Here is a 288358-nt window from a genome sequence, read left to right on the forward strand (position 1 = left end):
GAGGTACTTATAGCCTGCTGTATCAGACTGCCTGTATTTACTAAATCACTATGAAGGTTAAGCTTAGCTCTGTTTTTAATTAAACAGTTTTCTTATGAAACTATTTCATGCTTTCAAGAGAAAAGTACCTTTACTGAAGTATAGCTGGGCTGTTTGGACTGTGGAGCTGCTATTTTTTTCGTTAATGTTACAGATTATAAACAAGCGTCTACATCCAAGAGTAGAGGTTACCTGAGAAAATGGGATTCTCCAACCCAGTAAACAGACTGGGGAGAATCTGGAGTTTAAGCCCTTGGTTTCCACAGCCTGATCAGTGTCCGAAGACAGTAATTCAAGCCTTATTCCCTGTGCCTCTTAACTACTGTGTAGAATGGGGGTATTTCCTTCTTTTTAAAAGCACTTTGAGATCCTGAGTAAAAAGCAAAGTTTAAGTGCTGTTTTATTAATGTGTTACTCAGTGAAGGCAGAAACTTTTATCTCATGAATGTGCACAGTGCAAGACAGGATGCATGGTTCTTCTGCTGTGTGTTATTATTTATTAAGATCCTCAAGCAATCTTGGGTAACCACATAGGTGTTTGAATGGAGAATTTTTATAGAAAGCAGCTATTCTGTAGACTTAGTGAGAAAGCTGATGCTCTGTAATTCTCAATCCTACCTGTTTTCTAACTTTTTTCATCATGTGACATGTCTTGATGCAAATAAGAATATAAACTTTTTTTGAAATGACAAAAATCACTCCTGTACAAACAGAAAGCACAAATGCCAATTTTGTTTTGGTATACTGTAACGTGATACAATTTAATTTTTCCAAGTAATTGTAAGTAAGTTTCTCCTGTGGTGAACATACTGATGCCACATATATGTGTGTTATATATATATAAAATATTAAAAGGTGTGTGTGTGTATATATATATTAAAGGTGAAAATTTTAAATGGTTGGTGCTACTTGAGGATAAAACCATGGAGAAAATCACTAGGGTGGGTGATTTTCAGACTGCTTCAGACTGCTTTTTGTTGAACACCATGCGGCTGAGACCACTGTGCACTCTGTTTTGCGCTTAGGCCATGGTAGCGTGTGTACAGCTTGTGTATGGAAAAGCACCCCTGTACATGGCTATGAAACAAAATCCAGGTCTAAAGTAATTCCTGTTCATGTCAGGTATTTGACAGAACTAAATTATGTCTGACCTGGAGATTGCAGTACTGTATTGAAGGAACATTCCCAGAGGTGAAAAATGTCGCCAGCTGCTTGTCTGTCAGTGGCCGTGCAACTTGACTTATTAATTGGAGGGGACTGAATTTCAGCCCTTCCACTGGAAGGGCAGCATAGCCTGAGGTTAAAAGGTAGCACAGACAGGGAGTGGGACATGTGGAAAGGTGCTTTAAAAAGAGGGGAAGGGAAAATGAGAGGGCGACCAAAGTAGCATACCTGGAAAAGTAACTTTTAGATGAGGCTTTGGTTATGTACGGGACTTTGGTAGCTACTTATGAAAAAACACAGCTGTACTGGAGCTGGTATATCTTCATCCTGGGTATTTAAAAAGAAAAAGTTAAAAATTTAGAAGTTGTATATGGAATACATATATATATATATATAAAGGTAATTGTTACTTTGGAAACTTGAACTTTGTAGTGTAATTTTATAGCTTGTATAATAAGGAAGTTAAAATATATTTTAGCATTTAATACAACAGCATTTGAAATTAATTGCTATTTGCACAATAGAAAGTTTGACACTGCGATTCTGCTGTTCAATGTTAAAATGAAGAAGGTATCACTTGTGAACTCACTCATCAATTTTCTGCAGAGAGTAATAGCTTCCTGCTGGCTTAGGCTTGGTGTAAATAAAGCTCAGCAGGACCTGTCACTGTGAAGTGACAACTATACTTGCTTACTATGAAGTGCATTTACCCCACTTGTTATTTGTTAGTTCAAGCATTGCAACATGATCAACAGGAAAGTTTAACTTTTTACACCAGTGATTCTTTTCACTTGCACTTTTGTTCCAAGTTGCTATAATTACCTGTTGAGCAAAAAAAATGTATATTATGTAAATATTGTAAATGGTATGAGCATATAATGTCTGTTTTAGTTTGACTGTTTCAATCTTTCATTGAAGCAGGCATTATTAAAAAAAGAAAAAAAAACAACAAAACCAAACAAAAACCAAACAAAAATAAAACTGGGACAGAAATCCTCCTGTCTTGTATTTCCTATAGCATGCACAGTGGGTGGAGATTTCTTAACAAGAATTTATATTCCTTTATATTATTTCTTAAAGTTGTGTTCTTAATAGCAAAGCCTGCTATTAATTTCCTACCTTTTGCCCCTCAAGACTTCAGGCCGTCCCTGACTTGCTGCAGGCAACTTGTACAATGTGCCTCATCTCTAAAGACATGCAAACTTGCCATCTTTTCCAAAAGGTCCTCACTTCAACATCGTGTGCTTTTCCCCCCGAGTGGATGGTGGATGGTGCACAGTGTGCAATGCAGCATGGCTACTGCAGTTACCTGGAGCTGACAGAATGGAAAAGCGATGCTTTTATTGTCCTCTGCAAGTACTTCCCTCCATGTAGGAAATACTGCTGCCTGTGGCCTCTAGTGAGGACCAGTGAGATGCTGGAAGAGGCTGCCATAGGCATCAAGGCCTGATCCTGCCTTTCTTGGTTCTCCCCATGGTTCACAACCAGTAAGAGAGGTCACTCACTTAGGCTAGACCAAACAACCAGAAGTGCTGCGGTGAGTGCAGCGCTTGCTCAACAGGCGAGCTCTATTCGTAGGGGCACTTCTTGGGATGGCCAGGTGGGACTTTCTCTGGTGTTAGGACCCCCGCTGTGTCACAAGGGTAGCACTGCTGCGCCTGGCCACCACTGGTCCCTCTCGCTTCCACTCCACGTGTCTGCAAAGAAATGGCAGAGAAGGGATGGTGCAGCAACGCCAAGACAAAAGCTCCTGCTCAGGGAGGACTCAGTGACTCCTCTTCCCACCCTGCCACATCCTGTCTCTGGAAACACGAGTAATCTTTCAGTTTTCTTGGTGTCAGGGGTTGTGAAATTTTCTTGTTTTGGAACCCCACTTCCCATTCATTATTCCTGGCGCTGCTGGCACAGGCCTGTCAGTATTCACCGTGCGTGGGGATGATGGGGCAGCAGCTGGCAGCTGCCACTCCACTGCTTTCCTTTTCCTTCTCTTTTAAGTCTGGGATCCAAGGCCCTTCACCTCCTGCAGCCTCAAACAAGCCAGATAACAAATGCATCTCATTTCTAAATTACAAAGATGACTGTAGCATCTGTTAAACACTCACCATCAGCAAATCACATCTGCACTGCACACCTCCTCAGACTTTAGAAAACTACTGGAGAAGCACAGAGGGAGCTTTCCCATGGCCTGCATCCGCTTCCTGATGCTCTTCTGAGGAAAGGAAGGTGAAAATTAGTGGTGAGTTTTCCTCTGCTAGGCAGATAACGTTTTCGACTATTACTGGCACAGAAACAGGAAATTTTTACCTTCACAGACAAAATCCTTTCAAGGCATGCTCGCTGAGGCAGTTGGAAGGAGCTGCTTTCAGGGATACTAGCGTAGCAGTGGACTGGCCTGACAGCCAAAGTAACCCTTGTTTGTGCAGTTGCAGCAGAGGGAATTAGTAACTTTTTTTAAAAAGTTGACTTAAGTTGTCCTATGTAACATTTCAGCCAGACTGTGCAGAGTCCCTTTGTCCAGCTTGTACTAGAACCTGCACATAGCTAAGGTACAATTGCTCTTTCTCTTGCAAATAGTTTATCAATTATAAAATGGATATTCAATTCCATGGTTTAGCAATTTCAAATTGCATAAACTGAGACGTAAATCCTGTAGCTGACAGGATTCCGGCAACAGGTGGTAATGTCACCCATAAACACAGAATCATAGAATCATGTAGGTTGGAAAAGACCCTTGAGATCATCAAGTCCAACTGTTAACCTAACACTACCAAGTCCCCCATTAATGTACCGCTGAATACCACAGACACCATGATTTGTTCATTGCATACATATTGCACCCTGACTTCCCAATACTGATGCTTGTTCTGTGAATTACAGGGACACATTTTGATCTCTAAAGGAACAGGTGAGAATCATAGAATCATAGAATGGTTTGGTTGGAAGCGACCTTAAAGATCATCTAGTTCCAATCCCCCTGCCACGGGCAGGGACACCTTCCACTAGGCCAGGTTGGTCAAAGCCCCATCCAGCCTGGCCTTGAACACTTCCAGGGACGGGGCATCCACAACTTCTCTGGGCAACCTGTTCCAGTGCCTCACCACCCTCATAGTGAAGAATTTCTTCCTTATATCTAATCTAAATCTACCGTCTTTCAGCCTAAAGCCATTACCCCTTGTCCTATCTCTACATGCCCTTGTAAGAAGTCCCTCTCCAGCTTTCTTGTAGGCCCCCTTCAGGCACCGCAAGGCTGCTATAAGGTCTCCCCGGAGCCTTCCCTTCTCCAGGCTGAACAACCCCAACTCTCTCAGCCTGTCTTCATAGGAGAGGTGCTCCAGCCCTCGGATCATCTTTGTGGCCCTCCTCTGGACTTGCTCCAACAGGTCCATGTCCTTCTTACGTTGGGGGGCCCAGAGGTGAATGCAGTACTCCAGGTGGGATCTCACGAGAGCGGAGTAGAGGGGGAGAATCGCGTCCCTTGACTTGTTGGTCACGCTTCTTTTGATGCAGCCCAGTATACGGTTGGCTTTCTGGGCTGCAAGCGCACATTGCCAGGTCATGTTGAGCTTCTCATCAACCAACACCCCCAAGTCCTCCTCCTCAGGGTGCTCTCAATCCATTCTCCGCCCAGCCTGTATGTGTGCTTGGGATTGCCCCAACCCATGTGCAGGACCTTGCACTTGGCCTTGTTGAACTTCATGAGGTTTGCACAGGCCCACCTCTCAACATTGCTGCGGGTGCACTCAATCCCACTGTCCATGTCGCCAACAAAGCTGTTAAACAGCACCAGTCCCAATACTGACCCACAACAAACGCCACTTGTCACTGGTCTCCACTTGGACATTGAGCCTTTGACTGCAACTCTTTGACTGCAACCATCCAGCCACTTCCTTATCCACCGAGTGGTGCAGCCGTCAAATCCATGCCTCTCCAATTTAGAGACAAGGATGTTGTGTGGGACACTGTCAAATGCTTTGCACATGTCCAGGTAGATGACGTCAGTCATCTTACATCAGAAAGACTGGTATTATTAGGATTTCATTAGCACAGACATATCCTTTGCAAGTGAGTATAGAAAAGCAACATATTCTCATAGGGAAGTCAAGGTATAAAGCTTCAGACCCATTTAATTGCCACCAGTTCATTTGCACTTGCCTAAGTCAAGGTGCAATAGCAGCAGTTTGCTTCCTCAAGCGGTTGCTGCTCCCATACAAACTGACCAGGACAGCTGCCCTCAGCTCAGCAGGGACTCAAGTTTTGAGCTAATCCCATGCGCAGCTTTCAGAGCAATAGGACAGGTTTTTGCTTCTGCTGTTAGGACCCTGCTCTTTGATCACAGGAAATTAAATACTTGTGCTATCTGGCAGGAATCGCACACACCTCTAAAGAAAACATAGCGAGGGCTCTAATTGCCCAATAGTGCCTTATATTAACTACCTAACTGTGGCTAATCATTGGGGTTTGTATGTACTTGAAGGGTGTGTGTAGCTCTGCATACTTTGACCTTGTTTCTGGTGTGACAAACTGTCATACCCGCCAAATGTAGGCTACCCTGAGACAGTGAGAAGCAAGCCCTGCCAGACTCCATGCTGTGCCATGTGCAGCTGCACTGAAACAAGTTTCTGACTTCAAATTCAGATGGAATGTCTGTAAAACTACAGGCCAGGTCCTTTCTTCCTGCAGCAACTAAGATGTAGGCAAGCCTCTGGACAGTTGACTCATATTTGTTTTGAAGATGAAAATCAATGTGAAAACTAACATGCCTGCATTTAATCTAATTGTGCCTAATTGTGCACCAGCTTTTCTTTGTACAACATCCTTCAGGCTAACTTTCAACCCTTGCACAACTGGCACTAGCGATGCTTTGAGGTGTCTCATCTACCACACTGCAATCCACCTGAATTATACCTGAGCCCAGCACACAGCATCCTACCTGCTACCTGGTTTTCTCAGACACCTGCCCCAGAACATTTAAGGCCAGGCAGGGGAGGTCTGACCCCTCTCGCTGCCTGTCTTGCAGAAGCCTTGTGTCAGCGTGGGTCTGGTCATGAGCTGACCGCCTGTGCTGGGTCACTGGAGAAGTCAGGGCTTTCCCTTGGTACGTGTCTTCCTAAGCACCCACCTGGGTAAGTGACCAGGCTCTAAACCTCACTGGACCTCAGGCTTCTAGTCAAGGAGCATAAACAACTTTTTTTTCTGGAACTGTTGCTCCTGGGGAGCTTGTAGCATACACCAGGCAAATGAACTTGGTTTTCACCTACTGGAGGAGAAAAACATGTTTATCTTGAACACAGCCAGAGAGACCCACTCTAAGAGAGACATAAATAGAAGATGGAGGGGGGAGGGTGCTGCTGTTCCAGGGCAAGGCCTTGCCAGGACTGGTGTGAAACCCTGAACACTGAGTTCATTCAGTGCATGGGTGGCAACACAAGGTAACCAGTGGGCAGACCCTGTCCCTTTGTGCCTTCTGTCCCTCTGTACAAGGCAACATGCTGTGGTGGGGAGGAGAGGCTGAGCCCTGCAACATAGGGAGGCTCCTGGGTGGCGCAGAGGACACATGAGAGGGGATGGCTTGGGCTGAGTGGACGTGAACCAGGGTCTCCATGCCGTGTGGCCAGGCAGCGAGTCTCTCAAGGCACAATGGCTCTCAGGGCAATGGCTTCTTAGCCTCTGACAGCAAACCTCCAGGACTTCTTGCCAAAGGATCTTCTGGATGCATAATATTTATGTGGGTTTGAGGCAAGTCTGGACAACACTGAGGTTTGTTAAATAGATAACACCGGTATGTGGCCTAGGATGAGCTGGAAATTACGGGAGGCCAGAATAGTACTTGGAGTATCCTAAATACCTTCTCTGGCCTTATGCTTTTGTTGCCATCTGCTTATGGTCAGTGTCAGACACAGCTGAGTACAGCCCTTTTTTCGTTGACCTTCCTTGTCCTGTCTAACTGTTGGTCTCCCTTTTTAGGCTCAATTTGTAAGACTTAAACATCCCTAATGGGGTCAGGCTAAATAACAAGTGTGTGTCACCTGCAAACAGCCTCACTTTGTGGACCCAACCACACAGGTCTGCGACCAGTGCTCCCTCCGCATGGACATGGACATGGACATCATTCCCACTGAACTTGTTTTTTCCCTCTTTTAAACAAAGCAGACCGCGTAATCCAAAGAAACAGACTTTACTTTTTCCACAAGCATTTCGCCAAGTACCTATGCAGAGCAGCAGGACCTGAAGCCACGCCAGGGCTTGGCCCACTCCCGCCAGCAGGGCCAGGCGTGCACTAGAGGTCTCCCGCTGTCCTCCACATCCCACCCCAGGGCCTCTGCCTGGGCACCGCTGCAGGGCTTCCAGCTCTTGCTCTGGCCTGGCAAGGTAGGAGGCTTTACAGGAGGAAAAGCCTTGTGGCTGGGCGCATTTCCCAGCGGCGGGCGGAGACCGGGCTGGGTCAGGGCGGGGTGGCGGAGAAGTGCAGCATCGCTGCGTCTGCAAGCGACACAAGCACGGCGGGGGCTGCCAGCACCCAGGCAGGATGCAGAAGTTATTGAGGACAGTTCAGCAAGGAGAAGGAGCCATGCTTAAGCAGGGCGTAGGTAGCAGATAATTGCTTTTCCTGCTCTTTTTCTGAGGACCAGCGGGATCACAAGCTCGCTGTCAGTAGGCCACGTCGTGGTAGTGGTTTTTGCTTTTTGTTTTGTTTTGGTTGTTCCAGCTGCAGCAGCCAGAGCAGGCTGCCTGGTTTCTAGGTGCAGGAGGGAATGTGAAGTATGCACAAAAGAACCCTTCTGCTCTACTCAGCTCTGGCCAGTCCACGCTGAAGCACAGTACTACAAGAAACACGCTGACCAGACTGAGCATTTTTCAAGGGAACAGCATGATCAGAGGAAGGTTTAAACATGCAGCCTAGAACGGATGTCTGGATCACCCCAACACAGTCAGTCTGGGGAAGGGATGACTCGAAATGGAACACACAAGAGAAATTAGTAAAAGGTCGTTACAAAGAGGAAGGTACTAGATAAGAAGGGATGTGATTAGGACAAGACTGCCAACTCAGCTAAAACAGTAATGTGGTTGCAGCTTGGAAAAAGAACTGGCAAGCCTGGACCGTGAAAGCAGCCTCGGTGAGAGACACCACAGCAGGAGGGCTGGAGCTGTGAGGGGGAGCCTTGCTGGGTATAGTAAAACCAACGTCTTCACTGCGCCTGCACCGGGGCTTCAGTTGCCAGCTTCTCAAACGACCGCTCGTGTTCACACAGAGGGATGTTTATGAAGTCTGTAATCCCAAATGCTTGCGCTTTTCAGGAAAAGGATATATTTGACTTCATGGGGATTAAATGCAGAGCTTGCTAATGTAAATATGAAGATTTCAGGAACAAAATTCCTTCTACTAATATCCCCCATGATTTTACAAGGCACAAATTAGTACCTCTGCAGGTAACTCCTGCAATGACTGACAAAAGCAATACTATACCCTGTCATGCTTCCACCCATCCTTTTCTTTTCCTCCTCCTCCCTGCCCTCCCTTCAGCCTCCACCTCCAATGTCCTTGCAAATGTACACATCTGGAAGGACCAGCTCTGTGGAGACACCTGCTGCAGAGCACTGACGCCTTGCAGAGAGCACCTCCCCGCCCGGCTAGCAGCATCCTCATCAGGGTATGACAAAACTCACATTTCTAGTAGGTGAAGCAGTGGTCACAGAAAAGATTATTTATTGCACTGAAGCCTCCTGAGGTTTCAGTAGCCAAAAAGTAAGCAGCTGGTGAACATCAGGGAACACCAGGGAGAATATGCCGCACGTAAGCCAGCTCCACAGAGCACTGCGGCTTCCAGGCAGACACAGGCCCCTACCCTGCCAGAGAAGGTGGAAATGCTGAGGGCTGGGACTGCACAACCAAGGGTGGCCTTAAGAGAGTTGCTGCAGGCTCCTGCTGCTCAGTGCTGAAGAGAGCTACAGCCCTTTAGCTGATGCCATCTTGATGATCACCCTGATGGAAAAAAAAAACCAAAACCTCATATAACCAGCTTAAAATAGAGAAGCCGTAAGAGTCTGGAGAGTTGTGGCATCTGTCATCCCAGCCAGTCTCCTATTAATACCAACAGCAGCAAGGACCACACAGTCAGCTAGCTGACCATGCAGCTGAATTGCAATGCACAGGAATGAGTACCCTAGCCGATGCTTGGTGCTGCCCATTGCAAAGCTTGCCCTGAATAACTTGTGATTTTATTTTACTCCACATTTTCTTACTGATTTATTACCTTGAGTTAAGAGTTAAGATTGAACCAGTTTGCAACAGCATGTCCTGCTACCATTTATTTTTTCTGGGTGTGGGCTTCAGGAAAAACCCAAGACAACAAGGTATGCTGTTAAAACAGGCAGTGTTCTGGAAACCCTAATTCAGTAGCGCGGAGTAATCCACTAAAAGCTAGTCAGCAGTTTCTAGCATTATGATCTGTTTCCATGATCTGAAAAGAGGTGATGCTGACAATCTGTGCATTAGCAGGTATCTTTAGACTGACATTTCTATCGCTACTGCAACCTCTCTTCCTCATGCCCTTCGGCACACTGTGTGCTGGAGCCACTGACTGCCAGCCCTAGGACCCTCAGTCAATTTTCGCTGTCAGTACTATGCATGTTGACCTTGAAAAACCTGCTCTTTGCGTAGCTGCCTTTTGACCCTGACACCTGAACAGAACAAGGTTTCACTCAGATTTTTTCCCATTACATTTTTGTAGTTGCCCATGAAGTTTCTGCCTTGCTTAAGCAAAGGAAGAGCTGCAAAAAGACTGGTGAAAGGGGTGTGCTGACAGGAATTGCCCATTTAACTGCCCACTGTCCTCCAGACATGCAAGCCTGCAGTGCAAAGCCTTCTGTAAGTCCTGGGGAATATGCAGTGCACTGCACTTTTTTGTGGTGCTCAGATGTATGATAACCTTTCCCTGCTTCCTGTGTCATGTCTTCACACATCTGTAGCCTGCGGTGCAAGCTGCAGTGAATGTAGGGTCTCCTGCAAGATTGGACGGGAAGACCAAACTAGAACAGTGTGGCTGTGGTGGCAGGGGAAGCGGAAGGTGGGGGTTAGTAAGGGGAGACAACGTCTAGTTTGGTTTTCCATAAGGAAAATACTTGTAAGTTTTTAATAGTTTTGAGCCCTTCAGAGTGTCCAGTTTGTGCCTTGGTTAAATGTGGGAGGCACTGCTCCTCATCAGCAAGCCTGCTCTGAGTGCTACAAGTGCTGTGTGCATGAGGAGACTCATTCATAAACCCTCTAACAGCAAGTAGCTTTACTAAGCAGTTGCTTATAATAATTTATTTTTTGTGAGGCAGTTTTCCAAATCAAATTTGAAGAAATAGTTGCTTTCTGGACAGAAGACTTGAATAAATATCCACAGCTGAGCTCTTTCACAGAAGACAAAACTCCTGGCATTGGATGGTCTCCACCTGAGGGCTGTTTGGTGTTCGTTAGATGACCACTCAGTTTTACTTCATTGATGTGAGCAGCAAAAAGCACCTGGGCTCTAAAGAAGGAGCTTCCCTATCACCCGTGTTTGACCAGGAGGGGAGGTGCTAACACATCAGTCTTTCAGGGATTAGAAGGGCTTGCTTCAGGAACTCCAACCACTAGGTTTTCAAAACATTAAGTATGGTAGCACTTGAAGCTAGCTGAAACTCAGGTTGAAGATAAGTCTTTTACTGTACTTCCAAGAGTGTGTTTAATCCTCTCTCCTCAAAATAAATGCTTTATAAAACTTGTGGCTGGATCAATTACATGCTATTAATTTTATTCACAGACCTGATGTGGAACAGCTGCAAACATCAACAAAGTGAGACACATGTCAATTTTTTTGTTAACACTCAAAGTCTTGAAGCCAGATGTTTGAGCAGCAGCAGAGGAAAAAATGAGTTCAGTTTCCTGGCAGGAATATAAGCCTTTGTATCACAGGATCTTCTCCACTCCTTTGAGCCATCATTTGTACAGTTTTCCTGAGTGCTTTTCTCAAAACAAACAGGGGCACCTGGAAGCTGAAGAATGGCTATCACATAGAGGAAACCAGAGCAGATAAAAAGGGCTGACCAAGTATACTGGCTGCAGCAGATATGCAGACTGGGCTGGAGGGTCCATACCCAAGCAAACGAGCCCTGCTGAAGTTCAGCATCTCCACCCAGGTTGCTTCCCTGGTGCTCGCTTCCCTGGGAGATCAGCCTTCCTTGGGAGAGAAGACTGCCCTACGGTGGGCTCCCCTTAGCAAGCACAGCAAGGGACAGCCAGCTGTGGCACAGGTCACAGGCAGAAAGGGCAGCTTCTACTGGGCAAAGCTGTGCCTCAGCAGATTCCCAGTTTCACCAGGGGTATGCCACTTTGGAGCTAGAAGGCTGGATGTCCAGATGTATTTGGGGACTTCAGGATAATCTTGGCATCAGGTAATTTTTGAAATGTTTGTAAGAATTAGGTGTTTCAGAATGGGGGGCAAGTGAAGCCAGCTGCAGAAAACTTTCTTTACATCCTAGAGACCCTTAAATTTCTGGCCAGAATACAGTGTCTTTTGCTACTGTGATTTATAGTGAGGTACCTGCTGCTGAAGAGAGAGAACCAATTCTTCTCCCTTGAAAGCCAAGCAAGGACCATCATTCCCCCTACACCCAGGAGAGGGGTAGGGGTGCAGCCATCACCCCTCCACGTCTACTCTGGCATACAGCAGTAGAAGAGTAGTTGCGCAGTTCAGGGTTCAGTGTCCTTGCTGTCTTTAAGAGTGCCTCTATGCTATGTCAGGAATGAGACCCTCCTTATCTACCATGGTGGCTGTTTGTAGCAGAAATCTTTGATATGGAGATTGTCTGAGAAGGAAAACGCATGTTTAGTGATTCTAAAGGGGAAGGCATTCACCTCTAAAGCTGCAGGTCTCAGTCCCAGCTCCCAGTGCCGTTTCTGTGCTGGGAAGACAACGTGTCTTCCCGCTACCTTCTGGAAAAAGTTGGCATCAGCAGATGCTGCATGCCAAGCACCTCCAGAGGAGAGGACGTGGAAGGCTGTGTATGCAGGCTTGGTATGTTCAGGATGTGCGTGGATCTGCAGGCTAATCCTCAGGCTGAAGGAGACCCATGTTATGAGTAGTCCCAGAAGCAGAAGTTGGTGAACCTGGGGAGCTTTAACTTGAAAGTGTGTAGGCATTTACATTTTCAAAAACCTTCAGGGTTAGTTAGCAGCTGAGTGGGAATCCTGCAGAGCACAAATCCAGATTTGGGTATTTAAATCCCCCATGACATTTCTGTTTGAGCAAAAGTAACCTCAAATGTATTTTGAGAATATGGCTTCCCAAACATGCAGCAAAGGCTGCTAACCGTAGCTTTCACGTTAACTGGAATAGGCTTAATCAAAACATACCATGTTGATCTGAAAGCCTTCTGTTTACCTTGATGGATTTTCTCCTAAGGGCTTTTATACCCAGACACTTGAGCAAAGTGACCAAATTGCCTCCATGAAATCAGTAGTACTTCAAGGCCATATACACTTAGTAAATAGAAAGGAAAACTTGGGCTTGAAGTGATCTGATGCCCTGTTATTAAACAGCTTTTCCCACGCTTGAATGACCCTCCTCTCTCCAGCAAAGACACATTTCCAAACCCCTCGCAAGCTAGCTAATTTCAGCCTCAGACAAAATAGCCTGCTCTGTTGTAAACTGACAAATTATAGTCATTACACAACCAAAGTAATTTCACATTGCAAAAATACATGTTTACAAACACTTCCTATCCAAAGAGAAAGGCATAGCTATAAAAGAAGCCCAGAGACCAACATTCATAGCAGCTCTTAAGGCCAAGAATGTCACTGAGTGGGGACACAAGCCTCCACTGCACGAAACATTAAACCAAAAGATCTTTGCTAATCTAATAAATCACTGTAAGACTCGGTAGATAACCCTGCTTCTGCTAGGGTGGCATTGAAAAGAACACTAGTCTGCAGGCGTTGGTGTATTTGACCTCACTTCAAATCGAGAACAATGTCCTCCAAAGCTTTGGCTAGAAAACAACATGCTATTTGTCTTCTATGTTCTTCTAAATAATTTGTCAGCATCGACGTTATCATATTTATCTCATCTGGTATGCAGCAAATGTAATACCACCGCTTTTGAACAGAGGCTGTAAGACAGAAAAAAATAGCTTGTAGACTTCTGCTGATGACAAGCTTTTTTCCACGAAGACCCGTGTACAGCAGGACAACAGAATGGCCTGTCTACTGCAGATGGCATTGTCTCTAGCCACCCGATCACAAACTGTAAATCTCTAGGAGAAAGCTTTAAATGGTTTTTTTTTTAATTTACAGTCTGTAGAAACTCACGTACCGCAAAAGTTCAGAAAAGAGCACTTGTCAGACTTGGACAAGGTCCCTTTGTGTACTTCATGGTTGCTTTTTAATTTGTGCAGGGGTTTGGCATGTCTTAAATACAAGGATGATTTATTCACAGTGGCTCAATAACACTAACTTCAGACAAATTCTTCTGGTTCATGGTGGTTTGGTTTGGTTTTGTGGCTGGAGTGTCTATATACTCCCAGTATGTGGAAAAGGTCCCAATTGACTGATAATTTGAATGCTCCTACACTAAAAACTTTGAAAACTTCCTTGTAAAACAGAATTAATTGAGAGCTATTTTATCCAGTCTCTTCCACTCCTGCCCCTTCCCTTTCTGAAGGGCTCATTTAAAAACAAACAAACAAAAAGGAATGGTGCCCAAGAAACACAGGGATTTTTTCTTAATTGCCTCACTTGGAAGCTATCTGTGTTTAACTGCTGTAGCCAGAAATTACCTCAAATTTACACAGTCCTATGCGTGAAAACTTCCACAGGTTAGGATTTATGCTCAGTTGAGTTGTGATGCCCAAGTATGACTTCACTGGAGACCCAGTCTGCACTGCTGTCCATCAAAGCAGTGAAGAAAACCAGCTGACCCCCTTTGCTACTGCCTTTAAGCTTGCTGCTGTTACGCTAGTAAGTTCAAGTAAGTGGTGACTGCAAATCACCAACATTGTGGTGAAAGGTAGCAACACAGTTAATGTGTTTTCTAGATTTAAAAGCTTGAGGACTTGCAGTCACTTGTAAGTTCAGTGTGACTAGCCATGAGCAAAAGCATGAAGGAAGGCTGCAGTGGTTTTTTGGTTTTGTGCCACTGCCAGACAAAGGTATTTGGAAGGTGAGGATTTTGAAAGCCTCCCTGGAATAAGTTTTAAGAGGTAGGAAGCCAGGGCAACTAAGCAATGGGTTTTTTTAATGATTTAGTCCTTCAATGTTAAAATTTAAGGCAGGCAAACTCCACCATAAGGGTGCAATGGTAAGGCAGGCTTCGCTTTAAGCGGCAGAAAGCTTTAATTCACTGCTCTTGTTGTAAGGGCTCAGATGATGATCTTTCCATCAGTACACCAAAGGAAATAATTTAAACATAATTACCTTGAGCTAACACGGAAACCCTTGAGAACATGATGGTGTTGAACGCAAGGGGGGTTTTAACTTGCTCTTTATCAGGGATGCAATATTACTGTTTGAATTAAGACGAATCTTAATTAAATTTTACCTAAGAGAGAATACAGTTGGGTTAATAATATTATGTTTGCTCAGACTGTAGTTTTAGTATACTTTTAGACTGGAGAAGGACTAAACTATTGTTTTACTGAGGATTAATATAGCAACTTATTTTTATAAATGCTGTGCCACTTCTCCATTGCTTATGCCTGGTTCTCACATTCTTGTTTCAGTAATTGTTTTTTGGGAAAATGCATTATAAGCCAACCTTATTGGCATTAAGCTTTCTTCTCTATCTAACGATTAGTAAATGAGTTATTTATACTTGTATGCCTTTTCAGATAGCTGTAAAGATAGCTGTCCATTGGGTGGTTTTTTGTTTATTTTTATTTAAAAACAAACACCCAAAACACTAAAGCAAAAATCCCTACAGCAAGACTTTTGAGAGACAAGTTAAGGAGAAACTTAAAAGTGAAGTCATTCACATGGATCCTGAGAGACTGACAGCTGGACGCAATATTTTGAAAAACAGTACTTTTGCCCGGGACTAACAAATTAGAATATATTTTGGTAGTTCAAATGAAACCTATCTCTTTTTGTCTGACTGAAAGGACCAAGCTAGATGCTATGCCTCCTCCCAGTGTCTTTAGAGTATGGCACTTCATTCCACAAAACCCAGGCTAGTTGTTTTGAATGCTGCCTGATTTTTCCAGTGCAAGAAGAGACGAGAGGAGGGAGTTTGGTTGCGTGGCTGCCTCCGAAAGAAGGAACTTGCAGCTCCAGAGCAGATACCAATTCCTTCCTCCTACATGTGGTCAGATCCCCCCTTGAAAACTGTCTGCAACCTGAAGCCCTGCTGCAGGATCCACCTGTTTGGTTGTGAAACACAGATGGTGCCAGGCATCTCCTCTGCAAGGCTTTGTGTAAAAAAAAAACAACAACAACAAACAAACAAAAAAAACAAACAAAAAAAACCCCCACCAAAACCTCAAAGCAGAGCCAGTAGCTCAAAAATGGCTTTATCTTTTTTTTTTTTCCAGGGTGTTAGGTGCTGGAGATGCTGCTCTCACATTCCAGCTGCCCTGAAGGCCAGCCTGCAGCCCATGGCACAGAAGGTGGCCTTGCAGAGTGCACCCACCTGGTGGCCCAACAGAGCCACGAGCATCTGATCCAACACCCACCCAGGCAGAGACTAGAGTATAATGCCTAAATTAGCTATATTCACAGATGAAAAACTCAAACCTGAGGGAAAGAATATACTTGCCCAGAACTGGCTATTTAAAAGACCAAGTAAATTTCTAACTTACTACTTGTCTAGGTGCAACAACTTGAAAATCAAGTCATCTATCCAGGTGCCACATCTTTTTCACAATAGCATGCAGATGTCTCCTACAATTTTGGGCAGACCATCTTTCTGAATTGGCCACTTTTGCTTCTCACCTGCTCGTTGAGCCAAAAAAATAGCCTTTTGTGTATTTTTGGATGGGGGTGAGGGAAGAAGCAGATGAAGGCTTTTCTGTATGGATTGAGATGACCCAAAATGAAAGTAGTTGTGCAAAGTAGCCAACTTGGAGATCTGTCCCCCTGATCTATGCTGCTCACATGCACCAGCGTGCTGTGTCTGGCCCTGGGAAGGAGCACACAACATTTCCCGACTGAAGCTGGCTAGCCCAGTTGGACCTATTCAAGCACACAAATTATGATAATATTTTTTTTTTCCTCAACTTATAAAACATTCCCCTCCCCAAAAAACTCTGTGCTCTCCTCTGCACCTAGCACTTCCAAGCAGCTCTCTCCCCTTGCAACCTATGTCCAAAAAAATCCCCTCTGCAGCCTGTTAGACAATTCCTCTTGCTCCAAATCACTGCTCCCATGCAGAAAAAAAAGTAAGCTGGAGTGTGTGTGCAGCAGCAGGGCACTCCCACCCCTACAGCACCTGCAGGAGGGCAACTAGGGAAAGTCTCTCTAGGTGTGGTGTTTGTGATTGCCTGCTGCTGCTGGGGGGCAGGGCAGACTCGGCTCTGAAAATCCTGGTAAAGGACAAATTTGCCAAATTGACTGGCAAAAGGCAGAAAAGCAGGGTGTGACTGTAAATCAGAAACCAAGCAGCTTTGTGCAATTAAAGCAAGATGAGTCTGGCCTGAGTTTAGCCTTCTGGCTGGTGGTGAGAAGGTGCTGAGGTGCTGCCTAGGCTGGGCATGGTGTTTTGGTGTGCTGGGCCTGCGGTGTGGCCGTGTTGGCATCGCCCTGGAAACAGAGAGCGCCCTGCTCCAGAGGCTGCTTTACGAGTGGCTGCTAGTGGCAGTAGGACATCTGGAAACCACGTGAAAGCTGCAGATGGTGGAAATGTGGTACGTGGGAAGCATGTGAATTGCTTAGTAAGTCTCTAGGAATGGTGAAGGAACCTCCTACGTGGTAGAGATCTTCCTTGAGTGTCTTGGGAAGGAGTTTATCATCACAGTGCAAGCTAGAGCTTACACTCATGCAAAAAATATCAATGTTATTTCTGGACAGGGAGATTGAGTCACCTTTCAATTTTAGGTAAATCTGATGGGCAGTTTGTGCGACAGAGAAACAGGAATAGAATGGCATTCGTAGGTCATGTAATACAAACCCCTACAGCAGGTAGAACTATACCATCAAGTCCTGTTGACAAACCAATCTCACCTTGAATTTAGAAGCTATTTCACTACTGGAAAATTGTCACAGAAATGCGATTCCTTTATCAGAGTATGTGGTATATGAGCCAACATAATCTGAGTTCTTTGTTTTGTCTTGTCTTCCTGCAGTCTTTAGACAGTAATGGAGGAAAAGACAAATCTTGTAACTTATATTGATTTTTTTCCCCAATTAATATTTCCTGTTTAAGGCTGCATCATTTATAAAGGCTAAAGTCCTCTAAATTAATCCAATACTGCCAGTCTACCACAAATTCGGTTCTTAGTATGAATTGTGCTGTGAACTCAGAATGTTCTATGCTTTAGTCCTGGTATTTGTTTAAATTTGCTTCATTTTTCCTTTGCCCTAGTTGTTCTAGTAGAATCTGGACTGAAGACTACTTCCATGGGAGTCTTATCCTCAGACTTGTAATAGGTATGTTTGAGAATGAACTGTGATTTCCCAGGTGAGAGGAATGAGAAGATAAGGATCTGTAACTGGTGAGTCTGTATCACAGAGGCTGTGTTGTGGTTTAGCCCCAGTCAGCAACTAAGCACCACACAGCTGCTCGCTCACCATCCCCCGTCCCCCCGGTGGGATGGGGGAGAGAATCGGAAGAGCAAAAGAAGAAAACTCGTAGGTTGAGATAAGAACAGTTTAATAATTGGAACAAAATAATAATAATAAATTGTAATGAGAAGGAAAACAACAAGAGAGTGAGAGAGGAACAAAACCCAGGAAAAAACCCCAGTGATACAACTGCTCACCACCCGCCAACCAATGCCCAGCCTGTCCCCGAGCAGCGACTGCTGCCCCCGGCCAACTCCCCCAGTTTATATACTGACCATGACATCATATGGTATGGAATAGCCCTTTGGGCAGTTTGGATCAGCTGTCTTGGCTGTGCCCCCTCCCAGCTTCTTCTGCACTTGGCAGAGCATGGGAAGCTGAGAAGTCCTTGACCAGTGTAAACATTGCTTAGCAACAACTAAAACATCAGCTTGTTACCACATTATTCTTATACTAAAATACAAAACACAGCACTATACTAGCTACTAGGAAGAAAATTAACTCTATCCCAGCTGAAACCAGGATAGGCTCAAGTCCAGCACATTTTCTCCTGCAGTCCTTATCTCTGACTGAAGGCGAGTCATTTCAGTAATAATTCAATATTGTATCACAAATCATAGAAAAGGCTAGATAGAAGACCTCCTTATGAGGGATAACCGAGGCTTTGGGTGGCCAGAAGATTGGCACCTCTTGAAGATGCTGGAGAATGGAATTACTGTAGCAACTGTTTTCTGCAAGCATTACCTCTTAGGCTTTGACAAGAACAGCTAAGCAGGGCAGTCCTCCTAAAAAGGTGGTTTGTGGCTTTCCTTCAAACAGGGAAGAAAAATCTCCTTGCATGATTTCTTATTAGGTGACATGGAGAAGGAACAGCCGAAGTGTTGTCCGTACAGGTCCATCCCTGTGATGTTTTAGAAGCAATTGAATATGATGTTCATTATTTTCCTTATAGATCAGTCCTTTACCTTGATTTACTTCCCGTAGCATCTGCTGAAAAATGTAATGTTTTAGGCACATGTAGTGAATATTCCCATTAACCAGCTAAGAGAGGTTTTTCAAGCTCTGCTGGCCACTTCCCAGTTCCCAGAACACAAATTTTGCAGGAACTGCCCTCTCTTTGCTCAGCTGTGATAGTCAGCGTTTTCTGCTGGTGACTTGACAAGACTATGTCCCCATGCCTTTCTGATCAGTGCCTGAAAGTGGAAATAAAATCAGTTGCAGGGTTTGTGGTTTATATCTTCAGAGGGGACAAGAGGAAATGATGGGGAGAGAAAGCTAATCTGTTGAGAGGAAAGATTTGTGCTTCAAATGAGGGAACACCAACAGGAGGAGTTTGTGGGAAGGGACTGTTTTCCAGAAGCCTTCATTGGATGTTTTGAGAGAGGAGGGTGGCTCATGCAGTGACTGAGAGTGTGTAATAACACTCAGGACTGTCTTCTGTCAGAGGGCCATCAAATTCCAGAGAGTCCTGCACTTGGTTTCTTACTGCTGACAATGTACAAAACTATCTGGTGTTTTGAGGAAGAAAGGATCACATGATGGAGGAGAAGGAGGCAGGGGAATGGATGAGAGGATTAAAATGAATATGCAAGCTAGTTTGTGCTTTTTGATCAGTTGATTTAAGGAAAACAAAGTAAACTTAAAATCAGGCAGGGAAACTGCTGCCTTTCATGCCCAAGTCTTATTTTCAGGTATGTTATCCATTAGCAATAAAATAAATCCACATGTTAGCTACAAGTATCATTGGGGTGAATGCATGTCTGGCAAGGCAGTGTTCAAACCCCATCCTGTCTGACCAACCCGGGTGGCTGGCTTGAACTTCAGAAGTGGATTACATCAAGCCGTGACCACTTCTTCTGCCTCAGGAGGTACAGTTATAGACTCTGGCTGGGGCTCCGGTTCATTTTCAGAAGCCTACGTTTTACATCTGACAGTGGCAATTGGGTGTTGAGAGAAGAACCCATTCTTTTAGGCAGTATTTATGTATGAAAAAATTTAAATAAAGAGCATAAGTAAGCTGACATCCAAGTACTGAGTTGGTGGTAGTTTTGCCGTGGACATTTGTACATGGCTTCTTCCAGAACTTTTGGTTAAGCATTCATTTTGCCTATCAAAAACAACTTTTTTGAAAAAGCTGGTTGTCCAAAATGATGAAACCATACAAAGCCCAGAGGCACTTCTTTCCTCTTGTGACTCAAGGTAAAGTGTCATTTTTACATGTTTGAAGTAGCACATGCTAATGCACAGATGGACAATGTTGCTGACAGATCATTATCAGTACCGGTTTGCATAAATCGGTGAAAAGCTAAGACATTAAATCTATTTCTTAACCCTGCAATAGAGGTTTTGCAATGCATGAGTACACTGAGTGATGATTGTAGGCCGATAGCTAGATTATTCTGGGAAACTAATTGGGGTTGTAAGGAAATTGCATGATGTTGTGGTAACATGGGCTCAGAGACTAATACATCTAGCCATTTGAAAAGCACTGGGTAACTTCTGATTATAGATAGCATGAACTGTGTTTTGTTATCCTCGAGACCACACAAACATACCAACGTTGTAGCTTATCTCTACTACAGTTTCACCTCTCTGGACACTGGATGTCATGCTTATTTTAACCTGGTGTTTCTCCACTTTTCTCAATAGGCAGACTCCTAAAGAATCATGCAGTGGAGATGTGGACCCTGTATACTGGGCTTAAGCCTATTGACGAGGCATGGACTCTTCCCAGTCATGTTTCATATGGCTTGCTCAGAAGTAGCCCTTAGCCACCTAGCAATCTACTACAGAAAATTCTCATCATCTACTTTTAGAATAGTCAAAAGTTTGGCTAATCTCTTTGGATCACCTAGCCCATGTGATACAACTATCCTACTTGGAGATGGAGGATGCACAGAAAATGCCTTTATGTTTGAAATGAAATGCCCTTCCCAGACTGTAACTTGAAGGGAGACTGACGATGTAAGTTGCTGCTAACAAGGTTGACACAGGCAATGACAAGATTTTTTGTTGCTTCTTAAAACTAGTTTTATATGACATGACTAATAATATTGGAAGGGCTTCAAGTTGCCTGATTTATTCATGGGCAAGAGACTGTTGAAGACATTACTCCTTCTCTACAGTAAGCTACGTACACATCTAGAAGCTCCACACTCCCTCTAGGTACCCACGAGCAATTCTAATGATGTTGAAGAGGAAGGGACTTCCAGAGGAAGTTCTTCCAGTGCAACATTAGTCATAGGAGGATGTAGCTCCATTTTGAATGAAAATGTAGGGGGTTTTAGGAACAAATATGTATGAAGTGGCTGTAAATACATTAAGGCTAGGAATTAAATGGAAGAAGTATCCTACCATGGAAACAGTAAGTTTTTGGAACAGCGTTTCTGAAGTGATATCAAGGTTCATATAGCTCATCTAGTAACTCTTCCTTTTTTCCACAAAACTTTAGTAATTTAGCCAAAGGATTAACCTTGCTTGTTGTTTTCAAAGGGCATGGTAAATAATAGTAAAGAGTAAGTAATAATAAATATTTTTAACGAAAATGTTCCTTGTTAATTACCTGTCCACTCTTTGAAAGCGTGAATAAAAACAGTCCCCTAGTGATTTAGGAAATGAGGTTGTTCTAAATTTATTTGGTCTCATGTTTTTCTGTACTTACTGAAGTCTGTGCCATGACAGACTTGGGTTGTCTGCAGGTATGCATAACAGAAACCTGCGGTGGCAGAAGTTTTGTTCAGTTGCATCAGTCGCTCACTGGAAGAGAGGAAGTTAGCACTGAATCTGCATCCTGATAAATCAGATACTTTAGCTGAAGTGGGAAAGTACATGTTAAGGCAGTTACAAGAAAGCCCTTTTAGTTATAGCTTTACAAATCCCTTTTCTTTGCTTGTAAACATTGTTCCCTCTCTTTGCTCCGCAGAGTTGTACAATAAACCCTCTGGAAGACTCTCTGGTCCTTAGATTATTCCATGAGCTTGAAGCTGTTCTTGGACTAGAGTATCTTCCTGGGATATTGATGGTGGTGTGGGACTTCATTTATCTACAAGAGTGGATCGCACACCCGAGGTTTTGTGACTGCTTTGTTCCAAAAAATGATGTGTTTAAAAATAAATAAGGTACGTAACCCACTTCACTCAGTTTTCTTCCAGTGGGAAGCTGACCTGCTGGCCTCGGATTTTTCCTATGCCTTGGTCAAGGGGTAAACAAATTTAAGTTCACAGAAAGAGCTATCTTTATTACTGCTACTAAAATAGTGCAATGTAGAGGTTTTTATTTGATCAGTCATTTCAATCTCTCCAAGCTACCATTATGGCTTTCTGTGAAAGCCTGTAAAAATAAAAATATCTTAGACTAAAATAACACTCCCTCATTCTAACACTGTGGAGTGTCTCAGTACATATTTGGCACATCCTCTGAGGCTGTATCAACAACAATCTGAAACAGGCTGCTGTAAAAGGTGAATCATAAAAATAAGCAGTGTTTAGTGTCTTGTCCTGTATCCTCTGAGGCTGCTTCTGACATATACTGACTAAGTATAATCTACAATGCTCATAGGATAAAATAGTCAGCATTAGAGGTTGTGCAGTGACTGTCAAGGTCAAAGTCAGTTCTGCAAAAGAAACGCGTTGAATCCTTGCTCTGTTAAACTTTCACAAAACCTGATAGCGAAGAGCAGCTTCTTGGTTCTTTTTCAGATGTACTATACAGATTTCAAGTTTCTTCTGATACACAGTAGTAAAATACATACATATAGGGTTTGTGATAGATCATTTTGCAATCTCTTGGTGTGAATATGTATAGCTTCATCAAAATAAACAAGGTGTATGTTATTCTCAGACCTAAGGGACTTTGTTTAAAACAGTCTTTCCTAAAATCACCTGCCTTAGAGGCTACGTTAATACTTACAGATATTTTTTTTTTCTGGGCAAACCACCATAAAATACACTTCTTCAGCCTGTTTGAGATGCAACGTATGCCTTCACAAGGTAGTCTTTCATATGCAATGCAGAATGGTAACACCTTTGAATAACAAAAAGACAACTGGAGGTATGTAGGACTGAACCAGCAGCATTGACACCACTGCAGGTGAAGTATGCTTTGGAGATAACTTTTTTTTTTTATTTCTCCAGAGGCACCAGATGGCAGCATTTTCCCTCACTCTGAGTGTGGTCTCATCCTCTGATTCACTCCTGGGATCATCAGGCTTTGAGGCTGCGTAAGCCACAACAACCTCAACTGAACTACACCTTTTCTGTCACCACCTGCTCTTTTTCCCACTTTTCATTGGACGTGCGGAGTCACATTCAGGTGGCCTGAAAGCAATCCAGGCCCTTGAAATTCTGGTTTGCCTTTTGCCTGTACAGGTCTGAGAGTCCATAAGAATCATTAGCATACAGGCATGTAAAAATTTAGTCCCAGTGAATACAGCTCTGAGCTCTAAATTTTCCATGTCCTCTAAATATTAAGTAGCATGCAGTTTATTTGATTTGCTTTTTAACTACCCGCTCTTTCCCATGTACACATGTGCACAAAGTAATTATTGTTTACAAGCAAGTTTTGTGTGTGTGGTTTTCTATCAACGCTTTATTCGTTGAATCTTGTGATAAGATTTCATTGTACACCAGTTATGTGTGACTAGGCTTGTAACCTCTGTAGCAAGAACTCTGTTCTGCACAAATAATCTGAGGCAGGGCAGGGATTTTGAGAACTTAACTTTGCAAGCTATGGTTTCTTTTACAGTTACAGATGTGGCCTAAAGCTTTGTGGGATGGGAATTCTGTTGTCGCACTACCCTCTGTCCTGCTTCTTCCCCTCATCCTCATGTTCTTGCTTATAAATCCAACACTGCTTTATCAGTGGTTTTGTCACAGAAGGAAAGAAACCCACATTATGTTCAGCTGTAACAAACTATTCATAAATCATTCACCTTTGAACTCTGAACCTGCAGCACTGGGGTGCAAATGTTTATTTACTTGAACTATGTGACTAACATCAACAGACAGCAGATGAAAGGCTATTTTATCCAAAATGAGGCTGGATTGCTGGGGCCCAGAGGATGAAGGAGGAGTAGCCCTGGCTGCTGCTTTCTTTGACTGTTACTCTGTCGGGTTGCTGGTGTTTCTGCTGTGGTGACTCTGTTAATGCTTTACAAATGCTATGAGCTCAGCGGTAGACTATTTGTGGATTGCTTAATTTATTAGCTTCTGACAAGCAGCCCATTATTTTTCTGAAGAACATATGTGAGAAGGGGTATTTCTTTTAGAATTTCTCAAATTTCAGCCAAATTCAACATGAGTGTCACAGGACAGGGACACTAGACCCTCTACAACTCCACCCTTCCTCTTATTTAATACCAAAAGTTATCTATAAACAAGCGGGAAGGAGGGAGGGAGGGAGGGAAGAGCACTTCTCAAAGGAAGTCAGAAGAATCTTGTATGATGAAAACGTTAGGCTGCGTAAATTTGGAAAACAGTGCTATTTTCTTCTGTTAAAAACATTCTAATGAAAAAAAGGCTAAAATTCCCTCAGTTTTCTTTCACTTTCTTGTAGCAATTTCTTTCCAGTTCTGGATTTGCCCGTACTTTGGTATTAACTAATATATGCAAACAGGACAGATGTAGCTTTACTGCCCAAGATGTATGAAATAAATGCAATGGAAGTATGTGAGCATCTTGCCTGAAAGCTGAGCGGCATTGCACCACTGAAAGACAATTGTGTTGGTTTTGCCTTACCTTCTAATAAAGGAGGCAAAGAATTTTAAATATATTTCCACGGTTTTTAATGATTGATGCAATCCCTTGTGCAGAGTTGCTTTGCAAAGTGGAAGAAAAATTAACTGTAAACAATTTGTCTAACTATAGCGCTATAATTACTAACTACCACCCTCTCTGAGAAAGATAAGCAGGTACCTGTTATGAGCTTTTCAAGGGGAGAGGAGATGTTGAGAAGGTAAAAAGAGTGTCTGGTGTCACTCAGTATGGATTGTTACAGCTTGGCATTATTTATTTTGGAACTGTGACAACTGACCGAAATATGGGGACTATAAAAATAGGAATGCAATGAGCATTAACTGCGCAAGAAGAAAAAAGATTGGCATGCAGCAAAACTTGTATCAGGCGTACAGCTGTCCATGCAACTCCCACTGCCATCCTGGAGGATTTTTGTGATTTCCCACTAAGTTTACCTCTACTGATAAAGAATTAGGAACAGCACCATCTCTGTAAGCTTTAATTCTTACTCAATAGAGCTGGCTAAGATACATCTTGTTAATCCTTTACATATGAAAGATGCAAGTATCCTCCTACACATAAATTAGAGAGAAGATTTGTTTGTTTTGTGAAGTGTAACTGCTATGTACCATTCACAGACTGCATCTTGCACAGTAAGTGAAATAACTGCAGGAACAAGACGATAAAATCAGTGTTTCCCCTTGCTGCAGTCCAGCATGAAAATATACCAAACGGGGCCCTATTCTGTCTAGTAGCATGCATTGCATTTTTGCTTCTAGGCGAGCATGGCTAAGGAGAACACACCTGTAAAAATTCAGGTGTGCAAAGAAATGTGCATGTTAGCTTTGAATGCAGTGAGATACAAATCTTGGTTGTTTTGTCGCACAAACACACTCTCCACTGACTTTGAGCTTAGCCTTCACTCCAGGGGCAAATTATTTCAGTCTGGTATGTGATAGAATGTAACTCAATACATATACTTTTCCTTCTGTGTATATGTTACCCCATGATGTATACGAAACATCATGAGTGCCCTCCAAAGTCATCCCCTGAAAGCAAATCTATAGTTTCATATTTTGACCCTCCTCATTTTCCCTTCCTATTCTTGTAACATTTTTCATATGGCCTTAGCTGTAGACAATTGTATTTTTTTTTTCCATAGCAGACAATGACAATTACTTCTGTTAGCATATGATATGGGAAGAGGAGGCTGCAAAGAGCGGTTGGGTAGAGAGAAAGTGGTTGGGGAAGATGTTGTTAAAACAGTCTGTGTTCAAAATTGGGGAAACATAGGCATTTAGTTAGGAGGGACAAGGTAAGATACACGTAGCATAAAATTTAAGTTTTTTTCCAGGGACACAAGAATACCAACTGTCTAAGAGCTTCTGCCACTGATCATATTACAGTTGCTGTGATAGGGGTATGGCTAACATACTGTGTGTGATTTCTCTCTCAGTGCCTATTCTTCACTGATTATCCTGCACAAAAAAAATACAGGTATTGCAAAGGGCCTGTCAGCCCCATTCCAACCCAAAGTATAGCCTGGGCTGTTCTCCTGAGTTGGGCTAAATTTTGCTCCTGTTAATACAGTGAATTTAGGGATGTCTGAAGATGCCTTTAACAAATAAAGGCAGTGTTGTATTATATAGGCAAGGAGGTTATACACTTGTCCTTGCTTATTTTGTTTTTTCAGTTGGGAGAAGTAGGGTTTGTTTGTTTGGAGTTATACTTTTGTCTTCAGTGAGTGCTCCTTAGCAGCTGAATTAGGTAGCCTCACTCCAGATGTCTGTGAGTCTTAAGCAGAGGCCTCTTCCACCTAAACAGGAACAGGATGATTTCCACTGCCAGCTGAACAGCAGTACATGAGCCAGTAAAATCATTAAGTGGATTTACGTGTTTGATGCTAATGGCCAGAGAAGACTGGATAAATGGTGTTTATTTAATTTGTCCTCAAGTACCACAGAGTACACAGCTTCATTTAATAAGACCCCCAGCAGAGGCAATGGTCCTGGTTGTTGGTGCTTGTGATGATTTGCCCATGAAACACAGAGGTCTTGGATGGTTTGTGCATTGTTTATTGCACATTTTACCCCTGCAGCCAGATTCTCCAAACTGCTCTTTAGTCTTTTCAGTGAAGACTTCAGAAGGCACTTTGTAACTGAAAAAATACCCCAAACAAAACTGCTAGGGGGTGAATGGCTGTTAGCAACTTATTTCTTGAAGGAGGTAAGTTTATAAGTGACTGGAAAAAGGCAGAAGGGTATCTGGTCACACATGTGTGGACACACCTTTGCACTGTTCCCCAGGAGTATCTGAGCAGATGAAGCTTGCTCCAGGGTTGCAGTGACCCCCTGCGCTGTGTGCCCAGCGCGTGGCTACCCTGACGCTTTGTCCTGCTGACAAAGAGGAGTCCTTTGGCCGTTGGGGATTTAACTGAACTTCTGGCTTAATTAGGAAAAGAGTAACTATTTCTTTGTTTAAGCATTTGGATCATACGGATGAAATTGGTTGGCCAGCACAGATGTACAATCCTCTTTGTGGCTGATATCAGGGATATCCAGTGGACTTTCCCTAGATGTGCACTTTATGAAAAGCTAAGGGAAAGCACCTCAACCCCAACCCGAAGGTGGCTTTTTTGCTCCTGCATTGACCTGCATTTCCTTCCCCTCATCCCACATGCAGGCTCCTGGCTGGGATGGCTTCTCATCTCGGCAGGCAGGGTACCGGCTCAGCTGCTTCGGCCTGTGGTGTTGGGGCTGGTGGTGGGGACAGAGGGGAGAGGACACTGGCTTTCAGTGCCAGAGGAGCGGGATTTCTGTCAGAGAAGGGGGAGAAACCAAACCCACCAAATGTCTGCCCCGGAAACCCACCGCTCTAAAAAGTAAGATAATTGTAAAAAGCCCCAGAACTAAGAAAGGGGCCTGTGTGTTTGTCGAGCCGACCCGGTCTGGGTGAGGAGAGGAGCCCCTCGGCGCGCTGCCTTCCTGCTGAGGGGAGGGGGCGGCGAGCTGGTGCCTCAGGGGCTTACTCCTGCGACCCGCCATTACGGACCGGCTTTCCTCGGGCGGCCTCGCCGGGCCGCGGGAGCGGCGGAGACCACAGCCAGCCGGGAGGAGGAGGAGGAGCGGAGGGAGGAGGCAGCGCTGGTAGCCGGGCGGGGAGGGGGCACTCGGCGCCGCCGAGGAGGAGGAGGAGGACTAAGATGGCCACCAGCCGCCGCGGGGAGCGGCCCCGCTCCCTCCGCCCCGCCTCGCGCGGCCCCCTCGGCCCGGCCCGGCTTTGATGGGGCCGGAACGACCCCAGCGCCCGGACCCTGCAGCGGCGGCGGCGCCTCCCGCCGGAGCCTGCCCGGGCCGCAGCGGGGGAGCCGCCCTCCCGGCCCGGCCCGCACCGCCCGGCCGCGGCCACCCCGTCGCCTAACCCCCCCCGCTGAGCCGTGCCCGCGGAAAGGAGCGGAGAGAGGAGAGGAGAGGAGACGAGAGGAGAGACCGCCCGCTGCCCCCTCCCCGGGCCGGGCCGGGCACAGCGGCACTGACGGAGACCCACTCCGCCTCCCGGTGAGTGCCTGGCGGCCCTGCCCGCCGCTCCCCGGGCCCCGGCGCTTTGTTGCACCGCCGTCGGGCCCGGCCGCGCCGCGGGGAGACCCGCCGCCGCCCCGCGGGCCCGGCGCGGCGGGCTGCGGCCCCCGTCCCTGCCGGGGTGCCGGCCCTGCTTTGCTTGGCTCGGCCCGGCCGCAGGCCGCGGCGGCCGCCCCGCTCCCTGGGGATGCCTTGCAGGCGGCCGCCTCCCTCCGCCGCCGCCGGGTTGGAGGAGGGGGCGACGGCGCAGGTGCCTCGGGTGATGGATTATTGTCACTGCGCGGGCAACCCCCCCCCCCCTCGGTTTTTTAATGTTTTATTTCAGCGGCCGCTCTCTGGCCGCGGCCCCTGGGGCAGGGCTGCCTGCGGGACGGGCGGCTCGGTCCCGCCGGGCTGAGGGGGGCGGGCGGGCAGGCAGGCAGGCAGAGGCTCTGCCGGGGCCCCGGCCTGGCGTGGCCGCGGCGTGGGGAGGGTCCGAGGGGAGCCCGGAGGGGACGGCGGAGCCCCACGGGCGCTGCGGTGGTGCTGAGCCGCTCCGGCGGCCTTTGTTGTGGCTGGGGAGGGCGGTTTTCCCGCGGGAGCCCCGGCGGGGGTGCGGGAGGGGACCCACCGGCCCCAGCCCTTGGGTGCGCGGGAGGGCCGGCGGGGAGCCGGGCCGCGGGGGGCGGCCGCCCGCCGCCCCGGGCCGGCGCGGGGAGTGAGCCCGGCTCGCAGACGGGAGGCGGGTCGCTTTTTTATCTTATTTTTATTTTTTACGTAGTTAGTTATTTTGGCAGCAGTCCTCGAGCTATCGACCCCGTGGTGTGGCAGCGACATTCAAGTTAAAGTAGCCGGCGGGTTTCTTCCCGGTGCGTCCCCGGGGACAAGGAGGTTGTGGCGCCCGGGGGATCCTGGAGCATGGTGGGGGGGGATTTGTGGAGGCGCCAGCGTACCTGCTGCTTGTCTTCAGCGTGGTTTTATGCCGTGCAGTTCTGGGAGGTGATCCGCGTAGATGAAGAGGTTTGTGTAGAGGCCAGTCAGTAGTGCTGGGTGCTGAGACCCTGTGCGATGTTCACCTTGAAAGATTAGGACCAGAATTTCTAGCTGTGCTTACGTGTGCCTGCATAGAGAGTGTCTTATGGAAGAAATAGTGCAGAGGACCAAATGTATGTATTTTGACCTGTAGTTTCATGAATAATCTAACTGAAATTTATTGGCTAATCAGAGTAAATCCCAAGATTTCAGTGTAGACCTGCGAGTACTGGCCTTAGTTTAATGATTGAATTTTGGTTACTTGGCAGTGTAGGTTTGTGACAAGGTCTGTGCATGTCCATGTATTGGACTATGAAATTTTGCTATGGAAAACAAATGATAGGTTTCCTGTTCAGAAAAGTAAATTTTGCATGTTGTAGCAAACAGAAATGATCAGCTAAGTCATAAACTGCGCCAGAGCTGTGTGGCTACCTGGTGCTTGTGGGTGCCCCTGTGCACAGTTATGGCCGTACAGCTGTATGATGTTCCTGAGCTCACAGACTCCCATGGATCCAGGCTGGTTCTGCAGAGAGCCAGCTTGATTGCATCCTTGGCACATTTTGGTGACAAGCTAGCAGTATCTTCAAGTAGGCTATGTGAACAAACTGTACACTTTGTGTGAACTGGCATTTCTGCAGTATTTCGCTTGTCCTGTGCAATGTTGGTAGACTCGCAGTATTTGCAAATACGAAACTTACGGCTATGTGAATAGGTCAATTGCAGTAAGCCAACCAAATCCTTCTCTGTGCTTTTAGGTTATAGGCAGGCACGTTTATGAAACAGAATGCATTGGGTGCTGGAAACGTGCATCCATGTTAATATGGCATTGTGCCTTCGCTCCATGATCCTGATTGAGAAGTGCTGGTAATCTAATTTTGGCTGCATATTTGGACTACGAGTGAGTATCTGTACACTATGTGGTGTGGGTCTGTTGAGCTCAATTGGAGCCAGCTCTGGGATACTCAACACTGTTGATAGCAACGTGTTTTGGTTAGAAGAATGCCTCAAATATCGGTGGTGGTAGACCAGAGATCAGTGAACGGTATTCTTCAGTTTGGTATGTGTTTGCTGGGAACTGGACATGTTCGTTTGCTTTTCCAATTTGCTGGGCAGTTTTAGGCTGCTAGACTTGGAATAAAAATATAGCATGTTTCGGGTTATATGGTTACAGTTATGTTGCAGCTCTTAGCGAGCTGATTATGGGATTCAAATTGAAGCAAGTTAAGCACAATGCTGCTGTGATTTTTAATATCTTCAGCACCCATTTAAAAATGTATTACAACATTTCTATATCAAGGCTTAAGTAAGGGTTAGTATGTCCAGTCGATTGTTTAATTGCAGTTTGGTGCATCCAGATCAGCTACTTGATAATATTGTGTGGTATCAGTACTGTGGGAAAGGAACTCTCATTTCTTTCTTTCAAAATGGTCACAGAAAGATGCTAAGTAACAAAATTATTATAATTCTTAATATTTTCAATCTGGAAATAACATTTAGTTCAGAAGGCTGCATTATCTTGTTGCACCTTGCTACATGAATGGGCTGAGAATGTATGCTAACAACCGTCTGGGTAGGTATGAAAGCATTGGTATTTAGCTCTGGTTTGCTGGAGCTAAACTGCCAGAAGTATAGAGGGCGAGAAGGTCTTCAGGATGTACTGATGTGTCTTGCTGTTAGAGGAATTCAGCAATGCGTTTCACGTTTGCCAGTCTTACTTTAACTATTTCATAGTTTTCTGCAAGTGTTCAGTTGGATTTTTTTAGCATACGGAAAACTTCTGGGATGCTTCATGTGCAGAGTATGTGGTGAGCGTGGGCAGATGTTCTGCTTACCCTTTGAAATGCTCAGGACTGTCACGAGATTGTTTGGAAACTTTGGTGTTGGAACATGGTGTTTCACTTCCCAAATGTTGATGTTAACTGTTTTGTAGCATTGGGTTGTGGGGATTGACTTGGGTTTCTGAGGATGTGCTAAGCTGAAGAATGTAAAGGAAAGCCAGTAGCTCCCTCTCTGATGGTTAAATTGCTGAAGGACAAATCTGCTGATGTTGATTAGCAGTTTTGTTCATGTTTGTAAGTGATTTTAAGTTCCTATTGCAAAATAGTGGAAATACTGTTTCAGCAGTGGCCTTTAATTTGCAGGACTTCTGCTATAAGGAAGTCTTGCATCATTTGGCCAAAATAAACAGATTTTGGAGAGGGCAGATATGGTATGCTGTGAGAAACCATACATCTTAGTCACAATTTACTCCCTAGTGCTTGCCTTTCTGATAATTAGAACTGTGGAAGTCTATTCTTATGGTATGTTACTGGAATGAAACTTGCATTTTGAAATGGGAAATAGAATCTTTTTTTACTCCACAGTACAATTTTTGGGTATGTGTGTAGGGAAAAACAAAGGATTTCTTCATGGCTTTAATACTGAAGCTTTTAGCTTCACTGGTTTCCTCCTTGATTATTTTTGCTGGTGGTGGTGGTGGTGTTTCTAATTGCAATAGTAGAGCATTTAAAATGCCCAAGTAGTGACAAATACTTACACTATTAGTTTCTTTGAGTTATTGGCAATGCTGATTGTTTTTAAAAATACTTTTTTTGTTACTTATGTGTCCTGAGGGACCTACAACTTGAGTTATAATTGTAAGCCTTCATGCACCCTTCAGTGTTGAAGGGACTGAGACACGCTGACGTTAAGATTGGCATGTCTCCTGGAACAGCTCACTTCTTTAACTTTGTAATTTGGTTTTCAGTTGTCATTTTGTAATAAACAGTTTCACTCTTGTATAGCTCCTGTTATCTTCTATTGGAGACTTTACATCCTGCTGCTGGGCTGTTCACACCTTGTCCGGGGAGGGTAGAAGAAGACAAGACATAATTATAAGGCCCCTATGCATGTTTGTTTTAACCAGCTGTCCCCCAGACAGTATAGAAAGTGTTGCTGTATCCTATATTCCTGTTTGCACTCTCATTGCCAAAGCTTCTGATGTTATGCACAAAATTCTGCTATCGGCTTGTAACATTTTAACTGAAGTCAGTGGTGTGGACATGAGAGCAGCATCTTGGCTCAGGCGATAGCACTGCAAACTTTGCAAGACTGAATATGTGTTAATTGGTGATCTGGCCTTGAGAGCATGTGTTTGGCAAGCAACCCATGTTTCATGATGCAGTATTGCAAGCTTTTGCTTGTTGGTCGCATCCCCTGTTCTTCTGTGATATTACAGGTTAAGTGCGTACAGCACCTTCCTTTTTTTGGCAGTGAAAGATAACACAGTACCTACAGACTCTTTGCGTTTGGGTCACCCATTGGATGATGGGGATGATTATTTAAGCAAAGTTAGATGATCTGTAGCACAGTTGTTGCCTATCTTGCTTGATCTTTATGCTAATACTGTCTCAGAGCTTAACAGGTGAAGGAGGAATAGAAAATACTGTATAAAACTGTTGGGTTAGTGCTATGTAGCATTTTCTGACTCAAAGTGGCTTGTTTAAACCCTCAATGTTGATTTGATACTCACCTGTAATTAAAAGGAATTTTTGTATGAATGGTGAAGGGGGAACAATCTTTAGCTAATTTGATTGTAGTATACATGCCTATAAAGCGTTTAAATACATAACTGTAAGGGTTGCAGGAACTCAGCTTTTCTACTTGGTCTTTAAGGTAGGTAAAGGGTATTGGGGAGTTTTTGGTTATTCCCCATGCCCCTCACCCAGCTCAGCATACCTCCTTTTTTATGAGGGTTAGTCAGAAAGATTGCTAGTTACTCAGCTGAAACAGGGTTTCATACATTGGGCACCTTTTTCTTCCTCTCTCTCTAGAAGCCGCTACAAAAAGGGACTTGATGACTGTGGTGAGGACTAGATAGCAGCAGCCTGGTGAAGAAGCCATGGCTTCGCTCTCAGGTGCTGGTGTCACTGTTGGGGGAACTGGCTTACACCTGCTAGGAGCTCTTGGCTGGTATCAAGGCTTTCAAAACAGGTCCAAAGTGCAGCTTTGTCCAGTAGCTGCAAAGAAGGAAGAATAGGTCTTGTTCCTTTTCTATTTGCTTTGCTTTAAGTGTGCAGGAGGTATTTTTTTTTCTTTCCCTTAAGTCTTTTGTGAGTGAAGGTGACATGTATCTTTTGTTTTTTCCCATGAACCGATCTGGGGCAAAATTTTCTGATTTCTGTTCTGTGTGGAAATGTGCAATTGACATAATTTTTGACAATTGTGCTGATGTTTTTGGAATTTTTAGTAACAGCAGGGAATCTTCTTGGCTTTTTTTATGGTGTGTGTTTTATTTTTTTCTTTTTCCTCTCACCAACTCTTGAGCAAAGCTGTAAGTGTGGAAGTAGAACTGTCTGTATTGAGATTTGGGGAAAAAATTGTTCGATGTTTCTTTGGAATTGGATTGTTCCAGCAAGAGCTACATGTCATCTCTTAGGATCTTTCTCTTTTAAGGGAAGACGGTTTTGATTGCTTTGCTGGTTTTGGTGTTTCATCAGTGTCCTGTGATGGATTTCTGCCTGTGTTAAGCATGTGACTTCTAATGCTTCTGTCATGTCACAGAATAGGAACAGATTTGCAGAACTTACTTTTTTTACATGAGCTACAGTATCTTCTAAAATTCTGAAAGCAATAGAACAGTGTTAAGCTAAGAAAGAGTGAATTGTGTGGAAGAAATGAACAATAAGAGATGTTGAATGGTAAGAAGGCACATAGCTTCATCCTTTGGGGTAAACATTAAAAAATGTAGAAGAAAGATAAGACAGATGCATCTGAATTATAATGATCAGATATGCATTAAAAGAATGTTTAGTTCTTACACCTTCACAAATATTGTTATTTCCAATAACAATTGACATTGTTAAAATGTCATGCATTTTATTACAATACTACAAGGAAGAAGCTTTGAGCAGGTTGGCTAACTTAGTGCACAGACAATAATAAATTTGAAAACACATGAAAGAAGTGGATTTTCCAGATGGCTTATTTCATCCCTTTCTCTCTTGATCTAGAGAAATTGCATATTACACTGAAAGTATGTAAGAGTTAAACTCATACTTTTTCAGGTTGGATGGGTATTCATCAGTTACATGCCTAACTTAAACTTCTTATTCCAATTCCAAGACACCTATCTTAGAGAAGTCAGAGCCTTTATAGTTGGCTTTTGTTTACTTTTTTCCAGCAACTTTTTCTACGAACTTCCTAGTTGGTGAAAGAAGTTATTCCCTCTCTTGAATCATCCATTTTCTTTCTAATGGCCGTGCCAGTTTTGGTTTTGGATGTGCATTTGAGGCTTTGCAGTGAAGGGTTTCAGAGTAGGGGGAGAGTTACCAAAATCAATGCTTAACTTAAGGCAGCTGTGTCAAATAAACAAATGGAGAAAAGCAAAACCTTCAGAGCTGACAATTTGGTAGTGATGAGATAGACACATGGCTAGAAAGGGAAGATATTCCCACATGTTCCTCAGATGCTTTTTAGGGTTGTTCATTTTTGGAACGGTGTGGTTTCAGTGAGAATGTGGATCAGGAGCTCTTGAGAGAAATGTTCATCTGGCTTTCTATTTCACTAATGGTTTTGTCAGAGGTATCACCATGCATTGGGTATTAGAGGGTAGCTCTACCTGAATTGTCATCTTGTTATTTTTCTCAGTATCATTCTGCCAGGTGGAGTGTGGGTGCATGTTTTCTGTTCTTATGTTACCTGATGATTTATTAGTTTCAAATGGAGACATGGTAAAAATCTCAGTATAATTCAAAGCAGGGTGGTTTGATTTGTGTAAACTAGTAGCTGATGGGATGTTGCTTCAGGAAGTGGACTGTATTTGAATGCCGTTGTGGTAAGTAGTGTTGCTTGCTACCCCTAGCTCTTGCTGAGAACCAACATCTTAACTCACAGGTGAGCTATAATAGAAAGAGGGGGTTTGTACACCAGGGGCTTCCTAAAGTTTGTGTTTGGTTACTTGTCACTTTAAGTATATCCTTTTTTGTATAATTTGAGATTAGGGGAATAGAAATAGAAATTGCAGGGCTAGGAAAATGCTTAGGGTGTCCAGAAGGTATGCTGTTTAAAAAAAAAAAAGCACACAGAGAATGTACGTGCTTTTTCATTAAAAATATGACAAAATATCAACTTGGCTTGGTAACAAAACTTTTGAAAGAGTTTTCAAGTGCTTGGATGATGGACAATCCCAAAAAGGAGAAAGACTGTTCAGAATGCCTTAGGGAGGGAACAGATTGTTAAGAAGGTTAATCAGATAGAAGCACGCTTGGCATAATCAGCCTCAGCTTTTGTCTGAGGTTTATTAGGCTGGCGTGGGGTATTGGCCTTTGAGTTGTTCATAGTAGGTGGACTGTACTAGTGAAAGCTTTTGTTTTTGCTTTAGCTGGATGATACAGAGGCTTCCAGTGGCAATACTAGTTGAAGCAGTTCCTGCACCCAAACTGTGGAGAGCAGGGGGCAAGTGTTGTATGGAATTACTGCAGCAAGCTCAGAAACAATCCTTAATTTTTGAAAAAAAGGAACAAAGCAGTTGTCTGAGGACAGCCAAAGTAGTAATGGGAACCAAGAGCTGGGAATTCCCAGCTCCTTCAGGTTTAATACTGTAAGCCCGTGTATCTGTCAAAGTTGTCTTGTAGAACCAGGGCCTTACTGTTCTGACAATGGAAGAAACTTACAGGACTTTGGGTTTTCCTGTGCGTGTTTGTTTTAATGCCAGAAGCTTTTGAATCCCCATTGAATGGGAGAGGGTGGGCTTTAGTGCTCTGACTTTGGAACAGGAGAGAAGAGTGCTTTCACTGCAGACTGATGATAATAGGACCACTCTCTACTGGTTTTGCGCTAAGATTCACCACCTCCATAGCATTCAGAGTGCCATTGATAGTCTTAGGACTTGTCTCTGCAGTTGTATTCTTGCCAAGACTTATTTACTTCTAATGGGGTTTTATGGAGGTCCTTGGGTCTTCATGTGAGAGCCAGGAATGAGATCAAGGCCTTGCTTTGTATTTGCATGAGTGCACAGAGAACAGAATGTATGGCATGGTAGGCATGACAGACAAAGCAGATAACGAGTGCATTTCTTAATGTAAAAGTTGAGCCTTTTGATGTTCTCAGAGTTGCTAACCTAAGAGTTGAAATGTCACGGTGCAGGCCCTCAGTTTTGAGATCGATTCAAGTTATGGCTTTTAAAGCATTAAAAGCACGAGATAAATGGATATCCTTTTTGATTTTTAAGCCTTGAGCATGCAGTTATCAAATTTTTCCCACAACTGTGAGGGCTACAACATTTTTGGAATCTTCACATGGCAAAATGCTTGGAGTTGGTGTGCCACGAGTATGATGAGATTGAGAAGGATGTGGTCGGAGCTGGCAATACTCTTGTCATCACTGGTTTCCTGTCTGATAAAGTGACTGAATAGGAGTGAAATTCATTTTATTTGGGAGTTTCTTTATACTTGCAGAAGAAAGGATGCATCTCTGAACAGGCAGAAGTAAACATTCTTTATAAGCAGTGATGTGGAATAGGCATAGAAACAGTTTTGGTATTGCATCAAAAATTAAATGCTAATACTTGAGTCAGTAGTGGTTGAGCAGTGAGACACAATAGAAATGTAAAAACGAAGTCTCTGTGGATATGATCTAAGAGGATGCTAATTTGCTTGTTAATTAGGTTTGCAAAAGTTTTTTTCACAGTTCTGAGCAGTGAGGATAACCTAGTGAAGAATATTTAATTTAGGTTTTGAGTGGGTCCTGAAGTAACCAGGGAGTATCTCTTCAAGCTTTTCATTATTAGAGTATGTAAAGGTACAGTAGCAACACTTCTTACTTTGACTGTAGTAACTTCTGGAGACAGAAATATTTTGCTTTCAGTTTCTTACCAGGAACATAACCATGTTCCTAGCAGTGTTGAATCAGGGGGGAAGGCTTCCTTGCTCTCTGCTTGAAATCCCTTGCAATTTCACTGGTGGTGTCCCTGTACTTAGGGAGACAGGAATCTGGATATGCTATATTAGTAGCTGGGCTTTTTTCTTTTTTTTTTTTTTGCCTAGTTCTTGTACAGTTTCTTGGTATGAATTGGAATAGCCTACTGATCAGTTAAAACACCTAAAGCTATAACCTGTTTTTATTTCAGTAAAGCACATATGTACATATATGCTTCAAATACATGCAATGATCCAAATGTTTGGGTTTTGGTTTGTTTGTGGTTTTTTGCTTTTTTTTTTTTTTTAAATGCAAGCAGAGGAGGTGTGTGTGTATTGCAAATAATGTACTTGGAAAAATGTTTCTCGTCTAGCTATAAGTGTCTTTAAATTGTGATTTTTCTTTATAAAAGGAGATCAATATAGTTGATGTTTCTCTGAAGTAGCTCAGATTGAGTAGAGAATATACCAAAGTGAGGGTTTAGCTTCCTCTGGCACAGGCAGAATAAATATAAAAGATTAAAACTCTCCTCTTCTTTCCTGCCCATCCTCTATTCCATCATCCTTTGATAAATGAAGTTGAACTTGCAGCCTGAGTAAGGACGAACATTTCAAATGAAAACTTAATAGCACAACACATGAGAATCAGCTTATCTAAATAGTTTTTTAAAAAATAAAGGGATACCATTGTTAGTAGGTGTTCACGTTGTGTGGAGTTCAGTTCAGGTCTGTCTTGTTGTCTGCCTTCTGCCTTTGCAGGTCTTCTAAGGGTCTCCACTTCACCACCACAACCCCCAGTTTAATGCAACAAGTCTGTCTTCTGTAGTACTCCTCTCAACGTTGCCTTTGAGTAGGAAAGTGGAGCACCTCAAACACTGCAGGGTCATGGTCAATTGAAATACATTTCTTGATTTTTGGTTAATTTCCCGGTAGCTCTACATTAAATTACCAGAGAAGTTAACCAACCTGTGAATCTGTATGATGGAGGGCCAAATGTTCCATGTCCGGAAACCAATAGTCTCTTTTGCTCTTTGCCATTTATAAGAGGATGAAAGTTACTTCTAGGAGCTTTCTTGAAATACAGTGTCATTATAACTGTTTTTGTGAATAGTTGTACTAAGTTACATAGGATTCAGCTATGGTTTGAGACTGTTCTGGGGTGTGTGTGTCTGGAGAGAGAGGGAGGGAGGAGTGGATGTCAGGTTTTTTTCCTTTCACCACCTGCCTCTGCAAATTTATCCTTAAAAGTGTGCTTAAAGAGGCATTGGCATAACTTCTTGCCACTTCCAAAAATGCATTATGTCTTGGGCCTTGTCCAAAATGCCCAACAAAATCGGATGTTTTTAGCAGTCCTATTTTGGCGTGTATTCTAAAATTCATTTCTCTGATGCTCTGAGAAAGGCTCTCCGGTATCTATGAGTATCAGGACCATTTTGAAGGGTTTATTCTGGTATTAATGATGGAGCAAGACGTGGGTTCAACCAACTCACCACTGCTGTCTTTGAATACTGATTTTTATTATGTATTGGGAGGAGGGACTTCTTAAAATTTAAGTTCACCTAGGACAGTTTGAATGCATCAGAGAAATTTTGGTTGGAAGGTACATCTAGTCCTGCTTGAAGCAGGACATTTACTAGGGTGTTTTAGTTGGGAGCATGGGGTTTGGAGGCCTGACTTTTTACAGGAAGAGATAAGAGGTGGTGGGTGTGGGGTGAGCTTTTGATGTGCTTTAAGCAGCAAATGGAGATATGTGAATCTTTCGGGTGCACTGTGAAGTACTATGGCAGTTAGGCAGAAGGTGATTTTTTTTATTTTCTTTTTTTTGATGTGGTACTGAAGATAGTAAGATCATTTGTTATTTGATGGGATATGGAAGTACTGGATATTTTACTGTAACTTTTTCACCGTTGGGCTTATAACTGGTCTGTTGCTTAGACTTCTGCTGCATTTGCTCTTGGAGTGGTGGGCAGCAGCAAGTGGTGTCAGCAGCCATGAGGTCCTGGCAGTGGCTAAGGTAAATCTCGTTGGAAAGTTAGCACAGCATGTGGAAGGCTCTTACCTCTGCCGAGGAGAAAGCGGGCTGCTTTTGTGAATTTAAACAAATTAGTTACAAACAATAGGTGTCCTTCGACCCTTTTACTTTGCTCAGGGTGTATATTCAAGGAAAGGAGCCTGTAGTTAATTGAGGCAGGGGGGCAGAAGCTCTATCAGGAACACCCTGACTTGACTGAAAGTTTAGTATTAACTTGGAACACAGAAAGAACATTGGTCAGAAGTCATACTTTCTTGTTAAAGCATTGAATAACGTTTGGGAAAAAAGTCTCTGAATAACCCAGGTTTTGAGAAGAACTGCGTTGCTTGAGATTAATGAATGGTCTTGATATGTAAAGAAAAAAAATTGTGGTAGGTGCACAGCATTACATTTTCTTGGTACCATATAAAAACTCTCCTTGAGTAGTTTTTGGTATAACTGTTTCAGGAAGACAGCTTTGTCTACATGAATGGAAAATGGAGGCCTGATAAAGGCTTTTATTATTTGTCTGTTATTTTCTCATTAATACAGGTATTGCTACCGTTTCTTTAGACTGGGCAAGAGGTATTTGTCTGCAGATATCTTGAAGAATTTTGTAGAATTGTTTTGCCAAGAATACTTTACCTTTTTCTTTTCCCTTTCTTATTAATGGCTACTTATATGGCCATGGCCAGTTTGCCAGTTAATAAGTTAACAAATCTACCAATAAAAAGTAAAACCAGCAAAATAGATCCCTTTCCCTCCTCCCCCAGTTTCTTCGGTAACAACAATTGAGTATTTTTGTAGGAAAAGAACAAAAAAGCAGTCTGGCAAACAATTAATGAGGATTTTGTTTCGACCAGTTCATTGTGACTCTGAGTAACAGGGTAAAAATGAGTTTTCTGTTGCCCTCCAGCTCTCTGATCAGGTACTGTTAGAATAATACTTAGGCTGAACTGTATTGAGAGAGAAGAATGGCACTTGATTGCTTTAGTGCTCGGAAATACATGTTTCTAGGCTTTGCACATTAGGGCAATAATATAGGGTGGTATGTGAAGCATGGGCCTTGCTGTTGTTCGTGACCTGTCGGGCAGCCATGAGTCTGATGCTGGCCAGCCCCAGAAGATTCACAGGCTGGAGGAAGGACAGTTTTTGTGACTGATGGGTGAAATCACTTGTCCGTAGGGAAAGCTGCTGCCTAAGTGACTGGCCTCCTCAACATGTGGGGGTTTATAGTTGTGTTTTTGAAACACCGGTCATTGGAAGTATGGCAGTGTTCATTGTGTCCAATGGAGGAATAATGCTTTGCCTTAATTATAGCAAACTTGGTAAAAGCAGTAGTGAATTTCATTACATGAGTGTCTTCTAATTTATCCTTGCAGCTTTCTGCTTCTCATTTTCAGTGTCTTCCCCTTTTATTTATGAACTGACAATAAATGGCAGGATGCATCCATATGTGTTTATGCATATTGCGTTAATGTTGTTCCTTATTTCTCTCTTACAGAAAGAAAGCGGTGTTCTCGCCTTCCCTTTCTTTTTTTGCTGCTATGCTTAAGTATTTTGTTAGTAAGTAAGCTTCTCACTCTTCTTTATACTATTTATAATGAGTGTTCCTGAGATGGGATTTCTAAGACCTAACAGAGTATTTTGAACAGGGCTGGGAAGCAGATGATGGCCAAACTTCTTCATGAGCTGGAGACTTGTACTAAAAATACAGTACTGTCTCAAAATTTATACCTCTTAATACGTTATTCTTATTTTCTGCTGTTTGTTGTGCAAGGTCTTGTTGATTCATCTTGAAGAATAGCTAGCCCAGTCTAAATTAATATTTTTTAAATAAAAAGGCATGGAAGAGGAGGAGGAGAGAAAGAGAAAGGGACTGAGAACATGGACGTTTCAACATGTGTACTGGAGCAGTATAATTACAGTGCCTGACATCTTTTCACTCTCTGTGGTGTCCTTTCTTAGTTAAAAACAACTGTCTTTTGAAGAATTTGGTACTTCAGTGGTGATCTTTGGATGATTGTAGTGGTTTTTACAGTAAGAAGTGTCTATCCTTCCACATAAGCAGTGCCACGTCACTGCATTGGTTGCAACACCTTTTAGTTGAATGGAAGTGTCTCTTCTAGAAAGATGTCCCGTGTAATGAATGGCTCTGAGGTAGGGGAGAATCTTACATGGTTAGTAATCTGTTCTCCTGGCCAATTATCACTCTCCTAAGAGGTTTTTATTTCCAGACTGAAAGTGTGTTTGCTTACCTTCCAGTGCGTGTTGTAATACCATTATCCTCTAGGTCAAAGAGCCCTGTGCTATGTAAATACGATCCACATACAGAGAAGATGACCCAGTCTCTTTTTAACTTTCTCTTGACCTTCAGTAATAAATTTAGCTTTCAGTGATAAATAAAATATATTTAAGTGATAGGTAGTCATTATTTGTATTCTAGTTGCCCTCTTGAGCTTAAGGTCCTTTAAGAAGAGTGACTTTTCTCTTCTTAAGACTACTCAGGGTAGTCTGTCGGCGTTCTGGTATATGGAATAATATTTCTTGCCTGCTTTGAAACCCTTCCCTCCTTCCCCACCCAGCTTCCCCAACTTGGGGGTGTCTCCTGCTGCATCCAAGAGTCATGTAACTCACGTTGCCTTGGGCTTGTTGGTTGTCCTTTTGGAATTTGTGCTTTATGTACTCTGATCCCTTCTTCCCACTCCGGTCCCTAGCATGTTACCATGCATTTGACTGTACTAAAATGGATAAGGTTAGAAGGTGCCTTGTCTACAAAGAGATCCAAATAATGGTGTCAGTCAGCAGTTTACCACATATCCCCCTTGTGTGTTCATCCAAGTGCATGAATTATTGGCTTCTGTTAATATATTGGTTGTATTAGCTGGTGTACCCTTAATGTGATTAAAGCAAAATTGCTGAGCTGAAGGTATCAGTTTAATGATGCTGAGCAGCACATGGCAGCTTTGGTAGTGAATGAGGATATTCATGTGAAGAGACCGTGTTTATCTCAAAATGATCAATTTAATAGTGTGGGTGAGATAGCAAATGTAAATGTCTTTGAGAAAGATGTGTGGAAAATCTGAACTAGTATAGCTTGTCTAAACAACATTATTGTCATCACTTACAATTCAGTCTCAAAATGGTAGAAATTTCATTACTCTACCCAGTATGCGAGGGCTTGGAGGGGGTTGGTTTTTTGGATTTTTTTGGTTGGTTTGTTTTGTGGGGTGTTTTTTGTTGGTGTTGTGGTGGTGTGCTTTGTTTTGTTGTTGGGTGGTTTTTGGGGTTGTTTTTTTGGTTCCCCCCCCCCCCCCCCCAATAGTTTAAGCATGTCAGATGGTGTCAGAATATGAGGTCCTCCCAGTACTAAAACAGTTTGTTTCTTTTTGACTTCCACTATCCTGGTTGTGTTGTCAACAGGGCAGGAAAAAGGAGGTGGAGACAAAGCAGTGCCATTTGTCCTGTGGTAGTTCTTGGAAGACCATTTGCCTTCTGAGCTTTCTAGAGAAAGTGTTCTAGTGGATCTGTAAGCCTAAGAAAACTGTGTTGCAATCATCATGCAATACTCTTTTCCTCATCCTCTTTCAGTTTAGGAAATAGTAGTCAGTCTCACTTGGACCTAGACAGAGCTTTTGTCCCTGCTCTTTAATTGGAGGAAAAAGTTTGAGGATTTGGGGAGGGAATATTTGTTTTCCACCTCTGACACCGTTTGCTCTTCAATCACTCTGAGTTTTTATTCCTACTCTTTCTTTCCTTCCTTGTTACCCCTTCTTGTTACTTGTTACTTGTTACTCCCCTTCTCCTTGTTACCAGTCCCTTTTGGGCACCTCTTGCTGGATGGTAGAGTAGTTATTCTTCCTTTGGGTGTCGCCACCAGTTGATAGAGGAGGAGGTGCTGTCTGAATGTACACTCTACATTATCAACATCATTATAAGTTTTTCAGCCGCTTCCAAGCGGTATGCTGACAAGTCTGGACAGGCTGACGGAAGGAATGTGTCAGCTTGCCACAAGTAAGTGAACCCAGGTTAGTGACCCATCTCTGTTTCACCGTTAGTGTTTCTCCTGCAGTGTCTGTTCCTGTAAGTCTGGCATATGTGCTACTGTTGCTCCTGGGAGTGCTTTAAATCAAACAAATGCATTATTTCACTTTACTTTTTTGGTTTGTTTTGATATTCTGCTCTTGCAAAAAGCTCTGCTTGTGAGAGCGAGCAAGGGAAAGCGTGTGTGTGTGTGTGCTGTTTTGCCAGAGCATTCATTTATCCTTTCTGCTGGTTTTGGGTACTTTGGGGGGGTCTTTTTTTGTGTGTCATAATCTCAATTACATGTCCTTCCTGATCTGCCCTTAAAGAAAATTATTCTTTCAAAACTATTTTGTGAACTTTCTACAGGTCCATTGCTGATACAGTCTGCTGGGCCTCAGTTTTAAAACAAATGCTTTGGATTTATGCCAAAATATTGCTTGGAAAAAGATTGCTACAGATAATTCCTCCAGTGTCCTCCTGGAAATGCTTCAGAGCAGGGGAGAAACCACAGATAGCAGCATGGGGCTGATGCACTCAGACCCTTCTCAAAACTCACCCCCTTTTTTTTTTTTTTTTAAAATGTGGAGATCTTTTTAATTATCACTAAAATTCAAAGGGAGAATATGCTGAACATTAAATAGATTTTTTTTTTTTCCTTAATTGCTTCTGATAATTTCAGTTCATCTAAATCCAGGATATCATTGACATTCCAAATATTATTGCCTTTTTTAGACTTAAATATTTTGCTGCTATTTTTCTTTCAGCATATACACGCACAGGTCATTTGGGATGAGTGTAACTGTTTCTGATTCAGAGAATCTGGATTGACTCCCTTTTGTCCATAGGATTGGTGATCAGTGAGCTAACTTCAGTTTTATACAAGATACGTAAATCCTAATTTTGTTTCTTTGTGCTAGTTTCTTAAATCATCTTGACGGGGATGATGTAAGGATGAAAGTTTTATGTTTGTTTCTTTTGCTGGGCAGGGGAGTAGTTGTTGAGACTTGACAAGTTTAGGAAATAGGACATTCATGTTTGTGTTCTTTTTAGGCCAAACAGTAAGTTTTGGGATTTCCTAGAGTATGCTACTGACAAAGCAGGCAAAAGCCTTTTAATGGTTTAAAGGGAAAAACAAATGACAATTATTTTCATTGCTTTATGCTTTTGCCGCTTTAATTTTTTTGACCTCTTCCCAAACTAAGCTTTAGGGTTATAAAGCAGGAATAATCAGATTTGAACATGTGCATTTGAGCTTCTAGTGGTGTAAGTAAATAGGTTTTCAGGACTTGTGTGTCCACAAAACTGTAGTCTGTCTTCCATTTTGCATGTCCTTCATGTCTTCTGGATGTACCTCCTTTTTTTTCTCCTGCATCCAGAACTCGCCTGCTCAATTTTGTCATTTTTTCCACGTCACTGAGAATTACTTTGCTTACCATTACTCTACTTTCCCCCGCCCCGCCTTTTTCTCTTTCCTTCTAGTTTGTTCCTTTCTCTCTTCCTCCTTTGAAGAAAGAGATATTCTTAATTTAATTGGGAAGTTTTTTCAGGACCCAGAATGGGTCTCAATTATATTTGCAAAGCCTAAAGACAAATTACCTGGATGTAAAAAGCCTAGTGGCTCAGGAGGGGTTTTTGCAGTGAGTCTAAGTTAGTTGTCTGTCCATTCTTCATTGAAAAAAAGGTTGTTACAGACTTGAAGTATTTGATAGCGGATAGTAGGTGATTGAGTTAAAAGAAACTGCTCATCAACTGGGGCTGATGAACACAAGGGGTGGAATTCACCTCTCCTAAGTGTGTGGACCCAGCTGTCCCAAAATCAAGACAGATGTGTAGGATGGATGCCCTTATAGCCTTGGGAGGAAATAATTGCCTTTTGCAGGTACTTGATTCCCATTACCTTAGGTGCTGGTTTGAAGATCATACTTCAGTTTAATTGGAGTTGTTTAATCGTAAATCATCAACTATAGAGCAATCCTAGACACCTAAAAAGTGAGTAATTTAAGTTGATTATCTTCCAGATGTGTAAATTTACTAATAAGACACATATTTTTATGTAGACCATTTCCCTGTGCATTAGAAAGTGGGTAGCACAGTTAGTAGCATTGGAAGCTTAGGTGTGAGCTTTCCAACTTGCTTAGTTTTTATCATTCAGGTATCTGTCTTGTAAGTAAATTTATGAACAGTGCCAGATTTTGCATGTTGGAGTCCTCTAGCACTTTATGCTTTTCTCCTTGTCCTCCTTCCTTAGCATCAAAAACAAAAAAGGAGGGGTGGGGTTGTCAGATCTTCTTGTCTTCTCCGCAAGAGCATCACACTCTTGATCCACAATAGCTGTTCCAGTTGCACTTGGATTAGTGTACAGTTGTGTCTTAAGAGTGGGCTGGAGTTGCTTTACTCTTTGAACAGGTAAAATGGCTCTCCTGACTCTTGTCTGAGTCCTGAACGTGAGAATTGTTCACAGCATTTGCCAGAGAGCCAGGAGGGGAGTGAGGGGACTGCTGATGAAGTTGGTGTAAGGGGCACTTGGTGCAGAGCAGATCATTAATCAAAATTCTGAGTTGTTGCAGAAGCATTAAGAAAGGTAAGTGGCTTATTTAATTCAGAGCTGAGACAGGATGGATAAAGCTATGCTGCTTTGTAGCCTATTCACAATAAGGGGCTTTAAGGATTGGATTATTGCCATCTGCAGCAATCCCTAATACAAAAAAAAAAAGTGGAGTTAGAAATGTGCTGCTCTCTTGTTATGGTGGTTGCTAGTGAAATGCTGCTGTGACCTGGCCACTGCTTCTGAAATTGTAACTGGTCAAGACAGTCTGCTGCAGGTGTAGTGAGAGCAAGAGGCTAGTGTGGCCTAATAGCATCTGTATCATTTTCCTGAGGCAAGTTCAGGGCTTGTGAGTGAAGTGGAGAAGAGTGGGCCTTTCTGTAATTGCTGCTCCCTGAATATCTTGGATATACAGAATCAATGTGTGTTGTGGCCAGCATTTTCATTTGTGTAGGCTTTCAGGTTAGCAGCTTCTCGCTTTCCCTTGACTAGAGATGGTTCCGTTCTCATCTGTCTGCTTACCCAGGAGTGGTGGCTCATGGGTAATATAGGTTAGGTGTCTTCCTTTCTTCTTAAATTGATCTGTGCTTCCACTGCAATACAGATCCCGGTATGTCCGCTTCTTTTCAAGGGGAGCTGCTGATTCCTGCAAATGTCGCTGGAAGGGGTCCATGCTGACCACAGGGTGTAATGCTTGGAGTCGTAGGGGTGAGCAGAAGAGTGAATTTTGTTCTGTCTTTGCACAATCAGTGAGTTTTGCAATATTCTGGACACTAGCTAGAAAATAACAGGGCATAAAATGGCCAAGACGGCCGTTTTCGTGTCATTGTCATGGTTTTTTATTTTTTCTGAAGTGCCATGGGGCCTCTGAGTTTTATCTGGATGGCTTTCAGGGTTTGGCAGGAATGACATGTGCTTCCACATCCAAAGAAATTCAGGAATATTGCAGCATCATGTCTTTGCTGACTCTGCAATGCAGCAGCATTGGGCTGTGAGCCCAGATCACGGTGGGAAAATATAAACCTTCTGACCCAGAGGTAAGAAGAACCAAATGGACAAGACTTACAGTAGAAAAGAGATATGCAAATTTTAGATGAGGAGATAAAACTTTTGTTCTTTTGGTCCAAGTCCTTAATGAGAGGGCTATAATTAGGCTAAAATTATTTTTATGGATTCAGTGCTGGCAAGCTAAAATTCAACTGCCTCTTAATCAGCATGCAGTATCTTCGCGGTCTTTCACGCTTGAGTCAAACCTCACTTTCACTCTTTGTGCATTGCCACAGCATACAGGTCTGCACAATACATAACCACTCAGGAAAACCTCTTTCCTGCTTGTTCTTCAGTGATGTATCATTCCTTGTAGGTTGATTTGTCTTAATTTCTCTTATGAATCTCTCTTACAGCCACTTCTGCTGTAAGTATCTGCAAAATATCCAATTACAGAATTAGAATTGTGTTAGTGTTTGGGATTTTTCAGTAGTTTATGATTCTGGTTCAAATGTCGTGATAGCCATAGAATTCACAAAGTTCTGCAGCAACAGGAGAGGTCACGTTTCATGCAGCTTAGCCTTAGGGACAGCTTTCTCCAACACGAACATGTCTTCTGAGAGCACGGCTGGAAAAACCAGGTGGTAAATTCTTGTGGCTTGGCACGAGCGTTAGGACATGTTACTTTTAGGGGAAATAAGATGTTTTTAGTATGGGTTATGTTTTATGTTCCAGTAACCTAAAAAGTAATGTTTGAAACTACAGAGGGCCTTCTCTTTAGTAGGATTTAACACGCGGTATTTCATTTATTAGCTGTTGTGTGCTAAAAGGACTTTTTTGTTGCTTATTTGTTTTCCTAATGAGAAGGGTGGACATTGTATAACTTCTCAGGCAGCAGCGATTACGCAACTGATCCTGTTATTGTGGAGCCAAAGTACTTCCTAGTCCCTGAGTGCCAGCTGCTTGTGTTCTGGTTGCTGCTTTTTTTCCTTTTCCTTTTTTCCCCCTGCCCCCAGCTTAATTTGTGAACAAGTTAGTTTCTTTCCTGTGTTGCTGTTTCCTTCTCTCTCCAATGCTAGTGAGACAGCATCTCATTTGAGTTTATTCTTCAATTCAGTATGCTGCAAAATCAAACTGCCCTTGTATGTCACACAAAATATGAAATGTATAGAGAAATGGATTTTTTCAAATGGATTTTTTCATGAGAAGTAGAATTGCTTGATACTTTATGTGTATATAAGAAAAGGCATTTGCTTGGATCTAAATGAAATGTTATTGCAAATGGCCGTTGTTGAAGCTAAGGTCAAAAGTTACAAGTTCATGTTCTCATGATATTAGAAGCATGTAAAAAACTGTTTGTTTGTTTGTTTTTTTTTTTCTTCCTTCCTTCCAAGGGTGGGCCTGAGAGAAATTTTAATTCTCTTCCCATCCCCCCCAGGATCACGAAATAAAATATAGTACTCCTGTGTATAAGATGAGGTAGTTGTAAATCTCATGCTTTTACAGCCAAGTGATCTCACTGCAGTGTAATAAAGGCAGTTGAATACTGTAAAAATGCTGTACATCTTACCCTATTCACAATTCATTTTCAGTTCACAGTTTTATGTCATGCTGTTTCCATTTCAGGTTACATGGCTTCCTGTGAGCTTAAGTGACTGTAGACAGGCTGTTTTGATCTGTGATGAACATTCGGAAACCTGCCTGTACAATACTGGGTGATGGAACAAGAGACGGTAGACTTTTAGACTGTAATGCTGTTCTCTGCTTACAGATGAACTGAGTATACCATATACAAGTCCCAACAGAGGAGAAATAATAGTTGATCTGTGATACCACACTATTTGCTACACTGCTTGTGTTTCCATGTCAAATGTGATCTGTATCAGTCATAAATAGGCTCTAGTGCTTCGTGTCCTATACCAGGAAATAAATTGGGGATTTAAGGTCCTTACGTAGTTTGTAAGTCTTATGCTAAACAAGTTATAGGGAATGCAAAGGATGCATTTTCTTGCTCACAGTGTCTGTACTGTGGATCAGGTATTTGGGGAGATGGCAACTTGTCTTAGGATTTGTAAAAGTGCTGTCATTTGTAAGAAATTGTGGTCCTTTTGGTCTGAGCTATTTTTGTTGGAATTTCTTTTCCTTCAGTGACAATATGCCTCAGTCTGCTTTAGATAGACGAGGCGTACAGAAGACGTTCTCTTTTGCAACCGAAAGACTGGATGCCTAAGGTGTATACTCCAATCCTGCCCACTCATACCTCTACCCCCCAAATTGCTCATGGCAGGAACATTGAGTTCTGGCTTAGAAGATACTGTGTTTCTCAAGTATAGCCTTGCCCAGCTATGCATGTTCAATCCATTTTTGATAGCCACGTTTGTCACTGAGTTGTTTGATTATTTCCATTGTTGAAGGCTCTGCTAGAGTTCATACCTCAGCCCCGCGGTTCTGACACTACAAATGCAGTTGTACTTTATCAGAGCTCCTGATACTGGGGAAGCCCAGAAAGTAATGATGAGGAGGGAAGGATTGCAAAGATTTTTCTGGAAAAATACCCCTAAACCAACGAAACAGCTAGATATCATGGCTAGCAATTTGTCACCATGGTGGTGGGGATGCCCTGGTCTGATGTAGAGTTCCCAAAAGTAATGCTTGTGTAAGGCCCATAACTTCATTGAGAATTTTGAAATCACTCTTCAGACCGAGAAGGCTGAGGTGTTCTGTGGTCCTAATCCCAGAGTTCTTCTCAGTGACCTCGAAACTTCCCCAAACTGGATTTCTGTGGCTTTTGGGAACTGTCATCTCTGGCCATGAAATGGGTGTGAGGTTTTGTTTGTTTGTTTGTTTTTAAATAAAGTAGTGGAAGGAATTTGGAAATCAGTCTGTAACTTACTAGCTAACTGTAAAGGTCTGAGAAGACCTGCCTCAAAACACTTTGGAAAACATCAGGTTATGACCCTGCATAAAGCATCTTTGTGTCAGATTTGTGCATGTGGTATTTCCAGGTACCAAAACAAACATTTGAAGGACAGTGAAACGGAAGTCAATACACATGGTTTGACCTGTACTTGAGAAGTATTCCAGATGCTTTTTGAAATACAAACCTGTTAGTTCAGGAATTTGCCCAAGAACTTATTTGAATTCCAAAATAATAGTGATTCTTTAAAAACATACAGTGGAGTGATTTGTAAGGAATCTATGTCTGTCCTGTCTGCTGCAGGAAGAAGGGTGATTATTTGAATCTGTGTGTTCCTGGAGTGTTTATTGTTTGCCTCCCTGTCTCTGCTTTATACATGTGGTTCTTGCAATCGATTCATCTAGCATTAGGCGGTATGATGCTTGAGAAGGATTTAACCGCTTTTTAGCAGTTTCAATGAATACATGCATAACTTAGTGTGTGACTCTCTGGTTGTAGTGGTGTGTTTGACAAGGTCTGGTATGGATTAGTAACTTAAAAGACTTTTTTTCTTACTGCTGGTTTCCAAAATAGTCAGCGGTTGAACTAGAAATCTTAGAAACTGAAAAATTTAGGAGGAAGATGTTTTTTTGCTGCTTCGGATAAAAGATTCACCTCCGCCCTTTCCCCTTTTTAAACCTGGTGGTTTCTCTTCAAGTTGCAGTTGCTTAAATCTCCCCTTTTCTTTTTGAGCCTTAGCGCACTGCTGAGTTTGGTTATTGGAGAGTTTATTTTCTGTTGAAGGCAATGGAAAATGATAGTTCTACATGTGCTTCTTTCAAGTTGCAGGTAAGGGTTGGTACCAATTTACAGTGGTGTTAGGAACACACTGGAAATGAACAGCAGCTCAAGTTCAGTAATATTCGTGAAGAATTTCTTGATCAGTCTGTAATGTCTCTCCTATGAAGTGCTGTTTGGATCTTCTACATAACTAACTACTAAGGACATATCCATGAAATGTTAATTCTTTTAAAAGAGAGTTCAAACGAATCTGTCCATCGCACCTTTACTTTTACAAAAGTAAATCTCAATTGTGTTACCCAGTAAGAAGAGACTTGAGGAGAATTTTAATTGAGTGGTACTTGATCACACTATTTAAAGGCTGTTTACACTTCAGATCTTGATCAAGAAGAGAACCGAGGTGGTGATGTTTCATTGCAAAGAAAGCAAAATATTACTGCCGAAATTGGTCTCTTTAAAGAAACTAATTCCAACTTGAGGTCTTCTGGCAGACCTGGGTTGCAATATGAAAACCTGTGGTGTTTGGAAGTTGAAAAGCATGCAGGTCTAGTATCTTGGTTAAGCTTTAAAAAAGAGTGAAGTCCCTATAAACTATAGGAAGGTGGTGACATCAATAAGCTTGTCTTGTATGGTGTTTCCTGATTCTGCGAAACCTTTCTTGAGCTCTGTTTAAATAAATCTCAGTTTGTAAATGTGATTATTCTGGTACCTTGCAGTGTTCAGCAGTGCTCCTCGTTTTGTCATAGTGAACCTAAAGACTTCTGATTGTGTTGTGAAAAGCCTGATTCCTTCAAAATAACAGCACACCAACTTTGGGTTGTTATGATTATTTTAATGATGTGAGCAGCAAGCCAAATGTGACGTTCTTTACAGAATTGGTAGGAATCTACAGTAATCAAATTATGATTAGCTGGTGTCTTTAATGATATTTTTCAAACTAACTGTAAGGACCCCCTCCCAAATAAATCCAAACAGAAATAAACAGAAGTTTAAATAGTGTTGACAGACAGCTTTTATACCACACCAGTTTTTAGCTTTCTTTTTACTTCTTGTTCACTTATTTCTTATGTAGTAGAATGGTAATGAAATTTTATGGTATTGGGTGGCTTGGCTTTTGTTTGGTTTGGTTTGGTTTGCTTTTTTTTTATTCTTTTTTCTTTTTTCTTTTTTTTTCCATTATGGACATATTTTTTGTATGCTTTGGTTATGGCACAAATAATTTTAGCCAGAATCATGTTTTTTCTGATTGATATTCCTAGCGCAGAATTTTCGAGTAGTTTTAAGTTTACAATAGCAAAAATAATTGTGACCAATTTAAATTGCATTTAGTATAAGAGTAGTAGGATTTTTTCATTTGGTAAATACTCCAGATGGATAGTAGAGGAAGAAATTGTAGAAGAATGATATTGTTGGTGGCTCACAGGCAGAGGAAGAAGAGATTCTTCAAATTCTATTTGGAGTAAGTTGAGTAAGAATGTGTTAAGGGGAAGGAAGGATCAAGCTGTATCATCAAGTAGCTGCTATATTCCTCTTCCTAATTGTTGTCCCCTCTCCCTCCATCAGCAAAAAACCAAAACCAAACCAACCAACCCCCCCTTCCTCTCCACCCCCCTCCCCCCCGAAAAACCAAGACAAAAGTCCAGATGACAACTTAAAATTCACACATATGCAAACTCAATAACTACAAATCTGTTAAATATTTACTAATAAAGATATGATTCTGTGCCCATGGTAACAGGGAAGACTGGATAACTGTGGAAAATGAGTTAAAATTATGATCTGTTGATACTTTTCTCTTAAGATGCTTCTTCATGGTTGACCATACAGACCACTCAAATAGTGAGGTTACTGGATGACTGAAGAGACATTGCAATTTCATTTTGGCAAGGGACATTTCCTTAAGTCATTCAGTGTCTTTAATATTTTTTTTTTTCTGTGTGTGTTAAAACTTATCATTTGAAACGGTCTGGATCTGAAACTTGCTTCCTCCTGAGTCTTTTTGCAGATCTTGTGCTTTCAAAGGGAAGGCTTTAATTCACCCATGTTTTTTTGTGTAAAGACTTCATGTCTGAAGTCTTGGCAGGACAAGTTTTCTTTGTGTGATATATACACTTGGACAGAAAGAAGACATTGAAAACTAAATCTGTTGTCTGCATTCTTCTGCTTTCAACTTCTTAGGATTGCTAGGCAAAACATAAGTTACACTGTTAATAGGAGGATAAAAATTGGTATTATTTAGTGGTCTGAATCTGATTCAAGTTAATAATGATCAGAAGTGTGTATTATGAGATATCTTTGTTGGCCTGGGATCTCTCTCTTGGATCTAACATCTCAGAAGAAAGGAAAGGAAAAAGCGATGAATGAACTGAGGAATGACGGGATTGTCTGGGGAGACACTGAGGAAAGCTGGTTTGAATTTTGAATGTGAATTTAACAGCACAAGATTCACTGTGTAGAAATATTTTAAATATGCACACCATGAAAATTTAGCTATAATGGCTGAATGAATTAAAGCCCATGAGCTGAGTGTTCTGTTGAGCTCTCCCAGTTGCAAAGTCAAGTCCTTTTGAGAAACTTAGACTAGCGTGTTTCAAGTCCTGAGTGCTACTTTCTGGAAAAGGAGAAAGAAGTACCTGGTCATAATTTTTGCAGATTACTTTAAGAGTGACTCCATTTAGATATTTTTATTTCTTTTTAGGACTTGATCTGCAGTACCTTAGTTTCCCTTTGGTTCAAGGAAAAGGAAAAATCAATTAGCTTAGTATATTAAGTGCCAGTGATGAGCCTCATGGGGAGGTCTGACCCTCTCCCCCCCCCCCCCCCAAATGGCTGTGGGAGCTAGTCTTCTGTTCCACTTGGGGGTCACTAGATGAAAAGATGACTTTTTACTTTGGACACTCTTTGATTTCATATTGCAGGCTGAAACAGTTATTGGGATATTCAGTATTGCTTTAGCCTGTTCGTGTTTGTTGGGATTTTTTAAAATTTTATTTCTAACACTTGTATTAAGCTGGTCAAGACAGGAAAAGTTTGGTTCAAAATGAGATCCCTGGAAGCTGCCAAGAAGGCAGAACCCAAAGCTGCGAGGACTTTGCAGGCAGTCTGCAGAACAAGCACTCCCAGCAACATGGTAAATAGTCTCGGACAATATTCAGAAGGTCTCTCTCCTATCAGGATGGTGGTAGTAGTTCAGTGGATTTCTTTGTTTCCAGGTAGCTACTGGAAAAAGGTATCATCTCATTTACCATCAGAAGCTGGAAAGCTGTGCAGTAAAGTAGACATTTATGGTAATTGTTGTCTTCATGTTACTTTTCTAACATGCCTTGTTACTTCAGTTAAGTTAGAAATGACTTGGACTTGGAGAGAGCTGTCCGAGTATACGCTAGCCTTGCAGACTCACAGAGTATGAACAACTGGTTACAGATGGGAGTTTGAGGGGCTGAGTAAAAAGACTCTTCTGCGAGATGAGAATTGGAATTCTGCAGCACTCTTTGAGAGGTGAAGGTTGGCAAATTGCAGTGAGATGGCTAGCACCACAACAGCTACAGAAATGTTTTATAGCTGTACATGTGCTTTGGAAACAGACTCTGGGAGCTGAAGATTCCTGGTAAAGCTAGTAAAGCTTTATTATTACGATTTATTTATATCATCACCTTCGACTTGTTCTGTTGCAATGTTGAACAGAATCTTTAGGATATTCATAAACATTTAAATATATACTGATCTGTACTTTTGGTGGTCAGGCTGCTTATTGCCTTAGCTCTGTCTGAGCTAGCAAAATTCTCTAGCAAAAAGATGTGACCCAGAGAACAGTAACATTTAATTTAGCAGAGAGGAAACAATTTCTTGGAATACATGCGTGTCAAGGCTTCCAGTCCAAGGTTGCTGACCAGAAAAAAGTTCTTGTAGAACAGAAATAGCTAGCTGGAAACCCAGAAATGAAACCTCTGCTGCAAATCTGTTTCTTCTGATCCCTGGGAATACCTGGACACCGGCTGTGCAGCACACAGCCTAAAAACAGTGTGTTTAGCCCAGGCCAGGAAGACTGGTGGGAAATGTGTGCAGCCTGGATGGCCCATTACCTGGAGGGCTGCTTCCTCTTTGCCTGCTGCCCTAATTTTCCTTTAACTCAACACACACTGAGCAAGTGGCTGGTGCCGTGCATGTTGTGAAGCCTTATTGTAGGCTTTTGGGTGAGGACACTGTTGAGGAGATGCATGTAGACTAGAGATGGTGGCCAGGAGGCACAGCTACCTCTCCTTTATCTGGGGGGCAATTTCTCCATGTTGCAGATGGACAAGAAAATACAGATTCACAGATGCAAGAGCTAACTTGATGCAAGGTCAGCTCTTGCCCTTACGGAAATGTTACCTGAAGTACAGCACCACACAAATAGCTGTGCTGTTGTCAAAGGCAGCTGACCAGGGCAGCTGCTTTTGGGCAGTATGCTGGACTTGACTTGACTCCAGGTAGGACCACCAAAATGTTGCCATGCCATGATTCTCTGTGATCCTTGTTAAGGACAGGTTGTTAGCCCAGGTCAAAATGTTGCCCCCACACTGGGGGTGCTAGATAAAAACTTGTCACAGGACTCATGGGCTGCAGGACATGGCAGCTGGAATGGCTCTTGAGGAATCTGCTTGGATCTTCTAGGGCTGGATGCAAGTCAAATACAAAAGATTCTGCTAGTCAGGAGGTCTGTATGCTTGGGAGGGCCTGTCCTCTGACCAAAATGTCCTATAGTATGTCTGCTTTCTGTTCTTTTCCTCCTGTTTTTCATTTACTGCAGACTTAGTGACTGTTATTCTGGCCCCGAAGCAGATGCCTGGAGAGAAAATGATGTCCATTGGTGGAAAGGTTACCTTCCCTCTTGTAAAGTAGCAGAATAGGCAGGAAGCTGAAGGCTGTTGATCAGAGTTAAAAGAATCCATACAGCTGAGAGATCTGGGAAAGCACAGCAGTAAGTCAACTGACCTTGCACATTAAATGTTAGAATGGGACGCTGGGATTAAGACTCACTATATACATGACAATGGGGAAAAGAATCTCTCAAGATCTCTCAGGTTGGAGGAAACCTTGGCAGGCCTGTGGTCCAACCTTGTGCTCACAGCTGGACCAACTGTGAGATGGGACCAAGTTGCACTCGGCTTGATCCTGTTGTGTCTTGAAAACCTCCAAGGCTGGAGACAGCACAGCCTCTCTGGGCCCCGTTCCAGTGACTGTCTGTCCTTGGTGGGGGAAAAAGCTTCTCCTTATATGCAATCTGAACCTCTCTTGTATCAATTTATGTCTGTTGTCTTACTGCCATGCAGTGCTGTGAAAAGCCTGGCTTTGCCTTTGGTTTGCCAAAATAGCCTGTGGCACCTTTTAATATAGGTCAGCCTTCAGTCCTTGTTAGGAAGTTGTAACTTTGTGATTAATTAAAGTAAATAAAAATGAATATGAGCTTGTAATTAATGACAGGGATAGCATAGTGATATATCGATTACATTATGCAATATAGCATCAATGAGTGTAGCTATATTGAGCGAGCTAGCATGTAGACGCTAATTAAGAGGGAAAAATCTTTATTTACTTTTCAGTGTATTATTTGGAACAACTTACACGCTTCTCTTCGTAAAAGAAACAAATAACTGTCCCCCCACCACCAAGGCAATTGAACGTAGTACTTAAAATTGTGTTGCAGGCCTCCAAATATCATCAAGGTAGCTGATTTATTCTTAGGAGTGCCAGAGCATCTGTCCTCCAGGGAGGTATCTGACCTTTGGATTTCAGAATTTTAGATGCCAGTAGTTTAGATAATCAGCGTTTGTCTCTGTATCCAGAAGGTTTTATTCATTGCTGTGGAGAGCTAGAGGATTAGCAAGGCATTAGCTTCCTGAAATAAATGGAGAACCCCTCTCTACTATTCTAGTTTTTGTTTCTGATTTCATGAAGCAAAATGTTATGTGTGTTCACAAAGGTTTATTTTTGTTCTTTTATAAATAAAATAATAGCTTGTATAAACAATACAGACTCACTATTTGAATGTGTATTTGACTGATCTGATTAAGGGCCCTGTCTTTTGATATTTGATCAACTTACAAAGTATGTACATGGTCACTAATCTTTATTTTAGAAGAGATGACCACTGTAGAAAGCTTGGTTATCCTTATCCTCTTGGAGATGCACAGAGAAAAGATGAGGGACTGGACACAAGCAGCAACAAGGTAAATTACAACTAGGATAAAAATTTACACCATGAAGGTAGTCAAACACTGGAGTTGGTTTCTCAAAGAGGTAATGGGATTTCCACGCTTTGAGATGCTCAGAACTCACCTAGACCTCTGAGCAACCTTATCTAAGCTGACCCTGTGCTGAGCAAAGCTTAGGCCACGTGACCTTCATAGATGCCTTCCAGCCTATATCATTCTGTAAGTACATGTAAACAACATCCAGTATTTCTATGATAGGAATCATAGTGCTGTAACATTAAGACGCAATTACTTAATTTGAAAACCTCTATGTAAAAAGATAATGCTTCTTATTGAACAATTTAATTAATTAAATTTTATGTCACAGGTGACCTGCAGGTCAGTTCAGCATATCTGTGTAGGGAGCATCTTGAGTTTAATGGTGACAGATGGCAATTTATGTCTACAAGAAGCGCATTTCTTTGCTGTTAAGAGCAGAAGACTGTTTATGGGTGATTGTAGATTAATGCATCCGTGGCAAAGACTTTTGTAAATTCAGGATTAAGTACAGTAGATAAGAATATTCTGAAGACAACTTGAAATAAATTTTACTAATCTATTTAAATGTACATGGTTTTGATGGTTCATTTGGAGGGGGAATTAGCATTTATTTCCATTTGGAGCATCGACTTATAATAGTAGATATTATCAAAGCACGCAAATTTAATTAGGAAGTAATTAAAGAGCAAAGTAACATCAAGCATGTATGACAATTTTCTTGTTCCTTTTTTGGTCTAATTTTGGCCTTGACTTAACATAAATGCACAGTTTATGGAGCACTTCTTTCCAGTGGCATAGAGATCAGGGGTTGTGTTAAGTCTTCCTGACTCTCCCAAATCACTGCAGTAACACTGAAGCAAGAAGACTTGGGCACTCTAACAGAGCTTACCTGCAGTAAATGAGACTGGACTTGTTTCCTTGACTTTCATTGCATTGCTTTAAAAAAGCTTGAGTTGTTGTCGTTAAACTTTCCTTGCTTTTAAATTCTACCCAGTGCCAAATTGTTAAAGTTCTTCTTTTGTTGTTCTGTCCCTGTGTATAGAATGCTTCTGGAGGAGACATGAATGCAGCTGCAGCTCAAGCAGTTCCTCTAGAGTGATGTCTGTTTTTATTGTACCTGGTTGGCACTTTGCATATATATCTTCTCAGTGCTTTGCTATGTTGAGAAGAATCTGACTGAAATGCAAACCATTAAAGACTAGAATTTTTCAGGTAAGAAGAGACTATTGTCTGAAAGGTGTAGGAGTGCATGGTGCCTGAGATATCATCTATCAAGGGTTTTGTAGTTTGATTGCTTTTAGCTCTTGGGTGACTTCAGTGGAAAGGAGCAACATTTAAGAGTTGTATTTAGTAAGGTAGTTGTAATGATCTGTCATTATGACCCCTTTTGTGAGGGTCCTCCCCTTTGCTGTTGAGCGTGAAGGTATCTACATTTTGACCATTTGCATGGGACTTGGCACATTGTCTCACACAGTGGGATATCTTCTTCTCCCCCCCCCCCCCCCGCGATTAGTTGTTGGGAATATAAGCTAAAGCATTGCCATTGTTTTAGCCTGGTTATAATTGGGATTGCCTGCTCAAACAGTGTGTCTGTCATGTGTGAGAAGTAGAGGTTTCATCTGGTTACAGTGCTTATCTGTTCTTACGTGCATTTCTGGAGCTTGGAAACAGGACCTCATCTGTGCAGAATTTTTTGCCCTGAATTGTGCTGTCTTAAATAGTCATAAAATAGAGACATTTGTAATTTAGATCACTACATATAAGATCTTCACCCTCCACCTCCAGAAAGTTGTGTTTAAGGTGTGGTGGTGTTTCCTCCGTGCCCCCAGCTGGTATCATCTTTCTAGTGGTGCTTGCTTTCCAAGCTGTGTTAGACTTGCTCTTGGGGACAGCAAGACAGTGAGTTATGGATGGTCATAGTCTGTTTTAGGTTAAAGATGGATGGAGTAATGGTGAAAATTTTTTAAGCAGTCTGTGGTGACAAGTGTCAGTAGACTTCTGTGTGTCGTTTTTGCTGTTTTCTAGTGGGGTTTCTACTGGGAACCTCTGGGGTTGATCTATGAGAAGGTGAAGTGTGTGCCTTAATATGCATTTCCTTCATCTTTCTTGAGCATGAGGAGGTTAATGGAGTCTTCACTTGGAAGCATGTGTTCATTTGGAAGTATGACAAGAATGCCAATAGCTGGATTTAAAAACAAAAAGCGAAAGAATCCAGTAATACCTGTGAGGAGAACAAAGCACCCAGGTTGCTGGAGTTGTGAACTTTATTGAAGAAAACAGATGTGGTAGCTTTACTTGTTCCTGCATTCAGGTTTACAATGCTAGAGCTTGGTTTAGCAGAAGTAGCAAAAACAGGCAAAAAGCAGCAAAGCAAAAAGCAGAAGTAGCAAAAACAGAAAGAGGGCTTTGGGGGGAGCCAGAAACTAAAGTGCTCTACCTGGTTGGTGTTTGTGGGTTGTTTGTTTGGATTTGTTTTGTTTTGGGGGTGGATGGGTGGGTTTTTTTTTTTTTTTACAAATAAGGCTGACCTTTCTGTGGGCTTTTAAGGTCTTTTCTTTGCCAGAAGGAAACATCTAGCTCTTACAACCTGATCCTACTGTTAAAATAGCTGGAGGTACTTAGACAAGGTATTGCCCACATTTGTATTCCTTCTCTCAAATTCTATGTACAGCAGAAATGTATTGTTACCTAACTTATTTCTCATCATTGTAGACAGTGTGAATTCAGATATTGGTTCCTGCTGGTATATGGTCCTGACCTCTTGCCTCATCTGGCTCAAGATGGGTTTTGTCTTCATGTCCCTTGTAGTGCATCTGAAAGTGCACCAGTGATCTAGAGAATGCGTGCTAAGCATACATCTCTACTAGAAAAGGCAGAAATTGGACTTGGGTCACGTAATGTTTATGATCCCTTTTATTTCTTTCAGTTAGAAGCAGGATTTTATCTCTATCGGATGTGGAGTAAGTACTAGCAGTCAATTACTGTAATTCCTAGCAAAAACTGTTTTGGGCTTCAACATCAAGCCCACTGATGTTCGTTTTGTATGCAATGTCTTCCTCGACTTCTCTCCAATATAACAATATATACATGTCCAATGTAATTGACTTTTGTAACTTTGCAAAACATGGAAACAGGTAGGAAAATGGCTGGTTAGGTCTGAATAGGTTTCTGTTGAATACCTGTAGTGTGTAGCACAGAAGAAACCTGATGCTATTTTAGGGCTTTCACTTTTTTATATTCTGATGGCACCAGTATGGTATGTGTAAACTTGATAAACATAGTTTATCCACAGAGGAATACTTGCAGAATATCTTAAGTGAGGGGAACGCAGCTAAGTTGGAAGTCTGCATAGCATTTGTATTTCTTTTTCAGAAATGAGACATACAAAAAAGTAGATTTTTATGGTGTTACTTTATCGGTTTGTTTCTTTGAAGGAACCAAGTGGTTTGTGATTGCTGAGATTTGTTATTCAGCACTTTTAATGGGATATCTAGTGAGGGTAGCAATCAAATTCTATTTGATTTCTTAAACTCTAGAAACAGTGCCTAGAAGTACTGAGATACTCAGGTGAAATAAAAATAGACACCTAACTAAAACTCCTGGTGGGATATCTAGTCGGATGCAGGAGTGCAAATGTTTTATGTTACAGTGAGCAAATTATTTAAATGACAAGGACAAAGAAGTAATGGCAGCTAAGAGAAATTATTCAAATCATACATACATATTATAAGAAATTGATTTAAACTTATCAGCATCAATTATGAAGAAGAATGTTTGGATAAGCAGTAGTCAAAGTTCAGTTGACTATATCCTTTATCTTAACAAAAATATGTTTATAATAAAAAAGGGCATTTATTATAAAATATATTACGCAGTTAAAAAAACAAAACCTTTTATTCATCTGATGGAAAAGTATTTTTTATATAATCTTATGTAATTATACAAACTACATAAATAAACTCTTCAAGAAATGCCTGTAGATTGGGACTTGTCTGAAAAAGAAAATGTCTGTTAAACTTGATGGTAGCTGCTGTGAAGTGTCACTTATGTTTTTATTGGTCATGCTCAAGCTGGCCACCCTAATACTATGTTTTGAAAAAATAGTTGCAAATGACATGTTCTAACTCTTTGGTTCAAAGGAAGCCCTTCAGTGCAGCAGGGAGCTTTATGTAAGCCATGGGTGGGGGTGTTTTTGGTGACTGAAACTTGTTTTCTGAATGACACTTGATTTCTGGAAAATAATAGATGTGGCTGCTGCCAGAGTTCAGTGGTAGGTCATGAAAATGAAGTGACTCAGAGCTGGGAGCCGGCAGCGTGGCTTCTCATTTGCGCTGGCGTGGGCTGAATCACACGCTGTGTGTATGTACATCAGTGTAGATGTATTCTGGTGGATGAGAAATCAGGAAAGTATTTGTTTTGCACAACAAGTGGAAACATGGCAACTCTGTTATATTTGTTACTTTTCGTTTACTTTTTCATAAGATAGCTGCCACTTGATATGCTTTTGAAACGGTCATGAGCAGACACCTAATATGAAATGGGTAGTTTGGTTCTTCACTATGCTTCTCTTCCATTATGGGTTTCAGAAGCCTCTGGATAGTGTGGGATCTGCAAATGGGAAAGCCATTAGCCAGAGAGCAAGGTGCCGCATGTCTTCTCACTGCGTGTCTGGAAAGGTGCACCCTGATTCAAGGTGAATTTATATTCCTTTCTGCACCCTTCCAGTGGACAGAGATGGGTAAGGAAGCCTCTAGGCAGCACAGCCATGGAGTCACTTATGTGCCTGCGTGCTACCAGGAGGTCCATTGTCCCTGTGGAGGAGGATTAGGAACCTAGTTCAGATGCAGAGAGGGTGAATGCCCTAAGAAATCTTCTAGGGAAGGTAAATTTGAGTCTTGATTGTTTGGAAAACATAGATCCTTTCCTCAAGCATGAAGAGGAAGGGTTTTGTTTTCAGTGTTTAACATGCCAGTATATTTCCCAGAGGCATTTCTCCTTTACAGCGGAGGCTTGATTAAGCAGGAGGTAACCAGGCTATGCTGCCCCCTTGGCACTGACCAGAAAGGGTTCTCCATTCTCAGAACTTGCAGCAGGGCTTTTGTCCGAATGTAGCGCAGCTGGAGGACATACGCTAGCTGCCATTTCTGCTTGGGATGCTTCTGAGCCTTCACTAAGCTGGAGGATACAAGGAGATTGGTGTCACTTGAACTGTCTTGGGTGCTTCCAGAGTTTTGCTGTTTGTGACCAGTGGGTTCAAAACTAAGCTGTTTTGTTACTTCGTTTAGTTATATTTCTTTGGAGGATGTCAGTCTTTTGTGATATTCAAGGTTGAAAACTTTCCTTTTTCTCATTGTTGTAGTATAAATGGGGTGTGCTATTGGCTTTGCAGCCACTTTTGGTAACTCAGCCAATGACCACAGGGAGAATGTAAGCTTGGGCAATACTAAAGATTGGTTCATGTAAGTAAAGTAGGAGTGGTTTCTTTTTGGCACCAAGGAAGACATTTAGTTCTTGTTAACTATGTTTAAACAGCACCTCCTGCCCCCCCGTGTTAATTGGCTTTGAGATTGCAAGTCAAAACAACTAATTTTGTGCAGATGATTTTGATGAAGTATTTCTCAAGCCATTGTGACCCTAACAAACTTAAAATATGGAAGTAGGATAAATGTAAGGGAATCAAGACTTAGAGACAAGGCATTCCAAGTGTACTGTGGGAATATAGATAAACTAGATGGTTCAGGTCCCAAAAGACCTGGTAGAGGCATGGTTCCTTGGTGCTCCCACAACATTCATTCTTTTTACTGCACCTAGTTTCTGTTAGACCAAGTAAATAACACATATGAAAAAGGGTTGCAAGTGGTCTTCAGGGTTTTACTTCCTAATTGTGTTTTTTACAATTTTAGCTGGAGAAGATACTGTTACTACCCTTTGATTTCTGCTCAAGTAAGCTTGTGGGTTTTGAGTACTTGTAGTGTAACTGGTCATTTGAGCTTTGGAAACATAGTAAGTGTTAATTAAGTTTGGCTTAACTGCAGTCTGATCTGATTTGGAGCCCATACCTGAGACTTCCATTGTCTATATTTAAAAATAAAAATCTATTGTTTTGAACCTGAGGTTGTTGGTGATATAATAAAGTTCTTAATAGAGTGAAATGCAGTTGAAGGTAGCAGAAACTACAATTCCCTATTTGTGTTGAGGTTTACAGCCAAGCTAGTCCTAGTAACTGTTCCTATGACAAGAGGATCGTTTGTTTATCCTCTTAGTTTAAATGTTTACTTGCTTCCATAGAGGTAAAAATAAAAGTGAAGTGCTCACCCTACTTCTTGCATTTCTGAATTTCACGGTCCAATTTCTACTGTTTCACACACTGTGCACACACAGTATTTGGTACCGGCTGCTGACTCCTTATTTTTCCCCACAAACAGTTGCATGATGATGAGATGAAAGTGAGGGGAGACAAGGCAGGTAGAAGCAGAGGATGAAGGCTTTCCACGGGCACGTTGTGTTGAATAAGGCTAGGATACTGTAAGAGATGGTGGTTCTCTGGGCTTGATGATTCTGCGTGGCAGCATGGGCCTGCAGTATGTTGCCCAGGCCTGGTATGAACCTGGACTTTCACACTGGCAAAGAAGCATCTAAGATACCGCATAAATCATGGGCATGGATGCAGTGACACACATGAGGCTGGATTCTAGGATATCTGCTGGTCTGAGTTTATAGAGTTTATTTTAGTTACGGTGACCACTGCAGGTGGGTTGCTGGAACTAATGTCCTGAGAAAATAATTGTAAGCAGATGCCATGTGGCCTGTGGGTAGGAGAGGTAGGTGAGTTGAAATAGCGAAGATGCTATTGAGAATGCTAGCAGAGTGAGCACATGAAGTGCCTGAGTGGTTGGATTCCTCTGGAAATCAAACTCGTTAGCCTGTTGTCCTGTGTGCTGGGGGGTGTTGGTATATTTTTCTAGTTTGTTGCTCAGATGCATTTACCAATTCCCTAGATTAAAATAGGAGTATTCTTTCTAAAAGCAGGCTTCACTCAACAAGCAAGGGCCCTTAGTCTTACAACAAAATAAACACAGTTTAAAAACACCTGAGAGTCTCAAATGGTGTACTTTGTTTATTGACTTCCCTTCCCTGTCGTAGGAGTAGCAGAGGGTTTTATGGTCATGGAGGATGGAGTTAGAAGATAACTTCTTGCTTTAGCTGTTAATGCTGAACTCTTGCACTTGCCAGCATGTTACTTAAGTTTTTAGTGCATACAACAATGTGTAACAAGATGTTTTATTGTTATTAAGCACTGCAACATCTCTCTGAGCAAGTTTGTCGCATTAGTGCCATCTCTCTCACAAAGCCTTTCTACGGTACCTGGTACTGTGCTTTTTTTGACCTGTGTCTATTTCCTCTCCCCCTAAAATCTTCACTGCTCCTTTTAATGTACAAAATAATAAAACAACAACAATGTGAATTGTATTAAAAAGTTTTCCCAGTTGCTTTTGGTGTGCCTGTACTGTGTAGTGCACCGTACTGTAGGAACACCTGAACTACTAGTGCCGAATGGGGCTGACTGGGAATCGGAGGTAAAATAATGGTCTGCCATCTCATGGCTAATTAACCAAGGTGCAGCATTTCACTGAGGTACCTAGTTGTTTGCCAGGTCCAACAGTGAGTAGTGCTGTTTTTGCTACGTCTGCCACCGGCCTTGGGTTAGCTGGAGAATCTCGTCATGATGGATTCATGGAGTCACGCTGAAGTGAGCTCAGACTCGGTGTCCCTTGTTGGCTTGTGCGTGCCACTTGCAAATTCTAAGATAAGCACTTTATAACTCAGAAAAAAGAGGCAGAAAAAGTAGGGGAGAGGCCAGGGAAAGCTAGGCGTGTTCAGTAGCTTCACAGTTGCTCAGCTGTGTTGCGGTCAATGCAGCTTAGTTCTTATTCCCCTGCTGTAATGATGAGAAATCACTTAGTTCCTTGGAGGGATGCTCTTGCTGATCACAGGCTGTCAGTGCATTAATTACTGGGCTTGCACTTTACAGTAACTCTTTTAGCAGTTCATGTGCTCTCAGTGAGTATCATTTACTTGGGAAGATAATGCTTGTTTAAGTTTAATGCCATGTGTCGATTTCTAGTTTGCTACAGCTCCTTTTCCAGGAGCTATTTAAAAGATTTCTTAGGTTTGTGAAAGTCCAGTTGTCATAGAAGTGACTGCTTTTCTATTTCAAAATGGCAAAGCTCTGTGATTTTATTGTCACATTTATATTCTAACCTTTTCCCCTTTTACTTTACCTAGTGAAAGAACAGCTTTGGTGTTGAAGAGAAACCTCGGAAAGGAATGGGTCTTGTTCTCTTGAAGCTGTTTGCCCTGATCCCAGGAATACTGTAGAGGTTAGTGATGTGGATGCTTAAGAGCTTTTGTAGAAATTGCCTTTTGATTTGTAATTGGCACACTCTTCAGTAAATTCTGTGTGAAGCAGTGCATTTGCCTGTCCCAGAAAGAGAGTTAATTCAGGCACTGTCAGAACACGGTCGGTTTAAAACAAAATTTAGCGTTTTGTATCTGTGTAGATGCTGTAGAAATATATAGCTGGGTGATCGCAGAAGGTTGTGCGGTGCGATGCATGCTCAGGGTCAAGCTGCATTAAACCTGGACGTTTTAATTGATAGGTTTAAAAAAAAAAAAAAAGGTGAGTGATCATAATACATGAGATCATAATACATGATTATTTTTTGAGTTTTTGAAGTCTCTCATTTTTACTTTGAGAGAAGAATACTGCTCTTCAGTAGAATGACAGGCTGGGAGAGGTCCATTCTGTATCCACACAAAGGTAATGTTATCTCTACGTTTGCCTCGAGTGACTTGTATTTCAGTTTTATATCCTAGTTTCTCTGCATTATGTACAAGCTGGGTAGATTGCTTTTGTGAGTGTTTTTCCCAATAGCTATATAGTCCTGCTACAAATATTATGGCCTACAAGAGGCTTCCTCTTGCAAGTGGAATATTCAATCTAGTTTACTTTCATATTTTTTGTAAAGCTAAAGAGGATTAAGTGGATTATCACCTGATGGATTTCTTCTTCACTAGTGAAGTCAAAAAAGCTTGTATAATTATCAAATTCAGTAATGCTTTGTTTTGCTGATGAAAAATGAATGTAGCAAGTAAAATTTGATGAAGCAGGGGGAAGAGGTAGGCATGTTGAGGTGCTCCTAAGCAAAGAAGTGAATTTCCATAGGAGCAGTTGAGTTAAAATCTACTAAACCTGTCTGGTTACTGTAAAGGATTTCTAATCTTTGTTAGCTTACTTTAAAAGCATAGATGTGTGTGGTGTGGCTACTGAAGAGTAATATCCAAGCTTTGCTAGGACACCCTTTAACATACAGACCCTTTTGGAGCAAAAAGAAAAAAAACACAGTGGAAAAAATGCTGCAGCACATCAGACACAAAAAGTGAAGAGGTGACCCAATGGAAAAAGACCCGTTTAGTACAAGGAAATGCTAGTTGGCGTCGCTCTTTGAGGCGTGTAGAGCCTAACAACTGTTCTTGTAAGTGGTGCCATTTCTTATGGAGAGCTTTAGTTATTCATATGTTCTCACCATCTTTATGTTATCTGATGTAAAACTGAGAATTGTAAAATGTTCAAGGGGGAGTATCACTTCTAATTTAACAAAAGCGCACAGAAAGACAAAAACCCTAAAACACATCCTTCCATATGAAATCCTGCATCAGTGCTTTCATTCTAGCTCTGTGCTGCTGCTTTAGACTCTAATGTTTTATTCATTAATGAAAAAAAAAATAAAATCTGTCCACAAGGGGTTCTGATAGAAATATGCTCTTTTACTTTCATGGAAAATACCTTGCTCCCTTCAACCTATTGTGTTTAGATTTTTTTTTTTTTTAAATATATTCTACTTTATGGAGAATAAAAAAAGATGAAAGGTTCATCTGCTCTCCCGTTAGTCTCCCTCTTGACTTAGTAAAAGCAGTTAGTTTCAAGCAGACTGTTGAATGGAGACTGTTTTATGAATCTGTGAAGACTGTCTTATTAGTATCATGATCTGCTGTTCAGATGCTTACGTAGGAAATACTTCCTTGGCACTTTATACATCCTGTTCTTCCAGTTCCGAGGACATGCAAGAACTGGCAGAGATTATTAGCTTTGGTTTAGCGCTGCTGTGGTTATACTCCTTTCAGACCTGAGCCTGCTATATTTGATTCGGTTGGGCTGTCCATGGGGCCATGTTGATTTTCTTTCCAGCTGTGGCATGACTTACCTGCAGCTACATAGATAATAATAAAAGTCGTGATGCACTTCATAAACACATAGAAGATAATGAGATAAGGGAGGACAGCCAACGAAACATGAATTTGTCAGGGAGAAAATTACATCATGCTGATTAGTTTGCTTCCTTGACAGATGAATTGGATTACTGCATAAGGGAGGGAAGGGATAGAAGTGATACAACTTGAAGTGTACAAGGTATTGAAGGATGTTCTTTTGAATGTAATACATGTAGTGATTTTTTAAAAAATGGGATCTTCCTTAAATCGCTGTACTACAGCAGCAAAATTTATTGAAAATGGTTCAATGGAGCAGTTAACAGGGATTTGAGATCACCAGGAAAGGCATTTGAACTAGGCTTCCTTACTAGCTTGCTGTGCCTGGATTTGTCAATAATGGCATCCGTGATTTAGATGATGGAGTAGTGTCTACTTACAGAATGTGCAGATGATGTCAGTTTGGGGGTAAACAGTATGGGCATCACAAAGGGTTTATATTAAGCTGTTTGACTTTGTAATTGGGGTAAGCTAAGTGTTTGCACGTGTTCGTTTGACCTGAGTAACCCAATATTTATTTGTTATACCACAGTAACTCAGTGTATATAACCTAAGTATATTGAGCTTACTGAGTTGGATGGCCTCTTCCAACACTCTCTTTTGTTTGTGGTGCTTTTCTATCTTTTAGTAAAATTACAGCACTGAAACTTAGTACTTGAATGGGAGTGGTTGTTACCTTAAAAAATGGTGTGTCTGGATTTGAGGTCTTGGGACACTGCTGAGTTACACATGTGGAAGGCTAGCAACACTCTTGGAAAGACCCAGGATTTTTCTCTTGTGCCGGAGGGGAGCAGAAGGTTAGGCACTGTCGAGTAGGCAGCTGCTCTTGCAGGCTTCTAGCAGTGCCACCTCACTGCCTTTCCACCGATGGCATGGAAACAAATCCAGTTAGGCAGCTAACACCAGGGCTGCCTCCCTCTGTTCGGTCTCTGTAATGCAGCTAAAGCAGCTTGTCTGGACTCTGAAAGTAGGCTGCTCCTGCGGCCCCTCTTCTCTTTTTGCATTTTTGTGTGCACAGTCCAAAACATACGCTGCTGTCTGAGTGGCTGTTTGAGGTTCAGGAAGGGTGGAGGGGCAGGGAGAAGCAGTGCTCGAGGTGTTCATGATGTGGATTGTTGTTTGGCTTGTTGAAGATGTACATGAGGGAAAAATAACTTGGGTATTCTTTTTGCTAGATTGCTGGAGGAGTTATCAGTGCTTCCCTCAGCACCTCAAGCCTTATTCCTTGCAGGACTTTGCCCTAATGTTTTTTTATTTGTAGTAGTTCCTTTAATCTGACATAGAGAGAAAATGTACAAGTAGGGAGGAATGACCATATTTTTTTAAAAGCTTTTGTAGAATAAGATATGAAATGTAGAAATAATTGTTGTCTGGGATGGTGTTAGAGAAGTCTGACATACTGCTTTGTTTTAAGCTCTCTGTGATAGAAAGGGATGTTTGTGTGCTGTGCTTTTGCATGTACAATGTACTTCCCATAGCTGTCAGGTTATCATGAAAGATTAATTTGCTGGCTCCCTTAGAGGTAAGCACCAATATTTCATACTGGGTCAATAATTTTTGCTAGCGATAGATTAATGCCTGAAACTCCCTTTGAGAAGTTCCTATTTATTGGTGATTCCATAGTCTCTTATGGACATGAAATGTAGCAAGGGAAAAAATAATCTCTATTGAGGTTAATTCTGTGGAGATGCTGCTCTCTGGTTTTGTAATCCCTACTGCTGTTTTCCTGACTTCTTCCTGACTTCTCTTGCTCTTTGGTATCCTAGCAAAACTACAAATTAAGTTGATAATAGATACACCTTAGCAGCAGAGACTTGGTGCACCACTGGTGTAATTGGAATAGCAAGAATGCTGTGAATGTTTCATGCCCTGTCTTGTGTCCCAAATAGAGGGTATTGGAAGAGCTACTACTGATAAGTGGTAGCCTGTGAAAGGCAAGCCTTAGGCAATCCCTTGGAAAGACTCTAGGTCCCATGAATTGAAAGAAACCGGAGGCACAGTAAACCTAGTTTTAGAGCTTTCTCTTGTTTGATTATAACTTCAAAAAGCTGCCTGGGAGAAATCTCAAAGGCGTGTTCCTGTAGATGCAAAGTGCTGGAAAACGAAATTGATGTGCAGCAATTTTTGTAAGTGAGGAAATAACAGTGGAGAAGTGGGCTGCTGTCTGGCTGTATTGCGGTGAGAGTTTGTTAGAAATACTGTTTACTCTTCAGTGTTGCTTAAAGGTAACCGTTTTTTTTAAAAAAAAGGGGGGGGGGCACACAAAATAGTCACCCCTGTAATACCTGCATGAGAGAAGTGCTAGCAAGAAGCTACTACTCTCTACTTTGCTCCATGGTTCAGGATGATGAAACTTTTTCCTGTGGTAGAGATGGATCTCTTACTACATCTTCTACTTATTCCTCCAATATGGAAGCCCTGCACAAATACTTCCTCTAATAGGGAATGTACAGCTACTGTGAAAGGCCCTGTACCTTACACTGAAGTGCATCCTTGCTAGTAAGCTGACTGTTGCTTCTGTGCAAATTGTCAGAGTTAAACTCATCACTCTTTGGAATGATGCCATCTCTTGAACTTGGTAACAAGAGTGAAGTTGGCAACGGAGTAACTGCGGGGTTACTTTTCAGCATGCAGGATATACTCTTGTGCCCAAGGCTGTTGTTATCCAAGGGAATGTGTGTGTCCGTGTACATTTTATGTAATACTTAGCAGTGCTTGAATAAATCCCTTTACTTCAGGTACCTGAATATTGCTAACCCTCTGAGCTCTGTGTAAATTACTCAGCTTTTAGAGCGTCCTTTCTTTGTTCAAATAACAGCTATTATCAAACAAGTTGATGTAAAAAGTCCAAACACCTTCCTCTTTCTCTCGCTCCTTGTTCCCAGATTGAGCAACCTGGAGTGCGTACTTGAAGGAACATCTGCATATTCTAAGAGAGAAGTAAAATCAAATTAAAGAAAGGGATGTATGGTAAAAATGTAAAGGAAAATATGGACGTATAAGAAACCTTTGTTGTGGTATGATTGTTGCAATTAAATCCTAGCATTGAGCATTTATTTACCAATTTTTTAATGTGTTTTTGTTTGGTAACCTATTACTGGGCTTCACTCTGTTTATTGCATTGTGTTTGTCTTAAAAATAAACAAGAGTAGTTATCCTCATTCTGTGCACTACTCACTGTCAAAGCTTAAAAGGGACACGAAACTAGAGAAAAGGGATAGTGTTGAAAAAGTCATGTCTTCTCACTTATGGAGGGCAAGTTCTGTCCCCAGGTTCTTTGCATCCAGAAATGGCGAAGCACTCTGCAGGATGTCCAGGTGAGTCCATACACTTTCATAGATGCACTGCAGAAGCCAGGACTTGTAATAAATAACTAGTAAGTAATTTCTGTAGCTGTGAGTGACATTGCAATGCATTTGATATACAGTTACTGCCTTTTTTTTTTTCTTGTTGTTGTTGATGGTTTTTTTCCTTCAGCAAGGAAGGATATTTCCTTAGTGTGTGTATTGTGTGTATGTGTAGATGAATCCAAGGGCAGAATGGGAATAAACTCTGCTTCAGTAGTTGTGCTTTTACTATGTGGATGTTCAGGCTCTTCTCTGGGATAAATTTAGTTAAAAAGCAGTGACCACTGTGGTCATTTGAGTATCCTTCTGTGGCACTGGGAGAATTTTTTTCAGAGAGCTACAGCTTCAGTCCTAATTTGTTTTCTGTAGCTTTGGTTATTACTGGAGAGAGGGACTAGTATAGTGGCAAGACATAACATGCGAGTAATCGTAGTTATTGATAATGGATTTCCTTGGGAAATCCTACCACTTCTGAATAGTTGTTGTTGTTGTTAAAACAAAACACCTGGCAGTGTTGATCTGAACCAGCTGTTCTATATTGTATGGTGCTGTGCATGAAAATAGCATCGCAAGCTAGAATAGTAAATGCTGTTAAAAAAAAAGAAAGAAAAAAAAGCAGAAAGTTTAAAGTTAGGAAACACCCACATTGCCTCTGATCTAGATTCTGGTAAGAAGTGTCTCTTGTACTCCTTTTATTTTTCCAGAATAATTAGTTATATTGTAACTGAAATTTAAACAAATTTACTTTTCTATGAGATAAGAAAAGCAGGAAAAATGTTCTTACAAATTCATTTGTAAGCTATGATACATCGTTCTCATTTGCAGTGACTGTGTTGCAGACCAGATGTCTTTTTACTCCAGCATACAGGTTTTCATCTTGTTCTGCAGCTTGTGTGATTTTTTTTTTTTTATTTATTTTCGTAAAGCAGCTGTATCAGTTACTGTGGCCAGGGCGTTGTAAGGCAGAAGGAGGAATCCCTTCCCTTCAGCTTCACAGTTCTTCCTCTTCCCGCATCCCTGTGCTTGCCGGGAGGGACCAGCTGCTCTCCACAATCAAACCAGCCTGGGCACTGGTACAGCCGGCACTGGGGGATGGCGGCGCTAAGCTCGGGAGGTCCGCCTGACTGCCGGAAGGATGTTTACTAACGATGGGCTGGCAGTGGCTTGTAGGCAGAGGAACTTGATATCTCCTATTAGTAATACCTTACAAGGAGAGGATTTGAAAACCAAGATGCTTGCACTGAACTTCAAGAATTCGAGGTAGGATGAGACCTAAATGAATACAAACTATTCATATTTCTTTGCATGGTACTTTTTCCCCCCTAGACTAACATTTAATTACATGACTAGCTTCTGTGAAGTTGTACTTCTTGTTGTCAAACTCTTCTGCAGTTGTACTTGCTGTTATAAAGAGAAACTGAACCAAATGACAAGCTGAGTTTTAGTCAAAATATAATGATATTTTGAATAATGTAAATAATGTAACTGCACATAGTTTTCTGTGTTTAAGATGTTGGCTGTACAGAAGTAAGTGAAAAATAGGTAGATTATATTTGTCATTCCACCTAAGGAAGAAAATAATTTATTTTAGTTTGTCATGTGCATAGCTTTCAAAATACAGCTAATATGAGCCTGTTCTCAAGTGCGGTAGTTCTACTGTGAAGCAAGCTTGTTATCGACTTGGAAATGTAACAAAGTTGGAGAAGAACCCATTGTATTAAAATAGTAATTTGCCTGTCTCTGAGTGCTATACGCTTCTTTTTTTCTCTTTGAATAAGAGTAGCTCACTTTTTGGGGATTTCTAGCTGTCCTATTTAATCTTGCAGTATACTGCATAAGATTCTGTCAAGAAAGCATTTATTCACTGTGAAATATAACTTTCATTTTGGCATTATTGCCAAGCAGGAGTAGAACATGGGTAATGGAGTGGAAAACAAAAATACTTTTGAAAGTAGTTATGGTAAATAATACATACACCAACCCCATTACTGGCAATAAAAAATAAGCTAAATAAGCATGGATTTTTGAAAATGTTGCAGCTTTGTCCCTGTGTGGGAGACACCAACCTTAACGTCCAAGAATATCTACGCCCACTCCAGTCACTTAAGTGTGCTAGTGAACACCAGAAAAAAATTTTCAGCAGTGCTAAATACTTGATTGAAGAACTGGGGAGACCTGGAAGAATACATTCACTTGAGCAATTAATACTGCTTTTAAAGTCTGCAGTTTTAGTCTGCTTTGTAGGTTTGTGTTTGTGGGTTTTTGGTTTGGGGTTTGTCTGGTGTGGGGTTTTGTGTGTGGGTTTGGTTTTTTTCCCTCCTTTTTTTTCTATTTAATGCTTTATCTGCCACGTTCACTGCTGAGGGATGGAAATCTTCTGGCTCAGTGGGGTACTTCTAAATGAGAAGAGCTGTATCCTGCCTTGGTTCTGTCCCAGTCTTCCTCTGCAAGCCTGGTAGCCCTCTTGACAGACTACCTGGTCATCTGGGAGCAGCAGCGTCTCTTGTGTGTTAGTGGGGAGCTAGAGCTGTTTTCTGTAAGGAAAGATGCAGTGTCAGCTATTTTCTCTTCACTCCGAGCGAGGCTCCTGAGAAGAGTCTCCATGTGCAATGTGGGGAGGCTGTTTCCAAAGCCAGGGCTGGGAGCCCAAGGTGAAGTCTAGCTCTGCCTGAAGTCCTCAAGGCACAGTGTGGTGTTTGAAGGCTGAAGACGAGACTGAGAAGGGTCAAATTGCTTTTATCTGCAATTTGTAACTATCATCCCCAGAGGATCTTCTGCCACCCAACAGAGAAGGTGCGGGGGAGGAGGAGGAGCAGAAGAGAGGGAAGGTGAGGAGAAAAGACAGTGCTTTTCCCCCATCATTACAATACTTCCCTAGTTACATGAAACACAGGAATCTTTATTGGTTTTCCCAGTGGCAATGCGTCTGCTGGAGCAACGAAGCTAGTGAAGGGTCTACAGCACAAATCTTATTAGGAGTGGCTGAGGAAACTGTGGTTGTTTAGCCTGGAGAAAAGGAGGCTCAGGAGAGACCTTATTGCTCTCTACAACTACCTGAAAGGAGGTTGTAGCAAGGTGGGTGTTGGTCTCTTCTCCCAAGTTGCAAATGATGAAATGGGAGGAAATGGCCTCAAGTTGCACCAGGGGAGGTTTAGATTGGATATTAGGAAATTTTACTTCACTGAAAGGGTTGTCAAACATTGGAACAGGCTGCCCAGGGAAGTGGTTGAGTCGCCATCCCTGGAGGTATTTAAAAGATGTGTGGATGTGGCACTTAAGGACGTGGCTTAGTAGTGGACTTGGCAGTGTTAGGTTAACAGTTGGACTTGATGATCTTAAAGGCCTTTTCCAACCTAAATGGTTCTATGATTCTATGCTGTATGGTATGCAGCACTTGGTTCCAGTGGAGCTCAGTGGATGTCTTTGGACTGTCCTAGTTTCAATGTAGGGGAACCCCATCTGAGAAAAGTCAGTTCAAGAGTAGTCTGTTACATGTCATTGTCCACGGTGCCCAGCTTCCCCATCGTGCTTACAGAGAGGCCTTTGCCTGGGGATGTGTAGGGGGTGATCAAGTTCAGCAGCTTCCTGTTGGGTGCAAACACACAGTGGAATAATGCAGTAGTTGGAAGAGATCTGTTATTGTCTAGAAGGCAGTAGTGATGTGTATGCAAGTATTTCTACTGCTTTTCCATACATCTCTGGTCTGAATTGCTAATTATAAGGTCTTGGGCTGTTTCATTTGGTTTGCACTTAAGAATACTATGATATGCAACTGAAAAGAGGTTGTGATCATTCACCCTTATTTACTTCCTATTGCTTCATAAATAAACAAGCATTTGTGCCCAGGGTTTAATGCTGATTTTAATCCTGATACACTGCTGTTTCTTTTGCACTCTTTCTGACTAGATGGTAGCAGAGAGAGGAATTTTATTACATCAGCCAAGCATGTGCTGGTAGGATCATTTTGTTGTTTTTCTTATCCAGGTTGTTAGAAACAACCTGGGCAGCTCTATGGAGGCAAATTTTACAGGTAACCGGGCTTCTACTTACTGCTCTTTCATGTGTAAATTTCCTAAAGGCAGAAGAAATGTTCTCCTTTTGGGTATATAAATGACTGTTTTCCGTGGCTGGAGGAAGTTCATGCTTTAGATTGCTGTTGGGAAGCAAAAACACTACCACCACTACCACCACCACAAACGGGGACCAACTTTGTGTAATACCACGCTCCTTTTAAAAAAAAATCTGGTGGCTTTTTTTTAGCTAAATATCAGAACTGTGCTTAGACTCACTATTGTCATTACTGAACATGCTGTTTGGGACTACTGTCTTTAGTGCACGGTCTTACTGCTTAGATGTAACAGTCTGTCCCCTGTTCCAAGTTCACAGGTTTCCCCCCCCCCCCCTTACTTGGAAAGGCAAACAAACCAAAGCACTCTTCCCCATTCCTAATAACAGCTCATTGTTTCATTGTTGATTCTAGTAGAATAACTTTTCTAGGAAGGCTTTTTTACTTCACTTGTTTACTGTTAATGCAAGAGCTGCCCTCTGGAGCAGGGTGGTTTTTTTTTTTCTTATGCCTTTGTTGATGTCTGCATGTCAACCAAGCACACGCTTATCTCTTCAGATCCCAGATTATTTTGCTTTTTTGTTTGTTATTTTGTGTGTCGTCGTGTCTGTCCCCTGCCCGCCCCCCCCCCCCCCTTTTTTTTTTCCAGGGGCTTCTTAGAAGCTTTTCACCTCCTGAATGGCCTGGTTTAGTCATTGCCATGCAGTTCAGGTTGGCAAAGTAAAATTTCAGTTCTGCTCTATTCCCAACGGGCTGTAACTGGCATTCTGTTTGTCCAGTTAATGCAAATCAGTTTATTCAGGCCCTTTGAAAACAAAAAAAACCCCAAGAAAAAAGGCATTCAAAAATGTTCAAGATATTTTACCACAGAACGTAGCAAGAACTCATTAATTAGAATTTGCTCTCCAAAAATATTGAGGAAGCAAATAGCCTGTTTGTTTTACCAGTTGTTACCTATCTTTATAGTATTCAGCAAACTTTTCCTGACACTGCATAAATTAGTTGTTTTATAAACTTTCAGTGTAATGTTCTGATTCTGAATAATCTATCGATTCCTTCATTTCAGATGATTTTGCTGAGGTGCAAATGTTTCTGAGATGTTTCGTATCTTCCAGCGTATGTTCAAAACCAGAACGATGTTTCAGTACTTGCTTTCCTCCAATATGTTTTTCAGCTGTAGGTGTTAATAGCAGTACTCAGGTTTGCTGGATAATTTGTGTTTGCTTTTCTGTTGTCTTGCCAGCTAGCACGTGTGAATGGGGATAATTCACACCTGCAAGAGTGTCCAGTTGCAAAGTTCCAGATTAACACTGATCTGGTAAATTTTAGTTTCCAAAAGTAATCTGCTGTGTTTATAATATATGCAAACTGAGAACACTGAAAACCAGAACTTTTATTCTCTCAGTCTGAAACTTGTTAATTTACTAGGCACAATTTTCCTGTAAATGAGTGTTCCAAAAATACATGTCAGTGGAGAAATTTCTCCTATTTTTGTCATTATCTTTTGTGTCTGTGCTCTAACCAACTTGTACTTTCCTTCTGCCTGTCAGGATTTTTGCATTGCACACATTTTTGTCTCCTCAGTTACCACGTTTCTCTGGTAAATAGTGTCCTTTGCGCTCCTTGAAGGAGAGGAGGAATTGTACTCCCAGAACTAGTTCAGACTTTGTTGCAGTCAGGGCAGGATTGCCAGCTTGAGACCACATTGGAACAGGTCAAAGGAGTGGAAAAAACAGCATAGTGGTATGATTGCACAAGCATGAGCAAATAGTTCCTCGGAGCCTGAATGTCTATGAATGAACCACCTGAACGTGCTAACGCAGGTCTCTAACATAATACCTATATAGAGCCACTACTTTGATCTTTACTGTAACCGATGATTAGGGTTAATGAAAGATGGTAAGATTCCGCCCCCCCCCCCCCCGCAGCGACCATTCCTCATCTCCTAAAACAGCAGAAAGGCTTCTTTTACACATGAAGAATTTTATTTGGTCCTCAGCCCTGCAATGGCAATATATTTTTGCCTTGCACAAATGATTTAAAACATTCTTCTGGCATAAATATTACCTTTTTTTCCCGAACCTAAGGAGATGCCATGGAGCAAACAGTTTGAGGTATGGAATTTCAGACTTCCTTCGTGGCTAGCAAATCTAAACTGGTTTTTGGAGATCAGATATATGTTTATATGCAGATGAGGTGATTAAAGACTTTGCATTTAAATTCACAGGTGAAGCTGTGTGGAACCCTGCAGTTAAATGTGGATTTCAGGTAGCCTTAGGGATGGACTGTATTTCTTGGTCTTGTTTTGTGAAGAGATGAAGGACTGTCTGTACTGTTATAGGTACCTCAAAGATGACGTTTTCTGCATCTCTTAGTTGGACGTTGATGCAATGTTTATTACATGCTATTTGGCTTCTGAAGTGTGAAAATTAGTCATGAAATTTCCCTGACCTTTTTCAAAACCCACTTTTAAACAAGTGGTGGATGTATCTATTCAAGTGCTTACAGAAGCAGAATTACCTTTTGGTTCTGGGGGTAGTGTGTGGTAGTTCAAGATAAAATGACACTTCATCTTTCATTTTAGTTGAAAAAGATGTAGAGTAAAAAATGCAAAGGCAGAAACCTTAAATGAATATGTGTGGTCAGTTTAAATAGCCTGTATTTGAGCTTTCTGGCTGTTTGCTTTGTGGGCATTTGCAATTGTTTAGCTTGATTATCAGTTTATTACTGAGCTGAAAAATGGGAGTCCTTAAGTCTTGTTAAAGGCTTGCTTAAAGAAAAGCAGTACTGAGAATTGTTTTTGTGCTGGTGACAGATCCTAATGTGTGCTAAATGAAGATGTAGGAAGCAATTTTATCAGCATCTAGCCAAAAATCATGTTCTAGATGCTCTGTGGACAGTTTTGCTCCTGCTAGGAAAAGGTGGCACATGTGCTTGCTTCCTCGTGCGCTGTCTCTTCTTTGCTCTCTGTAAAACTGACTTGTAGCTCCTTCCTGTTTGATAAAGCTAGGAGTTTTGAGCACCATCCCCAAATATCTATGAACAATGATTATAATCACATCCTTTACCTCCACACGTGCATCAGTAGTCCTTCATGCTAGGTAACTGTTGTTCTTTGCTATTGCACTAAAAAATAAAGTTGAAGTAGGCTCTTCAGTCACAAGGGCATAATGGATGGTGGGTCTGCACTTGAGATCTTAAAGTTGTCTGTGCTTTTTGTGTATGGAAATGGAAGCAAAGAAAATTGATGCAACTTGAACCGTGGTTTGGAGAAGTACTACATATTGTTTTCAGCTGTGGTAGGATTTAATACTTCATTTTACAGGCTTTATGTTTCAGAGGTGGCAGAAGAAATGTTTGTAGCTTGGAAATACTTTATTAAAGTACTGGAAGTAATTTTGGGAAATTTTGGGAGATTTTGTGGTTATTAACTAAAGAATTAGAAAATGCAATGATAGGCTATCTTCTAGACATAAGCTATACGCTAGTAAGTCAGGAAAAAAATAGGCTATAAGCAGAAGTAAAAAGCAGTACTTTATTATTTGAACAAAATTAACCGCAAAAACTTAATTTTGTTCAAATAACTTCATATAACTGAAGTTCATTTTCATTTAAGTTAATACTAAATAAGAAATACATGCATCATTATTCTTTAGTGGGACAGCTTTCCTCCATCCCTGCAGCGTAGGTCAAAAGTATCACTGTTCTTTAAATGTTGTCCTTTTTCACTGAATGTAAAACATTAACCTTCAAGAAGGTACAAACCACAGGAAATCTACTCTATCAGCACTTGCTATTATGTGTCATTATCATGAATAATTTGTGGGAAATGGACCTAGAAAGAAGACTGATAGTCCATGTTTTATATCTGTATCTTTCTCGCTAACCAGTTACTGAAGTTCTTCATATTTGTTGAAGTATTAAGATTTTCTGTTTGCAGCAATGTCAAGGCATTAAGGTCAGACTGAGCATAAGAATAGCATCGCTAATGTTGCAAGTAACAAAGGTATTGTACCTTTAAATACTCATCTGATTTGAGTTTAGAGAATTCATGTTCTGAATTAGGATAGCAAGCCTTTTCTTTTCTTTTTTCTTTCTTTTTCTTTTTTTTAGAGATGTTAAAGCAAAACATAACCTTATTTAATTCTCTGGTTTGGACACTACCTGTGAACTGAAAGAGACACCTCTGTAAGCATCTCTTCAACCTCTAGAAACAAAACAGTATTTCATTAGGTTGGCCTCTGCACTTAGATTCATCTAAAAAAGGGACGGTTAAGCTTTCAGGTGATAACATAAGGTTCCTTGAGATAAGTTTTAAAATATTTCAGTGCAAAGGGGGAAAAAAAACCAAACCAAACAACCACAAACAAAAAAAACCCCAAACAAACCACAAAAGCCACAACCCTGAGAGAATAGTACGACCTTGCAAATCCTTGCCTGCGCACCTTCCTTAATAATACTTTGCAATACGAAAGTTGGAGTGGGAATTGATGGTGTTTTCCTGTTGGGAGGATTTCTCAATGCAATAGTTCTTGTTTTAACCAGATGACTAGCTGTTTAACAAGAGGAAAACTTAGCACAGGAATAGCCACTTTTATTACTGAGTCGGCACGCTGGCTTTGGTCCAGGCCCTGTCTTACAGGGACCAGGTGATATTCCCCAACTGAGCACGTGCTAGTTCAGTCCATCAGGGAGAGCTGATGGCTTCCTTTTCAGCAACACAGCTTCCTTGTGCATGATTTTCTTTGTGTGTAAGTAGCTGGTTTTTGTTTGGTGGGGGGGGGAATGGGAGGAAGTAGTTGTGTTCCTCACTTCCCCTCCTACTGATTTTTTTGCCTATAAAGAGAATTTATTATTCCTGTTCAGTTCTAAGGACAAATGGATGTGTATCTAGTCTGTAACAGCTCTTTATTGTTTCTTTTGAAGGCCAGAAAAATGTCCTTTTTAATAGTGCATCTTGATGATCATCTTCAGAATGTTAGTATTAACCACATGGGTAGGGAATCTTAAAATCAGGAAAGAAATAACAGAAGTAGTGTGGAGGGAAATAACAGGTATGGAATTTATTGATTGTAATGGACTAATGTGATTCATTGTAGCAACAAGGTATCTTAAGTTTCATTTTCCTGACATAGATGGGGTGGAGGTGTGTGCTGGTGTCCCATTATAATCTGCAAAGAAAGAAATTGATTCCTGTTTCGCTGCTAAGCTGCTGATGTAATACCAATATAGTGCCTGGAGAAACACTTGTGACTGTAATTACGAAGCAGATAATTACCTAGCTGCTTATTTAAATAACACCCTTCTGGAACTATATGCACAGCTTGGACCTATAATAGCTATTGTGAAAATAAGTGTGTCTCATGCAGCTTCTGTCTGTCTACTTTTTTTCTTCACAAATGTTTTGATAGCTCTAGTAGTATTACCCATACATTATCATACTCTAACTTGTGTTAATGATTATATGTGCATGTTATGTTTTTCTCGCAGTGTCTGTCTTTGAGCTTTTTAAGTTGTTGGTATTTTATGTAAGGTAGTTATGATCATTTGTCCAACAGCTTCCACTAAAAGTAGAAGTTACCTCTTGCACTAACTCCAGTGAAACTTCTCGGGAATCTCATGGGTTCATCTTGTAGGATTCCCATATAAATTTAACAGAAAAGTGAAGAACTTGGTGAATGGGTTTATATCAGAGCTGCTCAAATGGGTCAGCCTTGCTTATGCTTACAGGAAAATGTGCAGCCATCGGACAGCCAGTGCAAGAAAACAAAGGGTGCTCATGCTGTGCCTTTACTGCTTGCTTCATTTTTCTTCACATGGAGACTTCTAATTCTACCACTAGGAGAAAACAGCAATGTGTTTTACAAGAGCAACATTTTTATTGTTGCTGTCTCTGTGCATGTTTGAAATCTACTAGTCAAGTGCCTTATTTTAGTTTTGGTCCATACAGAGCATGATGATACGCAACTGCCATTAACTCACCTTTTTAGCTCAAGTAGCAGAAGATGGGTGCAGTGGGTTGAGCTGCTTCAACCCTGCTGATAAACCACGTGCCTGTCATTGTGAGGCTGTGTTACAGAGCTTCCGCTTGCTTAGTTTGCTCTTTCAAAATAATTTCTAACTTCTTACTCAGCTTAAAAAAGCCAAAGACTCAGCGGCTGGACTGTCCAACTCAAAGGTTCCCTTTGAGGAGTATGCCTGCTTGGACCTGCTGGGGGAAGTAATTAATCAGGGCTGTGTAGTAAAGAACGTGTGGCTGCACCGGGCTGTACATGCTAGAAGAGGGGATGTGAGGCAGGGAAGAGCCTCCTCTCCTGAGAACCAGCGACTGTCCTTGCCTCTTCCACAAAACTCCTCATGACATTTTTGGAGTTGGTCTCTAATTGCATCCTTTGTGTACTGGGTATCTAGCTTCAAGATCACAAGTTGACGGGGAAAGGACATCAGCTGGTCTCTAAGGGTTACAATGCAAGCAAGCAGAGAGATTCAAGCATTACAAGATGCCACGTAGGATTAGCTACTCTCCAAAGTTTCTTAAACTAGATATCCGGATTATTAGACACCACCAATTTTAGTGTAAGGTGTGTGTGTCTGTTCATTGTGTGTATATTGAGGCTGTTAACACGCTTGTGCTGTGGGGCAGATTTATGAAAATAAGTTGATTTAATAGCTGTGAGGCATTCTGATCTCGCAGTGATGAGCAGGACAGAAGAACCCATGAGGAAATGCATCACTGTGTGTGCAGAGCACGCTTTCAGTTTGGGTTGCAGTAACCAAGATGTAGCATCACGCTCAGAGGGATGAAGTAACAAAGTACTGAGCAGCTGCTTGTGAAGCGAGGGCTGTGTCCAGCCTGCCTGCTGAGAGAGGCAGGAGGCCCTTTGGGGGACTCTAGGAAGTAAGTGTGCAATTTAAGACTCTACTGTAATGCATGCGCAGAGCCAGGCCAAATTCAAGCTCTACAACCAGTTACAAGACAGGTGTTCCCTAACTTGTGAGTTTGCTTCTCTTAAGGTTCTTTTTGTGTAGGCTTTTGCTGTGCAGGGCGCTTGATTGCCGTGTGCTATAAGCAAGCAGTCGTGAACAGGTGACTTGTCTGTTACTGCAAATACTGGAATCCTTTCAGTTTTGGCATTAAGGAGACTGCCAGGCCTTAATGCTGAATTCAGGTCATGTGTGGTGGTTACAGCTGACTGTGAACACTGTGCAGATGTTTTCACTTAGTAGAACAGGAGGGTCCTTTCTTCTAGATATTTTTTGTTTGTAGTAAAATGTTTAGGTGTACTGCTTTCTCTTTTGCAGGCCTAAGCCTAAACAAAGAAAACCTCAGTCAGAATATTTATACAGGACATAGTAGCAACATACCACCGTCCTTTCACTCAGCGAACATGTGTAATGTTCTGGTGCAGTATTTCTAATGTATCGTTCCTCTGATGATTTTAGTTGTTTTTTTTTAATTTTCTTTTTTAACATTTTTTTATTTTAGGTGAGCTTAAACATCTCAATGTTTTCTTAGGATAAGTAAGTTCTGGTACTGAGATTCACAATGAGGAAGCTTTTGCCTGCTGTAAACCATGAATAATCCTTCTCACGTGTCTAAGATTTGGGCCTGATGCTGGAGCTCCCAGACCCCACAGCCGTCTTCCTTGTATTTCCATAGGTAATCTGTGCTGTGATAATCAGAAAAAATATCACTGTATTTGGACTGGCAAAAGTAAATCACAGAAATTCTTTCAGATTTCTTGTACAATATATTTCAGATGACGTTGCATGGAGCCCACGCTAGCCTTTTTTCTAATAGGACAGAAACACAGTAGGACTCAACTCTGGAATAATTCCACAAGTAATATCTACTCTGCTTGAAATTAATATATTGTGTACATTCGACTTGATCTGCAGTGGGATTGAGGGTAGACTTCACATAATTCAGAAGACTCAGAATGAGCAGAAAATACTGCCAGAAAAATCTGATCCAGAGGGCAGATAATATTGTCTAAGAAAAGCAGCATATATTGCTAAGATCTCTGTGTGTACATGTCAGTGTTACTACCCCTATCTTCACTTGGTACAGTGCAACATAGACTCCGTATCTGTGAGAAACATCAAGGAAGTGAATACTTTATAGTAAAGGATATTCGCAAAGCAGTGTCTTCTAGGAAGATTTTCTTGAGCGTTGCAGGGACATCTTTGGGACAGAAATCTGAAATTCCGTGGCGTTGTGGTGTTTGGTTTTTAGTGGTGGGGTTTTTTTGTTTTTGGTTTTTTTGGGTTGGAGTTCCAACTGAATTAAGTACACAAATGGAATATGTCAATTTTGTAGTGTCTTTTGGTTACTTCTGGAAAAAACCCCAAAGGAAATTAATTTGGATGTTATTTACCCTATGTTACATCCGTTCTCCCCTCCTCTCTGCCCCATCTCTTACGTTGAGGTTGAATACGTGATTGTACTGGGGAGTAGGCAGGAGGGACCGTGACTGTCTTGAGAAAGTGAGGACTACTTTAATTGTTCTCTGCATTTGTCATTCCTCTGGGTTAAAACTGCCCCAGTGGACGTAAATGGATTGCATCTTGGAGAAGCTGTCTCAGTAGGCTCCTGTTACACTGGGAAAATAGTGCGTAACATTTATTTGGACTTCTCTGACTACAAGAAAATTGTCAGATCTAGAACTACAACTGTGTGGCTGAACCAGTGCAAATTCCTGTTCTAGGTGTGTGCTTAGGCTGAATAAAGTGATAGGATTTAAAAGAAAAATTGAACGCACTAGCAAAAGTCTACAGCAGTGGTGGATTCAATAACAACATGCATTTTGGGTGTTGGATTTAGAGTTCTCAGCATTTTGTGAATCATAAAAAGAAATTTAAAATATTATCTTTAAAAGATTTTATGAAAAACAAAACACAGACTTTTTTCCTGTTGCTTAGACAGTGAAGTTTTGTCTCTTTGAGCTCAGATGTGGTATTCTGTTAGTTTACATGTTATTACAGTGAGAGAAGAGTTCCCAAACTGAAGAGTTTGGGAAAAGGTGTGGGTTTCTGGAGGAAACGCCTCCAGAAACTGTGCTGTTTCATTTTAAACTGTGTGAATCATGCTGATTTGAAGTTTGTTACCTGTGTTATTTCTTAGGGATAATACACTAAAAGACAACATCCCATTCTATCTCATTTTTCTTCAAATGTGAAAAGCCAATGCAGATTTCCAGCATGGGCTGACAGTTGCTGGCTTGCACATTAGCTTAGCTTTTGTAATAATCCAATTTAGCTTTTTTTGATGACTTCTCATCAATTTCATAAATTGGTTTTTTGCATTTTACCAAAATGTTTGTTAGCATCAGTTCCTAATTTTTCTTGCATGTTAGTAAAATTCTGTTTTATGAAGACATTCCAGAAAGGTATTTCATTCTTGGGTTAGACAGAGAATATTTTTCTTTTGTTAATGCTTCTTACTATTGGTTAATTATCTTTGGTTTTAAAAGTGTAGTCCTTGTTTGTAGCTGGTGTTACTTTCCTGGCTTTAGCACCCACCTACTGTCTTTCCTCACAACTTAATCTCTGGGTTTGAGTTCTTAAGTAATGGATATTTTCCCTCCATTACTCTAGTCATAGCACTTTTGGAATCATCACTTGTCCCTTTGATAGTTGACCCTTCATGGTAACCTCTCTTTTTGATAATGTAAATGTTTTTTGCTGTGAGACGTTTTCTACCCTTGAATAATTTTTATAGCTGTTACTGATCTTTGTTTTTCCAACCGCCTTTAAGCGATGAGAGGTAGACATTACAATTCTGTGGAGTATTTCATTGTTGGTCTCTTTAACCTCATGTATGGAGCTGAAACTTTTTCTTTGTTTCCCCCCCTTACTCCTTCCCTTACTTGAACGTAGTTGTGAGAATAGTCCCTTTTGCCACAGTGTCCAATTGACTACATCTGTTGAGGGATTTAACTGCTCTGACCCTCTCAACTCTTGTGCAAAGTCCTGCTTGATAGACTTCAGTCTCACGTTCAGAAGATTTGGTCCATGTTGTTTTGAAGACTAATACAGGGCTAAATACAGACACTATGTCATATCTGTCAGATGTTTTAAAACATTTGGGCACCAATGATATGGTAAAGTAGAGCCTGGGCAAGATCAAGCAGGACTTCAGAGCCCTCGGGGGATGAGTGAAGGTGATGGGCTCAAGTGATCTTCTACTTTATCTTGCCAATCAGAGATAGGGGTGCAGGCAGGGGTTGACACATCATGCAGATCAACACCTGGCTTTAGCTTCTGTGATCACAGGACATTCTTCAGTGAATACAGATTGCTGGGGAGAGAAGGGATCCACATACCTATAAGTGGAAAGAGAATCTTTGTTGGCAGATTGGCTAACTTAGCGAATCACGCTTTAAACTAATGAGCCTGGGGGATGGGGTCCAAAGCCAGGACACTTAAGTACTCACAAGCAGCAAGGTGGATGAGTGCACCTATCAGAGCAGTGATGAATGTGCCCCAACCCTCCAAAAAGGTTCCACCAAAAAGGTGAGAGAGTTGACAGTCAAACTGAAATGCTTCTCTACCAATGCATGCAGTGTGGGTAACAGCCAGGAGGAGCTGGAAAGCTGTCATCTGACCACTGTCACTGAAACTTGGTGGGATGAATCACGTGATTGGAGCACTGCAATTGATGGCTAGAAACTGTTCAGGAGGGACAGGCAAGGAAGGAAAGGTGAGGGTGTTGCCCTCTATGTTAAAAAATTCATTGATTGCCCAGTGCTTTTTTTGAAACAGCAATGCACAGGTCAAGAGCTCATGGGTGAAAATTAGAGACCAAGCCAACAAAGGAAACGTCATGGCTGGTGTTTACAACAGACTGCATATCAAGGGGAGGATGTTGATGAAGTGTTCTTACTTCAACTACAGGAAGCATCACACTTGCAGGCCCTGATTCTGCTAGGGGACTTCAGCCACCCTGACATCCACTGGAAAAGATGATCTTTAAAGGTCCCTTCCAACCCAAAACATTCTATGATTCTAAAACAAGTTTCTTGTGCTTCAGGAGGGAGAAGACCGAGGTGTTCTTCTGCAGACCCGACAGCTGAGGTGTGAGATGAACAATAGCTCTATTGGATAGCCTTGTCTATTTGCCATAGGAAAGTCAGGAAAAAATTTAAGCATGCCTCTGTATGATAAAGCCAACGTCTGAGAGAGTTCGAAGGTCTTGTTTGATTAGATTTTAAAGTACGTAACTGGTACTGATTTTATTCTAGAATTATTTTGAGAATACTTTGCAATATGTAGATAACACTGCTGTAAATGCTGTGGAATGTGCACCAAAGAATCAAAAAAAATAGTCTAATAAAAAGTAACAAAGTGTTTTGCGGTGTTTGAAGCCTGTTCAGTCGTGCTTTGTGCTGAAGAGTATCGGATGTTTTCCTGTTTCAAGTTGTTGGCTTTAAATCCTCTAGGCACATACTAATCAATGCCTAGCATATAAAATTAGCTAATGCTCTTAACTGCAATGTGGTACTTACTGTGAGAGAGGGTGCTATATATTTAAAGGCTTTGATGGAATAATGCCTCAATCTGTTGTACTCAGTAAGTTCGTTTTCCTTTCTGAACAGGATACAAGAGAGCTTCCAGAAGTCAGTCAAGATGAATATGGTGAAGAGGATCATGGGCCGGCCACGGCAGGAGGAGTGTAGCCCCCAGGATAATGCGCTGGGTTTGATGCATCTGCGTCGCCTCTTTACAGAGCTCTGTCATCCTCCACGGCACATGACCCAGAAAGAACAAGAAGAAAAACTTTACATGATGTTGCCGGTGTTTAACAGGGTAAGCTAGAGAATCTGCAAGAGGTGTTTTCTTTATTTGAATTGACTGCTCATATTTTGTATTCCCAAGACCTTTGGTTCTAGCACAACAGAAGCTTTTCTTCCGTTGGCATCCTTTCAGTTTTCCCCATCTCCTTGCATAGTGTTGCGTTAGTGGATAAACTTGGCGTTGGAGATTTCCTTCTGTTACTGCTTTTTCTGAAGTGCAATCCACAGTTGCATGTAGACTGTCACAGACCTTTTCTGCAGAGCTTGCTGTTATTATGGAGTGATCTGATTTCCAACCTCAACTTACTCATAGCAAGTTTATACCCACTTGTTTTTGTGACAGCACTGTCCTTGAGTCTAAATAACTCTTCTCCCTTCTTCACATTTATTGTACTGATGCATATTTAGAGATAACATAATATCTCCTGTCAGACTTGGTTTTGCTAGGCTATACAAGCTGAACAATTTTAATCTCCTCTTGTGATAAATTCTCTAAATTCTCATCACCATTGTAGCTCTTTTCCTATGTATGGAGTCTGAATCCCTCTTCTTGGACAAGGGGGATTTTGAAAAAGCGGTCTGTAGGGAAGATGTAATAGCCACTTGTACAGTGCCATTCATATTTCACTACTCCCTTGTGCTCTGGCACTAAGATTTTGTTTGGAGGCAGGACTATGATGCCTGTCACTGGAATTAATAGCAGCTAAATCTTCCTGATGTCTTATGTCGCTCAGTTACTCTGTCACTTCGTTGTGAATAATAACTTTGATGGTAGTTTTAGGATCTTGAAAGAGCAGTAGGTACAGATCTAGCTTTCCTTGTTTTTCCTGCTGTGACCTGAACTCTTGCTCCTGAAGCTGTTCTTGGGTGATGGATTTGTGCTTGTATATACTACCGTGGAGAACTGGAATAATCCAAAAACTAAAATGCAAAAACTTGATAGGAAAATCAACTCGGCTTTCTCTTTTTTTAGATTGATGCTTTGTTGAAAGTATGGCTTATGATGGTGTTAGACATCGAACTGCTTATACGCTGTGTAGAAAAATTAATCCCAGTCAAGGCATGGCATTAATAGGATTTTCAGTCTACTAGGTAGCATGCTTTAGTGGATAGATCCCCTAAATGTCATTTTATTGCCCTAGGTCTTACTCCTAGTTCTACTGGTAACCTGTTATGTGAGTTTGGGAGACTTAAGCTCAGTTCATCTGCTTCCTCTTTAATTAATCTGCTTGGATTGTATGCCCTTTAGTTATGGACTTTCTTAATTTGTTTTTACAAATTAGCACAATGGAATCTTAATCTTGGCTTGAGCCTGTGAAGGTTATTTTGATGCAGTTATGCTTAGAAATCTCCCTCTGGTGGTTACAGGTGGCTGATGCTTCTGAAAAAGGGAATGTACCCACTGTAGCTCCTTCAGCACTTAGTTGTGATCTGCGGGTGGAGAAGAAATTTTTTCCTGGCCCTTGTGGTAGTTACTTGCAGTAGCATTTTATCTGTGGAAATTGCAACTGGTGATATAACTGGGTTTAAGACAAACTAGTGCAGCGATGCATGTCCTATTTCTGTACAGCAGTCTTTCCTTAGACTTTGATTAAACTTCAGAGATGAAAAAGAACAGTTAAGTTTTAATTTCTCTGTTGTTTCTCCCTTTTCTCTTTCCCCCCTTTCTTACTACACTTTTTTTTCCTCCTTTACACTGCTTGCTGTCTTTGTCCTAATTCTTGGTCCCTCCACTTGACCCTGTTGAAGCCTAGTTGTAGTTGCCTCCTGTCTTTGCACCATTTGTTCTCTCTCACTGTCCTTCATTCAGCTTGTGCGTTGAAGCATTGTGAAAAATGAATCAGTAGGCCCAAGTTTTCTTCTTACTCTGTCAAAATCGGCTCTTGTCTAACTAGTCTCAGGTACCATTTAGATTTCTTGAAAAGTTGAATGGTTTTTGCGATTTCCATCTGTGTGAATACATCCCTGTTTTTCCCTTGTTTATCATAGGTTTTTCCTTCCCCAGGTTCCCCATGTGTCTTTTCTATTCTTTACAGAATCCATCTGTGGATGGGCTCTTTTCCCTTCTCTAAATCCTAGAGACTCTCTTGTTCCTTTCTTTACTGAGGTGAACTTGATGCTGAAGACATGCATTCTTCTGTGCTTGTCAAATGTTTTGCTTTTGAATCCTACCTGTGATTGTCTCTCTTCCTCTTCCCTCTTCTTTCCTTCTTTGGTTTTAACATCACTGTCCTCAAACTCTGGCTGTTTTTAATCTGTGACCTTCTTGGAGTTGTCCTTCTTGCCATAAATACAGACTGTTGCCAGATGTTGTCACTTCAGTTTCCAACCTCTGTAAAATCTGAATTGTAGTCTGGCACATTGAGGGAAGCATGTATTGTTTGTGTTCTTTCACTTCCTTTCTCTCAGTCCTTGATAGCCATTATCAGTCATCAATGAACTGTTAGTGTAGCACAAACAAAACAAATTAATCTTGGTCAGTCAGATCTCATCTCTCCCTATTGCAGGGGGCCTTTTTTCCTTGTATTTCATATAAATGTGTTCTTGCCTTCCTGCGTTTAACAGGTTGAGCAGTTGTGATGTCATCTATTTATTTCTACTTCCACAGTTTACTTTTTTAGGTTCCTGGTTAATGCCACCTTTTTCTTTTGAGGCTTAACATCTAGAGCCTGCTGTGGCTTTCTTGGCTTATCTGGTTTTGTGTCTTCTGGAGTGTCAACTGTCTATGGTACAGTTTGTTTTGGAACAATCCTGCTACCTTAGTAACTCTGTGAGTCAGAGTAAGACAAACTCTGAAATTGATTGGAATAAAAAATAGAACAGGAGAAATAATTTTCCGAAGAGTCTTATTTGAGATTTTTAGTGGGAGATATGGTAAATCTTGGTTCACTAAACTCTGAGATGACTTTCCTCTGAGATGTAGTTTTGCTGACAGGAAACACTAAAACATTGCTAGAAGTTCCTTTTAAAAATTTTTCTCATTTCTCAAACATAGTCCTTAGCTGCAAATGTTTTAAGCTATCAGTTAATAACTTGATTCAAATTCAGACTCTGAATCCCTCAGTTACTTTGCATATTTATCTGTATTCTGTTGAACAGGTTTAAGTGAGATTGAGTACTTTTTGTGTTCCTGCCTTAAGTGAAGTCCGTGATGGTGTACCATAGAAGCATTATCTGTTATAAGATTGGGATGTCTGTGTTAGGAGGAGAAAACCCAAAATAAATTGTGGAGCTCAGATCAAGACTTCCATGCTACACCTTGATGTGCACTTCAGAATGTCTCTTGTACAGAGTAGTGAGCTGTTGGAAGTGGGAGCTGCGCATGTTTGGCTGGAAGCAGGGTGTCTGTGTGTGTGAAATCCAGGAAGTAGTTCTGGAAGAAGCGCAATTTTTACTGAATGCGGAGATCTAGAGTGAGGAAGCTAAGTCTGCTTCCCATAGGCATGCAAGAGGCCAGCAGCAGGCAGCCAGTTAAATAACCAGTGTATCCAGGAGCTCTTTCGAGGCTTTCTTGCTTAACCATGTATGAGTTTTTGGGTTTGGTTGGTTTTTTTTGTGGGGTTTTTTTGCGTGGGTTTTTTCTTTTCCCCCCTCTCTCTCTCCCTTCAGAGTTATCTGAAGTTTTGTGTGAAATGCAGTTCCATTTTCTTCCTGATATTTTAAGGATTATTAATCAGTAAATCCAGAGCAGCTAAAGCATTCTTAACTTTGGTTTGTAGATACAATGTGTCTCAAACATGCTGTAGTTTAAACCATCTTGCTAGTTCTGGTAATGAATGGGTTTACAGACCATTTCTGTTTCCTCATTGTTCAGGGAGGCTTATGAAATGATGAATCACATAGTAATGAAAAGCTAAATCGGTGCATAATTAACAAAAGATTGGCCCTCTGGAAGAGTACTCAAAAGGCTCCTTTCGGAGTTCAGTGTGTTCGTGGATACATTGCTCTACTGGTGTGGTAGTAATGCTTTTGCAATATATGAAAAAAAGTGGATGGAATGATGAAGAGGCTGGTTTTGAATAAGTGGTATGTTGTTTACATCTTCTTGAAAGAGCCTTGCTTTTCCTTATTAAAAAGATGATTTGCTGGTAAAATGTTTCATATCCTATTCCTGGTTTTTACTACCACCTTTAGTCAAAGATTATATCTATATCCAACGCAGATACTTGTTCTACATTGTGCAAACTTGGTTATGGGGCAACTAATTAAAAACCAGTTCACCTCAGTCAACCTTTTACTGTAAATTTGAGCTCTCTGCATTTCATGGGATCTGCTGACAGCTCTAGGCAAGCTCATGACAGGTAACAGGGCTATTAGTTTTTCCTCTTTCCTTGGTCTGAGTGAAAGATCTTTAAACACTTAATGATGGCAAGATGCTCTGCCAATGTGCATTCTAGTCTAGATAATCTTGCTTTGGTTATACCAGTGAACACGTAAGCCTCGAGGCCCTCTTCCCTTCTTACAGCCTTGTGGAAGTTAGAGGCTCTCGGATGAACTGGGAGCTGATGCAGACAACTGCAAAAGGAGGTCTTGTGAAAAGTTTAGGGAAATTTGGATTGTCTGTACTGGGAGTGTTGTGTACTCTGTAATCCAAATGAGGGGTGTTTTTCTTGATCTGTCGAAAATAGTCGTCTGCCTGTAATGTCTGGGCTCCTGTTTGCTTTCTTAATTGATAATGGTGGTTGAAATTTCCTGTATGAGAAATGCTTAAGTTTTTTGTGAAAAATATTTTTATTGTGAGGAAACTGAGTGTTCAATTTCAGTGTTGTATTTCTGGCTCCATTTCATCATGACTTTGCAATGCGAGTAGGCAGGAAAAATATTTTTGGCTATTCTGTAATGTGCCAGAGTGACTGATACTAAGAGGAGTAAGAAGTCAAACTTAGACAAAGGTTATTCTGTCTTCTGCCTTCTAAGTTTTCTTCAGTAATGTTGCAGTTTCAAGGTACTTGAAGGTTCATTGGTACCGCAATTATCTTGCATCCCTGTTGGCTGTAATATTGCGGATTTCACTGGATGTTGCAAGACTTAAGAGTGATGTCAGTCAACTATGTCAGCAGCTCAGCTGCAATAGTATAACTGGGTCACCCAAGCAAAGGAGATGAGGGTGAAGCAGCTGTTGAGTCCAAATCAATTGTACTGTTGTAGATTGCTTCCTCTTTCTGAGAGGCAAATATAACATGTTGAACTGAAGTTTTATTAGAAAAATACTGTAATCTATTACGCTTCCTGGCTCACTGGTGATACTCCTGCAGGTTATGTAAATAGCCACGAGGGAGAAAAATGTAAACAAGCAGAGAAGTATTGAGACTGTTCAGGTGTTCAGCAGGCTATTCTGGTTTTTTGGCACTGACACAAGTGATGATACCAGAATTTGAATTGCATGCTTTGTTTGACAATGAATATCGTGGTTTTACTGTGACCGTTTTAGTGCAAGGGTTACATCAGAAGTGTGGATGGAAACTCCTTTTTGTGTGCAGTCTTGAATGAAAAGTAAATTACCTCAACAACTAGCTAATCCATTTTGAGATAGTCGTGTTCCATAGCTTAGTGCAATACCACAGAGTTAACGCATTTCTTCCTGTTAAATGTGATTCAATAAATTATTTAATAGCCAAATTAATGCTTAATCATGAAGAATAAGTTACTAGAATTAAGTGACAATTTATAAAAAAAATTCCCTAGTAACTACTGCTCTTATGTTCAGGAGGATCTTAAGAGAGGAGAGTAGGGCCTTGGGATGCCAGCAATATGGGAGGCTTCCTGGTATTGTCAGTTTATTGAGGGAAGACTTAACAGGGCATTTCTACTTCCTAGTCCCTTCTAGAAGATTTTACACACATCATTCTGTATGTGCAGTTCACCCCTGTGGAATGTTTAGGTCCAGCAGATAGTAAAGGAGTTGCCCTTAAAAATAGAACTCCTCTTGGAGAATTTGCTCTGGTATCTAGTCTTTACCTCATTATGTGCAATCTCAGTCTTTTGGTGCTCCGTGGGGTTTTCATCTTGCAAGAAAACTTGTGATTCCTTTTTTCCCCTTCATTCATCAGATCGTACCTCCCTGAATGATGACTTAATTCCAACTGTGAATATATCTTAGAGCATTCACTGTGAAAACCAGTACAGTGATGAATACTGCAGCAGGAAAACAAAAACTTGTCATCTCCGTAGTAATGCTCCTTCTTTGCCAAGGAAGGTGGCAGTTCGTAGTGATCCTTGTAAACTTTTGATGCATCCGTTTTTCTCTTGTTTTAGGTGTTTGGAAATGCTCCTCCAAGTACAATGACAGAAAAATTTTCAGACCTCCTGCAGTTTACTACTCAAGTGTCACGATTGATGGTGACTGAAATTCGACGGAGAGCATCGAACAAGTCCACAGGTATTGCATGGGGCACAAGTTTGGGCTTTGAGACGTGCATCATGAATTTCAGATCAGTCAGAATACTATGAGCTGCCATCCACAGCAACTGTGCAGGCTCAGAAATTGAAGTCTTTGCAGCAAAAATGTGTTGTCTTCTGTTTCTTTGGGCTAGGAGAGGAGGAGGAGGCTAGAGTCTTCCTCCCCGGGTTACAGAGAAAGCTGAGTTCCACCAACTTGACAACACATCAAAGAGAGAGGAGTGAGCAAAGTTGCATCACCTGCTAGTAGAAGGAGACCAAGAACATGCATGTGGACAGCTGCTGTATCTTGCCTGAGGTGCCTGTTGGGTGGTGTGTTTTGTCCCTCAGATATGTTAACATTCCAAAAACATGCATTTTAAAATTAGCTGGTGGTCTGGAAGCTAGTAAGATGTGAAAGTGAGTCCCACATTAGGACCAACACCACCAGCCCTAGAAAAATGTTCGTGGACCCCTCTTTTGCTCTGTTTATTAAATGTTAGGGTGAGATTTAGTTCTGATGAACCCTGAATGTGTCAGAACCTGACCACATATTGAGAGTTGCATAACTGAGGACAGTGCACCAAGAAGGCATGTTTCGTTAGCTTTCCTCTTTTGATTTCCTCTTCTGAAGAGGAGTGCTTCCGAGAAGTATCAAGTTTTTGTCTACTAGATAATTTTAAGATCTGCGCTGGCTTCTCAGTGTGGATTTGGTGGTAAATAAGGAAATAGCAGGCTGGAAAAGGCTGTGCAAATTATTATGCATGAAGTCAGGAGTCACAAACTGTGCCAATTACAATTTCTTTCCATTTTAAGCAGAGAGACTAACAGTGAAACATTCCAGATGGCTAAACAGATATCATAGACAAAACCTGTTCTCTATGGGTAAACAGACGCAAAATGTCTTTTCTTTGGGTATTTAGGGGAAATGAATGTCCAACAGCCGTGCTGGCAGAATAGTGGTGTGTGTTTGACCTTCTTTCTGGGGAACATCTGTTATGTCTGCTAGTCAGTTGGAATCTGCTAAGAATGGCCATTTTTGTGTGTTTATTACTTAAGCCATACCTCTGCTTATTGCTCCAAGGTAATCCAGTTGTCATCCTTGAAACCTCACAAGTCAGAGGTAGATTTTGTTGGTTTTTGGGGGTTTTCTTGTTTTCTTGGAAACTGAACCACAGTGACTTAAAAGACAGTTTGGTACTCTTCTAAGCTTTAATGTAATGAGTGCCAATGTTTTTATTAAAATGGAAAGCAGTCATTTTTCCTCTGTTAACAAGTTTGCTATTACTTTGGCCAGTAACTCCTTTTCAGACCTCATGTAAGAAGGCCTGAGAGGTCTGTGTTGTGCAGTTGCATTGTGACTCTTGGTGGTACCAGGGAGTTGCGGTTTGCTCTCCAGAAATGACCAATTAACAAGCTGTTAAAACTCATAGTTTGCAGACTTCTGTGTTAAACTGTTTAGAGCTAGATACACATTTCCTGCAATACTGGAAAAAAAAAAAAAAATTATTGGCTTTTTAGAATATGCTTTATGTTAAAGGCAATATTGCGTCTATGGATTGCAAAGGCTCTTGCAATTTTTTTTTTTAAACTTCCATTCTTTTTGTCTACCAAACAAAAAGATACAGCAAATCTTAATATCTCTTAACAGGTAATTATATCTCCTAGCATATTTTTAAAAGTTAAACTTCAGTAACAACTATATGCAGGAAATGTCTCTGGTAATATCCAAACGCAAATTCCTGATGGTGTGAAATGCTCCGTTTAAGTCAACAAAATTGCTAAGCTTGTTTTAGAGACAAGCTTTCCACACAAACGTTATCAAAAGTCAACTTTAGATAGTTAATGAAAGGGAAGAAATTTTACAAGAACTTGCTTTCTATCTATAAAGAGATAAATGTGTTGTCAGCATTTTATGGTTGGGAATGTGGTATGATTAAATCTTACCTGTTGATGTGTTGGGATTTTTTTTTTTTTTTTGGTTGGGGGGGGGGTGTGTGTGTGTGTTTGTGGTTTGTGGTGTCCCCCCCCTCCATTTCATAATGGAGCATAGGACAATTTTTTTCATCAGGCGTTTGAGTATTTATGCTAATAGCTATGTGAGTAATGCCTGCAATCAGTTCCAAAATGAACCTTTCCTTTGGGAGCAAGTGCATCTGGCCCAGGGCTGAAAAAGGGCCGGGGACAGCCAGAATCTTGGTAGAATAAATGTGGCTACTAATGGCTACTTTGGCTACTGATGCTGGAGGGGAAGCAATGCTTATTTAATGTATTTTTCAAAAGACATACCCTGGATGCAATTGGTTCCTCTGTGATTTTGCAAATATTTCAATGGCATGTCCTAGAGTGTTTGGCACATCATCATAATTTAGACCCAATACAAAGATAAGCGTACGGCAGGGAAGGTTAGTTCAGGCGATCCCTCTGGTACGGACAGCAGGACTTTTGTGTCATTTCAAGGTGTCTAGCCAGGCTGATGCATGGTGGAGTGTGGTCCCTGAAGTCCTCTGTGTGGAGGTGGCTGGTGTGCAGGTAGGCAGGAGAGCTGCTTTCTCCATGCCACAGGTGCTGTGAGCTGAATAGCTTGGGACCTTTTGGTTTATCATTTTGGTGAGTACCTGTACCTTGTACATGAGAAATCCCAACTACTGAATAGTTTCACATTGCAAACTTAAAGGTAAGTGCATAAAGCTGTCCTCCTGGAATCAAACCATGAACCCACATAACCAAGTGGTAGGTTCCTGGCTGTGGTCACAAACAGAAAGCAAGAAACAGGGCAAGCACAGAGTACACCTTTCTCTTTCACTTTTAATGGCTTCTCATATTTCAGCAGTTGAGGGTGCCTGTGATTTGGTACCTTGTAGTGGTTATTCCATGTTTACTAAAATTGGTTTCTAACTCAGTCCTATGTTGTCTGCATTTCAAGGACACCAAGTGACATACTGACAGCTTCCATTATTTAATGCATTAGGATATATAAACACTTGATCTCACAGGGAGGTTCAGAATGCTTCCCTTAATGATGGGCAATCCTGCAACCTGGAAGGTCCTTCCCCAGTCAGAATATGAATAAGTGGTTGTGGGGACAACCTGTGAAACCTGTGCAGAAGGGCAGAAAATTGAAGAATGAGAAAGCAAAATGGTTCATCACATTTTAACCTCCTTTCAAGGTCAATTTCAAAAGTTTGGGATTTTTTTTTTTTTTTATGATTTCATGTGTGGTAGTCTGTGTACATCAGTGTTTTATGCACCTTTTAAATTAAATTTAGTTGTGTCTTGCTTCATACCTCTAGACTGTTCAGCTAATCCCTCCTACCTCCAGAAACGAGATTTTCACTTACTGTTTATACATTCTGAATGTTGTAGTGGTTTGGTTTTGGGTTTTTTGTTTGTTTTTTTGGGGGGTGTCTGCCCCTCCCCCCCCCCCAATTTCACTGATTTACTCAAACTGTTTCACCAGTGAAAATGCTTTTAACCTGTTTAGGCATTTCTCTAACAGATCTGCTGGAAAACTATCATCATCTCATCTTCAAACCAATTTGGGAGACCAAATTGATAAACATTCATCATCATAATGTTTAACCATTGCAGAAAACCACATCAGTGATTTGTATTTGGCCTCTGACAATGCCTTTTTTCTTTTTAAAATTCCATTGATCTGCAAACCCTGCTTTTATTGTTAATTTTTATTGCAATTTACCTCTATCAGATCAGCAGAACTGATTTTATGTTTGTATTAAATACACAAGAGTTAGTGTAATTTGTTCAACTGCGTCTCGCATTTTGAGTAAGTTACCAGTGGTAGTTAAAGGAAGCTTCTTATCTTCTACTAATAAGTAGCCTTTCAGGCTCCTCCAATAATGAAGTCTGAAGTTTTTCTGATAGTGTTACTTGTAGCATCTGCTTCTCTTTGAAGGTTGAGGATCTTTCTCACTAAAACAAGTGGACTTACGGATTGCTTTCAGACTTTTTTGGTATGTTAGTTAACTTTTCTTCTGTTGGAAGAGAGTATGTTGGAAATGATCTCACATGCTGTGACTACGTGTCTTGTTTTTTTCATTTTATATATACATGTTTTTCTTGTTCTGTGGGTGACTTTGCTTTACAAGGTGATTCTGTTTTAAATTTATTGAAATTGCTCTGAAAGGGAAGCAGTGTTCTATCAGCTACTCATCAGGAGTTAGTTCTGATCAAGGACTGCTGTATCTTGTTACTTTTGGTTAACCTTCAATTTATTTTTGATGCTCTTTACCAGATCTTATGCAAGGCAAGTGTAGTGCAATATAGTGCCTTTCCAAGAGATCCTAGAACGCCCACTCTCTTATCAGCTGGGTTAGTGAGGCTAAACGCTGGCACAGTTGAGTTGTTTATCTTTGGATGAGCAGCCCTCTATTTCTGCACACTGCAAAGGCATCAGCCACTTCATATCTGCGGTTTGTGATGACAGCACTGCACTGTTCCTGATGATTGAAGGAAGACTTTTTGCCATCCCTTTTCTGTTTGGGTTGATACTTCTCTCTTACTATCTAGGCAGTTGGAACAATTCATATTCTTTAACTCTAGGTATCTGACTGTGTTTCCAGGCATTCCCCGTGAGAAGTAATAGAGGCTTCTTGAAGGCTTGATTAGAGAAGGGGTACCTGACTTCAGCTTGCTCCCCACCCACCCCCCTGACACACCCATCCATACCTCCCCCCCTCCCCCCCGTCACATGTGCACAGATATTTTTTCACTAATATTCCACTCTAGGATAAAAATAAGCTATACAAAAGTCTGATTATACTATTAAATGCCGTTTATGGTACTAAAACATCTAACTAAAAGCTTCATGTACTGAATTTGTCCTTAGTGCTATTGCTATAGGCAATAACGTTGCTTGTAATGCAGTGCTGCTTTTTGCTAGCAATCTTAATGGGTCTAATCCCTTTGCTTTCCATCTGCTGCTTTTCTGAAGTTCAGGATGCAAAGCACCCGTATTACCTCTTATGTATGAAACAAATTCTAGTGTTTTATTCTACCAAGCCTTTATCCCATATATACTGAATCCGTGCTGAAAAATCTGACTACTGCATATTAACCATGTGACCACGTAATCGTGGTCATACTTATGCATACATGCTTGCACAGTTGTCAAGATATGTATGCTTACATATTATTTTGTAGGTTTTTCTCTTTACTCGTTTGCCATTTTTACTAGCTAACATATCCCAATCCTAGATTTAGTGATTTGTTCTGCAGAAGTTGAAGGGTTAAGGACATCTGGGTGGGGCACATAGGGGATGTTATATTAAAAAGATGACTGGAGCACTTCAAAACCAGGGAAAAGGTACAAGAAATAAATTAAGACTAGTGCTGATGATAGAAATTAATCTTAAATGATACTGCTATCAAATTTGCTCAGAGCAGATGACAAGAGAACTTCTTCCTGCACTTAAAATGCTGTCTGTGTTTTAGGTAGTGCTTAATGAAGACTGACAGTTTTGAAACTGCTATTTATAGTCTTCAACTGCTATGCCATTTAGGATGCCAGCAGCATGACAACTTTTTCAGAAGCATATACTTAACCCCTGAGTCTCACTTTCAAAGATGACTAAAAGAGGCCCTGTTCCACCGGTGGCTTTTGGAGACTATGCCCAAAGGAGCCTGTGCACGCCCTGTTTGGTACCAGTCGTACCTGCTTGCAGTCAGAGAATGATTGCCCAGCTCAGTCTGTGGTCAAATAGAATGAGAACGGGCCTACTAAATTGCACCTAACACTGGGCTGGTGGGGCACTGTCATTGTAGAAGCAGTGCATGCTTTAGACATGCTTGACACTCAGTGCTTAGGAAAGTGGCTTTTGCCAGGAATTCCAGCATTTTGTATATGTCTCTAGTGTAGGAACTATGGCTGTGGCATGGCTGTTGTGCTTTCTAAGTTGGTCTGCTCAAACACCCAACCGTCTGGCCAATGTTTTGCACTGATGGTTTTGGAAAACAAAGTGCCCGCCAGGTACTTCAGGTCAGCATGCTGGGAAGTTGCTGCATGTCTGCATTTGTGTGTGTTTTAAAAATTGCCTTACCTTTCACCTTGGTATTTCAAGCTTTGTTTTGTGTGAGTCAGTCTCATGCAGGGATTTGATAGGTGCCTCTCCTTACTTCAGCACCAGAATTGGAAAAGCCAGTGGTTTGTACAAAAACCTGTTATGGGAATAAGGCTGCAAAACAAAACCATGGGAAAATAGCCATTGCACAAATGAACCAAATCTGGATTTTTATCTTAAATCTGTCTCTCTTCCTTTATCTTTTTTCTAGGATTATGACTATAAAAGGGTTTCTGGGCTTTACGGAAAAATACATCCTCTTTGCACTGGAAGGGGATGAAACTGACACCAGCATGGGTGATGTGAAATCCTGCTGAATGAGACATCAAATAGACTTTTTTGTGTGAGGGAAAATCGTAGAATAAGAGAAGCCTGTTGTCCAACTTCCTGCTAACAGCCACACCAACTGTGAGATGGGACCAGGTTGTGCAGGGTTCGATCCTGTTATGTCTTGAAAACCTCCAAGGCTGGAGACACCACAGCCTCTCTCATCCCCGTTTCAGTGCATCTCTGTCCTTGGGGTGGGGGAAAATTTCTCCTTATATGCAGTCTGAACCTCTCTTGATTTTAAGCCTGTTGTCTCTTGCCCTCCAGCCATGCAGTGCTGTGAAGAGCCTGTCTCTGAGTTCTCTATAGCTCCCCCCACCGTGGGCATTGAGGCTGCTGTTTGGTGCCCCTGAGGCTGTCTCCTCTCCCTGGTTCCTCAGCCTCTCCTCACAGGGCTCCTGCTCCAGCCCCCAAACATCTCGGTGGCCCTTGTCTGAACTCCTGTTGACCATTGTCTTCCCTGTATTGGGTTGGGACCAAAAGTGGATGCAACATTCCACATGTGATCTAACGAGCATTGTTCGGAGGGGGGTAATTGCTTCTCTTCATCTACCAGCTGTCCTCCTGTTGATAAAAGTGTTTCTTTACACCTTCATTTTTGTTATGTTGATTCACCAATACATCAGTAGCGGATGATGGCTTTGGCTCTGTATGGTGGCAGTCTCTCTTGGGAAAAGTTAATGTTAGGAATGTAAAGCAAACAACTGTAGACATCTTCTAGGATCATCTACTTTGTAGGTTTACTAGTCCAGCTCAGCTGACAGTCTGGTGCTCCAGAAAATTGTCTTTTCAGTGTAGTCAGTGCTAGAAGTTTGAGAATTACTTTGCCATGTAAAATCTGTTTACTTTAGAACAAACTCCTTCACAGGTATGTGCTGGGGAATCTTGACAGCAGATGAAGCAAACAAACCAAGATTAACATTGGGTTTTTCTTCAGTTGCTTATTTATTCCTCTGTTAGTAATTTCTTTAATTCCTTTTTTAAGCGATATTATGCACCTTCCTTTTCTGTCGTAGTTGACACTAAAAGCACTGAAGATGATCCATATGCAGTTATTAATGAAAAATGGTTTTAGATTTCACTTAAGGGTAATGGGCAGTCATCATGACTGCCATTATAGATTTCTTAACATAAGTGTGTATTCAGAGAGCAGTGAAATAGGATTGCATTTTCTGTTGTTTTATTTATTGAGGCTGATAACTTGTTTACTAGGCTGAATATTTATCTTTGGCTCTGACTGATATGGAATAGCATCTGATTCCAGAAGTGGTCCCCGGATCATAAGAATTAGCCATAAGTTGTTAGCGTTTTCATTTTCAAAAAAATGTAGGATGGGCATGTAGTAATTGCTGATCTTAGTCTTAATTTTATTTTTCATTCCTGTTTTTTATTCCTTTTGTCTTTCTGCACCTCTCCTTCCCTCCAATCTTTTCCCATTATCCTCCGTACTGTTGTTTCAGTGCAGTGCTTTTTTTCAGAAATTGAGTATCAGCTTTTCCCGCTGAGACCACTAAGTGATGGTGACTTCATGTCTCTGGAAAAGAGTATGTTGTGTTTGATAAAGTCAAAATACTCAAACAAAAGTTGCTGCATGTTACTGAAATCTGTCTGCTGTTTTAAAGGATGATGCATGACCTAAAAACGTACTTTTTGCAGCCTTGCTAGTGTCAAAGCCAAGTGCGTGTGAAAGACTGGAATGTGTGTCTGGAGAGTGTAGGCCTAAACCTAGTCTGTTTTTCAAGTAGTTCTGCAGAGGTGAATTCATGCTCAGTGCTTGGAACTGTTGAGAGGATATGTTCCCTTCTGCAGACTATCAGATTGAATTCTTATTGCATTTTTTTTAACTGCTCCCCTACAGAGGCTGCAAGTCGTGCCATAGTCCAGTTTCTGGAGGTCAATCAAAGTGAAGAAGCAAGTAGAGGTTGGATGCTGCTCACCACAATCAATTTACTAGCTTCATCAGGACAGGTTAGTCTTAAACATCAAGGCTAAAAATGAATTGTGGGGTGGGAGAGACAAAAGCAATAAAATAATGAGCTGCATGAACACGCACTAAAAGATGTTGTAACTATATTCTGCTTTCTGTGTTAAGATCCTTTTTCTGTTATACTGCCTCAGAACTTCTGCTTTAGCTCTTTGTGGTTTCAGCTGCCTAAAAAGTAATCATTTTGGAACTTTAATTTATAATGTTCTTTTGAATTATGCACACAACTTGTATTGTTCCCCAAAGGCTTCTCTTGCATGCTGCTGCTTAGTGCCCCTTGAGATGCATGTCACATACAGCACCTAAATCACTTGGGCTCCCCATTCAAGGAGGGCAGCAGCAGTTGCAAAAAGCGCAGCCAGCAGCAGTGATGAGCCAGTGATATCGTGAATCTTTACTGCCTCTGCTTTTGGTGCTGCCCTCCATTAGAGAGCCAGTCTCTGGCAATGTATTGGACAGCTGCGTGGTTTGTTCTTTCTGCTCTAATCTGCCTTTATAATTCAGCACATCATCTTCAGTGCATCCGTGTTTAATATGTCACCAGCCTCCACCCCAATTTGTATTTTATTCCTACTGATGCTTTCATGTTTTCTACTACCTTGATCCTTATGCCTGCTTATACCTTCTTGCCAAGTGAGTGCTTAAATTGAATAGTCCTCCTCCCACTCCCATTTCTACTGCTACAAAGAATAGGTAGCTAACAAGGGCTTGGCTGAAGATCTTGTAATTAACTTGTAAGCTTCAGTTGGCAGAGACTGTCAGTTTTTGTTTCTGTCCTGTGTGGTGAGTGCTCTGAACTGTGGCTGTTAGGTGCTACTGTCATGTAAATAAATTATGATGCTATTTTTAAGGTTATTGTTTAGGTAGGCATTCAAGAATAGATGGTAAATCTGTACTGCCATGTAGACACCTCACCAAAGGTGTGAGAGAGAAAAAACAGCTTTTGAATCAACTGCATTACTGGAGCATGACTTTTTGAATGTAGTAATATGCTGAACTGTTTTCTTGCTCTGTTTTCTTTTTCCTCAGAAAACTGTGGACTGCATGACTACAATGTCAGTGCCTTCCACACTTGTTAAATGTCTATATCTGTTTTTTGACCTTCCACATGTGCCTGAGGTAGTTGGAGGAGCACAGAATGAACTACCTCTCGCAGAGCGCCGAGCGCTACTACAGAAAGTCTTTGTACAGGTAAGAAAGGTAAAATAGGTCATGGAATTTGCAAGAGGAATGGAAATGCTTCATGTGAGAAAAGTCCAGAAACTTTTCACTTGAACCAGGTTTTGCTCTTCCTTGATTCTTCACAAACTGATGGCTCAGAGTAAGATGGATTTTACTCAAGCACAGTTGAGGTTAAATTTCTACTCCCCCTGTGGTTTTTGTCCTCGGCAAATTCTCCTCCACAAAAATGCATGCAACTCTTCTGTGCAGCTGCTTAAAAGGAGCAACATGTTGACTGTTACTCTGTTTTGATCTAACTGGTCCTAGTCTTTGGTATCTTTGGCCATTACTGATTGAAATAGACATAGTAAAAACCATTAGTATTGATAATGATCTATTAATTAATTAAAAATATGCTATTTTCCCTTTAATTATGGAAATAAACCATGAATATGGAAACAAATAATTTAAATCTGGGAATAAACCATCTGAGCTTGCAGTGACTATTACAGTTATCCCCCAGATTTCCCAGGGAGTCCAGGGACTCCATCTGACCTGCTCCTGCTTTCTGAGGTTTCAATTGGGAATTTCTTTGCAAGATCTCCATACGTTCTCCTGATGAAACTTTTAGAAGGAGCTGACAGCTACTGTTAGAAAGGGGTTGATCATGCTACCGGTTTCCATGTGCAAATTGGACGTGTCTCTATGTAGGGTCATTGTAGCTACATAAGCAAAACGACAGAGGTCTATGGTTTTGCATAGTATATTTGTAAGTATATACAAACATAGTTATATTTGTAAGTATAACATCTGAGAAGCATTTTGGTACCTGCACTACAAAAGTAAAGATGAGAGCCTTATTCCCACAATTACTAGCCACAATGTTTGTCCAGTAGCAGTCACTATTTGAGAACATAGTGATTGGGCTTTTTTTTTTTTTTTTTTTTGTCTTAGTACTACAGGCTGTCTTTGGTTTTAGTACTACAGGCTGATTTCTGAGCAGAAATCACGGTGTGCTGTGAGCTATCTTTCAGAAAATGCTTTGCTGTGTTTCAGTCAGCAGAGTTAATAAATGATCAATGTTACCATATAGAGTCCCCTCCAATATACTACATCTCAACTCTTTTCTGTCCCTCTTCAAGGACTGTAAAGTGGTGCTCTCAAATGAGCTGGCTGGAATGGGTGAGGTTTCAGCTTCCAAACCTCCTCCGGATGTAGGCAGCCTTGCAAAGTCTTCCTACAATTTTCTGAGGGGAAACCTCAGCTTTTCCTGCACAAGACACAAAATGGACGTCAGATGTCCTCAAAACATGCAGAAAAGGGAGCGCAATATAGTAACTTTAGTTGCGTGCCTGCGTTTTGTCTTGTTTAAGGTAACCTGGAAATTCAGATCCAGGAGTCGGTCATCCAGGTAGGTCTACAGTGCTGCTGTATCCTTTCCTGCCATACTATTTTGGCTATTTTCATTTGGCCAAGATGGTATGGATGCTGCTCTGCCAACGACACATGGATAGCCGCCTTCTTGCATTAGGAAAGGATACAACAGTTTGCTTCGCAGAGCCCCTGCACCACTGCAAAATTTAGACCTGTAAATTACAGAACAAGGTGGATTCTCCCAGAATGGAATAACCTGGTATCCAGACAAGTATGTGGTGTCAGCCAAAGAGATTTAAACTCTGCTGCTAATCTTTTGCTAGTCATTTTAAACTGACTTGAAATAACCATGTGTTGAATAACTTTGTCTTCAATTCAAATTACAGAAACAACATGCAAAGGGGAAACGGTGCATTGCCTTTTTTTAATGTGTATGCTAAATGGAAGAATGTTTCACCTTTTACTAACTCTAGACAAAAATAGCAATGTTAATACTAGATATTTAATGACTTACTGTTTCAGATCCTAGTAAAATTGTGCAGTTTTGTGTCCCCGGCGGAAGAACTGGCTCAAAAGGATGATCTCCAGCTTCTATTCAGTGCAATAACCTCATGGTGCCCTCCCTATAATCTGCCTTGGAGGAAGAGTGCAGGGGAAGTACTAATGACCATATCGCGTCATGGCCTTAGTGTCAATGTAGTGAAATACATTCATGGTATGTGTCTTTATCCAATGTTATTTATTGGTTTTTTTCTGTTCTTCTGTCATAGTTTTCTTAGTTAGGAAATAGGCATGAAAATAATAGATCAAGGAAAGCTTACAGGCTTTTTTTTTTTGGTAGGCATTTACATATAGTTACAATTTCAGAGCACTTGTGTAGTGTGAGAGGTGTTTGTAGCTGAGCCTGCCTCATCCATATTTCAAGTTAACATTGGAAGATGAAGTGTCCTGTCGTGTTTTGGTGTAGAGTTTATGTTAACCAAAAGGAAAGGCTTTCAGCAACTTCAGTAACTGCCTGTATTGAAAAGTAGTCACTGGGAAGATGCATAGGTTTCTCGCTTTTGCTGCGAGCATTAATTCTTAACGAGAGTTAGTTGTTTTCTGTTCTGTGTTTGAGTTAGCAACAGCAGCTCCTTGCAGAGGCGCGAGGCAAGCTGTTTAGTTGTTTAGCTGTAAACAGGCAAGTGTCCTGTTTACAGCTGCTTGTTTGGGTACCACTCTAGCTGGCAATAAAAGTGTAGAGACATCTCAGGAAGCTGCAGGAAGAGGAAGCAGCTCCATGTGTTCTGCTGATGCAGTTTGAGCTATTAGAAGCCCATATAGTAAATACTGGTGCATTATGCAAACGAGGGAGAGCTCATTTGGGTATGCTGGCAGAAGGTTCTTTCTCCCAGACATCTTGCTTTTGTGGGAAGAGGTTGGGTCAGACCGTTATAACCACCACTGATTTGCAATGTACTGTCCACTACCCAGGGCATCAGGGGCTGGCATACACTGATAACAGCAAAACCTGGGTAATACAGGCGCTAGGAAATCCTCGAGGGAGCACGGTGTATGGGCACAGAAACACTTGAGTGTGAACCTCCAAGTGCTTATTGACGGCATGTTGGAACAGCCAGCTGGCTTCCTCCTCTGTGGTCCAACCCAGCTTCCCTGCGCGGTCCCCAACCCAAGGACGTTGTCCCTAGGGCCTGGCCCAGGGAAGCTCTCTTTTGCCTGGCTGAGACCCAAGCCTACGCCCAAAGGAGGTGGTCTCTCAGTACCGGTGCTCCTAGAAAGCTTACTAGGAAGCTTATGTGTAGCCTGTCCTAGAGCCTGTGTCACAACCTGGTGTGGAGCTTTTGGGACACAGCTGGAAAGAGCCTGGCAACTGGATGGGTTTGCAGCCCCTACGTTTTCCCTGTCGGCTAGCTGACTAGATTGCTGACTGTTGAGCCAGCCTGTGTTTCTTCTGCCAGACCCTTCTCTTCCTCACCTTGCCATAAAGCTTACAGATTGTGGATTTTGTGCATCCTGAAGGCCAAAATAAAATAATCTCGTGGGCTTAATCCAGTCTGCGAGCCACCAAATGACTGAAGCAGCCAGAATCATTCCATTTTATCTCCTGTCCTTTTTTTGAGACAAGTAGCATCCTGACTGTTTTAGGCATGGAAGCCGTGGCGTACAGGGGTATTTCTGTAGCTGGTTACAAATTTTGGTAGCTAATATTAAGAAGTACTTTATTCATCATGTATCTTTATAAGGGACTGGTCACGGTCCCCTTAGCAAGGGCATCTGCCAAGCTGGTTCATGACAAAGAATTTGCGAGAGCAAAGCAAGATGAAAACCAGTGTTGGAGAGGGTATTAGCTGGCTGGGAGCAGGTTTGCTATGAAATACTTGTGTTGCATTAATTTAAAACTGCATGGGTGTTTAGATATGTAGGATTTGAGGTAGGAAATTTGGTAGAATATGTTTCTAATATTCTATTTACGACTTTTAGACTGTAGGACCACATAGAAGCATTTGTAGTTTTTAAATTAGAGTGACTGTTGAAGTGAACTAACATCCTTATCATACATCTTAGCAGTGTACACCTACTGGAAAAAAAGAAACCCACAGTTTCCTCACACCCTGGAAAGCAAGTAGTTACAAGACTCCACAAAACCATTTTGACAGTTTATGAAATATGTCACCCTGCTCCCACATACTTCACAGAAAATTTCAGTCTGTGTTTTTTGTTGTGCTAGCAGTGTGTTTCCAATTCCAGTCAGAAGGATGTGAATATACAGTATCTCACCTGTAAGCACAGAATAGTCATCAGTTAAGTATTTTCAGATAGGACTTAAAAGGTGATAGGTATTTTGCCTGCATCTCTAACAGCCTTCTGGTGGGCTTTTGATGAGTGTAGAAGGTGTTTGTGTATATGTGAAAACATTATGAAGCGCAACAAAGAAAATAACCAAGTTTTGACTGTGTTGTTTGGCATATTGCAGCTACTACTATTATCACTTCTGTATTGGCTTGATCCACAGAGGAGTGAGGCTGGCATATCAAAAGGTATTCTAGGTTTTTAAAAAAGTAAAATAAAATCTTAAAAGGAAAACCAGTCAGCATTCCCTCTTGCTTGTTGATAAAAAAATAAACCTGACTTAAGAGATAACGACATCTGTCAAGAGGCTCATCTCATATTCAGAAAAAAAGTTAAGACATTTTATCATATGCAAAGGAGCATCCTTTCACTCTCTCATGCTTTGATTTGATCTCTGGGAAATTTCGTTATCAGTCTAGCTATAAAGATTTGCATTTATCTTGCGCGTGCTGCAAAGTTAAAATAGCAGATAATTGAAGGGAGCATCTTTAAAACAGGAGTGCAACCTAAAATCTGACTATAGATTCGGGAAAGCTTTTTGCAACTCACCAATGAACTGATGGAGTGTGAGAAGTATGCAGAATGAGACAAGCTGTCTCTCTTTGATCAAAATTTATTGGGCAAGCAAATATGCCAGCCAAAGAAATGCTAACCAGAGTAACAATAAGAAGACATGGTGTAAAGGGTTATGTGTAGGGTTTTACCTAACATCAGTAACAGTTTAAGCCAGTGCTTTGTATAACTTTGTGTTTTAAAAGAAAAAAAGATGTTTTAGAATTATATACAGTTGCCGTATTTGTCTTTTTATTCTGCTGAGTTATCTGGTCAAATGTTTTAGGTAAAAAAGAGTATTTGCCTACACAGTCTCCTCTGTACAAGAGTAAAGATTATAAAAGGGAGGAAGGGATTGGCAAAAAGAGGTTAGGGTTCAGATCCAAAGCCAGTTGAGAATGCTACTCAAGTGCTCTATGATATTAAATGTTATGTGATAAGAGATAGTTAAATAACAGTTACCTTATTGCCATGATTCTTGTACTAGTTATGCTTCTTGCTGTGATTGATGTCAGTAAAATCCTAAATTTTTAACTGCGATTCTTTTCAGAAAAGGAATGTTTGTCCACGTGTGTTCAGAACATGCAGCAGTCTGATGACCTTTCTCCCCTAGAAATAGTTGAGATGTTTGCTGGACTTTCTTGTTTTCTCAAAGACTCCAGTGATGTATCCCAAACCTTGTTGGATGATTTTAGGATATGGCAAGGATACAACTTCCTCTGTGACCTCCTCCTCAGGTATGCAAAAATGCTTGAAGGAATGCAGACAGATCACTGTGAGCTTTTTCTGAAAAGATTTCTTAATAAAGAATAGGTGAATAGGTTTGAACAAATAAGTGATTATAGGTTATTATGAAATGAAGATATTGGGACCAAGCCATGAAATTATGTGCTTCTCTCCATTTATGAAACTACATGATTTAACTTTTTTATTCATCAGTACTGGTTTATTACTAAACGCTTCTGTATGTGCTAAGACAGCAGATGCTTAAAAACAACTGGTACTAAAAATTTAGAAAGAATTCAGAAAATAAAATTTTGACTGCAACTAGTGTGTTTTGGGTTTGGTTGGGGTTTTTTTTTTGTTTTGTTTTAACATACTATCATAATTAAAAATTATATACGTAAACGTGGTGCTTGCTACTTAATATTGAAGACCTGCTACTTAGTATTGAAGAGACATTTTTGTACATAAGCTCTAATACCAGAGTGCTGGAGAGAACTCTCACATTATTAGGGAATCAGTGTATATGTGTGTGTTTTTAATTTGTATTTTTTATTAAAGGTACTGCTAACCTGCTAATGCATCACAAAATAGGATAATGAAAATGCATGCCCAAACAAAACTTGGATGTATGATCCATCTATGATTTTATTTCTTTCCATGAAAGAGACTTCATCCTTTTCTTTCTCAGTCAGCAAATTAATGTCTGCTGCATTATTTGTGTAAAGTCTATGGTCAGTCTGTGTTGCTTTGTTTGGATATGCAGTTCTGAAGAAGCATGCTTAGCTGTTGAAATGTATGTGTTTTACAAATCCAAGACAGAAACTGGGAAATTATGTCGATGAGTATACATCTTATGAAGTAAACTTGGGTCAAAGATGCTTAGAGACAGCGCTGTAATGGCCATTAATGAGAAGTGTTATCTCCCTCTTTCAAACTATTCATTTTGGGTGCTAGGATGCTAGGTTTTGGCACCCAAATGTTTGAACTAAATTTTCTACTACACAGTATGTTTTTTGTTTTTTTGTTTGTTTGTTTTAAATGGATACCAGACATAGACATGGCATTTGAAATTCTTAATCACAGTTAAAATTATTAATAAATTATCTTTGGTGCCACAAAAGCTCAAACACCTGTTAAGGAATTGTTATTGTTCTTGTAGTAGAACTGGTGGTTTTCAGTATGTTATATTTACCAATGCATTCATTCAAAGCAATGTAATTCAAACTCAGCTGTTTTTCAGAAACTATCAGCCAGAGTTTAGGTGGAATTTGAGGGCAACATGCTGTCATTAGCAATTTCATTTTCAGGTACAAAAGTGAACCTCTGTAGATCAAGTGTGTTAAACTCTCTCCTGATCTTGCTCATCCTTTAAATCAAAGAATGGGGGATCCCTGACAGAGGTATAGGAAGACTAGAGGTTTGCATGTCTGATTGAAGAAGGAGAGCACCTGGGTTCTTCAGTTGACATCAGTAAAGGTTAAAAGCATAGAAATGCATTATCCTCACTTCTTTCCCAGGGTGGCTCTACAAAACTTGCTAAGACTCTTGCAGAAATGCCTTGGATAGGATGAACAGTGCACACCGACATATGGTGTACTTGTTAGAGATTTGTGTATTGTAGAGGAGATGGAAGATGGTTCAAAACATGACTGCTGTTTTGATGGCCGTATCTCTTGCTGTTTCTTATAAGTTTTAGTTTATTTGATCTTCAAATCAAAACATAGTTTGTTTCAAAAAACGATCATCTTGGACAAGCCTATGTATTGGTCAGTGATGAACAACAGTAATGCATTCTCCCTGGACATGTTTTGGCTCAGACCTACTGACAGATACTTGTTCAGCTCTATGGCACTATTGTGAAGATGACTGTCACATGGGGGTATGAAATGTGGGCACTGGGCGTCAAGCTGCAAAGAAGAAAGGCTTTGGAGCAGGTAATGCAGAAGAACTTGTGAAGACGGTGACTTAATAAGGAATTGCAGGAGGTCTGTGAGGACCAAGGGGGAGAGAGTATGTAATTTCACCTCAATGATGTGAAAGGGCAGGGCATGTGTAGGATTAGTAGTGGCAGTAGGTGAGCTAATAAGTGCTTCTGTAATGGCTGTTTGAAGGAGGTTCAGCCACATGTCTGCTGAGAAGAAGGAGGAGGATGCAGAATGAGCTGCTTCTAAGGGCTCCCACAGTCACTTGTTAGCAAGAAGAAAAATATAGCTCACATTGCATGAGCAAATAGGAGATTGTGGTCCCCAGCTTTCTCCTGGGATCTATAGAGACTATAGAGTTAGTAAGTAACTAAACGTGGTTTAATTTTTGGTGAAATGGAAGGAAAATAAAGATTGTTCTAGGGTTTGGAGTCAGTTTTTAGGGTTTGGTCTGATGGTGTGTTGCTGGCAGGAAGCAATGGTTGGAATGGGATGTTAGCATTTCCATCTTCTTGCATTCAGAGGTAAGGGTCCATAGTTCTAATGAAGATGCTTCATTGTGTGCTTCTAAGTGTTAGACTTCTACCAAGATACCATTTTATTAGCATGAAATATTAACTCTCAAAGTGGCAGTTATAATCTAACAAATTAATTATGGATTTATTTAATGACAGACTGTCTAGCTATTTTCCTATCCAGTAGCTTCATGTTTGTAGGAGGATTTTAAAAGTAATTTTCATGTCTGTGCTGCTTTTTAGCAGACTATTGAGTTCAAGGAAGGATTTATGAGGTGAATTTCTATGGCAAATAAATGTATGCTTTCATAAATCCAGTAACGTTTGACTGACTTAATGGTATGAAATGTAAAATACTGGAGGAACAGGGCAGTAAAAGTGTGGTCTCTAAATTAATAGAGTAAAATGGAAGAGATATCTTATTAGTGATTTGAGTTGAAATAAACTAGTGCTGCTAACTTGATCTATTTTATTTTCTTTAGATTAGAACAGGCAAAAGAGGCTGAATCTAAGGATGCTTTGAAGGACTTAGTTAATTTGATAACTTCCTTAACAACATATGGTGTCAACGAATTAAAGCCAGCTGGTGTTACCACTGGAGTACCTTTCCTGCTACCTGGATTTGCAGTCCCACAGCCTGCAGGCAAAGGTGAGTCTGCTTTCTTTCTCCCTCTGTTTTTTTTGTTTTTTTAAATGTAAACAACAAAATACAGAGAAGCTACATACTACACAAACCGTTTGCAATTGAGTCTAGGGTCTTTTACTAAGATTGCATATCAAATACTTAGTTCTGTTGGTCTCAAAGGTTCTATTTTGGGGTTGGTACCCAAAGAAGAAAGTGCAGGGCTTTTGTCTTTGAGGTCTAAGGGTCAAACGTATCTCACTGCAAAGCTAACAGTTTCTACATGGACATTTAAGAGATTATCACAATGGAGAGATGCACTGATTTGATTTATGGTGTTTTAAGCTGCTCTTACTAAACTGATGTGAAGGGCTGATGTGCTGGTTTGATTTTTTTGTTTTGGTTTGGTTTTTGGCCAGATTTGCTTTCTGTTAGCTTTTGTCAGCTTAGGCAAGTATAATTTGTGAGCTGAAATATGTTGTTTCATCACCAGTGTTCACAGAGTGGTGAAATCTGAGGTGTGCTTGCAACCACAGTCAATTATGATATGGAGATAAAGTTGAGGAAGTCTGAGGGAGGGAAAGGGTTTTATAAAAATAAACTCATTTTTCATGTCCTGTATATAAACTTAAAACTCAGGTAAGTCTTGTATGTAACTAAGGAGTTTGGAATTTAACAGTGACCGTGGAGCTAGTTTGTTGCTTGGACTTTTTATGAGATTTAGTAATACCAGGGATACAAGAAAAATTTTTGTGATAGGGTTACATTTATAGACTTATAGGCTAATGGATTTACTTTCACTGTTTCTCTTGTATATCTAGGTTCCTTGGACAATGACTTCCTTTCTCCGGTATTGAGAGAGTTCATTGTTCATGGGAATTGCTTTCCCTTTGCACTAAATAGAGAAAGAAGGTGATAGTCACACTCAGAGCTTAATTTCTCCATGTTTTGATAATAACATACTAATTTTTGCTTAAGTTAATCAGCTTTTCTGATACAATAACATGAGAGAACCATGGCCTATTGCAATCTCCAAAGGAATTATTTAATTTTCTGGTACTTGTCACAACATCTCTCAGTTCCTTTTACCTGCTTTTCATTACGTTGGCAAGTTGTCTTTTTATGAAGACCATATTAGCTCATTTTCTTAATTGCTTTTATTTAAATCCTTTTAGTTCTTGAACTCTGAAGAGCTGATTAAGATTTGGTTTCTTCAGGGGTCCTTGTAATAATTAAAGATAATTTATTAATCTGCTTGATTGCCTGGAACAACTGTTGATACTAAATTAGAATATAAATAGTTGTATCTGTCACTATCTATGTTCCACATTTAATAAGCTCTAAAATCCCTTTTCAACATTTTTCATTGTAAAGAAAGCGTGTAAAAATGTCCTTTTAGAAACAAATGGGTGTGACTTATAATGTAACATTAATATTCTTCCAGTATGTGAAATTGTTCCATGTTAGTTTTCAAGAAGGTTTCCTGTTGCCTTCTGGAGAAATACTGGCAAGGAAGGTGGTCAGGCTAAACACGAATACAATTGAATTTACTTTTAAATTGGACAACTTAGTTTATAAACAATGAAGAGAGTAGCATTCCACAGATCATACGTAAAAAATCAGGATTCTTTGTTTATGAAAGGGTTTTAAAATCAGGTTAACGGTTTGCTTATAGCTTGTTTGAAAATAAGATTTTATTGTTAGAGCATCCTAAATGCTTTGTTTAGAATGTGTTTCAAGTTGTCATTCTTGATTGTTTATTTTTTTTAAATTATTTTTACCATTAGTTGTTTTCTGTATCGTGGGATTTGTCCACTCTGACTTGTACTGTTCTTACAGAAGCTAAAAAAGTTGGCTTTGCGTAATCTTTTTAGTAGAATGACAATAATATCTGCCCATAGAAAATTCTGGGGGCCACAGGGAGCACTCATAAATAATGCATTATTTGGCTAAATGAATGAGATTTTATTCAACTTGAAGGTACTTATAAGAAGAAATTTGACCAAGCTTTTAAAGATATGAGGTCTTTGTGTGCTAATATAGCTACCTTACGCTTTACAACTCTTTCCCTTTGTTTTAATTCCCTAATCGTTAACAGTTCCCAGGCCTGATTCCCAAAGCCAGCCCCGTGCCACCTTCTGATACCGGTATGGTTATTCACGCCAGTTAATCCAGACCTGAGCAAGAGCCCCCTCTCTGTGGAAGGAAGGCAACTGCTGGCCTTAAGCTGCCCTGTGGAGCTTCTCCATGCATAGCTCTCTTCTTCTCACAGACGATTGCCAAAGAGTGGAAGCAAGAGGATAATTTGGAGGCCATGCATGTTGTCTAGCTTTGAACCTGGCTGATGAAGATTTGTCATTGCTTATTGCTGTCTTGAGTGAGGGGATACAGATGGCTGTTATTCTAAACTTAGCCTGCCAAATACTTGTAGAGGACAGAGTTGCATTCTGCATTATGGAATACAGAACAAGTTACTGTTGCTGTAATGAGCTTTCTTATGGCCTGGGTAGGTGACAGGCAGGCTTTGTTTTGTCTCTAGAACTGTATCCCATTGCACGTTTTAACAATAGGTCAGCTTACTTGCCTGTTTTAAAGAAATGATCTTTCATTTACCTGCTTATGTAAACACTTTCAAAGGTGAAGATGCCATCTTAATGAACAGTAGATTGTAGGATTTGCAATGTAAGTGATCGTGCAGAGGCTTTTTTGAAGAGTCAGTTTTAATAAAAAATTTAATTTTACATGACATATACTATTATTTTATTCACACTTATTAAAATGCATGGATTGTTATTAATAACTGTACTCATTGTTTATGACAATTAAGAACTTTCTCTTTTCTTTTTCCTCCCGTCCCACTTTGTTTCCTGATTTAGGTCACAGTGTGAGGAATATTCAAGCATTTTCAGTCCTCCAGAATGCATTTTTGAGAGCAAAAACCAACTATCTAGCACAAATCATCCTTGATGCCATCATGAATATTTATATGGCAGACAATGCCAACTACTTCATTTTGGAATCACAGCACACATTGTCTCAGTTTGCAGAGAAAATTCCTAAACTTCCAGAAGTGCAGACCAAATACTTTGAGATGCTGGAATTTGTTGTCTTCAGCTTGAATTACATACCCTGTAAAGAACTGATCAGTGTGAGCATCCTTTTAAAATCCAGCACTTCTTTTCAGTGTAGCATCATTGCCATGAAGACACTCCTTAAGTTCACCCGTCATGACTACATTTTTAAAGATGTCTTCAGGGAAGTGGGACTTCTGGAGGTGATGGTAAATCTTCTTCATAAATACGCAGCCCTTCTGAAAGATCCCACTCAGGCACTGAATGATCAAGGTAGTGTGTGCTCTTCCATTTTACTAATACATGTGGTTTTTTGGCTGGGAATGGTGGAGGCTAGCACTTAAGAGGAGGTATGAGAGAGTCTGAACATGTATCTCAAGGGCTGAGTTCTGCTGGGGGCTGCTGTGCCATCTTAAAAGCTCATTGGAATTGCTTCCCTCTTAACGTCCTGCGAGAAGCTCGAGGCAAAGCTTGTTCATTAAAGCATACAGCATCATTCACTAAAGCTTAATGAACACTGCTGTATGAATGCAAAATAGCAGGAGTTCATATTTTCTTTTTTAAATGTTTTTTTTTTTTTTTTAAATGTATTGGTTTAATATTTGTTACTTAACATGAAAAGAGCCAAGTGAAGGAGCAATACATGGTATCTGTACTCTTCCTCACAAAAGGTACTTGGGCATTTCATTGTGTTTAGCCCCAGCTTTGAAAAATACTATAGAGCACATATTTGAGCTCTTAATAGGAGTATGTATTCAAGTTTGCAGACTTTTTAATAAGTTGGATCTACATTTTTCTAAGAGCATTTAAAAACCCCAAAATTTTAAAAACTATTTATCTTATATCCAGAATTGAACATCTCAGAGATAAGCTACATAGCTGCTAAGCTACATAGCTGCTTAGCCTGCAAAGCGTGCGCTGCCAAGTGCCATATGTGCCTACATACACACACACAGATTTTTTTTTTAAACATTCTTTGTTCAAACTGCAATTGAGTTAGTGTGCATCAGTGACACTTATTCTTTAATCATAATTGTTGGATGTTTCACTTGGGTTTATTGTCTGAAGCTTCATTAGTGGGCGGTAGCAGTTGATTAGAGGTAGAAATCTTTGTTGCCAGCAACTCCGTGTTCTTGTAAGTAAATGGACCAAGCTGTCATCTGATTAGGGTTCTGCCTGGGTGCACATGCCCTTGTGTTGTGGCTTGCTTATTAGAGTAATTTTTTTTTTTTTTTTTTTCTGGAGTGTTACTCTGTTTTTAAGATGCCACTTGCAGTGTTGGTTCGTCTGTTACACCTGTTGAATCATCAGCACATTTACTGTAATTATGTGAATATAGTTCTGTGCTTTTGTGTGGAATTTCTGAATACTGTACAAGAACAGATCCTGTTAGTCTTCCACTATGGTATGGTTTTGTGGCTTCAAGAAACAAAAGTTGGGGATGTGAAACTTACACATAGAGCTGCAGTGTCAGCCACTGAGCTCACAGTGCTCAAAAGCTTCTGTTTAAATTCTTGTCTTTATAAATTAACTTTTCAAATGATTCATAGTTAAGCTTTCCCAGGAATGGATGTGTAGACTAAATCTTAATTTGCTTTGGAATATGGTTAGGCTGCATGTTCTCTGGGGAAGCAAAGAAAAGTGTTTGTGGGAAGTATCAAGAAGCATCTTAGAAAAGAGCAATTTTTACTATGACTTTGGCTTCTGAAATTATTTTTTAGGGGATTCAAGAAACAGTTCATTTGAGGACCAAAAGCAGCTGGCTTTATTGGTTATGGAGACCTTGACAGCACTACTACAAGGATCAAACACAAATGCAGGTAAGTAGGGAGACCACTGTCAAAATATTTGTTTAAAAAGTAACTCAGAAAATCATGCCTGAAAGCAAAGTAGTCTTGACTTTCTATCTTCAAGCAAGTAATCAAACACACTGAAATACACTTTTTCTCTTGCCACGTTTTTCCAGAAGAGAGAATAGAAAGCATAAACTACAGCACATAAAATAAAGGAGTACAAGATAGTGTTTTTTTTTAATCTTGAGTTTCTTTGCTATTGTTTACTTGAAGGCAACCACCACACCCCATCACTCTCCAACAATCCTGTAATAGTTTGTAGTAGGGCTTGTAACACAGGTTGTATATCGGAAAATGTAAGTGTCTAATTAGACATCTAGTTGGCTGTTGACAGTGTCATGTCTACTTAAATGTGATTAAAAATGCATTTTGCTTTAGTGTTTGCTTCTTTAGTGAAAGATGGCTTTTAATTTTTAAAGGCATATTCCCAGTCCGTATGTATAAACAGGACTCTGTTATGAGTGTCCTTTCCTAAATCAGGCAGGTTTATACTGTGCTTCATTAGCCAAGACTTAGCAACATTGAAATAGACAGTATGTGTATCTCATATTAGTAAAAGCTATCTCTGAGAGCTTGAAATAACAGATTGAGAAAAGGTAATAACTGTTTTTAAACGCTTTTTGTCTGTTCTATTAGATGAAGAAGAAAATGAGCAGGTGGGGGGGAACAGACACCAGCCTGAGAAACCAGGAAGTTTCTGGCCTTGGAGGCCATGAAACATCCTTATTTCAGCAGGTTTTTGGTTTTGGTGTGGTTTTGGTTTGGGGTTTTTTTTTTGTTTTGTTTTCCTTTTTCTCAATTGTAACTGGTGTTTTCTCACTTCTGGTTTTGTTTTTGTTTTAATTTAAGTAGAAGAAACTACAATCTGTGAATGCTTAAGAATCACGTTTTAGAATGAAATCCTGAAAATTGTCTGGCTTGGTTGACAGCTCACTGTTTAAACATTAGCTCCTGGGCTAATGGCGTAAAGCTTGCAACTTAGGTTTTTTTCTGCTTTTGCCTGGGCAAATTTTTTAATTTAAATTTAGGCCCAGTGTTGGAGTAACCTCCAGTCTTGTCTATGCCATTTCACTGTTGCGCTTGTTTTCAAGTTCTGTTCCGTTTCAGCTTGTGGTTTCAAATTACTTTCAAAGATGGCTTTTGAATTCTTCTCACTGAGCATTTACAACATCTGCCAGCTTGGTTTTGTCCACGTACTTGATAAGTAAGTTCTTCATTCCATCAGGAAAGGCATTATTCATGGCACTTGAGATAAACCCCAGTGGCACATCCTTTGCCAAAACAAAAAGGCATTGCAGCAAAACAGAGGTTACTCCAAGCTGATGTTTCAATTAGTTATGCATTCAGGCTGTCATGATCGTGCTCAGACCATTTTGTTGGGTTGCTTATGAGAAAGCTGTGGATGACACTGCCAGAAGCTTTGCTGAAGTTGAGATGTGTCTCCTTTGCCACTTCCCTTTTTGGTAGGTTACCAAGCTACCTCTCCTGTCAATCGAAAGGAAAAAAAAAAAAAAAAAGATCTTTGATTTACTAGATGAATCTGTTCAACGATGAACCAAGCAGCAAGTGAATTAGGCTGAAATAAGGAGGTTTTAGAGAGGAATTGGTATAGATTACAGATTAATTGCATGAATCAATTACACACTTGTACATTTATTGCTCAGCTTTGATTTTGCCATGTAAGAAAAGGCAGAATTAGAAACGAGTCAGAAAGGAGTGTCACGAAGGTACATGTGGGGGCTTCCACATAAGGAGAAATTGGGGAAAAAAAACCAAACCCAAAACCAAAAAACCTCAGGATTGCTTGATCTCTAAGGATGAATGAGAGGAGGTGGTGTAAGTTTGTGATGATAACATCTCTGAAGGACTGGAACTGCCCCATATTTTAGAAGCGGCAGGTCTTGGTTCACAGGACTGGACTATATGTACCTGGGTGGCGTCAGGGTCTGTGGTACCTGATTCTTGCTCTTGTGAGGTATGGATTATGATCTGACCGTGGCAGCGTCTACCTGACTTGTGACAAGTGGATGGCTGCTGTTAAACGGCCTTCCTGACCTCACCTAGGAGGCTTGAAGCAACCATCAGTACCTCATTGCTACTTCTCAGTACTGAGTTAATCTCTGAGTATCCACCAGAGAAACAACAGAGGGTAGTGTAAAACACATCAGGACTGTGGGATGATGGCACAGATGTTGTTTCTGAGGACTCCTGGAGAATTCAAGGGCCTCATTTCATCAGTAGCTCTCCAAGTGCGGGAGTATGACAGAGCTGTACAGGAGGAGTTAAACCATTTCTCAAGGTTGCTGTGTGTGCAGTGTGACTGGGATGTGAGCCCAGTGGCACTGTATCCAGAGGCCAGCAGAGGTTTTAGGTCATCACAGAGAGGCATAAATAGGCATTATGCAGCCTTGCAGTGCTTCATACCACACTCAAAGCTTGGTTTCTGATCTTAAACCAATATCCCTGATAAGGTTTCCTGAGTATTGCATAACTGATAACTGAATTTCAAACAAGAAATTTGGTTGTCCAGACCCAGACAGGTTCACTGGATAGTTGAGAATCTAGACCGACAGTGGGAGAAGTATAAAATGTTACCTCAGTCTCTCTGAAAACAAGAGACCTGACCACTGAGGAGATGTGCTTTGCCTGTAAAGGGATGCAACCAACTTGACTGTCTCAGGGATGAGGCCTCTCTTTTTGCCTTGTCCAAGTCCATGTTTCATCCAAAGAACATCAGAGAAAGCAGGAGGCAGGAAATCAGAAATGGATAGTAGGACTAAGGTTTGTATATGTACATTAGAGGGAATAAACTTTGTCCTGACTAGCTTGTTAATCCTGAACTTGGTCATTTAAACTGCTCTTTTAGTTTATGGTCACAAGGAAAATGATCCCTTTTGATACAGTAATGCAGCATTGATCCATTTCCCTACTCTGTTTTCATCTTCAGTAATTAACATAGGGCAGTAGTCTAGGTGCTGACACTGTACTGACACATTATATGTGCTGACACATTATATGTGCCATATATATTCCAGTTCGTTTTTTATGATGTTTTCAGAATCAATTTTCATTTAATTTTCAGTTAATATTGCTCTATGTGTTCTGAGTATCCAGTAAGCTTGAGGACTATTATTTGACTTAAGCTTTATCTCTACAGAGATACGTCTTGCCACAAGAAAACTTCTGCAGAATCTTACAAATCTTGTGGATAGACCGAATCTCTTCTCAACCAGTGCTCCTACTTTGTTCATCTTGTCCAGAAGCAGCCTAGTTATATTTTTGGCAATGAACTAAATGTAATATAAACACTATCCCTAACCAAAACAGTGTATAGTCTTCACTAAAGATGGAGGGTTTGCTATGTTTTTTAATTTGTTTCATCCTGTGAGTCTTTGAGCTCTAGCATGAAAAGAATAACTACTGTTGGAGTAACAGAATTATTGAGGAAATTCTTAGAACTGACCTGCATCCTTGTACTCAACACCTTTATTGAAAAATATTGTCAGAAGAATATCATTCAAGTTCTATTTTTATTTGTGGTAGGAGTGGAAAAATAGTCCTAAGTCATTAAACATCCATAGGGCTAAAACCCTGCCATTCAATTTGTAGAAATGAAAATAAACACCTTTCATGTTTTGTTGTTGTCATTATTTGTTATTGATTGTATTTTTCATACTCCTTATGTGCTTATCCCCCCCCCCCCCCTTTCTGAGTAGGTATTTTCAGGGAGTTTGGTGGTGCAAGATGCGTGCACAACATAGTAAAGTATCCCCAGTGCCGACAGTATGCCCTGATGATCATCCAGCAGTTGGTGTTATCACCTAGTGGAGAAGATGATATGGGCACTTTGTTGGGACTGATGCACTCGGCTCCACCTACGGAACTGCAGCTGAAAACGGACATCTTAAGGGTAAATGAAGTACTACTCAGGACTCTTGCTCCTAAGCCACCTTTTTAAAAAAGAAAACACTGAGAAGTGCATTGGATTGGATGCATGGTATTTAGCTACTGAATGCAGATTGTCTTTGGAGTTGAAATGCGTACGTTTGATGCATGGGTTTTGTTTTCTTCCATCTGTCCATGGCAGGTTTCAGAATCAGAGATGAAGGCTAGTGAGCAAGTATGTGGTTTTGGCATCATCACTTGTAATCAGCCCCAGTGGATAGGAAATGAGGTTCTACAGTTATGATAATCTTCCTTGGCAAAGTATTATTCAGTCAAAAATAATGAGAATACATGGGGGGGAAAAAGCAAGCAAGTAACACATAAGTTTATTTTCAGTGCTGGCTTTCATTTTCCTGTGCAGACCTACTTTATTTTACCAATTTGTTAGTTATAAATGCTGAATTAGTTAATATAAATGTAAATTGTAGTGACCGTAAGAGAAGATAAAGCCAAATAACTTACTTGCTTAAGCATAATGGTGGAAAAGTACGAACATAAAGCTGCAAGTGGAGGAGGAAGAGAGAAGACTCTCATCTGTTCCCTATTGTATTAGGTTTTTTGGCTGCTAATCTAGACCGACAATTTCTTCTCAGAATAGCTATGTTATTTCTGTAAATTGACATAATACTGTTATTTTAGGGTAGAAAAGCTGAGGCAAATAGTAATAAGTAAATGAGTCTTACCGGAGAGAACTCGGAGACATCTAGGTTCATCTCTGTTAAAAGGAGCTGTACTATTTCTCTGGCAGATGAGCAGCTTCATATTATTCCAAAAGACAGAAAGGAAAGCTAGTAATAAATGATTCATTTGACACATTTTGTCTATCAAGGTCTTCAGTCATTTTTGAGCATGTCTCATTCACGATACTTAAGGGGAGAGGAAGGATATTGCAGTTCCCCAGCAGATTTAACATCCAAAGTCAGGGTTTCTGTCCTTCGTCTGACCTGTTGTATTTGTCTTACATTGGTGCTGTTTTCAGAAGTTTTGGTTATGGAACTGGCAGCCCAGAATGGTGCAGTGATGTGTTGCTTACTGTTTATCCAGGTTTGGCAGGAAATGAGATACTGCCTTCAAAGGAATGACAGTCTAACTATTTCACTACCCATCTTCTGAGTGCTTAAAACAAAAAAAGCATGATTCTGAAGAAGTAAACTCTTGGTCATGGAAGATTCTCCCTGCCCCCCTAGCCTATTTTTCTGTATCAATAACATTTTTCTGTTGTTTGTGATGCTTCATGTAGAGAGACTTTTTCTTCTGTATTCCATATTCACATGTGGGTCAAACTTCCCATGACAGCTGTTTTTTTGTTTGTTTTTAGTTGGGTGGATGGGCTTCCCCACCCCCTGATTTAACAGATAAATGAGTATTATTCTCTAGTACCTAGAGTCGTGTAGTTTCTGCTGTTTATGCTGTGGCTTTGTATTTGTTCAGCAAGTAAGGTTTGATCCATTTTTGTTTCTCTCTCTCTCAGGCTTATTTTTGAACAGCAACTCTTAAAATAAAGTTTCACTCAATTCAGATATTTATGGGTTTCATTGTAGAGGAAGGCTAAAAACTAAGTGTGTTTTTTGGGCTAATTCTTTTCTGCTGCTGTTGTCTTTGAGTGCTGTTGTGGCTTTGTAGCTGCCAGGTGCTTAAGCATTGTAGATTTCTGGGAGACCTGTGTTAGGATGCTCCAAGGTTTAGATTTCTCATTGCTACAAGCAGTCATTTGCCTACTTTTGTCTGAAATTGTGATGTATGATGGCAGAGTAGATTCCTTTCTAATAGCTATATTCTCTGCCTTATCATTAAGGAAATTACCTGGGGATTTTGGGTTCCATTCTATGCTTGGTCAAGTTTTTTCTGTTGGCAAGTTCATTTATCTCCTTAATTTGTTCCTTCTAAATTAGGGGCAATGCTTTACTTTTTCCCCCACTCTTTCTCTTTTTATTTTGTAAGCTTTTGAGGGTGGCAACTCTTGCAGTACAAATTTGATATTTGGAGACTTCAGGCATTACCAAATTCTGACAAATGACATGAGGATTTCACTAGCATATCAAACAAAAACGTTCCTGCCTTTTTTCAAGCTGTTTGTAATGCTGCTGCTTTTTTCTTCTTCTTTGTTTTGATTGTTTGTTTTGTCCATAGGCCCTACTCTCGGTGCTGAGAGAAAGTCACCGCACAAGAACTGTTTTTAGAAAAGTTGGTGGATTTGTGTATGTCACATCTTTACTCGTTGCTATGGAAAGATCTTTGTGCTCGCCACCTAAGAATGGCTGGGAGAAAGTAAACCAGAATCAAGTGTTTGAACTGCTTCACACTGTGTTCTGCACATTGACTGCAGCAATGCGCTATGAGCCAGCCAACTCTCATTTCTTCAAAACAGAGATCCAGTATGAAAAACTGGCAGATGCTGTTCGATTACTTGGCTGCTTCTCAGACTTGAGAAAAATAAGTCCCTTGAATGTCTTCCCTTCAAATACACAACTATTTCAAAGACTTTTGGAGGATGACCTAATATCCCTGGATTCTGTATCACCTACGCTAAGACACTGCAGCAAACTTTTTATTTACCTCTACAAGGTAGCAACAGATTCTTTTGACAGGTATGAACTTTGTTTTTTTTCCCCCCATTTTTTTCTCTTACTGCCCCCTCCACCTCAGTGTTCCCCAAAATATTTTTCTTTGAATATGTTCATTGCAAGCTTTTGTATTTCCATTTTAATCTATTTCTTTGTTCCTTCACTTCAGTGAGAGGAATATAAGGTGTCAACATCTGACCAAACATTGACTTAGCTTGCTGGTGTTTTCCAGGGTATACAGCATTCTCTCTGATGTTGAATGTTTTTGTCATGGCAGCAATTAAGACAGAGATGTCAGTTTATGGTTATATTTGATGTGTTGAAGCAACCTGTTGGTTGACAGGCAGACTGTCTGGTTGCTTTATCACACAGACCTACTAGATTTTTATGCTTTTACCAAGTCAAATGAAAAATTGGTTGTTGAACGTCACACCTTAAGTTCATGCTTCCTTTGATATGGGACTTTAAGTAATTAGACCATATCATGATGACTTGAGAATCATAGAATCATTTAGGTTGGAAAAGACCTCTTAAGATCATCAAGTCCAATTCTTAACCTAACACTGCCAAGTCCACCATTAAATCATTTTCCCAAGCGCCACATCTACATGTCTTTTAAATATCTCCAGGGATGGTGACTCAACCACTTCCCTGGGCAGCCTGTTCCAGTGCTTGATAACCCTTTCAGTGAAGAAATTTTTCCTAATATCTAATCTAAACCTCCCCTGGTGCAACTTGAGGCCATTTCCTCTTGTCTCGTTTCCCACTTGCTACATGGGAAAAGAGACTGACATCCACTTTGCTACAACCTCCTTTCGGAAAGTTGTAGAGAACAATAAGGTCTCCCCTGAACCTCCTTTTCTCCAAACTAAACATATCTAGGCTAGACATCTTGTTTTAGATGGATTGGCACGTTCTTTAAAGTTCTAGCTAGTCTGTAAATAATTATTTTTTAAATTTAACTGGGAGACACTCCCGGAGTTAAACAACTAGAATTTAAATTATACTTAAATTATACTTGAGATTTGAATGAACAGTAAAGTCTTAAAGTTGATTCAAAATGACAACAAAACTTACTGAAGTATGTGTTGAAGATTGGCTTGTCTGAAAGTAGTTGTCACCCGTAATTTAAGGTATAAAAAGGTAAAACACAGACCTAAGCTTTGTATCGGGGACCTTGGAGCTGCTGCACCCCAGCTATTTAATGCATGTGACCCTATTTTTCTAAGATGGGCCACCTAGTCAATCAAACACAGGATCTGATTTTCCAGGTGTTGAAGGTGTGGCTGTGTATGTTGAGATTATTAATAGAGTTCCCAGTTGGTCAGGCTTTCTTAAACTATATGACTAGCAAAGTACAAACTTCATGTTTTTGTTAATGAAAATTTTGCCTCCAAAGCAGCAAATCTTAATGCTTTTCTCTTGTTTAAAAAACAAAACCCAAAAACCAAAAGCCAAGTACAGAAATCAATTTACTTGATCTCATTTTAAAGTATTATTAAACCATTCAGATAGGGGAGGAAAATGTGTATTAAGAATGTGTTGCATGTGCTGTAGAAGTTATAACACTGGCTAACAGTAGAGTATGAGGAATCAATGAGGTAAGTAAATTCCACAGTCTTGTTGCATAAGCTACTTCATTAAGTTCCTTTTTTTTGCTGTCATCTTCAGTGACTGCATTCTCCCTTCTTTCTTAAATTTTCTGATCATCATTCTTTGTAAAGTTTACATCGATTTTATTTCTTACCTGTGTTGGTTATACTTAATTTGCTCAGGCTTTACTTTCTCCTCTCAATTTCCACTGTTTAACATTGAAAGATGTTCTGTTTTGCTAGCATGGTCATATCAATAAACCTCTACGGAGTAATGAACAAGCACTGCAGAGTCATGCCATAAAACAAGTACATGCTTTGCATGTCTGCGTGTTTACCTGATGTGTGTCATTCAATAGCGTCCTTTGTCATCCAATTTGTTTCTGAAGAATGGATCCTAGTAATGATTTTATTGGCGCTTTTGTAAAACTAACAAGCTTATGGCCTCTAGTTTCTTCGCTAACCTCTCTGTCCTACCCCTGTCTGTTTTGTCTGTAGTCGTGCAGAACAGATCCCTCCTTGCCTGACAAATGAGACTTCTCTCCCCTCTCCCTGGGGTACGCCAGCTTTGTCCAGGAAAAGGTACCGACCCTTTAAAGAGAAGTTGATCTCACTTCTGATTTCTCTCTCACTGTTGTGTTTCTTAGTTCTTGGGTTTTTTTTCTCTCAAGTCGCTATTTTTTCTGAGGTGTGCATTTTCACTTGTGTGTTTACTGGATAAAATAAATGTGAAGGTATGTTTCATAGTGAATCCTAGGTAGTGATGTTATTGTATGAGATTAGAGATGTCTCCAGACTCCTGAGGCACTTAAAGTTAAGTTCATGATTCAAAAACAAATAAGGTCTAGTATAAGATATGATCTAAGGGAGGTATAAATGACACTCTCAGGAGCAGTTCAAAGAAGTTCAGATTATGCTAGTAGATCAATTAATAGAACAGGATTTCTTTTTTCTTGACTAATTTTTCAAGAAAAGGTACTTTCAGTAGGAAGGTGGATGGCTTGTTAAGGCGGTCATTTCTTAGTAATTGCACAGAATAAAAAATAAAGAATGAACCTGTCAGTACTTGACCACCAAATGATGTAGAGGCATGCTAAATTAAAAGGTTTGGAAAGAAAGCACAAATGGCACAATTCAGAAATCCTAGCACCTGCTTTCCCCTCCCCCCTGCTTATGCGTCTTAGCATCTGGTATATTATTTTTTCTTAAAAAAAAGTTTATCGATTCAAAACCGGTGTGACTTAGAGGCCTGTACAAATGATGAAAAGGAGATTTTTCCTGGAGCCCACAGGGAAGGGGGCAGCCATTCATTATCTGAAGATGCAGGTTTGGCAGCAATTTGCTTTTGAAGGCTAAAAAGACTTTTGAAAGTTGGTGGGTTATCTGAGGTGCAGGTGCCACGTGGAAAATATGGTCATTCTTGCTTGGTGTTCAGCTTAAAATATGCCATCAAGCTTCATGTTTGGCATGTAAAATATTTTGCAAAGGGAAACAACTAAAGCTGCTTTTGGAAACTGCTTTGAAAGGAGATGTTTGTACTTGAGCAGGTTAGTAAAGAGAAGCCTTTTTCTGTCTTGCTGAGTGGTGTTACCCAAGTCATACCTGGGTATTCTGTAGGGTCTGGCTTGGACAAGGCCATTTTCCCAATAATCCAGAACCTCTTAGACTGTCGTTTCCTTTCTTTTCTAACACTGAGGCATTTAGGAACAAATGTAGCAGCTGCAGTTCACAGAGAAAAGCCTTAGCTGCCAAACTCCTTTCCCTCTCATTTACTCTGAAGAAACTTGAAAGAAAACAGCATTTCCTGTGGAGGCTTTTTACAGCTTTGGCCCTGACATTAACCTCTAGCATTATGGTTTGGCCTTTCCTGTAGTACATCTTGCTGTTCTCCCAGGTGTAACTGGCATGGCTGCTCAGGTTCACTGAATTACTCAAACGCACAGGTATGTGAAGGCTTGCAGCAGAACACATGCAATGCCTGCCAAACAGGAGCTGATTCCAGAGTGTAATGAATAAAAGAGTGCCAGATGAGTAATTGACGCAGCCTGGTAATTAAAATATAAATATGTGTATATTAATAGATATGTTAGGCTTCCTTTTTTTTTTGTAGTACTGAAAATGCAAACAGTTATTTGAAAACGGTGTGATATAAGGCAAGGTAAAGATTGGATAGTTTAAAAAGTCAGTATTCCTGTGGGGTGCTTTGGGCAATTCAGGTAAGCACCAGTATAGTAATGTGGGTACTTGCTGAGGTAAAGGAGTGTGTTTGACATGGGTCTTCACAAACAAAAAAGGCCTTTGGTTGATAACAAGTTGTGTAAGACTCAAAGCAAAAGTGGACAGAAAGAATGATCATGCTGGCCAGGGTGACTTTTCAGATCCTTTCTGTAAAAGCATGTTTTCAAGTAAAAAAAATAGACAGAGCTAGGCTTTCCAAGAAGTCTGTTTGAGCAGCTGTCTGCTTTCTCACGGTTGTTCCGCGTCGTGTTTGTCATTCCTAGTGAATTCAATGACAGTAGCTGGGATCTTCCTACTTTCAAAAATAAGCAACTTGGGTTTTGTAGTCCAACATTATTTGATGTTCTTTTTTTCTCTTTTTAAATGTCAGATACAGTCAGATTCTGTTGAAGCTGACTCTTCTGAGAGAAGCGTTTGCTCTTATCTTATTGTTTTCTGTCTCCTTTCCTTTGCTTCCCAGGGTTCTCCCTTGTTGCTGTGGCCTGTTTTTCTGCCTTTTGACTCGTAAGACAGGTGCCTGAGGGAGATCCCTGTGTTGTTTGGTTAAAAGAGCCAGCAGGCACTGTGCACACAAATAATTCTTATAAACAAAAATAGTACAATTCTGGTTTTGATGCACACAGTCTAGAATGGTTCTGGATACATAGATATGCTAGTATTCTCTCTCAGAGATGTCTGCCACTTCTCAAAGCTGTATTTCCGTGAGGAGTGGTGCTCTCCAAGTGTTGTCCTTTATGTAAACAGAGTAGGTAGGACTCCTCCAGCACATGCGTTGGGATGGCGGTACATAGCTGTCCTCCCTGTTACCTGGAATGCATTGTTCTTCAACCCCTCCTGTATAATTAGAATAAAGAACTACAGCTTTGCCAGTTTGATTGGTGTAAAGTTTGAGTTTGGCAGAAAAAATCTTGACAGGGTGGATTTTTTTTCTTTCTTTTTTTTTCTCTTTTCTTCTTTTTTCCCCCCTTTTTCCTTCTCTTTTTTCCCCCCTTTTTCCTTCTCTTTTTTCCCCCCTTTTTCCTTCTCTTTTTTCCCCCCTTTTTCCTTCTCTTTTTTCCCCCCTTTTTCCTTCTCTTTTTTCCCCCCTTTTTCCTTCTCTTTTTTTCCCCCTTTTTTTTTTTTGAGAGAGAGAGAGAGAGAGAGAGAGAGGGTGCTTTGAGCCTGACAGGGTGAAGTAGAGAATAGAACATTAACTTTGACTTTGAAATACTTTTAGCCATTGTTTTACAAAGTTTGGATGGTGATCACTCTTGGGGAATGATATGCAGAGGGTTTATCTACAATAAATCTTACTTATTTCTTTCCAGATGGAAATGGTGTTATAATTCTCATCAGGAGTTGTACTTAATTGTATACTTTAAGTTTGAATTTTTATTCAGTTTTATTTTTTGTTAAATTAGAAAGATCTATGTGTTATCTTCGGTACACTGCCTTTTTCCATTGTCCACTTCTTCCTTTCTTCTCCCTTAAAGGTATCGTATCAAGAATGTATAAGCATGGCTAAATTAATTTATTGCAGGTTCTGCACTGACCCATAGACCTGTAACATTCGATGAATACTTTGGCAGGATTTTGTAGGATCTATTTTCGTCTTCTTGCCTAGAGAAATCTTTTTGAACTGTTTTGTTGTTTTTGTTGTTTTGATACAAGTACTCCTTATATGGAAAACCAAAATATAGCAGGTATTTTAAAATGATGTGAAAAACTTTCAATAATACATGCTTTAAGGACATAACTTTTACTTAGATTGCTAACAGGAAAGCAAATTGCCTAGTCTTGACTGTATCCCCTTTTCAGTTTGTTGTATGTAATGTTGAAGTCCAGGCCGTTTGAGGCCAGGATCACGTGCTCATTTGTGAATCATACTGAGCAATGGCTTGGGTTTTTAGTAGGCTCTCCCTGTACTACTGTGTTATAACCTCACAGTTTACCTAATGAGGTGAATATGATAGCGCAGATCAGGATGCTTAGAAGTAAAATTTGTGCTTAAAAGTGGACAGAAACTTGATCTTCAAGAATGTCTTGGGGAGTGGAATTTCACTAGGTTGAAGAGCATTCTTAAATACAAATGGATACTTAGTTTTTAAACTGTATCCTGTAACACTTGCATTGAGATGCTCAAGGTGACATTGGAAAGAGTTTTCTTCTTCAGATGAAGAGCAGTGCTGTTAGGATGCATGAGAAACAATTGCCCATGTTTCAATCTCTGCACTGAGACAGAGAAAAGGGTTGAGATAACATCTTTCTGTGGTAGTATTACCAGTTGTTCTGCTGTTCTTAATTCCATTTAATTTTAAAAGAGACAGTGAAGCCTTCCTCTACCTGCCAGATGTTTCAATCGGTAAGTCTGCTAGAGAAGTTTAGGAAATTGATCATTAGAGAGTTTGTAAAAACACTAGAAAAATTGATTTGGGCAGATATTTTTCTTAGTGGTTGGTTACAATAGAATTGCTATACTATTTCATGTTTGCTATAAGTATTAGCTGAATGAGTAAAGCATCAGTAATTTCACCTTTCTTCAAAAACTCTCTTTTAAAAAGTGCTCTTGTATTGTTCCAGATACCAAGTTGTTGTTGATCTGCCATGAGCCTTTTCAATAGGAATGCTTTTGTTGAAACATTGTTTATCCAGCCCATTTTCCAGCCAGTAGAAGAAGATTGTGCTGTACTTCCTAGTGTCTTGTCTTAGGCTAAATAATCCATTGCCTCAGCCTTTCCCCACAAATGACATTTCTTGCTGGGGTGGGGGTGTGTGTGTATTTGAGATGCAACCTTCAAATGTTTAGGACAGAATTGTGCTTGCAGCCTTCCTCATCTCCCATCTATGTCCTGTTTTTCCCAGGAGAAGAGATTTCCTAGTTGGAATTGCCTAATGGGTGAGGCACAGTGAGTCTCCAAGTGTTATTTCTATTAGGGATAGGGATTAGGTAAATCCCCATCACTGAGAACAGGAGAGAGGAAATGCCTCTTTCAACTGATTTTGTAGGAAGAGACCGGTTTTTAGCTGGATTCACTTTTTGTAAAACAGTAGGCAATATTTGATCTTCAGGAAAAACTTACATAGAGTTTATTTTCTTTCTTCTTTCAAATAAGCTTATATGATAAATACTGTGACAATATTGGTGGGTTTGGTTTGGGTTTTTTTTTTTTATAGTGAGCATGAGCCTTTTGAGCTATCTTTTACTTCTAAAGTACCATCTTGAAAGCGTATGTTCAGTAAGCTGCTCATGCTGTTTGTGTGTTGAATCTTTTGCTGAAAGAAGAATGGCATCAAGCTGATACCTCCAAGAGTTTCAATGAGAAACGTGTCTACAGCTCTCAGCACAAGTGGTTGCTTCTAAGTCAGTGTGTCAAAGCCTCATTTCCCTGGATCAGACTTAAAGCAGCTTAACGTAAAACTAAATTGCTGTAGCAGTCATAGAAATACTGAGAGCATATGGACTGCTGGCACGAGCGTACACTGAGACCAACTTTCTGTTCCTGTAGGGTAGTTAGAGATTGCCGAGAGTTTTGTGATAGCGTGTTTTACAATCAGTTGTTAATGAAGAGCAAATGTGGAGAAAGGTATTGACAGCTGAATTCTTCCCCCAGAACAGGAGCAGTGGTAGCTTGTATGCTGCTGTTGCTGTGTGCTGCCACCACAACTAGAATGAAAAGAGGGAGGTGATAAAGGCAACCTTTAAGTTCTTCAAACTGTGTAGCACTAGGGGAAAAGACTTCTGAGTTCAAGCATAGTCGAGAAATTGAGACCCTTCCAGGTTGTCTTTGGGGAAACATGTCCAACAGGTTTGAGAAGAGGAAAGCGCTTTGTCTGTCTAACTGAGGGAAGAGAAAGGAGAGGGGAGTAACGTCTATAGCCCAATTTAACTTCACAGCTGTTTGAAAAATGCAAAGCTTGTAATAGATGGGTGTTGTAACTGTGGGATTTCTTTCTGTCCTGCAGGCACGCATATCATTCTGTTTCAACACCTCCTGTTTGCCCTCAGAAGAACATAGCTGATGTGAAACTCCAAACAGGACCCACAACTGTACAAAGCTCTGACGCGGTCATTATCCACCCTGGTGCTATGCTCGCGATGCTGGATCTTCTGGCCTCTGTTGGATCAGCTACACACCCAGAGGTAGGGAAAAAATTCTTCTGACTTAAGCTTTCAGAGAGACTGGGAGAAAGGATGGTTATGGGAAATAGGAAAACCAATGATGTGCTCTCATTTCATGCTGAGAAGCTAATACATTTCACAGACTAGTCGGGTTGAATAACTGTGGTGACATAGAGGTCTGATACAAATTGTTTTATTTTATAGGCTTTGTTTTGTTTGTGTCTTTCAAACTCCTGGCAACAATGTAAATTTAAAGAAATGTCTGAAGCGGCCATCAGATAAGTTTCCAAGTGTTGTGATGAATTCTTGTTTTCCCTGATGTATCAGGTATTAACACGTAGTACGAGGAGGACATGGGATTGGACTTTATAGCTTGGTGTATACGTGCTGTTTGAAATAGCTGGAATATGTTCTAGTTCCAAAATTGTACTGCCTGCTTTGTACAATTCCCAAACCAAATCTCTGCTGGTGGTTTGTATATAAAGGATTTGTTGAACCTTTTTTGAAGTTGCTTAAGTATTTTTTTGTTTGAGATGTCTTCCCTGAAGAACACCGTTTATATATTAAAAAAAAAAAAAAAGTTCTGAAAGCTTACAAGAATTACTAGGCTTGATTTCTCTTTCTTGAACTCTACTGGTGATAAGCATGGCGACTTTCTGTCTTCAGGGCATTAATTTGGTAGTAATGTTGCATATATCTTAAATTTTGTAGAGATTATGATGATGATGTTAAGTTACTAGGAGTAGCTTAGCAGTCACAAAAATAAAAGTTCTTAGTATGCTCTAAGCACATAGAACTTCTAAACTGACTCACTTCTGCTGGTGAAAAGGAGGGGTTAGTTTAACCATCCCTACCTGAATTGTTTTTCTTTATAATGGTTATGGTAATCCTTCATATAACTTGTTATCCTTTTTCATAAAGACATGGAAGTGTCTCTTCACCCACACATGTGCAGACACCCTCAACACACACACACATGCACATATATTTAACTATAGGACGTTTTGTGTATTTATTGCTAATGGTAGGTTCCTTTTCATTATTATGCATAAGGGCTTCCTTTTATTTGCCTTCTCAGTTTGCATCTTCTCAAATTGTGCGCTCTCCTTTTTTTCAGCATGCGCTGGATCTCCAGCTGGCAGTGGCCAATATCCTGCAATCTTTAGTGCACACAGAGAGAAACCAGCAAGTCATGTGCGAAGCTGGGCTCCATGCACGACTTCTACAAAGATGCAGTGCTGCTCTGGCTGATGAGGACCACTCACTGCATCCACCACTCCAAAGGATGTTTGAAAGGCTGGCCTCCCAGGCGCTGCAGCCAATGGTGTTGAGGTCAGGAAGATAGCATTGAAGTCCGGTTGAGCTGAGCCCTGCTGCCTGCGCTGTCACTGGCTGGCTGTAAATGGCTCGGATTGGTAGAAAGCATAAGTGACCTTTTGTGGTAGTGATCGCATGGGATCCCGTTTTATTTTTCATCAAACAGACTGTCTTGCTTCTGTTAATCAGCATATAACCCTGCAGACATTGGGAACTGGAGGGTGGGGGAGGAGGGAGAAGCGTGGAGCGGGGAAATCTGTTTGGTGTTTTTCACAGAGGTTGTACTGAAGTTAAATGCTTGCTTGCTTCCTGCAAATCTTGAGATGCTATCAAAAATGCCATTCATGGCTAAGTCCTCAGGAAGAGGAAACATGATGGTTTTAAAAGCAACACTGCCATAGAAGAGAATGGATTCCTAGACTTGTCTGTGCAATGTTAAATACCTCAGGTTGGAAAAGGTTCAGGCCAGCAGTTTTATTTAGCGCTTTAGTTTGTGTGAAGGAAATACAGGAATGCGATACAAGAGGTGTCTGGAAAAATCTGGTGATGCATAGCTTTAAAAAGTTGATCTTTCTGCATTAATGCAAGTAGGTTTGTACATCTATGCTAGTACTCGAAAAGAAAGCTTGAAAAGTTTATGAGCAAATTTTGAACCATTTGTTAAATACCCACGCAGTTGTATGATGCTTTGGATTGCTTGCTAGATTCTGGGGAGACTGTATTGCGGCCTTTCAATACATATGGGGGCTTAGAAGAGTGACGGAGAGAGACTTTTTACCTGGGTGTGTAGTGACAGGACCAGGGGCGAGGGTTTTAAACTGAAAGAGGGTGGATTTATATTGGACATAAGAAAGACATTTTTTACAGTGAGGGTGGTGAGACACTGGAAGAGGTTGCCCAGAGAAGCTGTGAATGCCCCATCCCTGGAAGTGTTTGAGGTCAGGTTGGACAGGGCTTGAGCAACCCGATATAGTGAAATATGTCGCAGCCCACAGGAGGGGGATTGGACTAGATGATCTTTAAAGGTCTCTTCCAACCGAAACCATCCTGTGATTCTGTGATCTCAGATCTCAGCTGGAATAAGGAACTTCATTGTATTATCTCCTATGGATCACCGACTGGCTGACCTGCAGCCAGGACAGCTGGTTGGTTCACTTCAGTGGCATGTAGCCGTGTCAGAAATGATTCTGCAGGGAGCATGCTTGCTGGTAGTCGGATCGCAGGGACTTAAGCTTCCCTAAGCATAGATACTGATAGCCTAGGTAGCTGTAGGTAGGTAGCCTAGGTAACTATAGATACTACAGTTATCTGTAGATATAGATGTTGATAGCTGTGAAACTATCCCCCAGCCAAATAGGACACACAGATAAAACAAAACTAAGGTCACTTACTCCAACCTGTGGTGTGCCTTTCCAGGTGAGTTCAGCTTGCTGAATGTGCATCAGTGAGCATCCTGATGTTCTCCTACAGGATGCAGCAGCCTCCTGCCAAGTCTTTAGAATTAAGAGAAGGGAATTGGGAGCTTTATCAAAATTGTTTGATCAGTTAAAATAACGTCAACTTTTGAGAGCATGTGTTCAAAACTTAAATAGTATGGATCAAATGTGTTTCTTGTATTTATGTATTAGTTTATTTATTTTCTTAGATAAAAGTTATGTTTATTACAAGTAATTACTGTCTTTTTAAAAAACGGTATTAGGTTTGGTGCCATTCTAGGCAAATAAATAGACAAAATGATTTGTAAATTTTCTATTCTCTTTCTTAGGGAATTTTTACGCTTGGGAAATCCTTTGAATTGCGGAGCTTGGGACAAAAAGCTGTTGAAACAGTACCGAGTGCACAAACCCAGCTCACTGAGTTTTGAACCGGAAATGAGAAGTAGGTGCTGAAGTGCTAGAAATTTGCGTAAAGAATGCTTCACTGACATCTCCCAGTTACATACTTACATAAAATTTGTAGATAAGCATCCAGAAAAACTGAGCTTCGTCCTGGCTTTGTATGAATGTGAAATCATCAGAACAGTTTGATTGGAAAAAGTTCTAAAAGCAGAGGGAATGTAGTATTTAATATATATTCAGTGAGGTAATTATTTTTTATTTTAGGAACTGTAACTATTAAATATGACAGTAGTTTGCTTTTAAGTCTTGAGTAGATTCTGAGTTTGTAGTTATTTAACAGTAAAAGGAAAAATATTTTTCTCAGATACTTTCATGTGCACATCACATGTCATTAGATCTATGTAGCGTCTCTCATGGGTTCAGTAAGGTGTCAGATAAAATAACTGAAATTCCTACACTTAAGCATAATTCCATTTATTTCAGCTAGACTCAAGAACCTGGCTCATCATTAGCATCACTAGTAATGAGAAAGAAATAGAAAGAATTAAAAATAAAAAAAAGCACAACTTACCTAATCTGGCAGAACCTCAATCTAATAATAGTTTCTCTTATAAAGAGGTAGAATTTGGAGTTGGAACACCCACTCTTAATTATTTAAAGTTCAGCAGTCTCTTTTTAACCATTCATTAATTTTTCATGAAATTCATGAATTTCAAATATTTACAATGGTTTTACTCATTGCTTGCTTTCAATATGTTTACTTTCCTAGTATATTAAAATTGAAATCTTTAATAGTATGTGGTAAGCATGTGCTGAATCATGAGTGCACAGTAACTTAAACATTTTCAAGAAAAAGGACAGACTTACATCAGCTTTAAAAAAAAAAAAAAAAAAAAGGAAGGGGGGAGGGACACCACGACAGCTCAGTTTCAGTTTTAGTACTGAAATTAACACTGTGGGAATGTATTCACAATGTATTTTGATAGGATATTCACTAGATATTCCTAGTTCATAGATACACATACTTACGTGTATGTAGTGGAAATTTTCATTATACCTTTGTGTGGTATTCTGTCATGGAATTTCATCCATCTGATAGAATACTTCATATTCTATCAGCAATTACACATCAGCTCTGATTATCATACTGGAAAGTTAAATCTGTTTTCCAGCCATTTAATGAATGAATCTGATAAACTGCACTGAATGTCTGTAACCGGTGGATTCCTACAGCCGATCTGAACCTCTCTTCCACATGCATTCTTTCCTATTATTATCCATGACCTGTAGAGCTTGGGAATAGCTGTTCGTGTAGTATAGAAGAGTCTCAGTAAATGGTAATACAAAGAAATTATTTATAAGTTTCCAAAGCATGTGGTATTTATTTCTAGGTGTCAACTCAGTCATCGTATGGCCAGTTGTAACACATAGTTAAAATGTTTGAATTATTTAAAAGGAACTAGAAAGTATCCTGGATGGTACTGAATTACAAGCATTAAATAATGAAATAAATAAAATAACTGAATTCACATTATGTCATCAGGTTCAGTACGTTTAAAAAGAGGAGGGAAGGAGAGATTCAACTTATCTCTTGGCCAGCGCTTTATTTATTTATTTTTAATAGGGTATTATCACAGGGGAAAGTAAACAATGAAAATTGTGAAAATGTGAGTCTGAAAAGTTTTTAATCTAGGAAAGAGAAGGCAAAGCTAGCTTCTGAATACTGCAAGTTATGTTAAATTTCCTAAGCTAAGCTTACTGAGCCTTTCTGCTTATTGAGAGCTTTGAGACTTCTAGCTCAGAGTTACTGCATCTGAAAAACATGAAGCAGAGTTTTTCCTGCCTGTTAAGTCAGGTAGCAGGAATGCACCTGAAACGCAGCCTCTGCGAAAGGGACGCTTTCCCTATGTTAGGTAGTGGGAAGGCCTCTTGGTTCAATTTTTTGGCTTTACCACAGACTTTCCATAATACCTTGCACATTGTTAATCAACTGAGGCAGAGAGATGCTTGTCTGTCTGCCTTAGTTGAATGTTTTTGTAATAAGAACAATAATTCCCAACTCATAATCTTCTAACTGAGAGGCTGAGCTAGTTGACCATGATTGACAATTCAACTATTGTCCTGGAAGCAGTACTTGAAAAGTCCAAATAAATAGCCTGAAAATGCCTCCCTTTTGCAATGCTGTGTTGTTTCTTGGCTTCTACTGTAGATAGCATGGTTACCTCAATGGAAGGTCTGGGTTCTGACAGCGTCTTCAGTTTGCATGAAGACAGCCACTATCGGATAAGCAAGAGCCTGCTCAAGCCAGCAGAAGGGAGCACAGTACCCCTGACGAGAGTGAAGTGTTTGGTCTCCATGACAACCCCACATGATATCAGGCTTCACGGATCATCGGTTACGCCAGCGTTCATAGAGTTTGACACGTCTCTTGAAGGGTTCGGGTAAGGTCCTACAGTGCTTTCAAATAGCATGGGGCACAGTGCAGTGTCTTATTGCTTTCTTCTTTCAAAGAAATACTTGTAATTTTTAATGGACTGTTTGCAAACCAGAGACAAATGAATTCTTTAAAGAAAAGAAAGGAATACTTCAAGCCAAATAAATTTCCACTCTTTCATTAATGATTTGAAACCAACACTTGCTTGCCATATGTGAAAGTAGAAGTTGGTATGTATCTAAATGTTGATAGTACCCTCTCAGTTCCGTATTTCACATGCCTTTTAAAAACAAAGGAATGCCAACATACCCTTGCAGAAACTCATTAGTTGATAGGGTTTATGTGCAACATTTGGATGGCCCAAATGCTCTGAAACCCACTTAAAATTGCTGAAGAACTTGGAAATGAGGAAGTGGGCAAAGTGGAAGTACAAGTAAAACAGAGAAGGAAGCCATGTTGAGTCCAAATAACTGGAAAAAAACTATTATTAGCTGGAGGTGCAGCCTGAATATAACAACTCATTTTGTCTTTTAGCACCCAGTATCACTTTCATTTACTGTTTTTTTTCTCTTTCTAATTAACCACCTGATGAGTGAGGCACTTTATGAGGCTCGTGTAATGTGATTTAACGACTGTTCAGAAGATGAATATATGGCACCATTCTCAGCATCTGTTTAAGGAAAATGTTTTGTCTTTTTGGTTATAAAAATGGAATAGAAAAACCTCAAAACACTCATTTTGTCCTGTGCTAAGGGGTAAATATCTCAAATTGCTATAAAAATTCAAACCCATCATATAAGGAGCAGGTATTCCTTAACTGCCTGCAGACTGGTTCATAGGCAGAGGCTTGCAAATAGGCCGAAAGCCAGTATCTCAGAGGACAGTGTTGTGAGGTACATGCAAGTCATAATTGTGAGTGGCACCTCAAATCATAAGTAATTGTTCAGAATTTCCCAGAAGCTTGGTTGGAAGCTTAAAAACCTCGACCAGAAGCTTTATTAAAAGGTTTTTAGTGACACAAGCCACCAAAAATTACAACTGCTGTGAAGCCCAAAAGTTGTGACGCGTTCTTGTATGAGATGAGTAGCTCCTCAATGTTTTTTTTTTTTAGGCTCTTTTTTTTTTTTTTTTAAAGGAGTTGTGAGAAGAGGTAGAAGTGATCTGTTGTCCACAGCTGTACCACAATGTCATAAAACCAGAAACAGCTCCAATTGACAGAATCATTCATCTTGTGTGTGGTTCCCCCCCCCCCCCCCCGACCTAATATTTATACTACTGTGTTTCTTAAATCTCTTTCTGTCCTGACACGGCCTTCGACAGAGCTACTTGCACCTTAGTGCACTTGTTCCAGCTTATTTGGGATGATTGGTCTGAGAGCACAGTCCAGCCTGGATATTTGGGGAGCTCTGCTGCTCTGCATTCTCTTTTCAGCTTTGCAAAGCAAGGATGCAGTGCCTGTTCATCTAGCTTTCATATCCAGTATAGTCAGGGACAGACTTTTGTTTGAAAACAAATTATGCTCAAAGCTACATCCTTCATAAGAGAAAAGAAAATGTTTTGGCTGAAATTGAAATAGGCTGGCAAAATGAATTGTCACTGTGGTTGCTCCAGGAGGTTTGTAGGTGCTAGTAACGTGTCCAAAAGTAATCCACATAATGCAACTGTGACTTCTTGTCATTTCAACAAGTCACCTAAGAATGCTGCTGTAATGAATAAAAAAAACAGAAAAACTTTTTGGTCTGTTTTAAAGTGCCAGGGTGTTTCATGAACTCAACAGTTGGCGGACCCTTGCAAGTTATCTGCTTAGAGAGAACATGCTTGTAACACCATTGACCATGGGGGATTCGCCCAGAGAAGAACATTTTCAAGAGGAAGGGAGAAGGATATAATGAGAACTTGTAATCAAAAGGAAGATGATAGTGACCAGAACCATGGACTGCTCTTGCTTTCAAGATGGGTGGTCAAGTTAAGTCTTTATAGCTTATGTGAGAGCAAAATAACTCCTAGCTCTGTCGGGCAACTTCAGCTACAGTATACTTAAACTAGCCTGCTCAAGTGTAAATGTCAACAAAATGATGATTCCTCAGCAAGTGGAAGAGCAGTCATTTTGCCTCCAGTAGGACAATCTATACAAACTGGAAGTTGAGCTCCTCTGGGTATTCACTCCACTTTGGGTAGACTGGGCACTGAAACCATTTGGGCTCTTAAAATCTTTTAGTACTTAAGGGAGGTGCTCCTTATATCTGTTTCCATTGTGTCCACAGCATTGGTGGCTCTTGAAAGGACCAAGTGTAGCTAACTTCATGAAATATGATGTTACTGTGAAAGCATACGTACTTAAAATAAGAACACCATAGTACGCAATTACCAGATCCTTTGAATGTTTAGCTAATTCAGTCTCTCTGAGAGTCCAGAACATCTCAAAGGCTGCAGCGAGTTATGGTTGCCCACAAGGGAGCATTTTACACTATGGAGCCACGTGGGCATAAGTCTCTCCACCTTTGCACCAGACATATGCTGCCAAAGCTCTTTGCACTGGAGGTTACTTAGCCTCACCAGGAGAAATCTTGAGAATTCATTTCTACTTTTCATGAATACAGTCAGACAAGGAGAGTGATGGTGTGCTTGCGGTATATTTTCCTAGGCTAAATTTTGTTTGTATTGAACTCTGGTTTTATTGACTTTCATAAACTCTAGTGTGTTACTGGTCTTCTGTTTAACAGCTGCCTGTTCTTACCAAGTTTGGCCCCCCATAATGCACCTACAAATAATGCTGTTACAACAGGACTTATTGACGGTGCGGTTGTCAGTGGAATTGGAACTGGTAAGTACTCGAGTATGACCATTAGTAGTGTTTTGTATCTGATGTTTAGTTCTCTTATATTTCTTTGTTAGCCATGAAGTGATAGTATGATGTTGGATATCGTACACTCATAATTGAGAACTTCTTGTGTCTTTTTGTGTGTGTGTGTGTTCCTGTTGCTTTTTGCCCCCAAGTCAATGAAAAGCAATATAAAATACAAATGTGTGATTGCTTTAAAATACAAGACTTCCAGGAGAAGGTTAAGTTGTAATCAAGAGAAGTGTACGAGTAATGAACCTGGATGCATTAAGAACAAGTTGAGCTAGTAGTGTGAAGAGCATAGGAAACATGGAACACATTGTAATGCTGTACTCGTGGCTTTGTTCTGCTGAATTCTTGACTGAATTTATCAGAGGTGTAGTTACACACATCATCACAAAAATCCCATTTAAATTGTTTGCTATCCCTTATACTTGTTCACTGTAGGCTGTTCACCCTACAGGAACCTGGTGTGCTGCCGGGCTAACTGAATCATGATATTAGCAGTTTCTGAGGGCCTGATCCATTTGCACTTTTTTTGTCTAGGGAACTGAAACTGGGTTGTTCTGAACAAGCACAGCTTCAGAGTTGATTTTTGTTTTTAGAATAGGAGGGAATAGTGTGCAATTCTTGCTTTACTTTGTTTTGAAAGAAACCCCTCTGAGCTAGCTTTATGTGGCTTTCCTCCAAGCTTGAGTCAGAAATGAAAGTAACATTGAAGTCCATGAAGGAAAAGTTTGAGAAAGCACAGCTGGTATCAGCTGAGCTGATATGAAAAAAGGAACAGGAACAAGTAGGTATCCTAAGTACTAGCTACTCCATCTATATAATGGGCTTTCATTTTTGTTTTCAGGTGAAAGATTTTTCCCACCGCCGTCTGGTTTAAGCTACTCAACTTGGTTTTGTATTGAACATTTTAGTACACCTCCTAATAACCATCCTGTGAGGCTTCTTACTGTAGTGCGGCGTGCAAACTCCTCGGAGCAGCATTATGTATGCCTTGCCATTGTCCTCTCAGCAAAAGACCGGTCACTGATTGTTTCAACTAAAGAAGAATTGCTTCAAAATTATGGTAAGAGTTGTGTTGTGTCATCAGCTAATCCTGACAATATTATGGGGATGCAACAGCAAGTTTATTTTGAACTTAGTATCTAGAAGAATTGTGTGTGATGCAGCTCTACCAGCTCCTCATGGGTTTTGACATTGTAAAATGTAAACATTCATGTAGGAATTAAGGAGCTTTTATAATTTCCAAAGAGTCAATATCTGCACATAAAGAAATACTTTTGCCAAACCCCCAAATATTATATATTTAAAGGAGGGATTACGTCATTGGTTTTGGAAGGTTTTTGCCTTTTATTTGTCTTGCATTGTTCATTTTAGACATCATCTCTTGAGGTTCAGATGTTAACTATCTTTGCTTTGAAGAAGTTTGGAAATAGTAAACTAACAGATTGTGAAGGCTTTTTCAATCTGGATAGTCCCAATGCTGGAGGGCTATTTGAAGGCGATCAGTCATTCACTTCATGTTTTAATGCTGTGATTAGTTTTCAGAAAGAGTTTGTAACTTCATTCCGTATCTGTGATCAAACGTGGAATTACAGGAGGTGTGGTGAAGATCTAAGTGAAGCTAGTGAGGCCAGTGAATTTGCTAGAGAGAGCTATAGGTGCGGTCGAGGGCTTCAGGCTTAGCTGTCTCCTGTCTCCTGCCTTGTCCTCTATCAGATCCTCCAAAAATGGTCCGTTTTGACAGGCTGTTTATGCACTGTGGCTGTGGAGGAGCGGAGAGGAGCAGGTCAGCCTTCTGCTTATGTTTCAGCCTTAGCTCTGTACCAGACCAGCACGCTGGGTTACAAGTGGTCATCAAAAATCTGTTCCTGCTTCTGTTCTTTCCTTTTGAGTAGCAGGCACTAATAAAGAATTCATACAACACAGCGAGGCAGACTGTTATAGAATATTCCGTATTTTCATGATAAGCAGACATTCCCATCGTTAACTGAGGTAGTTTCTCTTAATAGAAGTCAGGTTCAAAACCTAAGAGCTGAAGACCTATAGTATAAGGGAGGAACTAAACCTCTTAAATTACAAAGATATTGACAGTATTTTCTTTCTCATAAGACCGAATTCTTACAAGAGAGAATTATATAAGTTTATCTTCATATTTATTGCTTTAGCCTTCACTGTAGCTATAGATCCTATGGTTTTAGTTTGTAAGCCCCTATTATCTAACTGTTTAAAAGAGATTGGATTTGAAGAGGCTTTGTCAGAAGATATGAAGGTCTCTGACTACAAAGACTTTTTTAATTGAACAGGATACTTTGCTTTACTGGAGTTGTAGTTGGTGGTATACTGTCAAGTGCTGAGCAGGTAAGTACCTGAAGAACTGAGATGGCAGGCCTGCCAGCCCAGGGACTGCAAGTGCTGACAGTCTATTATAAGAATAAATGGGGTGGCTTAAGGATCTTTCTTGTGAGTGAGAATTGTGCTCAAAGGTGTTTGGCTGAGAAAAAGAACTTGAGATTACTTTGTATCTGAAAGTTAGTTCTAAGTAGTCTGCTTTTATCATTTTCCTTGTGTTATTTCTAAAGAAATGAGTGTTCTCCCTGTGCAGGTGGCCGTTGAGGTAAGAGGATTAGCGGTTTCTTTTCCTTCTATAGGAGAGAATGAAGAGAGATCTGAAAAGCTCCTGTTTTCTGTTGAAGCGTTCCCTGGTGGAGAATTTTCAAGCTTTGTCTTTTTTTGGGGGGGGGCGGGGGGGAGGAAGAAGAGGGGGGGAGTGGGCTTTCAAGTAGATTGTGGGTCATTCTGCTTTGTGATGGAGAAGCTAATGTACCTGCAAACTGATCATGCCCTCTGGTATGAAGTCAAAAAATCTCTTTTAGAAAAATTTTAAAAATGTGTGCTGAGAACTAAAGTGTATCTCAACATTCAGGAGAAGAGAATTCATTACCCATTAGTGAAGAAAGACTTGGGAAATGCTGAAGAGAATAGGTGTGCAAATTGGGGATGGACGGTCAGCTGCTTGTGGTTTGCAGCTCCTGCGGAGAGGCTCGGAGTGGGTTCCTCTGGCTGCACATCTGGAAGGCAGGCATCCATCTCCGACTCCTCTCACTGTTGGTGCGAGGGTAGCTGATGGAGCCGCAGGTGCAGCTCACCTCACCTCACAGCAGCTGGTGCTTGTGTTGGGTCAGCGGCCTTAAGACCCAGACACCATTGCTGATAAAGTGAAGGAGAAGGCAAGGGTGACTCGCTGCAGTTACAGTACTGAAATGGAATGAACAAGACGTTGTGAAGTCTTCGTTTTGACTTGGGCACAAATGTCTCAGCCCTGAGCTACCCTTTCAGTAGTTTTTTGCGTTATTTGCGGCTTTTATTAAGGAAAAGAAGTCTCGGGCTTTTGGCCTCATCTTTAACTTCACTTATGCTTTATAATTTAGCATGATTCTGACGCAGATGCTTTGAAAGGCAATCTTTTTACCTGTATCTTCTTTTGTGTGTGACCTAATTGTTTACGCAAGATAGTGGCAAGCTTATACTTAGTGTCTGTGGCCAGGTGCTGGGGGGGCAAGAGGCAATTTCTGTGGGAAGAGGCCGGGGCTGCCCTGTGCCTGGATATGGCTGCTTCTGGCTGGCTCCACAATGGACCCCCTGCAGGGCACAGCTGAGCCCAGCAGCCAAGCTGGTGGTGTCTCTGGGAAAACTCATGTAAAGAGAGGGTGAAATGCTGCATGGAGTGAGGAGTAAGTTAAAAAATGGGAGAGAAAGCACCCTGAGGACACCAAGGTGAGAGCAGAAGGAGGGGAGGGGGTGCTCCAGGCACTGGAGCAGAGATCCCCTGCAGCCCCTGGAGAAGACCACACTGGAGCAGGTAGTAGGGCCTGTGGAGGAGACCACGGCGAAGCAGGGAAAAGTGTGAGGAGAAAGTCCAAGAAGTATGGATATCTTTCTCTCCACAGTATGAGAAAGGTGAAAAATAGCTCTGTAGGTTTGGAGAGACATCTGTTAATTCTTGCTGACTAGTGCTGTAAAAGCATTTTTAGAAAAACAACAAAAAAATATTTCTGTGACCTGCATAGTGGCATGAGAAGGTTAGTACAACTTGAGCAAACTGGTCACTCCAGCTAAAATTTCAAAGGGAGGATAGAAGGGGAGAAGTACAACACAATTGTCAAAAGTCTAAAAGTATCCTGAGAATTTTCTTAGAGAAGAATTAAGGCAAAGGAAGAAGAGACTCGTTGTTGATACTACCAAAACTTTACTGGTTTGTTAATGTGCAAGTATCTAATGACGTTCAGCCTGTCAAATTGTGACAATTTGATCTGAATACTTTCTCAAAAATTCTGATTTCATTCTTTCAGTTCTTCTATTTGAAAATCTAAAGTCATATCTTGTTAATCATATGACTTCATTCATATCTTGTTAATTGTATTTTTGGTTACATTGTTAACTACGTGTTTTCTAAAATTTTGGCTTTAATGTGTTGCTGTAGATTGTTTCACATAAAGTCTAATGACATAAGCAGCTTAAAACAGACTAATAACATTTCTACTGGTGTCCACTAACTGGTACTTTCCCTTTAGTCGATGACTTCAGTGAGGAATCGTCGTTTTATGAAATTCTTCCTTGTTGTGCCCGTTTTCGCTGTGGTGACCTCATTGTGGAAGGCCAGTGGCATCATCTAGTTCTGGTCATGAGTAAAGGCATGCTAAAGAACAGCACAGCTGCACTCTACCTTGATGGACAGCTTGTTAATACTGTTAAGGTAAAATAGATCTTTAAATCCTCATTTTTACTGATTGGAGTGATTTTTCTCTCTCTGTGCATATATATGTGTAAAAAACCACACAAAACAACAACAAAAAGACCCACCAAAAACAAAAACCAAAATGAGGAGCCTTGCAAAAAGGCGTCTTTGCTCACTACACAGCTCGGACCCAGCCCTAGTCCTATTAAGAGGAGAAGATAATGAATACTTTCTCAGGCATGAGCTATAGTAATGCTGAAGTGAAGTGGAGATGTTGTATTGAATATCAGGCAAGTGTGGCATGGCTACGCTGCTGACTAGATTAATTAGAAGCATGATAAAAAGCTGAGGAAGACTTATCCCAGGACCATGTAGCAGTTCTAACTTTGAATAATGAGGAGATTACAGAGTAAGACAGTTTTGCCAATGTAGCCATGTTTTTCCTTTCCCAACCTTCTTGCCACCCCAGAAATAGCATCCCCTTGTCAGTCATAGCCACTGAGATGTCCAGTGTTGTTATTAGCTGATTGTAGATGAAAAACATTTAGTTGTAAAGGTCAATATTTTGTTGTTAGGTGGAAGAAACTAGGAGGCCAAAAGCAGAGAGCAGTGAAGAGCACTGTGGACCTGTCCACTGAGCATAAAGTATTCCTGACCTGTAACTGATAACCAAGAGCATTTGGCACCTGGCAGTCATGGGCCTTAAGGGAGTACACTAATCCTGGTGTGGGGTGCAAATTAGCTAGTGTTACTGTACTGCTATAGGTAAAACAATATTTTGACTTTCAAAGTTTACCTTTCAGTATTCCTTTTGCAGAAAGAGGACTATAGTAACTTTACTTGTTATGCTAATAGCTGTAATGCATGAGTATTTATCTGGCCATACGTGACTACATTCAATAGCTGGTAACAGAATTTTTACAAGGTAGATAGAAAATGCCTGTGAGATTGTTACTGCCATTATATATAGGCCAGCACCTTCTCCGTGTATTTGTTTTATTGCCATCTGAAAATCTTACCAAATTGAGTTCATCACATTTGCACCTTAGCTCGAAACAGCATGATTACCAAAGGCATGTTTTCACCAACTGAAGTAGGAGGAGAAAGAACACAAGGTTATGAGATAGTCTTATTGCTTTTGCAAAAAAAAAAAAAAAGACCATCATAAAGCACCATGTTTTTAGAAGCAAGATACACCCTTTTTTTTTTAGTGTTTTTAAGCACAGAACTCACATGTTCTCATCCTGTGTTTCCATACACACCTTCATTTTTTGAAAGCCACTTAACTTCTGATCTTTGCATTTACCTTCTGGTTAATGTTCTTCACTGACTTTTGCTGTATTGTATCAGAATACCGTGCGTTACATAGCAGTCATATTTGGCATGTCCCCTGGTTTGCAAATTGCTTTCCCAAATTTCTGATCTGTCTACTTTCTTTTCACGGTACCCATGCTATCTCAATAACTTCACTGTGTTTTTCTCCCTTACAGCTTCACTATATTCATAGTAGCCCTAGTGGGTCTGGTTCTGCCAATCCACCTGTAGTCAGCACTGTTTATGCCTATATTGGCACACCACCTGCACAGCGCCAGCTCTCTTCATTAGTGTGGCGTTTGGGTCCTACACATTTCCTGGAGGAAGTTTTGCCTGCCCCAGGTGTTAGCACTATTTATGAGCTGGGACCAAATTACGTTGGAAGCTTTCAAGCAGTATACGTACCATGTAAGTACAATTCAAATGGCAGCTAGTAACTTGGCCTGGGTGTAGTGGAATCTTTTGTGTGCGTATTGGCAGAAGAGGTGAGAAAGGAAAGTATGTGGTAGTGGAGAGGAAAAGCTAGAGGTTCATAGGAAGAAGGTTAGTAGCTGCTATTGAAGAGGATGATAGAAATCCAAATTACTGTTTTAACATACTTCTGGTAGTTCTTGTGCTGAGATATGCTAGAAGTGCTTGTATTCCTCACTTTGGTTTTAAACCAGTTAGAAATGCTTAAAGCTGTCATTATTCATACTGTATATTATATTTATCTATAGAAAGTGAAATTGGAAAGGCATTTTAACTTGTCAGTTTCTAGTGATAGCACTCATTTGCAAATCTGCAATGTATTCGCTACTTTAAACACAGATGTCTTGAAATGTCATTGTTTATAGGGCCTAAATAGGTCATCTGAGGAAAAAAAAAATCAGGGAGGGATTGTGGTGCAGCAGATAGTCTTTAAGCATTCGTTGCAAACAAATATGGGCAATTCTCTTACATTTTTTGAGTGTTCTTGTTTGAAATTGAGGGGAGTGCAACGCAAAAAGATGTGAATAACCTTGTTAGAAATGTGTGTCCGTAACCCTGTTTTGAACTATTCAGACAACAGATTCTTCATTAGCTCTGGTAAGATGAACTGTTACTAGTGAGATTTTCCTGTTCTGTAGAGCTCCCTGTCTTTCTGTGTAGTTAGAGTACCTCCTCACTAACATCATTATTATGTCAGAAGATGTTAATTGCTTTACCTGGCTATCACGGGGCTTTTCAGTGAAACATAAATAAAAATGGGGAACATACCAAGTTGTCTTGTCCTTGCATTGTCTTTCCCCATGAGGACCATAATGCTCTCCAGCTCTTCTGGAGAGAAACTGTCGCCATCTCAAGGAAGGAGGCAGTGAGTGACAAGAGTGGTAGGAAAACAAAAGTATGTACAGGGAGCGCACAGAGTCTTGCTTTTCATGGTGAAAGCTTTCCACAGAGTGGTGACAGACACACCCCCCCCCACCCCCAAATGTAGATGATCTTCAGGCTGTGAAAGAACAAAGTATTATGAAAAAGAAGGTAGCTTTCCTCACCCATCTTGAATGAAAAACTTTAGGGAATTGAATTTTGTCATCTACAGATCTGTGTCACGTACTTGCTTTTTTGACAGCTAGACAAACCTGGCAGGCAACTCTGGATTTAGGTATCTGCTAGTCAACTACAATTTCTCCTGGAAGGCATTTTGACTGGCACTGTACAAGTGCCGAATTAGCCAAAGCAAATTTGGTGAATGTGACTTTGTTCATTCACTTCTGAGAATTAAAGGTCGTCTTGCCTTTATGCTAAAGCCATGTTCACCAGGAAGCCCACAGTAACTTAAAAGAATTCTTCATTTCTTAGCATACGGACTTTTTCCAGTGTGGCGGTGTACTTCTTCTGCAACAGCTTTGCTCGATTCATTGTATTTCAGGAGTTGTCTGCCTCAGAACAAAGGACCTGTTTCTGTTTGGGGTAAACTTCTGTTCACATCATATGCACTGTGCCAAACCCTAAGGAGTTTGATGAGGGGTGCAGTGTGAAGCTCTGTATCTTACCCTTTTATGATGGCCTCTCTTTCCAAAATGCTTGTTTTTCATTAGTGTAATGATTATTTGTGGGAATCCTGGAGAAGGGAAGAGCCCTTGCAGTCTTCCGCTGTTGTCCTTTACAGGGAAATTGTGTCTGATTTGCCATTTGTCCATGCAATGCTTCTTTTGGAAGTTTTATCCCTGTTTTCAGTGAGCAAGATTGCTATCTTCTGAGAGTTTGTCCTGTTTTTAAATAAAATGAAAAACTTGATACTCTTTAAGTCCTGGAAAGACCCCTCAGAGAGCAGTTACTAGTTCAGGAGAAGGAATTCCTTTGTCTGTTCACTGAAATGGAGGAATGTTCTCAGGGCGTCCGTCTGAGCAGAGGATCCAATGAGGATTTCATTTATGGGGAAACCAAGACTTCTGAAACTCTCTCTTAAGTGAGACTTGACAGAGACTTGACCCTGATTAAAAAAATTGTGTAGACATCCAGCTTCTCATTTGTTTCAGTGTTAGGTGAGGTGCCTTCATGCTTTTTTAATTCCATTAATGTGTTTTACTGGAGTTACAGACACCTTTTGACCTGGAATGAAGATGCAGAAGTGAATCTCTATGTTGAGCTTTCAGGTGCTGAGTTTTGCATGCTTCCTCTGAGCGTTGTAGACAGCTGTCAGTCATAATGTTTGGAGTGCCTCACAAGAAGCATCTGCTTTTGGAGCAGTGGATACAAAATATTAAAGATACGGTTATATATTCTCTTCGATGCCTGGGCCTTTTGGTCTTTATTCAGTCTTGCATCTCTTGTACCATTCTCTAAGGTGGTTTTCCTAGCAAACCATTGTATAAAGCCTGTTGTCACAGGCAAAGATGCAGATGTACCAAATACTTCTCTGTTTTTTTCATTACTTTGTTTTTTTTCAGGTGGGAAGGGAATTGAACAGCCCTTACTTATGCTGTATGCAAATTGAGTACAGGAGTAATGTTGCCTTCCAAAAATTCAGATGAGGAAGCACCACATCTTCTATTGCTTGGCCAAGCCACAGGCTGCCAATTACCACTATGGGTTAATATTGTAGACCACCTTGAAAGAAAATGTTTGCTGCGCATTGCCCTTTTATCTTAAATAGCAGATTTGTTCCAGAGCTTGCATGCTATCAAGAAGCTATCATGCTTCGGTACAGCAAGCAAGTATGCAAAGACAATATCAAATCTCAGCTATTTGTAAAACCTTTCTTCTATACCTATTCTGCAATATAATTTGCTTAAGATTTTGCTCTTAAAACCGAAAAGACAACCAATGCTATTACTGAAATGCACTTTCATTTCGTCTTTAAGGCAAAGATTCGAAGTCTGAAGGAATCAACCCATCTCCAGTATCTTTGGTACCAGAAGAGAAGGTCTCTTTTGGTCTCTATGCACTGTCAGTTTCTTCATTTACAGTGGCAAAAATAAGGAAAGTTTACAACAAGTTGGATAGTAAAGCTATTGCCAAACAGGTATGTTGGGAAATGAGTTGGTTAACGCGTACTACTCGTTTGTTCTTATCTTTTAACTTCTTTGAAGGCAATTTGCTCAATGCAACCAGGAACAATAATGTACTTGTCAGAAGAGTTGCCCATAATCACTTTCATGTCTTTAAAAAAAAAAATTTAAAAAAAAAATCGAGGAAGATTGTACCCCTAGATTTTATTTGCATTCTTGAAATTGCTAGCAGCTATATATCTTTTGGAGATATTTTGGCTTTTTTAATGTAGATGGTAGTTGTAATCCTGTTGAAAAACAGTTAAGATTATATTGTTGAACAATATTTCTACTGTTGCAGATGACCAAAGCTGATAGCTCAGTCCTTTGACTGTGATTCAGATTTGGAAACCAGAATATCGGTTTATATTTTTCTTCAAAGTACATTAAAAGTCAGTGAATTATTTGTACAAAGGACCATCTATGAAGAAAGGCTGAGAGAGTTGGGGTTGCTCAGCCTGAAGAAGGGAAGGCTCTGAGGAGACTGTATTGCAGCCTTCCAATACATACAGGGGCTTATAAGAACAACGGAGAGAGACTTTTTACCTGGGTGTGTAGTGACGGGACAAGGGGCAAGGGTTTTAAACTGAAAGAAGGTGGATTTAGATTGGGCATAAGGACGAAACTTTTTGCCATGAGGGTGGTGAGACACTAGAAGAGGTTGCCTAGAGAAGCTGTGAATGCCCCATCCCTGGAACTGTTTGAGGTCAGGTGTGACGGGTCTTTGAGCAACCTGATTTAGTGGAAGATGTCCTTGCCCACAGGAGAGGGATTGGACTAGATGATCTTTAAAGGTCCCTTTCAACCCAAACCATTCCATGATCCAGTGGAATTTTTTTTAAAGTTAGATTCATCTTCCTTAAACTTTGGAGACTGGAGATTTCTCTTTACTTTAGAGAATGTCCTAACGACTCTAGCAGAGCTCTGTTTTGTTATGTTACTCACTCTTTATCACAGGAGAAAAATGCACAAGTTGTGTTCAGGCTTACATAAAAAAACCTCTTCCCTTTAGCCCTTGCTTTTTTTCTTGTTTTGTTCAGCTGGCGATTTCTTCTCATGAAAATGCCACGCCTGTGAAGCTGCTACATAACTCAGCAGGGCATTTGAATGGACCAGCGCGCTCCATTGGTGCAGCTTTGATAGGATATTTAGGTGAGTTGAGTACTTGAGAATTACTATGTTTAAACATGATTAATTACTTGTCAGTAAGAACTTAGGTCTAGAATATAAATCATGTAACTGATGAATGTTAATGGTACATTATTAAATTTATTTAACATTTTTATATTTTATGGACATACTATTATCTTTTTTCTTTTTTGCTAACATGGGATGCTTGTTTCAGTTTATATGAATTATCATTATGAAAATATACTTAATTACTTTGCCTTAGGTCATAAACTATTTTCCAGTGCAATATTTCCGTCACCTCCTCTTCTGAGGTGTCATAGTTCTTCTAGTGATATTCTTTTCATAATTCAAGCAATGCTAGAATGCAAATTACTTGCGTGTATTCACAATTATTTCCTACAAGAATTAGATTAGATTTGATTTGATTTTAATTTCTTTTCTCTGCCTATGCTCAGGAGTAAGAACATTTGTCCCCAAGCCTGTTGCCACTACACTGCAGTACATTGGTGGAGCTGCTGCTATTTTGGGACTTGTAGCCATGGCATCGGATGTAGAAGGGTTGTATGCAGCTGTGAAGGCCTTGGTCTGTGTGGTAAAGAGCAATCCACTAGCCAGCAAAGAAATGGAAAGAATCAGAGGTTATCAGGTACATAAGAAATGTCTTAAAACAGACCAGGCTGATGGAATTTCCCTGTCTGTCCTAGCTGTTCCTGGGGTTCCTGAGTTTCTGCTCTTAAGTTTACTGAGCTCTTGGCTGATTAGCATAGATGAGTTATTTAGGATGGCTTTTAAAGGAGAGGGTGGAAAGTTTGCTAAGCAGTTGTGCACATTTAGCTGCTGTGCTGAAACTGACCCTTCATTAATAGCATGGAAGAGCACAACTACAGCACTTAGATGATTCTTTTCCTGTGATTGTGAATCCACCCCTGCAAGCTTGGCAGCTTCTGTCTCCGTGATCTGCCAGCAAGAGAGGAGGGTAGGGACACGTGAAGAAAACTGAACAAGTAGACTCCTAGAATCATCATTTTGAGGAGACTGCACAGACTTTATAGTTAGTGATGCTGTTTGCTTTCAAGCCAAAGGCTTCGTAATTCTCCATTGGGGTGGGGAAAGTGCAATCAGTTATGCAGAAGGATTTGTTGACTGACTTTAAAAGATGCTCACGTGACCAATGTATTTCATGAAGACGGCTTTACTGAAACAGAAAGTTTGTGCTGTGGTTTGGGTGGCGTATTTACAAACCTTGTAATGCTAATGGCTAGTTGAAACATATTATTCCATGTAGCCTGTTGCAGACCTTGGCTTACTTTGACCAAACAAATCTAGACAGTGCCCTTGCACCATAAGCAGTCAGTGGATCAATACATACAACCTTACATTCCACTTGTATTGACCTCAGCAAAGAGCATGGTTTGAGAGAGATTCCCAGAAATCTGTATATCTTTAGTAATGTTTCAAGGAGGATGGTGAAGCTGAACAGGCCAGTATGTTGAGAGCTTAACAAGTTTGCATCAGAAGATAAGAAATAGCAATAGTACATCTGGCAATTTGTTTTTTCTCAACCCAGATTATAACAAGTTTGAGCAGAAATGAGGACTAAAAGGACAAACTTCTACGGTCATACCTAGGGCAACAAAGGGTAGTGAGAAAAAAGAAGGTCAGGCTTATTCAGATTTATGTTGTCATGGCTACTTTTCTTCAGTGCCAGAATCCTCTCATCTGTGCGTGCAGTACTCTAGGGGTGCTCTATTTAAGTCTGCCGTGTCCACGGTTGCTGTCCAGGAACACAACTATCTGAGAATGTATCGTGTGCTGTCTTAAACTGTGACTGACTACCAGAGAGCTGAGGTGCGTCTGTGTGTGCCTAATCTTCAGGGCCTAGATACTGTCTGCAGTGTAGAACAGATGTTTTATGAGCTGGATGTGCCCCTTTTCTAATCAACTGTAATGCCACTTTCAAGCTTTTTCATCAAGAGTATCAACTATCAGACATACTTTAAGGGCCTTCTCAAAAGGGACATTTCATCCATGCTTCTTTGTGCTTAGACAATGTTGCTATGTGTTCATAGGCTACTAATTCCTTTTCTGTTTACTTGTTCAAGTTGCTGGCAATGCTGTTGAAGAAGAAACGATCCCTTCTGAACAGCCACATACTCCATCTGACCTTTTCCTTGGTGGGAACTGTCGATAGCGGGCACGAGACCTCCATTATTCCAAATTCTGCTGCCTTCCAGGATCTGCTCTGTGATTTTGAAGTACGTAAAGCGGCACAGAAAAGTGATGATGATACTGGATAGTGAATAAGTCAGGTGCTGAGAGCATACCTTAAATTATTGAACAACAGCAAGCTAGGTTGTTATCCTGAGAACTTACTATTTCATATATAGTACTGTAAATATGTATAGTACTTGCTGAGCAGCAAGATTATTGGTAACTTTTCCTGATGAAATGGCTTGAATCACTGTAGAAACAATGAATGGGTACCACAGATGTTTCTGCTTTTTGTCGTTCTAGAAGATACGTTTTGTAGTTTTCTGTTCTGCAGCGATTTCTTTTAACCTGTGTGTTCTACTGCAGTACATATATCGAGGCATGAAAAACATACTGAAAATAACAGTAGGAGGTAAACTTTCGACATAGCACATAGGAATCACTTTATCATACGTCTCCTGCAAAGTTAATAGTAGGGCAGTTAAAATTCTGCTTGCACGACCTATGAAATATTTAAGCGTTGTTGTGTTAAACTAAAGAAAGTAGAAAAGTTCAGAAAGAAATGCTAATGTAATAGAGGCTGATAAACAGCGTTATACAATGCATAGAACTCATCGTTTAGTGTTTGCTCCTTTGGCATTATCTGTACCTGACACAGACTGAGTAAAAGTATTCTGATTCACATATACTAAAATAAATAAATAAATTTACTAACACCACTATTAATCCAGCTATAAGATACTGACTTAATAGTGCAAGTCCATCTTGCACAAATGGCTTTATGGAGTTATCCATTTCTATTTTTTAGGTGTCTTCCATTTCCTTTTTTTAGATGTCTATTTGAGTATTTCAGAGCACTCCTGGAAACTTTTAAGGGTCTTGTCTGTGAAGAAACTCCTGCTGCTTACTATAGCCTTTATTTTAATAAAATCAACTGGCCCTGTTAACTTTTTTTTTTCGAGAGCTTAAAGGTCTTCAATGCACCCAACCAGCCCCCCTTGCCAAGATCAACAATACACTATAATTATGGCACAAAAAAAGAGGAAGTGAAAAGGGCAAACTTGAGCCTTTTTTTTTTTTTTTAACCTTAGTGGGGATCTAATACAGAGGAAATTTGTCACCCACCGAAGTTTACTCCTTTTTTTTTGAGGCGTAATATTAAAACTAGAAATAAATTTGTGCCATGTCTAAACATAAATTCTTCAGTATCATGTAACTAGTTATTCTTTAACAAACCTTTTAAATTACAATAATGCTTCCTTTCTGATCACAAAATTAAACATAGACTTAATAGCAGTTATTACATCTATAAGAGGTAATATTTGTGGCAGAGGTCTTAAAGTAGATGAATTGTTTAGCAGGGAAGAGTGTGAATCACAGCCCAGCTCCTTTTACAGTGAGGCATGAATTCTGCTGAAGAATACTCTTCTCTTTTCTTTTTTTTTTTCTTTCCCCCATAAATGAACCAGCTGAGAAATTTCATCAATGGTATATAGTCACTCAGACAGCAACTACTGTACGAAAGTTCCAATTTCCTATTGTTTAGTTCATGTCTTTCCTTTTTTCCCCCTGAAGACCAAGAACAACTGGAGAACAAATACACTTAAGAGACTAAAAAAATAAAAAAATATGCAAGTCATAAGTCTGTGAGTCACTAAGAAGAAACTTTACAAAAGCCTCAGGTTTTGACTTTTTCTATTATTATTATTTATTTTACTTCTGTATTCAGAAATCAGTGACCCAAATATTTCACTTACATTGGATAAATTAGATGTTCTTACTCTTATGCTAAACAGGGAAATGAAAATATTTGTTCCGATCATTTTAGATGATAAGATTAGAAGAAAAGCAAAAGCTAGAAAGCTTTTCATTTAAGCCAGTTTTATACACCAGAGCACCAAGTATTAATTATGCTTTGTTCAATAGCAAGTCAATTTTAAGATTTGCAGCTATAACTGTGAGATTTTTGGCTTTTATATATTTTATTACTTCTATTGATTGAACAATTGATTTTTTTTTTTTTTGGAGGATCTAAATCATTTAAATAATCTAAAATTATGTGCAGGAAATGCTGGGTAAAGATTAAAAAAAAAAAAAAATCAGGGAAGACCCTGAGTTCAGTCTTGGCAGAAGATAGTAAGTTAATTTTACAAAGAGAAAATCTTCACTTAAGCCAAATAAACTTAACATGGCATTTTGCATCAGCCTTGTTATTGGGGTTTACTCCTTTGGAGTTATTGCACCATCTGTTTAAAGAGAAATTCCAGGTAGCGTGTAAATTTTTTGTCTAGAACTCTTTAAAAGAACTCTTAAAGAGTTTTCAGCGTTATATGCTAACAGAATATGTTTGGTACCAATGTGTGTTTCTTTAGTCTTCGCTAGTATATTTAATACTTATCTGAAGTTGAAGAATAAACAATTGAGAACCTTGCAATGAGCTTTTGAGCGCAATGGCCAGATAAATAGTCATATAGATGAACAGTTTTAATCTCTTCAAGCCTTTCATAACCTTTGATATACTAATGTCCAGTTTTTAATCTTAAAGTGGATTTGTGTACAAAACATATAATTGTTTATTCTGTATTTCAGGTCTGGCTTCATGCACCCTATGAGCTTCATCTGTCATTATTTGAGCACTTCATAGAACTTCTCACTGAGTCCAGGTATGAGCCAATGCCAGCCTGGTAATGAGACTTACAGGATTAGGTAATATGTAGAGGGTGTTCCAATTTTAAATTGCCACCTCCTTTCTTTCCTTCTTCCAGTGAAGCGGCAAAGAACGCTAAGTTAATGAGGGAATTCCAACTCATCCCAAGACTGCTCTTGACCCTTCGAGATATGTCTCTGTCCCAGCCTACTATTGCTGCGATTAGTAATGTGCTGAGCTTTCTGCTTCAAGGCTTCCCTAGCAGCTACGACTTGCTCAGGTAGCCCATACCTATGATAATTCTGGCTTTTGTGGTTTTATTACATTGGTGATCTTGGTCAAAAATACATAATGGTAATACTGCTGTGGAGTAAGTAATGTGAAATGCTCAGGTACTGATTTTTTTCCTCTAAGAAGTAATTGAACTAGACCTAGGCAATAATTTTGTTAATGCCTTGATTTGCATATTAAATTCAGCTTGTATCTAAACAGGTATGACTGAATGATTAAACTGGCTTAATGTTCTGCAGGCGAAAAGCGAAGGTGCCATATTGCAGCTCCCTTGTTCATGTGAAGCACTGAGCACTCTTCTTCAATAGCATTGAATATTACTTCAATGTATACTCCAAAGATGGAGTATCATGATACTTCTGGTTAAAATGCAGCTTTGATTACTTTCCCACAGGAAAGGTTTAGTTCAAGATTTTTTCTTAATCATCACTATGTAGAAAAATATTTAAGGCTGTCAGATATAGTACTATTAATTCTGACTGATGGAAGTTGCATAAATAATTGCAGTTCATATGTACAGGAGTATTTGAAATGCTTTTAAATGAGTTCAACTCCTGGAAAACTTGATTTTTCTCATCTCCCATTTCATGATAATGGAAATGGATAAAATATTGCAGGGCTTGGGGACTCTTTGCATATGAGTGGTCATGTTTTCAGCTTCTTACTTTAAGTAAAATTAAAGGTGTCAGAAGCATCAACCTGAACATCTTACCTGTCTTTGTTTTAATTATGCAGGACAAAAAATGATTCAAGAATAAAACTGTTGATTTTATGCTTAAATGGTTACAAAACAGATTGTAGAATGCCTGTCTGACTGTTTCTTGTTCTCCTTCCTGGAAATAAAAATGAAAAATATTGTATAACTTGGGAAAAGTTACACTAGCTAGGGACCATTTCAGGTTAGTTTCAGAGGAGAGAGGAATATATTGTATCTCCTTTCTTTGAGTAGCACAATCATGATCTTGTCTTGGAAAACCATGACCTTGTGTTACATCACCTCAAGCTATAGGCATAAATGTTATACCAGAGTCAAGTAATCACTGTTTTTGATGTGATACTTGTTCAGCTGTAATGGTTTGAGAATAATATTTTGTTCTCCTTTCTTTAACTTGTGTTCTTTTTACTAGGACTTGGTGGTATCTCCCAGTCTCCTTTCTTGAATCCTAGCATTTTCAGGGTCCCTTACCTTCAGACTTGTCTGCAAAGATTCCATTAATTACTACACATTAAATTGGGTTTTGGCTAGTAACTTTAGGTGGAGACCATTTTCCTCAATCTTCAGGTGTGAGAAAGTTGATGGTTTTGGGTGTCGCCCTCTCACTAGTGTTACGGTTTTATATTTAACGTGAATTATTGATAGCTGAGAGTGCATCTGTCATATCAATGAATGATGTTGTTTTTCTATATACATCAAGGTTTGGACAGTTCATCTCTTCCACTTTACCTACATTTGCAGTCTGTGAGAAGTTTGTGGTCATGGAAATAAACAATGAAGAAAAGCTTGATAGTGGTAAGTGATGGCGTGGCTTAGAAGCAGTAGAAGAGAAATACTTTGTGATCGCTTCTGTGCTTGAACACTTAAAATGTAGAAATAGTGTCATTAGCAGTATTGAAATTTTGTTATAACCCGGCTGTTGGTTAGTTGTGGTACTTCAGTTTTCCGTACTGCATGCAAAGCAGTGCAAAACCAATGTACTCTTGTTTTGTTTTCCTTCATTTAACACTGCATGGTTTTGTTCTGCTTCCTCCACTCGCTCGTTCAGCTGTGCATCTCTGCTTCTTTGCAGGGAGAGAAAAAAGACAAAAATGGATTACTAGGTGCATCTGCCCTCCAGGTGTGGAGGAAGTGAAAGAATTAAGACAGTCTAGGGTTTTTTTTGGGGGGGGAAGGAGGGGGGGGGGGGGAGTTTCTTACTGTCCTTCAAGAATGCTTATATTGAATTGTTTTGAGACCATTTCTACCGTTGTTTTCCTAAAGAAAAAAGGCTTATGCAATTGCGTTTTCAGTCAGTCTCCCTGACAGAAATGTTTTAGCCCCACAGTGAATGTCACCCAAATAACTGGAAGGGGGTGTCCAAAGATCCTATGTTTCTACATCTCTTGAGAATATACTGGTGCACAGGGGCAAGTGAGAGAAGTGTTTCTGCTTTACGTTTAGCTTTATTAGTCTGCTTTCCCAAAGAACAGGGTTTAGGCAGTCTACACATTCATCATTATCCCCCTGTGCCTCTCCTGTTCCTTCTGAATACTTTTGCTTATTGCAGTCTCAAAGATTATTAAATTTGTCCTTTTTAGTGAAAAAGAGGGAGTGGGTATTGGAGAGAGATCCAGATTGGTGTTCCCACTACAGGCCAGCCATGGTTTTTTCCCAGGCTAACCACAGCCTGAGCTGCTTTTTGCCTGCCTGGAGGACTGAAGAACCTTGGGGAGAAATTCAGGCTGTGCAGGAATGGAGAGAGAAGCTTTTGAGGCAAAGGACATGAGATTTGTAGGTTACTGGACTTCACCAGTTCTGCTGTACTTCTGCCATAGAAGATGCTTTGTGTTCGCGTCTGTGACTTGTGCACAAAACCTTGGCCCAGAAAGCGTCCGTTTATCTGTCTTAATTTTTGCACGTAGCCTCAAGTTGCGATTTTGGTTTTTTTTAAATAATGTAAAAAAGTAGTCTTCCTTTGACAGCATAAGGTACAATAAGAGGGATTCACAAAATAATTGTAAAGCTAGTCCTGAGCTGCATGTATTGGCTTGTTTTGCAGTGCGTTTTTCAACTAATGATGAGTTTGGGGATCTGTCAAAAGAAAAGGAAACTAATTTTTCTCTCCATTTCTTAGATTTGGAGGGATTTGGGAACTATCAGGTTTTTTTTTTCTTGGGATTTCACACCCCACCCCAGATTGCATAATGCAAAATGTTTATCCAACTACTGTATTGTGGGGTTGGGGGAGGGGGAGAGGATGGGGGTGGAGTGCGTGTTTGATGGTTTTTGTGTCTCTACCTGCCAGGAGTGACTAGCTTAGCTAATTTGGACCACCTCTGTTTAGATTATTGTCTGAGAAGCTGTGATTCCATTTTACCCATTCTTCAAACTGACCAAACTCTGTGTAATAGTGATAATGGGGCACCAAGCATTTCTCAGCAGTCTGTAGCAGGCTGCCTGCACTTTAGCATGGCTTCCTTGTGACCTGAGTGGGATCAGGTTGTGTTTGCTTACGTATGGAATTTATTAATAGCCTTTAAAAAGTCCAAGTTACAAAAGCCTAAATTTGCCTTTTTTTTTTTTTCCCTTTTTTCTACTTTATTTTTTAGGAACAGAGGATGATTTTGGAGGACTTGTTTCAGCTAATCTTATTCTGCTGCGGAACAGGCTTTTAGATATCCTTCTGAAACTTCTGTATACATCTAAAGAAAAGACAACTGTTAATTTGCAGTAAGTACAAAAAAAACTTGAGAGAGAGAACAGATATAATTTTTTATTTGAAGGGGAAGAATTATACATCCCCCTTTTGATTCACTAATTGAATTACATTATTTTATAGGAACTATTGAATGATTTATGCAGATGTCACTGAATTAGCTTTGAGCATGCTAGGAGAAATGGAATGCATGATTATTGAGTTGTATGCTGTCAGTTGTGGTAGCAAGAATGATAGTACTAAGCAGATGCTGGTGTAACTAACATGTATCTTCCAGCTATTGCATTACTTGGTTTTTGTTTTGAATCTTTAAAAACAAAAAAGTTTAAGACCATGGTTGATAGCATTAGTAGAAACTTATGCTTCAAGTTAGGAACAATAGAAGTAAATATCAGCAGGAGAGGAATATACATAGTAGATGTGTGGGGAGATTGCTTGCTTCTTATTGTTACTTCATGGAAGAAAAATAATGTTTGTAAGATTGTTAATTTTAAAACTTTGAGGGACAGAGGATCACAAGTGAGTAGGATGCAGTGGGAACAAGTGTGGATGTCTGGCTACCTTGATTTTATTTTTAAGTTTTGTTATCTGGAGAGCCAGTTCTTTAACGCTCTGCTTTGCTCACGTACTTCTTGGTGTTGTTTTCTCATAACTTCATATGTGGCTATAGAGAAAATAAAACCTGTCGGAAGAGAAAACTTGTGTTTTTAGAGAAGTGGGATAGTCAGCTACTCATTTGGTTAAGAGCAAATGGCTTCAAGTAGAGGTTATCGTTAGGATCATTGACCCTAGAATGCCCTTTAGGTCCTTGAAATCGCATGTGAGGGAACATGATATTACAGTTCAATGAGGCACTAGAGTCATATAAGTGAGTTGGAGAAGAGACTTTGAAACACTGTCAAGTTAAACCTTGATAAAATATAACTTTCAAGCAACTGCCCAGTAGGCTGTATTGAGTCTGGAGGTTTTTTTTGGACGTGTATGGCATATGTAGATTATGTAGTGATTGACTGAGCATTGGTTGACATACAACCTAAACCAGTTTGAGATTTTCCGCAATACTGCTTTAAAAAACAAAAAAAGGAAGAAAAAAAAAAAGACCATATTCTTTCAAATATTCCCAAGCAACTCTTCCCTTAATAAAAAAAAAAAAAAACAAACCAAAAAAACCAACAAAAACCTTCATTTTTTAATACCAGTTTATTAAAAAGGCTTGTGAAAGCGCTCTACCTATGTATGGCTCAATAAAAAGTATTTAGAAATTAGAATTTGTGGACAAATGTTTCCAGTTCAGCATTCCACATTTGTTATCAAAAGCAGCAATTGGGGAAATCTCATGCAATGGAATAGTCCCAGGATCTGTGTTTAGTCTTCCCTTTCTGCTAAACAAATACACTGCAAGTGTTCCATTTAACAAGATTTGGTGAGCAACATTTCTTGTTGTGTAGCAAACTTACCTAAGAATTCAGTTAACTCTGTGATAGATCTGAATTTTCTCTGATCTTGAAGTTTGCCCTGTAGTGGAGGATGCTGATTTTTGCTATCTAGTAGGAAACGAAATGCTGTAAAATGTGACTTTTTTTTTTTTTCTCTTTAATTAGGGCTTGTGAAGAACTGGTCAAGACACTGGGTTTTGATTGGATTATGATGTTTATGGAAGAACATCTGCATTCCACCACGGTCACAGCAGCCATGCGAATTCTTGTGGTCCTGTTGAGTAATCAGTCCATACTTATCAAATTTAAGGAGGGTCTCAGTGGTGGAGGCTGGCTGGATCAGACAGATTCTGTCTTGACCAATAAGATTGGTACTGTGCTAGGTATGGCATCTCAGCCCCCTCATGACTGAAGGATTGCATGGGAACTTGTGTGCGTATGTGTTGAGGCGAGGGTTATTGTATGAATATTGTCTGGCAGATGCATCCTTTCTGTTAGTGTTGTCTGTGCTGCAATCAGATGCCTCTGCACTTCGTTTTTCTTACAACTAAGAGTTAGATTTCCTAGGCAAAAGGGAGTGGTTTTACAAAACTGCCCTTCAGTTGACATTACACAGATTTCATTGTAGTTCAGTATTACCTCATCATCTGCATGAAGCCTGTGTAGCTAATCAGTTTTTCCTGTTACTGTCATGGTGAGGTTAAGTATGTCCTGTGGGCAGGCACATCTGAGCTAGATGCAAAGGTAGCATAGCACCTTACGTACATAGCTAATAATAAAGATTCAATAACATTTAATTAGTTAGAGCATCATGTGGTGTTATACCTGAGCTGCTTTGTCTAGTGAGTTCTGTGCCAATTAGATGTACCAGTTTGGATTTTTATCTTGGGAATTTCTGTGTTTGTGGTATCATCTCATCTTTTCTTTTCCTCTCCCTCTCCTGCATTCTTCTGCACGCACGCAAGCTCGCACTCTCTCTCTTATTAAAGACTTAATTTGCAGGTTCTTAAAGCCTCATTTATCCAGGTTATCAGACCTTTCCGTTACCCCATGTGATCTAGAATTCTGTGTATAAGGCTTTAGTGCTACAGGGCCCATTTTGAGCATCTCTAAGCTGTCTGAAATGCATCTCCAAGTGTCTGAAATAACAGATGTAAATTCTGTGTAGACAGGTGTAGTGGCAGTTTTCCGTGGACCTGTTTGTTTTGTTTTGTTTTGTTTTTTTTAGTCAAAATAAGATAGTGCTTTTCAGATGAATGTCCATTCAGACCCTGATGCAAACCCATTGACATTAAATGAGAGTCTTTCATGAGCTTGAGTAGGCTTTAGATCAGGGCAGTGGTATTAATAGTACTTTCAACTTAATTGTTTATAAAATGACTGTACAAGGAGCCATCTCGCTGTGTTGCAGCAGTATATGATCTGTTTCTGTGCTAAAGATTTTTCTGAATTGGTTTATTATAAGGAAATAATTGTGAAGTGTTGTTGAAGTGATCTTACTTCAGGAAGAAGGCTTTTCCTGAAATGAAAATATAAAGTCCATTTTTTTTCTGCTTTGTCTCTTTGAAATCTATCAAAGTATCTTATGCTGTCTTGTAATTTTTTGCATAAATAAAACTGTCTATTAAGTCTATTTACAGTGGTTTCCCATAATATATCCCTCAGGATATTCAACTAGGAACATAGGATGGTTCTTTGTGTTACTAATGAATTAGGAAGGTTAAGGAAAACAGTTTTTCTGAAATCTTATTACACATGCAAACATTTATTGTTAATGTACTATAGCATCTGTTGTTTGGCTAATTCTGATTAAGGTCCTGTATTTAAGAAACAATTTTTGCACATGCATGTGCCTTAAAATTTGAAAACCATTGATATTTTAGGGAATTGACTGTTGTTTATTCAGTAGCCACTTTAAATGTCCAATAACATAAAAATTTTCTTCAGTCACAGCATCTTTCTAAAATGAGATTTTGATTTACAATCACATTTGGAGAGCATTTGTAGAGTTTTCCTATTTTTCTTATTATAGTATCACTTTAATGGAATCCAAGCTAGACTGTGGACCAAGCAGATATTTTTAAACTTGTGTCTCATCAAATGATAGTGACAGATTATCTGATTTTCATGCCCTGTGTTTTGTAATAAATTACAACACATTAGCTCCAAGATTTCTCATGAAACCAAATATGAGCCATTTTTGTCCAAGATTACTGATGGAATTCCTGCAACTTTATAGCAAGGATTTCATTAGTCTGATTCCTGGTAGATGTTTTCTGTTTAAAAAGTCAATTTCTGGTGGAAAGAATACCTGAATTAGAGCCTCAGAAAAACAACCTGATCACTGGCAGTGCCAGAAGAATGGCTCACTATCTGTGCTGATACAGAGACTGAACTGTCTTCCTGCCTCCTTCCTCAATTGAAAATAAGCACTTCTGCTGTCCCAGTGTTTGGTTGTTTTTTTTTAAATAGGAAAATGAAATACCTAGATAGGAGGAGGGTCAGAAAAGGTGAGTTTGTGCCTCTAGTAGCACTTAAGATAAAATAAGAGCATTTAATGCTTCATACCAGCTGATTAATCAGTAACAAAACAGCTGAAACAAGATGCCTCTGAGATATTGTTGGAAACAAATTAGCCACCCATTGACTTAAATGGGCCATGGGATCGCTGCCTGGTAATATAAATCCGTACCTGAGATTAAGGTGATACTTCCCTCTCAGCCAGCGAAATATCTCTTTTCAGAAGTCTGGGTGTTTTAAAAGTTTGAAATTGTGGTCACGGTCAGAAAATGGATCTTTGCGTGTATGCAGGGTAGCATTAGGCAATCTGTATGGAGCAGTGTCATCTATGTGGTACTGGAAGGCAATAATTTCCTTTTTTCTTTTTTATTGATTAAAAAAATCAGACATCGGAAGCAGAATTGCGTAATATGTGTGTGATAGTCTGTATACACACATTCATTTTTTACAGCATTAATTTCTGAGGAGGTACCCTGTTGAATTCACTACTTGAGTAAGAGTGAGCTTCACAGGCATTTCCCTATTAACATTGTTGGCTTTTTGTATTTTTTTTCATCTTAGGGTTTAATGTGGGCAGGAGCGCTGGTGGCAGATCAACGATCCGGGAGATTAACCGGGATGCTTGTCACTTCCCAGGCTTTCCCGTTCTGCAGTCCCTTCTCCCGAAGCACACTAATGTACCTGCACTCTATTTCCTCCTCATGGCCCTTTTCCTGCAGCAGCCAGTCACTGAACTGCCTGAAAACCTGCAGGTCAGTGCACCTGTCATCAGCAGCCGATGTAATCAGGGTTGCCAGGTAGGGATTATCTAGTAAGATGTAAATGTAATTCTGTCTGTCATGAAAGAAAATAATGGATTAACCAGGCCCCCTCGTTCTTCTCTGCAGCTGACTCTCAGTCAGCAATGTGGTGTTCAATGCTGGGTTGTTTGGGGTGGGAGGACAAGGTACCGTGGGAGTGTGTGGAAGCCAGCCTGTTATGGCATAGCTGTTGCTGGTGTCTTTCTGGTCTGTTTTGGGGTCAAATGAGAAGCAGATCCCTGGTTCGAGCTGGCATGGTGTGGGCATTGAAGGGTGCATAATTTTTTGCTTGCTTTCTTTTTTGGGGTTTTTTTTGTTTGGTGGGGTTTTTTTGTTTGGTTGGGGTTTTTTGAAAGAGTGGGGAGTTGATGTGTTAAAGAGAATTCACAAGGTTACAGACAAAACAAGGTAGCTTTTATTTCAGAAAGTCTCTGTGGTTTTGTAAGGAGGCATCTCAGTTGTTGCTGGAAAACGTTTATTGTTCTTATTCTGAACAGGTTGATTTTGGACTTGTTTTAATTGTGTGTAAATGAGTAGATATTATATGGTCTACAACAAAGTCCTACGAAGCCTTAGTCTAGTGCTTTATGGAGAAAAGCCATGCTCCAGATAGACAAGGTGCCTGTTTAGCATAGATGCAGTGCTAACATTTATTTATCGGTGGGAACTGGAAAGTAAAAATTTCAGATGGGAAGGTATTCTGCCTGCCTGTTTTCTCAAGAGGAATACTTGACAGCACATTCAGTGCTATGTTACAGTGAAGTAGAGGCATGAAGCTCATCTCCTGCTTACGGCATTGAAGTATGGCACTGTTAAATCGAAACTAAATTCAACTAAAATATTTAGCAGTAGCACTCTTAATGCTAGAGGTGGGCACTTTGTCCTTTTTTAATTGATTTAAGTTTTTGGACTTGCTGGAAAATGCAGCTTTTTTTGTTTGGTTGCTTCATTGTTGTTGTTTTTTTTTTTCTGTGGGATACCATGTGGGTTTTACTGCTAGATGTGAGTGAAGTAAACCGAGGTGATTGTGCCGCACTTGTGCTGACAGGTGTCGTCTTGTTTCAAAACACTTAAATACTTTGAGAAGATGAGAGTTGCAGTTACATTAGCCCACAGTTAGAAGGAGTTTTCTTCAGTGACACGTTCCCTTCATATGAAGCTTTTGGGGATAAAGTTTGGAGGATGTGAGACAATTCATTTTTTTACATACTGCCAAGTGAGCGTATTGTAGGTATAATAAAAAGCAGTATCAAATTGCACAGGAGAAAGGGATTATTTCATGTCTTCTTTCTTCTCTTTCACCTCTTACAGTTTGATTTAGACTCTATTTGGACATTCATATTTGGAGTTCCTGCCTCCTGTGGCACCGTTACTTCTTCAATACACAGTGTTTGCACAGAAGCTGCCTTCTTGTTATTGGGAATGCTGAGAAGCATGCTGAATTCCGTAAGCATAAAAAATTTTGCTCGTATTTGAATATACAGAATTGTTTGAGTTTGCCATGTAGTCAAAAGCCAAATTTGAAAAGTTGAGGGTTTGTTAGTGTCATGAGAAACCTGATGAGTTAGGCTCATAATACTTGGGTGAAAACCATCACTGTCAGTGGGTTATTCTATCTTACTTTATTTTTCAGTATCTGTAGAAATATTAGTGGCCACAAAATTAACACTGCTTTTTCACAAAACGGCTGGGCTTTGTGTTTTGCTGCAATTAAAAGAAAACAAGGAAGCAGAAGGATAAAATGCCCTTGGCAGAGATCATTGAATTTCCTTCCTGATTAACATCGTGGGGGAATGTTTGAGACTCTATATCCCATCTGCTCAGAGCTATGTGAGTTGCAGATTTCGTGCATGAACCTTCCACATGCAGAGAAGTCCCCTGACTATTAATAGCCACATGCTGGTGGAAATTAATTTACTGCCAGAAAAATGTGTCGTCTTCTCATCTTTGAATCTAATATCAAGAGTAGTGAAAGTTGGTTTCTCAGTGGGAAAATTTTGTATTTCCTTGGAGCCAAAGTGTGTTATCTGCTGAAAATTATCTCATTAAATGTTTGAAAATTAGCACCTGTTCGGCTGTCACCTGTTTGGTCATCATGTGTTTGCGATATGCTCCGAGAAGTGTTGCTTGAGTATCTCTCCCATGTTAACATGTTCAGAAGTGTCTTTTGGATGTGTGTACTGGTTACGTGTTCATGACCTGCTGCAGTACACATTCCTGTTGTCACATGTTCTGTCTCTTGTTGGTGGCCTGTTCTGTCATGTGTTTGGCCCTTACCTGTTTGGGCACATCTGTGTCATGCTCAGAGACATGTGCTGTCTCTTGCCTTGCGGTCTTGTGCTGTGTCATCAGGTGTATGTTCATATATGGCACACATTTTGGGTTGACACGAGTCAGGTCATGTTTATCAGTGTGTTTTGAATCATGACATGTTAGGACACGTTTTGTCTTATGGTCAGTCATGTGTTGTAAACGTGGTCAGTCTCCTGTTTGTGATGTGCTTGAATACATGCTCAGGCATAGGTTACTGTCATGTGTTAGGCTGCCGTGTGTTATTGCTGTGGGTTTATCACATGTTTAGTCATGGTCTGGTTACATTTCATCATGTAGCTGCAACTTGTTCCAGCCTGTTTTATCATGAGATGTCCTGCTGTCATGTTTGTCATGTTTAGCTATGTGTTTCTCATGCATTTATGATATGGTGACATGCTGCTGTGTGTTCAGTCACATGTTTGTGATGGCTTGGGACACATGTTCTCTTATCACATGTTCTGTTGTCACCTGTTGCAGGCACATGGTTTGGACATGTGGTTTATGTGTTTGTTAGAAGTTGGTGGTTTGTTCAATTGTCACACATTCTGGAGGCAAGATTAGCCATGTGTTTGGTCATGTTTGGTCAGGTGTTCATCATATGGTGACATGCTCAGACGTGTTCTGTCACATTGGATCATGTTTGTCACATGTTGGTGATGTGCTTGAACACATTTTCTGTCACTTGTTTGATCAGATATTAGGTTACATGTTCAGACACCGTGTCTTCAGTCATGTGTTCTGACAAGTGCTCCAACAGACATTTGACATGTTCTGGATGTGTTTTTCACATTTGGTCATGTGCTTGGCCACATGTTCAGTAACTTATTTCTGCTCTGCTTGAGTAAGTGCTCGTCCACATGGTTGATCGCATTTGGCCCCATCTTTGATCATGTGTCATGATCACATGTTTCATTGCATGTTTGACAATGTGTTTGCCTATTTGACCCTACAGCTCCTCTTCCTGCAGCTCCTTTCTGAAATGAGCATTCTTTAATTAGTGCCATCTGTGCTAATGTGCTGTTTGTTTTTCAACCCAGCCTTGGCAGTCAGAGGAAGAAGGCTCTTGGCTTCGAGAATATCCAGTCACCTTGATGCAGTTCTTTCGATATTTGTATCACAATGTGCCGGACCTCATTTCCTTGTGGATGAGTCCAGAGTTCCTGTGTGCACTGGCAGCAACAGTGTTTCCTTTCAACATACGACCTTACTCTGAGATGGTAGGAAATCTAACTAATTAGCTGTTTTGTTTTTCCCCTGAATGTTACTTTTGAGGATTTATCAATTAACAGTCATACAAAGATAAAGCTCTATTTACCCTGCAGAAAGAGGTCATTGTAAAGGCTGGGCTGGATGTTTTGTACATGAGTTTTAGAACTGAGACAAGTGCATGTTCAACTGAAGGGCAGTTGCTGTGCAGTGACATCTGAAACTTCATTTTAGGGGGAATGTACGTGGTTTATTTGTTTTCTAGTGGATGCTTTTTTTCACTCATGAGCAATGTTAGCTCAGATTTACAAAAGCAAAAGAGACTGCATCAGCCTATGCTTTCAGCCGTCTGCTCTGGAGGATGTTATAACACCTAAAACTTTTATCCTCCCACTTCCCATTTCTTCTTTTGTGGCTTAACCACAAAACAGTGTTCTTGTATTACCTGGAACTACAGGAGTTCAAGCCAGAAGAGGGTGTGAATTCAACTTTGCTTGCATTGCTATCTAAAGTATTATTTGAGCTAAGTATCATTTACAAATGATAACTATTTCTGGAATATGAATGGAAAGGAAACAAACAGTTATTGTTAGCCAATGTCTAAAAGAATTTTACTAAGAACATAGAAGGATAGTTAGGCTACAGGTTGACAAATGCTAGAACTAGGGAGGGTATGATAAAATACTTCAGAAAATACTTACTGGTGGCATGCTATCTTTTTGTTGTCAATAGAAATGGGAGATCAATTTTTAAAGATGTATGCTGATGAGTCTCTCATAAAGATAGTTTATTTTGCTTTTTAGTTTAACTTGCACTTGAAATAGATGCTAGGAGCTCGTGCTCTCTCTCTCTCAAAAAAAGTGCCACTTACAAACTGGTAGTGCTGATTTGGCATTCACCTGTACAGAGCTTTCAGAGGAGCTTTATGTCTCCGAGCAGGTTTTACTTTAACTGCTAGGTCACTTGAAACCTTGTGTAGCTGCCTGACAACTTGAGCTTTTTGTTGTTTGAGGGCTCTCTTGACTCCAAATCAGTTTGTTCCTCCAGCACTTCCCTCTGCCTGAATGTGTAGAACTAATCAGTCCCTTGTAAAACAGATGAATAACATTCAGGTTCCTGCAACAAAACATTATAGCCCAAATTCAGCCTTGAGAGAAAATTTCTAACTGATCTTTCAGCCTTTCTGAGATTGCCATTAAAACTAGAAGGACTATGTGTTCGTAGTCCTATGAACTCTCCTACTGAAAACTCTTCTACTGAAGCAGACCAAATGTTCAAAACATTTGGTTACTTCACATGTAAGCTGGTGATGCGATAAACCTGTTGAGGGAATTCATATTGTCTCCTCTTGCATTTGGAGGAGGATGTTAGATAAAAACAGTCAGTCTTTTGGATTTGACAGCTTTCATTACTGTTTGCGCTTTTGTTACAGTCCTCCTTAAGACCTAACCCCTTAAAGGTTCTTGTTCATCAGAAACAGGAAAGCTGTAGAGAACCTTTTTTTTTTTTTAAGAGATTTTGGGAAACTGGCTTACCCATACCTGCACTCTCATGACGGTATCGTATTAAGAAAATAAAAGGGTCGTTCCTTTTTTGTTTTCTGTCATGTAAGCTTGATAGCCTTTTTTTAGTTGGCTTCTGTCTCAGTTTTATTTTAACTGCTTTAGTTATTTTTTTCAAAACTTTTCTTTTTTGCAAGGAGAAAATTTATTTTTGCAAAGTATCTAGAAATTGCCCAAGTACTTCTTGTTGGTAAGTGAATATGAAATGTGATCTCTAGCTCATGTAACTCATGCCAGTCTTCACTGATTACTGTTTGCTTTGGGAATACCAAAGTAGAATTTGGATGTTTCTCCTATTGTGTATTAGGGAACTGATCCTGAACTTGTAAAAAATCTTGTAAAAAGGCTTCTTAAGAAGCAAAATGTGAAGTGAATAGTCTTAGAAAGACAAGTAAAGAATAGAGTAGTGAACAGACTGATGTTAATTTGCTGATCTCTGGAGTTATAACATGCTGTTTTTCACAGGTCACTGATCTTGATGATGAAGTTGGGTCCCCAGCTGAAGAGTTTAAAGCCTTTGCAGCTGATTCTGGCATGAACAGGAGCCAATCAGAATACTGCAATGTTGGCACCAAGACATACCTAACCAACCATCCTGCCAAGAAGTTTGTGTTTGACTTCATGCGTGTGCTGATAATTGATAACTTATGTCTCACACCAGCCAGCAAACAGACTCCACTGGTAGATCTTCTGCTAGAGGTACAGTTTCTTTGGGGTTTTGTGTGTGTTTTTTTTTTTTAAGATTTGAACTTATTGTGACACTTTGTTCCCTGAAATGTTTTCCTCTACTTACCTTTCGACGTTAGAGGAGTGATCCCAGGATAGCCTGGGATTCAGTAGAATCCTGTAAATTGTCATGACATAAGGGGGGGGGGGGGGGGGGAGGGGGCGGAAGGAACACTAGTGTCTCATAAATAGTAGTTTGCTCACCTTTCTTTAACAGCTTGGAAAAGGTAAGAAAGCAAATGCAGAGGGTTTATCTCAGCCTTCCATTGAGAATATTTTCTGGACTTCTCCTCCCTGCTTTCCCCCCGCCCCCCGCCAGCAATTGTGTATATTGGTGACCATCTCAGGTGCTTGAGCTGACAGTCTACATGCTGGTTACCTGGCTTTTTTCTTGCTGTGCTCTGTTCTCCCCTCCACACCACAGCCCTACTACCGGTTTTGTTTGTGGGCTCCTTAACTTTCATTTGGCCAGTCAAATGGCTCTGTTAGTTGCTGAGCACACCGTGTCAATGTTTTATTTCTATTTTGTGCTCACTTTAGAGCAGCCATAATCTTGTTTTTGCATCTTAGCCAATACCTCCTTTTCCTGGAAACAGGTAGTGGATCACAACACTAGATGTTCAACAGTGCAGCATGAGAAGTTGTAGCTTTCTTCAAGTTTTATTTTTGTGGAATACGATTCATTTGTTAAACACCTTTCAGACCATGACAGCTGCATTGGTTTTGTTGAAAATATAAAATCCCTGCTAATCCTTGCAGAAATATTCAGGTTTCTGTTTTATTCATATTAGATAAAAAGAAGTGGCAGACATATGGTGCCATATGCTATAAAAATTTGCAAAATAACTGTTATCTTCCTGTAAATTATCTTTTAAAGTTTGTGACACCTGCAGAAAGCATCCTTCTGTTAATGGTGAGGCAGGGAATGAGGAGTTCAGTTACTGTTACTTGCCCACACCTTCTTCAGACAATGTATTTTGAAATGTTTAGTTTACGTCAATTCACATTCTCCCTTGACCTACCTATTTGTTACCTCATCTATGTGTTGCTGAGTCTCCCTGATTTTTTTGATAGCTGCAGGAATTTTGGACTGTGCTTGTATACTTCCTAAAAAATTTCCTGGGGCAGTTGGGCATCTTTTTGCTGTCACAAAGCAAAAAATGAATTGTCAAGGGATGCAGTTATATGCAAACATCAGGAAGCATATTTGAGGCCATGTTCAATTGTTTGCAGTTGCTTTACTGCTCTTTTAATCTGTTATCACTCATCGGTGTTAATTACTGGCCCCTTAGCATAAACAGAGGACTGGGTATGTACACATTGCTAAACTTTTACAGGGCAAGACAAAGCAGGTTTATTTAATGTTATATTGGTTTCTAGGACTGTTTAAGTGGATCATTCAGTTAGATATGATTATGTATGCATTGAACAACACAAGGTGATAAAGTGGTTTTCCCCTTTAAGTGCAAAGGAAATTAGAAAGGCTTAGCACATCCATCTATTATATGACTATACCAAGGCTGCTGTAGTAATATGCAGAACCCCACACAGAAGCGATGATCAACTTAAATGTTTGATCTGCCCTCTTTACTCTTTTTTTACTGAAGGAGGTGACTATGTGAACTGAGGAGATCATAGTTTAACCATGCGCCTTTTTGGAATGTGTTCTTTTCTTGGCAGAAGATAAATACTGGATTTAAATAGGAATAATGCCTACTCTGTAAGACTGTACACAGCCAATGTATACTCGGCGTGCATTCTTAAATTTTTAGATAAAGCCAAGACTTTTTACTCGAGACAGAATATTAAGAGAACAAAAAATGGTTCACAAGAGCTGAGAAAAGAGAAATTCACCTAGAACACCCTCCCTCTCCCTCTATTTGCTCACTCAGAGTTATTCATTGTCTTAACATTGTATTTCTTTCATCAGGCTTCCCCTGAAAGATCAACACGAACACAGCAGAAGGAGTTTCAAACGTATGTTTTGGATGGAGTAATGGACCACTTACTTGCAGCTGATGTTTTATTGGGTAATATAGCAAAGTTTAATTATCAACCTGTTGATTTGAGCAAAAGGTTTTGATTATTTAACTTTTTCTTTATTAATGTCCTCTTTTGTTACAACTTGATTGTCTTTATATTTTTTTCCTGCCCTTTCCCTTCCTTTGATGTGTAAATGGTGTTGCTGTGCTTGCATGTTCCCTCACTATCTTGATTGTGCCAAAGCTGTAAAATAGGTTATTAAAAAAAAAACATATGGGATGAATTTTTTGGATATGTAAGCCAGACAAATTGCAGTCACATCAAAAAAAACTGAAACTGGATCTTGCATCATCTCTCCTGTCCTTCTTGCTGTGGTAGAGGATCTGGAGCTTTTGTCAATTTATCATGGGTGGGACTTTCATTTTTAAAAGCTAGCTTTGTTTCCATTTCCTCCTACTGTAGTTTTATTATGAATGCAGCACCCCAGAAAAAGCCTCTGGGATTAGCACTCCATTGATCCAATTAATAAATGGACAGGAAGAGAGTTAGAAGCTTGTAACTTGGATGTCAGTACGGTGGACTGTCCCACCAGAGCATGGGTTTAGATGGTTGCGAAGTGGCCTGTAGGAATATCCCTGCTCAGGTGCCCAATCCGATTTCATGGTGGCCTGCTGGACTTCCCAGGAACTCTTGGTCTGCTCTATCTCCATGCTAGATTTCATGGGGCAGCATGCACGTTCAAATGTGCTTGAAAGGCTCCCTCCTTCTTGCCACAGCAATGATTTGTCTTCCTCTTGGTGCAGTGCATTAATAAAATAAATCCAGAATCGTGTTACATGAAGCTTTGGGTCAGGTTCTCAGAAGAGCTGCCTGCCCTTACAAGTACTTCTGTGCAGCCCAGGAGCAGGACTTTGGTTTCCCCAGGCATTCCTTCTTCAACGTTTTGCCAGCTTCCTCCATGTGCGATGCTATCAGTTGCTTTATGTGCGGATGGGGCAACAAGTGAATAAATGTAGGTGAACTTCCAGCAAAATCAACACCACTGACTTTTTTGTTTTTTTCTTTTTTAATGGCAGCACTTGCACTTTTCAAGCTTCTCTTAATATAGCTGGGCTGATATTTACGTACAGACAGACACAGGCAGCTGATGCCCATTGACTCTCAGTTTTATTGAATGAAGCACAGTGAGGGAGAAGTGATGCCAGCTGATATCACTTGTCATCTCAAGGTGTTTAAAAAGGTTCTTTTCTTTTTTGAAAAAGCAAAAGTATAATTTAAAAAAGCTATGTGCAGCTCCAGTTGAAAAGGAGGACTGTACAGAAATATTATGCCTCAGGATCACAGGAGTACCATTTCTTCTGGACTCTCCCCTCCTCAGCCCCCCTCTGTTTTGGTCTGTCGATTTCAAACGTTCACTTACCATCAAAGTTCCTTGTAGGGAAGCCTTGAGGTTTTAGCTTTTTCTTTGACTGAGTCTTTTTCTCTTTTACAGAAGTCTAGAAAGCACAGACTAATGTGAATGTATTTATGCAGATGTGGATTTTTTTGATAAATGAAGAAAACTTTGGTGTTTTTGTTACCTAGGTGAAGATGCATCTCTGCCTATAACAAGTGGAGGAAGCTACCAAGTGCTGGTGAACAATGTGTTTTATTTTACACAGCGTGTGGTAGATAAGCTTTGGCAGGGCATGTTCAACAAAGAATCCAAACTTCTTGTGGACTTCATAATCCAGCTCATTGCACAGGTAACAATGTTCTTCTATTAGCCTGCTTGCGAAAACATTTTTGCAGGTTACTTTAAAATCTGTGGAGTGATGTCACTAAGCAACCGACTAGTGACACATGTCAGGTCAGCATAGAAGTACGCTTTTCTTCCCCAGGCTTTCCGTCTTTTTACTGAGCTTCCCTAGCACATCTTGTCAGTGTGGAGTGCTTTAGTATGGGGCAGCTGAGTAAAAACATCTTTCAGATGACATTATTGTTTAGAAATCCCCCAAAATAAACAACAAAATTTACCTCACGTGAATTTTGGGAAGCTTCCTAAATTTACCTTGACGTTTCTGGGAAGCTTCCCACTTGTATTGGAGGTTGGTAGAAGACTTTTGCTGTTAGAAATCAGCAGTGTCTTTATAGATGTTAAAATTATAAGTGTATCATTATGTATTAATGTTATTTTGGTCCTTGAAATTCATGGAATCGACGCTTTTATTAGAATACCGATTTTGAAAAATGAGCATGGGTTAATTCAGGGGAAGATTATTTGCCAGTAAATTGATTTTCTGCTACTATCTGATCACGTTTTTTTACTTCACATCAGTCAAAAAGAAGATCTCAGGGACTATCGCTGGATGCTATTTATCACTGCCTGAACAGGACCATCTTGTATCAGTTCTCAAGGGCTCACAAAACTGTTCCTCAGCAAGTGGCTCTCCTTGATTCCCTAAGGGTCCTTACTGTGAACAGAAACTTAATTTTGGGACCTGGAAATCATGATCAAGAGTTCATCAGTTGCCTAGCTCACTGCTTGATTAATCTACACGTGGGAAGGTAAATATCTCAGATGGAAGTGCATTCCAGAACCAGGGCTGTGAAGTATTTAAAACCACCCATTCTCTCTCAGCAATGACACTCATCTTGCAAATAAGTCAGAAAATTCTGGATAACTGTTTATAACTTTCCAGCCAGTGAAATGCAAGCAAGCTTAAGTGATTCATTTTGAAACAAAATTAGGTTTGAAGAGCCCAGCTATAGAGAACATTCTTACCTCCTTTTATAAAGGTATTTTAAAATAATACTGACACAAGTGCTTATGTAACCATTTTGTGGTTATACTGTGATAATTTGAAATGTTTTCTAGGTAGAAAGAAACACTGGTGCTAAGTAATTAATAGTCAAAGAGGTCTGTCACTAGATTTATTGTCTATTGAATCATTTTGTATAAATTCCTTATCTTAGTACTTGGATGTATAGCATTGAATAAGTCCAGTCAGGCATTAAATCAGATGCCCATGACAAATGCCGTAGACACCCACTTTTCTGCATTGCTGCAAATGCCTGCCTGGCATTTTTGTTTTTTCTTTCCAAAAAGATGTACGGCTTGTGTTGCATCCAAAGACACTTGGGAAGCATCAGCAGCAGAAACCCTAATGTTCTCCATTTGTGGCCTTGGCTGTTTTGTGTTTCTTCAAATATTACCATCTTCCTCCAGCGACATCAGTGTCCATGGTGTGTCATTTTTCGTAAACCTTCAGTTCAGCTTGTGACCGCAGATTATCAGAACTCAAGTGGACAGAAGTGAATATACGTTGCTGTAGTAGCACATGTTAATCTTTGTGATAACTGTCACAGGGAATCAAATGCTTTAGTTTGTAATTTTTTTTCTGGTTGGTGTTAATTCATTGTGTATTTGTAGCAACATTGATGGGTTTGGATTGGAAGCAGAAGCCAGGATGACAACTTGGCACATTATGATCCCTTCTGATATAGAACCAGATGGAGTCTACAATCAAGATGTCAGTGAAGGTAATCTGGGAATGACAAAGCCACAGATGTCTGCTAATGCCACTTCTGTATTGTCATCACTAATCTTTTACCCCAGTTACTCTTAGGGCTGGGTGTGTGTGGGGGTGTGAGTGTATAAAAATATGTAAAAAATAGATGAAAAAAACACTTAGAAATACCAAGACAGACATATCCAGGATAAGTTACTGTTCTGTTAAAATAGCAAGAGCTCTTTATTGTTTTCTGGACATGCACCAGAATTAGAAATACTGCTTTATATGCACTGAGTTGAATGCAATAGAAATGGGTCATTTTAAGTGCGCACCATGGTTTTGTATCAGATGGATCTTACGTGAACATAGGTAAGAAATAATTGGTATAAACTGTAAAATTATTATTCAGTGACATCCTCAGGATCTTTCACTTGAAAGGAAATTTATGAACTAGTGTGGAAGAAAGGATTCAGTGATTTTTATTGTTTTTCTTACATGTATATATTTAATATTTATGCAGGTGTGTACTTATGCACAGTCATGTAAAAATATTAAAGCGTAATGTATGTATGGAATTATATATGTTTATATAGCCATATACTTCTGTAAGATTTTTTTGAATCTCATTTTGTTACTAGATGGATGTGGGAGAAGATTCACAAGTAATCAGAGCTGGTGTTTCAGATTCACAGAGGAAAAAATTGCCAAAATTAACTGTTAGATACTTTCTGATAGCATATAAATGGCAAAAAAAGACAGTCTGGCCAAAGGCATTTCACAAGTCATGCAAGGGGGCAAGAAACTAGCGTTTAATTGCAGAAATTATTCAGTTCACTATTGTAAAAATACCAATTCTATAAGCGCCAAAGAGAGCTTGCTGTTTGTGATCTTGTACCTACACAGGTCGCCAGCTTCTTTTAAAAGCCATAAACAGAGTGTGGACAGAGCTGATCCATAGTAAAAAACAGGTTTTAGAAGAAGTTTTCAAAGTGACGCTACCTGTCAACGATCGTGGCCAAGTGGATATAACTGTTGCAAGACCTTTTATTGAGGAAGCAAGTTTAAAGTGTTGGCAAAATCATTTGGGTAAGCGTAACTGAGGTTGTATCTGTCCTGAATGGTAGATTTCCCTGAAGTGAACCATATGCACTGGATGTTTTAATATGAGCTTAGCTTTTGTGTAGTGGTAAGTACTCTAAACTGTCACAGTTTAACGTCTCTCATTCAAAAACTGTACCGTGTATAGGATATACTTATACTCCACTGCACGCAGGGCCTTTATTCAACGCTGTTGGTGGTCTCAACAAAGTCCTATGTTTGTGAGTCAGTTTGCACCAAATAGCGTATTGTGGATTACAGTGGTGGAGTCATTTACCTCCTTCCCATGAACACTTGGATTGGGGCGACCTGTGTTACCATTCTCAGGATTGGATGTGCCAGGCAGGGAGGGGGACCTCTCTTGAGCATGTCTGGGTGCAGCTTGCAAACTCTCGGTCTGGTGATATGACAGGAAATGTGTGACTGAGCAGTCCTTCTCTAGCAGCAGTGATACTGTGACTTCTTCTTGGCTGGGAAATCTGTTCAGCATAGGAAGCAGCTTTGCAGGAAAAGGACCTGGGAATCCTGGTGGACAACAAGTTAAGCACAAGTTAGCTCTGCTCCCATGTAATAAAGAAGGCCAACTGTTGCTGGACTGAATTAGCGAGAGCTTAGACAGCAGATAGTAAAATTTCATAGACATGACTCCTTTGATGATTACACAGCTCTAAAGTAATTGAGGTTAACCTGGATGTACAGAAAGCATTTTTGGAAACTTTGAATACTTGTTTTTGTGGTCTCTGTATTTCTAGATGTGCTTTGTCCCTGGCTGATGTTCGCTCAAGTTTCCAGTATCTCACTGATAGTCAGTCTATTTGCAGAAATGTTTTGAGTAGAGTGATGGATCTTTGGAGAAATTATTGCTATAAGAAAGTAGTAGTGGTTTTAAAAGAAGAAAAAGAAAGCTCAGAGGTGGAGTGAATTAAAGAAACAGTGAGGAACGTGAGCATGTACTTTCTAAATCAAAGGTAACTGATACACAGTACAATCCATTAGCTGAATATCGGGATAACGTTAAACTGTTGAGAGAGTTAACTAAGCTGTGATTTTTTTATTTTTTTTTTTTACTTCAGTTTTAAAATAAGCACATCAGTCTTGTGGACTTGACTATCAACTGGGATGGTTGTATGTGCACAAAAAGGTGCAGTAGGCCCACCTAGCTTCTCCGCTCAATACAGCGTACTTTTGCTGCCAGATTGGTTAGTGGGGTCATGTTGTAGCTCCTTTTTGAGTAGAGGTAGGGTGCTCAGCTGCATTTTTTTCACTAGTATCTACTGTTTATAACATAAATGATATAAATTCTGTTATCTTTAACTGTTTTGAGAAACAAATATTTCTCCAGACGCTGTCTCCCTTCTTTGGAATGCCCACTTGTTCTTTAAGGGATGTAAATCAGCAAAATTAAAGTTGGAAGGGGTAGAGGGAGGCTAGGTGATGATTTTGTTTATACGTAGTTGGTTTTCACCTCTTCAGATGAGCACAGAATTCATAGCTCATGAACCCTGATTTTGATAATCGATAAAAGGAGTAACAAATCTGTTTGTCATGCTTCATTTCAAAATGCAAGCAATTCCCAGATTTCACCTGGGAATCTTTCCTCATACAAGTCATGAATGTTTGACATGAATGTGAGTACTGCTGGGCACTCTTAAACAAATAACAACAAAAAAACCCAAACAAACAAAAAAACCACACACAGAGGAAAAACCAGTAATCTCCAAAACACCCACCTTTTTAAAGCGACAGAAAAGGTTATTCTATTTAAAAAAGCAACTATAATGGGGGAAGGAAAAAAAAAACAACCTAAAAAGTGCTCCAAACACTTTCTCTTTGTTTTTCAGCTCATGAGAAGAAATGCATCAGTAGAGGGGAGGCTTTGGTTCCAACCACACAGTCCAAACTTTCACGAGTTAGCAGTGGGTTTGGCCTCTCTAAACTAACTGGTTCCAGGAGAAACCGCAAGGAGAGCGGGCTCAATAAACACAACCTCTCTACACAGGTAATTTCTGTCAATTAATAACACGCAATGTAAACTCCAGCAATGTATGTTCAGGGTTTGTGGTAAATATCCCAATGTAAGGAATCCTGCGGAGTGTAAAGTGATATCTGGTGCTTGTTTTCCCCCTTTTTGAATATTCAGACTGGGCATCTTGCTTCTACGTGTCCTAATCTAGTAGGTGCATCTGCATATCTGTAACATTAAGCCAAGAGTTAAATGTTTCATTGTTGATGAGGCTGCTCAGCTGCTTCTGGTTACATATATGCTTTATTGCTTTGCTAGTCTGGGTCTTAAATTCAGTTTGCAATACCACTCTGAAATGGATGCTGTGAGATAGATGCTTGTCTTTTTTTGCATCCTGCCCCCAAGATTATGTGGTTTAGGAAAATCCTTATATGAATGTATATGTATCATGACTAAACAAATGCTGCTTTGCACTGTTTTTATTGTACTACAGAGAAGAGTTCAGCAAAACAATATGTGATGGTAGAACTGGACATTCACTTTACAAACCTGCTTGCTTAAAAAAATAATAAATTAAAAAAATAAGTTAGACCAGAGTAGCACAGCAGTGGTGCTCTCAGTAGGACAGTACCTGGTGGGGCATTGCAAGGAGTTAGTATAAAGTATTTGAGGCATTGAAAACAAAAGAAAGAGAGGGGTTTGAAAGTTTGGGAGGATTGAGTTCTTACTGTATTTAGCACTTGAAACATTGGGAAGATGTTGGCTCAAGGGGGGCAGGTGTATTCCTGCCATAAGGAAATGTATAACTCCTGTTGACTTAATCAGGAGTTATTTGTGTCCTGTGAAAAAAATACGTTGCCAGTTCTCTTACTAATCTGAAAATTATTCACTGGCCTGGATAAAATAAAGAATTCTCAGTGCTCTCAGTCCTTTTCCTCGTGAGCAGGCGTACACATTAAAATGAAAAGGAAGAAGCTCGCAAACTGAGCTGACAGGAACCATTGCTGGCTCTATCAGTAGAGGGAGCAATAAGTGAAAGTAGGTATATTGCAATACAGATTGAGGAGTGCTGGGCGTCTTGAGGATTTCCAACAAACTAGGCAGCATCCACAAACTCTTACTTAAAAGGAAATAGGGAAAAGTAGTAATATTTGTCAGTGCCCATCTTCAGCTGTTTGGGAATGTTCTGTCATGTGTTCAGAATATTTTCCAAATGATTGCCAGTTTCTTTTAAAGGATATTCCTATACATGAATTTACTGCCTTTAAAAAAAAAAAAGAAAATATCAAACAAAACAAAACCTTAAATACACTGTTGCATGCAGTAGTTTTAAATTAATCATCTAAGTATTTTTTTTTCTTTCAAGAAACTATCCTTTGTGAGATAGTTTAGCAAGGTGTTGTATTCATAGGCTTTTCATTCAAACAAAACCTGCTTTTGTAAAATGTCATTCTGTCCTCTTACCTTTGTATTAGGAAATTTCCCAGTGGATGTTTACTCACATTGCAGTGGTTCGGGACCTGGTTGATATGCAATATAAGGAATATCAGGAGGTATGGTTCAGAGGATTATTTACACTGATATTTTGACCTGTTAGGTTATACTGATTCCATTTTTCAGTATGGGGCTTGTAAAATATTAGGTTGTAATTGGTGAAATGCTTGAATGTTTAGATACAGTTGTTATTTTAAAGGTTTTTTTAAATGCAATCAAATGAACTCATTTTGATCTTGTTGTAGATGAAAACTCTTGTAGCAATATTACATAAGTTAAATCTTAAATTTTTTCAAGAAGCTTAAATAGTCTTTCCTTAGAAGTATTAGGGGGAAAAAAAAATGAAAAGAGAGAGATTGGAAATATGCTGGAATATGCTGTCTTTCTAAAACATTGTACAAAAATTTAAGAGGAGATGTGGAGGAGCATTGTGTACAAACACTACTTTTATAGTAACACAAAGAAAATTTTATGGTACCTTTCCCAAATCGTGCAGCAATAGAAAGTGGTTGCTCTGTGCCTTCCAGAATGAAATCGTACCCTACGGTTTCTTCCAAACATCCCCGAAGACCTTTGGTTCAAACTAGTTGCGGAGTTGCGTGCTATAAATCTTAAGAAATCAGCTTCTGAGAGAAACAAGTCATTGAAAGCAATTAGTTAAAAAAAACTAACCACCAAACTTTGCTTCATTTAACTTCTCTTTCCAGTGTAAATACAGGCAGGAAGCGCCTCCAAAACAATTTTTGTTTTCATTCTTAAAATCCTTTTCAAAATCAGCAGATTAGTGTTACATTTCTTTCATATTTGCCATTTAGAAATACATTCAATTAACTATACAAACCAAAAGCAGAGCTTTTACCTTCTTTTTTTCCTTTTTTGTTGAGATTACAACATGAACCCTGCTTTTATGGTAATGGACACCAGAAATCTCATTAAGGCATACTAGAAAATGTTACTAAAATTATGAATTATTACACATTTTTCTCTAATGTAGTGAAAATATCTCTGCTCACATCAGAGACAGACTTATATGCATCAGGAGTGATGCTTTTACAAATGTCTTTGTATTTAGCGTCAGCAGAATGCATTAAAATACGTGATAGAAGAGTGGTCTCAAATTGAATATGAGTTACTACGAGAGCGAGGTTTGTGGGGTCCCCCCATTGGCTCCCATCTGGACAAGTGGATGTTAGAGATGACTGAGGGTCCCTGCAGAATGAGGAAGAAGATGGTGCGAAATGACATGTTTTATATTCAGTATCCCTACATGCCTGAAGCTGAGCAAGAAACAAACTTGCTGGTAAGTATTCAAGATTTTGTAATGAGTGATTTTATGCCCTGTTCTAAAATCCATATTTTTTAATAAGTTTTTCTTAAGAAACATGTTTTACTGTGTTGGTATTATCTGGTATTCTGTCTGTAGGTCCTAAATGGTTGGTAATGTCCAGTTGTTCCTCATAGTATATTTAGGGAAGGGACTGAATCACTCAGCTCAAAACTAAGTGAACTCAAAGACTAGCAATTGCAACATAAGATGAGGTGTGCTTGCATCAGCTAAGTGATCATGCCAGTGAATAGCAGAGGCATCTTCACAAGCCTCTAGAGGCTGAGAAGTACCATAACTATGGGAGGTTTCGGTCTGAGTTCCCGGCCTTATGCTAGATAACATGGTAAACAGTGATCTGAAAAAAAAGAAAAAACCAAACAGGCTACGGGCCTTGGTTTGGGTGCGTTTGTGAAATGTACTTTCATCTGTCTGCAAATATGAGTGTGGGCTGTGTAGCAGAAATACACATGGCCTTTGAAAGCTTGGCAGTTAGTTCCTGTTAATTTTGGAACACCATTTTTAAGAAATTGAGCAGTCTTTATTGTGTCTTTTTAGGCATGTGTGTATGCACACAGGATTTTTTTTCCTCAAATTAAGCATGAGTGTCAAAGTACTTAAAACAAGCAAACAAAAAATAGCATTTGACCTGTTTTAAACCATTAGGTATATTTGTCTGCTTGCAATCGGACACACAATAGCTGTAGTGACAGTCTAATTCACATGAAGTGAAGAACATGCCATCATACATTCTTCTCAGAAGTGTTCTTTCTCTGATGCTTATATAATTGATACCCTGTTTTCAGTCTGACTTCTCAAGTAGACTTCCTGAGACATCTGATGATACCATTCCTCAAAAGGTAAAGAAACAAGTACACTGACTGAAAGAATGTAAAATAAATAAAACTTTTTTTCCTCCTGCATGTTAGGCAATCTTAACAAGGCTTCTAGGTTTGGCTTTCTACTTGCTCTTTCAAGTAAATATTTCCAGGCCTAAAGGTTTTTTCAGTAATCATGTTAGAAGATGTTACTGTGCTCTCTTCAACCTTCACCTAATAAAACTTTCTGTAGATCTTACCTTCTTTGCTGCACACTAACAGGCTGTGTTGGGCTGTGCTATCACTGTTCTCACTGTGTGAAGTGTTGTGGCTTTCGGATCTGAACTAATGGTTGGTGGAACATGTTTAGTAATGGGCAACATGATTGCTTGGAAGCACTTACTAGGAAAGTAAGTGTTTCTTTCTAAGAGAAGATCTGGTGAGCAGTTTTTTCCTCCTTTTTGGCCGTAATGGTCTGTAACAGGCCTACGTTTGTTAGGGTCCAGATTAATTTTGTCTTAGCTGACTCTTCTCATTTTTACCATTAATGAAATACACACATTTGTTCAAAAAAATATGAATCCTGCCTTGAAAATAACAGACTTGTTTGGAAGTGGCTGCTCTGCGAGCATTTCAGTATTATGCTGCTTCTCTGTTAATTACATTCTCAGTCTTGCCCATCACTAAGTACAACGTGTAATGTGCGTTCATGCATTTTGAATTACATTCAACAATAAACTAATACATATAAATGAAAGTAATTCTATTATACAGAATATCTAATATAAATTGTTACTGTTTTCCTTTCTTCATGTTAGCAGTGCTAGTTAGGATTTCTTTTTGTAAGCTGTGCAGAGGTTTTAAGCATCATTTAAGTGGCGTTTTTGTGGTGATAAGGCATGAAGACTTAGTTGAACATAAGTGAGCAAACTAGATCACAGTGCCTTCAATTTTTTATTTTGGGGCAGCCAATTTGACCTGAAATAATAAATCTCCATGTTGCTGATCTTAATCTCTTCGTCATCCCAAGCATCCACTTGTAATAAAGCTAGTTTGATTTTATGGGTCGTTTAGTTTCCCACTATGCTATCATACAGATGAACAAAAAAAAATATTTAAAAATCTAATTTTATGTATTTCCAGTTATTACTGCAAAAGTGGACGAGGGAAAATCTTGACTGAAATGGCAGTGATATTCTACAATTCTACATATTGTAAAGTATTGAACTGGATTTATAATAATAATAATATTTTGTAATTATCCCAACCTAATTTCAAAATTCATGGGAAATAATGCTACAAAACAACAAAAAAAATTATTTGTGATGGAGAACTGAACACATTCACAAAGCTTTCTAGAGTTTGAGGGTGGGGTTAAACAGTAGTTGGAGAAGAAAATTTTCAACTGCAGTATAAAATCAACGGGTTTTCATCCATCCATGTGCATCACTGTGTTTTAATTTTGGAAAGGCTCTTGGCTCTTTAATACCTCTTTTGTCTTCACCTATATCTCCTGTGATCATTCTGACATATTTATTGTCCTCATTTAGTTCTTACTTCTATTTCAAATGTTACCTCCGTAATCAAGTGAGGAACGTAAGAATTGTGGTGGAAGATGGGATGGACAAAGGAAAAAAACCAACCAAACAAAAAAAACCAAACCAAAACACCAACCAAAACACCCACCAAAAAAACCCTCAATAAAACCAACCCCAAACAAAACAAAACAAATCCAAACCAAAAAAACACCACACCAGCACCATAATGGAATGTAGCATAATCCATTGTCATCACCCAAAGGTACAAACGGTGCTCGAAGAATTACTTTGGTTAAATGGATACTCTTGTGCCAGTCTCCTGCCCACAAACTGTCAGAATTTTTACTAAAAAAGAAACAACTGAATTAATTAAGAATTTCTGAATCTTAAAGCTGGTCCCTGGCTGCTTAAAAGTTCATATCCACTTCCACATATCTGTATCTTTCCTTGAGGCAATTTTTTATTCAAACTATTGCCTAGCAAAGAAGTCAGCTGGCTGACGAATAAGCTGCATATGTTGTAGGGAGTTATGAAAGATGATAAAATGGCCATCTGATCTATCAATCTTAGGCACAAGTATCCCAACCTTTTGTGACAGTTCATAACATACTGTCTGCACTTCTTATTTCCCATGTTGTAGGTTTATCTGCAGACATTTCTGCAACCCCATTATTACTTGAGTGGCTGAGTAGCTCCCTTGCAAATTAGCTGGCAGATTAGATCTACTGAAGAGTCTCTGTTTCTGTATGTGTTGGTGTCTGACTGAGCACACACAAAACACTTGATGAGCATGCATTGTGCTGCACACAGTATTCCTGAAACACATTCACTGAAGTGAGTGAGAAGTTGACTGACCAAGCAATTTCTTCAATTATTTCTAAGAAACCTGCTCGTTACCGAAGAGCTATAAGTTATGACAGTAAGGAGTACTACATGCGCCTGGCTTCTGGAAACCCTGCAGTCTTTCAGGATGCTATAGAAGAGAATACAGTGGGTGAAACAACTCAGCAGGAGCCAGAACATGGGGAGGACACTATTGCAAGAGTCAAAGGTTAGATCATTTGTTCTGTCCTGAACCATTTTCTTTAAATTTAATCTGCCTTTATATCTTCTCATGCATTTGTATTGAGGTAAGCGTAAGGATCCTGTATGACTCTTGTTTTTCTGTCTTAGCATTGGATCAGTAATTTCAAAGTTCAGTAGGTTTTACAAAATGAATTTTTTATGTGTCAGGTTTTTATTGATCTATCTCTGCTCTGCTTTTCCAGGCCTGGTGAAGCCTCCCCTGAAACGATCTCGCTCTGCTCCTGATGGAGGAGATGATGAGAACCAGGACCAGTCACAGGATCAAATTGTTGAGGGAAGTTCGATTGATGAAGAGGAGAAGACTGACAATACAACTTTGCTTCGACTTCTCGAAGAAGGAGAGAAGGTACTGTGTGCTTCAAACACACTAAGCACGTACTGTATTGGAATTTCTGCATTACATGTTGCAAGCATGACTAAATGCCCTAAACACCTTCCCTGATCTACAGCTGAATCTGCTTAATATTTCGTCAGCTTCTTCCTTGAAACCAAATGTGTGCTCTGGCTCAAAGGATCCTGAGCTAAAAACCCTGTACTGGAAATGTTCTTTTTCTTTCCTTCTACCAGCTAGGGAAAAAAAGAACCTTTCCTGAAATGAAAGCTGCGAGCTATCCCATGCTTGGGGGGTTATACTGTCAGCTTAATGAGTCCAGACAGAAAATATATGTTGAAAATACAAATACTGGACTTGGCAGACTGTCTAGAATTAATTATTCCCTTCATTAGAATGAAAAACCTTGATAAATAGTATTTTATCCCCAAGAACAGTGTTGAACGACCATGCTGTGTATTTGATATTTCAGACTTTGTCTGTCTGAAGTATACCAGTAAATACATTTGTGATCATAGTCGAGTGGGCTACAGGTTCTAAAATATGCTCAAGAAGCATGGGTGTGAGTGGATAAGTTGGTAAATGTATAACTCTATATCATACAGAGGAGGCTTTATTTAACTCCCTTCCCAATTGCTAATCACAGGCGTTAGGTATATCTCTGATTAAGGGGGAAAATACCAGAATTTTTGCTGTATCTACAAGTGATAAAGCAGTGTCTGGGGCTTGTTTTAACAAACCAATGGTCTGTGCCTGAGCTTGTTAACCTGCTTTTGCTGAGTGTCTGCTTTTCATTACAGATTCAGCATATGTACCGCTGTGCTCGGGTTCAGGGCCTTGACACCAGCGAAGGGTTGCTTCTCTTTGGGAAAGAGCACTTCTATGTCATTGACGGATTTACCATGACAGCCACCAGAGAAATACGAGATATTGAGACACTGCCTCCAAAGTGAGTAGATTAATAGAGAGTTTCCTCAATCTTTAATAGCTGAACAAGAAGTATTTAATGAGATTTTTGAGGGGTCAACTCCAAAATGATGTGAGATTCAGAAAGACCTCAGGAGCCGTTTCCTGTGTGCTTGCAAACTGCTCAATGTAGTATGGTATATTGTGAAAATCAGCTGTTTCTATAACTGGTTCTCTTACGAATTAAGAGAATAATTATTTTAATTTCTCTTCTTTTTAATCACTTCTCTCTTGCCTGTTTATGCTCATTTACAGGATGCATGAGCCAATCATACCTAGGGGAGCAAGGCAAGGTCCAAGTCAACTCAAAAGAACATGCAGCATTTTTGCATATGAAGATATCAAGGAAGTACATAAAAGGAGATACCTTTTGCAGGTAACTTGGACACCGTAATTAAATTGAGGAGCCAACTTTGGAATTTTTTGACAATGTTGTCATTTTTAAAAAGAAATACATAGCTGATCAGTATTTGGGAAGTGAAGCTATTCACTGTGTTGAAATTGAAGTGCTTAAGTTGGGCATCCTTGTTGGAACATTTGGCTTACTATGGTTTAGTTTATTGAGTATATTAGTGAATTTTAATGTTCCAAAAATAAAACATCTGGCCGCACTAAGCAAAGTCTGCTTCACCATAATGTGATATCAAATGTAGTACAGTATGACTAAAGTGGTCTACGCCTGACCTTCAGAGATGACGAGCAAATGTGTTAGTGTTGACATGGGTTTGTCCTCTTTGTTTTCAGCCAATTGCAATTGAAGTTTTCTCAGGAGACGGACGGAACTATCTTCTAGCTTTCCAAAAAGGGGTTAGAAACAAAGTTTATCAAAGGTATTGTAAAATAAGTTAGAACATTTAATCTGAATATTTGCAAATATCTGTGTTGAGCCATATTTGAGCCTACAGTAACCTAACAACCAGAAGCAGATTGCAAGAGTGATCCGTGTCAGGCAGCGGATAACCTGATAGCAACTTAGTGCTGCACGAAAGAACCACTAGGAAGCGCTAATGCCTGCATGTGAAACTTGCAGTATGCATTCAGTGAGAAAAAGGTCATTCCAATTTTGTTGAAGATGTTGCATAGCTGCTCAGAACGAAGTCTGTAACTGTACTAAATGCACTTTGTTTCTGAGGAGAAGACATACCGAGGACAGAAACACTAATCTTAATCTCCTTTTAACTGCTGATGCAGGTTTTTGGCTGTGGTGCCATCTCTAACTGACAGTTCGGAGTCAGTGTCTGGGCAGAGACCAAACACCAGCGTAGAGCAAGGGTAGGTGATTCTGTTCCTCACAAGCTCTATAGCTCATCAGTTTCAAATAAATGATGCTTGCATTAAGGTCAGGATTCACTGGAGAGTACTGCAACCTCAATTTAAAATTGGGCATTACCAGAATAAATAACTAGTGATGTCGTGTTCCAGTTATTTTAAATGTACTAATATAATTGGCAGCATTGGTATATCTTCTTGCTAATTAATATATGCTATCAGGATTAACGTTATCGGTATACAGATATGTTCGGAAAGGAACTGGAGTCCCAAAGGCCTTAGATTTGTTCCAGTTGTTAAAGATGCTTTCCTCATCAGCAGGCTGTTAGATACATTTGTACTTGCACTGGATTGCATAATTAATGTGCATAATTTTAACAGTCTGTGTTTAGAAATAAAAAAAGGTACTGCTAAAGCAAAAAGGAACAAAGCCCTGTTTTTCAAATTCTTAGAATTTACAAGTTTTAATCTTAAAACTTTGTATTGTCTTGTGAAGATGTAACTCAGATCTTACTGCTAAGTCAGAAAATGCACTTCCTTCTTCCCATTAGGTCTGGCTTGCTTAGCACTTTAGTGGGAGAAAAATCTGTTACTCAAAGATGGGAAGTAAGTATGAAAATTTAGGGTTTTTTTATATTAAATTCCACATTTTGTAGCGATACGTAATTAATCTGTGCACATAAGTTGCATCCTCTTATTCGAACAGGTGGAATATACAACTATAGAAAGTGTATCTCAGCATTTTAGTTTGTAGTATTTTGTGATATTATCATCAAATAAGAAATGGTTCTACCATTGAAAATGCAAGGGGAGGGACTGTAGTAAAAGTAGCATGAGCATTGTAATATTGAAGTAAATTTCACATGTTTGGGGAGAGCTGAACACTTTGACAGTCCGGCAGTGTAGACATTTGATTGTTACAAAGTGAACACTTTACAGTGCTGTTATCTGTCTTCCTTAAGAGAGGAGAAATCAGTAACTTCCAGTACCTGATGCACTTAAACACTCTGGCGGGCAGATCCTATAATGATCTCATGCAGTACCCTGTCTTTCCCTGGATCCTCGCAGACTATGATTCAGAGGTAAATAAAATATCTTGTCAGACTTGTCAGTAATCATTTATATGTTGGAGGTTTTGCAAATATTACAGCTGGCTCATACTGCCTTGGTAAAACCAAGGCTTATCTTTATCGCCAGTTGTTTGATTTCATCTATTTTGTAATGTTCCTCCCACTTATCAGCGGGTAGGATATTAGAGATTCTTGGCTGTCCCATGCAGGCAGATCCTTGCCTGTGCTGATTTTATGGATGTTATTGGACTGTGCACAGGTGAGGGCTGGGATACATAGCTTGTTCTAAGACAGCTGCCTCTCTGTTGCAGCAGTTCCTGTAAATCTTCGCATTAGCTTTCTACTTGAATATCCTGAAGGACGTTATGCCCGCAGAGAAAGCATGCTTGTCCGGAAGACTGTGGTAGGGGCTACTATGAAATCTGGCCCCACAGTGAAGAATTTGCTTTTGAAAAAGATGAAACAACCTATTAATGCTTTTGTGGGCAGCTGTTGCTACCAGCCAGACCAAAATATAAAATATTGTTAGGGTGCATATCGAGTATTCAAGGATAGAATTAGGGGGAATTGGGGAACAGGATGAGGGGAGCAGGCCAAAAATTTTCCAGAGCACAGATGTGACTTAAAATAAAAAACACTGACTCCTAGATCAGAGTGAAGAACTGTTTTAAGCGTATCCAACATTGCACCTGCTGTGTGCGTAGAAAACAAAGATGACAACCTTAGGAGGTATGTGGTGTTTAATATGGTAATCAGCAGTGTTGAAAGGGTTTGTTTGGGTTTTGGGTTTTTTAATAAAATTAGTGTCTGTTTTATTTTTAAAGGAACTGGATCTTACAAATCCCAAGACATTCAGAAACCTGGCCAAGCCCATGGGAGCTCAAACAGAAGACAGGTTAGCCCAATACAAGAAGCGATACAAAGATTGGGAAGATCCCAATGGTAAGTAATGATACATCCTGCAGGAAGAGCAGGACACGTGCCTGTCACGTGATGGGAGGGAGTAATGGATTTTTGTATTATGCGTCAAGAGGTCTGGATGTGGATATGCAGAACTCTACTGTGGTTTTTAGTGACTCTCCAACAAATATTAAATTAGAGCAAAGGGGCGTTGTTTTTCTTGCTCTGTTGTTTGTTTTAAATCCGAATGACACTTTTGTTTGTATGTAAAAACAAAGACAAAACAGTTGCACATTCCGAACAGTTTAACATTGTCTAAAGGCTAGAATGGGCAGACACATGAAGCACACAACCAGCTGTACTAATACAGTTCAAGTGCTGCTGCAAGAAAATAAATTGTACAAAGGAATGGGAATACTTCTGCGTTAGCAGTACTCTAGCTTTTTTCATTTCTTATCTTAATGTGTGTTTTTTTGCTAAGGAAACAGCATTTTCTTAGCGGAAAAAAAACTCAGATTGAGATGCAATTAAGTTATGTATTCTTGATTTTAGAGCTTCCTTATATATTGAAAATAAAGCTTGTGTGTTTTATTTTCAAGGCAGCTATTATATGATACATTTCTTCTTGTGTGCTTTTATTGAACACAGAAGCCTGTTTAACTACGGCGGTACTGTTCTGTATCAAACAACAGCAGGTGGAAAAGACATTCATTTCTAGAAATGAATCAGTATGTTCTAAGTGTATTTATGGAGACTTTTTTCCAGGAAATTAAGAAAGTAAAAGCTGTACAAAATCTATAGCCAACAATTCTAAGACATTTCTGCCCAAGCCTTTAATTCCACAGTAACCAATAAGACTAAAAGAAGGGGGGGGGGGGGGGGGGGGGGGAGAGGGGAGAGTTTATTCAGCAGAAATCACTATAGCTGCGCTGCAACATTTCAATTAGTTAAAATAAAAAATGACTAACCATTCAGTATTGCTCTGCAGAAGCCCATTAAATTAGAGCTACTGGACTGTAGCCAAAACTCAAGTGGTGGCCGTGACAAAACGTGAAGCTTTCAGATTCTCGAGAATGAAAACTACAAATTCCAATTTTAAATGTGACCAAGGTCACAGAGTAATTAAAATGCAGCACTAATTAATTATTTTTTTTTTCAGTTAGTACGGATTCTGTCACCTAACTGCTTTATTTGTTCTATGTTTATGATTTTTAATCTTCTGCAGGGGAAACTCCAGCTTATCACTATGGGACCCACTATTCATCGGCCATGATAGTGGCTTCCTATCTTGTCCGGATGGAGCCTTTTACTCAGATTTTCTTAAGGCTACAGGTAAAAATTACATCACCTCACTTTGTGTTTCTTTCCTGCTGTACATTTGAAACCTAAGTGAAAATTACGATCAATCAGCTTTGTTTTCATCAAATATGGTAGAAAAAAATATTTTTAGCAGTCGTTATTGCCTGGGAGGTATTTATGTTGCTTTGTAAAAGATGTAGTGGAATTCACGTTTTTTTTCTTGTAGTTTGAATGTTTTTCTAAATGTATGCAGAACAAAATATCAGCAGGCAAAAACCAAAGCAAGTTTTATTGTGAAAAATACTTTGTTGATAATGTTTTATTTGTCTGTTGTTGAAAGAATCATACCCCAGTTGTTTAGTTCTGTGCTGGAGGTGTTGAAAGATTGTTATTTTAAACCAATGTGTCTATCCAAAGAGCCATTTTAGTACTGAGTGTTAAACAAACGTTTGCAGAGCCTGGAATTGTTTGCCAGTTTGATGGGTAATGGGGTTTGTAACATTACATGTCAAATATTTTCCTAGACTGAAGGCATCAGGCAAAAAGATTTGTTTCTCTAGAAGAGACTAAACTTTGAAATAGGACTAGATGACTCTCTTCTTAAAATTCTTTATATCTGTATCTCAGTGCTTTATGATTACTGTTATTGTGTACTAAAAAGTAATCATAGAATCATAGAATGATTTGGGTTGGAAGAGACCTTAAAGATCATCTAGTTCCAATCCCCCTGCCACGGGGCAGGGACACCTTCCACTAGGCCAGGTTGGTCAAAGCCCCATCCAGCCTGGCCTTGAACACTTCCAGGGACGGGGCATCCACAACTTCTCTGGGCAACCTGTTCCAGTGCCTCACCACCCTCATAGTGAAGAATTTCTTCCTTATATCTAATCTAAATCTACCGTCTTTCAGCCTAAAGCCATTACTGTCTGTCCTATCTCTACATGCCCTTGTAAGAAGTCCCTCTCCAGCTTTCTTGTAGGCCCCCTTCAGGTACTGGAAGGCTGCTATAAGGTCTCCCCGGAGCCTTCCCTTCTCCAGGCTGAACAACCCCAACTCTCTCAGCCTGTCTTCATAGGAGAGGTGCTCCAGCCTTCTGATCATCTTTGTGGCCCTCCTCTGGACTTGCTCCAACAGGTCCATGTCCTCCTTATGTTGGGGGCCCCAGAGCTGAACATAGTACTCCAGGTGGGGTCTCAGAGGGGCAGAATCACCTCCCTCGACCTGCTGGTGCATTCTTTTGATGCATCCCAGGATACATTTGGCTTTCTGGGCTGCAAGCGCACATTGCTGGCTCATATTCAGTTTTTCATCCACCAATACCCCCAAGTCCTTTTCCACAGGGCTGCTCTCAAGCCATTCTCTGCCCAGCCTGTATTTGTTCTTGGGATTGCCCCGAACTAAGTGCAGGATCTAGGCACTTGGCCTTGTTGAACTTCATGAGGTTCACATGGGCCCCCCTCTCAAGCCTGTCAAGGTCCCTCTGGATGGCATCCCTTCCCTCCAGTGTGTCGACCGCACCACACAGCTTGGTGTCATTGGCAAACGTGCTGAGGGTGCACTCAATCCCACTATCCATGTCTCCAACAAACATGTTAAATGGCACTGGTCCCAGTACCGATCCCTGAGGAACGCCACTTGTCACTCATCTCCATGTGCAGCTGTTTAAATTTTTTGCGTTAGAGGAAGAAACATGCGATGTTCTATAGTGTCTTTATTAGGCAGAGAATGTTCTGATTTGCCTTCTTGACAAAATCTGCTGTGCTGAGAGATACTCTGATGCTGACATGCTTCTCTCTCTGTCCCGCAGGGTGGTCACTTTGACCTGGCTGACCGAATGTTTCACAGTGTACGGGAGGCTTGGTATTCAGCGTCGAAGCACAACATGGCAGATGTGAAAGAGCTCATCCCAGAGTTCTTCTATCTCCCCGAGTTCCTGCTCAATTCCAACAATTTTGACCTAGGTAGGCAGAAAGAGCTTGATAGCGTTGCTACAGGGTGGAAGAGCAGTGCCAGACAGTCCAACATGCGGAAAGTGTCTCGTAATACAGGCAGAAGAAGATCTGTTTAACTGTATGAGAAAATGATAGATGACTTGCACGTTCTGATGTGGAAGCATAAGCAGGACTACTTCTGGTATTTCCTGATACTACGTGTTTATTCAATATTATATTTGGAAGTCTGAATGATTCAGAACTCATCATTTCATTGGGAAGAGTGCAGCAGGAATTCTTGTTTCCTCTGTGATACCTCAGATTTACTTTTTTTAGATTTATCAGCCTTAAGATATATTCTCAAGCAGTGAGTGTTCATTTTAAGCAATTAATGCAAAGTTTGTTCTGACAATTGCTGAACAAGACACTGAAACACCGAAAAAGGATTTTTGTTTGGAGTGGCATGTTTTAGTTGATTTTTGGTTTTTTACGAGTTCAAAACGCACAGATAATCATGTTTTACTTGGAGTTTCTCTGGTTTGCATTTTTTTCCATGTAACTTGCTACTCCATGATGGTGTTCACCATCTTTTTTGCATATTTTTCTAAGCTTTGCAAAATCCGTTTGACAGTCTTCACTTATAGAACTCCCTCTTAAAGCATTCTTAAAGGTTTTGTTGAAATGTCACAGTTAGCTTTTGTGAGAGTGATCATTCAACAGGAGTCAAATTTCACACCTTTTGGCCATAGGAGATACATGTTCCTTAGTATGTATGTCAGTCATTAAGCTCTTATTTTCTGAGCTTTGTGCTGTGAAGCTAATGGCAAGAGTAAAGGTTACTCATCGTACGTTTTGACGGCCTCAAATCCTTTATTCAAAATGTATTGTAAGAGTTTGGAAGCACAACCTTACAAAAACAAAAGCAAAACCGAAAGAACACCCCACAAAACCTCTCCCAAGTATATTTCACCCAGAAGGGTATGGCCATTACCAGAAGAATGTTGAGGTCTTGTCCACTTAGCTTCATATCTGATAATTTTGGACTGTGACCATCAGAGTCCTAGAAATTCTTCACAGAGCATTTGGAACAACAGTAGAAAAGGTTTTGTTATGAACAACTGTCAAACACTGTGTGATACTTCTGATTGTGTTAATTCATAGCAATCCCGCTCCCCTTCCCCCCAGATAAAAATAGAGGAAGATTCAAAATCTGGTGATGCAAGCAGTGTTTCTGTTGGAGCAATGTACTTAGTACTTGTGTACCCCTGTAAACTTGGAAATTTGTTGGTGTTCCTCTGAGCTAATAGGAAGTGTGGAATTGTCTCTTGGCAACAAGCACAAAACAAGAATATAACTGGGAAGTCTTAACAAATACATTTTTAGTAATCGCAACATGCCACCATTTAACGTTTGGAGTGGGAAGGGGCTATCCGGGACACAGATGAATGTATGTGGCCAGACCATGCCCAGGAAAATCACCGATGTCCTTGGGTGTGAAGCTGGTGGGGGATACCAGTTAGCTCTTCACTGTTATGAAATGAATATTTAGCCTGTACTCCTGTGATGTGTAGCCATTCTTATGGGTAAAACAATTCCATTCCTTGATAAGAATGTTTGTATTGTGAAGAAAATAAATCCTGGGATGAAATACTATTCCACCAAGGCTTCTCGGTACAGTTTGCTGTTACACTGTCTCATACTGGGATTTATTTTCTTCAAAATATACTCAGTTGACATGCCATTGCTATATATGTACTGAACAGATGCCTAAATACAGGAAATTATGTCCTCTCTTAAACTGGGGCTAGCACATTTATTCCAGTTTTCCTCATAGAATAAGAACAAGGAAGTCAAAAAGAGATAAGAAAATGAACCTTGCTGTGCTGATTCCTCTGGGTGCAAAATGGACAGCTGCTGTGGTAGCAGTTCCTGGTAGCAGGGTTGGCTGCTTAGGTGTGAGCTAAACTGACAGAACAAGATTCTGGTGGTGCAATGGTTGCAGAAGGCTATTTTACTGGCTGTTGTTTTCATTAACTTTCATGCACTGGAGTGGGTCTTTCCCATGATGGGGAGAGAAAAGCAGAAATTTACTTAAACAGAAAAATAAAGACAAAATAATAATGTTCCAAAAGTACTTGATGGGGAAACATAAAGTTTTTGAGTTCAGACTGTGCATTATGAAGTTGTGAAGACTGAGGAGGAGTAATCTAATGAACAACTCTAGCTAGAAGGGTAATGTTTGTTTTGAAGAGCGTATGCTGAAACACTATCATCATCTTCGAAAGTCTTAGCAAGGAATATTTGAATTCTTCCTCCTGCGAGTAATCTTACATGAACAGGCAGAATTTTTCATGTTTTATTCCTGACATTTAAAAACAACACAGTATTTTAAAGAAAAGACTGAAATGGCTTGCTTTGTAAAGGAAAGGTGTTGGAATTTGATTATTTTTTTTTAATAATTTTTTTCACCATTGCTGTTGCAGTGCAGTTTCAGTGCTTCTCTCCAAATTTTTCTTTTTCTTTTTTTTTTTTTAATAGGTTGCAAACAAAATGGCACTAAACTTGGCGATGTAATACTACCCCCGTGGGCAAAAGGAGATCCTCGTGAATTTATCAGAGTTCATCGGGAGGTAATTTGCATTTTAATAATGACAATAGCAAATGTCAGTTGGGACTTTCCACTGCATATTAATCTAAGCTCGATTCGTGCAGTCACAGCTACTAGCCAGTCCATGAGTTCTGGGTTGATGGCTAATGGTTGCAAAGGTCTGTAGAACTGGTGTTTCCTCCCCTTCCTTTTTGGCTAGGGAGTACATTGAGGCAAGACTTGCTTCAATGAAAAGCTTAATCAAAACATAACAAGAATATGTCAAAATATATTCTGCATTTTTCTTTGTGGCAGGTGTAGTAGAGTCAACCAATGACCGATATGGCTAGTTTTAATGCTTGCCCTTTGAATTTCAGGCTCTCGAATGTGACTTTGTGAGTGGACATCTGCATGAGTGGATTGACTTGATCTTTGGCTATAAACAGCAAGGTCCTGCTGCAGTAGAAGCTGTAAATGTCTTTCACCATCTCTTCTATGAGGGGCAAGTGGACATATATAACATCAATGATCCATTAAAAGAGACAGCTACCATAGGATTCATAAATAACTTTGGACAGATACCAAAGCAGGTATACCCTTCATAGAATTCTTATTTGCCAGGTGACACTGAAATTGAAATGTGTTAATATAGAACGGGAAAGTGTTTTAGGAGTGAAACTTCCTGGGAGTGTTTTTCCAGAAATATTCTTCCAGTGATGTGAAATTATTTATATTTCCTTTGTAAATGGAACGAAGATCAACTTGTTTTGCAACAACTTTGGGCTTTGCTTGTGAGATTAGAAATATCTTTTTTTTTTTTTTCCCCTTTGCACCCTTAAAATAAAGGCAAAATGAATTGTGGTTCAACTCTAAAAATCAGCATAAAAAAGAAGAATATTCCTGCTGCAAAGTCAGAGGGGAGTAGTGAAAGTGCAGCTTCAAAGTAATGCCTAGTGTTTAGGTATTTTAAGTTATCCTGTAAAAAATAACTTCTATAATAACTTATGCTTCCTTTTTTTTACACCAGCCTCTTGGTGTTCTGCAGGGCTTAGCACATCTTTTATTTGAAGAATCTGTTGGGGAAAAAAACTCAAAATTTACATTAAGAAGATTGACTCTTGTAGGACAGCTATAGTTAAGGAGCTCTATAGACACATTTTTGATACAGCTTTAAAGTTTGTGTTCTCTTTAAGAGATTACATTAAATTATTAAATGTAATATTAAATCTAAAGTTTTACTGTGGTAGGTTTTTAGTTTTTTTGGGGGGTTGAGGGTTTCTTTCTTCCTCTCTTTCTTTTTTTTAATTAGGCATTTATTTAGGGTGTTTTTGCTGTCCAGTGAAACTTTTAAATGTCATTGGTTAATTTTTCCAATCCTAGATCTGGTGGAAACCACAGATACCTTCAGCAATTTACTGGGAACCCTACCCACATGTTGGGAACTCTAGACTACAGCAGCACATAATGTTTCAGGACAGCCACAGGATATTTCCTGTGGGGACCCACTAACAGCTGTCTGTCTCTCATTGCTTGGAAGAAAGGCTAAGAACTGCTCATCTATCCTCTGTGGCTGCTTTTCTCCTTTTCCTTCCTTGCTCTCTCTCAATAATCGACATATGTAGTGGCTCTTAAGTAATAATCAATCACTGGGTTGTGATGATAATCAGACATGGCCCAGCTAAAGCCACATGAACAGATAAAGACTGGGGCTGAGAGCAGGGCAATGGAAGAGCACCTCAGCTGAGTCCAAAGGTCTGCCTGAATCTTGAAATGCCTGTTAGATACAAACCTATAATGAGATCTACCAGAAATTGCATGACACTTTGCTAGAGGAAATAGGCAGACTGCAATAAATTCGGGAAACTGAAAACTCCTTCCTTAAGTCATTTTTGGTGGCAAGTGCTCTTGGAGCACATTTTTATGTAACTGTAGGGTTTTGCTATGACCCTCTGTGACTTTCCACAGGGGATCTAGGGCAGGCTATCTCAGTGACGTGGCTGCTGTGCACTTTTTCACTCCTTTGCTGCATGGAGATGTAACATGAGGACTACGTCATCTTTATCCCATCTCTTCCACCAGTAATGCCCCTGGTAGTTCTGTTTCCTATTTTAAAAAGTTGTGCTGCAAAACATTGCAGAACTGGTGCTGCATTTGGAAGAGGGCTCTCGCAGACTCTGCTAGGGTCCCGAGGTGCCACAGCTTGGGGGGGCAGAGCAGAACAAATAAGCAAGAGGAACGGTTGCTCAAAGGAGAAAGGAGGTGTGGTTTTTTTTTTTCTTGCTGGAACTGATGTTTTTTGAGATCAGTTGTCCATGTGAACACTGTATGATGTGTGTTCTCTCTCCGTCTTCTCATAGCCCAGCCAGATGGGAGGCATACTGTAGTTCAGGGAGAGCTGTGGCATGTAGGCCTGTTGTTACCCTTCGTACCCAGACTGTAGGTGCGAGCAGTAGAAACGTGTGTGCATGCTTGTAGCTCAGCTACCTCAGGCTTATGCGTGTTCCCTCTGCTTTGGATAGGCAAACAGGTAACACATCTCAAAGGGCTGTAAGGAAAATAACTTTCAGCCTTGGAATTTCATTTCTCCTTTCAGTGCTGTAATAACCTCTCTGCAAAAGAGTAATCGAAATCTTACAAAATATCACTCAATGCTTATATTTTTCATTTACATATTATAATACATAGCATCTACCATCCAAGATGTTTATTATGAATTTATCATGTGATAAACCTTAGTGTGTGTCGTGGACGATCACGACTTATTAGAAGCGATGATCAGCTTGTTTTAACACTGAGATACCAGGAATGGTTACTGAAGCAGTAAAATGGAAATTCAGTCACTTGTAATGAAGACCTAGGCAGAAGATACTTAGTGCTAAGATGCGTTTCTAAGATGCGTGATTGTCATATGTGGTCCAATTACATGCCCACCCATGCTGTTACTCTGTTCTTTGGTAGCCTGGCCGCCTCCAAGTGCGTGAGCTGCTGTTTGTGGGACACAGTTTGTTTCAAAGCCAAAAATTAGGTTTCAGTTTATGCTAAGTTAGAATTTAATACCACGTTATGCATCAACTTTGGGACTTTTGCTTGCTTTACTTCAACTGCTTTTGCAACTGGAGGTAGCTTTAAAAATACTTTGCTCGTGTTATCCTTGTTGGATTTTGTATTGTTTGCTGGAGCCTTATTGAAATGGTTGCCATAAGTTATTAGTGAAAATAACTGTGACCTGCAGAATTTTTAAAAGGTAAATTGGATGCACTGATGATCTTTTTAAGCTTGTGCTCTTGTAAACCGTTAATTTTTGATGATAATTAATTTCTTGATGAATTTCAGCTCTTTAAAAAACCACACCCACCAAAGCGTGTTAGAAGCCGTCTGAATGGAGAGGCTGTGGGAACCTCTGTGCCCCCTGGTTCCACAGGTGACAAGATTTTTTTCCATCATTTGGACAACCTGCGGCCGTCTCTTGCCCCAGTGAAAGGTAAACTGTAAAACCACAGTAATTATTCCTATTTCTTTGCCAGAGCATTCAGACTTTCAGCAAGATTATCCTTTTTCATGTTTTGCTTAGTTGTAATGTTCTTAATGCCTGTACTTTTGTGAGAAAGACAAATTTAAAATATCCTAATGCTGTAAGATTATGTTCTTAGCTACCTTAAAGTATACTTGGGAAGCACCAAATCTGTGCCCATTTAATATAACTTTTTTAAAAATAGAGGGATAAAACTGGGCCCAAGCACCTCTTTAAAGTTTTAATTTTACAAACAATATTCAGGGGACATTGCTTCTGGGCCTGCAATAGCCTCAATTTTTGTGATTTTCATAGCAGAAGGATTCTTTATCGCAGTGCCAAGAAATGTTGGCAGGAAAGAGTGGTGTTGGTAGCTGCACTGAGACAAAAAAGGTGGTTTTTTACTTCATATCTGACACTGGACTGAACAAAAGTTAATTGTCTGTGAGGCGGGTAAATGCTATACAGTGATTTCTTTCCTAGTTAATTAAATGAACCTGTGCCTGCCTGCCGTAAAGACAGAAGGACGTACTATTACACAGGACATAGCAGGGCTACACTCTAAGACAGGAAATTAGAAAGCTCTAATCTGTATTTGCAAAGCTTGAGGAAAAGCAGGTAGCACACCATGGGCTGTAGTCAGGAATGTAGCCTGTGGGAATGCTTGGCCAAGATGTTGGAATCGATACCAAAAACTTACTTTTACTTGTGCCAAAAATGGTACAATCACTTCTAATGATTACAGACATCTTGTCTGAAGAACACCTTGTGCAGCATTGCAGGTGGGATCAGAGCTATCTGTGATCCTTGGGGTGTTCTCACTGCATGGTGCTTAGCTCTGCTTTTGTTAGGAATGTAGCAAAAGTGGCCATCGTTGCAGCTGAAACAAAGATTTGTATAACATAGCAATACAGAGATCCTGCTTTTGCAGAGCATCAAGTATTTAATGGGATCAGATGGTATTTGTGCTAGCAATAAAACATAACCCCATCTTCTTTTTTTTTTTAGAGCTCAAGGAGCCTGTGGGACAGATTGTGTGTACTGATAAAGGCATTCTGGCAGTAGAACAGAATAAGGTTCTCATCCCGCCTACATGGAATAAAACTTTTGCTTGGGGCTATGCAGACCTCAGCTGTAGACTGGGTACCTACGAGTCAGACAAGGTTTGTAATCTGAAGTTTGTTTCAGTGCTGAATGTACCAAAAGCAATTAGTACTCAATAGTGAAAACATCTAACAATGGAAATTTATTTCACATGTGAATGAGATAATCTTGTACTGCATGGTTTATTGCTCCCTATCTCATGGTCTTCATCAGAACGCTGGCAGAATGACATAAACCAATTAATAATAAATTTTTACCAGGTCTGCAAAACATGAATGAATTAAATCTATCAGTTAAAGCTCATCTCTCGTGTTCTCTTGGGAGGCATCTTATGGCAGAGGCTGGAATTGCTCCTATTTGAGGAAACACTGCATAACAGCGATATTTTAGTTATTTAATGGTCCAGTGTGCAGGGTAGCATGCAGGCTTTTATTTTTATCCTACCAAGCACTAATCCTGCAAGTAATTCTTCTTTGTTTTCTTTATTTTTAGGCAGTAATTGTTTATGAGTGTTTGTCAGAATGGGGTCAGATACTGTGTGCCATTTGCCCCAACCCCAAACTAGTTATCACTGGAGGAACAAGCACAGCAGTGTGTGTGTGGGAAATGGGCATCTCCAAAGAAAAAGCTAAAGCCCTCACACTGAAACAGGTAAAATACAATAAAGATGCCTTTTATTAACATGTAAATTATGTTACAAGATCAAAGGAATTATGAAAGGGGTATTGCTCATACAGTAAGCTTTGAAACCGTGAGTCCAGCAGACCTTTGGAGAATTGAGTAGTCAAGGTATTGATCTGCACTGAAAGTGGGCAAAATGCGTCTTTAAAATTACAATGTTTTTAATTATAGTTGATCATCAGGAGCTTTTTGGAGAGATGGGGAATTTGGTAGTGATGTTAACAAAATTATACAGGTGTGTTTTTTGTGAAATCATCTGCTTTATTGTAGTGTTGTATGTAAAATACCCCCATCTGAAAACTGTCGGGGAGGGCAGTGAAGGAAACTGTCTTAAGGGTTCATTTTCCTTTTTAAATTTTTTTTTAAATTACTTTTTTCTTTAAAAACGTATTACACTTTTGCACAAAACTTTGCTCTTTCTGGCAGTGATGTTTGTGGAGCAGAGTATACTTGTTCAGGATCACCTTAAGTTGTTCTTGCTTTGTTAATTCAAAACATTAACTTTCAGTCTAACAAACGAGCACCCATGCTTTAAAGTGAGTTGCAGCTAAGTGCAGAGTAAGTCTTGTGAGTTTACTAAAAAAAAAAAAACACACCAACAAAACCAACACAACCAAAATCACAAAACGCACCCACAAACAAAACACACACACACCACCCCCCAACTATCTCAAAATATTCTAGAAGCTGTGTATCATTGTTATAGACAGCTAGGTTGTTATGTGTTACTGTTCCTGTTAGTGTCTTAATAGCAGGATTTTTTCCAGAGGAAAGCTTCCACTCAAACTTAAGAAATTTAGAGAATTATTAAATAACTTCCCTTGCACAGTCTCCAACAACTGTCCAAAGCTGTGTTTCCAAAGCGTTTTACTTAAGAACAGTGCAAGATAAAACACTGTATCTTGAATTTCAGGGCAACATATTGAAGGCCATTTACTGTACTTCAGCCAATGATTTGTGACTGACTAAGCTGCAATAATCTGACTGTATTCCAGACTCCTGTTCCAATGGTTAGGTTAAGCCTAAAATGTAAAAGCAGCGCCTAATACAAGTAGATGCTCATAATTTTCTCCTCCTTCCAATTGACTTTGCCTTTTTGGTTGCAACTCTTTCTTGTCTCTCTTAGCTTTTCTCAAACATCAACAGAAGTTTATATAGGAGCCATTTTATATTTACAAAGAATTTCTGTGTTCAGAATGTAATTTCAGGTGCAGCCTGAACACACATTGACCCTATAAATAGGCTACTGATGCAGATGGAGGATGCAGAATGGGTTAGAAATTTATTTTTGGTTTTTTTTCAGTAGAAGGCTATATAACATTAGACCCTTGAAATCTGGTTTTGTGAGAGTACTTTTTAAATGGAAAAAGTACTACTACTATCATTTTCAATTATGAAAATAGTTGCCAACTGAATACTTGTCAGTCAGTTGCATCTTCTGGTAGGATATTCACGTTTACATTATCTGAATCTTTTCAGATAAGTGGGTTTAATGTAGCAATTTTTGTGCTCTCTCCTGATTGCAGCTTGTTCCTTCTGACTTTTGTTTTGCAGGCATTACTGGGTCATACTGACACTGTCACATGCTTAACAGCATCACTAGCTTATCACATAATTGTTAGTGGATCACGGGATCGCACCTGCATCATCTGGGATTTGAATAAACTCTCTTTCCTAACACAGCTTCGAGGTCACAGGGCTCCAGTTTCAGCACTCTGTATAAATGAATTAACGGTAAGAACCAAATACCATTCACCAATGTGCAGTGGGAACAATAGCAAGAGTCAGAAGTTATTAAACCAAAGAAAAACAAACTAGGCTTTTCTGTTAGTTTGGCAAAACTTGTATAACTCATCTGAAAACTAATTAGCTGGTTTAGGGAATAATTTGTGTCTTTTGTCCAGACATGCACGTGGGTTTATGCCATGCTGAGCGGCTTGAGCTCGGAAGGGCTTATTAACAGTGCTGGCAGCAATATAGCTAGTGTGGCATTCGAAGTGGGTTGTCAAACGTGCCACAGGAGCTAAGAAGAGATTTTTATATGTGACCTTGGTTGACTTCTGTTCTCTTATGCTTCCTTTAAAGGAAGCAGAAGATACCTTGGATGAAGCTGCAGTGACAATTGTAGTGGAAACAGACATATCCTAAAAGCTTGTCTCCGTGGTGGTCCTATAAATTAACGGGTTGCCATTTATCCAGGTCCCATGCACATCAAAGAGTTTGTCTGAGTTGAAACTTTATGTAGGTGGTCCATCAGGGCTGGATGGACCATGTTGCAACTGGAGCAGATGTAGTGGTTGAAATCAAGACAAAATGGAGCTGTAATGCAAGGAGGGGGTAGCAAGAGGCACAGTTCATTAGCTGCTAGTAGTCTGGTGGTTGTAGCGTTGCCAGTGTTTTAGATTGCAACTCCCATTTCCCCTCTGCACTGGTTTGGGCCATCTCTTGCTCTTTTCCCAATAAGGAAGCAAATGAAATTTTAAGGTGGTGCGTGTTTGTGAAAAAGAGCGAAGTCAACATGAACAGAGTCTTTGAAAATTGAGAAAGGAAAGTACTGAAAATATGCTGTTGGATTGTTATGCTGTGAAAAGTGGAGGAATTGGTCTACTCGTTCTGTGCTGTAAATACAACAAATAGGTTGCTTCTAAGTCTGGTTTTCTGTGTACAATTTTAAAAAAATGCATATTGTCCTAAAGATTTGTTTAGGTGGCCAAACTCAGCTTGAATGGAACTTCCTGAAGAGTGCCAGCCTTGATGGCTGAACTTGGTTTATAAATGAGCCTGGCTTATATTTTTGCTGAGAAGACCTGAGACTTGTATTGAAATTTGGAAATGTTATTTGTCTTTGCAGGGGGATATTGTATCATGTGCTGGCACTTACATCCATGTATGGAGCATTAATGGCAGCCCTACTGCAAGCGTAAACACTTTCACTGGCCGAAGCCAGCAAATAATGTGTTGCTTTGTGTCAGAGATGAATGAGTGGGATACCCAGAACGTCATAGTAACGGGACATTCGGACGGAGTTGTCCGGGTAAGTACCAGGTATCACTGCTTGGAAAAATAAGTTTACACCTTGGTGGTGGTGGTAGTAGTAGTTAGAGAAGTCGTGTCTATGCAACAGACTGTCCTGGCTGGTACCAAAAGTAGTCCTGCTATACGTGGGTCCTCCACCTGAACAATTAGTCCTGCAGGAAGGAGGGAGTCCAGGCTGGGTAGATGATGCAGGCTGCTTTTGGTGCTGGAACGAGCTCTGCCGTTTCTGCACAGGGTGGTGCACTGTATCCTGTCCACAAGTTAGATGGACATGGAAGATTCATGGAAAACTCTTTCAGTGAGCTGACGTTCTTCCTGTGCAGTCTTTCACTTTTCTTTCTCCCTTTCAATGTACCCATTGTGATGTGGTAACTAGTAATAGTCAGCAGCACACATTTTCCTTCCTGCTCTATTTTGGTCACTTTTGGTCACCAGCTTTCATGCCTGGACATTGTAGTTTTAATTCACCATTTTTCTACAGTTCACCAGTTTTCTACACACCTTGAGACAATTCATTTTGCTGCCTAGAAAGAAGAGAGGAACTTAGTGGCATCTCTGATCACTGCGAGTCTAACCTGATTTTCAGTACTTTGCTGTGTGCAGTCCTGGGTCTGCCTTAACTGGAGTCTGCTGGTCAGATTGCTATGTGGAGTGGTTTTTTTTAATTTGAACAGCTAAGATGATAAATAACAGCACAAGACTTGTTCACTTGTGATTCAGGCATGAACACAGATGTCCTCTTATAGTATCTAGGGCTTAGTATGGAGATGTGACCTGCCTCTTGTGCTACCAGTGCAAATGCACAGTTCTGATAAGCCATCTTAACTCTAGAAGTAGCTCAGAAGAAAGCTAAGAGTTCAGTACATGCCACTTTGCTTATCCCCTGTCCCTCCAGTTCTGGCGGATGGAGTTTTTGCAAGTACCAGAAACACCAGCTCCAGAGCCTGTAGAGATGCTGGAAATGCAAGAGGATTGTCAGGAAGCACAAATAGGTATGTCTCCTGACAAGTGTTTCGTATTTGCCTTTTATCTGATCTTCGCTATACATAGGTAAAATCCTGTGGTTACACAGTGCAGAATGGACAATGGGGATTTTGTCTCAAAAGACAATAGACATCCAGTGGACATATTAAATAGACCATCTGAGTTCTTTGTTCACCGCCTTGCTTCTGGTAGTTTCATACTGCTATAAGTAAGAAAAAATCATGCCCATCATAGCTTTTTTCCTGTGAAGACTGAACTTTTCTGTGTGTGGTTGTTTCTGCTATGGGTGAACCTAATGTATGCTACCATTGTCCAAAAGCTAGATTTTCTTTTTTGTTTTATTTTGAAATGGAATTATAGCATAACAGCAGAGTTAAAAAATCTACTGATGGAACAGCATGCTGTTTAGACAAGCAATGCTGGACATATCATTTTCCCCTGTTAGAAAATTTTGGTCCATGCTTGATGGGTCCATCAATTTTGGTCCATGCTTTTAGACATCTGATCTTCCTCTTGCCCTCTTCATATTGAAGATATGATCTGGGTTTGGATCTGGATTGCATGATATGCATTAGTAATTATTATATAAATAGAGCTCTTTTTTTTTCCCCGTGTCACTAGGAATATAAATATCTTTGGCAGTTGCTTTTTTGTATTAACAAAACCTGTTATTAACAAATCTGCATCATGTTTCTCAGTCAAATGGAGTTTCAGCATAGCTGACTGTGCTCACTTGTGTAAGTTTTGGTGAAAGGCAGCAGGACTTGGTTTTGCTAACTTGAGCATTTTTGAAAATTTTACTCATTGTGTCTGTCATAGCCTACCTCAGACGGACTGTCATAAGAGATAGCTTCAGCTAAGGAGTCCTGTTTTCTGACAGACCAGTGCGAAAAAGGTGAATAGTGTGATTCCTGGCAGGAGCTGAATCTCTGCAAAGGCTTTGAGATGCCTGCAGGCAGTTTCCCTCTAGTCTGCTGTGGTGGTACCTGTTGGGTTGTAGGTAGTGCAACAGCAGAATACGGAAAAAGCTCAGGCTATAAGCAACCTTTCTAACAACTTCTTCTCTCCTATTGGGTGAATCCAGGGCAGGAAGCCCATGAAGAGGACAGCAGTGACTCCGAGGCAGATGATCCATGCGTAGGCCAGGACATGAAACCACAGGAGAGCCAGAGTCAACCAAGCAGCACCAGCCACAGGCCTAGGTCATCATCAAACAGAGCAGCAGCAGCATGGTCAGCAGACAGTGGCTCTGATGACTCCAGGCGTTGGTCAGACCAGCTCAGCTTGGATGAGAAAGATGGCTTTATCTTTGTGAATTATTCTGAGGGACAAGCAAAAATGCATCCCCATGCTCAGGTTAACCACCCACACCCCAGCTATGCTGAAGCACGGCACTACAGCAAGCTTAAACCAGGTAAAAGAAATTGGGCACACTTCCTCTGTCAGATAAATGTGCTGTCAGCACTGACCCATAAGGCAGTCTCTCTCTATCTATGCAGCTTTGAGCAGAGTTGGCTGATAAATTCCAAAATGGTCGGTGAAGAGAAAAATTTGTGTGTAAAGGTTGCATGTTGTTCAAGCTTTTCCTGAGATGCTGTGGTCAGTTTACTCTGGCCAGCAGCTAAGCCGCTCACTCACCACCACCACCAAAACCCCCTGCAGCAGGATGGTGGAAAGAATAGAAAGAACAAAAGCCAGGGAACTCACAAGTTGAGATAAGGATAGTCTAATAAGCGAAGGAAAGAGAAAGACAAAACAAGCGATGCAAAGGCAATCACTCGCCACCTCCCGCAAGCAGAATGGTGACCAGTCAGTCTCAGAGAAAATGGCTGCCTTCCTCAAAAACCCCTCCTCTCAGTTTTATTGCTGAGCGTGATGTTATATGGTGTTGGATATCCCTTTGGTCAGTTTGAGTCAGCTGTCCAGCTTGTGTCCCCTCCCAATTTACTGCGCACCTCAAAACTCCTGGCGGGGGGTGGGGGGCAGAGCAGAGAGGGGAAAAAGAGAAAAATTTGACAACTCTGCAACTACTGCTGAACAACGGCCAAAACACCAGTATGTCATCAAAAGTGTTTTAGTCACATCCTCAAAACACAGCATCATATGAGCTTTTATGAAGAAAATTAATGACAGTTGGAAATCTGAATCTTGACTTTAAAAATAAAATAAAATAAAAATGAAGCTATCCCAGTCCTGTCAGGCTTTGGTACAGGGCTTTCCTGTGTATGTCACCATTCTCTGCAGCTCCCAACTGGACTTAGAGAAATTGGAGGCTCCATGCATTGTTTTGTATCCTCTCCTTTCTTACATGCATTGGGGAGCAGTTGAAAAATGTGTTTTCCCTGAGTGAAACTCAAGTCAGAGGTAGTTATCTCTGGAGGGAGATTTTTTTCTTTCTACAAAGTCACACATACAGGTATGTTGGGGGAGGAGGGAACAATAATGAGAACAAGCAAATTTGCTTTTTCCCCTCTTACTTCCTGCTCATTTCTAGGATACAGATGGGAGCGTCAGTTGGTGTTTAGAAGCAAACTAACTATGCACACAGCATTTGATCGCAAAGACAACACACATCCAGCAGAAATCACTGCACTTGGCATCTCTAAGTGAGTAGCTCGTAAGCACTTGCTTAAAACATTTTTTCAGTTTTTGTCAGCGGGAAGCGGTACGAACCAGACATTGTTCTTTGTATAATGCTGTTTTGTGGTGCTTCTGTTTAGGGCAGCCTTGTTCAAGGACTGAGATAAAAAAAACTAGTAAAATAAGTAGACTTATTCAGCTGTGTTATGTTACATAGAGTGTTGTTACAGCTCCGTTTCTCAGTCAGACCAGGCTAATTTGCACATTAGTTACTATGCCAGTAGTTTAACATATTACATATTCTGACATGTAAAATCAGTCATCGATGTCTGTGCGTTACTGTGCCAGAGTTGTGGCAGGAATGCTTTTGCTTTTTTCTTGCAGGGATCACAGCAGAATTCTTATTGGGGATGGTCGAGGCAGAGTGTTCAGCTGGTCCGTAAGTGATCAGCCTGGCCGATCTGCAGCTGATCACTGGGTGAAGGACGAGGGGGGAGACAGCTGTTCGGGCTGTGCAGTCCGTTTTTCACTCACTGAGAGGCGTCACCATTGCAGGAACTGTGGACAACTCTTCTGCCAGAAGTAAGACAGCCAACAGTCTCCTTTGGGCTCTTTTCCATACAGAATTTTAAACTGGGTAAAGCTGTTGCACACCACAGAACTGTGCTTGAAAGACTGAGGTTTACCTTACCAAAAGAGATCTGATGAAGAAAAAAACATCAAAACACTCAAAACCCCCAGGGAGGAATTAGAAAAGACAGACCAACTCCTTTATAAATCCAGTTAGCAAGACAGATATCAGGAGAGAATGAAATCTGCTTGCAGCTTTGAAAACCTTGTTGCCCATCTGGGAAAAACTCTGTACAAATGAACTTAGCAAAGAAAAGGGGAGGGGGGGAAAAAAAAAACCCAAACCAAACACAAAACCCAAACAAACTTCTTTTGCAGGAACTAGTTGTTCTTCTCAGTCTACAAGCAACCCAGTCAAAATGTAAACTGTGTGCAGGACTGTAAGGATGCTGATTTAGAAGCCAGTAGTATGCAGCCTCAGACAGGAAAATGTATGACACAGAGGATGTATGTGAGCTCCCCTTACCCAGGAACTGAGGTGGGAGTCTCTTCTCTGGTCCACTGGATCAGAGACAGTATTTCTAGTTTCACCTCTGTAGCTATACTTTGAGTCTAAACTGGTGACAACAGCTGTTTTTAAGCTACCTCTCACACAGAGTCATTGCGTTGATTCTGTGGTGATCATACAAGTTAAATTCTGCTTCTACCACACTGCATTGCATTTCTTTGTCAAGATAAGTTTGGATGGTTTTCTGGTATTTGAAGTCATGATCATTTCCACACCTGGATAGAAAATGGCCAGGTTGGGAGAGGACCTGTGTTCACAGCGATGTTTGTTTTCCTCTACAGGTGCAGTAGGTTTCAGTCTGAAATCAAGCGTCTGAAGATTTCATCACCAGTCAGAGTCTGCCAGAACTGCTTCTACAACCTGCAGCATGAGCGGGGTGCAGAGGAGGGGCCCAGAAATTGATGGAGTCCTGGCAAACGGAGACCTTGTCCAGCCCCACCATCAGTCCAAGAACTAGTGAGAGTATCGTGCAGTGATCAGAAGGGATTAGAATATTGTCTGTTTACACTTAAGTTTATACTGAGTTTTAAGCACTAAAAGTAAAAAGGGATCATTGAATTGGTTTGTGTTGACAGAAGGTAAATGAGGCTAACAGCGTAATTAAGTGAAGAGCAAGGCCCAGGAAGACATGATTAATAACCACAAATCCAATAGAACTGTCAACCTGTAAGCCTATGTTGACATGGCTAACAAGAAAATCCTCACTTATCCTAAACACCCGTTCTTGTCTTGTTTTTGTAGAGCTAGTAATCTTTATCGGGGGGAGGGGGAGGGGAAGGCTTTTTAGAAGATAGCTGTAAATCTGCCTTCTTCGCAAGCAACTGTGTATATTGTAAATAAGTATAATGGCCTTTTTATCTAAATATGAACTTAACTGCCTGTTACATGGGACTTCAGATTAACCACTATACTTTGTGTGGCATCTTTATCTCATCTATCAATTTAAATACAAATGTTTAAAAAAAAACAAACAAAAAAACACAAAACAAAAAACAGAAATCTCAAAGGCATTATGCGTATTTCTGTTAAAAATCCAGTCTGTGCATGTTTGTTCTTTCAGTTGCCCACAGTATCTTAATTTAAGTAAGGCTATTCATAGAATTACATGGATTTTTTCAGAAGAAAACATTTTTGAGAATAGGACTTGGAGTATTTTATTCTAGCTGTAAGATAACCAGGAACTAAATTGTACACTTGTGTTGCATTTTATACCAAACTATTTACCACCACAGTGTTGTTCATATTTAATAAGGCCTCTTTTATACATATGTCAGAGCTGCAGTTTTGTTAATTACTTAATGTTCATTAGCAGCTGATTCATGCAGTGCAAGAACCAGCTTTTACCTTCTTTAGTCAATAGCAATTGGCTTGCATATAGGTACAGAATGAGTTCCTTGTGCATAAAATTTAACCGCTGTTGTCCTGTAGCTTGTTTGCAAAAAAAAACTTTTGGAACAATAGGCATTGCTCTAAAACAGGGTGATATTAAGTCGTGTCAGAAATGCTTCTAAGAGCTATCTTCATGTTTCAGCACATGGCATCAACTTGAGGACAGCAGTAGATTTCCATTACGGTTTTTAAGTTCCAATATGAATTTAATTGCAGTATTTTTTTACTACTCTGTCATTTATTTTGCACTACATATGGGATGAAGTAGAGACACTGATATCCACTGGGATTGGAACACGTGCATCAGATAGGCCTATGGACTTAATTTCTGAATGAGGTCTTGCCAGTGGGTTTTTGGTTGGGCGGGGGAGGGGGGGTGGGCGGGGGGGGACGGGGGGCAGGCTGGTGTTTGGTTTGGTTTGGTTTTTTAACATATGTGTATATATTTTGTAAATGGGTGACAAACTGATCTAGATCTAGGTATATTCACAATGGATTCTTTTAAATAGCGGTAAGGATATGACCCAAACCAACAGAAGACAGGTGGCCCCACTTTTGCTCTGCTAGTACTTTAGTGAGTTTGTTCACTCAAGACAATGAGATTATCCTTCACTTGGAATGATTTGGGCAGACTCTGGCCCGGGGACAGCAAATGGTTAAAACCGGCACTGTCGTCGGAATTGCGCCATCAAAAATGCCAGACCTTCTGTGGTGGTGTTGAGCTCCTTCCCGAAGGTCCTTGGCACTGTGGGGGCACACCTGTCTTCTCTTGATTTGAGCTTCTAGCAGTGAATAATTTGTTAATCCTGACCACTTACTATTTACCCTGGTATCCCATGTTTATGCACTGAAGGTTAAATATGTATTTTGATACATGTTTGTTTATTATGTATGTGCTGGTCTGTAAAATGAGATATATTCCTGTTTTGGTATGTATACTAGGTCCCCAAATGAACAGAAAGGCTTCTCTAGAGCCCTTGCACACTGTTGAGTAAATGCAGGTTTGTTGAGATTAGCTGACCCAAATAGATCCCTTTGGATCCCAAGAGTGATGATCAAGTAGCCACGCTGCATGGCTACCCTAACAGATTTGTCCCTAAAAACAAGAAGAGGTCCTCAGTAAGCATGTGCAGAGCACTGGAATTTCTGTGTTCAGCTGTTCTCTCCAACGTTGCCTTCACCCTTCCCAAAATGATGCGAAACCAGCATAGTTCAGAAGACAGGCTAGTGGCCTTAATGTTTTCAGTTTTAAGAAGAGGCTCTTTTAACAACTCTTAAATGCCTTTGAGTCCACAGAGTTTTCTTCCCCTTGCCTCCAGATTTCAAATCAAAACCAAGTTTAAGGAAATCTTCTTTTCTATGGACTGGAACTTGTACAGCCACATAATTAAACCCTAATAAAAACAAGGTTTATGACAATAACACTGATATAATCTAAACACTAAAGCAAACAGTTGGCATATAGTACTAATGCAGGGTCATGAAGACAGTGGGCCGTCAGTGAAGAGGTATTCAACTGCGTTCAGCTACGTAAGCATGTTGTACGGGTGGTGTTCTACACTTTTGATGTTTGGCAGCGTACTAAAAAAAAATCAAGGTCGTCATTCTTTACAAATTCTGTAGTGTAGAGGTTAGTCCCAATTTACATTTTGCAAACAAATCACCACAGCCCTCTGACTTAATTCTTTGGTTGCGCTGTTCCAAAACCCATGTTCTTGCTCGTAGGAGGTGGAGGGGAAAAAACACACCTGCTCATATTTCCTCTGGCAGCTGGTGCTGTGGGCAACTGTTTTGTTCACTTGGGAGTGGGGTGTTTTTCCATTTTTTTTTTCAAGCTTCTAATGCAAATACTTGCTTTGTTTTCCATGTAAAAATCTGTTGAGCAAAAATATACTCATGTACACTAACATTAGTAGACTGTATTCTCTGCAAGTACCTCACATGTCTTCTCCTGCCTTGTTCTTTGTAGTATACTTATTCATGTACTCTTAACATTCGTATGTAGTGTGCAACTGTAATGTCATGCTTATGAGAGGGGGTTGGCTGCCTCTGGCCGACATTCATCAGTTCAATAGCAAAACACTTTAGATAAGTTATTTTGCACTTTCTTATGTATAAAATTGGTAGAAACTTATATTTGCTTTGTATCATTTAAAGATTCCTTTTGTTTCAGTAAATGAACTGTGTATAAAATATTTATGCAGTTAAAACTGTTTTTAGAAAGTATTTTTAATTTCAGCAAGTTTGGTTACTTGTTGCATGACTATTAACACAGCTGACTTTTTGTGTCAGTGCAATGTATATTTTTTTGTCCTGTTATTAACTTGTAAGCCCTAGTTAAATGGCCATTTATTTGTACAGCATCAGGAGTAAATTGAAGATAACTGGCTAAGACTGGAGTCTGGAATTTTGTACTATATTGCAGAATCCAATATCTGTTTTTTGGTGGTTACGTAAAAGGCCTGACGATTTACTATCTAGTGTGCAATCTGTGATATCTGAATGTTCATTGTATATTTGTCTCCAATGCAAAAAGGTAGAGTAACACAATTACAACAATACATGATTAAATGCAATAGTTCAGGTACTGAAGTATTTTTTTCATTTCAAATAAATACCTGCTATTTACCACCAAAAAGCTGTTTTGCATTTGTTGGAAGGACGCAACATTTGCAGCTGAATAAACGTTTTTAACATGGGAGCGGTAACTAATGAGTACATGGTTCTGTATCGTCACGAGGAGTAAATTTCTATTACTTGTTACAGTTTTGCTTTCTGAGCATGAGTACGGTCATCCACAATGATGCAGTGTAAAATCATGTGTCTTTGTTTATTCTTTTTTGCTTTATAAGTGTCATTATAGAGTGTGAAGCCAGCAGAATTTGGCAGTGTGTAGAAGAATAGGCTGTACCAATATAGAGAAAGCAGACAGAAGAGAATTATTTAAGTCATGCTGGATAAGGACAGTGGAAGAGGAGAAAGTATTAAAATCCAATTTAAATCATCTTCCCCAAGGAGAGAATGACTATTAGAGCAGAACTTGACCTTATCTGGTGAGAAACAGCCTAAGATCCCCAAATGTTGAAATATTTTACTAATTCTTCAATCCATTTTTATACCCTTTTCTAAGCTGGTAATGCTAAAGAATGTGGGTTTTCATGTTGGCAGTTAACTACGTGCCAACACTGGTGGCTAACAGTTTTTCTCCACTAAAAACGAGGCTTTGACGCAGTTGGGCCTACCATCTTCCTTTGCTGATGAGCACCAGAACATACATTGCATTCTTTGTATTTGACAGTAAGAAATTTCTTTGGTTGTAAAAGAAAAGGAACTTCTACTGAGGAACTTAACTGTCTATGCTTACTGCGTTTAACATTAACTCCTTCCGTGAACTCTTCGGGGATTTTAGTTATATTTAAGTGTGCTCTCAAGCAGTAGTTAATAGAAGCAATTTTTGTCATCTTCCTAAGCCGTATCTTGGTTATATAGCATAGGTAATGTCCACTTTTCATAGATTCAAGTATTTCTCACTCAGGGATTTCCATATTTTAAATCTTTTCATACACTGAAAAAAATGTTTTCTCTCTAACAGTTATGGGGGAATTACTGTACTTCTTGGCATACCTGCAGACACTTGGCAGCTGCAGGCCGGCATGCTATTCTGCTGTCATGGAGCAGGTCATGAATGAACTTCATCAAAGCATTTTGAGCCAGTAAACCATGCCGACTGCAGGGTATAGGGTCTGGCATCGCTGCCCACTCTTTGTGGGGAGAGATGCCCTCCTAACAGTAGCTCCAGGCTGGTCTGTGCAGCTGGATCGTTCAGTATGCAGTATTTCAACCTCATTTTCCCATGGGCAAAAAATTAGTTAGCCACCTTCTTTGATCTGTGCCATATTAAGTTAGCTAACTTGTGCTTAACTTGGTACAGCATTTTGAATGATGCAAAGAACTTGCAATTAGTGTCACATCCTGCCTACAGCGTGCACTGCAGCACCTCATCTCCGTAGCTTGTGAAGTCTGATGGAGGGCATCGCTCAGCTTTGGGAAGGTGAGCCAGCCTCACGGAGTGGTTTTGTGGCCCTCATGTGCCCTCAGCACGCCAATATGCACGTGCTCCTCTCCACCTCTGCCAGCCTGTGGTGTGTCCAAAAACTCCCTTCCACAGGTCTCCGAGAAGCCTGCCTTGATGAAACAAAGAGGAATTGCCCTTTGAGTTTTCCAAGCGGGTTGTGGAGCCAAAGGCTGAGTGCTGTGGCTGGAGCCTGGCAGGCAGGGTTGCGCCACTGCCTGTGGCAACCCCCAGGCATGATGGAGAGCGGAGGTGCCAGGAGCAAGCATGGAGAAGTGGTGGGGGCCACAGTCCTGACGGACTTTGCAGTCCCATCCCTGCCCCATGGAGTGCAGGCTTTGGTGTTGACATTAACACAGTAAGTGCAGTTTAGAGTCCCTGTTCCAAATCAGGTGTTGGGAGAGTTAGTTTGGCTCCTTTCTGTCCAAACAAAAGGGTGATTAATTAGGAAAGCCATAGCCTTTTGTGAGGTTCCTGCACTAAACCTGGGTCCAGGAGAAAGAAGAATGGTGCCCTGTGAAATTTGTGGCAGCTCAAATGTCAGTGTTGGAGCCATAAAATCCCCAACAGGCATCAGATGGGCCAGCAGCCAGAAACAAGGCAGTTGGTGAGTGACGGGGCAGCTCGCTGCAAGTGCACCAGCCCTTAACTGTAGCTCCACCACAGCTCCTGCCAGGCAGAAGGACTGCATGGGGCCAGGTATTCAATTTAGCAGCACAAAGAAATGGCCAGGTCTTCCAGTGCATCTGTTGGGTGTGCAAGTTGTTCACAGGTCTGTAGCTGGCTGGTTTTGAGGCAGGAGCCATTTTGAACTAAAAAATGTGGCATTTCATTCTGCGATAGTGCCATAGCCCAGTCCATTGTTAACAAATCTGTGGTGAATTTGCTGTGACCAAATTGTCTTTCATCACAGTTGTGATGACTTTGATAGTTCAGAAAGGTGAGGTTTGGAGCCTGCTTTCTGTGTTCAAGGTACTTTTTGCTGTATGCATTTTTAAGGAATTACTGAGAGTGGAACATGTCTGTCTCCATGTCAGGACATGATCTTGATTCACTGGTGAGGTTAGTGTGCCACACAACATAGAGAGGAGGAGAGGGTAAGTGAGCACAGAAAGAGGAGTGATGTGTTGGGAGCCAAATCCTGCCCTGTCTTCCTGGGGGAGTTGAGTGACATTACATTGGGTGCGTGGCTGGCCCTGAAGGAAGGGGACTTTGTAAGAAATGCGACCAAAATTTGACCACGGCCACTGACAAACATAAGCACAATTATGCCTGCTCAAGAGTTCATGGCAGCCCCTGGCACTCTGCCCCAGCTGAGGCCCTCTGTGCTGCGGGGCAGGCAAGTGGGAGATGCAACATAGTTTTTCTAAGTGTGAACATGTAGGACAAGCTGTGAAGTTGTTATTGCCTGGAGGAGGATGACCAAAAAAAAAAAATGTAATGACCACATTAAATAAATAAAAGGTAAAACCAGGCTGCCAAGAGCCCGTGGTAGCTCAAACCCAGCCAGTTTTCCAGGTGCTGGGCCTTTGGCTGTCCAACCACCACCTTCCCCTGGGAGGAGGGACTGCTTCCTCACACTTTTGGTGCACCTGTGCCACCTACTCTGCGCTGCTGGGCAGAGCTGCAGGGAGGTTAAAGTGCTGCAGCACTGAGCAAGAGCAAAGACAACCTCTGGGCAAGAGTAGGTTACAAATGTAAATACTGATGTATGGTTTGTGTGTGTATGCAGAGCGAGGCTCTTGCCCGATAGCTGTGATGACAATGCTGCGTAATTAGCCAAGACCCCTGCCCTGTGCAGGTAGGCTGTGGGAGGGGGGTGTTGACACAAGCTGCCCTCAGCTCCAGGAAAAGCTTACAGCCCTCCCTGGGGGACCTCTGAGTGCCCCACATGAGAGCAAGGACTGCTTTTCTTAAAGCTTGGCTGCTCTCCCAAGACCATCCTGATGAAGCTGGGCAGGGAACCACCATGGTGCTGCTGAGACTCAGCTGCCCTCCTCCTCTCCTGCAGGCATGGATGAACCAGCAGGTCGCAGAAATGCTCTGATTGCATTTGCAGTGCAATCCCAGTAACCTGGGAGCCATTTCCCAACTACTGTGAGAGGGCGGGTGTGAGGAAAGGGCAAAGATGTCCAGTGCGTTTCCCAACACACTACCCAAGCTCTTAAAATTCACTTACCTGAGCAGCAATTACACTATGCTTACCACCATGGGATATATGCATCTATCTACGATCAGCTCCAAACTGAGCTGAGAAGTGGATTGGCAACAAAGGATAACAAAAAAGGACTCACTTTAGTCCTAAAAGGAAGGGCTGGGGCTTAGCTGTAGGAAACTACTAGGACTTCATTGAAGTCAAGGCTGCTCGTTTCAAGGGAGAGAGAGTAAAAGTAGGTTTGACTTCAGCTGTAAAATCAGTAGTAATTAAAATTAATAGTGTTCTCAGGGTTACTTCTGTGGATGAGTTAAAACCCTTGACTGTTGTTTGCTCCTTATCATTTCTTTGAGGATAACAAAAAAGTCTTGAATGCATGCAGAAGCTATACATATTCTTTTATTTTGGAAGCCAAATTTGTTTCTTTCCACTGTCACAGGATGACATTGCACACTACCCAGGGTGCTTTCTTGCTTCACAAAAGAATTATTTTTTTAAGACAGACTTGTTTTAGAGAGAGGTCTTTCTGATTTCTTGGCATTGTAATATATCAAAACAAAACAGAAAAAAATAGCAAGTTAGAACATGTTGCCCTGATGCAGCAAAGCCTATGGATGCTGACAGAGCACAGACATAGAAGGTTACTTTGCACTGGTTATCACTGGGTGAATGTCTTTGTAGGCAAAGCCCTGGTTATCAGAAGCTTTCTATGGCAGGAGCTGAGGCACGGGACTAACAGGAGTCACGACACAGCTTGAGAAGCAGAAACTTTTCTGGTAGTTTGCAATGCGGTGGAAGAAGAAAAATGCATTTGTAGTGACACAACTCTAGAAGCCAATTCTTTATTAAAAGATCTTTTAAGCATTCCAGTACAGACTTATCTGCTCCACTGTAGCTTTGAGTTGATGAAGATGAACAAATGTTTAAAAAAAAAAGGCAAAATGGACACCTCTATAAAATTAAGAAGTAGATGAATTATGGACACTGATTACACCAAACATAAACATCAAACCACAGGAATTATACACAGTCCTAAGGCAAACTATGTAACTAATATATGCAATTGCACTTATGTCTGTAGAAAGTTGTGACACACACTGCTGCCCAAGCACTTGATATCTTGGGTCAAGAGGACACCCCACTGGATATCTCTGCACTGAGAACAGCAGTTTTGGAACCAAGGAATACCCCCCAGAGTGTTGCTCTACCATACATTCGGCTTGTTAGGTGAGTAACCAATGGACCTAGCAGTGCCCAACTGAATTTATTTAAGAAAAATTAATATTAAACCAGTTTCACTGGCATCTGTTGTTTTGTGCTTCTCCCTTAGCTAGAAATCCCAATGCCTTTGACCACAGCACATCTGCCTGCTGAGACAGAAAAGGTCATCTGATACCCTGATCCTGTGGAAGTCAGCAGAAATCCTGTGGTGAGCCTATGCTCCTCACAATTTTCATTTCCTCCAACTATGTAAAAAGCAGTAATAGTGCTGATTTCTCTCCACACCCCCATTCTCAACCACAAACTGTGCTCCATGATTATTCTCCAACTCTGAGCTTTTCAACCAAAAGGGACTAATTGTATTGAGGACCCTGTGTTAAACAAACTGTTGGATCTCATCCCCATTTCAGTCTCTTGCACTATGTTCACCTTCCAGAGAGACTGGTTCTCCTAAATCAAGGCTGCAAATGACATTTTAGCGAGTTCCCTCTACAAAGCACAAAACCCCCCTTTCCCAGTGGTGGAAAGACCAAGCTGGAACTCCAGTTGCAGTCTCAACACCTCTCCTAGTAAATCCTCCAGCAACACAAGGCCCCGTGTACCTTCCATATCCTCACAGTAAAAACAAGTATCTAGCTGGACAGCATTTTCCACCTTTCTGCACCCACAGCCCACCCACAGCAGGAGCAGTGCCTGTACAGTGAGAGACACCACTGCTCCAGGGGGATTGTTCAGGCAAGAAAATACTCTTACCAGATCCAATGGAGTTCAGAATCCATCCCTAAAAAGGCAGGAAAAAAGCAAACACTTGTTACGGTTTGCTCAGTAGGTCACCCTTAATGTTCAGTTCAGTCTGTAATAAACAAAAAAATATCCTTCTTTTCATTGAAACAACAGATGCATAGGAAAGACAGGAAGCTAGAGAGCAAACTCAGATTCTGTTTTGTTTCATTCAAAGTGTAAGATACCTCTAGTGATGCTTCAATAATAAACCTCTCTGATAGGCAACTGCTGTTGTTAGGACAATTTGGTCTTTGTCCTCAAGTTGAAAGGAGCTCTCTGCTAAGCAAGAGAATTTTGCTGGTCCCTGGGGTGTAAAGCTGGTTGCTTGCAGAACTGCTATAAGGCAGCAGGAGGCTTACTGACTAGATAAAAGAAAAACCTAGAAGTACAGCTTCATCACAGCAGAGCAGTACCTAGCTCTGGTGGAGAACCCTATGCCAAGAGGTTTGCTGGCCAGACGTTACCGCAGCACTAATTTGATCCCCTGGTACCACTACAACAAATGACTTCCATTTTCCCCAGCATGGCTTTACTCCACCAACTTCACAGTCCATGTGCTCCAAATTCAGTGCCATACACCTATGTCCCACTCAACACATGAACATGTTGGCAAAGCTCACTCTGCCAACACAGTATCAGTGTCAAAACAGCCCCAAAACTGAAATGCAAGGGCAGGGACTTGCTCTCATGACTCCTCATGAGAAGTGTCAAATGATGAAAAATCCACCACCCAGGAAATTGCAGGTTTTTCCCAACTTAGAGAAAAACAAGGTTTGGTGCAGTTGCCACTAAATATTAGGGGAGTTTACCATCATCTTGGTAGGAAAAAGCAACGTTGTGGTTCAGGAGGCAGAGACCAACAGTCCTGGTAATGGAGTGTTTCTACAAAATGCTATGCTTTTCGAGCTGGCACTCAGTCTTGCCTTGTGCAGCATGAAGTAAGGAATCCACACAAACCAGTGTGAAGGTACCTCTGTTCTTAATGGAAGGGGGAACAGGCAGACTACTGGGCCACTTGGCAAAGCATTTCATCTTCATCAGTAGCTCATTTACTTCAGAATGCAATGCAGAAAACTGGGAATTCCCAGAAGGCTGGGAATAACCTGTGTGTAAGAAATGCATCTCTAATCTCCTGTCAGTTATTGATTCACTTGTGCTTAAAGCAAAATGGCTCATATCTTAGTCTTAGTATGTGCTAATTTATCTGTGAAATTTATTGGTAGCTATACAAAGTGGCTGTTAAATACTGGTAAATTTTCAACTTCAATACAATTAAGTGGTTCCACAGGTAAACCGCACTGCATGCTACTAAACTTTCTCCCATCCATTTTCAGGCACTGCATTTCCATGTCAGGAGACATCCCTGCACTGCAGTATGCAATTCTGAAGTTAGCCCTGCTTTGAGCAGGAGGCTAGGCTAGATGACACCCAGAAGTCCTTTCCAATCTAAGTTTTTCTGTGATTGTATAAAGGCAGTAATAGCAACCACCAATACATCTTTATCTAATAATCTTCTATGTTGTAAAGCTTTGTCTTATCCCTTCCTTTATAAAATTTAAAAGAAGTTATGGATGGATCCTTCCTCTGAGAGGATAACCACTCCATTAGAAAAAATAAAAGCCCCCAACCACTTTTGTTCTCTATGAAATCAGGCATCCAGATACAGATAAAATAAAAAATGCCCCAAAACCTCCATGAAAACTGTCATTTCATGTTACATCTGTGTCTCTGTTTAGAAGCTACTCTAACTGCCAGGTCATTCCTCAGAGCACCTTTGCAGTGTTTTTCATTAGCAGCCTGTATTTAATACCATGTCTTCAGCTTGGCAAGTATCCAGCACTGCTCAAAAAAAATAAAATCAATGTGTACTTGTCACAAACACCCCCAGCACCCTTGATATCTTCTGTCTGGATAGATGGCTAGCCGGCCAAACAGAAATGAGCAGCATTTGGAACACGACAGTGTCAATGGAGCTTGTCCAAATCCCTGCAGCATTGCTCAAGCCTGTCCGACACTTGATACCAAAGCCACCCCCACAGCAACTCCCTCTCCAGAGCTTGACTCTAACCCTTCACTGTGCCCAGAGTAAGACTGCTGCATGCTGTAGTTAACCCTTTGCTAGAAACTATCAGACTTGCTGTTTTAGCAGGTCACTTCTTTGGCAGTAGAAAGGCTGTCAGCTGTTCATGCTGCAGCGCAAACCGGTCATAACCACACTCCTGGAGCAGCTCTCTGAACCTCTGTCAGGTGCAACCTCTCCTCAAGTGCTTGGGAGAGGCTGCATTTTGCTATTTTTGCCACAAATGGGTTGTGGGAATCTTCAGACTTGCCACAGACTGAGAACCTGCTCTCACTGGTAACAACTAAAAGTGCCCCTCTGCCTCAGGTAAGCAAGGCTGAGTCCAGGACCACAACCAGCAAACATTCTGACCTCAGGTGAAGACTGAACCCCAGCCCTGGGGAAAATCTGGGGAGAGAAGGGATTATTATTGTAAACTAGTGATGCGCTCATTTCAGAGGCCTGGGCAACAGCATCCAATACAACAGAGGTTTACATATACCAACTCACAAGCTCTTTGTACTTACAAACCAAATATACACATTATATACACCAAGTGATGGGACAAAACCAGCGTACTCTCTAAACACCTAGTACTTAATGCTGTCAGTAGAACACTGTGCTCTGCTGAGTGCTGCTAGGCCTTCGACCAGAGGCAAGGAAAAACATGCGGAATGACTGCCTAAGGTGTAACCCTGGGCTAAAAGAAAACGGCTAAAAGTAATGAATATGTGTACATCAAACTGGAAAATAAGAATCAGGCCAGGCATCTCAGAAATATTTTTCCTTATTGCAAGGCGATTTAATATCAGGCAACTTCTCTTTCACTTTTTTTTTTTTTTTTTTTTTTACAATTGTGCTGTTAGAAACATCCACAGAATGAAAAATATTGTGGCAAGTCTGAGAAGAGCCCAATTCTTCTCTGCCCGTATTTCATTGCACCAGGGTGACTCAGAGGCCACAAGAACTGCACACCTGATGTGGAGCGGAGGAAGAAGGTCTGAATGAAGCACGCTGGGACTGATCTTCACCTGCTGCCAACACATCACCTGCAGTCCGTGTCACAGCAGCAATACAAGCTGGCTCAGAGCTCTGGTCCCCCCTGGCTCACTGGACACAGACTTCCTCCGGAAAGGGAAGTGGAAATGCTTCCTTTAAGGACAAAAACTACCTTCTGGTGTCTGAATATCTGACACCTACTAGAAACAACACCCAAAACTTACAAAAATTACCTTATGTTTCTATAATGCTCTCTCCTTTCTCTAGCTTGCTTGCTTTGGGCATTTTACAGCTCCCTGTGTACCATGAAGACACACAGGAGATCATGACTAACTGAAAGAAACCTTTAGCAGAGGGCAGGAAAATCCTCATATATTTATGAAGAAATAAACTCTTACACATCCAAAGAATCTTGATTAGTAAACTCTTTGAAATTAGCTGGTTTTATTAAAAAAAAATAATTCAAGTTGATGAGAGTCTCTGGATATCAAAAACGTGCAGCTTTTTCCCTCCTCTGTGCTCCTGTCAAGCACTGGCACACCAAAGAGAAGACAGTGCAAGGGGCTGCTGCATAGTCCACAGAGACCGCACAGGCTTTGGACCCAATGCAGAAACATTCCCACCTATCCAACAGCATGTGGCTCCAGCCTGCTCCATCTCCTTGGAGCTAGAGGATCACAGATGATGGCAATGAGAGCACAAAGCCCTGCAAATCAGAACTGTCTCAGGAAGTTGTTTAGCTACACCAAATGCCTCTGGCATCAGAACCTAAACACTTCTGAAACTTCTCTCTTATTTTTCACTTGCTTCTCGTGAAGCACAGGGGAGTTTTGGGTGGCTACACAGCAGAGGAAGACAACAAACCCGCTTTTTGTCTACCTAAGAACACTGTGCGTTTGTTCCCCCGTGTATTAACGTACAAAGAAGCCAGCATGTGGCTCAGAGACTCAGACCTACACAGCTGCCAGGTAACTAAGGGTCCTGGGTAATACAAGTAGGTATGAAACAATTGTGCAACACCTTCGGCCTTAGGTGAAAGCCTAGAGCCTCATCTATGTGAACAAAGTGATGTGCAGAGCTGCTGGGACTACAAACCCAAAGAAATAGCTGCCTCAATGCTAACTGGAATAAACGCAGCAAAATGCGATCAGCTGTAAGCAACAACAGGGCATTACGCACCTAGGGAACAGTGGCATCTTCTATAACACTGGGAACAGAAGAGATGGACAAGACACTGAGTCAACCTATGAACAGATGGATGTGTTCTCCTGTAGCACGTTGTGTCCAGTTTATGGCAGGAAAAGATAGCTGTGGCAGGTCTTCACGCCCACCTCCCGCTGGAAGCAAAACTGCGGCTGAAGGAGAAGTTGATTTCACCATTTTTGTACTTTCCCCATGCTCCAAATGGCACTATGACAACTGTGCTGTTGTCTTCAGTGCCGAATTGCATTGCCTGAGAGAAGAAACAAAATGTCAGTGTCATCATCTTGTTTGGGAAAGGAAACAAGTGTCTGGCTCTACATGGCACAGCATGCCCTGAGGCCCAAGACTTCCTTGCCCCTTCTCAGCCCTGATGCTGTGTTCTGGTATGCCCCAGAGCTTTCCATAGGATATGCCACCATCCAGAACCCTGGTGAGAAACTGACCATTTCTGTCTATGCTGATGACATACTCAGCAAAGGAATAAACTGCAATGACAGTTCCACGCAGTTCAGTGGATCGTGAGCTAAGCAAGTTAATTGAAATGATGCCCAGCAAGGTTGTGGCAAGACCCAGGGTAAGGAAAAGGCCAGCCAGCGGGACTAGTGAATGTCTCAACCAGCATAGTTCAATTCACTTGAATGTGTGGTTGTATACCTGTTTTTTTTAAAACCAAACAAAACAAAAAACAACAAGCATCTGGTGCCAAGAGAAGCCCTGGCATTACCTGCTCAGTAACAACATGGGCAGCTTCAGCAGGATCATGGCACTGGTTAATGAAGTCACAGATCTCCTGACTGTTCACCATGAAGTTAATACCGTCTGTAGTAAGGACCAGGAAGCTGTCGTCTGCATGATGCAGCTGCAATAAAGGCAGACAGTATGCACAACGATGGAGCAAGTGCTGCAAGGCAAAGTAACTGCCTTCATTTTTTTTTTTATGCTGTTGCAAAGCACTTTTTCTGGGGGTACTGTGTGCTCTCCTGCTTTCTGTGCAAGGACTAACTGGAACCCCCAAACCCTCAGCTAGCCGAAGGCTGCCCCTTGAATCCTTGAGCACATCCATCAGCCACACAGACTGTGTTCCCTGTACTGGAGGAAAGCATCTTAAGGTGCTTCCAGTTCTAGGAAGTAGCCCTCTGAATACACTGAGGCCGAAAGACCAGATCCATACATTACCCAGTAAACAAAATGCTTCCTTAAACTGAGAATTTCAAGGAAGACATGATAGCACTGCAGTAATCTCCTTAAGCCCCTCAGGCCTAGTGGATGGTGTTTAATTAGGACCAACTGAATATAAGTTTCCTGGGCCCTGGGAGGTGCACTGGGGAAAAGTATCAAACAGAATATGAGCTGAGAGGAGAGCCTTCCTGCAAAAGTGAAGGCAACTGTGCTGAATGCCTTCTGGGTGGTTAATTTGTTTTCTGGACAACTACAGAGCTATGATACAATGCATGCAACTGCCCTTTCCTCCTCCCTTCCTCCCAAGTGTGCAAACCTCAATGTATTCTACTTTTTTTGATGACAGCCTATCCATATCCCACGTAGTTCTCAGTGATGGTTTTATATCAGCATTAACCTCAAAATTATTCATTGACCACAAGTCCCAAACAGACTAACACCTTTGTATTTCAGTAGTGGATATCACACGTTATCTTTCTTCCCTCATCCTATATTGCACTGTGACAAATGGGATATAGAAGTTGATCTGTCTGAATTTAGTATCAGGGCCAGATTCTTTTCTGTCCTGTTAGTGTTAATCTGAAATGACTTAATCAGAATTGATCTCCATGTACTTCACCACAAATAAAAACCAACGCTTGGCCATCAGGTTTCATGTGGGCACATGTCACGTGGGTACCGCCACCTGCACCAAATACCTATGATGCCCCTTAGTCCGAATGTTGCTGTCCCTGTTAACCAGACCTTCTTTTACCTGAACCCTTTTTGTTTCTGGCTGGGCTATCACACCACTGTTTTTAAGATCCAAATCTCCTATGCTCCGCGTCATTGCAAGTCTACCATTCACATGAGGTTGTCCCAAACTGTTCCAGGCAACGAAGCCACCGCACTTCCTAATCCTGTCCAGAGGCACAAAAGAAAAAGTGAATATAAGTTACTGCTTCACACCATTACCCCTGTCTCTATCTGCAATTTCTGTCACTAGCTACTGATACAGAATGGGGTACGGAGGACTTAAGCTGGGAGACTGAGGGTTGGCTTTTGCTGTTTGAAGGGCTCCACAGAAGGGATGTGGCTTGGCAGGCTGAGTCCTGACCTGGGAACCATAGTGCATTTCTTCAGGTCTTGTCTCTAACCTGGAAGTCTTGGACAAGTCTGAACCATGTGGTCACGGCTCTGTATCATGTCCTAGCTATGCTGATCTTACTGCCAAGACAGTTTAAGCTCATGCAGGGCTTTCCACGTCCCCAGTCCTCTAAATGGAACCAAATGAATTAACTGGAGCTGCGCCGCTTTCTGCCAGCTCAGAGGTGGTCTCGGGGCGTTATGTTCAACTCTGCTTTCTTCCAGGCCCAACCCAGCAGCAGAACACAAGCACATCCTGACCAAGGCCATTCCCTGGGAAGCTACATCATCAGCTGACAGGTACCTTTCCTTCTCCTCCTTTCTTTCTGGAGTATGGTCAATGGTGAGTTTCATGGCCTTTCCCTTTCGACACAGCAGAGCACGACTGTCTCCCACACTTGCCACAACCAGCTCAATACCATCCCGGAGCAGAGCCACTGTTGCAGTGGTCCCAGAGTTCATCAGAGTGGCTATAAACATCATATCAAAGAGAGAGGTTTTAGCACTGCCTGGAAGCGTGGGACCATTTATAACAGCAACAGTTTCAATTGGTAAAATGAAGACAACTTGCACTCTATGTTACCAGTAAGTAACTGCTTTTAAGTTTAAACTAAATCTACAGATAAAAAAAAAATACAGCAAACATGCATGCATCTAGGACTTTGGGGAGAGAGAGGAAGTGGAAAGGATAAGTATTTCTGTGCAACAACATGGCTCCATGCAAAGAGGGCAAGTGGAATAAAAGCGGTACAAGGTACAGTGGCTTCCTTTCAGCTTGTAGCACATAGTTTTTCTGTCCCACTAGCTCACCTCAGGTTACAGGGTTATCGTCTTTATCCCTGGGCACAGTGACTGCATGGGTAGCCCACCATAAAGCTGATGGCTCTTCCCTTTGTTAGGTGGTGAAGTGGGCAATTGAGTAATAGTAATTGTAGCTCCACATAGTTGTTCACCAGAAGAGAGACACTAGATCGCTCCTTGACCCCAGTCTGTGGGGTCCTCCCCTTGCTGTCAGAGTTGTTAAAGTCTCCCGCTGCTTCCCCCAGCCCTGCCAAGAGACGAAGGCTTCAGCCAGCAGGCCAATGGCTTTTTTCAGAAAGGGATGCTGTTCCCTTCCGACTCTCTCAACTTGCTGGAGGTCCCAGCGCAAAGGTGAAGCTGGATTCTGCCTTGCCTTGTGCCTGCAAACCGATGCAGTCAGCTGGCAGTGGCTCTCCGGGCAATCTGCCCTGGGCACTGGTGGGATCACTTGACAGGGGTATATCATGACTGCTTAGAGAGCAAAACAGCCCTAGCTACTGTCTTCCTTCTCTTACAGGGTAAGGGAGTGAGCTGAGCTGACTATGTTCAGGGACCTGGTTGGATTAACTGGTATAAGTAAATTTAAGGGCTTCTCATTTCAATTGCTACAACGCTCTGGAAAAAAAAGAAGTGTTTGAAAAGGAGAAATGCAAGTCTGACTATTTCAGAAAAGATCTGCAGTTTTATCTGCAGTGAAGGAAATGCCAGAAGAACTGTCCAGCTTTCCTTTTTTGTTCGCTTTTTGAAGAGAGAGTCCCATTTTACAGTTAGTATCTTCCCTTCCTGCAAATTATGCAAAGGTAATCCAGTGAGAGGTGCCTAGAAAGCAGTAACTCCTGCTGACTTGAGCTATTACAGTAAAATGTCTGGCCAGGACAAGCTATTGCCCAGAACACATTTGCATTCACAGCCAATGCAAATCCCCTTGAAAGGCCCTCTGTAGGTCTCCTGCATTCTGGGATTTTCCAGTTTTTCCAGGTTTTAAAAGCAAGCCAGTTTGAGAGGGGTTTTGGTCTGACTTAGGAGTGAGAATCCCCAGTTATATATTCCTGTTTTCACATGACTAACAGTTAAAGACCTTTCCACCACCGCTTCTGCAGAGCTCAGCTACAACTACAGGCACTTCTACCTCTGGCCCTGCAGCCCTGACCCCGGGGAGGTGGGATGGTACTGAGACAGGACTGCATGTTTGAGCCGGAGGAACGCCAGCCAGCCCTATCTCTGACCAGCTGCCAGCAAGCTGCATACACGCAGCATTGACACCCTATGTACTACGGAAACAGAAATGAGAGTGCTCTGGGATCATGGCAACCCCTTTCCCCAACCCTGCGAGGTCTCAGCACCCCATCAGTAAAACAGGGTTGGGAGTAAATTGAAGTGCACAAAGCCCTGAAAGATGCATTGAGCCTTGTTGTGCAGCAAAAGCAGTGAGTTGATGAATCCAAAAAAATTCACAAAACAGTCTAAACTAAGCTTGTGTTATTATTTAAAACAGGTATTATTACTGCAGTGAGGACTTGGTTTAGCTATACACTTAAACAACATGTCAGTAGTGATCAACAACCACGGTGACCTAGGTCACATCTTGGACTACATTATGGCTGCCATGCAGGCTACAATATTCAAGACTATTTAGATGCCGACAACTTCTGACTATTCAGGTAAGCACTGACATCCTGTTTCTAATTTGAAGCAAGGACTAGTCCAGTGCAGGCTCACTTTGAGGCACATTATGAAAGTAAGATTCTAACAAGCACCAATGCTATTAGAAATTTTAGTAGAACCAGTAAAATACCTGTTTTAGCCAACAGTTAAAAGAAGTGAAATGAAGAACCTACGTAAACTACCTTTTTATTTCACAGAAAATACATTTTATTTAGACATTAAAATTAATGCAGAACTGCTGCTACTCTCCCATTTCATTCCTTGGTTTTGGAACTATGCTGACAAACACAAGCAGTTTCTGAAAAAGTTAAGATCCGTAGTCATTAATTCATAAATGACTGGAAACATTTGGACATTCAGGTGAATCTGCATCTTTCAAGTGCAAACTCTCAAAGCCAAAAGAGCTGCTATCACAAAGAACAAGTCCAGATATTGTCCAGAATTGTGGTAACGGTCATAGTGACTTGAGCTGTATGTACGTTTATTAGTTAAACAGCACTCCTAGAAAAATAAATGCTGCTCATGCTCTCTTCCTTGGAACCAGGTCATGATCTGGGTAGGGGTGCAAGAACATGGATGCAGCTAGACTACACACATTATGCGATTTCTAGCACAGCTCAAAAACACAGGAATGATGATGGGATAACATTTCTAATGCTTTACTACAACTGCTGCTAGGTTATTTATCAAAATAAGTTGCATCAGCATATATATTGGTTTTAACAATTAAAGAGTTTATTTTGTTTTCCTAACAATATCACTATAAAACTAAGATCTTTCAATAGGTTCTTAACACTCACTGGACAACTTTTACTGCAAGTCATCTCAACTAATGTGACAAAGAGGATGTGGGAACCTTCCAGTAGTCCAGGCTAGGAACCGCTGGACTCCTTCACCTGGGACAAAATTAAGCAGATCTCTCTTTCCACTGAAGCCCAGCATATAGTGTCCAGGGCCTCCAGTTCTAGAGCTGCTGACCAGGTACAGTGTCTGCCACAAATAACACGCACACAGAGGCAAATAGGAAATTCACCCAGGGACTTTGTTCAAACAAAATAAACCTGCAACACTGGAGATGAAAGAATAAGGGCTGCAGAACAGGGGAAGCAGTCACTCTTGGTTTTGCCCGCACTGTCTTTTGCAGGTCATATAGGAAGTACTTGAGGCTTACACATGCATCTTTGGCCACAGATAAATCAGCCTTGGTATTTCTGGGGCATTGCCACCATTCTCACCTTCTCGCTAAAACTGTGTGACAAAACCAGTTTAAATTAAGCCAAAATAAAAGCTACATTTTTTTTTTCCTGTGGAGGTAAGTAACCAACCAACAAATCAAAGAATTGTATCAATGCTCGAGGGCCAGCTGTCTCATATATGGCAAGAGTGGCCACTCTGAAGAACATCTTCAGTACAGAATATGGCCCAATCTGTTTCCTCAAGGTAATTTATTTATTTTTATATGTATGTTTACATGTAACAAAAATGGGGAGTTCAAACTGGTGCCAACTAAAATGGGGCCATCTTAAAGGCACTGAATAGAAGAATATGAATTGTTCTGACCCATGGGAAAATATGCAAAATAAACACCCCTTTAATATTGTAATTAGTATCTTCTAACTTGATTACATAATAATCAGGGCCTAGGGATAAAAAGGTTGCCTTTGTAACATTGATGGATTATGAAATACTTAAGTACAATTTCTGCAGCTCTCCCTTTTCTTCAGTGTTGCAGGTTAACATATTCAAAGAAATAAAAATCATATGTTTGAATGGTAACTTAAAAAAAACAAAACCAAAACCCACTACTTTAATTTAGTTATTTTTAAATAACTTTTGCTGTTTGCTCAGCATAGTAAGATTCCTGGAGTGCCTTCCAAACATAGATACATCAGTTAATACCAGCTATGTTTTAATAAGATGGCTATTCCAGAAGTGAGTGGCCAATGTGATTAGAGTTGGATGCACTGAACATGGAGGTTGATGGAAAGACTCTCTATTGTTTTCTCTGAGTAGTGGATCGCAGTGAACAGAAGCAGTAGCAGTACCTTGCAGGACTGCACTAGGCCAGGAGAGGGTTTGTCTTACATTTCTCCAGAGAGATGCTCAAATTTCCTCAAGCACACGATTCACTTCCTTATTTCTGTCCTTGCTGAGCAAAGCTATTCAGCCTTTACATTTTAGTTTTTATGGCTGGTCAAAAATACCAGAAAATTCTGTCCATCTGTGTTAACAGTTGTCCTGTGGATAATGACATGTGGATAATATTGGACATGAGCTTCCTTTACTGTGCCCTATACCTAAGTTTCACAGCGATTTAAAAGTGACTGGATATATTTAAATGCATGAAAGTGAATGAAAATGCATTTTTAAAGAGATATCAAACATGGCTCAGGCATATTTCTAAGCTGTTAATGATTACAAAGGATTTAGGTGGAGGACAGATTATCCCAGATCTGCCTACAGCAAGTTTCTTATGCTTTTGTGTGAAACAACAGGTACAGATCACTGGCAGAGGGGATACTGGACCAGTCTCCAGCGGGCCAGTACAGCACTCCAACAGCACTACTGAACTGCACACCAGATACAGTAGCAGTACCTGGAACACATACGTATACCTTTTTTTTATTGAAAGCTCACAGAAACTATTATGCTATCTATTTTCCATCTATAATTTCAAATATTCTATAATTGTAAAGTGACCTACAAAGCACCATGCCCTTGAAGGCATAGCTAGGTGCTCCAATAAGGCACATCTGTAGTCCAGTTAAATTTGTGCCATTCTATGAGGTTTTTACCCCTTAAATAGTACTATAAACAGTGCCTCAAACAAAATCCACGCAATTTTGGCTACAGGGATTTGTCCCAGGACTTATGTTCCTTCAAACACCCAGGCACACACTTTCAAAGCTGGTCATGTGTTAGTGAGACCTGGACATCCTGAACATGCACTGGTTTTTTTGCAGATACAGTAAAAGGGGTGAACCCTGGCAGGATCATCTACTGGGACAAGACTAAGCTATTATTTTCCACTTTGTCAGCCTATGGCCAGGTTTCAAAAGGAGGTCAGTCTTGGGGAGCATCTAGCATACCCCAGATACCCGGTGTTACACAACCGGACACCATTTTCAAGATACTTTAGCAACAGTCTTGACTAGTCACATCTAGAATAGCCACAATTAATCAGAAGTTTTGCTGGCAAACTGAATCAGTTTGGAAGTAGGCTTCTAACATGGATACATGCCAAGCATTGAAATTTTATGTAACTTTCAAAACAGCAGCAACAACAACAAAAATATCCACAACAAGCAGTCAACATAGTATTGAATTATTTTAACAACAGATATGCAAAAAGTTTAATTAGTTCAGAAATCCACACTTGTTTTTGCACCCTGTTACTTCACTCTTTGCCTTATAGCTTGGTTTTCAGCTGGGCAACCAGTCAAGAGCACTGGGCACTTTTAGATCCTACTGGCTCCTGCAAGAGCTTGCAGGTGCTCAGCCTACCTGAGAAAGAGTGAGTGCTTGCCAGAGTGTGGCCCCTGTGGATGTTTGACAATACTTTTGCCCTCTATTTTGCTTGACCTCGAGCTTTTTTAATGAAGAGGGTTTGTCCAGTATCTTAGTAACTGTTACGTAAATTTGCTGGCATTTGCATTATATTTCATTAAGCAGCACCAGTTAGTTAAATGATACGAAAAAAACCCTATAAGCAGTTCCAAAATGCTCAGCTTGCTGCACAACTTGTATGTCAAATATTGTTGTTATCCAGTTCCTTAAGTCTCATGTACGAAATGCTATAATCAGAAACTGTTTTCAGAATAACAGAATAATATACCAAGTACAGTTCCCAATCCTTCTCCTCAAGGAGCTGCTCTGACACTTAACAGAGGTCACTTCAATGAGCCAAACCAAGAGCTGTCCTACTAACAAAGGGGCAGGGAGGGGGACAAATATAACAGACCTTCATGTTAATGAAAATGAAAGGTCCTGATCCAGTGAAGCACATAAGCCTGTATTCAGACAGTTTCTTGAATTTGGGCTTTTATGAAAACGTATTTGCAAGGAGGCTCTCAAATAAAAAGCACATTTGCTCTACTGATGTGGTTCATGAGCTCAGTTAAAACTCACCCCATAGGTCAAAAGTGACTCTGGACTTTTTTACCACACCATTATTTTTTTAAAGGATTTCAATATAAAAAAATAAAATGGGATGTAATGGGGAAATGAGCTTTACAGATTTAATCCCCTTTTTTTAAGGGCTGCATTCCAGGACTTAAGACTTTTTTTTCTGATACCCCTGATACCTTAGCTTGTACCAGGTAAGAGGAATGGCGTGTATCCCTCACAGTGCTGCCCTCACAGTCAGGCTACCTGTCCTGCCAGGAAATGTTTGAGTCTACCTAGATTCATCTAGCAGTTAAAGTGCAGGAAGACACTCCATTACTTGACTGTATTCATTCATTGCTTAAGAAAACTAGCTTGAGAATGCAGTATCACTTCAGTCTCTAGAGGGCTTGCTGCTTTCAAGTCTTTCTTGGAGAGAAAGCCTTTACACTTTCTGTTCTTCTGAAACGACGTCAGTCATCATTTTGCCAGCACCTGCACCCACACTGGGACAGGTTTTGGGTTTTGGTTTGTTTTTTGTTTTGTTTTTTTGTTGTTGTGGGTTTGTTTTTTGTTGATTGGGCTTGTTTGGTGGGGGGGGGGGGTATTTTTGTTTGTTTGTTTGTTTTTTTAAGACTGGCTAAACTGACTCTTAAAATTGTATCTCTTGGCTGAGGAAACTCCTGGGACAGAACTGGGATGGGGACCTCTATCTCCCTTCCCAAGTTGCTCTCTACAAGCTCCCATTGCTGGAACTGGAACTTCAGATACACTTAGTCTCTAGACATACGTACAAGAACTTGATTAACAGCCAGGACTAAGGAGTCTAAAAGAGCTGGTGCCAGCTTTACCACAGCCAACCTTGTTTTCCTCTTCACTGCTTTTTTCCCCTTTCACACTCAGCTACTCCTGTGATTCTGTTTGTGCAGAAGCAATATCAATTGTATTAATTTTGGCTTACATTCCTCCTCAGGTGCAGCAGCCAAGTTAGAAAGGGGAACTTTTGACACTGTTGCTTAACCTACAGGAATAACAGCATTAAAAAAAAAACAAAACACCAAAAAACCAAACACCAAAAACCCCAACCAAAAAAAACAAACCACCCCCCACCCCCCCGGTTTCTCACACAGTAAAATTACGCTCCTTGCAAACCTAAATCCCTCTTTGCTAACTAACTTGACAAACACTTTCCTTGACAGAATCATGTTAAGAGAAATTAACTGATGATGATGCTAACATTCAGATTAATAACTCCCCCAGCAAATTTGATTTAGACTTTTTACAGCTTTTTCATTTTAAGGAGGTAAAGCATAATTGTTTCATTTGCAGTAAGCGATCAGAGCAAAATCCTACATTAGGTAAAACTGTTTTCAAGCATTTTTCTGGACATTTTACTACAAAACTACTGAGCAAATAAGAAAAACCTTATTCTCCACACCCATATGAGTAGATTATTTTTTTACCTACCATCAGCAGACAGATGAGCATGCCTTTCATATGCTTTGTTTATTTCTAGAAAAGCTTTGTTCAAAACATTTTCCAAGTTCTCCTCCTCAGCAAGAAATTCTCTGGAAACAAACAAGCAAACAAAAAATTAAACTTCTTTCCAAGAAGTATACATCTTGATCAGTCTCTTCCATAGCCTTATCTCCTCCCTCCATGCATTGAATAATGCTGGATTTCAGTGAAAAGGTAATATGATTTTACTAATGACCTGCACTGGAAGCATAATCCTATAATTTTGCAAATAGATAAAATTCCTCTTCCAACACCCAGGCATGTGACACAGATACAGAAGAGTAAGCAAGCCATAGGTCAGTGATCACAGTGACCCCGTCTGAAAACAGTCAATTCACACTCTGTGTTCCCAGTCCTTTCCTGGAAGGTGGGTACAATCATATTTTCTTCTCTTGTCTTTGCAGGCTTGCTCAATGAGGCAGGCACCATACAGAATAAGTAGTTCATAGCATGTCCCATGTAACAGACTGCTCCAGTCCAGTGTTCCTGCTGTCCCGTTGGGCTAGCTGGCTATACAGCTAGGAGGATTAGCAACAGTGTATGACCCACCAGCTCCCTTTCAGTCCTAAGGAAGGAATCTCTACTGTAATTCATTTGACACGCATTCACTTGATGCACACTTACTTAATATATTTTTCCATGTACTTATCACAGAAGTCTGCTGCTGCTGCCCCGCCATGTCCATCATATACTGCAAAGTATAGGACATTCTCTGTCAGCTGAGCATAATCAAACCGGTCTTCATTTTCCTTACGCTTTCCGATATGGCTAGCACAGCCCACGTTGGCCAGGCTGACTTTTGGAATCGGCTTCCCATACTTTATGCTTGGTGGGAGGAGAATAGGTTCATCAATGCGATTGTCCCAGATGCCAAAGGTGTCCCATGTGGTAGGTTGCCCGCTCCCGTCTGGATCAAAGCGGGAAGCACGGCGCTCGGAGGTGGAGCTGTAGCACACAGCTGTCAGACGCTTCTCGTCTTGCAAAAGGCGGGATGTCAGCACAGCTCTCCTCCTTACTTGATACCCTCCGTTTCGTACCAAATTAATTAAAGTAGCTGTTGACATAACTTGTCTTCACAGAGATTCGTAGGAAAAAAAGATCAGGAATAAAAGATACACGGCTGCTGGAATGTCTTCGAGAACAAAGCAAAAACTGATCAGGAAACAAGAAGCACAGGAAAGGGAATTTTCAGTTACATCATTCAGGAAACAACGTCACCCTCAGAGCCCGCTAATCATGCATAGCGCAGCACTGCCTAGAAGAAACTACAGCAGGATCTGCATGACTCAATCCTACACAGAGAAACAATCCTACACAGACCAGCCCACTTCTAATAGTGAGTACTGCAGACAGATCAAGGTAAGGCATTTCTGATGGTCACCTGCATAATGATATCCTGAATTTTCCAAGGTTGAAGAGGTTGTGATGGAGCAAATGAGAGCGATAATGACTTTGCTCCATGTCAGCAAAAATATGAGTATGTGAAAATATGAGGTAAGGTCATGAAAATGAGCTTATCATGCATGCTCTTCAAACAGTTGCTGAAACATCCGTGCTGTGGTTTCCAGGGGGGAAGGCGGGAGAAATATATTTGCTTAGATTTCAAAGAGTTTTTTCATCTGCACATGATACTTGGTTCTGTCACATTTATTGAAGACTTGAACAATACTTGTCACAGACCTGTGAAGTGAATTGTGATTTTCTTAGCCTGTCTAAGAATGACCATTAAGAGTGTATCCATGGACATACACAATTGCACACACAAACTTCCCCCAAAAAAAGCCTGTGCAGCTCTCTGCTGTTTTGTCTGTCCTGAAGTTCTCTGCTACATAACCCTGAAATGGGCTCCCTTGGCTAACACAGGCAAGCAAGATCTTCTGCTGGCTTCTCAGACCTCTTTTCTAGCTCACATAAATTAAACACACCACTTGGCTCAGCACAGACAAAAATTCACTAATGATGATTCATCTAGCATGCTGAAAAATGTAGAAAGATTGGCTTATTTAACCTTTTGTAGAGTAACACCCGACTTGATGAAAGTCCAACAGGCTGGGGTGCAGTTTGTAGTAAGCCCATGTTGTTGTACCAGAGTAATTTGAACTGGACCATCAGATCATTGTAACTAACCACACTAAATTTTAAGTGAGGGATTTCTAACTTAATCACTCGAAGTTTGCTGAGAGCAAAATTATGAGTGAAAGGTATTATATGCCACAATAAAGGAATTAAAAATATGCAGGCTCACAGTGAATGCGGGGGCAGGGGGGAAGACAGCAGGGTGGCCTGACATAATCGAGCAGCAAAGAGCAATGCATGTACCCCAGAGACGCTGTAATTCTGGGCTGGAGTGCCTTGCCATTGTACTTTCCCCATGCCAATCACAATTGCATCTGTAGATCTGAAATATTTGTTAAAACTACTTTTTTAAATTACTAGGCAAAATCTGGGTGCTTGCAAAAACACACTATCAAAGGTATCTGAGTAAGTAGTTGCTTTAGTAGAAAATGGCTGTGACACGAGCTTTCTGGAGGCCTCCATTAAACTTGCTGTTCACAGCTCAAAGCATGTTGCTTTAGATGTGCTCTTGGTTTACCTTTCATGCAATTCTTGGATGAAGAAAGGTTTCTTTACTTAGCACTTAGAGAGTAACTGTCAACTTGTTAAAAAGCCAAACACACTGCAAATCACTGTTGTTGCACCAGACCAATGTGGGCTCAGCCACCAGGTAAGTGGAACTGACCGCTTGGAATTTTAAGATTTTCCATTTTATTGTAGGGTGACGGCAACATCAGATCCTTATTTCAGTATACTTACAGGTATTTAAAAACTGATTTACTTTCTTGAGTTGCTTTTACTTTTCTGTTACCCTTGACTCATAACAACAGTATGTTAACTTCCTTCTGTGAAACACAGCACAACCAAATTGAAAGCCTGCCAATTAACAAAACCCACACTTGGTTTCACTTCTGTCAGCTTGAAAGGAGAACGTGAAATGTTAGCTATATTTAGTTTTCCCTGTATCCACAGCATGAATCAGAGGATTAATCCAAAATCCCAAGCTAATTAATGCATTTGTTCCATATCAATTTCAATTTTCAAAAGGCCTTTTTTTCAAGTAAGTATAAATACTGACAACAGTTTGGCTTTTCAAGTGTCTCTGCAAGTCAGGAGTAGGAACCTGATCTTTAGTTTCTGTGATGTAAATAGTTGCACTTTCAGCTGGACATATAACAGTCTGGGCTTTCCTAACTGGTACGTTTGCAAACATAGCGCAAGTCCAACTGTGCAAAACAAGACCGAGGTATTGGAAAGGGGGGCACTGGTGTTAAAGCCAAAGTCCAAGACAGTTGTAGGTGGAAAGCTGTTTTGAGGTGCTCCATCTGATCCTGTTAATCTGTACACATTTAACTTAAAGAAATAGCTCCTGCAGATAGACACAGAAAGACAATGCTTAAAGCAAATGAAGGGAGCGATTAAACTGTAGTTCAACATGCACGATGCCCCTTTTACAGCCTGACTGCTGCTTGGCAGATGGAAATTTTCCAGACTGTGAGAAGACAAGGGGGAAAAAAAGAAACCCGGAAGAAAGGGAAGGCATGCCTGCTGCCCCAGGGGATTCAAACATATTTAAAAAGGAATTTAAAACTCTGAACACGTATAAGTGCACTTGCCTTGCATGCTTTCCAAACCCCACAGATGTGGGCAGTACTGTATGTTTCTGTATGTTAAGCTCGTCTTAAATCAGAGGGTTTTTTAAATCTGTGACAATATAATCTCACCCCCTGCCTGGATAATAAACTGCACAGACAGCAGCAATTTCAAGAGGTTTCTGCTGCTATTTACTAATTACAAATTAGTACACGACCGACTGAGCGAGCTAGGACGGGTTTATTCTATGTACACAAAAGCTGTGCCGTTACTTTAGGCAGCGCCGTTTGCGCCTCTGAGGAAAAGACTGATGTAACCAGCACAGATCTCGTCTTTAATGCAAGCCCCTCCGTGAGGGGAGAGATGTCTCTGCTGCAGCCACTTCCTCCCGGCTGCGGTGAAGGGGTCGGCAGCGAGACAGGCGGGCAGGCCAGAGGCTACTCCTCACTTCTCCGCTGCCGCCTTCCTGCGCGGCCTAGCGGCCGAAGCGCGGGCCGGGACCCACCCCCGGCCGCCACACCTAAGCGGGCAGACAGAGCAGAAACCCCGCGCAGCAGCCGCAGCTGGAGGAGAAGGAAACGCAGAGAAGCGAGGAAGGCGAGCAAGCCCCAGCCCGGCGAAGCAGCCCGCGGTGCTGCCCCGGCGGCCGCCCGCCCGGAGACCGATAGTGCCCGTTTGTTTCCCTCCTCCCGCCCGCTGTTCCGCCGCTGCTGGCGTTCCCCTGCCGAGGCGCGTGAGACTGCACCTGCCACCGCCGCCGGAAGGGACCGGTGTCGGTAAGCGGGAGCGGAGCGCGCCTCCTTCCCAGGGCAGGCTCGCTGCTACCGCCGCGCGGCCCGGCCCCAGCCACCGCCCGGAGCCCCGCACCGCCCATCCCGCTCCCCGCGCCGAAACGGGCGAACAGAGGGAGAAGTTTTAGAGCCCTGGCCCCCCGCCCCGCTCCCCGCCGCGGCCGGGGGCGCCCTGCCCTACCCCCCACCCCAGGCCCCGGGCAGGCTGCGCCGTGAAGGGGCCCCGGCGCTAAACCTCGGCGCGGCCGCGGGGCTGCCTCAGGGGACCGGTCCGGGAGAGAAGCGGCGGCCCTTACCTCCTTCCGCGCCCGGGCGGCCGGCGGCGGCGGCGGGGAGCTGCGCCCCAGCGGTGCGAGATCCGCGCCTCCCCTGAGCGAGGCTGCCGACGCGCGAGCGCCGCTGCCGCCCGCTGGCTTTTCCCCCGGCCCGGCCCCGCCCCGCCGACCAGCCGGAGCCCGCCGGCCCAATCGGGCGCCGTCAGGGGCCGTCCCGCCGCAGCCCTGCCCCCCGCCACCCCCAATGGCGGCCGTCACGGCGGCCGAGCCTCCCCCCCGCCCCGCCCCGCCCGCCGCGCGCCCGGCCGTTGGCCGTGGCGGGCCGCCGACAGCCGCCTGCCGCCAGGGGCCCGGCAGGGGAGGCCGGCAGCCGGCGGGCAGGGGGGGAGCGAGGCCCTGAGGCGGCTCTTGCCGGGAGCTTTGTGGCGGCCCCGCGCCTGCCTTCTCGCCGCGCTGCGCCTTTCCAGCCGAAGCGGCTCTTGCTTGTCTCCGTCCTCCCCCCGCAGGGGCGAGGGACCCCCGCAGGAGCGGGAGGGAGCCGGCATGGCCTTGGCCGAGGCGAAGGCGTCGGGCTCGTGGCGCTGCCCCGGCGGAGTCCCTGCACAGTCCCCTGTTTGACCCCCGCCGCCTTCCTCGCCCCGCGAAGCCGGTCTCGGCCAGGTGGAGAGCCCGACTGCAGGGACGGGCAGGCTGTGTCTGCAGCTGCTGCACATGGGCTTCTCAAAAGGGCTTTAGAAAAAAGCGCATGTCGTTAAGGAAAACTACGGCAACAGATTTAAAATACGGTCGAGTGTGCTCCTCCAAGGCGGTTGTTTCTGTGGAAAAAAAACACTCCTGCTGCCTCCTTCTCATTTGACCCGTATCCAAATGGCAGTTTAAAGAGATCATTTGCATGGCACTGTGCTACTGACACAGTCTTTGGCGCAATCTGGCAAATCGGATGACTAATTACAAAAAGCCTTTGAAACGCACCTTCCCATTGACCTCAAGCTGTCCACTGGAGACAAGAGTACTTGAAAATAGAAACCTGAAGAGAAAAATGGGAGCCGATGTAGTTTCCATAGGAGCTTAAGGAGGTCACTGTCAGGTTTATCCCAGATATTCGTGAGGTAAGGGAGTTTTTGGTGTTTTTTTTTTTTAATTTCAAGAGCATTATCGCCTCTAACTCTTCTTTGTGATTGACTTTGACATTACCTCATAAAAAGCCTTTAAAATGTGATACTGGACCTGTAGGTTTACAGACTGACTGATGATTTCAATTCCCCAACTAGGGACCTCACAAAGGCACCAATATTTCAGGAAACCAAGTTCTTTGGTCTCCTGACTGTGAGTACACATTCTTAAAAACTTGGACCTATGTATCTATATCTAGCGCTGTTATTAGGTGGCATCCTTAATCTGTCAAAGCTGCCATTAATATTTATCATCCACCGCAATGTCATCTTTACTGTGTTCTGAACAAAGCTTTATGTCAGCTGACTCCCTTCTGTATTCAGTAGGGGACAGCTAAGCAGTCTTAGTGCCCACTGCATGATGTGCCTTGACTGCAAAATCCATTGGCTTCTGGCTTCCCGGCAACAGAAAAGCAGCAAGAAAAAACTCTCAGAGCTCTCACTGTGTGGGTCTACGAGTAGAAGAAGGGGTTAGGTAAGCATGGTAGTACCTACCAAATTGTTCTGGTTTCCAGATATGTGGTGTCCCACTCAACATTTAAAATTAAATTTGACCCTCTGAGTCTTTTTGGGATCTTTTTGTCATCTGTCACTGCGGGTTGTTCCCTGGTTCCCATTTGTCCTCAGTGAGACAAAGGAAAAACAATGCTCCGTCGAAACCAGTTCTCCTGGCAAAGAGCAGCAGTTCTCCTAAGCAGAAGTGATCCATACAGAAGTGTATCCAAACTAGCACAGTGATTTATCAAGAATGAAAACAGGATGTTACCCTGTAAAACAGGTATTGCTATTTACAGAGTGGTACCAGCAGGGGCTTCCCAAAAGTGTCAGGGACCTATATGATATTAGGCACAAGAGCTGAGAGACAATTTCTGCCCTTGATAGTTTGCAGTGAAAGCCAGCATGGAAATTAAAAATGTTTCATGCTGAGCTTTTATGTGCAATGGAACTACTCTTATATTCACAGGGCTTTGGAAGGTAAGTGGGAGGCAGCTGAAGGGGCAGCAGCAGGAATTTGAGGTGGCAGGAGGAAAGAGGCAGCAGGCATAAGAACAGCTTTGTGAGAAGGTAGCAGGCTTGAAGATGAGGCCAGGGCACAATGGCAAGGGTCTGTAGGGGAATACGTGGGGGCGGGGGGGATAGGCTACGGTGCAGCACTTGGTACTTTGAGCGGCCTCTGACAGCACTCAGAGGACAGGAGGCAAACAATTTCAGAAACAGGAAGAGCAGGAATTTGTACTATGCAACATTTATTTTTCACTGCAAACAGTTAATTTGGACTTTCCCCTTACATTTTTTTTCCCTAAAGGTTGAGTTAAGTTTTCTAGATTCCATCTCTCCTAACAAGGAATTTCTGCTCTTGCAAGATTATTTCTTGCTCTTTTCTTACTGCTTCTGGTTTTGCTTCTCCATGTTCCTGACCTTTCCCTCCCCTGCCACCAATTATGCTTTATTTTGTTCTCCTTTTCCTTCACAATTTGCACATATTCCTGTGATTATTTCTCTCCTGCTACCTCTCTTCCCTTTTTTACTCATCCTTCTTTTCTGCGTGCTTCCATCTTTGGATTCTAAAAGCTTAATTGACTCTCTCATGTGACTGGAAAACAAACCAAACTGCCAGGGGCAGAGAGGTTGGCTGCCGGTGTGCTAGCATGCTGTCCTGCCCAGCATTGTAACTGAACACACAGCAGCTATGATTCTTGGGTGGGTGGAAAAGAAACGTCCATTGTAATCTCCATGTATTAGATCTCAGATCAAGCTAGAAACGCAGAGCAAACTGATTCTGAACACCATGCTTTTCTCACCAGCACAATGTGCTCTGCAGTGCCTGACGTTACAAGTGGGAGAACTTAACTTTTTCACCATGCTTTCTATCCTCATAAGTGAAGAATTGTTCCCTATGGTACACTCCTAGCTAATTATATCTCTGTACTCTCTAGGTTTGCAAGCAGATCAGAAGAGACCAGAGAACATCCCGTGGCTGTGGTGAAGTCACCCTCTTAACACTGACCTTCAAATAATTGGCAACAGCCATCATTTTTAATGGCACTTTTCAAAGGCAGCCCTTCAAAATCAGGTGAGCTAACGTGGGAAAGGCGTGCATGGCTGCTGTCAGACCCTAAATGCGCGGAGAACCCCTGCTGTGGGCATTTGGCTGCCTGTGCTTGTGGCCAGCCCTGGCATGGCCCAGCTGGCAGCACGGACCTTGGTGCTGGGAAAGGAGCTGTGGGAAACCTTAGTGGGGATCTCTATCCCCTGGCTCAGGAGCTGAATTTAAGCTCAGACCCTTGCCCCAACCATGCTGTAGATATGCCCATGCCTGGCCATGTATCTCGCTGATCCTGTGCTTCCTCAGCTGATGTAACTTCCTGGCTTGACCTCGAACCTGTCTTGTCTCTATGGTCAGGCTTGGTGGTCCTTGGACCGTAAGCCGACCCCTGTTGCTGTCACCAGCTGGCCTGGCTCTCCCTGTTTGGGTGCTGAGGTCCCTGGCTACCTCACTGTCACCCTTATCCCCAGCTTGCCTGCCCTGGTGGAGCTGCCATGCTTCTCCTTGTTGACAAGGACTGCACACAGTCCTCAGGCTATGGGTGAAAAGTGGCTTCCTTCTTCCAGGGAAATGCAGTTTTTGGCACTCTTGCCAGGTATTGCCCTTGCATAAATAATAATAGTGTTAACATTGGAACATGACTAAGAAAGCTTATAAGCATTCTGATTAGAAACAAGAAATAGAAAAGTGAAACTGTATTATTTTTGGCACTGTTCAAATGACGTGCAATGCCTAATTCTCAGACTCATGCTCTATACTTTTACTGTTGATGTGACATCCCTTGTGTGCTTAGACTTTATGATATGATAGTCTTGTTTCCTCTGGTTATCTTACTCAAGTTTCTGTCTCATTTGGGACCCATGATATATACAGAGACGGAAGGTATTCTGAAACAGGATGGCTATGGTGCAGATTCACAGGAGCGCCCAGATCAAACTGCTGGCTCTAAACCAGTTCTCATTCGTAGGAAAGATGGGATTCAGCTGCACATCTGTTGTCACAGGACCCCTCTCAATTCAGATGATACGGCTAGCTTCTGTCCCGGTAAAAATGGAAAATAAACTCCTATATCTAAACACTGTACACTTTCTGTGAAGGTCAGATCAAAAGCACGCCTAGAGGATTAGCTGTAGTCATTAAACAAAAGTCAGGTTTCGGTACGTAGTGATCCCAGGTGTGGTTGGTTAATCTTGGCTGGCCACCACGTGCCCACCAAGCTGCTCTATCACTGCCCCTCCTCAGCAAGAGTGCCAGCACTGCTCAGCCATAGCCAAAACACTGGTGTGTTTTCAACACTGCTCTAGCTACAAATACAAAGCACAGCACTATGAGGGCTACTATGGGGAAAGTTAACTACATCCCAGCCAGACCCAATACACCATGTTTTCTGAAAATAAAAAAAATGGTTGCTTTGTTTATCCTGAAACTTTAAATGGCTTCTGAGTATTCAGGCAGTTTATTTGGAAACAGAAAAAAAGGTTTTTGTTGAGCTTTTTGTGCCCCTAGTGAAGAATCTGTCCTCTTAAATGCAAGAAAAAGTGAGTTAGAACAGAATGTTCCTAGCCCTTCACGTTGTGCCTTTGGCGTTCTCCATTTACAGCATTTTAGCTGTGCAAATTGAATTTGTCCTTGAACTTGAACCATTGTGAAGTATCATAAGTTAGAAGTTGTGATACTTAAAAACATTAGGATGTCAGACATGGTAACTTTGTATTAGAAATACGTAGTTGAAAAATCTGATCTCTGGAATGGCTGCGCAGTAGCACAGCTGATTCCATTTCAGTGACGTGACTTCAGTTTTACAAAGATAATATCCCAGATCAGAATTCAGTCATCTGTCTGCTGAGAGGAACCACGTGCATATTTCTATCTTAATGATTAAAGAATATTCCTAATGACCTTTGAAGAGCTGTTGTAATTTGACAGCAGGAAATTTTTCTGGCTTTTGAGTACGTGGCAAATATTTTAAAGCAGGCTTTTAAGTGGTTTCCTTAGCAACCACTCTTCATTAGAGATCGACGCATGCTATTAAGTATCATGCTGGGTTCGGATCAGCTTTGCAATATTAAAGACACTTGTTTAAAACACTGCCAGGTCATGCACAGTTCCTTGCAGTCCAACAGCCCTGGAGTGTAGAGGGAAGCTCACTGCCTGCCAGACTTTTTTCCAGACATGCAAGGACACACCTCTTGGTGGTGAGCTAGCACAGGCACCCTGATGGGTGGAGGAGCTGGCCCCGCTCACTATTGGCTGCTCTCTCATCCAGCGACTGTGAGGAATGGGTTTTTTTATTTCTCATTCATCTAACCCTCTGCCCCCCGCCCCAAGAAAATGCTAGTGACTTGTGATTCCCTTTTAAAGAGGTATTAAGCACAGCTCTTAACTGAGCACAGCTCGTATTCTTTTTTTTGTCTTTCATCTCAAGCGTCTGGGGCATCAGATAATTTATCCTTCGATCCCAATTTCAGTGTTTATGATCAAAAGAAATGTAAAGCCATTAGCTGGGTTAATGGTGAGGAATCCGGGAGGTGTCATTAATATAAAGAAGCACCTCTTCTGCTGTCCTCCAAAGCTTTACAGTTATTTATTTATTCTGATTTGGATTGCCTTCCCTATTGGATATCGACATCTGGGATTTAAGGCAGCTTTAGCAGAACTAACCTGAGAATCTTAAAGAAAACAAATGCTGCTCAGGGGAAATGTGTTTAACAGCGATCCTAATGGAGGGCATTTGCCTGGCGTTTGTCGTCAGCCCTGCGAGAGCCTGATCGGATGCTCCAGCAGCGCTGGAGTCTGTGGGGGCAGACTTCTTACTTTTCCTGGCTGGAAGGTCAGAGCTTGTTCCTGCTGCCATAGAGTAAGAAGCAGTACGAGTAATTTTCTCATTTTGTGCCTTTGTTACCTAGGGATTTGGTTGCTGCAAAGCCTCTATGTGAGGCTTCTCTCTAAAACTCTTCAGAGGCACAGAGGCAGACCTAGCGTAGCACGTGAAAGCTGCCTGTCATGCCCTCAGCATGTACAGTGCTGAGTACGGTGAGTTCTTTCACTCTACCCTGGCACCCAGGAGGTCTGGGTTTCTGTGTGTGGTGGGAAACGCCAAGTCCTCCCAACAGACTCCTAAATTAATTAATTAGGGTGTTGATTTGAGAGAGAGAGAGTGTCTCTGGGTTCTGTGCCTGAGCTAAAATTGGAGCAGGTATTCAAGAGGGAAGAAGAGGGACTGCCAGTGCCCACGTCTCTGACAGTCACAGCATTGTTGGTCTGAAATAGCCCATGTCTGTTGACCTTCAGAGCCTGCCTGTGGTGGCCTTTTTTGGGCGACTTGGAAAATAAGCTGGTAAAGTGAGGTAAACCCTGACAAATATCCTTTAAGAGTGAGTATTCTGATACTTGTGTTTCTTTAGGAATGCTCTGTAGGAATATCTTCTTGCTTGGCCATGCTTTTCTTTCTGTAACTCTCAAGAGAAAGACTTTTCTAGAACTTACACAGAAAAAGAGAGTGCTTTTTGACAGTGGTTGCTACTTTGTATTCGTGGTTTTGAAGGCAGAAATCAGCAGAAATTTCTGAAGGTAGAAATCATACAGAAGTCAGCTCCTGTGTGACCTAGTTTGTGGCATTATTGTACTTAATCGCAGTTTTTATTTCCTGTTGATGCTGTACTCATCTTTGCTTAGTTGTTGTTAATACAACCACTACCTGCTATTATGGAAAGGGTTACTACTTCATCCTGAGAGCAAACAGGAAGAATAGGATAATAGGCATTCAGTGTTATAAATCCATGCCTCTTCTGTAAGACAAAACCTGAGACAATATTCAAGTTAAAATACGTGTTTGTAAAAAACCAAAAAGCACAGAGCCTGCATGCAAAATGAAATCCTGTAGCATCATTTTGTAATGTAGACAATTTAATGAAATCTTGTGTTTACAAGTGAACCTGTCAGTTTATAGGGTCTGACCCAAAGCATACGGAAACTTCTGAGAATCCTCATGTTGACTTAGCATGGAACTGCCCACAGGGCAGTTAGCATTGGGCCCACAGGAAGATGGATGTGTTCAAAATCACGTCCAGCACTGAACAAAAACTTCAGCAGTGTGTAATCTTTGTTTGTTTTGGCATGAGAGCGACACGTAGCAATACCGTGTGTAAGCAACAGACCACTCCATTCAATGTGCAATCTTTGCCTACTTTGCCATCTACCTTCTGTATGGCCCCATTACAGTTAGTGGGAATCTGGGGTGCGGCGTAGTTGCTGTGATTCTGCACTTGCAGACTATCTGCTGCTGACATCTTCTCCCATTGTTGTTTTTTTTAAAACTCAGATCAGTTTAGTGCATGAATCAGATGAGTATCCCTGGGGGAAAGGGTGGATGGTAGGGACAAACAGCCAGATGCACATGGAGTGAGGATGCTGAGAACAACCAGAACTGAGTCTACTGCTGACAGAGTATTTATGGGGAAATGCACTTTTTACTGATTAAGGTAAGATGCATAAACTGGTTATTTTGTCAGTTCAGTTGCAATGATGAGCTCTTTTTCTAGGCTATCAGAGGTGCGAAGTGGTAACTTAAAGCTTTTTCAGCGAGGTGACCCAAGCCTGTGGCTGAGTCCTCACTTTACTTCATAGTCCTGGCTTTATCTCCACTTCTCATCTGCAAAGTGGGGGCAAGAAGACTTCTCAGCATCAGTGGGAGTGTTGCAAGGGTGATCACAGAAGCAGTTGTGATGTGTTCAGCAGAGGCTGGACTAGCTCCTGGGCTAGCTGTCAAGGAGGGTACTGGTCCATGAGCAGTGTAAGGCCGAGCAGCCAGCTCATTACTGCATTGCACGTAACTGTATATTGTCAGCGTTGTGCACTGACAATATGAAGCTTTGCGGAAACCTGAGGGCACCTTCCTTGCCACTGTTGGTTTCCTTCAAGAACTGAGGAGGATTATAGGAGTGCCCTGTCTAACGTGTATGGCTGCCCTCTGTTTGGGCTGCCTGGAGCACCAACATTTGTGCTGATCCTTCCCTGGTGCCCACTGACACAAAACTGTCCCAGTCTTCTCCAGCTGCGGACAGACAGACAACCCTTTCCTGTTAGAAAGGCATACTGTCACATGGAAAAAACTGACAAAAAGGAGCTGCTCTCATCCTGATGGATGACAGTGAGCAGGCATTAGCTTGGGATTTATTCCGAGTGGCCTTCTGTGCAGTGCCAAAGACAATGGTCTTTCAGGTCTTCGAGGTGTTACAGTAATTGTGGTAGTAAGTAACAATGATTGTTTGTGGGCAAATAAATTCCTGAAAATGTTTTGAAGCTGGAAGGATTTGCTGATGGCTAGGCCAGGTCATCAAGCCCCATACAGTTAGTTACTTTTCTACAGAAACATTTCACTGTTTTCAGAAGATCAGTTTCATCTTCAAAAATGCACCTTCAGCTTCAGGTTCAAATCCCCCACTGATGCAAGAGAGCACACAGCTCAGCTGAAATCAACAGGACTCCATCCCCTTACCTCAGTGGTAAATTAATCCTGCTTCTGCCTTTCACCTAATCTCTTCAGCACAAAGAAATGAATGATATTGTCAGCATTTGAAGGAAAAGGCCTCTTTAGTTTTCAGGGTAACACAATACAGGGAGAGGAAAGAGACAGTATTTGTGTTTAGCTTTGTTCAAGGAGTGGAGGTGCCATATTAAATGGAGGTGACACTGTTAAACATCACGCTGTGCTTGCTCTGCTCGCATCTATTCACCTGAGTAGGATTAACTATCTAGGACAATATTTAGGAATATTATTTGTGTATTTTCAAGACCAAGAGGAGGGTAATTCAGAAGCCAGTTTTGAAAAGAGTTGCACATACAATAGTAAGTATTGACGAAAACAAGTGAAGAATGGTTCCTTAATTCTTGGCTCTACTGTGCCAAGAAGTGGCAGAGCTTACCTGTTTTTTGCATCTAGCTAAGGGAATGCTAATTTCAAGGAGGTAAGCACATCCTGATTCAATCTGTCACCTATTGTATTCTAAATCTGGGCAAGCCTGCCCCAGATGTAGTCCTGGGTGAATACCGAAACGCTGGAGGTTATTCGATTGGTTGTGAAAATCTGGGTAAACAGAAGTGTTCCCTCGCAGGTTCTCACAGGTCCTAACTCCACACGCCTTGGGTCTCTGCTCCTGGAGACCCTTGTGAGCTGTTCGGCCCGTTCTGTCTTCACCTTCCAGGTGAGTGACTTTGTGCAGTTGCATCTGCGCATGATTATGTTCTCTCTCTCGTTTGGGGTTTCAGGTTGGCCCCAGCCTGTATTTAAGATCTCATCTTTTTCTACACCACTGTGAAAAAACTGTTTTTCTAATATGGCTTGATCCATGTATTGAAATAAGCAAAAACATTTGTTATGCTTGGTGCCACAAATAAGAAAATGCATGAATGGGTCAGCCCACATTCAGGTAAGATCTTGCAGAGGTGCAGGACGCATGGAAGTGCAACCATTCTTTAGCAAAACACAGTACTGTCAGGCACATCCAGCGTATCTTGCTCAACTGTAAGTATAGTGCTTTTATTTAGTACTTGAGTCCACAAGCCATGATGCTTCTTCAACAATGTACTTCCATGGGGAATTAATGACACTGAGTATCTCCTGTTTTTTTCCAGAACTTTCTTTTTTGGGGGGGATAGGGGGAGTCGTCTCATACAAATAAAATCAATGGCAACTTTCTTACTGACAGCAGTAAAGTTGTTACTGTAGAACAGAACCAGCCAAGATGCTCCATGAAAGTACATTTAACCTTTATTAAATCTCCCCCCTCTGTGGCCCCATTCCTTCCTCCCTGCAATCATCATGCTCCAGCTATGGTTGGACAGAATTCCCTCTTACACAGAGCAGAGTGCATTGTGGTTGTGCCCTGCCATCACCACCATTGTTTGAGGATTTACAAGGTCTGTTTTTAAACGCTCTTGCAACAAACAGAAACATGTACACATGCTGCTTCTGTCCTAACTGCTGTCAATCCTAAATCACAGCGTGAACAGTGAATGAGATGCTAGGGTACATCTTTTCCAATATGCTGCTTTAGGTCTGGGCTGAAACTGCAGAGCCGGAGCCGAGGATCCTTCCTGCATTCTGCAGCGTCCCTAAGCAGACTCTGGGCAGCTGAGGAGACCCGGCCGTTCCCCTAGACATCTCTGCAGGGGCTAACAACCAGTACTCCAGGCAGACAAGAGACATGGACCCTAGGTCTTCATTTCAGGGGAGCCACCATTAATACCCTATTCAAGGTAAGTTGAGTTGTCTGCTGTTTCTGCAAGATTTATACCTTCTCTTCTCCACAGGCACCTCTTGTCTATTTTTGCTTGGCCTCTGTGCTGTCTGAGGCCTCCACTCCACAGAGCAGTCACAATGTACCTGTTTCTGAATTCAGTGTATTACTGTGTGAGCCTTTGGAAAACCAGCACTTTTAGACTGTCTTTTAACTAACTCATTTTAAATGGCACATTATTAAACATTGCTTATCACTTGTTGACCATGTAGGAACACTTGACCTTTGCACAAACTACATTCAAAATATTTGACAAAGCCATACAAAATATTATCCTTATTTCTTACTGGAATTTCTAAAACATATGACTAGAAACAACACAAGGGAGATGGAAATTAACAGGACTTCAGCATGACCTGCACAGTAAAATGTCACTTAATGCAGACAGTATGATACCATCTTCTTTCAATGAATGCTTTGATGTTGTAAGGCTGGAATAAAGAAAAGGCAGAGTGCCCAGTACAACACAATATACATCATCAGCAGCAAATTTAATTTGTTTGTCTCAATGGGCAAGGTAATGCACTTAAGTAATTCTGTAGTGCAGCAAAGTTGAATTTCACAGACCTCAGTCTATGACAGTAAGAAATCAAGACATGAGACACCTGTTGCAGATGGCCCAGCTCCTAGTTGGGCACTTTCCCAACATGTATAAATCGGGGAGGGCGGAGGTATCAGTTACACGTGGACAATCTAACTGACAGGACAGACCTTCAGATGCTTCAAAGGCAAATGCAGCTAACACATCTGATAGCTTTATGTCTGTGCATACATCTACATAATAATATGAAACGGATTCAAGTGAATATAATCTCCAACCAAAGAAAGCACAAGCAGCCTTAACAAATGTTCACAATATTATCTTCCAGATTTTAAGACTCATCCATATACCTGAATTCAATTTCTGACTTACTCTCTGACAAATGTAAAAGAGCATATTCCAGAAAGACCCAATGTTAGTAAACTGTAGAAAAGAAACAGGGAAACATAACCTCCAGCAATGTTTTATGATGATGATTTGTAAGCTGGTGTTTTGATTTATACCTTGATGGAGATTTAATTGCCCAGCACCAAGAAAACCTGTCTATTGTGCTCTGCAGGTGTTTATCTGGAATGACTATATTGCTGTGGAGATTTTCAGGTAACTTCCCCATTTGGTTTTATTTGCAGGCTTGATGGGTCAAGAAGTTGCCTTTTGGTTCTCACATTGTCTCTTCTCGGGTGCTAAAAGAGAGTAGGTTTGGTTAGGACATTGCAGTTAGGGGACCTCCTTGTACCTTCTCAAGAATTGGGGCCTTTCATAGAACCAGGCGTAGAATTACAAATGCAAGACCGTGGTGGCATCGAGTCAGCTTTTCATCACGTGCCTCCCTGCCTGTTCAGCAGGTGCTCCCTGGCTGGTCTGAAGGCTGGTCCAGTCATTGGCACTTCACCAAAATGAGACTGCTGGGTTTACCTGCAGTCTGAGGGCAAAGCAGTGCTACAGCCACCCACTTCACACTTTTGGACAACACCAGCTCGCTGCCCACCTCTTTAAATGTGTTGCAATCAAAATCGCAGTTTATGGGAAGTATTTTATGGGAAGACTGTTTGAAGACAAAAGTACCTTGACAAGGAAGAAAGCAAAAACCACCCAAAGGCCAGACTAAGGGGTATCTGAGTATTTGCAGCTCATACACACCTTGGACAATAGCAAAAGCTGGGGGCTTGATGGCAGATGGGCTGCCCTTTCCCTGAATCATCACATGGGCAACAATCTGCCTCCCCACAGAGCTATCCTCCCTTGTGCCCTTGTCTGTACAGGGGAGTCATCACCTGCTCCGTTGGAAACACAAACGCTTTTTGTGTCTTGCTGCTAGTCATTGGGACCAGCTCTGAAAACAGAAGTTCTTCTAAGAGGTGTGTCCACTTATCCACGTTCCTCATTCCCAGCAAGAATCCAAAGGGCACATTAAATATAACCTCAGGCTCTGGTACAGAAATAAATAATGTAACATGACCTGCGTGTCAGTTAAATAAGTCGCATTGCAATTTCTATTGCACTGATTCATATTAGAAAGTATTTTCCTTTTATTGAAAAGGCTCTGCAAATGCAAACTCCACAAAGAAAAAGAGCACAAAGCACGAGTACCAGCTGAGTCCTGCTGAGACTCTCTGCAGCCCATGAGTGACAGACAATATCTTTGCTGTTGCGTCCCGTGCCCCACCAGGGCTGTGGTTTCCCCCCACCAGCAGCTCTCAGAGGGACTGGCTATACAGTGCCACAGGAGCCAATGCTTGGAAAACCCATTTTTAAATTCCCTGCTCCAGTTTGGTCACTGAGGGAAACCCCCAGGGTGGTGCTGGAATAGCGCTGCCCGCAGGCAGGAGTAGCTCAGGTCTCTGGGTTCCCCAGATATCCCACTCTCAGACAACTCTGCCTCAGCAAAACCTGTGTGTCAGGTCTCCATCTGTGCAAGGGCAATCATTAGACTTTACTACTGCCCCAAGCAAGGTGGCTTCACCAGAGACTGTAAGAAGCAGAGGTATTCCTGTCCCAAATACAGTAGGCGGGCTGCTTCACACCGCCCATCCTGGGATGTGCTCAAGCCTGTCCTATGGGGACAGACAGACCAAGTCAGGTAACAGAACACTTGAGATTGGCTCAAGGCTTGCTGAAAACTCCTGGGCGAGCCAAGTCCAAAAGGGATCCTTCAGAGAGCAGCATACAGACCCAAGGGAGTCAGAGACTGCCTGCTCACACTTCCCTGTGTGAGTTGATTTTTTTTGAGGCACTCAAACATGCTTTTACTTCTTTGGGTCTCCTGTGCAAAGGGAACGTCTGGCATTTGCTGACACTGCTGGCTGCTGCTTCAATGAACCGGGATTCATTTTGTCATCAGTTTTGCAAGCCTGGGGAGAAGTGGTATTGTGCATTGACCTGCTCCTGCTGCTTTTCAGGTGCGGTAGAAACACCCCTGACAGTCAGCAGCGGTGCTTTTTGGTGGCACAAGAGTGTTGGACCACTGCCTGGCTAAGTGCCAGCCCAGTCAGGGAGACACTTGCCTTTGGGTTTGTATTCTCATAGAAGATGATTACTTGTCTGGTGCTCAAAACCGAGATTCTTCTCTGGGATATTTTGATGTAAACATTTGACTTCGCAGAAGTCCAGTTTTGGTCTCCTCCTTCAGAGGAGCTGGAGGTGGTGCAAGTCCTCCCTGAGGGGAGTCAGACCACGATTTCTCCTCAGCATAGTTGCCTGCTGCAAAACCACAAGAGGGGAAGGTCTGTGACTTGCGGTATTTCTGCTCCATCTCTTAAAGAAGGAATTACTCAAACTCATTAAAAAATGTTACAGAGGTAAAACTACCTAGCTCATAGGCCCTTTCATTTCCTACTCTAATAACTTGGACTCTTTTTTTTTTTAAAAAAAAAAAAAGCTAACACGACTAGGTGATCACTTGTGAATTTTTGCATTTTCATGGAACATGCATGCAAAGAGCCCAGCTGACGATGATTTCCGCCAAAAAGTTTGAAATAAAATCCTGGATTTGGTAATAAACTAGCATTTTTTGGCACTCTATAAAAATCCCAAATGTTTAAAAAGTCACAGAATCCATGATTCCTGTAACAAACCCTAAGTACTGCTAATCATAGCAGTAATGAGCTTTTAATACCAAAATCTCTCTGGCAGATAGGTTGGGAAGGAAGGTGTATGTTACCTGTGTGTGCTGAGATGGTGCATTGTGTTACACGCTCTCGAGCTTCTCCCTTGTTTTTTGTTTCACAAAATACAGATGCATGCCAGCTTTTCTCTGCCTCTTCACAGAGAAAATGGATGTGTTTTTCGAACAGACATTTTAATAGGATGGAAATTACTGGACTCACTACAGGGGCAAATAGCTCAAACCTGTGGCCTGCATCATGCAGGCTTTTTGGGTCCACATTGAACAACCCATGGACAGCCAGAGAGGGAACCTGCTTCCTAGTCCAACAGTGGCTTCAGTTGAACTGCATCTCTGTAACGAAGAAGGAAAAACAGCACTCGCAGCACTCGCCATGCTCTTAGTCCTTATGCCTCCTAGGCAGGAAACTTACTCCTGGGCTGTATGTCTTGCTCTGTTTTCGGCATGAGGTCACATGCCCTGCGTTAAGCCAAATGAACAGCTCAGTGCTGTGCCATGCCCCATGGAGAAAAGTACTGCTTTCTGGCTAGAGATGCAAACTACTGTGCTGGGAAGTGGCACACTGACGTTGAGTTGAGCAGCCCTCTCAGCATTACAAAGCCTTGCTGGGCAAATAAACATCAGTCAAGCTGCCTACGAAGCAGGGTTGACTGCTTGGGCATTTCTGTACCATAGGCCAGCAGCCTGGAGCTTCCCTGATAGAGCCTCTGAGACTGATGTAGGCTGATGGCATGCGGTCATGAAACAGACCTGCTGAGATACGGGCGGGTTGTGCACCAGCTGGTGGTTGCTGGCCAGATCACACTCATCCTGGAGAAAACAGCCCAGGAAAAAGACATGTCGATGCCAGCACACCTCCAGATGAATGTCTCCATACCAGTAGACTGGGCTAGGTCTTCATTTTGAGACTAAAAATATTTCCTGGCCTGAAGAAATGAGGCGTTTCACTCCATACAAATGTGCTGAGATGGACTGTTAGGGGTCATTAATACATACCTACCAGCCATTTTTATTTTAAGAATATCAAGTAGTACTGGTACCTACTACCTGTAGTTATTTTCCACCTTTTTTTATGGATTAGGTTGAAAAAGGTTTCTTTCTCTGGACTGCAGGCCCAAAGCCATCCTTACAGGTGCAAGGAGGCTGGAATACCGTGCCAACCCCTGGAGATGTATGTTTGACCCAGAAGCACAGATCCCTGTATTGCACCCAGTACTAGCAAGTACAAGGACAGGTGAGTGCAAGATGCTGCATCACCTGGGAAGAAGCTACTTGAAGGTCAGCTGCTGCACGGTGACCTCCGCGTGCAGACTTTCTGGTCTATGGGAGCCACGTGTAGGGTCCACATCCCAACACAGCTCGCTCATGAAGACAGGAGAAAGCTGCAGTAAGCCCAAAAAAGTTGCTGGGATGGCACATCTTGCGCTGCCTGCTTTGTGGAAGAAAGGTGGAGAACAAAACTCCCCAGCGAGTAAAGGAACAGCACAGAAACAACACTGCAGTGCTCCTGCAGCGTTGTGGTGTGCTTATGTAGCAAGCAGCAGTTTATAAAGCACTTGATGATACTCTAGTAGAAACAGGAATTTTTCAACGCCTTAGATGGGAAAGGAACTAAGACCGAAATAGTAAGATGATTTAAATATCTCAGAGCAATTACCATGTAAGAACTGCCTTTAGCACTGTAACTCTTGTCTGCCTTGCTTAGGTATTCTGAAGGAACGAAGAAATAGCTGAGATGCTGCTTTTCTGCAGTGCCTCCCTAGTATGCCAGAGCAAGCTTTCTCAGTAACTTGTTAACGTAGGATGAACAGCAGCATCTTTCTTTCTGAGACACCAGGCTGTATTCATTTCCCTTAATGCTGTCCAGCAAAGCCACCTGTAGTGTACTTGAGCTATGTGACCACTGTGAAACCTGTAAGTGACTCAAGGCACTTCATTCCTTTCGCTTCCTATCGTGGCTTTGGGGTCCTGGAAGCTTTTCCGGCCCTGAGGAACTGATGAAATAGCACTAGCTGACATTTAATGTCCTGCGGTGGGGTGCTGGAACGAGCTCCAGGCGTCAGTTCTCATCAATAACGCACTTCTCCAAGTAAGGTTAGTGCAGGATAATCCAGAGGCTGTTGCAGTTTAAATTGTTGCTGTTAACGACCAGTTTCCGATACTCTCCTTCTCACAGCGCGCAGAGGTGGGAACGGGTACGGCCAGCAGCGCAACAGGGAGAAGTCCCGCTCTGGCAGCTGTCGGCCATGGCTGGGCCCCGACCGGGGCTGACCCCTGGGCCCAGCGGCGCCGGGGCCGGGGCTGCGGCCGCACCGAGGGAGAAGGTGAGCGGGGCCGGACGGCGCCTGGACCGCGAGCGTCCTGCGGGCGGGGCCCGGGACCTGGGGGGCCGCTGCCGAGCTCTGGGGCCGGGTGGGGGATGAGCGGCGGGAGGGTGGAGGGGCTCTGGGTCCGGTAGCGGGGCCGCGCGATCGGCCGGCGGGTCCCGGGGAGAGCCCCGAGGAAGGCGGCGGGGACTGTGGCGGACGCTCGGCGGAGGGAGGGGGGGATGGTGTCCCAGCAGGGTCAGAAAGCAGGGAGGGCTGCGTCCCGCGGCATGCCGGGAGCCGTAGTCCTGGGGCGCGGACCTCCGGGCGGCCATGCTTGCTGTCGGGCCATGCCGGGTGTAGTTTTTCGGCCCTTGGCTGCCGGCTGGCCGTGTTGGTCTCGGGCGCGTGCGGCGAGGCGTAGTCTTTGCTACCGCCGCGGCCCCGGTGTAGTTTTGTTACCGGTTTCCTGGGGTTTTCTGCAGGCTTCCCGCTGCGCCACTGCCCCGAAGAGCAGTGCGGCCGCGCCACAAGAGCGCATGCACAGCGCGCGCTTCCCCTCCACCCCCTCCGCAGCCGCCCGGACACCGAAACGCGGGGGGTGGGAGGGAGGAGAGAGAGTCGGCGGGCGGGGCCCCGGCCCGTGCCGCGCATGCGCGATGGCGCGCCCCCGTCCCTCGCTGCTGCCGTCTGGCGACCGAAAGGCGGTATTGCCAGGTAACGGCGCTGCGGTGCCTGCGAGGCGGCGCCGCCGCCCTCGTTGCTGCCTCCCGGTAAGGAAACGCCGCCGCCGCCCCACGTGGGCTCGGCCTGCAGAGCGCGGAACGGCAGGGCCCGTGCCGCCCGGGGTGCTCGCCGCTGCCGCCGCCGCCTGGTGGCCGAAAGGCGGCACTGCGGCAGTGAATTTCTGCGGCTCCCTCTCCGTGTTTTAATTCGTAGAATCACAGAATCGTTTAGGTTGGAAAAGACCTTTAAGATCATCGAGTCCAACCGTTAACCTAACGCTACCAAGACCACCACTACACCGTGTCCCTAAGCACCTCATCCAAACGTCTTTTAAATACCTCCAGGGATGGTGACTCAACCACTTCCCTGGGCAGCCTGTTCCAATGCTTGACGACCCTTTCAGTGAAGAAATTTTCCCTAATATCCAATCTAAACCTCCCCTGGCACAGCTTGAGGCCGTTTCCTATCGCTTGTTACCTGGGAGAAGAGACTGACCCCCACCTCTCTACAACCTCCTTTCAGGTAGCTGTAGAGAGCAATAAGGTCTCCCCTCAGCCTCCTTTTCTCCAGGCTAAACAACCCCAGTTCCCTCAGCCACTCCTCATCAGACTTGTGCTCCAGACCCTTCACCAGCTTTGTTGCCCTTCTCTGGACACGCTCCAGCCCCTCAATGTCTCTCTTGTAGTGAGGGGCCCAAAACTGAACACAGTATTCGAGGTGCGGCCTCACCATTGCCAAGTACAGGGGGACAATCACTTCCCTAGTCCTGCTGGCCACACTATTTTTTGATACAAGCCAGGATGCCATTGGCTTTCTTGGCCACCTGGGCACACTGCTGGCTCATATTCAGGCGGCTGTCAACCAACACCCCCAGGTCCTTTTCTGCCGGGCAGCTTTCCAGCCACTCTTCCCCAAGCCTGTAGCGTTGCATGGGGTTGTTGTGGCCCAAGTGCAGGACCTTGCACTTGGCCTTGTTGAACCTCATACAATTGACCTCGGCCCATCGATCCAGCCTGTCCAGGTCCCTCTGTCGAGCCTTCCTACCCTCAAGCAGATCAACACTCCTGCACAACTTGGTGTCATCTGCAAACTTACTGAGGGTGCACTCGATCCCCTCGGCCAGATCATTGATTAATTCCTCCTGCTATGTCTTGTTGCCTGTCGCTTTTAAAATTTTATTTCAATGTCTCCCTCTATGTGACTCAGTGTCCCTATTTTTTAATTCTTGCCTACGTTTCTTGTATGCTTTCACTTTTTAAATTCTCTTTCTGTATGTGTGTATTGGGTTTATGTGTCAAGATTTTGGTACTGGCGGTGCTGCAGGGGTGACCTCTGTGAGAAGATACCAGGAGCTGCCCCCATGGTGGACGGAGCCAGTTCCAGCTGGCTGCAAGAGGGACCTGCTGCTGGCCAAAGCTAAGCCACAGTTCTCCAGGTGTGGCCTCCCCAGTGCTGAGTAGAGGGGAAGGATCATTAGACTTTGCTACCGCCCCAAGCAAGGTGGCTTCACCAGAGGCTGTAAGAAGCAGAGGTATTCCTGTCCACTGTCCTGTCAGAGTGGCCCGTGAGGGAGATGCCTGGCAACTGGCAGGAGACAGAAGAAGAGGTGAGCTGTGCAACATCGTTTTTATATCCACCTTGTAAAACAAAATAATTTCCTATGGCCAGAACTGGTTATGAAAGACATGTCCATCTGTACTAGAACTGGGTTTGAAAGATACGTGGCAGGAAGTTCTCACTTTAATTATGAAGGTCTAGCATCTCTATTTGTAGCGGGAAGGCTTTATGGGAAAAGGGAGTATTTGCTTCCTTATAAGGGGTTGCAACCCCCACCTAGGAATAAATGTGGTTTCATAATTCAGAAGCCAGGAAGTTTTATGTAGCTCCCTGTAAATCTTTGGAAATTGTAGAGGAAGCAACATCTTCTGTCTTCTCCTCTAGCTTTCTCCATTTCCCATGAAACTGCTTAACCATTTTGAGATTTTGTCTCTACCACCCAACATTACTGGCCTTTGCAATCAGTTTCCTCAACACAAGGGGTTCTGTGGTACCCTTTTCTACTAATTGTTACATAAGATAAGGACAATGTAAGTGTCAGAAACTTGCCTGTTCTCAGCTTCCCTAAATAAATCAGTCCCAAGGATCTTTCTACAGGTTAGAAGAAAGGAGAAGTCACTATCCTTATCACACAGTGTAGACGGAGCAAAGGGTGACTTAAAAGTCAAGGAGAGCTAACAGTGTACAGCTCAGTCAACACTTTAGGGTATGACTTCTGCTTTAAAAAAAAAGGGGGGGGGGGGGCATGAGAGTCTTTTTCAGTCTTGTCGTTTCAGGTTTCCAGACTAAACAAAATGGATTTCTATTAATCCTATTTAAATGATCATCCTTTTAATAACACTTTCTTCTTGCTACATGTGTCAAAGATTTTTTTTTACAGTGTTCCTAAGAAATTTAACCTTGTGGTACCGTTGTTTTTTGTTTTTTTTTTTTGAAACCAACAGTGAAAACTAGCGGTTCCTACCAAAATAGACTCTTGTATAAACCTGCAATTTTTTTATACACAGATCATACAAACTATTATCAAGTAACCAACAGAAACCATGCTTTATTTAACATATACTTTTTAACTCACCAGAATAAAACCAAAAAACTCTCTCTAAAAATCTGACTGTAGTGTTGGGCCTTTCTTTCTTTGGAAGATCTATGCAGTCAATTTATTTAAACATGTTTAACTTCTGGAGATAAATTATTTTTAAGAATCCAAGCAAGACTACTGATTTATTTTAATAAAAGGAAAACTCAAGAGACCTCGCTAGCTTTTGTTGCTTTCTGTAACTGAGATTCTTTTTTTCTATCTAATATTTATGAATATACTGCACAATAAAACAAGTATTCTTGTATAACTTATTTATGTACTCGTGTTTGAGGAAAGAATTATCAGCATTTTACTTAGTATCTAAGTCAGGAAAACTACTTTTTCTAGATGTAAAAAAGCAATCTTCCCTTTTATTTTAGTTGTCATAAAGCATACATAATACACACTATCCCCAAATTTCCCTTTGCTTCTACCTTACAAGCAAAGTAAAACACAAGCTCTTTGTTTTAAATTCCCCTCTCCCCTTCTCAGATAACTCCTACAACTGTTTTAGCACTTACAGTTTAGCAAATGTTATAGGCATGGTAAATCCACAGAAATAACTTGCATAGCAAAAAAGCAAAACCAACTCTGTATCTCTGCACAGCATGCTAGAGCCCGATGGCCTGCTTCCACAGCAAATTCACTTAAGGGAATTAATTTAGGAAAAATATTTAGGTTTGTTCTATATAACTCTTTAGTTTTGCCTACAACAAGCAGATATTAAGGAATAGATTAATGAAACCTAAATTTCATTCAGAGTAACATTAGTCAACAGTTCAGGTGTAATTTAGACAGAAAAAAATGAGGGTCTGAACGCTTTGCCAGGCAGTGTTCATTTTTGGTGAGTGTATGCTTTTCCATAGCACCGCTATACCCTATTTAATGTTCTGCTTTTGATTTTGCTTCAAATGTACATTATTTAGCTAGCTCTGAGTATTTACACCACAGTGTAAGCCTAGATGCAGGCAGCCTTATGCCTCACTGACAATATTTTCCTTAGAACCCCGGCTCACACGAGAACCTCCATGTTGTCCTATTTCCTTGTACAAATACAGCCTTCTTCCTTTGTGGGTCTTCGTTAATTAAAAATACTTTGAATAGTTTGAATCCCACTGTAGCAAAACATTATGGCATAACACATAAATTACGAAGAAAAAACTACCGCAAGCATGGATCTCTTCCCAGCATTCATAATAACAGGGTAGCACACTGCATTTCCAGGCCCTCTCACTTCTTGTCTTAGTTGCTGGAGTCACAGCCTTTTGCTGCTGCTCTCCCCCTGCCCCAGCATGGGGAATGGGCAGGGAAGGGAGATGCCACTGGGCCATATCTGCCCTTCCCCCAGAACATCACCATTCATTTCCTTCTGCTGCTTTGGAGAGTGGATTGGAGAGATTCTGCATGGGCAGAGCCAAGATACTAAGAGTACTATGGTTGGAGGTTTTTAAAGAGCAGAAAGCTGTTTAGACAAAAATTGTGGTCTATCTATATAGGTACAACTAAATCTGGTCTCTGTAGGGAATAGAGACCCGACGTTATATGCTGCCTCTTAATTTTTTACTTCTGCAAATTAAACAGGGTGGGGGGACAGATAGTGCCTGCGCTCTATAATCTTCTGCCCTTTTAGATTACACTTCAGTGGATTATTCAGACTTACCTGTCTTAGGACATTTCTGTGTAAAGTATTTGCATTCCAAAAAATCTGTTCTCACTTCTTTTTTGTTTCTTTCTTTTTTTTTCTGTTTTTTTTTCCTAAACAAATAATTGATTATCAAGATTTTATTTATCTGTGTGTTTCTCAATTCTCTGATTATTTTTTTTCCCTAGTGTTTTATAGAACAGTCTGAAATTTATCCATAAAACTGGTAATTTTCTGACTGTAGTGAGTTTTTCTGAAACTGGGATATCATGCATCCTTTTATACAAGCCTGTTTTATCTCATTATTATGCTTTTCTTAAAGCCCTGATTCTTCTATAAAAGATTATTTTGTAAAAGTGCCCTAGTGAGGTGATTCAGTAGTTTCTTTAACAGTTATTTCCTACCAAATTTGCCTGTTGTGCAGGTTAAAGTCTCTCTCCCTCTACTGCCAACTCAAAAATAGTTAATCATGCAATTTAGTCCGATGATAATTTATTCCAGCTAATAATGCATGAGATGTAAAAAGCCCAAAGGAGGAGTTTGAGGGACTGGAAATTAGGAGGGGAAAAATTCCCAAACCAAACACTCCCACCTTTTTTCTTTGCAAACTCAGCATATCTTATGCTGAAATTACTGAGACACCATGGAGCCCTGCTTTTTTTACAATCTCTTGGTGGTGGAATCACACTTTAAATCATTCTGCAAAAGCATGACTTAGTTAACACTTCATTATGCAAGAAGATTTCCACTATGCTGTATTTGGCAGAAAAAGCTGACTTTTCTCATGCATTTTATCCATCACCCATTTCAAATTAAGAAAATGTGACTTTAAAAGTTTTTCTCTAAAAGGCATATGGTTGAATGTCTATTTATCCAATCATCAGTTGTACTAGGCAGATATGTTAAAAATATGAAAAATCAGATACCACAGTTAAATAAAGATATTTCTGTGATTTTTTTTTTCCCTTCAAGGAATAAATATTTCAGTGTAAAGCATTATTATATATATCAAGAGTAACATGTTTCATCTAAAGGATCATGAATGGCTTGCAGTATAATTTTACAATGTGGCTACTTAAATGAATTTAGTAAGTGGAGAACGTGGTTATTTGCTGACATAAGGGTTTCTAAATTGTGATCTTCAGACTACCAGCTGTCTGAAGTGTCATAGTAACTGGCGCATGCGTGGTCCCAGGGCCAAATCATCCCTCTTACAACTTGTATTAAGATGATGGGAGCCTCCAAAATATGTGAGGGTAACAAATGGTATAGGAAACCTGGCAGTCATAATCTTGGTGGAAAATTCTTTTTCAAAAAGCAGAAAGTAGACTTATCACTACAATAATACTATATCCAGTCCCCAACAACAGTCACACTCTTGTAATACTGGGATTCAAGCCACTTAAAACGTGTGGATACTTATGGTTATTTTCTATAGCTGAATCCCAAACCTTTTATTCAATTTTTGCTCCTTTCTTTAAGCAAGACTCCAATTTGCAATATTTATAAATTCAGATAGTGAGGTTATATGATAACCTAAATGATAACATCTATTTTAATTTTGTATCCTTTTAAGATACAAAGTTAAGTTGAAAAAGAGAGATCCTTCTGAAATGGGTAAATACCCTTGCCATTCTACTGGAAGTGTTCTTAACAGAAAAGAGGGGGAAAAAAACACCCATGGCATCGTCATCAAAACCAGTCCAGCTGCACTAGCGGAACATGTAAACCTTTATTTCTGCACCTAGCCCTTCTTTTTTGGATCTCTTTCAGCTAAGTATGATGTTCTAACTAAAGATACCTCAGTGCATTTCAATAGGCATGGGCTTATGCAGAAAGACTTCTCAACCCTGGGCTCAGGTCTGTAATAATGTGATAACCTAACAAAGAAATTACAGAAATATTTTACAGGAATTGTCATAAAGAAGTCATCTAGTCCACTTCCCTACTCTAAATATTTTAGACCCATTTACATAACTTGTTGAATAAAGAGTGCAGTGAATGTTGCAAAAAATCCCTGCTACTCTTATATTGTGTATTTTCCATTATGCTAACACACAGGGGTTTTTTTCCCCCTGATGTGACTGGGTATCAGAAAATATTTGTAAATGTCTTTTTTTATAACTACCAGTGTCCAAAATGAAACAATTTTAAACTATCCTGAAGTACCTCTCATTTCAAAATATCACATTATACTTTTATAAACCGCCTATGCACATAAAAATAAACAATTAAAAGGTAGGCTCTGGTCTGTATTTCTTTAGAAAAACAATTTTAGCCTACATTAAATTGGTGTGCTAATTGATTCCATCTTTAAAATCCTCATGACAATGAAGATTCTGCTTTGAAAACTGACATCCTCTCCAAGAAAGAAATTCACACAGTGATACATAAATTTCACACAGTTTGTAAAGAAAGACTGCTGGGAATGAAAGAGCAAGGATTAAGTTTAAATTAGGTTCATTTCATATGTCTAAGTCAAAATTGCAAGTAGCTTTTCTGTAGAGATAGTAAAAACTCGGATGGACAGTTCCCTGAGCAAACTGGTCTAGGTCGGCCTGTACGACTCTTGATTCTGTGAAGAATATAGCCATTGAGTAATTTAGGTTGGAAAGGACCTCAGGAGGTCATCTGCTTCAGCTTCCTGCTCAAAGCAGGTCTAGTTTCAAAGTTCAGTCAAGGTGCTTAGGGTCTTATGCATTCAAGTTTTTTAAATGTTCAAGGTTTGGGACTCCACAGCCTCTCTGGGCAGCATGTAACAGCATGTAACACCCAACTCCATTCCTGCATAGCCACAATACTTCTATTTCTACTGCACAGCCCATCCCCACTTCCAGTCCCATACACTTCCTTTTTGCATTTGAACTCAGTTAGGAGTTTCCTGTTCAGCTGGTCTGGCTGCCTGCTATGCACATGCATTTTCCTGCAGTTCAGGATGGACTGTCCTTGTGCTTTCAGGAGGCTGGCCTCGAAGACTGGCCAGCACTCTCTGTAGCCCTTTGCCCTTCAGAGCCCCCTCCCATGAGACCCTGTCTGCTAGCTGCCCGAACAAGCTGAAGTTCAGAGTTTTTAGTCTGCCACTGCTGCTTCTACTGTCTGCTACTGCTACTACTAGCTCCCTTTGCTTTTGAGAAAAAAATTTTTGTAAGGCAAGAGCCAGTAAAGTAGATCTCAAACTGTGCAAAACCACTCAATTTTTAAAATTACCAACATTAGATAAGAATTTTAGCTGCCGCATGGTATTACGTCCTGTTGCCTTCAGACTGTAAAGGTGGCATAAGCTTACCCCTTGTTTTTCAATGTCAGTTTTCTTCAAGAAGAGAAAAAGGCAATGAAACAGTTGCCACTTTATGCCTGTGACTATGCTATGTGTGCTTATGAACTGGGAAAGTGGAAAAAGTGGCCAGCCAGATTCAGAAAGAAATTCTCCATTCTTCTGTCTCTATGCTTGAGACAATGTTATGGGTATTTGTTTTTTGTCTGAATATTTTTAGGCTGCCTTTGAATTTCTAATACCCTGAGATCTGCCAAGAGATGTGCTGGCCACTCCCTGAGTTGTAATACTCCCCAACAGATTTGTTACCAGCCTCCTCCACAGGATTGGATTGACATGGTCCCCCACATCCTCTCTAAATTGGAGAGATACAGATTTGATGGGTAGACTGTTCAGTGGATAAGGAATTGGTTGGATGGTTGCATCCAGAGGGTAGCGGTCAATGGCTCAATGTCCAGATGGAGATCAGTGACGAGTGGTGTCCCTCAGGGGTCCGTACTGGGACCAGTGCTGTTCAATATTTTCATCAATGACACTGACAGCGAGATTGAGTGCACCCTCAGCAAGTTTGCAGATGACACCAAGCAGAGTGGTGCAGTTGACATGCCAGAAGGACGGGATGTCATCCAGAGGGACCTGGACAAGCTGGAGAAGTGGGCCTGTGGAACCTCATGAGGTTCAACAAGGCCAAGTGCAGGGTCCTACACCTGGGTCAGGGCAATCCTCAGTTTCAATACAGGCTGGGGGATGATGTGATCAAGAGCAGCCCTGTGGAAAAGGACTTGGGGGTACTGGTGGACGAAAACCTGGATGTGAGCCAACAATGTGCGCTCACAGCCCAGAAGGCCAACCGCATCCTGGACTGCATCAAAAGAAATGTGGCCAGCAGGTCGAGGGAGGTGATTCTGCCCCTCTACTCTGCTCTGGTGAGACCCCACCTGGAGTACTGCGTCCAGCTCTGGAGCCCTCAGCACAAGAAGGACATGGACCTGTTGGAGCGGGTCCAGAGGAGGGCCACAAAAATGATCTGAGGGCTGGAGCACCTCTCCTACGAGGACAGGCTGAGAGAGTTGGGGTTGTTCAGCCTGGAGAAGAGAAGGCTGCCAGGAGACCTTATAGCAGCCTTCTAGTACCTGAAGGGGGCCTATAGGAAAGACGGGGACAGACTTTTTAGCAAGGCCTGTTGTGACAGGACAAGGAGCAATGGTTTTAAACTAAGGGAGGGCAGATTTAGACTAGATTTAAGAAAGAAATTTTTGACAGTGAGGGTGGTGAGGCACTGGAACAGGTTGCCCAGAGAGGTAGTGGAGGCCCCATCCCTGGAAACATTCAAGGTCAGGTTGGATGGGGCTCTGAGCAACCTGATGTAGTTGAAGATGTCCCTGCTCTTGCAGGGGGGTTGGACTAGATGACCTGTAAAGGGCCCTTCCAATCCAAAGCATTCTGTGATTTTATGATTCTATGATTCTGGTGAGAGTAGAGCAGATCCATTTCCATCTTCCAAATGGAGCGCCCCAAAATTTGTCATCTGCTTTCTGCCATATGATGTGTCATGACACAATTCCAACTGATTGCTCTTTTTTAACCGTCTCTCCCTCCACATATGACATAGAATTGTCTTTCCTCCTCTCTTTACTGTGGGTTTGTGTGTTGCCTGTCTCCCTGGTTACCTCTAGAGAGGAAGGTTTCTAGAGGGAAGATTTCACATATGACATAAAGAAATTTGGTTCTCAAACCAACTGGTCAGTACTCCTCTAAAAATAAAGGTGCTTTCCATCACCATTGAAGGGTCTTTACAAAAAATTCTCCATATGTGTAAATCTACTCATCTCAGGATTTGAGGACATGTATTTTATTTTAATTAAAAGAAGAATCAGGCAATAAAAAAATTATCCAAATGCTGAAATTGACAGTGATAAAACTGGCATTTTATCAAATATAACCTGTTTGAAACTTATCTAAGTGACTAGTAAAGCATTTAAAACATATTCAGTATTTCAGCTACTTACATAAACTTTGCATAGGGAAGCCTTCCTATTGTGGTTCCCAGGTATAGCACAGTTATTTGAGTTCATTCCTTGGGCAGTTCTTCAAAGGGTCAGTTTCCAATAGTTTCCCCATTACTGGTAGAATTTGAAGGCACTGAAGAAATCCCGATGAAGATAGCTGACCACATTGCATCAGAACTGATGCAACTTAACTGACTCTGACTTCTGCAGAGCTACATTCACTTGCAAGAGAACTAAGCTCTGGTCCCTGCAATAAAAGCAAAATGTCAGGGAGGAAAGGTCAGAGACAGACTTCGAAATTTCTGCTGAGGAGAATCAGTTATTTCAGCTCTCCACTTTAAACTTGAACTCAGTAATATTCTTCTCTGCATTGTGGGTTTTCCATGGGGATCTCCCAGTTTGTTGAAGGAATAACCAGGCTTGAGAGGGAATGGCTGAAGGTGGTATAGCAACATGTCAAACTCCTTTTTTCCACATTATAAATTCAACTGCCTAGGAGGAAACCACCTCATGACTTGGAGCACTTTAGGACAAACATTAATAATAACAAATTCTAATTGGTCATTATTGCTTGAGCAGAAAATATCAGATTTCATTTTCACCAGGAGGAAATGAAAATGTCATGTACTGTAATATGACAAGCATGGAATTTACAGTAGTGATATGTACTTGTAATTACCTTTATATGTGTAAACGCATACAAAGCAGAACACCAGGGAGGCTGTTTTACAACAGATTTAATCAAGAGAACATCTACGTCTCCTCATAAACTTTGAAAAAAGAATGGAGTTGATTAGACAGGTTAATGGGGTGATGTCTTTATAAATGACAGATGGCCATGTTAGAACAGAAAGTTGTTCACTCTCCATTTTTTATTTTATTTCACTTATGAGACTATTTTACTATTTTTTTACGTATGAAAGCATTGCTCATACATTTTTGATTAGCAGTGGTTCACTGAAAAAAAAAGCAATTTCCAATGAAACTGAACTTCTAACTGGATGGATGTTGTCATTATGCCTAAGTGGCAATAATCAAAACTAAAATACAAAATGAATTTTTTGGAATTCCAGGTCCTTATAAACATCCTGACCTCCCTGCATTGGCCTGCAAATGGAGAAAAGTGCTTACAGATTTGCAAGCTCATAATAACATAACAAAGGAATGGAAACATGAAGAAGAAAGCTAGCTTTTTTATGATAAAGGGAACCCATTAGTGGTGAATTTGACAGAGTAATTAAAAAATTAGAATTAAAAAAATGCAAGATTCTTAATTAAGAATAATAAAAAATATTATAGTGCAACATTAGCTGTACTTGAAAAAAAAAATACACCTTGGGCATAATGATTTTACCTCAGAATTATTGAAGTGTAGAATGCAGAATAGCCTAGATGATTGTTAATCTTCCCTCAGATACATGAGGTATCTGGAAGTAGATCACACATACAGTGTCAACCAAAGGACGATCACTGAGTACCTATACAAAGACCTCTGGTAGTGTGCTCTGGTGACCTTGGCCAGGCCTGAAGAGGAGGAAGTGCAATAGCTGAAGCTGCTGTTGAAAGCCACCATTGCAGCAGCAGCAGCTCTTGGCTCTTTTCTGGACAGCATCTGCTCAGCTATGGTCTGTGTGCCACCACTGGCACGTGCCATGATTTGTAAAGCTCTATCTAAAGATTTCCAGTGCCTACTCAGCTGTTAGATAATCACAATTGTGCAATTATTTCTGCAACATTCTCCCATCTCTTTTCTTCTCCTATATGAAAAATGACCATTCCTAAATGGACCAGAAATAAAGAAAATAAGATGTGCATTGCTAACCTTCTACTTTTTTTTCCTTCTCCTTTGGCATTTTTCACTGATCTGAAGTGTACAGGTTCATCACCTGATGCAGATCCTCATTAAAACAATCCCTTTGAACATCCCTCTAGCCTTCCAGACATGAATTTGAAAACCAAAGTCTCCCAGGAATGTTTTCTCTTGAAAATTTCTGTGTGAATTTTGGATTTAGGAGAAGCACTAGACTAAGTTTTGAAAAAACTCTGGATCTTTGGGGCATTTTTGCATTTATCAGGATTGTAATACCAGTGCAGTGAAACAATCCTTAAGTACATATGTGAACCTCTGCAGTAGGCAGCAGTAATGAAAGATAATTCTAGATACTCAATCAGGACAATGTGGCTGCAGTGTATCAGAGTCTGTCTCAGAATTTTTGCAAGTTTTCCAAGTGCTAGCATACTGCTGATTATTTTAATAAGGTACAGTAGCATATCACAAGTTTAATTTCATTTATCTGTACATATGCAAATCAATAGTTTCCATAACTGTGGCTAATCCTCATTAACAGAAACAGGTCAGCTTATCTCTTCAGTAGGTGAGTAGGTGGCTGGCAGCTGCAGAGATGTAGTGGTCTAGCTTTTACTAGTAACATTATAATCAACAGTTTTGGGTGATAAGTTGACATCATATTTAAGTCACTACACAACTCAACCGACCTGTACCACAATTCACCCCTTATTAACATAAAGAGAATAAATTTCACACAGAGTATTCATCTAGGTAATAGCTGTGACTGGCTTTGTGTTCTGTATTGGCATTTCCAACAGATTAATTGCTATAACGTCAGTAGCACCACTTATCAATGTATTACCATCTGGTCAAGTGTTACGAAACCAAGATGGACATAATGCCATGGAGATTGTTTAGATCTACCTTTGCTCAATTAATTTCTTAAGTTCAGTCAAAATTTTATCATGTACTAATACCACAGCCAATCCCTGCTTCCAGATTCCAGATTTCCTCTGGAACTCCTATTTTCCCCAGAGTTAGCTAGACACTCACAGCATTTTGAGGTGGAGGTACAATTTTTTTTATTTCAGTTGGTGCTAATTGGAGTAATTGGATCAGTGATGGATCTCTGGTTTCATAAGTGTAGTGGGGATAGGATGTAGGGGATAATATAGAAGGGATTATGCAAAAGATTTGTATCTCCAGGAATTACTAACTTCCACAGTGCCTGATGATTAACAGTAAGTTACTGTCTTCCAGCACCTGGCTGCCTTGCAAAGTAGTCCATTTGAGTGCCTTGATATGCAAAATACCACAGCTGATCTATTCAGACAATCCTTGATCACTTTAGTTTATTGTGATTTCTTAAATTAAGTAAATATGTAAAAGAATGTTCCTCAATACACGGCTATTATAATATTCTAATGAAAGACACTGCAGTTTGGAAGAGCCTGGTAAATGCTGCAACCTTCCAAACCTTTTCTTTCTTGTTTTCATTCTGTTCCTAAAACACTGATTCCCCTGGTTCTTTACTGCTCTGTATGGACTGTCTCCCTGTACACCTCCTTGCCATTGATCTCTCCTTGCCATTGATCTATTAAAACAGTCTCTTAGTCCCCATTCCTTTCTCTTTCTGCTGTTCTGTTCTCTGTTTTGTTCACCTCACTATTTTGATACAGTGCCTCTCCTTCCTTCCAAAACATGAAGATCGCCTCCTCTTCCTTGTCCTGCTCATCCTCCTGCACACAGCCCTATGAAATTTTCTCTCTCCAACAAAGCCTCCTCCCTCTGAATCCTACCCAAGTATCTCTTCAGGGGGGGCTATATTGAAAAGAAAATGAGATAATAAAAAAATATGTGTGACATTAAAATAAAAGTTAATTAGTTAGTAGTTATAATATAAAAGTTTCAGGTGAGCCAAAATTAATACAGCATCCAAAATGTATAAAAGCTATTTAAAAAGAAGAAAACCAAAACCGGCATGAATTCTCAGAGACATCCCCCCACCGCATTTTCTTTTCGTGTAGCCACCAGTTGCTGCACGGTCTCTGGGAAACAATGACTTAGCTGAAATTCTCAGGCCTATCTGTTCTCTTCTAACTGTTTTTACTTCAGTGTTATGATCCAGAGAAGTTAAAAGCCAGAGGGAGATTATATAGTTTATGTGTTCATTACAGGAGCATCTCTAATCTTTGTAGTTGTAACTATACAATAGAGCTGAAAGACTGAAACATCACAATTTGTACCAACAGTGAGCTGTTTCAATAATAATAATAATAATAATAATAATAATAATAATAATAATAGCAGCAATAATAATAATAATAATAATAATAATTCAAGTTTTTGTAACTCATTCCTTTCTGTGATGTAGCAAAGGCCCGTAACTGCATTTACTCTACAGATCTTAATCCAGCCTCTGTGAGAAGTGATTTGCTGGGGATTTCAAAACATCCCCTGAGATCATACTAGACTTTTATGCAGAAAACCTCTCATAATCCCTCTCAAAACTCTAATATAGAGCTATTTCTAGGTCTTTTGCTTCTTTTGGACTCTTTACATTCAACTCTTGCCTTTTAAATCGCAAAACCGGATTTGGCTGGAGAGTTTGAACAGTACGTGAGAAACGACTGCAGTGCAAGTCGGGTATAACGAGGTGGGTGGGTATGGCTGCTGCCAGGCTGGGAGCAGCTGCTTCCACAAGCTCACAGAATAGCACACCAGAATAGTCCAGCACAGCAAGGCAGGTAAGTGCAGGCTCAAGGCCACCTCCCGCCAGCACACTCTGCAAGCGTACAGATATCTGATGAATATGGCGATTAAACTCAGGTTTTGGTGAATAGGGCCTTAGTGAAGAAACATGATTTGTAGTGTCTTCTGTATGCTAATGTCATATGCCTTTGTTTTGCCCAAACACAGCGTAGGGTTTACTACCAAAGCAGAAAACAAAGTAAACATGTCACAGTGCTGCCAGAAACTGGACTCTTAGGAGGACTTTCACAACAACAATTACATCTTTCAGTACAAATGAGGGAGTGGAAAAAAGGCTAACAAAATAAGGGTGTATGACTCAAAAGGAAAAGTAAGGAGTGCTCATTAAAAATAGTGCACAGTGAGTTATTTCATAAGTTTATTCAGAATTATGCTGTGGTAAAAGTTTGTATTTCCTTTGATGGAGATATTTCCTGACATGGTTTGGATAGTGTAAGGAATTACACTGACATTTTGAAGATCCTTTCTAAGCTAAAGGAACAGAAGAAATGAGCTAAAGCAGCTTCTTCAGCTCAGTATCAGCATAATTTCCTTAGAGAATGGAAATGCATTTTCTAATGCCATCTAGCTAAGACTCATTAAGCATTCGTTTATTAATTCAGTGCTTTTAAAAACACTGATAGCAGCAAACCACCAATCATGAACACGTGATGCAGACAAATGAAGAGATATACTGATTACACTTCTAAACAAAAGTGAATAAAATTCACCATATGTATTTTAAAAAATACATTCTAAAAAAAGTAAAATTCTGCATGAAAAAATGCACTGAAGCATATTTAAAAAAATAATACTATCTAACACGTACTGCAAAAGCCTTCACACCTAATAAAAAGAAAACTTCCTCTTTAGGCAAGACTAATCTTTATTTTGGGATTACATTGCTCTCTTGAAGTATTATGTTCTCTGTAGAAACAGAGAGGACCTCTCATATTTAAGGTCAATAGTATTTATAAACAGCATTTTTATTCCAATTTTAATTTCTAGTCAAGGATTTTTAAAGCAGCTCTTAATTATAGAATCACAGAATCATTTAGGTTGGAAAAGACCTTTGAGATCATCGAGTCCAACCATAAACCTAGCACTGCCAAGTCCACCACTAAGCCATGTCCCTAAGCACCACTTCTACACGTCTTTTAAATACCCCCAGGGATGGTGACTCAACCGCTCCCTGGGCAGCCTGTTCCAATGCTCGATGACCCTTTAGGTGAAGAAATTTTTCCTAATATCCAATGTAAACCTCCTCTGGTGCAACTTGAGGCCATTTTTTCTCATCCAGTGCTCAAGATCAAGGAGCATTCTGTCATAAAAAATCATAAAATTATATATTATTTCTTTTCTCTCATTTTGCTTAAAGGCAGAGTGTTTTATTGCTAAAATGTACTTAATTCAAAACTTTTTCTGATGTTGCTGGATGTCATGAGGCCCCCCCAAAACCCCAGCAAAACTGAACACATCAATGTAGTTGGACTGTGTAAGCAGAAGGAAGTTATGAGTTATTATGGACACTTGCTTTCTTATCCTATGTGAACTAAATGGATTCTTTTTATGTAAAAGATCTGATCCCTTGAGCACTGTTCAGATTTAGCTGCAGTAATTAAAAAGGTTAATGACTCCAGCTGCCAAAAATTACTCTTCTTGCAACAGATGCAACAAAGCTGGCAGGAGGTCTGCTCCTTAGCTGCTATTCCTCACTCCCCCCAGTAGCTATTAATGCACGTTGAAATAATACTCCTGAGTCTTCTCTCCCCCTGGCTGAACAGTCCCAGCTCTCTCAGCCTCTCCTCCTACATCAGATGCTTAAGTCCCTTCACCATCTTTGTGGCCCGTTGCAGAACCTGCTCCAGTATGTCCATGTGCCTCTTGTACTGGGGAGCCCAGAATGGGACACAGCTTCCGAGATGGGGTCTGATCAGTGCTGAATAGAGGGTTCAGAAGATTTGAACAGAGCTTCTAAACCACCACACATGGTAATACTTTAAAAGGTTATTTAAACAGAAAGTATATTTTTCTTAAAATCGAGTTCAGAGACTTTAGTGGTAACATCTTTCACTAAAATCTTATGGAGTGCATTCCCAGTCTGGGGTTCAAGTTCATTTTTAATCCATGCTTTGTGATTTTTCTTTTGGGTTGTAAGGTTCAGATAAAACTTTCTGTCATTTTTTATTCCCTTAGCTCAACACTTCCAGTTTGATTGTGGAAGGCAGAACTAGCATTAGACTCGTAACCACACTTGGGAAGCTCAGGGCAAAGGATTAAGACAGGGTTTACTCCCAGTTCTCAGCTATACTTTAAGTAACTTTTCTCTAACAGTCTACTTCTCCAAACCTTGGGTGGTGGGATTTTGGCAACTACCATCGTTGCTCGAACAGAAAACCAGCCCAAATGGAGAACAGATCACCTGGAGAATTTAACGTTGGTTTTACCTGGCTGAAAAATCAAATTAAAACAATTGTGTTTGGATCCCTAAACTGGCAGTCTGCTGAACGTTACCTGCCTTGACTGATGCACATACCCCACTGCCTTTAACAATCAAGACCAGTCAAGAAGTATTTATTTATCTGTAAAAAATATAGGACGATCTGACAGGATTCAACGTGACAGTGCTATATCTTCACTGGCAAACTGGATTTGCTGGCTATTGGAGTACTCAGTTTGGATGAAAACATCTGAAATCCATTAAGCTGGAGTTTAGCAATTAATTTTATTTATTTTGTTTCTAATGTGATGTTAAAACAAAGAAGAAAGCAGGAAAAGATTAACAATGAATTGCATTCTACACAGATAACAGGAGAGGCCACAAATAGAACTCATACTCTAAGTCACTAGGTATAGAAAACATTCCAAACATTGTTTCATTTCTGCTTTTGCTGGGTGGTGGATAGCCTGATGAAGAGCTTAAAGATAAAGGCCAACCGTGGAGGCAGGGAATACTTAAAAGCAGACAGGTGAAACTGATGTGCGAAAATCTGTACTTAGCCAGTTTAAAGGCTCAAATAAAAATTATATCCTCCTTACAAGAGGGAAGACAATATTTTAGGAAACTACAGGTGACTCATAGAAAGACAGGGAAGCTCAAGCAATAGATGTGAGAAATCTAAAACATGCATAAGAAACGCTGGCGTCAGGAAACTCTAAGATTAAAATGTCACAATTACACAGCATGTGTATAACCACACAAGCTCACTGTAGCTTCGTAGAGACTGAACGTGTCAGCATTACAGTTCTAAACATTTCTAATTCTGAGGAAGAAACTGCAGATGTTTGCTACTCAAATTAGAGATTATCGTCTCTTCCTAATAATGTATGTATGTAACTAAGGGAGACGCGGAAAGAAAGAAAAAAAAGGAGCTTACTCCTTTCTTAGGACTTGGAAATTCAAACAGGAAAGCATCTATAAAATATTCTAGTCTTGACATACATTCTATAGATAAAGCTAACAATGTAAGAAAGTTATGTAGGAAGGGAATGGAGCAAGCATTATAATGGAACATGTTCCAGAGTGTCTTTTATTTTTTGCCCCCAAACCATGGGAAATTTGATACCAACACACACAAAGTATAGCATTCCCAAATCAGGCTTCAGACAAATTAAAATATTATTTAATAATAATATATCCAATTAGAATAATAGTTAATATTTAATGATTACAATCTTCTTTAGCATGCTTATCAGGAACATTGCACATCACTTCAGAAAGCCATTTTCCAGAAAAACTGTGGTTTGATTTTGTTTGTACCTTTTTTGTGTAAACACAGTCAGGGAGGCGTATGTGCAAACAACTTTGTTCCAAACATGGTGCAATATTAAGAATAAGGTGCAATTTTTATTTCCCAGACAAAACACTCATTGGTCTCTTTGGAGTTTCACTAGAGTTTCAAAACACAGAAACTTTTGCCAATTTAAAGATTCGTTCCCTTTCCCTCCATAGAATTAAATAAATGACAGCTTTTTATATCACAGAGGATGTTAAGCATATTTGTGAAGCATTAAAATGTACATATATTTATATTTTTTTCTGAAATCTATCTATCTGCAAGTTATGCTCATATCCCTGAAATGATCCTTCCTTTGGAAATCTTTGATGCTGTCATGTTGCTGCGATACTTTGTTAATAAAACTCATACACTTGTGTGCTGGTTTTGGCTGGGATAGAGTTAATTTTCTTCATAATAGCTAGTATGAGGCTATGTTTTGGATTTGTGCTGAAAACACTGTTGATAATACAGGGATGTTTTAGTTACTGCTGAGCAGTGCTTACACAGAGTCAAGGCCTCTTCTGCTGCTCACCCCACCCCACCAGTGAGCAGGCTGGGGGTGCACAAGAAGCTGGGAGGGGACACAGCTGGGACAGCTGACCCCAACTGACCAAAGGGCTGTTCCATACCATATGACATCATGCTCAGCATATAAAGCTGGGGGAAGAAGAAGAAGGCGGTGGACGTTCAGAGTGATGGCGTTTGTCTTCCCAAGTAACCATTACATGTGATGGAGCTCTGCTTTCCTGCAGATGACTGAACACCTACCTGCCCATGGGAAGTAGTGAATGAATTCCTTGTTTTGCTTTGCTTGCGTGCACAGCTTTTGCTTTACCTGTTAAACTGTCTTTATCTCAACCCACAAGTTTTCTCACTTTTACCCTTCTGATTCTCTGCCCCATCCCATATGGGGGGAGTGAACGAGCGGGTGTGTGAGGCTTAGTTGCTGGCTGGGGTTAAACCATGACAACTTTCCTGTCTGTTAAACAGCTGGTACAAGATCCCACAGTCGTTAGGAGGTTGTATAATCCTTATTAACAGAAGCAGTCTTGTTAAAAGTGCAGAGTTGAAGACTCCTTCAATGAAGAGTTTGGAGCAGCAGACCCTCTTAATTCTTTATTACCAGATATTCAGATTAATATCAGACAAATAGATTAAAGGGTCAAACAAAAGGTTCCTTGCATCTGAGATAACATACATGTGTATTTGTAGCTCAAGTCACCTTAGAGGGAAGCACAGAAAGGGCACCAATTCTCGTGCTTTACAACTACCAGGAAGCAGGACCCGCAGTTTCACGTGGAGGTTACCAATGGGTTATTTAGCTAACAATTTGCATGTGCAAACGTATGCACGCAATGGCAGGTACAGCTACTGCATCCAGAGACTGGTCCTCACTTTTAAAAACGTGACTCTCCTCCTTTCGTAGTGTGCATCAGACTTATTTTCGGATAGGATTTGATCGGCATCAACAGTTCACCTTCACGGCAGGTCCCGGCAGAAGCGGGACGGAGGGACAAGGGAAGAAGGGGATTTGAGCAGGCAGGTGTTGCGGGAACGGCGGCCGGGGCGGCGCGGGGCAGCAGCGGTGCTAGGAGAGGGCACCTCGGGGCCGGGCCCACCCGTCCGGCCTTCTCCTCCGTGCAGAGGTGGTCACAGGCTCGCTCCGCGTTGCTCGACCGACCCCGCCACCTCAGCTCGGCCACTCCCTTCTCACGGCCAGGCGCTGCTGGCCCCCCGGCCGGCCAACGCCCGCCCCCGACCGAGCAACGACCGCCGCTCCCGCAGGCCACGACCGCTTGGCGGGAAATCCCGCTTCGCCCGTGGCCCTCCGACCCGCCGCTGGGCGACCGGAGGAGAGTTACCCGACAGTTACCCGCTGCAAATGGCCACCTCGCGGCGCAGGAGCCCGGCCGAGGGGCGGGGAGGGCAGGCCGCGCCTCCGCCGGCCCGTCGGGGACGAGACCGCCCCACTTCGGGGCACGGCCCCGCTGCCAGCGGACTTCGGTACTCGGCGGGGCTGAGGGGCGCCGGACTTTAACATTGCCGCCCCCTTCGCTGAGGCCGGGAAGGGGTGGTTTTGGGCGGGGGACCACCGCCCGGGTGTGACACCAGCCCTCCGGCGGCTCGAAGGGGCCGCGTCGGGCCCCGGGCCGGCCCTGTTGGGCTTTGACAGGAGCACCTCTTCTCGCCAGGCTGCCGAGAAACCGAGCTACTGGGAGGAACCCCCTCCAAACCACCGCCACCGGCCAGTCCAGGGGGTGCGGCCCGCGAAACGCCTCCTCGGGGGCAAGCCCTGGGGACGCCGCAAGCCCTTCAGTAAACCGAGTTGCCTCCGACGCCACCACGAAACAACCAGCATTACCTTCAAAGGCTTTTAACCTGAAGGAAGAGCGAGTTTTCCTCCGTCCTCTTCCACCCCTTTTACCTCTGTTCGTCAAATCTGGGCGGCGTCTCGCATGACCTATATTCGCGCCCCCTGCGCTCCCCAGAGAGCAGCGCCTAGAGGAGGAGGAGGAGGAAGGACGCCCGCCCGCGCTGGAGTTTAGGGTGTGGAAGCGGCTCCCCCGCCGCCCTAGGATCGCTACTGACGGGGGGGCGGGCCCAGCCGCCCCGCTACCCCTGCGGCGGCAGGAGCTGTCGCTGTAGCGGGAGCCTTTAAACCTCCTCTCCCTCCTCCTGCAAAAGCACTGCCTTGCTGTGCCTCCCGCTCGCGGTTTTCCTCCGGTTTGGGGCCGTGAGCGCAGAGCGCGCAGCTAGTTTCGCTCCTGCTGTTCGCGTATGGTTTCTTTTATTCTTTTAGAAACACCCAACCCACCTCCCAAAAGGAAAATTGCTTCAGGAACGGTAGACTTCAAACAGTTACAGAACAGTCCAATAAAGTTTGGGGCAAGTTGTTGTAAACAGCGTTAGGACCAGCCAGGTCCCCACGGGCGTTGAGTCTCCACGGGTGAGCAGCCTCACCGAAGGCGCCCCCTGAGGAGGCAGGGCGGGGGCGATGGAGCGGCGGGGCTGAAGCAGTTCGTGAGGCGCAGAGGAGAGGACGGAGCGCTCCCGCCTCGCCCCTCCCTCTCCCGCCCTCGCCCCGCGCGGGCGCGCGCGCCGCTCACCTGGCGCACCTGGGCGCACCTGGGCGTGCGCGAGCCGGCGGCGCCCGCCCCGTGCGGCGGCGGCCCGCCCCGCCCGCGCCCGGCCGCGCAGGCGCACGGCTCGTCGCCCGGCAGCGCTCCGGGGGCTCAGCGCTGTCATGGCGGCAGAGAGCGGTAGCGTCGGCAGGAAGAGATGGGGCTGATCGAGACCGCGGCGTGAAGCGGCAACGGCTGAAAGTTCAGGCGCCTTTCGGAGAGAGGGGCGGCTGGTGCTGCGCAGCCCGCCCTCCGCAGTCGGCGAGCGGGGCACAGCAGCCGCCTCCTGGCCCCAGAGCCGGGCGTCAGGGCAGCCCGCGCCCCCTCCGCGGCGGCGCCTGGCAGCGAGCGGTGAGTGCGAACTTGCTCGGCGGCGGGTCGCTGCACCTGTCTGCGCCGGCAGCCAGGGCGGCGGCGGCGGTACAAGGGCAGGAGCCGGAGACGCGGCAGACAAGGAGCCGGGCGGGAAGGAGGAGCGTATTCTCTTAAAAAAAAAAAAACCAAAACCTAAAAAACCCCTCACGACCGTGTTCGGAGCGCGGGTCTCACCGTGCGGCGGGTCTGCGGGGGAGCGAGGACTTCCGCGGGGAGAGGCGTGAGTGCTTCTGCGGCGGCCGTTGCCGCCTCCCCGGCGTGGCGGGGGACGGGGGCCGCTGGCTGGAGGTGGGATCCTCGGGCTTGTGGGGAACGCCTGACTCTCCGCGAATTGAAAAATATCTCGCGTTGTCCTTCAGGGCTGTAAATACCTGCCTTAGGGCAGAGAGCTGCTGACAGACGCCTGCTGCTGAGGAGAGAGCTGGGACTCCGAGGGCGCGTCCTCCCTGCCTCCCTCCCTCCCTCCCCCGCCGGACGCGGGTTCCCTCAGGAGCCGGAGCTGAAGGGGAGGAGTGGGCCGTCGGTTACCTTCCCGGAGCGGCGAGCGTGCCGCTGGCCTTTCGAGTCGTAACCTGAAGTGAACTAGCCATGGCGAGTGAAGACAAACAAGTTGTTCAGCCAACAGGTGATGATGGAGGAGGAGGAGGTGGTAGTGGAGGAGGAGCGGGAAAAGAAGGAAACGCTGCTGAAGGGGGAAGTGTGCTGCAGCCTTTGAATCCAGGAGTCCCCATTCGAGGAATCAAGATGAAATTTGCTGTGCTGACAGGATTGGTGGAAGTTGGTGAAGTGCCCAACAAAGACATAGTTGAAACTGTGTTTAATCTGGTAAGTTGATTGCCTTTTTGGGCATGAGAGAAAAGAACAGCATGTGCATGCAGAAGAATCCCATGCTTTTTTGATGTTATTTTTCTGTCAATATTTTTTTACATGTTTACACTTTCACTCTACTAGATTTCAGCTAGGTTCTTTTTACTTTACGGATCACAAAAGCTGAGAATAAAGCATATGAGCCTCTATATATACATTTAAACTTGAAGCAACTCTAAACAGCATCCTCCTCAGTTTGCCTCAGAGAAATTTAGAACTCAGAAGTGTATTGTTATGTTTAAACATTCAACAGGTGTACTCAAAAAGAAAGTTAAATGTTGATTTAGTAACTCAAACCGTCATCAAAACACACAAGTTGTTTTAAGCCAAAACAACTTTTCCCATGAAGATGTTTATGTCCCTTTTTGCTTCCCATTTGCTTTGGAAATAGGCAGAACTTTCATGTTCTGTCTACAGGGGGTGGGGGTGTCAGGGAGCAGTTCATTCAAATGCTTTACTTAGTCTGCTTATTGGGAAGAGTAGAAGGTGGTTTCAATGTCCGTTTTTATTAATGAATTAGGTAGTCAGCTGCTAGTTTTTGAATACAGTATAGATGTATTTAATACTTCATAACAGATCTCACTAAAAATTGAGGATACAAGTTTTCCTGTTGAAACTGCAAACATAATATATACCGTTGAACTTCTTGGGCCACATTTAAAAGATTAGCCTAGTTGTTAATGTTTGTTTGCTGAAGGAGATCAAACATTAGGAGAAAAACTGTCTTTAAGTTTACAAAGATACTCTGCTATTATCAGAGGTCTCAAAACATCTCTAAAAATACTCATCGTTCCTCCTTCTTCCTTTTAGTGAGCACCTTTGACTTTAAAACAGTGTGGTTTCTGACAAACCAGGAAGTGAGAGCATGTAATAGTATAAAGCTCGGTAACAAGGAAAGTAGATGCAAAAAGCATACTGTTTTTTAAATGCATTTCAGTTATTTTGTTAGTAGTATTCTTTGCTATGTGCAAGTTTTCATGGTCGCTAAATATTTGTGTGCTGTGTCTGTTTAGTGTTTCTTGATGTTATCTTCTTGGGTTATGATAAATGTTTATTTTTTGAATATTTTTGTATTAACAGAATGTAATGCTCTAAATTGTTTGGATGAGAGTCTCAATACAGAGGAATTGCAAAATGGCAAAAATGAAGTGCAGATCAGAGGTTTCATGGATGCTTCAAGTATGAGAAAGTGATTTAAGTTACTTAGAGTCCACTTGACAATTGTCCTTGACAAAACCCAGTGCTCAGATACATGGATGTGAGGTTCAATAGGAAGTTCTGGTTTACGATTTAGGACACTTGTGTGAGGGGAAATTGTTCATGAGAGTGTTAAATTTTACTTTGTTTTTAGCATGGTCTTTTCAGTGGTGTACTGAAGGTGTATTTTATGGCAGCAGTGGAAAGAGGTTCAGCAGAATAATTAAAAAAGTAAAAGCTCCTTGATCCTGGGATTCCTTTTCTGCTCCATTTTGGACAAGAGAGGAACAAAAAATTCAGCTTGATTCAGAGAATCCTGGATTTTAGATTTAAGGGGTCTGGAGAATTTGACCTGTGAACTGCATTCTCCTGGATCTTTATTTCCCAAATAGAAGTAGGGGAGATTTTCTGGCCCTGGAAATTTTTGAAACTGTTTTCATTTTTTCTGCAAGTGAAACAACATCCCCGAGCTCTCCGAGAAGATTCCCCAACCGTTCCAGCACACTTACCTATGATATGGCAGGCTAAAGTTCACACTCCTGCACTACATTATTTTATCAGAGCAGAAGTAGTCAGTTGATAGCTATCATGAAACAACCAATAGTTTGGTAGTAAGGACACTTTACCTGGATTATGTGAGGACAAAATCCAAATTTTTGGGCAATATCAAAGAAAGTAGGTTGCTTGGTTTCTCTGAGTCCTGGGAAAACTTATCAACTAGTGGTGACTAATTTTGAAGAAGATGTCTCGATGTTCTGTGGTTTTATTAAAACTGGAATGCTTAAAAAATCAAACCAGCCAACAAACTCATAGTTTTTGTTACAGAAAGCACTTATTTTCTGGATGACTTTTTTTTTTTTTGGTAAAAACTGTTAAGCTGACTTTTCAGTATAGCTTTCTGGGATATGAGGTCTCCTTACAAAGCAATACTCATCCATCTGTCATTGAGTTCTGCCTCCATTCAGTTGTTAGCTGTGACCTCTTCGTTTTGTCAATTAATACCTCTGAAGTCACACTGAGCAGAATTTAAGGCATGTGAAGTATTGGTTAGCAATGGTGTACTTATTTTTCTGTATGTGTATGCAGGAAAGATTTAACTTTTTCATATAAAAGTGATTCTTAGCTATGGCTTTTCTGGTAGTTTGTTTCCCAATAGGTTTCAGAGCAAGTTCAGTCATGTGTGTGCAGGTTCAGTTGGGGGTATGAAAATCATGCTGTGATCTGTTGTTACTGATGGGGTTAAGCCCAACATATCCCCTCTTACTGGGTTTCAATTCAGTTTGGTGACTCATAACTGCACTACTTCAGCGGTGTTAGCAGAAATCAGCTAGCTTGCTTCTTGTACTTTGAAAGGAGGAGACATACGGTATTTGGGGGATTTTTTTGATCACTAAAGTGAGACGTCCTTAGACCAGAGTGGAAGGAGGGCTGGACAAATCTGTATTGAAAGGTGTTTTTGCATACTTATTCTTCATAGCATAACCACCCTCAAATGTGAAAAAATGTTTTTTTTTTTTTTTTTTTAAAAAAGGGAGGTTAGCTGACCTAATTTTTACTTCTTGAGCAATTATGTTGCTCTTAATTGTTCTCTTCAAGCTTGCTGTAACATATGGAGGTTATAGTGAATTTGTTTGTGATGGAGAGTCAAGAGAAGCCCAAAGTGCTGTCTTGATGTCAAGATCTTAAATCCATCTAAGGATTTAAGAGATGGTCATGCTTTATATGTGAAAGACTCAGAAGGTCAAAAATCTAAAGTGCACAGTAATTGAGCTGCTGCTTATTAAAGAAATTTAAGCTTTTGTAGTCCTGATTACTTGAGCAAATAACTTGTTCAGTCCAGCAGTGTTGGATCTTGGAGCTGAGAACCACCTATAACGTTTTATCTGTCCAGCAGTATAACAGAGTGCTTAGTGAGCGCACTTCTAGCGTGCATCAAAAACCTAGTAGTCTCATTTTATTGTCTTCAGCAATTCTACTCTTAGAAATATTCCAATTGATCTGCTTTGTTTTGGTGAGTATTCTCTGAGAACCTAGTTTTCCAGCCCATGTTAGATATGGCTTTGTGTATTTCAGCACTTTTTAAAACTGAGAAGGAAAATATGGATTTTAAAAAGCTTATTATTCTGTTAAAAACTTTGAAAGCACATTCTTGTTCAACTATTAATCTGTTCTGTTACTTTTCTGACAGACAGTAAGCTAAACTATGGGAATATATTGCTCATGCATTGTGAATTATTTTTAATTGACTTTGGGCAGCAATAACTCCTTGAATTTCTCCTTTGTATACAAATCAGGTGAATTCCTGTTCATTACCTCATATCTGCTCCCCCCCCCCCCGCCCCCCCTTAGTTTATTAACATAAAAAACCTGCTGGTAGGAGAAGATGATAGAGTGGAAAAATAAATTATTTACAGTGGGATCTGTTACTAACTTAAAATAGTTATGTGTTTTTCGTAGTAAAACAGAAAGACAGGTTGACCTACTAATGAAGAAACTTTCAGATAGAGTAGTAGAAATAATTCAGCAATGGGCAAAACTTAAAAGCGATTTAATTATATATATATAATTAGTTACAGTACTGTGCTACTAGTGTCAAAGAAGATTTTTAGGATCTGAAGTTTTCAGGTGTAGAGAACTAGTTCTGTTCTGAAGGCTATACAACCTGCATTGGAAATATAGGAGGTCCTGCAAGATCTTTTCTAGATTAAAATTCTGGGTGGAGCTTCTGGTCTACTCCATCCTAAACGGGCTTGTCTTGCATCATATGTCAATGTTGTCTTGTTTCCAAGTTATTGCAAGTTTCTTTTTTATATATGAAACTTAGGTCACTGGTTACCCTTGTCTTTCAGTAGGTAAAGGGCTCTCACTCACAAGTGTTTTGTTCATAATGAATACTGTATGTGCAGGGGTTAACTATGCTGCATTATTAAGCTTGCAGTGGGAAATGGGTTTTGCCTTATCAGTGGGATATGGCAAAATTCTGCTATTCTTCAAGCAGATGACTGTACAACTATTGTCTTTCTCTGTGGTGTTGCTATAATTCAGTTTGGGGACTTCATGCCAGAATTTACTCAGGTCTTAAGTCAACTAGTGTATAGAGACAGCAGATATTCCAGACTTCCTGCTCTTCTCTAAAGAAATGCCATGGCTTGCTCTAAGCCAATTTTGTTTTAAAAAGCTTTAGCACTTGTAATTGTTCTACTGACTATAATATAGAGTCAGTTATTTGTTTTAGTTCCTTCCCCCCCCCCCCCCCCGTCTGTGTTGCAAAGATTATTTTTTTAATGTTCTGTCTGTCTCTTTGGTGGGGAGAATGTGCTGTTGCTTCTGATTCTGTTCATGGGTTATGAGGTCCTCACCAAGAGTCTCCTAGTGACGAAGTGCAAATGAGAAAGAAGTCTTAGTTTTTATCACTTTTGGAAGAAAAATAACAGGATCTGAGGAGCAAAGACTAAAATTACTTTAAAAACTTCATTTGTCACCTCTCTCGCTTCTGCCAGACTTTACTAAAACCACAAACAAAAATCAACTTAACTTTTAAAAATTCTTACTGTTTACTTTTCTTGTTTCTTCTTTTTAAAGTAACCTTCTTCCCCAACCCCATTTGGCTTGTTTTATAGAACAAATGAGATAAACGCCAGGACTGCCACTTGTTTGCTTTCTGCTCATGTGCCCTCTGCTCTTTTTGTCATCCCTCCATTGCTATGGTTTCTGCACTATAAACTCTTTATCATTATTCATATTGAAAGCTAATGGCATCACCTGCTGATACAACAGGTTTCTAATTTGGTATGAATGCTTCTGAAACACTAGTACAATGGATTTTATGAAGTAGAAATTCCCCTTTTTTCATCTCTGGTCACAGCCTTTTTTTGCATATACCTTCTTGTAGAAAACCCCCAAAGCTAATGCTGATAGAATTAAATGTATTACAGTAGTAAAAGTGCATTTTTATGAAGACATTTATGGTGCATTGTTTTTATTACCTTACTGTATGTTTATAGAGAATGCTAGGATTTATTTTCTATATAAACTTACCAATGCTGATGACAAGTAAGAGTTACCAAATAGTTTCTAGAGCATCACTGAATATTGTGTATTTCTTAATATATGCAGTCTTCCCCAGTAGGTTCCCAGTAAGTACACCCCTGGCTATAGTTATCCAAATTCAATCACTTCTGTCCATTTACAGTATAGATGATGAGGTAAGTCTGTGGCTTTAGCTGGGTTTTTTTTTTTTTTAAATCATAGTAAATTGGACAGTCAGCTGTATTAGTGATCATGCATGGTTTTACTCTTGAATGAGTGTAATTCAGCAAAAGATCTGTAATGCTTCCAAATATGTCTCAATGTCCTTTTTATAAAATACATCAGATGCAAACTTACTTCTTGCTGGCCCCTTCACAGTGGGAGGCTTGTGCCCAGTTTGATGAATGAATTTAGACTCCTTGATTCCAAGTCATCTTCAAGGTTTTGAAAGCATCTAATTTGGGATCTGGTAATAGTAAGAGATGATTTTGGTAAGTTTAGCTGACTAAATGAGGCTGAGAGATGTCTTTCATCAGACTTTACCTAGTTCAAAATTTTTGAGTAGTGGGAGTCACTTGTCCTTCACGTACAATAAGAATTACAGACCTCCATCTTGTTAGAATGTATTCTGGTAGTTACGGATACACTTAGTATAGAAGTGATGTGTATTGGGTTTTTTTCAGGTATTGACGCAACTTAGACATTACTTTGTAGTTAGTGGAAATATCACCCTGCATAGTAAGTGTAGGAATTTAGGAAGATTTTGTGGTCAGTTGAGAAAGGCGTGGAATGTAGTAAGTGAGATGATAATGGCAGTCTTGAGTTAGACATGCTGAGGATTTAGAAGAAAATTGTCTAGACTCTGAAGAGGAGCTGATTTTGTAGTTTGGCTGCGGTATCAACTCACTTCTGTGACTGCAACTTAAAACATGCTTTAGGATGACAAAATCTTAAGACCACACAATAAAATGTTCAGTTTTTCTCACTCTTCCTCTAACTGGCCAATTTGTATAGTTTCTCATGACCAATCTGAAGTTTCAAGCATCTGTGAAAGCCTATGAATGACATGCGCTCTGTGTTTTCCAGAAGTGTTGGCATCCTGTAGTGACATTAGTAGGCTCTGTACAAACCTAAAATAAAGCTAAAAAAGCAAGGCTGAACCAGGCATTTACATATATCATGTCTTAATGATGCAATATTTGATAGACAATTTTTAATTAGCAGTCCATTCTACAAGTAAGCCTGTTTAAAATGTGTTCATAGCATACTTTAGAATTTCCCTTTAGAGGGGAACGCATCAGTTCAATGACAGATTTTTCTAGTTGGGGTCCTGTAACAAAGGAGAGAGAGTCAGGTATCTATTGTGGTTGCTTTGCTCTTTCTAAGTAGTATTTTGTATCACCTCTGTCAGACAATACTGGGCTAGATGGACCATTGGCCTGACCCAGTACAGCAGATAGCATAGTAATGTAGTGGCCATATGGACTGGCTCAAGAAAAGCATTTGTAGATTAGGAAATAGAATGAAATTAGTCAAAAGCATCAGGGAAATAGGCGAATGGCATGTTGTCGTGGTTTAACCTCAGTCGGCAACTAAGCACCACACAGTCGCTTGCTCACCCTCCCTTCCTCCTGCCTCTGGTGGGATGGGGGAAAGAATTGGGGGGGGGGGGGAAGTAAAACCCCTGGGTTGAGATAAAGACAGTTTAGTAGGACAGCAGAGGAAGAGAACATCATAATAATAATGATAAAAGAATGTACAAAACAAGTGATGCACAATACAATTGCTCACCATCTGCCAACCAATGCCCATCCCATCCCCGAACAGTGATCACTGCCCCCCCGGCCAGCCCCCCCCAGTTTATATACTGAGCATGATGTCATATGGTATGGAATAGCCCTTTGGCCAGTTTGGGTCAGCTGTCCTGGCTGTGCTCCCTCCCAGTTTCTTGTGCACCTGGCAGAGCATGGGAAGCTGAAAAGTCCTTGACTTAGTATAAGCACTGCTTAGCAACAGCTAAAACATGAGTGTGTTATCAAAATTATTCTCATGCTAAATCCAAAACACAGCACTATACCAGCTACTAGGAAGAAAATTAACTCTATCCCAGCTGAAACCAGGACAGTATCCACCCTGTATTCTATACCATCTATGTCATGCCCAGGTTCTACACTTTCCAATACATCCCAATTAATCGCCACCACCTTTCCTGTCTTTTGGTATATACACACAGATATAATTTCCTTAGTCTATGGGCCGTCCCTCTAAGATGTCCATTGAGTTGATTTAGTCCATGCCTTTGGGCTCCATCTGTCATAACAGTCCTTCACGACAGGAGAGGTGGTGTGTGGTGCTGGACTGTTGCATGCTGAAGCCAGTTCTGGTTCCATCATAGCTGCATTTGTCTGGTTCTATCATTGCTGCACTTTGCTTGGTTTCCTCGAAATTCGTTCTTCATTAATCTGGGTGATTCTTATTGTAATACTGTTGATATGGCATATAGCAACCATAGTAGTGATGACATACAGTATTATATAGCAATTAACATCATACCATTCAGTTCATTGGCTATTCTCACCCAAAATCAAATCCCCTTGAGGTACACATTGGACTTCCCCATCCTTCTGCATCACCCACCAAGTGCACCCAGGTGCTTGAGCAAAAGCAATCTCACGGATGGGTTTGCCTTTGTCTGAGGCAGGAATAACCCAGACTGTCTTCCCCAGCATATTTTTAATGTGCTCTACAGGGACTTTATCCCCTTCTACAGTACGTAAAAGTTTTGATTGGGCAGGGCCAGCTCGATTGGCAGATCCCCTAGCGTTGACTAACCAGGTGGCCTTTGCTAAATGTGTATCCCAATGTTTGAATATCCCAGCAACTATTGCTCTCAGTGTAGTCTTTAACAGTCCATTGTATCATTTGACTTTCCCGGATGCTGGTGCATGATAGGGAATGTGGTATACCCACTCTTTGGCCCAGGTGTCTCTGAGGTTGTTTTGAAAATGAGTCCTGTTGCCTGACTCAATTCTTTCTGGGGTGCCATGTCACTGTAGGACTTGCTTTTCAAGGCCCAGGATAGTGTTCCGGGTGGTGGAATGGGGCACGGATACGTTTCCAGCCATCCAGTGGCTGCTTCCACCATTGTAAGCACGTGGCGCTTGCCTTGGCAGGTTTGTGGGAGTGTGATATAATCAATCTGCCAGGCCTCCCCGTATTTGTATTTCAGCCATCGTCCTCCCTACCAGAGAGGCTTTAACCACTTGGATTGTGTGATTGCAGCACATTCTTCACATTCATGGATAACCTGCACAATAGTGTCCATGGTCAAGCCCATCCCTCAATCATGAGCCGACCTATATGTTGCATCTCTTCCTTGAAGGCCTGAGGTGTCACTGGCCCATTGGGCTATAAATAATTCACCCTTATGTTGCCAGTCCAGATCCACCTGAGCTACTTCAATCTTAGCAGCCTGATCCACCTGCTGGTTGTTTTGATGTTCTTCAGTGGCCTGACCCTTGCATATGTGACCATCTACGTGACGCACTGTTACAACCAGGTTCTCTCCCCGGGCAGCAATATCTTGCCACAATGCAGCAGCCCAGATGGGTTTGCCTCTGCGCTGCCAGTTGCTCTGCTTCCATTGCTGCAGCCACCCCCACAGGCATTTGCCACCATCCATGAGTCAGTGTAGAGATAAAGTACTGTCCACTTCTCTCGTTCAGCAATATCTAAAGCCAGCTGGATGGCTTTCACCTCTGCAAACTGACTTGATTCACCTTCTCCTTCATCAATTTCTGTGACTTGTCATATAGGACTCCATACAGCAGCCTTTCACCTCTGATACTTTCCCACAAGATGACAGGACCCACCAGTGAACAGGGCATATTGCTTCTCGTTTTCTGTCAGTTTATTATACAGTGGGGCCTCTTCAGCAAGCATCACCTCCTCCTCTGGCAATATTCCGAAATCTTTGCCTTCTGGCCAGTCCATGAACACTTCCAAGATTCCTGGGTGACTGAGGTTTTCTATTCAAGCCCCACATTGGACACCAAGAAGAACTGTTGTAGTTTAATCCCAGTCAGCAACTAAGCACCACACAGCCGCTTGTTCACCTTCCTCCCCCCACCTCCGGTGGGATGGGGGAGAGAATCAGAAAAAAGAAAAAGTAAAACCTGTGGATTGAGATAAAGACAGTTTAATAGGACAGCAGAGGAAGAGAACATCATAATAATAATGATAAAAGAATATACAAAACAAGTGATGCACAATGCAGTTGCTCACCACCTGCCAAGTGATGCCCAGCCTGTCCCCAAGCAGCGATTGCTGCTCCCTGGCCAACCCCCCCCCCCAGTTTATATACTGAGCATGATGTCATATGGTATGGAATAGCCCTTTGGCCAGTTTGGGTCAGCTGTCCTGGCTGTGCTCCCTCCCAGCTTCTTGTGCACCTGGCAGAGCATGGGAAGCTGAAAAGTCCTTGACTAGTGTATACACTACTTAGCAACAGCTAAAACATCAGTGTGTTATCAACTTTCTTCTCATCCTGAATCCAAAAAACAGCACTGTACCAGCTACTAGGAAGAAAATTAACTCTATCCCAGCTGAAACCAGGACACATGTCAAGATTGCTACAAAGGCTGGACATTGCAGAGTGAGATAAAAATAGGTAGTTATTCATGTCTGTTGAAAGACATTGGAGGGATGAACCAAAGTGTACAGATTCAAGAGGAGTGTGAGTGAAGAGAAGTTTTTTGAAGTGGCTGTATTGGATGAATACTGGAGGTTGAGGAAAATCAGAGATGAGGTATTTGCTTACTTCTTTTTTAAGGCAGGGTTGGTTTGGTGCAATGTTCAGTACTCAGTGGCTAGTCAGTTGTACGTTCGAATGCTGAAGTTTGCTGGGAAGTCCCAGTCTTCTGAAAATCAAGTGAGATTTTTTTGTGTTAAGATTTCAAGTCTGATGAGAGATAAAAATGAGCTTTCTCTGTGGTTTCTTTCACTACCTGTGTATGTGTTTTACCACCTATTGGGGAACCTGCAGTTATCCTGAACTGTATCCCACTTGACGTGGTGTTCTGACCTCTTTTTTTTTTTCCCCCTAGATAAGTTGGTAACTTAAAGCATTTATAGCTTCTGTCTTTGTGTGGTCATGAAGTTCTTTATGAACCTTAAGGAGGAAGCTTTAATCTGTTGCACACATTAAATAAGCTCTACAGTTTAGTCATTGGATGTGAAATAGCTACTTGCTACCTTTGGTGTTTCTGTGTATAAAATCCTTTAAGAATCTTTTCTGTCAAATTCAGTCTTGCATGCATTACATTTTTGCATATCTTTTTAAAGAGCTTCTATTTATTTTAAGTGGGTCAATCTGGAAGAAAGTTTTTGTTCATAATCACTAATTACAGTTAGCTAACTTTCTGCTGTTCAAGTGTCTTCCTCAGCCCCTAGAGGCCTTGCTGACCTCTTCATAACGTTTGGCATGATGGTTTTTGGTATTAGCTTGACCTAATTACTAATGTCCTAATTTAGATTACATTTCTGCTTTAACTAATTTTGAATTTTTCTGTTAGGCTTGGTATCATGCTAGAGCATATTATGGCCTGTCCAAAAACTAATCTAGTAATTTTTTTTTCCTCTGGGAAACCTTCAGACTTTGTCTGGGACCTCTGGCCATTTGCCAGGAATCTGAGGGCTCTAATTAATTTGCATAAAACAGGATACTATTGCCACCTGCTTTTTTAATACCATGTGTGGCCAGCGAATACTGTAGTTTCCAGTGCTCCATATTTGGAGCAGATAGCAATCGAGATGCACCTTGCACAACTGCTGTAATCAAATTCGCTACATAATGATGCTACATGAGTTGCAATTGTACCTTTTCCTGAAACGCTGTAGTCTTTATGCTGATACTGGAAGCTTGTTGTAATTTGTGAAGAGCTTGCATTGCTACAGTGCTTTAAATTCCAAAGCTTCACAAATAGGCATAAGTAGTTTCTAAATAGAGGCTAATTTGTGGAGAAGAAAACCTAATGCCTTCCATCGCACTGGATTTCTCTATTAATAACTGGGGAGCTGGGAGCAGCTACATCCCAGCCATGATTTTCCTGTTAATAGCTGCCTTGAGATGATATTTAAATGAGAATAGCTAGTGGGAATAGGGTGTGCTCTGTTGCCTGCTGTAAAGTGCTCTGTGAGTTTGAGCTGCAGGTCTCTCTACTGCAGCCTGCGTATGAGTAGTTCTGTTGATGTTTTTGTATTCTACGTACATCGAGCAAAAAAATCTCATATGCACTCTACAGCAAATTCAGATTATTTTTGGTGTGACTGAAAAGCTGGAAGTGAGTTGTTCTATTTTGTTGATGCAACTGAAGAAAGCAACACTTAAAGAGCTACTGGGTTAGCTTTCCTTTGCAACTGAAAATCAAAACCAGAGTAACCAGCTAGGACTCATCTGTTCTATGGAAGTGTGTTATGTGTGTTCATGTCACACCCCCCCCTCCCCCCTTTGCCATCAGCAGTTGTTCTCTGTGGTGTGGACAGAAGTTACAGAAATAAATTAATGAAATGAAGTCTATCCTATTTGCCCCACTTAGATACTCCAAATTTCTAGTTTTATACTGGACTAGCCCTGTAAAACAGTAACTATAACAGTACATAGGGTGACCAGTAGCTTATTTATTCTCTCTTTTGGGAATGCTGAAAGGCTAGAGGCAGCAGTAAGCAGCAGGTAAGATGGTCACTGCAGTGGGAGAGCAATTTCTCTTGTAAAAGAGCAGCAAGAGAACCAGTAGCATCTTGCAGTGGACTAGGAAGTATGTGATTATGGAGTCCAGGATGCTGAATGTTTCTTGATAAATCTCTCACAAATTGGTTCCTTTATCAAACTGTGCAGGTTTGGGTGGGAATTGTACTGGTTGCTTTCCGAAATATGATTGGGATGGTGGTGGGTGGGGAGCTGTTTGGTAGAATGAGGTAAACCTTTTTGCTGTAGAATTGCTGAATAAAAGCTTTGCAGATCCTGCAATTTTTAAGTTTTAATAATCCATTATTAGAGAAGTCTTTAAGTTATTCTGTTTGCACTTCTCGGGATTCTAACTGTGTTCCTAAGGACAATTGTTTCTTGCAGGATTATTAACGATTCAGGTGGACCTTGGAATCAAGTAGTGCTTAAAAAAAACCAACAAAACCCCCCCCAAAAGGTTCTTTATGCATACTCATAGACATAAGTTCAAACAAATGGCCAATGATACAGAAGTAGAATTGCTGATAAGCCTTAAAACAATGCAACTGGGGGGAGAATAGGAACCAAATGACTAATGTTGGTAATGGTGCATGACTGTTAAATAAACACATGGAAACTATCAGTCCAGTCAGCATCTGCCTCCTGCTAATGTTTTTGTTGAAACTAAGCATGTGATTTGTCTGTAGTTTTGGTTGTGAACTTGATTGAAAAGAACTTGCAAGCTTACCCCCCCCCGGCCCCTGCTGCCGCAATGGGAGCTTAGCTATACTGTAGGATTTGGTTCCAGTGTATAATTTAGGTGCTGTAATGCCTGACTTTTAGGTATCTGATATGGAGTATGAAACTGAGTAACTGTGACTGCATTTTTAGAATGCATTTTGAAATACCTAATGTGAGATGGGGAGCTATGTATGTTTAATATATTGCTGATGTTATAGAATGGGAGAACACTGAGGTGCTAGGAATGGATATTTCAATTGGGATTGCAAAAAGTTCTCTGTCCACTTTGTAATCTACAGCCAAGGGTCACCTTCTGAAGCTATGATGTTCTTAACACTTTAGATTTCCTTGATTTAAATGAGGTAGCAGTGGTGCCCAACTCAACAGTAAAGTGCTGTGAAAAGGGTTCTCAGGCACAGAAACTGTACCAGCAGCTTCCCATCTTTATGCAAATGCTCATGGGGAAAAGATTGCCTTGTATTTTTTGCCCATTTCTTCCTCAAAAGTAAGGTTCCAACCTTGTGCTATGCTAGATTATCTACTGTTTAACCTTACACCAGGACACTCTGCTTTGTCCTTTCTGTGCCCCCCCCCCCCCCCAATGACCTGGCACATGCCGCCTTCATCCTGGGCTGCAAAAGTGAGTCCTGAGCACTCACTGGGTTCTGTAGTGGGCTGGGGAGCTGTGAATGCCACTGTGTGCTGCAGTTGCTATGGATCAGCTGATTGTCAGGGG

General features: G+C 41.2%; 3 protein-coding genes and 1 long non-coding RNA gene across 17 annotated transcripts in view; 3 read left to right on the forward strand and 1 right to left on the reverse strand.

Annotated features, from left to right (window-relative positions):
* The first annotated feature begins 28091 nt into the window (after positions 1 to 28091).
* Positions 28092 to 210695, forward strand: WDFY3 (WD repeat and FYVE domain containing 3). 5 transcript variants are annotated; one of them, XM_072863213.1, is made up of 68 exons: positions 28092 to 28226; positions 64939 to 65033; positions 85427 to 85470; positions 85992 to 86202; positions 92445 to 92568; positions 100833 to 100942; positions 101988 to 102149; positions 104016 to 104208; positions 107446 to 107632; positions 110541 to 110707; positions 113557 to 114024; positions 115473 to 115571; positions 119321 to 119514; positions 121680 to 122137; positions 124204 to 124287; positions 129886 to 130063; positions 131160 to 131374; positions 133125 to 133237; positions 135407 to 135638; positions 138355 to 138455; positions 139327 to 139545; positions 143054 to 143235; positions 144708 to 144939; positions 147861 to 148021; positions 149087 to 149198; positions 149633 to 149823; positions 151280 to 151432; positions 153978 to 154051; positions 154154 to 154315; positions 155742 to 155836; positions 157633 to 157753; positions 159341 to 159558; positions 162257 to 162492; positions 163807 to 163941; positions 165846 to 166025; positions 168042 to 168275; positions 170233 to 170332; positions 171870 to 172030; positions 172603 to 172832; positions 173698 to 173807; positions 174683 to 174865; positions 176719 to 176876; positions 178316 to 178393; positions 179407 to 179634; positions 180465 to 180518; positions 182897 to 183065; positions 183283 to 183446; positions 184232 to 184380; positions 184653 to 184773; positions 185142 to 185227; positions 185589 to 185669; positions 186218 to 186272; positions 186629 to 186748; positions 187561 to 187678; positions 188862 to 188968; positions 190743 to 190896; positions 193405 to 193496; positions 193831 to 194043; positions 196787 to 196934; positions 197973 to 198127; positions 198561 to 198719; positions 200304 to 200483; positions 201601 to 201783; positions 202681 to 202777; positions 203854 to 204183; positions 205264 to 205375; positions 205734 to 205931; positions 206769 to 210695. In XM_072863213.1, exons 4-68 carry the CDS (start codon positions 86023 to 86025, stop codon positions 206887 to 206889), a joined length of 10584 nt encoding a protein of 3527 aa, XP_072719314.1. In that variant the 5' UTR covers positions 28092 to 28226; positions 64939 to 65033; positions 85427 to 85470; positions 85992 to 86022; the 3' UTR covers positions 206890 to 210695. The 5 variants fall into 5 exon arrangements, with proteins under 5 accessions (XP_072719314.1, XP_072719313.1, XP_072719315.1 ...); XM_072863212.1 differs by lacking the exon at positions 85427 to 85470; XM_072863214.1 differs by lacking the exon at positions 85427 to 85470 and having other exon boundaries at positions 162257 to 162447.
* Positions 210696 to 214931: 4236 nt separating this feature from the next.
* Positions 214932 to 235619, reverse strand: PPM1K (protein phosphatase, Mg2+/Mn2+ dependent 1K). 4 transcript variants are annotated; one of them, XR_012042780.1, is made up of 8 exons: positions 235496 to 235619; positions 231385 to 231912; positions 230710 to 230810; positions 222977 to 223142; positions 222302 to 222446; positions 221093 to 221227; positions 220345 to 220618; positions 214932 to 216105 (listed from the first exon to the last, which is right to left on the reverse strand). XR_012042780.1 is itself a non-coding variant. In XM_072863150.1 (7 exons), the coding sequence occupies exons 2-7, from the start codon at positions 231822 to 231824 to the stop codon at positions 220487 to 220489; spliced, it is 1119 nt and encodes a 372-aa protein (XP_072719251.1). In that variant the 5' UTR covers positions 231825 to 231912; positions 235496 to 235619; the 3' UTR covers positions 214932 to 220486. The 4 variants fall into 4 exon arrangements, 1 of the variants encoding a protein (XP_072719251.1); XR_012042779.1 differs by having other exon boundaries at positions 214932 to 219287; XR_012042778.1 differs by having other exon boundaries at positions 214932 to 219318.
* Positions 231877 to 247978, forward strand: LOC140652421 (uncharacterized). Of its 2 annotated transcripts, XR_012042782.1 has the most exons (7): positions 231877 to 232119; positions 233536 to 233576; positions 236974 to 237121; positions 238584 to 238720; positions 244807 to 244896; positions 245749 to 245950; positions 247162 to 247978. It is a non-coding gene; the product is annotated as an uncharacterized lncRNA (long non-coding RNA). The 2 variants fall into 2 exon arrangements; XR_012042781.1 differs by lacking the exons at positions 231877 to 232119; positions 233536 to 233576 and adding an exon at positions 235939 to 236583 and having other exon boundaries at positions 236971 to 237121.
* Positions 247979 to 273914: 25936 nt separating this feature from the next.
* LRBA (LPS responsive beige-like anchor protein) overlaps positions 273915 to 288358 on the forward strand; it is a 433706-nt gene continuing 419262 nt past the window's right edge. For all 6 annotated transcript variants that reach the window (XR_012042586.1, XM_072861998.1, XM_072861994.1 and 3 more), the window contains exons 1-2: positions 273915 to 274040; positions 274424 to 274889. Coding sequence is in view for 5 of the 6 variants with exons in the window: in XM_072861998.1 (XP_072718099.1) it covers positions 274653 to 274889 (237 nt within the window). In the remaining variant the exon portion in view is untranslated. The remainder of the gene's footprint in view (positions 274041 to 274423; positions 274890 to 288358) is intronic.

This window comes from Ciconia boyciana, chromosome 5 (assembly GCF_034638445.1).
Source record: "Ciconia boyciana chromosome 5, ASM3463844v1, whole genome shotgun sequence".
NCBI lineage: Eukaryota > Metazoa > Chordata > Aves > Ciconiiformes > Ciconiidae > Ciconia > Ciconia boyciana.

Coding starts and splice junctions, on each gene's coding strand:
- PPM1K (XM_072863150.1), bottom strand. CDS start 231,824: ATGTCAACAGCTACTTTAATTAATTTGGTACGAAACGGAGGGTATCAA. Junction 230,811..231,384: donor TACATGGAAAAATATATTAA/GTAAGTGTGCAT, acceptor GTTTGTTTCCAG/AGAATTTCTTGCTGAGGAGG. Junction 221,228..222,301: donor CAGAAACAAAAAGGGTTCAG/GTAAAAGAAGGT, acceptor CCTTTATTGCAG/CTGCATCATGCAGACGACAG.
- WDFY3 (XM_072863213.1), top strand. CDS start 86,023: ATGAATATGGTGAAGAGGATCATGGGCCGGCCACGGCAGGAGGAGTGT. Junction 122,138..124,203: donor GCAACAGATTCTTTTGACAG/GTATGAACTTTG, acceptor TTTTGTCTGTAG/TCGTGCAGAACAGATCCCTC. Junction 201,784..202,680: donor ATTCGGACGGAGTTGTCCGG/GTAAGTACCAGG, acceptor CTGTCCCTCCAG/TTCTGGCGGATGGAGTTTTT.